Source organism: Lipophrys pholis (genome assembly GCF_963383615.2).
Source record: "Lipophrys pholis genome assembly, chromosome: 16".
Taxonomy (NCBI): Eukaryota; Metazoa; Chordata; class Actinopteri; order Blenniiformes; family Blenniidae; genus Lipophrys; species Lipophrys pholis.
Window position 1 is genome coordinate 12,818,515 of NC_137634.1, and position 243,793 is coordinate 13,062,307.

At 41.4% G+C, this 243,793-nt stretch overlaps 7 protein-coding genes across 17 annotated transcripts in view; 5 read left to right on the forward strand and 2 right to left on the reverse strand.

Annotated features, from left to right (window-relative positions):
• Positions 1-87,908, forward strand: part of cadm1a (cell adhesion molecule 1a) — a 427,187-nt gene extending 339,279 nt beyond the window's left edge. For 2 of the 10 annotated variants that reach the window (XM_080483120.1, XM_080483122.1), the window contains 9 exons: positions 3,996-4,148; positions 5,328-5,465; positions 15,323-15,481; positions 24,324-24,420; positions 32,062-32,234; positions 45,352-45,441; positions 56,871-56,903; positions 83,143-83,271; positions 87,512-87,908. In XM_080483120.1, the coding sequence (XP_080339246.1) occupies positions 3,996-4,148; positions 5,328-5,465; positions 15,323-15,481; positions 24,324-24,420; positions 32,062-32,234; positions 45,352-45,441; positions 56,871-56,903; positions 83,143-83,271; positions 87,512-87,630 (1,091 nt within the window). In that variant the 3' untranslated portion in view covers positions 87,631-87,908. The remainder of the gene's footprint in view (positions 1-3,995; positions 4,149-5,327; positions 5,466-15,322; positions 15,482-24,323; positions 24,421-32,061; positions 32,235-45,351; positions 45,442-56,870; positions 56,904-83,142; positions 83,272-87,511) is intronic. The other 8 variants (XM_080483123.1, XM_080483124.1, XM_080483125.1 and 5 more) reach the window with 5 other exon arrangements.
• Positions 87,909-124,696: 36,788 nt separating this feature from the next.
• On the forward strand, positions 124,697-129,405 carry LOC308121711 (lathosterol oxidase-like). The gene is made up of 5 exons (XM_080483128.1): positions 124,697-124,933; positions 125,589-125,806; positions 127,031-127,163; positions 127,255-127,355; positions 127,893-129,405. Exons 2-5 carry the CDS (start codon positions 125,597-125,599, stop codon positions 128,358-128,360), a joined length of 912 nt encoding a protein of 303 aa, XP_080339254.1. The 5' UTR covers positions 124,697-124,933; positions 125,589-125,596; the 3' UTR covers positions 128,361-129,405.
• Positions 129,406-130,312: 907 nt separating this feature from the next.
• On the reverse strand, positions 130,313-135,445 carry plekhb1 (pleckstrin homology domain containing B1). The gene is made up of 6 exons (XM_080483129.1): positions 135,032-135,445; positions 133,744-133,896; positions 132,835-132,937; positions 132,721-132,760; positions 132,545-132,635; positions 130,313-130,978 (listed from the first exon to the last, which is right to left on the reverse strand). Exons 1-6 carry the CDS (start codon positions 135,066-135,068, stop codon positions 130,845-130,847), a joined length of 558 nt encoding a protein of 185 aa, XP_080339255.1. The 5' UTR covers positions 135,069-135,445; the 3' UTR covers positions 130,313-130,844.
• A 4,554-nt stretch (positions 135,446-139,999) lies between these two features.
• tecta (tectorin alpha) lies at positions 140,000-178,620 on the forward strand. Its single transcript, XM_080483379.1, has 35 exons — positions 140,000-140,075; positions 141,199-141,265; positions 143,405-143,553; positions 143,891-144,030; positions 144,853-145,034; positions 146,018-146,274; positions 146,358-146,484; positions 146,939-147,061; positions 149,775-150,115; positions 151,966-151,978; positions 153,404-153,686; positions 159,587-159,687; positions 160,023-160,087; positions 160,186-160,325; positions 160,413-160,700; positions 161,770-161,907; positions 162,031-162,196; positions 162,623-163,035; positions 163,214-163,784; positions 163,880-164,490; positions 164,580-165,150; positions 166,648-167,276; positions 167,900-168,557; positions 169,654-169,853; positions 170,488-170,868; positions 171,713-171,999; positions 172,646-172,926; positions 173,754-173,864; positions 174,392-174,594; positions 175,059-175,222; positions 175,808-176,056; positions 176,143-176,305; positions 176,400-176,484; positions 177,450-177,569; positions 177,675-178,620. The coding sequence occupies exons 3-35, from the start codon at positions 143,415-143,417 to the stop codon at positions 177,767-177,769; spliced, it is 8,295 nt and encodes a 2,764-aa protein (XP_080339505.1). The 5' UTR covers positions 140,000-140,075; positions 141,199-141,265; positions 143,405-143,414; the 3' UTR covers positions 177,770-178,620.
• Positions 178,621-188,054: 9,434 nt separating this feature from the next.
• LOC308121714 (ubiquitin carboxyl-terminal hydrolase 2-like) lies at positions 188,055-198,784 on the forward strand. The gene is made up of 12 exons (XM_080483131.1): positions 188,055-188,413; positions 192,716-192,763; positions 192,910-193,033; positions 193,603-193,714; positions 193,809-193,919; positions 194,039-194,103; positions 194,212-194,315; positions 194,471-194,551; positions 194,661-194,739; positions 195,319-195,426; positions 195,516-195,636; positions 198,089-198,784. The coding sequence occupies exons 1-12, from the start codon at positions 188,261-188,263 to the stop codon at positions 198,195-198,197; spliced, it is 1,215 nt and encodes a 404-aa protein (XP_080339257.1). The 5' UTR covers positions 188,055-188,260; the 3' UTR covers positions 198,198-198,784.
• A 5,728-nt stretch (positions 198,785-204,512) lies between these two features.
• LOC308121465 (uncharacterized protein) lies at positions 204,513-208,195 on the reverse strand. 2 transcript variants are annotated; one of them, XM_080482710.1, is made up of 4 exons: positions 208,081-208,195; positions 207,566-207,678; positions 206,114-206,356; positions 204,513-205,368 (listed from the first exon to the last, which is right to left on the reverse strand). In XM_080482710.1, the coding sequence occupies exons 2-4, from the start codon at positions 207,609-207,611 to the stop codon at positions 205,325-205,327; spliced, it is 333 nt and encodes a 110-aa protein (XP_080338836.1). In that variant the 5' UTR covers positions 207,612-207,678; positions 208,081-208,195; the 3' UTR covers positions 204,513-205,324. The 2 variants fall into 2 exon arrangements, with proteins under 2 accessions (XP_080338836.1, XP_080338835.1); XM_080482709.1 differs by having other exon boundaries at positions 207,566-207,675; positions 208,081-208,187.
• A 7,592-nt stretch (positions 208,196-215,787) lies between these two features.
• On the forward strand, positions 215,788-241,309 carry LOC308121565 (TLC domain-containing protein 3A-like). The gene is given in 7 exon segments (XM_080482855.1): positions 215,788-216,095; positions 228,117-228,203; positions 230,623-230,842; positions 237,080-237,175; positions 239,055-239,241; positions 239,244-239,270; positions 239,273-241,309. Coding segments are annotated over 7 exon segments (873 nt in total). The 5' UTR covers positions 215,788-215,973; the 3' UTR covers positions 239,407-241,309.
• The last annotated feature ends 2,484 nt before the right edge of the window (positions 241,310-243,793 follow it).

Sequence of the window (243,793 nt, forward strand, 5' to 3'; positions counted from 1 at the left end):
GAAGCTTTTTTTTTTTTTTTTTCCCGTCATTCGATACGAGCGGAATCTCCAAACAGGGCTTTGCAGCCAAAGTGCATGCACGACATACAGTAAGCGGTATAGCGATATGAAATATCATCATGCACACACATGCTCTCCAAGTGTAACATCACAATTTCTTTCTTTGCTCCCGAGATGGATAAGTGTTTCCTGATATTTTGCCCCGGTTGGTGATTGAAGTCTTACCAAAACTGAGGTAATAAAAAGCTAATCTTCTCTCTTCTTGAATCTAATTCAACGGTGTCAGATCTCAGTCCCAGAGTCCTGCATTAAACGTATTAGATCTTACACTCCCTCAACGCATCTGATTGTAATATGCAGCTGGTTATCGGGCATTCTGCGTAGCCTGATAGTGACACGTTCATCAGATTCCGATGCCTTGCCGCAAGGACACAATCTTGTAAGTTCTTGTCTTGTATCTTATTTCACCTTATACCACTTGCAAGTAGCAGCGACTTTTAAGTATTGAGTTTACAGCTGGGGGGGGGGGGGGGGGGGACTGTCCTCAGACACAGATGTAATGGTATTCACTCAACAGGCAAAAGAGGCTCGGGAATCATGTTTCATACGAGCAAAGTTATTCTCCTTCGAAACAAGGCAAAGTAGATCTAAAGTTGTAACACCGTGTGTACTGCAGTGTGTCTTTGCTGACATCTCCGAGACAGAAAAGCATCTCAAGATCCAGAGCAGCTCCTCTTCAAAGTCGTGCACACTCTCGTGGCTTTTTTTTTTTTTTTTTTCCTCCGGAGTCATCGGTTCTTGAACTTACTCAACATTTTTGAGAGTGAAGCTCACTGAAATCCAACATGAAACTCAGGTTGTCTATAAGAAAGATAAAATGATGCAGAAGAAGAAGAAAAAAAAAGAAAAAAATCAATATTGGACCCCCGTGCTACTTACTTGTGCTGTTTATTTTTAAACTTGCGTCTGCAAAGTCCGGCTGTACGCTGATGATGACATCGTTTCTGACCGCGGTCTCTGCAGGTTATAATCGGCTTTCAGTCATTTTTAGAGATTTTTGCGTCGCTGCTCATTTCCTCAGTGTTGACAATAATTCATTTCATATGAGGGCAATTTGTTATAATACAATGAAAATTTGGTTGGATAGTGAATTCAGCTCAATTCTTCTCAAGGATTAGATTCTTACCAGAACAGCATGCCGTTTCTTTGAAAACTTGTACTGTGTCGCAGGAGTTGACCCTCAGCAACATCTCCGCCTCTGAAAACAGGTTGGAGGCTTTTTTCCTTCCTTCCTGTGCATCTGTGTACTGTGGCGTTGGCGTGTTTGAAGCCAGGAACATTTAATTCAATTAAATCGTTAAGATTAGAGGGTGACCTCTCATTTTAATGAGGGCTAACAAGGCTTTTGAATGAGCTGCACTAATTAGGGGCATATTATTCATCTGCCACAAGAAAGATTTCATTGTGCTCAGACAAAAGAAACTAATAGCGGTGCTAATGGAACCAAACATTTAAGTTATCTTTTTTTTTTTTTTTTTTTTTTTTCGGGCAAATGTGATTAGATTTCATTTGCCATTATTATTATTATTATTATTATTATTTTTGCCATAACTGTTATAGTGTTATACTGTTCCAGAGGACAGTGATAGAGAGCTGCAGCATCTTATCTGTTGGAATGAACCCCTCAACATTATGACCAGAAACGTTCTTCTTTTTTTTTGTTTGTTTGTTTGTTTGTTCGTTTTTTGTTTTTCCATCTGCCCAGAAAAGAGCTTTTGATTGCAGATGTCTCATTTCTTCCCTTAACGTGGCAGGAAGAGAAAAAAAAAAAAAAAAAAAAAAAACTCCCTCTCTTGTCAGCTTGATGATATCACTTAAAGTATGTCTCATATTCTTGATTAATGACGTACAAAATCAGTTGTGGTGATTAGCATTCTTGTTTATCGTTTATTTTCTTCCCCTTCAACTCTTATCTTGAACAGCTCCCATACAGCAGCATCATCTTCCTCCTCTGAAATCATAATGTGGCCCAGTCTGTCTATTTATATCTGTTTGGAGGTGTTCCGTGTCAGAAGTCTTCATGTTTAATGCTTTAAGCTTTTTATATAAAAAAAAAAAAAAAAGGAGAGCCAGAGGATGAATACACAGATCTGAGGGAGTGCAGAGTGCAAAGAGCCTGGAGTTGCTGTCAATCAGAGGAGAATTTATCAGCACATCGAAGGGGGCTGGAGATGGTTTGGCTTTCATCTTAACCACATGTTGTCATTCTACATTACAGCTGATAGAGTGTGCTTAGGTAGGTGGGCAAAAAAGGTTAGGCGAGATGAAAGCGACTGCAGATGAGGAAGAGACAGGATTTATGGATCTGTCCTCTATCCCCGAGCAGAGGAACCAAAGGACAGCCAAGGACAGGGCCCCTGTTCATAAAAACAATGTTGTTAGCATGTGTAGTATTTCTGCACGTGGCCGTAGTTTCTTCTTTTTTTTCCAACGTGGTGTGAGTAACGCCTCTCATTTTCTCCCCGTTGGTTTTGGGTTTTTTCCCCGTTTCTTTCCCCAAAGCTGCTATATAGTCTTACATAACTTTAATCAATGATTGATTGTTGCTTAATTAAACTGAGGTCTTTTTTTTTTTTTTTTTTTATCGCTCTTGTTCTTGAAAGCACGTCTGAAAGGTGTGAAAACAAAACTAACAAGGGGCAATAAATATGACAGAAAGTAATTAAATACCTCTTTTTTTTTTCTTTTTTTTTTTTTACACAACCAGTCCATAGCACTAATCTGTGGTTTTATTTTCCGAGAGAGTAATGATTGATTTTCTCTCTGCTTTTATCGCATCCCTTTTTCTCAAGACAACAACAGAATTGTTGTCCACTTCACGGTTGTATTTAAAAATGTAAGCACCGTAACGCTTGTTTCAGGGGCTTGACGATTTGATGAACCGCTGGACGGAAATGACCGTGGATGATGTTTGTCGAGCGTTTCCTTTTACGCCTCCTCCTTTTCTGCCTTTTTGTTTTGTTGTCTGTGATAACAAACTGATTACCATTGGTTTTTGGAGCTCTGATCAGACCAAAGTCAGATGATTGCGACCCCCTGCGCCGTGGCAAATTGTCACGAGAATCCTTCACAATTTCGTAATCTGAATGTTAATCACAAGATTACTCGGCGCGGGAATGAATAATTAAATTATTTTTTTAATTGCAGTCTTGCACCTCGGGACAGTTACCTTTGTATTATGGATGAAACCTTAATGGGAACGTAAAGGTTAATGCAATCAGTGTTTTATTCTTGTATCTCTCTCATATCAGTCTTGAAAACAATATGTCATTGTCCACAAACTTACAGTCGGTGTAAAATGTATGCAGAGTAGCGTCAGAATAACCCTGCACGTGTGAGCGGGGAAAGTTTATTTTTATAGCACCATCAGTCATAAGGCCCAAATCCTGATTAAAGTACGCCCGTCCCAAATACATTACTGTAGCATACATTCAAAATGTGATTCTCGAAGAATGAACCCATGAATGACACCAACATGAAGCATTTATTTGCATGAAGCCATGAGAATGAAGTCATTTCATGAAGATGAACAGAAAAACACAATATGAGAGATGATCACAAAGTATGAATACAGAAACTTATGTTATTATTTATAAAAACCTGTTGTGCACGGACAGCTATGGAAATGCCTCTCAAGACAAATACCGCAGCATCTCTGCTTAAAGTCTGAGCTGGTTTGCACCTCCTTTACAAACAACTGTAAAAGCTATAGAAGAGTCCCACAATAAGTTCCAGCCGTGTTTGAAGCCGGTTAAAACGCGGTTTTCATCTGACCTCAAATATTCTGGACGTCAGTTTTCCACAAGTGGCAAACAGAGAAACGAAAGGCCGCTTCAGCTTGTTTGTATATGTTGTGTTGTTTGTGAAGACGTTTGGTTATTTTTGTTTACGTGTCTCTCTCTCTCTCTCTCTCTCTCTCTCTCCCTCTCGCTCAGCTCTGAAAGACGCTCGCTTTCAGCTGGTGAACTTCTCAGACAACGAGCTGCGGGTGTCACTGTCTAATGTCTCGCTGTCAGACGAGGGTCGATATGTTTGCCAGCTCTACACGGACCCCCCGCAGGAGGCCTACGCTGACATCACTGTGCTAAGTACAACTACACAACACACTCGCCCGTGCATGCATGCTCATTCTGTTTGGTAGACCAAAGATGAAACCTTTGCTTATATATATATATATATATTTCTTTTTTTTTTTCTTTTTTTTCAACACTGTTTTTATATTTGGATGTTAAATTCGGATGATCTGTGACCTGACTGCAGCAAATAAACGCTAATCAGGTTACAGTGTTTGAACAAGAAGAGAGAAAAACCTCGACGTGACCTCGGAGTATCATCAAATGATAAAAAAATCTCTTTTTTTTTTTTTTTTCTCCCCTTAGTTGACTTTTAAAATGAGTAAGAGAATCAGCTGTCATCAGCTGTTTTGTGCCAACATGCTTGGTGAAAGGCACCATCGTCCCGTCTTAATGTTGCTTGATCGTGCCCTCGTCACGTCAGAGCGAGAGCTCCGGGCACGTTTCATTTTAATCAGTCGCTGCTCGTCAGGCTTATTTACTGATGTCGTCAAACATAGCTGGGAAGTATCGAACGGTGTGTTTTTGCTCCACACCGGAGGATAAATATAGAGATTATGAAGTGATATTACGTCGTGAAGGTTTCTGTGCTCTCCATTCAAATTCACACATACCAGTTATACACAAAGAATTCCTCCTATTTACTTAAGTAAATGTACTCGTAGGGGGAAAAAAAGTTCAAATATGGATTAACTTCTTTACTGAAGCAAAAGTTAAAGGAGTTCTGAAATGCACTCGAATATAATAGCGTTTAACTATTGGTGAACAATGCTATATAATTTTTTTTAATGCATCTTAAGTCTTTTAGTGTTGGGTTGAGACATGCATTTCCATATACGCCCATTTGAACATAGAAGATTTTAATTTGTGTTTAAGTTATTGGAGAAACTGTGTTCAGATTTAAGGAGTGAAAGTAAGAAAACTATTAAAAAAATATTGAAGTACACATTAAAACAGTATTTAATCCAACAGGGAGCCAGTGTATCGACTTTAGAATAATGCGTACTTTTTTTTCCTAAGTTGGACCGGACAGAATCATCTTGTGATTTGTGCGCTCTACTATTCTAATTGCCGTCTGACCGTCTTCTCCTCCGGCGTCGGCTGTGTTGTTCCCCTCCGTGCGCAGCGTTGAGGCGGTATAAGTGCTAAATTTCCTCAGTGTTTACCCAGTTTTGTTTGTGTGCGCCGTCGCAGTACCTCCGGGTGACCCCATCATCGAGGCCCGGGATGAGGTCCTGAGCGAGGGCAACGAGACAGAGATGACCTGCACCGCCATGAGCAGCAAGCCCGCCGCCGCCATCAGATGGATGAAGGGCGATAAAGAGCTTCCAGGTATGTGGTCCACACTCAGCTCCAAAAAAAAAACAAAAAAAACCCCACAGTCATCAATCGAGAAGCTTCTACCTGTAAACACGGTACAATAAATACTTAGGTGGCTCTAAGAGATTACGTTTTTATTTTTTTTATTTATTTAAGCAGATATTTCCCTTTGTGTAAGCTTAAGTGTCTGCTTTAAGTGGATAATGGAGAAAAATGTTTTCATTGACTAAGACATTACTGAGCACAAACAGTACGAAGGTAGCGCAGTATTATAGACTCAAGGGTGTCTGTTCAAAGTTCCCCAGTGGGAAATGACGAAACAAAGAACAGACAAAAGGAGATCTCACATTTCATCATCCGTCATCCGTCTTCAGTACTGCTTCATCCAACTGCGTATTAACTGAGTTGCCTGGAAGAAAACCAACCCTCGCACATTGAGAACATGCCAACTCGGTACAGAAATATCCCCCAAGCCCAAACTCGAATCGGGGATCTTCCCTTCTGTGAAATGCAAATAAAAGCCGCGACGCCACCGTGCAGGCATTTAAATCCAAGAAGCAAAGCACATCTAGTGACATTTGATGTTTCCGATTTGATATGTTGCATTATTTTATGTCCAACTACATTTCATCCATCCATCCATCCATCCATCCATCCATCCATCCATCCATCCATCCATCCATCCATCCATCCGACCATCCAGCCGCCACCAAAACCCACCAAGCCAGTCTTTGAGTTGTCCTAGAAAGTTACATTACCTGTCCAAAACCCGTGCAGGAACAGGGAGAACATGCAAACTTTACACGCACAATGCAGCAGAATTAAACCAGGATCCTCCCGGCTTTGAGGCCACAGTGCGAATCACTGAGCCACTGTGTCACCCGCACTACTCATTATTGATAACAAACAAGCCAATGGGAAAATAATTTCAGGGCTTAAAGGTTTTTGTTTATCTTAGGAGTATATGTCTGACGTTCCCCTGCATTTCTATTGAAGTGCTCCAAGCTTCAAATGCTTTCCCACTTTTCTTTCTTTTTTTTTTCGCTTGGCTCGTTTCGTGATTGTTTTTCAGGATTCCTTTCAGGACACGTTCTTTCTTCCTTTGCTTGCTCTGCACATTTGGTTCTTGCATGAATGCTGCTACTTTCTCTTTTTTTGGGGGGGAAACGGAGCTCTGCTGCGACTTTGACTACTTTCCATTAAAGCAACGTGGATGAGCAGTGGTGGCCAGAGCCTGTTGGCGCCGTTACAACCCGCATGCCTTCATCAAAGGTAGCTGAGCTTAAGAAGTCTGTGCTGAGCTCAGGGGTGAACAGGCCTCCTGCCAGGCAGCTCCACCTCGGAGCCCAGACAGTAAGCTTTGTAAAGACTTTGAAACAAAGGTCCTAATCAGAAGCTGTGCTGAAGGCCCAGAGCAGCTTCACCTCTACACTGCAGAGCATTAGGCTCTTAGTGGTCAGCTCAAACCTGAGAACCTTTCCAGTGTGTCAAGGTCGTAAAAAAAACCGACGCCTGATGTTTAGGAGAAGCTTTTGCTTTCCGCTGACCAGCAGATCCATGCAGAAAGTTCCTGCCTAGAACTCCACTGACTCTCCGTTCCTGTTCACAACCACCAAGGTTGAAGGCAGCTTCTAAGTCTGCACGTTGCCCCTGTGTATGGGGGGGGGTTACCCAACCCCCCCCCCCAACACGAAAAAACATGCACTCCAATGTAAGTGTGGGCTTTTCTGTCTCCCGCATACATTTGGAAGATTTGATTAGTCTTGATATACGTATAGTCGGCAACAGTTGGAGCTGCTGCAAGCTTACTTCATCATTTCAACTCCTCTCCATCACACACACCAAATTCAGTTATGAAACTAAATGTGTTTTAATAAATTAATTATTGAGTCACCGTCCATTCATTCCTTTTTATCATATTTATCTGCCAGTTTTGCAAAAGACTCCACTTGGCCTCCAGACTCCTCCTGCTTTGGCAGCTCTTTCGCTTCTATATGTGACATCCAATGCACAAATCATGTAGTTTCCACCACTTTTTCTCCACACAAACTACTTGAAAATGTGTTTACTTAGTGAGGTGCTGTTACTTAATATGAATAGTGTGACTAATCTGTGGTCCTGCTTTTGTAAATGGGCCAAGTGAAGCCATTATCTGCTGTGCCTGTTTGTCACTGTGAAATACTGATGCACTCTGCAGGGTTTTCAGTATTTCACCTAAATAGGTTCCACCCACAGTCACTTTTCTGCACAACCCCATTCAGCATTTTCCCATTTGCACACAATGTGCTGTGTCATTGTTGTCCCTTTATAATAGAACAAATCTGAGTACTCGCAGTCTCTTTAAGTGAGCTTTCAAACATTTGTTTTGTGAAATGACAGAGTTGTGATTTTGGATAATGCCAAATGCTCTTTAACCCCACACACACACACACACACACACACACACGTTCCCCCCCCCACACTTGTTGGGAATGGACGGGCATTCATCGTGCGGGGTCGTCACTCTTTCAAGTTCTACAACTGGTACACAGATTTTTTTTAATACAACACAGCACAAAACTGAGGGCTGCTTAGCACCTCACTTGACACACTCCTGCATGTTTAGTTTTTTTATTTTTATATATATATATCCATTTTCACTCCCAAGTTTAAAGGTGCCACCAGCAAAATCTCTCTAAAACAATGGTTGACTCTCCATTAAAGTCCACATTTCGTTGTTTCACGCGTCCTCTTTCAAGTGGAGTACAACTGATTTCATTGTCCTTGGAGGTCGGGCTTGTTGAACGCTTTCTCTTCAGAGAAGCAAACCGACTCCACGTGACTTCAGTTAACACCACTCACGCGGTCCTGGATCTCGCATCGCTCTGCTGACGCCGAATAGGTGAACGACAAAAGAGTGCGTGGAAATGAGAGATGGGAAGGGAAAGAAGGGACTGAGGGTGCCAGCGCTCTGACACCGGGGCAAAATTACTTACATTGCCTTTAGCTGCAGCTCCTTGCCTGGCAGACTTATTCCTAATTAAACGTCCCCAGAATTTAACTTAATTACCTTAAGGGATAATCAGGCTCTCTTAAATATCATTTAAAGGTTGCAATTGTCATGCTTGCCAATGTAAATCCAACCATCTCTCCTAATATGCACAGACCCATTATCTTCCTATTATCTCCCTCTCTTTTTCCTTCTGCTCTTATCCTGCTTGTTTAGTGATTTATTAACATATGCCCGACACAGATATCTCCAGCTCCCAGGCTTACATTACACAGAAAGTCATAAAAAAAAAAAAAAAAAAAATAGGAGTCTTAGCGGTGCAGCTCATTCCTTTTCTGTTCCTGTAAGACAAATGCGAGCAAGACGGATAGAACAAGCAGTCAGCAGGGCACTTCAATGAATGACAGGCACCGGAGGAGCCATTAGCTTCAAGTGCGAGACAACCACAGGGTGATTTCAATTACTCTGCAGGAAGACCGGACAAATGGATAAAAGAATATTTGGGGCAAAGTAAATGACAGGACTGGAGACACCACTGGATTGGATTGTTACCGGCCTGTTAACTGGCAGTTATCGGTGATCTTTGGGCGCTGGGCTGGCGAGCTCGGTCCTCTTCTACCTTCTCGCGAGGGTCAGTCGGCTGCTCTAAAGGATCTATATGTGCATTTGAAAGTGATAGCCCCCGGGCATGTGTTCTGATATTAAACATCGTATTACCAGTGTAGTTTGATAAAGACCGGCCATAAATTCTACTCAGTGAGGTATTAGAAGAATCACAGTATGGGGTTAAAGCAGACATTGGAAACTGGGAGCCCGCGGGGCAACGTGGAGGAGCCGTCACCAGCGCTCGATATGAACTGTATTTACATCCTAAATATCCCTCCATCCATCCATCTTCTATACTGCGTCATCCTGCCACGGGATCATGTCGTACTGGGGCTGATCCCGGCGACGAGCGCTCTTAAATATTTTCAAACTAAATTGCATTTTCAAGGTAAAAAATATGAAATGTATGGCTGTACAGACACACAGATAATTATTTTCATTAAATCAGTAGTGGAAGTGGAGGTGCTTTGAGGTTTGATCCATCCAGTAGACAATATAATTGTTTTTTAATATTAAAATGTTTCCCTTCGTCTGAAATATATGTATGTATGATGTATAATCAGTCCAACTACACTAATGCTTCACATTGAGAGCGCCCCAGTATTTTCTGTACAGGTGTCTGTATGAATGAGAAGTGCTAAATGCAGAGAAAATAATTTCCCCTCGAGGATCCTGAAGTATCTCAAAAAATAAAAGGCATTTAAATGAAGCATCACCGTGCAGTCAACAAAGGTCATTTAATTAACTTTGAAGGTGCTTTGGATGGCGCCAGCAGTCGATCTGGTCTGATCATTCCTCAAACTGCTGACCTGCGATTTTCACATACAACCACCTGAAGGGTTTCAGGGGAAAGAAGAAAAAAAAAGAGGTCTGGAAACAAGACAAAAATATCCAGTGAGCAGCAGTTTTCCCTGGGCTAAGATGCCTTGTTGATGCCAGAGGTGAGAGAATAATGGTCATACTGGTCCAACATCACCGAAAGGCAAAAGTAACTCAAATCAGCACTCTTTGCAAACCAAGGTATGCTGAGGACCGTTTCCGAATCTCTCAATCTGTTGATCTTTTGAAGCAGATGAGCTGCAGCAGCACCATTTTGCATGAGCTTAGCAAATTTGGACAATAGAAGATTGAGGGGGGGGGGGGGGGTAAAAAAAAAAAAAAAAAAATGTGATGACTCTCGATTTCCGCTGGTCCTATGAGAATTCGACATGATCGACACTAAAGCGTGGATCAGCCCCGTCTTCTTTTCACGGCTCAGGCTGCTGATGATGGCGCGATAGAGCGGGGAATATATATATTAAATTTTTTTTTTTCTCAAGACCAAACGGCACAACCTTCCCGAGCGTCAGTGCTGACCATGTCATCCCTTCATGACCACAGTCGGCTACATCAAGGATAACGCACCGTGTCGCGGCGTCAAAATCAGCTCAAACTTTCCATCTAAAGCGTGAGAACGACTCGACTGTACTCAAGACGTCCCTCTAAACTCTCCGTGTCTCTGTCAAAGCCCCGTCAGGACGCTATCGAACGGGAGATTGTTCACGGATGTACTGCTGACATGTTTACATCAACTGTGTGATGGAGTCATTCCGATGTAAAAATTCAAATCACAAAGACACTTTGATTCGCTTCCGAAGCATATCTGAAGGCAGGAAGTCGTCCAACGTGGAACATTGTGTGCAGCCGTCCATGCTTCGTGTGGATTATGTGACTTTAAATCACAGTTCGTAATAAGTTATATTATAAGTTGGTGGAAGTTTTCCCGTCACCTGAAGCACAATGAGAAGCACGTCAAACAAGGATTATTTAAAAAAGAAAGAAAAAAACATGAAATACACAAAGTTGTTTTTTTTCCCATTAAAACTCTATAAATGCCACTTGAAAGTTGAATTGACTTTATTTTAGTGACTTTTCTGTGCAGTGAGGCACGTTTGTTTGTATAGCACTGTTCGTACACGAAGTAATAGTAAGAAATACATAAAATGACATTAAAATCATGGAAATAAAACAAGATATTAAGAAAATAAGACTATTTGAAAGACAAAAGGCAATTAAAACAAGAGAATAAATAGTGAAGAATTAAAATGAAGGTTAAAAAAAAGGGGGGGGGGCATTTAGAATAGTGAAAAAATAGAATGATTAATAGGAAAAATGTATTAAAATCATGAAATTTTCAGCGCTGATTTAAATAGGCCGACAGTTTGAGCAGACCTGAAGTGTTCGGGAAGTTTATTCCATATCAGACGGTTTAGAGCTCATCCAAAGGAAATCTCATTACATTCTCAATACGTACTTAATATTTTAAGAGCTTTTTACACTCTTTTTTAAACATCTCATCATGTATTGTTTGCTTCCTCTTATTTAAAAACAAAAAACTGACAGTTGAAAAACAAGATCTCTTATAACCAATGAGCAATTTATTGACTCACTTTATTTATATCATGCGAGACTGTACTGGCAGATTATAGAGACAATTCCTTCTGTATATCTTTGAATAATGATCGCACCTTTCTACATGAGTTGTGTGAAGAGGTGGTTTTGAATCTATAACGGCCCCATCGATTTTCAGTAACAGTTTGTTTAAGGACCTGGAAATGTATCCACACACAAACACCAAACATATTCCAAACACATGAATTGTATTGAGCACAAACGTTGACATGCGCACCATTTATTCTCTTGCCCCGCCATGTCTGAAATGACAAATGCACAACAATAACCTTGCAAAAATCTGCTTCCACAAGGTGCTGGGATGCTAAATGCTAACTTTCAGTGGAGCAAAGTGTGATTAAATACTTTAAATGGCTCCCAATACTCACAATATATTTGTATATTTGATGGAGAAATCAGTCACATTGTATATATACATACAAATCAACATACAGACACACATTTCTCTATGTCCCCTCGTCAGTGGGCTTCACTATTCCATGTTCATCTATCTTGCTGGCCACAATTAGGATATTTTGGTGCAATGCTTTGATAAGAAAAAAAAAGGTCTTTTATTCCTTTATTCCCACATACTGTATATAGGAAGAAACCGAATGAGATCTACCAAGTTGAGGGAATCTCGCCGTACTGTACATGCAGGCACCGGGGGCAATTCACCCCAGCACATTGCCGTAGTGAGAGTGATTTGATGTAGCTTCATGCCTGCAGTGCACACCGGATGAAGCAGACACACAGAGAAAAAGTTGTCCCGGTGCGGTGTTACTACACCAGCTCTTGTTGTTTCCAGGAATGCGAGAGCGCGCGTCAAGACCAACATCCAATGTTCGGGGGCCCACACAGCCGACTGTGGGCACATGCGTTTTGACAAACCTTGTTTATTGCCCTCAAGAGCTACACATTGTCTCTGCCTGGGAAGATTAATATTTGATGCTCCACGTTTAGAGTGCTCAAACGTCCGTCTTGTGATGCTCCTCTGCCTTCCCAGAGAAAAACCGCTTCAGTCAGTCAGTTGTCCTGCAATGCAGTGCATGCAAATGCTTGTTTTTCTCTTTTTTGTTGGTTTGTTTTTGTTTTGTTTTCCTGCTTTATCTCCACCAAGCAGAAAAGGATGATGATTACCGGCTTACTGTTGCATTATATGGACCTATTTTTCTATCTTTGATTTGGCTGGTGCAGTGCTTAAACTGAAAGACAGTGGTAGGCTTCATATACAAGGTTTTTTTTTTTTTTTTTTTTTTTCCTTCTTCTTCTTTTTTTTCCTGTAATGACAGATGGTAGAAAAAGGGAGGATGAGCAGGAAATAAGATGAGAGCTCATTAATCATCTGCACAACTTTTCCATTTCTACTAATTATACCTTTTTCTTACCTTCGTACTTGCCATTGTACACGTTTCAAACCCGCAGACACTCGGCTTGTGTAGGTAATTTATTTTTATTTAATTTTTTTCTCCTCGTGGTACAATGAGAACCTGAGGTGTAAACGCAAACGATTCAGAAAACACAGGACTTGAATGGAGACATCTCCTCACGCCCGTTTTTCAAGCGTCTCAAAAGACGTTTTGATTTCGAGCGGACCCTTTCAGGTTCCCGTTTCCGGCGTTTGCGCGCGTCTCAAGCCTCTAGTGGTGCTTATTCATGACAACCTGTTCCTTTACACTCAGCCACATCACACAGATTTGCTTTGCCAGCATCCAGAAAGACAGCTGTCACCACAGTGACGCGATCACCCCCCTCGGGCTGAGCCGCAGCGCGGTGGTGGGTTGAATCGGCACTCGGCGTTCTCCACAGCCGAGACGCAGACTGATGGATGCAACTCTCCACGTTAGCGCGGGAGTTTTTTTCCCCCTCTCTTTCCAGCATTTTTTCCTGAAGTATTTCTTTTATCGATGAGACACAAACACACCTGTGCAAATGGATGCAAATAAAAAGAATCAATCTCACTTCGCTGCGCTGTGCTGTGCTGGGCGCCAGCGTCTGCATCCATCCTTCTTATTGCGTGTGGCTGTGATGAGCCCGTCCTCCTCATTGAATTCAGGAACATATTGTTTTTTGGTGGTGTTACACAGCGGATGGATTCCTGCAGCGAGGAGCTGAAGCACAATAGATTTACATTTTTAAAAGTCTAATGAGTGACTTGCAGTTGTTCAGTTTCCCCACTAGCCAATTCAACTTATCTGGCCGTTCTCAAGGACGCCCTCCGCACTTCAACGCTACATATTTTGGAAGGTCAGAATAAGAAAGACATCTCCCTTGAAGTCGAACAATGCCTGTCTTTGTCCGGTCTTAATATTTTAAACCTTTTTTTTTTTTCTGGCAGCCTTCAGGGCAAAGCTTTCAACCTTATTATTCTGTAGACTACAACTTAGTCGGCCGACCATTCAAGCAAGACAGTTAGTTTTGACAAGAAAGTTTTGACAATATTAAATAAAATTAAAAATCCTTAAGTAACACTTTGGTTTCAGCGTTGATTTAAATCAAGGATGTTGTCATTGTTCAGCACTGACACAACCGTCACAACATTGTTTTATCTTATTTCGCTGAGTCAGGTTTGGTTTTTATGAGGCGTTTTAAATTTTTGATCAGTGAAACGAAAGGACCAAATCACATAGATTGTGAGACGGTAGAGGGAGTGTTAAAAGGTTTTCAACCATTTTAGGATCAGGGCTTTTTTTTTTTTTTTATTGTTGTTGTTGGAGATCTCCCTTTATTCGAAGGCATAAATTGTGAAGAAACAATGAAAGAATACAGTATAAAGGGGACGGTACTATTTGTGTTGTTCCACTCTAACTCGGCGGGCTCCCTTCAAACCACAACGATCACCTGGAACCTGCATCGTTTTCCTCCCAGGAAAGTTTCACATTCAGATGACATAGTTTTAATGATGATCGGAGTTTGTAAGCCAGGCCACCTTCAAGGTTATTTTAGCTGTTTTCTACATTGTGTAGGCCCACTGTATCTGTATCTGTCGTATGGGAGAAAAATGTTTCCACTGATGCAGATCATGATGTGACAGATGTTAATGAATGTGCCCTTAATCGGAGAAGATTCATTCAAGTTAAACATTTGAAAAACTGTGGACGCTTTTTTAAGTTCCATTTTCAGAGACTGAGAATGCCGCCGTAGTGTAAAACGAACAGCCAGAACACAACAAACGTTTCTAGTTTTCCCTTGAAAATCATGAAAATTGAACATTATGTTTGACAGTCCGTGCGTGATTGTTGTTATTAGGAGTCTGTATTTCCTTTGAGGAGGCACGTGAGCCAGCGTTTGACGGCCTTTTCTGCTGTTAGCCAGTGTAAATATCTCTTTGTAATGTCTTCTGCAACCCCTTTTTAATCGGATGCAGGTTGATTGAAAACAGACTTCACCTCGCAACGTGCTCGAATTCAATTAGGATTTAGTGCTCTGCTCACTGACACTTTGGCGTAGAGATACGGCGAGAAGGCGAGATTGAACCCACAACTTTGCTATAAGATGACAACCTGCATGACAAACCGAGCCTCATCCATGTGTTGTGCTGACTCCTGCTGACTCAATATTGTTTGGAGGTGTGTGTGTGTGTGTGTGTGTGTGTGTGTGTGTGTGTGTGTGTGTGTGTGTGTGTGTGTGTGTGTGTGTGTGTGTGTGTGTGTGTGTGTGTGTGTGTGTGTGTGTGTGTGTGTGTGTGTGTGTGTGTGTGTGTGTGTGTGAGATTGTCTCTCTATATTAACCCCATGATGCATTAACAACCTGTCCAGGATCTCCCACCTCGCTTCCTTCCAGCCCCTGCCTGGTGACGCTTGAAAGATCTGGCTCATTTTATTTATTTTTTTCCCCCCCACAGGCAAGCCAAAAGTTGAGCTGACCTACGACAAGATGTACACGGTCTCAAGCCGGCTGACGTTCACCGTCAGCAAGGAAGACGACGGAGTGCCGGTGGTCTGCATCGTAGACCACCCTGCAGTCAAGGGCTTCCAAGCACAGAAATACCTGGAGGTGCAGTGTAAGTACTCCTGCTTGGTCCTTAATTATAGATCGGGACGGATATTTAAACAGCATTATGCATTTTTATTTCCTTTTTTTTTTTTTTTAATTCACGCGTCTCATCAGCTCAACTCAGAAAATTGGACGACAGTGGAGAACAGTCTTCCATCACCACTAATTACATGGCATCAATTTGCACCCCCCCCTCTCCCTAACTAAAACTTTGGTGTTTGACACATATGGCAGTGACTTTGAAAGGAAATCATCCCAGTGCACAGGTTATGATGAATAAAACGGGGAAATTGGACTGCAATAGAGTAGACCGTTCCATCTTCACTAATTAAACGACATAAATTTTCCACAATTTCCCCCCTCGCTGAAATCTGCAGTGCATGGCATTGTCTTCAGAGAAAAACGATCCCAGCGCCTGATGACTAAAAAAAAAGGGGGGGGGGAATTAGAATAGACGACATATGTTGTTGAACATTTTTCAAAGAAATATGCCCTTGTTAGTTTTTATGTTACCCCTGCACGACTGCCGCAAAGAGTTATTGTTTCTCATCTATGGATGTCTCTAATGGACTCGGTTGCTTTTGCAAATAGATTTTTTATTACAAGCTATCACTCTGTCTTTATTCAATTCTCCGAGTGTAAATCAGGGCAACAAATTTGTTTCTCACCCTTTGTGGTGTATTCATTGGAATTATTGCGTTTCACTCATTTACATCGTAAGACTTTTCCACTGTATTTTGCATATCATGAGTTATACAATATATTGGGAGTGTAAAACTCACCAAAAGCTCACCAAATATTCCACGATTTATAGCCTAAGGCTTTCTTTGGATCACTATTCTTGTCACTAGTTTGATGGGCACAGAGCAAATGATCAATGATCATTTTTTCACGTTAGAAACATGAATTACTAACAAACAACAGGGTTTTTATATTCGGTTTTTTTTTTTGTTGCATCACAGTATATGTTTAGCACCGTGTAATTTAGGATTTTCACTACTCGCTATCAAGCACAGTCCACTGTGATGTTTTCCCAACGTGCGAATGCGGTTGTGTGCCGGATGCGAAACCCTGTAAATACATGTGGAAGCTATTTCTGGAGCAGTATGCTGCTGACCTTCGACTCGCTTTGTTGCCTGTTTTGTGTAGTATTTTGGTGCAAAAGTGCAAAGGTGGGAGGAGACGTGATAGGGCCCATTTAAATGAGACAACACAAAACGGCTGCTTATTTACTAGTGGAGACTGTATCTCAGTATATTGAAAATAAATGGCTCAGAGCCACTCGGCGTGAGGTCAATCTGCGGCAAATCTGTCCAGAAAACCAACTACTTGCGGCAAATGCTCGGCCACAATGGCGATAGTGCTCGTAAATGAGCCATTTTAATTAATCTCTTCCCTGCCAGACAGTGCATTTCACACTGGCATCAAAAGTGAACGGCGGTTTAAAAAGAAAAAAAAAAACATCTGCATTGAACTATAAACTAATGTGAGTGATTAGTGTGTATACTCTGGCAGAGCGCAGTTTAACTATCCACGGGGGCTGGATTGTATGTGACAAGCTTTTTTTTTTTTTTGTTTGTGTTTTTTCCCTCTGAGTTCATTAAATCCCTGCCGCCAACTAAAGGCAGCAGGACACATATGCTGATAAAAGGTGCCACGCCAGAGCGCGGCGCCTTTATGTAAAGGCTGTCTGTTCTGCTTATCTCATGACATCAAGTGCAAACGACGCCGGACTCGACGTGCACCGGACAAGTCAGCTTACAACTCTGTGTTCGGGTTCTAATTTTTCTTAATATTTGCTTCTTCAAATGCATGACGACGCCAACGCTGCTGTGCCACAAAGCGCCGCGCACCCCAGAACCCACCACTTTGCAAGTGTCATTCGTCTTGCGGGGTTTAACAAAAAAAAAAAAGGAAGTCGGTTATATTTAGTGTGGAAACTCAAGTGAAAAAGACTGTAATTTTCCCTCATCAGAGCCTCCTCCCTGCGCGCTCAGCAGTGTGATTGCCGGGCTGACACACGAGGTGCACACATTCCTCAGAGTGCATTACACTCCAAAATAATGCACACAGAAAAAGGAAAAAAAAAAACCAACTGCTGCGTACACAATGCTCTTTTTTTCTTTTCTTATATTGTTTATTCATGTGACCCAATGAAGCGAAGCAAAATAAATTAACATTTCTCGCCAACAAAGAGGAATGAAGAAAGTCTGGACTTTAATGAAGGTTAAAGGACACGTTTTTATTGGAACAGGAGCATTTAATTGGAGTATACATTAGAAAAAGTGATTAGACGCACAGACAGGTACCTTAAGAATGGGTCAAATGAAGGAGATCACAGAAATTACCATAACACTGCAACAAAATGAAATTAACTATCCCGCCCGTATAACAAGCAATTAAAAAGCTTGGGCCTTTACAACGTGAAGTTTTAGATCTGTTAATTTATCATTTTTTTTCTTTGTAAACTCAATTTGTGTATCATATGCCTTTGCAACCTTATGTCTTTGTCCTCTGGCTTGTCCTAGCGTCCGGTTTAAGAATAAAATCTGCTCTGTAGCTATCTGACCTTTCTCTGTGAGCATGAGAGGAGAAGATCAGCTGATCTACAGAGGCAGCATGGCATTTTGCTGGCCTCTGATAACAGGGAGCTCACATGGCCCACCCGGCTCAGTGCCTCACTGCTGCTGCTGCTGCTGCTGCTGCTGCTGCTGTTCTGCTCTGTGCATACAGTAACGCACTACAAACAGAGCTGCACTCCGCCGTCCTTTTCAAAGCTCTGCTATAGAGTCCAACATCGCATACGCCGAAACCAGAAGTCTTACAATGCGACACACTACCCGAAACCCTTATCTAGTTGAACTTGTGAGCCAAAATTAGCTCGCCAGAGGATGACAAAGCAAATGTTTGACTGGAATTTTTCAACAACAAAAAGAAATATTTCAGCTACTTTTGGTGTTTTAGTAAGAGCAGTGGACATAACCCGAAGCTGAGTCCTGAACCGAGACGTATCGTCGGCATTAAAGCCACGCTGAAGGCTGCCAAATGCTGACAATAGAGGACTTTTTTGGGGGACATTTTCAGACGCTATAGGGTTGAAATTGTTTTGCATTTTATTTATGAAATTCAACACGATGAACAGATTAATCTAAACTTTGTTCACGACATACCTCTTTTCTGTAACGGCACTGAAATATAGGAAAACGTCTGTAGTTGACCAAAAACTCCTTGTAGGTTGTAATGCTGCCAGGGGACTTATGGGAGACACAACTTAGCAGCAGTGACACGTAGACTATTATTACTATTAAACTTGTAACTAGTTACTTTTGCCGTTGTCTCAATTGTTACAGTTTCACTATACTCCTGTTTACTCCCGGAGCACTGAAAGAATCCTGAACCAACTGCGTATGACCCCTATACTTTTATTGTCTGAGGATGTTTCCTAAAAATAAAAAAAAAAAGCCGTTGTGCTTTCCAGAGATTCTATATTTCCAGATCGAAGGCGTTTACCTGATTAGAAAGAAGTGGAAGTGTTGTAATTGACCACTTGAGGATATTAGAAGACATAAATTATGCTTGGGTTTGTAGCGTCAAGATAAACAAAAACAAAATAATCAGTGGAATACAAGCATTGCTCTTCCTGCTTGCACTCCGGGTAAATTGAATTATCTCCACTAAATCTTTTAAGTCTCTGTGGCAGTGAAATGAACAGGGGAGTGGATAACAGCGCGCAGCGTTAATTTAGGGCCGACAGAAGCAATCCGGCGGTCAACATCAAGCGACGTCATGAACCTGATCGTGTGATGTCAGAAATAGTTAAAGCAGGTTTGAATTTTTTTTTTTCTTTTTGCCTAATATGTTCCAATAACAGTTTTCATTTGCCGTTTCTTCAATACATAATTACAAAATGCATCGTATTTGTTATGGGTTGTGTTCCCCGAGAGATTAACTTTAAAAAAAACAAACAAACAACTTAACTCCTACTGCTTTGCTTAGCTACAACATAATGAAAGTCTCTTTTTCCAAAGCTACCACTCATTCAGTATTGATGGGAGACTTAATGAAAGTACATAGAGGTAAAACAAACATTGAAATAACCAAACATTCTCAGATTAAACGACATTAGATATTTATTGCCATTTGTAGAGGTCCAAAATACTTTGGATTGCACATAATTGTTGTACATTACTCTTTGTAAAATGTCTGTTGTAAAAAATCGAAACCGTGAAATATACTGTACAATAAAAACATATTGATATAACACCCAGTAAAATGAGATTGTCAAGGTATTGCACACAGTCCACGGAAATGAGTATAATCAATAGTCAATAAATCTTAACAATGGCGGGGACATTGACATTCGTACAGGATTCCTGTTACGGGTGACTCTCAACTATAAAACTACCAAGTGTCAGGAGATTATCGACTGAGTGTCATGCCACTCTGGAGGCCGCCATTGTTGTTATGGTCCATCTCCTTGCGCATGTGCAGAACAACTACTTCCTACGGGCGTGGCGCAGCTTCGTTTTCACCGTCCACAAGAAGTCTTCCTCTGTTTCCATGACATTGGAGCGTGTCACTTTATGAGCCGTTTTTTAAAAAGCTGCGTTTTCAATGGCTCTGACCACAGTTGTTGTATAGACGGTCACCCAAAATGCACCCCCCATTAAGCACAGTCATAATATCTCACCGTTACTACAACAAAACCAAATGGAGCCTCCCACCAACAAATCCATGCCGACTTTGCCTGTTCTGTCCTTGAGTAGCTCAGTGGCAAGACCTGTAAAATAAAGTTTGGTGGTTTTTTGGTTGTTTTTTTTTTGCTATTTCCATTGTAAAGTGCCCGCTCGTTCACTGATTAGATGCACAAGGTGATTTACATTTCACTCACTCACCGTGTGGGCAATTTGTGACTGGAATGGATTGCATTGTGTTGTAAGAATCAGCAAAAGAAGCCCATTGTCAGGGGGACAGCATAATTAAATAAGCCTGTAATGTTTATGTGTATAAGCAAAGCAGGCTGTTTGCTCCAATGCCGGCTTGTTTTTCCCTTAAGGTCAGCTGGCTGCTGAGAGATGGATTGTGCCGTCTTGAGTGCTTATGAGGTGAGGCGCACAATAAAGCAAATAATTCAGTTAGCATAATGATAACGGCCCTCCTGCATACGGTGGGCATTATTTCATCCCCACTGAAGTGGCAGTGCCTGGTTTTGGCAGCGCGGTGTGTATTTTTTCTTCTCCCCCCCCCCCCCCCCTCCCCATCAAGCAGAAGACAAGAAAGCTCCGCCATAACTACTAGAGGCTATCAAAACAACCTACGGATGTCTGGTGTCCTTCAAGTTTATGGCTCGGAGATGACAAGGTCGGATGACGTTTTGAGCGGAGGAAAAAAGTTGTAGGACGCCATGTAGTGCCTGGAGTGGAAATAAAACCAAAGGGTTGCTGTCTAAATCCATGCATGCCCACTGAGCAAAAGACTTGGCTTTTTGCCCATCTGCTGTCCATCACCGAATGTGAAAGCCAGCCTCTGACAGGGTGTGATTTAGACAGATGGATGGCCAGACACGTGTTGTTTATTGCCGGGAAGGTCGGACAGCAGTGTGAAACTTTACCGCCGGCTTTGAAACCGTAAGTCAAGGCGTCATCCCTCTGTCCGCGTGCGGATTAAAAATTCAAGCCCCAAATAGCACATTTAGGGCCATAAAACAGAAGCGAACAAGAACAATTCACGTCGCAACCGGAAAACTGTAATCACAGCGCTCTGCGATAAATCTCGGGGGAGATAGCGGAACCTATCTTTTCACGATGTATATTTTCACAGTACGCACATGCAACACGGCCGCACGAACAACAAACATTTTTTTTTTAAAGTTGTGCGACGTGTCTCCTTTTTGTGATTTTTTTGGTTTTTTGGTTCAAGCGTAACCAAACAAGAAGAAAACTTATTTCTTGGCCTCACTCATCCGTCATTTTCTTCCTATTGTGTGAAACCACCAACAAACTCGCTTGTTTTTCAAGCTTGAGCAAAAGGGTTAAATTGGAAGTTGGGGCAGTTTGGTTGAGTTTGTTTTGTCTCACTCCTACTTTCAGTCCACACACAAAAAAAAAAAAAAAACCTGAATCCAATCCCTAAGATTGAATAAAACATCAGATTTTTTTTGTCCAGAATAAAAGATTGTCTTCCACACCAAAAAGGAAAAAAAAGGCTTTGATAACACCAGCAACAGTCAATGGCAGGGGAACAATAGAAACTCAATGGTTGCGGAGAATAGCCTGGCAGTAACTGTCACAGCACCACACTGACTTGTCAAAACAGCGTTCGTATTCGTTTTCTTCGTGGCTACCTCGGCTCTCGAGTCTTCGATTTTGTGTTGCAACTTAATTAGGGAACATCTTTGAACATACCCAGTGCCACTTCTTGTCCTCCTTGCCTGTTGCTTTTATCCAAAGTTTGGCTCGTATTTTGGTATTAGAAGAAATTTGACGAAAAAAAAACAAACAGCCGCCTTGAAGATGAGTTTGTGGTTAAAGCAAATATTAAAAAAAAAAGGGGGCTGGGGGGGTGGATAAAATGCAATGCTCTATAGTGCTTGGAATTGTTGCTCTTTTTTTAGTGGCGTGTCGGGATATATTTTGAGTCAACTTTTATTTATGTATTTTCAATTGCCATTACTTCTTGAATCAAATCCACATACATGATTTCTTTAAGTGCTGTAAAGGTGAACATTGTTTTAAAAATACAAACACGTCCCACAGTTAAAAGGTTCCTACCGAGAAATATCTGGTGACTTACGTTGTGCTCTTGATCAGAAGATTATCCCGTGTTTCACTTTATCAGTTACTTCAATTGATAAGTCGCTCACTGAAATGTACCCAAAGGTTACAATCACAACCGTCTTCTTCAAAAAGCAGTGAATCTACTTTTCCACATAAAAATGTAACTCCTAAATGTGCTCAATAGGTTACAATTGCAAGTTACTTTTTTCAAATGTAAAGCAGTAAAGCTGATGTAAAAGTTCCAGAGATAAAAAGAAACTCCTAAATTCAGAATCGGCTGCTGTCCTGTTACTACATACAAGGCTGGCATTACTTTAACTATGCAAACTTTTTTTTTTTGCTTTACTCACAATAATATATCCTCGCTTGCCCTACAGGAGCAGAATCACGGCAGTGTTTTATATCTAATTATATTTATTTAAAGGAAAAAGGTCTTTATTAAGACACACCGCTTGAAAACAGATTGTCTTTGGTTTTCTGTTGACTGAAGTCCACCAGAGAAATTTGTCCAAGATCAGGATGTTCCTTTTATTTGCAGACCCGCTAAAGGTCATCCCTGCTTTTGTCTCCCTTGGATTCTGGTATGAGCAGGTGAAGGATCAAAAGACTACAGACCAATAGCAATGGCAATGGCAAGTGCAATTTACACACAATGCTGCGACCAGGGGTTAACATATTTCCAAGATAAGTAACCACACTGTATCAGGTATTTCTCTCTTTGACCGGTAGAGATTTTCTGGCTCATTTTAAGAAATATACCGTCAAGCTTTTGCTATATTTCTGATGTGATTGCTCCCCATAAGCCCATTCACAGCTTGAGATCATCCGGGAGTTCACATCAACTCGGTAACAATGTGAGAAGTCAGGTAAGCCAGTTGGCACGAATCAAAGTTCTCCCTGACACCACTTCTGATGAGACATGAGCCCGGGGCTTCACTGTTGAAAGCACGCCCATTCAGCAGTCCAGCGTCATTGTTCTGCTTCTCTGATTGTACGTCAAACCAAACACGCTGGGTCTGACAGCTCAGTTTGACCATTTATCGGATTCTGATATCGGAACATATTTCACACATTAAACTGAAAATATGAGTCCTAACATTCTCCAATAACGTCGTGGGAAAATGTGTGTTGCAGCGATACCTGTGCGACAGATGTTTAGAAACAAAAACGCTGCTTATGTAGGGCAGCGGTTCCAAACCTGAGGTCCTGGACACCCTTAGGTGGTGACCAAAGATCAGATTGAACGCCTGAGGCTTTACCTTCGCTAAAGTTGTCAAAGACACTTTCCAGGATATAGTACAGACCTGAAATCCCCCCCCCCCCCCCCACCGCCCATTTCTTTTATTTTGAAGGCTCCAGTTTGTGTAGTTTTCCCAGATTGGGTGTGTCCGTCAGTATTTGGCTTCACTCTAATGTTTACGCAGGTCAGAGGTCAAAGAGGGGATCCACGGTCTTTTTCTGGATACCTCCATGTATAAAGTTTGCAGAGTCAGAACGTTGTGACGATGTATGCAGCAAATTTTTTTCTAACTCTAATGCCTTCACACCGGCCATATTTAGGTCAACCTAGTTGAAGTTTGGAGTGCATTGCGGCCGTGTCAGTCAGAAACAAATACTCAACTCAGTGGACTGCAGACCAAATCAAGTTTGAGCTAAGAAGGCTTCCGTAGTCAAATGCATTGTGTGTTACCACCAGAACATTTCACATCTGATCAAATATGGCAAAGGAGAACAATGACAGAATTACTTTGGTCAGATGTCTTTAGAAATGCTCCACTGTTCACAACACATGACAAGAGTCATGATGTACACAGCTGTCAGTCAACAATATCCTTTGTTTCAGGTTTGTAATCATGTGACTGTGACGCTCCCTAATACGTCAGATCCGGTCGTCATGGAAACATGACGCCTCGCCCTGTTAGTGCGGCATTCAGTCTATTGTGACCGCAGCCACACAGAACCCCTGTGGTTCACCCACATTGTGGTGTGAACCAGAACGTGTTGCATAGGATCTTCTAACTCACCTCGTTATTCATCAGCATGTAATTCTCTCTTTCTCTCTGATCATTCCAGACAAACCAGAGGTGAAGATCGTGGTGGAGTTTCCTCAGGGTTTGACCAGGGAAGGAGAGAACCTGGAGCTGACGTGTCAAACCAAAGGCAAACCTCAGTACGGCGCGCACACCTACACACACGCACACAAACCATAACAAGGCGATAATGATAACGCTACCCCCCCCCCCCCCCCCCCCCCCCCCCCCCCACCCCCCATCCACGTGCCTTGACTTCCTTTATTCATCTTACTGTAGTGGAGCCAGTAAAGCCCTATTGTAGGATATCATTCCCCCAACTTGAATCCTGCTTCAATCATAAAAAAAAAAAGTTCTACAGAAAGGCGATTTATTGCACATGGGTTTCTATTATGAGACAAAGCATAGTCGAATATTAAACCTCATTCACAGAGCACTAAAAGGATCTGTTGGTTTTTAGTATCGTGAGTCGGAGGATTTATTAAAATGTATAACTAAAGACTTGAATGTTTACTGTCTAAGGGGACGCAGCTGTTTAATTTAAGTATACGTGCAAAGTTATTGTCAATTTGAATATCCTTGTCTTGATCTGTCTTAATAGCCACAGTCTTGAATCATTCTCAGTGTGAATGTGTGCAGTTTTTTTATCCTCCTTTGGTGGGAAACGGATCATAAGAGTCTGTGGCTTCTCATATAAAATAGAAAATATAAAAGTTGTTTAAGCAGGGGTATAAAATGGGCTATTTCAAAAGGATTGGACAGACGACAGTTCTCAGTGTGGCACCTGCTCCATTTTTTTCTCGGGAGTGGCAAAGGTAATCGCTTTCTCCACCTAAGCAGATGTACAGGTACATTTATTTACCTCAATTGTTTAAGTAAAAGTATGAAAGTATAGGTTTTGAAATGTACAAGTTTTACTCAAGTAGTAAAAATCAAAAGTGATTTTACGCGGAAAAGGAATCTTTTGCGGATCTGCAGTACCTATTATGTGTATAAACACATTCCCCAGTGTGAACTCTTGAGTTTTGAGCTATAAGAGAGGAGTATACTGTTAATAAGAAAATGTAAAGCTTATAAAGTACCCATTCAAGTATAGCTTTCTTGGAAAACGTATCGTTTAAACAGACATCATTATCAGTTCAGTTAGTTTATGTCACAGCTCGTGTTTCTGTCACGAGCTGTGCCAGAATCCTGAGATTCAGTGCCTTCTCTCAGGAGTTTTCTTCGTCTTTCTTCGCTGTTTGTGCAGCAAGAAACATATTTTAGTTCTTCACCTCAGGTCCTTCCTCACCTGTAAGGTCCCATTATGACTTTTCATCTCTTCATGAGTCAAAAAGTTGTGTTCAACTATCAAAAGATTAAGTGCATAATTTCTGGCGCTCCTCAGGGCTTCCTTCTGGGCCCTCGTAATTTTGGAGCTGACATTTGTTTGGACGGTCATTTAGAAAAAGGCTTAATTTTTAAATCCCATTTGTTATTTTAGAATTGATGAGTCACAGAAAGTTTTTTTTTCCATTCAAGGTTAAAATTAAATCCAAGTTCTGCCTCCTTCCTCCTCAGGCTGGGTTTAAGAGTGCTTCATAGGAGCCGATGGCGTTGGGCTACAAACCTTGCCCAGTCACATCTTGTTAAATGTGACGCATAATCGTTGCCTCGTGGGCTCAGTGCTGGCAAAGCGAAAGATGTGTTTGGACGTCGAGTATTGATGGCCAGTAGACATGGCCACAACAGAGTTAGCCGTTGTTGAATTTGCAAATCCAAACCTCAAATGTCACAACTCAAAGGAGGAATAAGATGAAGATTGGTCAAGCAGTGCAATGAAAAAAAAGAAAATATTCCCACTTTGAGAGAAAAATCGCCTCGAATTAAAGGTTTGACTTTAGCTGCACAAGGTGGTGTTTACCCTGGCGCAAGATCACACGAGTGGAGAAAAAGAAGGGAGAATAAGTTTGTGACAAGACCTGGGGCCAAAGAGTTCTTAATGTCCACTTTTAGACTCATAATCACTTAACTGGATAAGCACTATTTCCTTTTTCTGGACCGCCGAAAAGGGAAATTTGAAAAACCGGCCTATAATTATAAAACACCTCCAAATTAAGGTGTGATATTTTGAGCAGGTATTTAATTAGTGCTACTTTAAAGGAGAAGAGCAGAGCGGGTCATTAATAGAAGTGAAGGGAACGGGTCCTAATGTCTAGCAGGTACAGGTTCTCGCAGGAGGAGAACTAAACTGTGTGTGTTTTTCTAATGAGTGCCAATATTTTCAAGGTATCCACGGAGCAGGTATGAGACTGAGAGACTATGTTGATGGATTTGAGGCACTGGGTGTGCACTAATGAAGTCAATTTTACGATTAAAGTTGAATGATTGTTTGTGGTACACAAAGCCGATCGGTCACCATATTTTATTTTTATTTTTTTCCCCCCTCACCATCTCGAGAACACTTTTACATTTTTTTTATTTATTTATTATTATTTTTTTACGAAAGCTAATCAGTCCCTTTGAAATGTGCGACTCCATCATCCGAGGACTTTTGATTGTCGCTCATTGGCTTATTATTTCACATGTATCATCTGTACACCCGGGTGTCGGCTTGTTTAGACTACAGGTGTTTTGTGATATGAGACGTAATGGAGTGCAAATGAAGCCATTAGGAAGAGCAGGGTTGAGCAAAGGACCGAGAACCTCCTGCAGGAGACCCGCTGAACTATCCAAACAACAAATAAAGTCAGTGCTGTTGGTATCAATTACATTAGCTTGTTGACGAGGCAGTTCAAATTTGAACAGAGCTAAACAATCACGAGATGAGAGTGGCGTTATGAAAATTACAACCGGCTATGTGTCAAATCTGCAGGTGTTTTTTTTTTTTTTTTTTTTTTTTTATCTTGCTCGGGTTTATTCAAATGTGGCAATGTATGACAAGCTTAAAGGGGGAAAAAAAAAAAGCCAGCAACAAAAAAAAAGCATGTTTTCTTGGCAAGCAAATGCTGATCCGTCGGCTTGAAAGGTAGCCCTGAAAAGTTTGCAGTTTGGTTTTTTTTTTGGCAGCGGGAAACAGCTGATAAGGTAGGACAGTTTAATGATAGCACAGTTTAAATGAGAAAGAAAGTGTTGGAATAGTTATAGAAGCCTGGAAAAAAAAAAAAATCTCTGTCAAAATAGAACTACGTACACAGATTCCACAGAGTGCGGCTGCTGTTTACGTCCGTCACTCCCGAGTAAGATCAGCAAGTGTAATTGCAAAAACACTGAAAGGCAGATCATTATGTTGATACCTTAAACCGAATAGTTCTTTTGGTATTCGATTACACATGCAGCCACACGCAGAACTGATACTCATATTGGGGAGAAGATAGTGCTGCAGCGGTTTCAAAAGTTCTATTACTAATACTCTCTGTGATAGCATGAAACTGGGTCACATCTGTCTGCTGACACTGCTGCTGTTCTCTGCAGCTCACCCAGTACACAGGTTTGAAGGGGGACCCTTCTTTTGAAGGGGGATTCCATCCAGAGCGGGGATGTTAAGCATGCAGCCATGGGGGCCAAAACAAGATGGTTCAGTCCAGCCCAACCTGGCAAAGTGCCATAAACACAAAGAAATCATGCACAACTAAGATTGATTTCTTAAATGTATCCACGGTTCCTCGTTTGTCTAATAGAGGTTGTACTCTTTCAGGAAGAATGAAGGGCATAACACATTTGAATAACGTATGTCATCATCAGATTCATTCATTCATTCAGTATAATGACTCAATCCTTCATGTTAATGTAAGCATGACAATGCATCACAGGTACTGGGATTGATCTTACTCTTATAATCAGACATGTTCCATGTTCTGCAGGAGTTTGGCAAAATAATAACTGTTAAGACAGCAGCGGTGAGGACGACTGTTGGTTCACAACTGGTTTCCACAGAGGAAAGAGCAACAAGTCATTCTGATTGGTTTTTTTGTTTGTTTTTTATAATGATAAACTGTTCTGAGTTACTTCACTTCAGCAGTTCCTGCTCCACACTGGGTGGCGATTTGAATGAAAACAATTCATGTAATTCTCTAGATGTACGGTAGATTGCAGAGACATACCGTATATTTTCAGAATTTCTTTCCCGAGTCCCGTCGAGATGATAGCGCTTTACCTCTGCGGCCTGTTTTGACTGGGCTCCATTAAGCGTGGAGGTCAGGGTTGGTAATGAAGTTTTGCAGGTAGAACCATCGCAAGCCTTTGACTTGTCCTCAGACTCAACTCAAATTGAATCCTAATCCAAAATCTAATCTTGAGCATAAATCAAAGTTAGAGCCAATCCTGAACTGTCCGCACCACGCAAGAAATAAGGATCTAAAACTTGAGGTGATTCTCTGAAGGGTACAACTACGTGCAAACACACGCCAAAGACACGCACACACACACACACACACACACACACACACACACACACACACACACACACACACACACACACATGCGATCTAAATGTTATGCACCTCTATGTGCCCCTTCCCTCCCACAGTTTTCATACTTGGCATAGAGACAAGCTCACTACCCGTATTCATTTTATAAAGATGAAAACACAATCAATACAGTGAGCCGGGAATTGGAAGTCATTTTCATTAGAGCTGCTGAGAGTTGTGCAGTCATTACCAGCAGATAGCACAGGGGGCCCCGGCTGCAGGCTGCCATTTGTATTCTAGACGACTGCCCTTCCTCTCTCCTTGCAACCCCATCTTACCTCTTTCGTCTATCTCTGTCTATCTTCCTTCTCTGGGTTCACTTTTTTTCTTTCTCACAGCACCCAGTCCACCTATGGAAAACACTTTTTACTCTCACGCCGTATCAGTAAAAGATTTATATATTTCCTGTTTATTTACATTTCACTTCATCTGAGAACACTTGAAATAGAGACAGCGCTCTCTATTTCAAACTATTCACCACAGCCATTAAATGCACTCTTGGTTTGTTTGTTTGTTTTGCTATTGAGCTTCAACCGCTATTTCATATTTTCCTTTCCTGGATTTTTTTTTTCTTTTTTTCTTTTCACCCCCCCCCCCCCTTTTTTCCCATTTGCTTGCTCCCACCACACCAAATGTTTTCAAATGGAGGGAAACAAGTTAAAACACCACAACAAAATGCAACAAGAGAGACCATCAGCACACGCTCAGGGGAAATAACAGGCACTGGCAGTGGCCATTGGAAGTTGCAGCAGCAAAATAGAGGTGTTTTGTCTTCTTATTTATTTATTTTTTTCTCCCCTTTCTTTTCACCCTCTGTGACTCTGGGCACTTTGAGCTCATTGTCATAAAAATGGAATCTGTCACCCTGCTATAAACCTCAGTCAAGGTAGAAAGGAGAACAAAGACAGACGCTTGGTCGGCTCCCACCTACACAGCAACTCTCATAAGTATACAAGTGTGCCAAGCCTGCAATTTGAAGACAAAGCTGCGGCTCGGTTATTGTTGCTTCCGACTGTACACAAAGGGAGGACTGGCATTTACATAAGTCTTGATTTGTTATGTTCTACCTCTGCGAAATGGCACATCTTTTGGAGCGAAGAGTTCATTGATACTGAGGTAATTGTGTTTGGATAAATAGTCCGAGAAGAACCTTCAGTCCGTCAACAAATGCAGTAATGAAACCGCGGACGGCAAGGCACTAGTGCACTTTCACTTTTGTTGGTTTGCCATTTGTGACACGGCACACATGATCCCTCATTCAGTTTTAGCCCAGGTATTGATTTGACAACTAAGACATTGTGTTAGACTTTTAAAAAGTGTAACAGTTTCCTTGTTCACAATCTGATCAGAAAAAGATATGCTGAATATATATATATGTTTTTTTTTTTTTGCATGATTTTTCAGTGTTTTCTTCTGTTTTACTGAGTGGCACCGCCATTTGTTTTTTTTTTTTTGTTCAAGACATGTCTCCTGAAGTGTCATAGACACGCATTAGACCCACAAAGCTCCAGAAGCGAGAAGCCGCCCAATGTGATCCTGAACGTCCTCTGATCTCATCGTAATTTCCATCAATTTATTCCGATACTTGTGTTCGTATGGCACAGTTTCAATCGAATCTGCATTTCGTTGGGTAACTCATGCTCCATGTAATCAATGCTACTGTCTGACGTTTGATCGGTGCCATTAAAAGTTTGATAACCAGCGCACTGAAGATGAAAACACACTGACATCAAATCTATGTGTGTTTTTTTTTTTTTTTTTTTTTCTTGTGTGTTTTTCATTCAGAAATCCTCCAAGTTTCACTTTAGGCAAAAAAAAAAAAAAGCACTGCATTAGCATAAAAATAGAAACTTGACTTTTTGACAGTTTTATCACAGACAGAAAAATTAATATATTTTTTTCATGACCTCGCCTGAAATCCCAGATCTCACAGTGCTGGGCTTTTGGCTCAGCGCATCACAAACAAGATGTCATTTGCGAAACAAAAGGTATTGACATTAGACGGAATTGGGGGGAAAAACTGAAACAAAGGTCGGTACCTGGAACAGCGCAGCGGCTGTGAAACCGAGTGTTTTAAAAGTACGTGGAGGGGCCTGAAAAGATTTTCAAAGGCCAAGCAACGATCACCAAAGATTACGTATTGATGGCGGGAGGCGAGCCGTACCTCAGAGATATCACAGCACATCGTTGTTTAGCTCATGAAGTTTTCATGCAGCACTTCCTCACAGTGCCATTAAACTGGGGAAGGTTTTGGCCCTCTCCTTTCCTGAAACACTGAGGATGTCATGTCTGCTTATTTTTTATTTTTTTTAAATCTTACAGCAACATCCTATCGACACTTTGCTTGACTTGAGGTCTGAGGTCAATTTTGTTTGCAAAAAGTGCTCGATACTGTTGAGCTTAGCAAGGTTCTGGTTTGCATTACATGTGTGAACAATTCCAATACTTGGAGAAAAAAAACAAAGCAAAACTGGCCTTGTATTTTGAAATGTGGGTTCGGGTTTGCCCCAAAGTGCTTGCACATACAGTTCTTTTATACATTTCTCAACCCAAACAATGGATCCCAATGGGAAAACTTGGATCAATACCTCACATAGGTTGTGCTCCAGGCAGTTGTATCACTCTCAGTACATTCTCACTCCAAAACATGCATCACACCTTGTTTCCTTGTTCATAATATCGTTAATTGAAAATGCTGGTTTAGTTATTTGTCGCACATAGTCACATGTTGACTTTAAAGCGAATGATTACTTCTTCTCTCTTTTAGCCAGTCTGATTCCCTAATTTCTTTCTCTCTTTTTGTTGGTTGACTGCTTTTGTTTGGAGTCCGATCGGGAACTGTAAAGACCCCCAAAAAAGTTAAGACGGATACCTACCAATTTCAATCAGGTTCGCGCAAAGGCCAACAACAGGCAAGATCTTCCAGTTTCTATAATAAATACATTGACTTGGGCAATCTTCCCATCCATGGAACATGACCAAAAACCTCCAAGTTTGGCTTGCTCACTTCCGGGGTCCGCGGATGTCCCGCTACTACGTTGCTATGGTTACAGCATAAAGCACAAAGGAAGGTCATCCATAAAAACAACGCTGGGAACGTGACGGATAATTTCCTCTTATACCTCCTCTTTAAACTCTCAGATAGAAATTGTATCCGCAAGGAGCTTGATGAACTTTATACTGTATTTTTTTAAAGATAATGACCATGCGGATATAAATTAAAAGGTGAAGGAGTTCGAGGGTCATTACACGGAGATGAAGCCCTATAAAAAGCCGTGAAAACATTCTCCTCATTCACGAGATCTTGCATGCGCTCCTCCCCTCTGATTTCAGGCCGCAGCTGGTGAACTGGTTGAAGGTGGATGACGAGGTGCCTTCCCACGCCGTCATCACTGGCAGTGACCTCTACATCGAGAATCTAAACAAGTCCTACAACGGGACTTACCGTTGCGTGGCCGCCAACGCCGTAGGGGAGTCTTACGACGACTACATCCTCTATGTCTATGGTACGTTCGCCTCACACCGACGCACTCCTACTCCACTTTCTCAAAGTGCACTGTTGCCTCAGTGAATTCAAGTTTTTTTCGTTTTATATTTGAGCTATTCCAGCATTTAATGATCTCAAAGCAATTATTGAACCATGTTTTGGGAGGCAAAGGTTTGTTTAGTTAGTCCCATTAGTTTCAGCGGAAGTTTCATCGTTTACTATTGTGTTTTTGCCACCTTCAATCAAATACAGCAACAGAACTCTTTTCATGCATTTTTTCCAGCTCTGATGTTGACTGATTTATGAACCGAGTGATTACAACTGTTAGTATTAGTGTATAGCGTACATATACACCATAACTGTCATACTTTATTGATAATATACATATCCTGTTGCTTGTCTTAGTTTCTCGCATTTGTATCTTCTCTTGACGACAATCCACTGGATCTAAGTCTTTAAAAACATTAAATGGTTCAAGACTTAACTTTTCCTGCCAGAATTGTTGTTGATGTAGTCCGAGCAAAACAATGTCCTCAGAATTTTTGGTGAAGTTAAAATGAACAGAATAAAAAAAAAAAAAAAAACACACACACATTTGTTATCACATCTGTGTAAAAACACTTGAGTGGAAGCAGGCTGGACAGGCCAGTATCTCACTTTTTTTTTTAAAAATGAGTCAGCACTAAACAGTCTAAAATCTTCACCCCCTGCTTTGCCAGTTTCCAGAAGCTGACGATTGTCTGAAAGCAAAGGAGGAAATAAACGTCTTTCCTGTAAATCGAAGCCGTGACGTGGTCTGATGTGAAAGTAAACCCGACTCCCATCACCACATGCTGATGTGAAGGAAGTCGTTACGAGACCACAGATTCCCATTAAGCTCGCTCTCTAAACAGCTTTGACCTAATGATACCGGCTAAAAGAATATGTGCAATGTGCAAAGAATACGGCTCTAAATCAATACATGGACACAGTGTATGTGTGCTGATGACCAGTGTCGCTCCCTTTCACAAACCTGAGGTAATCCCTTAACCTGCTTCCACCGCCGCTTGACTTTCTTTTTGTTATCCCCGCAGCCTCGGTGTTGATCCAACATCCTCCACTCCTTCTCCATGTGATTCTCTCATCCTCATAAGCATTATCTCAACATGCTTTTATAGTGTTGATACCAATAACATTGTCTCCCTGAGCAGGGCATTACACTCTAATGTTCTCATTTTCCCGGGCCAAAATTACTCCACTATCACTTTTTGGTGTACCCGGAGCCTGCAGAGAAATTATTTGGCCGCTATTGTTGGAGGGAATTAGCGGAGTGAAAAGGCTCCTTTTTTTTTTTTTTTCTTCTTCTTCTTCCTTTTTTCTTTTCTTTAACTCCCCACGCGGAGGCGAGAGAAGTTCAATGCGATGGACACCGGCTGAAAGGATGTTATTTACAGGCAGAGCTCGTTGCTGCGCTAATGATGAGTGCAATAAAACAACAGAGGTAGTGTGGCAGATCAGGGAAGCGCCTGCCGCCACCTGCTACATTACGGCTGTTGGACTATGCTAATAGTGGTGGCGTCAATCTCGTCTTTGTGTGAAGACTTTCCTCCACCGCGAGCTGTTCACAGTAAAAAAAAATAAAAAATCGTCAGGAATTAACCCCCTCGCGAAATGTTTTCTCCTCAACCTAATCTGTAATCTACTTTTTGTAAAGTATTCTCCTTTATAACCGACTCTCAGAGGCGTAGTTTATTTCATCCGTCGTTTGCGAGTGTGTTTTTGATTGATATATGTCGGGTATGTAATGCTTAATCCCTCTGTGATTGTTGGTTAATTGCAAACGATTGTGCTCGCCGCGTGGCCAGTCATTCAAAAAAAGAAGATTGCATGCGGAGATATTTTGTTGGTTCACTGAGCCGCCTAAGTGGTGCAGCTGGTTGACAACTGCGATTGAACTACAGTAATTTGATCGTGCCGAGGTTGAAGGGAGGCTGTCCGGATCCCGAAGCCTTCCTGCCACAACAGGTCCACCCCGACCGCCCTCTCTCCCCCTAGAAATCATACCGGAAGGGGGAAAAAAAAAAAAAAAAAGGTGACATCTTGTCCTTGTGGAGCCTATTTTGCTCTCAGTGTGTCACCATTTTCTTTCTCCCAGACTAATTTTAGTGTAATCTCACAAGTCACTCAATACGTTGACATGCACAGCTGAGCGGAGCGACGCTTTCAGCTCCATTTGGTGGTTTAATCGGACTAATGTCTTTGTGTTGAGAATGTAATCAATTTCATTGTTGAGCTCTTGATGATTGGTGGCGATATTCAGTCTTTAAGCTTATCAGTATCCATTCTTTTTCGGGTTGACCCGCAACATCACAGACCAAATCAATAGTCATTAGCGAGCTACCAGGTTAGCGAGGCAGGGCGATGGGTAACGTTTACAGCTTGTTCCTGGATCAGGACACTTCTTGGCCCATTTCAGTCAGAGTCTCCTATATGCATGCACTTTTGATCACATCATCTCACTGCCTTAGTCCAACTTTGAAAACTATTGTAGTTGCGCTAATATCTTCCCAGTACTGTTTAATTTCAGTTTAATTGATGCAATGTATATATGTTTTTTTTTTTTTAATTGTCTCGTAAACTTCGTGACATTCACCTGGGTCATTTATGCTCGAGGTCATATTCGCATTTGGATGCCTCAGTTTGTGCTCTGCGTCCATTTCGTCTGTATTTCTCGCGGATACAGAGCAGCGGGGTAGTACCGCCGGTCGCCTTGAGGGGCAGTGCTGCTGTTAAAGATAGTGGCTGACACCTCAAGGTTTTTTTAACGGCTTCACAGACCACCACCGCCTGTAAAGCTGCATCCAATTGTACCGCTTCCTTAACACAATATAATACCACTTCTTAATTTCTCTCAGTCTATTGCCTGCATGATCATTTAAAGCAGTGATTTCTACTAGATTATTTGCCAAATGATCGTTCCAACACATTGGATGCAAGTGTAACGGCTGTGGCTGTTTGAAGCACAAGCGTACGAAGAGTATGAATTAGCCTAAAGTCGAGTTATTCTCCCAGAAATATTAATGATTACCAAACTCTCAGTGTATTTGCCCTGCTGTGGTGCATTGGTTAAAGTTTTGGCCTTGAGTGTGGGTGGTTTGAAACCTTGTTGTGGCAGGAAGAGTGTCTCGCATAAAAAAAAAAAAAAGTCCCCAGTGCAAGTTAAAATGGAAAAGGATTTCACTCATAATGGAGCATTTTCAGTTTCAAAGCGCTTTTTGATCGAACTAACAACCCTTGGACATTGAGCCGATCTCTCAACTGAGCGACTGTGGCTCCGAGGTTGCAATCAGTTGCTATGGCGACCCCTCTAAAATGATGCAGCCAAACAGACGGATATATGGTAACTTTGCTCTTTGTGTGTCACTTTTCTTTGTGCATGGTATTGTTGTTGGAACTTATGCGTCCGTGGGTTTGGTTGGATACAAATCACCCTCAAAATAAAAAAAAAAAAAAGAAAGAAAGAAAGTGATGCAACACAAAAGAGAGCATTCAGATGCAGTTTGTGTTGGAGGACAATGTTGAGGATCATCTTTTGTTTTCTTGATTGAACAATGGAACAATGAGCCCCCTCAGCCCACGGTTAGATTGGCTGCGCTGCGTATGTGCGTGGACGTAATGAGAACTGGACGCTTCGCTCCTAAATAGCTCCAAAAGTTGCTCATGCGGCACATAAATTATCTCTCTTACTTGTATTCATTACATTGTTTTTGTGGAGTAATGCAAACGGAAAGCGTGTTCTATTCTATCTGGGGTCATGTTCAATCTTTATGATTCACAATTCCCTCCAGACATGTACTGAAACATACAGAAATTGGAACAAAGCTCAATCTTTGGCATGTATTTCGACAAAAAAAACAAATCATTTAACCTTGCTATCAAAACATAGTTCAAGACTTTTTTTTAACTGTTGTAGCTCTTCATATTCATAAAACAAATTTAGCACTCATATCTCATTTGTATTCGTTAAAGTCAACAAACTATTGTATTTCCTAAAAATGTCTTTAATTGGAGAGATTAAAATCCCTGAAGATTAAGAAAATGTTGTGCATTTTATATTATATATTAATTTACACTTTTAAGTGTTGCTTCCAAAAATGTGGTCTTTTTGAGCATTTGTATGAAAATAGACTTACTTTAATATTCAATATGCTTAAAGCATATAATCGATCTCATTGTGAAGCATTAGTGTCGTGCGTTTTATAACGTCTCGAAATGCTGCACAGGTTATACCGATCACAGTGTGAGACTCTTTATTACAATTCCCTGATCAACGTGATCAAACGCAGTCAGTCGACTAAAAATTAGTTTTTTCAAGCTCACTGATAAACCCCACTTTCTCAGTTTGACCAGATTCAGACACATTTTTTTTTTTTTCACATTTAGAAATTGAAGACATTTCCCAGCATCCAGTTCATCCTCACCATCATGTTTGGCTTGATTTAAAATTTAAATACAACACATCCAGTTTATACAAACATGGAAAAAGTTACCTGATGCTTATAGCCAGCGGCAATTTTAAAGGGAAAAAAATTAGATTTTGAAGTGTTTGAAGTTAAGTAGCAGGTGGATCTCCGTTGTGTAACTACATCTCATTGTTAATACAGTTGAATCACATTTGGAAGGAATTAAAGCATAATAGGCCTGAGACGTGTAACAGAAATTCACCAATGTTATGCCGGTCTGCATCCCCTCATCAATATTCATGCGTTTAATTATATATGCAAATATACAGACCTACAGTATATTACACCAAAGGTGTCACATACATTACTGCAAAGTGTGTTTTCGGTGTACATGGATCAAAAGATCGACATTTCCACATTAAACTGAGCTGCATTTTCAAAGTCGTAATGTCTCACTTGGCGCTCCCCTTTAAATGGGGTTCTCAGTGGGTACTGGGAGTACTTTCCACTGCCAGCTGATGATTAGGAGGAAAAACAGTCTTCAAGTGTCAGACCGCACTTACATCACTCCGCAAGAGTGAAACTCAATTGTTCAACTGGGGGGGGGGAAAAAACTGGACTTAAAACATTTATGACAAAGTGGGGAGGTAAAATTCCATGTTTTGCCAATAAACTTGGCCTGTCATCAGTTTTGTGAACTTCTGTTGTACAACAGTTGACAAGGGGGAAGAAATGATTTTGGATTTTTTGCAGTTGGCCATCAGCAGCGAGGCTCCCTTTGTGGATCTACCCTGAATATATCTATAAAGAGAGGGAGGGAATCACAGAAAAGCAATCTTTTAAATGAGTTACAGTCGAAGTGAGGTATTTTTAGGAATATCTGGTTTAAGTGTTTAATTTCTTTTCTTTTTTTTTTTTTTGCATTCAGGTGTGTTTTTTAATTAAGTGTAGCAAAGCTTTGAGGAGTCCTTCCCACCGGGAGCTCAACACAGTCGCACAATCCGCACAGCACATCTTTGCATGAGGCCTCAATTGTGTGGTATTTGTGGCAGGCATTTTGTACATTTGTGTGGTTTGCCGGTCCTAAAACAACAAAACCCCATGGTGAGGGCTGCAAGTCGCCCCGCTCTCATCCACCCACACCTCCCCCTGGTGAGAGAAACACAAAGATAAACACGGTAATGCAACATGTGGGCAACTAAAAGCCTTGCACCAAAAAAAATACAAAAAACACAGTCGCCATTAAAACCACAGAAGGCCTCCATCCTTTTAGAGCTAGTCTTTTGATGACTTTGATGTGTCCGCGGGCCTCACACTACTAATGTCTACTGTAATTCAGCAGCGAATCGTGGCCAACATTCGCCTTGCTAATGGGAAGACAGGATGTTGCGGCTGAGCTGTCAGAAGCTGATTTTCACATTATGTTCCAGACCTCCCTCCACCACACACACACACACACACACACACACACACACACACACACACACACACACACACACACACACACACACACACACACACACACACACACACACACACACGTAACCCACCACCTGCTGCTCCCTACACCATCATCGCCATGAAAGCACCTCTCTGCAGTCAACCATTTATGTAAGTCAACGCTGTCGGGAGGGCATGTACGTACACAAAGGCAAAACCTCTGACTGGTCAACGGACGTAAACAAACATTAGCTCGGCTCCCAGGATTCTTTAACGATTATTGTGATTAGTAACGTGAGAATTAACTTGGTCAATTTTGCTTATTTACCTTCTGGTCAAGTGGATTTGAAATTAAAAAATATATATATATAAAAAGCAGCAGCTCCCGCATGGTTTAGGTTTACATCTTTTTTTTGTTTATTCATTTATTCAAATCCATACTAGTACCAGATGCTTCCACTAACTGCAAATGAAAAGCATCATCTGCATCCAGAGCGTATTGTTCAGTGAATTATTGCAGGTGTTCCTCCTTTAGATGATGTAGAATGCCATTTTCATATATGTTCCATTTGTTCTGGGTTTGCTTGTGTAATGATGTGAAAGAACTACACGTGTAATCGATCATTCACGATGTTAATGTGCTCTTTTTAATGCCACCGAGCATTAATATCACCCTGAAAAGAAAACATAAAAGCACCGAAGCTGTTTGGATTTTTCAGTCGTATTTCTTTGTAAAGTTCAGTTTGAACATAAAAAGTTCAGATTTACAACAAAAGTAGATTTAAGCTTTCTTTTGCACAGACAAATCAACCTGTATATATATGGTCTAAAAAAAGGCTCACACTTTGTAAAAATGATTAGATGGTCGCGAAATAAACAGATATCTAATTCATTTCAGGATTAGGCCTCATAAGGCTATTTAGGTTTTTGTTATGGGCAGCTGTGTGGTAGAACAGTCGTTTCTCAATCACAAGATTCCAAGTTCGATTCTCTATCCCCCCCTCCCCACCACCACCACATGTTGAAGTGTCTTTGAGCAAGACGCCAAATTGCTCCCAATGGATGGCAGCCACCTAATGGGTGAATGCGATTAGCAGTACTGTAAAGTGATTTGGGGAACGTTTAAGCGGTGGTAAAAGTGCCATATTAGTAAAAATCCATTTACAATGATAAAATACAAAATGTTTTCCCAGAGCAGATTTTATTATCATCAAGATAAAAATCACAAGTTGCTCTGTTGCAATAAAAACATTGAGAAATTCATCTGAAGATATGGAAAGATTCACTTAATAAGCTGTTTCTCCAGAAAATTGGCCAAATAGGTATAAAATAAAAGATTATGTTGACTGTATGTAATGTGATTATGATGATGTTGATGATTATTATAATTTTTTTAATTTCTATTATTTATTATCAATATCTTTTTTTCAAAACCACATACAGTACATAAAAAAACGAACTAAACCAGCATATTGTTCTTATTCATAGTTTGTATTGTTATTTTATTCTCCACACCAACATTTCCAGCGACTATATCAACACAAAGTATTAAACGGCTCCTTGCCTGGCAGCCGAAACAAATGCCCCCGCATCCAGCGTCTGCCTCTAATGTGTCTGATTCCCCGGTATTGTGACCCTAAGTGATGGAGAGTGCGGCGGGATCGGATGACACTAACGACGTTAACGGAGACAAGAGTGCAGTCCATACTCTCAGCACCTCTCTTACTCCATGGGGTGGAAAAACAAAACTACCGGGGTTTTCCGTTCACAGGCCCAACACAACACGGTGGCGGTTTAGAGTTGTTTTGGAAGGGGATTGGGGGGGGCACTTACCCAATAACGCAGACCTGTACCTCCCTGCCCCTCCAACACAGACGGGACTTTATTGCACACTAGAAGCATATTTTGTGACCCTTTTGCTCTTCCTCGTAGGCCCACTTATTTACACTCCCCCACCATTAAAGCATTTTTTTTTTTCTTCTTCTTCTTTTTCTGCAAATCACCGCCGTCTCTTAAAGTCTGATCCAACACGTCTGGCGGAGAGTCCCTAAACATCCCATTCAAGCTGCACGCGCTCTTAGTTTGCTCAAATTGCTTTTGAGTGGAGGAGAAATTGCGGGAGTAAAATGTTCGAGGGAAAAAGTTATTCATTGGCTTCAAAAACAACATTTGCATGGACGTTTTTGAATCCGGGCTGGCTGATATAACGGCATTAGGAGACACATGGAGAACTAGCTCAGACCTTCCTCCGCCACGTGAAACCTTTCCCTTCCACCATTGTGTCTCTGCGACCGAGCTTCACTTTTTTATTTGAGCGAGCCTCCGTCTGTGATTCCCATTAAAACGAGCCTCATTTTTGGTGAAAGTACTGGTGTTTCCACCCTGATTATGGATGAAAAAAAAAAACCCAGCCCTCTGTCCTCCGTCACATCAATGTAGGTCGCTTCAAAGCTAAAAGCCGACTCACCTTTGATCTCCAGTATTTGTAAAGAGAAAACTGGGCTTCAATTTATCCCTCAAAGGGCATTAAACGCAGTGAAATGTAAATGAAACCCAAGTTCCAATTTTCTTTGAAGAAAACAAATAGATCAAAGGTCTTAAAAATGCTAAAATACAGCCAATCGACAATACTATAGTTTTTCTATATTTGTATATTACTTAAAGCCTAAACACAAACATCAGGCGCGATATCTGCACTTTAATAAAACTGGAAAGTGTCCTTAACTGGTCGAGCAAATTTGAATCTGCACCTTTTTTTTTTTCTTTTTTTTCCTGTGCAACAGTTTGATTCGACCACCCACAAGTCATTTAATTCCCCCGGCAGCAGTTAAAGTCAAGGATAAAGCTGCATAAGAAACCTTTTCTTTTGGCCGTGTGCGGCAGCTGTGACACTGTGGCTCCAGATGGGTTTCGACGGAGAGGGGCAAGGACGTCTCCCGAAGGAAGAACAGCCGAGAGTGGTCACGTAACAAAACAAAACAAAACAAAAAAAAAAACACCTGAAATCTGCCGTGGAGTGAGCAAATGCATCATGTTAGAGGGGAGGAACGGAGAAGCATGGCAGCAGGAGGGAGCGATGGCAGCGTCGCACAAAGAAGCTTCTGTCAGAAGTTTCGGCGCGTACATTAGGAAGGAGGTGCTCGTGTCTACGACCAGGCACAGCGCTGTGCTGGTAATGGCCGCCCTCCGAGGTTTACCAGCGAGGAGCAGCGGCGGCAGCAGCAATCGGCTGAACCTTTTACGACTGGTCTCGTTTTGATTTTCATGGATGTAGATTTGTCCCCCAAAAGTTTTTCCAATATTACTTTCGCAGCAGCGAGAGCCTCATGTTGCATTTTAAAATGGTGCGGTCATGCCGGAGAAACGCTTGCCGCCACTACAAAGACGTATACATGAACGCAAAGCTTTGTTTCTCTGCTTTCTGCTAGTTTTGCCTGCATGAACGGTCCAGGAGTTATGGTTAGGAGACGCATTTGGGCCAAATCCAATCAGATAGGACAAGGTAGAACTAAAAAGGTGAACTGGAATCCTTTTTTTTTTTTTTTTCTTGACTCATGAGAATTAACATGAAAAATATATACAATTAATCTTCAACTAAACTACAAAATTATTAAACTATTAAATGAAATCCTTGCTATGAGTTGGAGATTGTAGTAATCCTGTCTGTTCCATATCGTGGCCCCTGATCATTTTCCCAGGGAGCTGTCGGAAGCGGTAGGTCGGCATTTCGCTCTGCGGCGGAGCCTGTCCCCGTGTGATTTTCTCATTGTTTTGGTGTGATTGTCAGCACTGTTCAGATGAGGTGTTTCTCTCACGCCGAGTTCTTTAACTCGCCAGGCTTTAGCGGGAATGATTCCTGTCAGGATGTGTCGGCGAGCTTCCCGCGGCCCCGCGCCGCTCGTTCGGACCAGAAACACTGATTCATAAAGCCTCATCAGTAAACAAGGCCCGGTGACTCAGCAGGAGGAAAAACACATTCTGCCTGTCACATTTGAAAGTCAATGAGCTCCGATGTTCTTTGATACATTGCACCAGCTCGCTACCAATAAGAGGAAATGTGGTGTGCAATCTCGTCAGTCTTCATCCAAATCTTCTTGTTTTGTTTTTTTGGTTGTTTATTTTTTGCAATGCTAAGTTTTTAATGAGTTGTTGACACTGATGATCCCAAACATCTGCTGGACCCTCACAGTTCATGATGGGATAAAACCAATTAGATGGCGCCACCCCCGAGCTGGAGTTTGTTGGCTCACGAGCATGTGTGAAACTCATCAGTTGGAGCTTTGTCTGCCAGCCGTCTTCCCAACGGATCATTTCTGCCCGCCTTTGTCTGCACATCGGTCTGTACGGCCTTTTGTACTGTCAAGGTTGCCTTTTAAAGAAGAGAATGGCGGCTCGATTAAACACATAGCGTTGCATCAGCAGAGCCTGCATACTGATCCGTATTACCTAAAGGCTTTTATTTGCATTTTTAAATTTGCTTCGGGGGAAGTTCTGAGGGCCTACATGGTCCTCTCCGCCTTGTGTTCGACGTACTTGATTCACTTTTCTTCAAGTGCTTAAAAAAAAAAAAGATCATTTTTTTCAAAACTAACAACAGCAAATTTGCGGAGTTACTATGAACAACTTCTGCCCTCAGGGAAGACTACCTTTATATGATATGCCACCTTAGGGAAGACACTACAAACAGGAGGGAAACTTTTTTTTTTTTTTTTTATGTAAATTTTGGGATGTGCACAGTTTCAGGCCCGCACTGATGATACACTGTGAATACTTGTGCTTCGCACAGGTGAGCATTTACGTTACTCATTATTACATTATTAATGTCTGCGATTTGAGTGTTTTCACCACACCCTTTATTAGACCCTCGTGGATAAATCAGTTTGAATCGGGGAAATACTGAAGGTTGTCGTGAAGCTTCTCAAGAAGCCAGACACTTCGGAATCCATTCTGAATTTACTGATAAAATCATTTAATCTCATCAAAAATATTGTGTCCTTATAGTCTGCTACCTTAAACATCGAGAAGTGCAAAATGAAATAAAATAAAAAATCTAAATAAAGAATTAGGAGCACAAAGTATATGTTCCCTTTTTAAATTGTCCACGCTTTTAAGCGGCACGCATTTGCGGGATGAGCAGCAGGCCGAAGCCACTTTACACAACATTTTCAAGTGAAATATAGCGACTGAAATTTTTAAATGGTATGAATGGTGCCGTCCCATAAGTGCACCTTATTTTTAAACATTGCGTCATTTAAAGGGGAAATGATTAAGCTTTGTAATGGTATAAGGCAAGAAGTAGAACTCAAGTGAGCTGGCATTGTCACTTCAGTTTTTGATTAATACAAAAAAAAAAAATTTGGGGGATTTATTTCTCCAAATGTGAAATGAAGAGCAGTCGCCGTAAACCTTCAACCTCATTTTGAAATACTTCATTAGAGACTCGATGAACCAACAAGCAAAACAAATGCTGTTCTGATATTTTCTCCCGATAGATGGCAGGAGGATGGTGTAAACCACTCATCAGATTTACTTTGATGAGGAAAAGAGTGACAACAGAGCTTCATAACGTATTGTATTTCAAGTTTTTTTTTTTTGTAAGATCTTCAGCGGGGAGAAATATAGACTTTGGCTCCACTGGAAATGTTTGTTAGTCAGAGTGAGTCAGGACTGCCGTGGTCTTCACAAGGGTTTTGTTGACAGCTTCATAGCCTTAGAATATCATCAGCCTCAAACATGAAAGCAAACCCTTATGTTCTGTCCTATTTCAAAGCGCGGTCGAGCTCTGATGCAACCTCTTCGCACGTTTCTGTCATCCCAAAGAAGGCGAGATGTTAGTTCATAAAACTAAAAATGAAAGAAGGCTGCAAATTGAATGTGGGCACGTGGCTTTTCTCTCTATAATTTCACATCTACGTGGAAGCCACCTCTATCAATATTTTCCCTCTCGGGTTCTCCTCCAGTCATTTCCACCTCGCAGTCGCCGTTGTTTCACTGTTGCCACGCGCTGCAGGGTGCGGTGCGCCATCTACAGGCACCCGTGTTTATGTCACCTACATGAAGAGGTGCCTGCTTTATCACCGCTATAATGTGTTTGCAGTGAGAATGCAATGCAATTCAACATCCTGTCATGCACGTTCATATGAAAGGCAAAAGTGACACCACACAGCCTCCCAAACTGCTAAAACCGACACATTTTCAGCAACCTCTGGACTCCCCCTCTCTACCCTTCCCTTCTTATAAGGCTCTTTTTCATCCATGTGTACACTACCTTTCCTCCTTATCAACAGCCATAAATTACTTCTTCTTATTTTTTTTTCCTTTTTTTTTTTTTCTCCCCAGCACCTTTTAATAACCCCAACAGGTTTTTCAGCCCATTCGCAGGCAATCAGAGCAGCATGGGAGGTCTCTAACCAAGCAGCACTGCCGGTGGCTTCATATCAGTGCAGCCCTGCCACTTCAACAAGGAAAATGTCACTTTGATATCTCCCCCTGGTCATTGTCAGGGTGGGGAGTCTAACTCAGCTAATGAAGTAAAAAGGGAAAAGCTGTGGGAGGAAAAATGGTCTCTGGTCAATCTCTGTGCACTCACCAACCCTGCTTGCTGCTCATTTCATTCTTCTCTTTTATTTTTTCATTATTATTATTTCACGTGTGTATATTAATACCCTCCTTCTGTTTTTTGTTTTTTTTGTTTTTTTGTGCTGTGTCATTACGTTTGAAGTCATACATCAAACTGGCGCTTTTGGTTTTTTTTTTGGAGCGAATATCCTCGACGACTTTGTACTCTTCTCCTCCGAGACATTAAAAATGCACGGGCACATTTGTTTGTCAGTCTAGCATGCTGCATAGCAATGACAGCATAAGTACAGCAGCGGCACGTGTTTCTCATTACACATTTAATCACTCCTAACAACCATGCGCTTGCTGGCGTTGTCATGGTGTAGAGCCTTGACATAAAGAGAAAAGAGTTTCCCGACGAGATCTTTGATCATCTCGGCCTGTGTGGGACGAGATGATGTGTCGCAGTGTCATTGTTGTGTTAATAGTATTTAATGCTCTGCCACCCGGATAATTCATCATAGCGTCTGCGAGCGGACCTTTAAGTCAAACGGGCGGTGACACACAATGAGCCGCCGCTCATATATCAGGCGGCGATAGCATCGCTTCACACTGGCTTTACTTTTATTTTCATGGTTTTTATACTCATTTGTTTTCCCCCTCCTGTGTTTGTCATGTATTTGTCCTCTCATCCAGATGCTCCCACCACTACCCCTATACCCACCACAGCCACCACCACCACCACTATCATCACCACCACCATCTCCTACCCTGAAGCCAATCAAGGTACAGTATCACCCTCACACAGCCTCTTTATCTGTTCTTTTATATCTATATACCTCTGCGCACACACACACACACACACACACACACACACATATATATGTATATGTATATATATGTATATATGTATAAAACACATAAATGTGTGCGTGTGCTTTCTATTCCCCCAGTGCACTGAGTTCTTCTTTATAGTTCCATCTTCATTCCACAGTGGCAGCTATACTCGCGTACATTTTTCTTAGCCTTGAGTTACGGCCCTCCAGATTCTGCCATTTACCAATTTTAAAACACTTAAAAAGCTAATTCCAGATCCTATCCATCATTTAACACGTATAAATTAATGGCCAGGACTCCCACTTCTCAAATAAAACCCGGCGTTTGGATTACGGCTGGGTTTCATGGATTACCTGAAGCGTGGCCCGAACAGAAGCTTGGTTACTCTTAGTTTCTGTTCAGTGACGGAGAAAGTGAGATGCAGAGGGCTCAGGAAAAGCAATAAGTGGATGTTGTATCGAGATTATTTCGTCACACATACTGATCCCGAGGTCAAGAATGAATGTTGGCGCTCATGAATAGTTCATTTTTTTTTTTTTTTGAAAAACAACGCGCTATATTTCAGAGAGTGAGACGAGGCGACTGATACGAACCTCATGAATCAGATTTTTTTTTATTTACTTAAAACTGAGTTGTGTTACTTTCTTTCCGAGGTTATATATAACTTGAATGTCGTGTGTCTCTCCCCCAGCTCTCTAGTCACACTCGCTCATTATCTTGGCGTGCTGGATGTCACATGCGGTCGTTGAAGAGTTCACAGTTCACAATTAAACATTGAATTAATCCAATTTTTTTCTTCACATCTCAGCATTTGAAACAAGACGCAACATTCTTAATTCCAAATGTTGGTAGTCAAATGAATCAGTAAAACCACTTACATATGTTTACACAACCAAATCATATTTATTCACTCAGTTTTCTTTAAAGTGCATGGCAAATGTATTGGGGGGGGGGGGGGTCACGCCATCCCCCCCCCCCCCCCCACCTTGTAATTAATCAAAATTAACATCTTGAACTCCCAGCCCAAATGTTGACATTACTTGCTTTGTTACTTCACTTGCCAGTTCAAAGTAAAAGGAACCATCAAGAGGCTCCAATTTTGTAATGAGCAGCTTTTAACTGGAGTCTTCGGTCAGGAAGCAACAATGTCGGTGCTTTTCTCAGTGGACGCAACACAAAATGCATTAGTCAGTTGATGCCTGGAGAAGGAGTAAATGAATTTGCCTGTAACTGTAGCTGAAAGTGTACATTTGCAGCTCCTTCGCTGCTTTTCAAGCACTCTGTAATCTGCACTAATCACTCATTACGCCGCATAATATCGCGATCGCGTTCCCTCTCAGAAGAGCACACAGCAGAGAACCAGGTTACATTAACAGCCACTCTTCTCCTTGCGTCCGTACAAAAGCCGTGGAGGCTTTAATCACTAGTTTTGTGGTTGGAAATGCTGACAAAAACCTGCTATTATGTGGTAAGTAAAGAAACAAGTAACACTCTGATTTACCAGTCACCACGGCCTGAATTAAGACAGTACATAATTAATGCATTTGTAATGATGTGTTCAAGTAGGAGATGACATTTTTAGTCGATACAGCCCTTAGTCTTTCAAACTAAAAAAAAAAAAAAACACATCAAGGTGGCATATTTTAATCTCAATCTTTCCACACAAACCAAAAGCATGTCAGCATCTGTCAAAAAAAAATTTGAATTATTCCAGCCAGAAAAAAAAAAAATACTAATTTTAATAACTGCCTTTTAAAACTCTGATTATAATGTGGCTTCTGTTGTCTGCCGTTTTTTTTTTTTTTTTTTTTCTGGTGTCACTTATAAAGTGCACCTGATTGGGGATTTGTGTGTGCCGCTTTTAATCTTTCCTTGGCTTTTAACACTTTAATTTAGCACAGCAATTGCAAGGGAGCAGTCCGTGGCATTAATATTGCATTTAATGATTCCTACGCACAAATAAAAAAATAAAAAATTTGCACCAGCTCCATAAGATGTTGGTTAACATGGAAACATGAGAGGTAAAAATAGACTTTAGTGGGGATTTTCGACTACCTCATCTGCCACAGTTGTGAATTATGAGTAATTACAGTGCTGCTGCGAGGCACGGAGGGATGGTGATGTGAACCCCCCCACGTGTTGTTGTTTTCTTTTTTTCTTTTACTTTTTTCTTCTACTTTTTAAATGCCTGCGTGCAAGTGTGTGGGTGAGCATGGGCGGTAAAATTAAGAGGAAAACTAGTAAGCCATGGTTTATTGCTCGTTTGTTTGGTTGTCAGTGCGACCTCTCAGAGCAACCAGGTGGTCGTCGTCGCTGTTCACTCGCCGCCTTTGTTCCCCGCAATCTTTTCATAGCAGGGTCTCGGAAGAAGGTCAGGAGAAATTACGATAGTTAAAAAAAAAAAAAAACAACGAAGCAAAAAGATTTAGTTCCACACGTCGCGCTGCAAGTCCATTAATAAAATCCATGAGTTTCTCGGTGTAAATAGGTGCGTGTCAACATTGAACACGATGTTGGCTCATTAAAGCAGTTACTTGTATTCACTCTGATGATTATTCGAGTTTGATAATAGTTGTATAGTTACTGCAGATACAAGAGTGTGTAAAACATGTCTCATTCATAAAGTCAATTATAGATCATACACTAGGTGGGCCGGGGGGAAGAGTGGAGCACTGGAGGGGGGGGACGACAATAACCGAACATGAGCACTTGAAAATTAGGCTCTTTTGAAATAAGCAAATTTTTATTTATTTTTTTTATCTCGCCCTTTTCAGCAACAGAATTCGGGGGCCTATTGTGAGCATAAATCTCCAAAGGGTGCAGATAGAAAACATCACTTTATGCCTCAACTCAGAAATCAGCCTGAGCTCCAAAAGCAATCAAAGCCTCTCTGACAGACCGCTCAATTGGAACAAATCTCACAAGGCTGGCAGAAATCACAGGCATTGTGCTTGATTATGCCATCTGATTGGATTAAAGAGAATACCTATCTGTGCCGGCTGATTGATAGCTCCTTTGCCTCAGATCAAGGAGCCTGGAGCCTGCACAGGGCCGCTCTGATTACAGCTATCCTGACTGATTCACACAGGGACCTCTGCTGATTTCCAAAATGATCACACTTAGGTTTAATGCTCCTGCTTAAAGTAAAACGCTTTCCTTATAGGTAAACTATAATCATTTAAAACATGCCAAGACCCCTTCAGATATTCGAAGCACTCAACAGATTTATCTTTTAATGTGAGAGTTGCACTCATGCAACAATAAAATGCTTCTGCTCACTTTATGCCAGTCTTGGGGTTTTTGGCCGCTCCAGTCGTAGTTTTTATTTGCTGTGTCATGCTTACAAATATCATCATTAACTCAATAGGAAGTGCGGTGAAATCAAAAGTTGGCTGTCAAAGCCTCACCAGCTCTCCAAAGTACATTAACTCTCAATTTGGAGCTTATTTCAGCCCTGGAAAGAGAAAACATCCCTTCACTCTTCGGACCGTTTGGAAGCGTTTAAAAAGAATCAATTCATACCCTAGACTTTTTAAAGTTGAAAAAGTGCCACATTAAAACGAGTATTTATCATGAATTCATAATAACCTTTGAAAATGACAGAAAATTGCACATATTTTGATATTTCGATTTTAGAGATGTGGCGCGCGTCTCTCAAAACGGTCATAAAATCTTGTCGACACACATCAATCAGAATTCTGTGTGATTGTGTTCCAATAGTGTTTTTTTATTAGCATTTTTTTTAAAAAACATGCTTCGAATGTGTCTTATATTTTTCTGAGGGCACTGTGATTACAAAGGGTGAAACTATTTTTCATGTCATCTTTCTCATATTACCGGGAAATTTGGAAAATAGTCTTTGGCGCCAGAACTCGGTGATGTAAAAGGCTGCATCATAATGAGTTTATCTGTAAGCTCTTCACAGTGAAGTTTTGGATCTCCTCTGTGGTTTTGCGACTTGATTCTTGACGACTCGTGTTCAGGCTCCGGCGCCTGATCACCGTTTGTTGCTTCTCAGGTTCCTGAAGATAAATTTGCTGCGACTGATTATTACTGCCATCGTTGCTGGTGATGAATTGATAGCAATCCGGAGGCATGAAGTCAAATCTGTACATTGGACTTGCTTTGGAAGTGAACTTTAAATGCCGAGTTCACAGCTGTAAGGGCTTTGATTTCTGCAGCGGTGTCCATAGTAGGGCCAACTGCAGTTTTCGGATTTCTCAGCAAAACCACTTTGCTGTCCAAATTCAATCTATTTCCCCAGTAGATTCCTCGAAATGCCTCCAGTCTGCGCCGTGATTAAAAAATCATGTTGACGATTCAGTCAGATTTGATCAGATTTCATAAGTGAGAAGTGAGAGGTTATATTCCCGGCGACATTACCGTCAAATCCATACAGTGAAATGGTGTGAACATTGTGCAACAGGCTTTTCCAAGCAATAGTCTGAAACTGTTGCGGACAAGATGTCAAATCACATTATGGAAATAAATTTCAGTTTGCACATTGGTGTTTTTTTTTCTTTTTTTTCTGAATATTACTGTTTTCATGTTGTATTTTTAACTTTTTACCTTATAAGAAGAGAATTGTTGTTGGTGTTCATAGATTATAATTTTGAACTTTAGATTGGCTCCCTGAACTCAAATGAGTTTGACACGATCTAATAAACCTGTTAAGAGTCTGAAAGGGAAGTGCCTTTGTCGCCAAGATCGCTCGGTGATCTTTGGGGCAACAGATTCAAGAAATCAAACTTCAATATGTCGATAATATCGCAGGAACTCTGAACCTCCCTCTTGTTTTCTGTAGAAATCATCAGTCGAACCAGGCTTGGATAGAAAACGCAGCAGTTGATCAGACATGTATTATTATTGCAATATCAACTTGTGCAATAAACAGAAGAGAGAAAGTTCCCATGCACTGTGCATTCAATTTTAAGAAGGGAAAAGAAAACTGTGATTGATTTCAACTTTACTATTAATGATTGAAAGCCATTAGGGTTTCAGACCTGGTGGCCAGAAGCACAAAAATCTTCTTGAAAAATGACCGAAAACAAGCAAAGTGCTGTCAGTAAGAAGGAGAAATATCCAAGCACAGACACAAAAACACCATCTTGACCTAAGTGATTGCATTTGTTGCGTTTGCATTTTGCATGTTGGCCTGATATCGTGCAGCCCAGCTGCGGTCGTTTAGACGCTGTGCAGTGGATGATGATTCCCAGTACAGTGCCTTGGTTAAGTTATTTCAGTCTCCTGTGAGCAGGAGCTTACGGTGCGATGCGTGGGCTTCACCTGCGAGAGCCAATATTTTCAGGGTGAAACAACCCACTTACAGTTTCTGCCAGATGTCCTCTCTTTGCTTTCAACTATCAGGGGCATTCCATTATTACTGTGTATATAGATTGAAGGCAGCAGACTCATATGGCCATAATGTGCTCTGCCAGTTGATTTCATTTACCCACAGTGCGCCGCGCCGATCAGAGACCCTCTGCCAAACGAATCTATCAGAGCGGGATTGGGCTTTTTTTTTTTTTTTTCCTTCTTCTTTCGAGCAATTTCCCATTAGAAGGAGAAAATATAGAAGTTTGAAATCTGTCGCAGCCCCAACACACGGCTCTTTAAGTACGTGGCAGGCTTTGGAAAGTGACATCGGGAAAGTGTTGATGTTTTCACTCCTAAATAAAAAAAATAATAAAAAAATTGTAAATTGAAATATTTTGCTGACCAAATACAATCATCTCCTATTTTTCATAAGAGGCAAATCGCCGTTCACTCACTGCTTTGGCAGTGACATCTTATTTTCTCATGCCTGATTTTCCATATTCTTATTTCTTCCACCTCTATGCCAGAGTTTTCCTTGAAAAGCAGCTTTTTTTTTTTTTTTGCCGCGCTCTCTCCTCCGGGGCGGCAGTCTATTATGTTCTTAGAGGTAGTCGGGGCCAAGGAGGTCTTTTGAGAAGCGTAAGCCGACCCCAAAAGTACAAACGCAGCGCTGCCTTTGCAGGGATTCCACATTCATCTTCCCACTCATTCAGTTTCTTTCCCCATCAACACAATGCGACTAATCAGCCCCCCTTATTTTTGGAATTTTTTTTTCCTGCACAGCAGTGTGCGGACAATCACACTTAATCCATGAGTATAGGAGGAAAAAAAAACAAACATAATAAATGTGAAGCTCGTGCAAATAAAACAATCACGCAGCAGACTTAGCCTTACTTTTAATTGATGAAAGACCATAAATGGTGCTGACAACCGTTTCATTTAACCCACGCTGAGAACGGGACACAGGCGAGGAAGGGGAAGAGAAAACAAATATTCATTACATTTGTCAGGGTCCTAAATTACGTAAACACCATCTGGTGAAGTAAGTTCGGATTTTTTTATGAATTCAGATGTGCCTCCACCTCACTTTCTCCCATCTAACACATCCTCACGGTGGGCCGGGTCCTAATGTGCAATATTGTTCCCCTGATTTGCTCGGTTTGAGTCCTCGTCCATTTCGAAATTGGAGCCAGCCAGCTCTAACTAATTTGATTAAGGTCAATGGCGACGCAGTGTCTGCCTTCACGCGACGTACGGCTCCAAGAGAGCATCGGGGGGGGGGGGGGGTGGATTGTGCGGCGCGTCATGGAAGACACAAGTCCAGCGCACCAACATATCTTCTTAATGTGAAGCCGTATTGTCCTCAGCTGGTGAGAGGAGATGAAAGTCGTAAAGCAGAGCGAGGAGAGCAATCAGCTGGAATGTCATATTTACAGAGCTCCACCGCTCGAAACAGACACTGTACCCGTACTGTACACTTAGGCTGGAGCAACACTGCAGCATGAAGTGTGTTAGAAGTGTGTGTTTTTGTGGTAATGCAGTCGAATATACGCATCTTTATGGGAAAAATCTCATCAAAAATGTCTAACGTTTGGAGGTTGTGACAATCAGGAAAGAAAAATGCTGCAACATGCTCAAATAGAACCACACTAATAACTTCTTGCTACTGTTAGTGCCGTTTCCTTGTTTTGAGCGCCTCATTTTATACTTGAATAATTTATTCATTTCCCAATGTAGTCATGTTTCCCTGAATCTGATATCAAAATATGGTCTGATTTACTTAAATCCTATACAAACATGCAAGTTACTGACCATATCAAAGCTTTACAGCAAATAAATCTAAATTTGGCAACAACAAAAGTAAAAGACAGACAGACAGAACAGATTAACACACCAGAGAAAGGGTTGTTCACCGAAAATCGGCAAATAAAAGTGTTGGGGAGCCAGCTCAGGTTTAAATTGAAATCTGAATGAAGCAGCAATGGGGGGAAAAAAAACAAAAAAAACTGAAAAATACAAAGCAAAACAAACACAAGAGCATCAGGAGAAAAAAAAAAGTGTGCTGTTCACAACAGAGGGATACCTGCTGGTGATTTATTCTAGCATAAACATTGTTGTCCCAGTTAGGAAACGTGTTTCGAAGGTGAGCATAAATTTTTGGCCGTTTTTATTATCCTGTTTACTTAAATGTTGAATTCTGAACCATGCAAGCACACCAGCATAGCCTCAAACTACGGTAAATTTAATCATGGTTAATAAAAATGTCCCACTTGCTGATGACATTGGATTTTTTTAGCGAGCAACGCTTGATTTGTTTTCTAGTTTGGAGACATGTCACTGCGAGGGAAATTTGCAGAAATTGTCCAAAAAACCCAGGCGATCATCAACTTAAAGCATAAATGATGTACGGAGGTGTTAAATCCTGCTGCCGGAGGGTCGCAGCCCTGCGTGGTTCTCGATATCGCCCCTTGCTTTAACTCACCCGATGGTAAATAGTGAGTCATTGGCAGGTTTCTGTTGCGCTATGGGAACCAGGATTCAACACATTTGCTCTGGAGCCTCAAGACTTTCCAAACAGCTGCGCCCAACATTCAGCTATTTCTTTTTTTTTCAGAGAGATTTCTATTGTAGACACCAAAAAGACACGCGTTTTTGTATCGGCACGTCTCCATTGGTGATGGCAATTTTTTCTGGTGAATGTGGGAAGCCACAAACTAAAGTCAGAGCAGAGAAAGCAGGTCATTGGAATCCCGCCCACCCCCCCACCCCAAAAAAAAAAAAAAGTAATCTTAACCGCCAGCGGGAACATCCAGCAGCCTGTTGGCATTTTCACCACCTCAGGGTTCCACCTAATGCATTTCTGCCAATATAATTATGATTGGCACGCGGTTATCTCTGCACGTTGGGCTGGATTTTGGGTGTCACGGTAAGTCACCGAGGGGGCTCGCGGCGAGCACGGCGACCCGTCATGGAGTCGCGTCCGCGAATGTCAGCGAGGACGCCGCCGATGTCTCGGCTGACCCCGAGTTAGAGACGATGAAAGAGAAGTAGGCTGCTCAGAAACGGACAGGCAATCACTCAGCGGCAGACATATTGAATGGTCCCACATGGCTGCCACCCGCAGTGTAATGAGGGTTAGCAGGCCGTGCTGTCTCTCTGTTGACGGAGGCTTGCGGGCACAGAAGACTTATTTTGGACGCCGACGACCTCACAAAAAGACTACTTGATGGCCAAGGTCATGATTATAGCTGCTGGTGTCTTCTGCTAAATGATGTTAAACCCTACTAAACCAAGATTGTTCTCTCGGAGTCTTTCTACTCAGAGTCAGTGTTAACCTCCAGAGCGCTGATGGAAAAAATAGTTCATGAAATGTTGCTGGGAATACTTGAACGTACATTAACATAACAATGTGCTGGATACACACCATCTCGTCAGGAAAAGATATACTGAAATTAGTTATGAATGATTAAAACAAACCATGTAACAGATCTTTATTACACATGAAAGCTACCAAAGTTTTATCTTGTCGTTTTCAAGTGTCTTCCTCAGTTTAAGTGTATATTGTTTAGAAAAGGTTATTTTAATGTAAAGATGGTATCCATCTTTGTATGTGGTGTTTGAACAACCAGATCAATTACTAAATCATAAGCATTGTTCCAAAAATCACTTCTTCTTTTTTTTGTTTTTTTTTTACATATTAAGTTAAACAAGACAACCTCCGACATGTGTCAAACATGTGGTATGTGGACCAAAACAAGCCCACTATTGGGTCCAATCTGGCCAGTGAGATTTCCATATTTTCCATAAGAGGACAGATAGTAACACTGAAACACTTCACGCTGCAGGAATATTGGAGTTGTTGACGTCTTTAGTTTGTTGTGCTTTCAAGTTGCTGCTCAGGCTCCATTTAGATCAACTTCTGATACGAGCGGACATCACTTTTAAACAGAAACCTAAAACTCATGATACTCAATTCCATTCAAAAATGTTACAAATGATAAATACAAAGAAATATTCATACATTTATTTGATACGCGAACTGAGTACGTATAGTTATGAACTGTAAAAATGATTCGGGTTTTTTTTGTCTTGTCTTGCTACAGATCCTCTCGTTCACTTGTAAAAACTAACCTGCTGGAGGAACATTGTGAGATCTTAAAAGAATCTGTCCTAACAAAAAGCGAACAAATTGGGCAAACAGGATAAATCAGGCGTACTTTTTAATACATCTCCGGCTCCTTGAGAACCATTGTCTTAAGTGATATCAAATCTGTAGCTCATGTGAAGGCAGTAAAAGAGGTGTATTTCAAGTAAATGTGACAGGGAATTGGCAGTGGAACGGCTGGCCTCTGGCATTTTTTATTTTATTTTTTTAAAGCACCGGCACATCTTGGCTGCTCCCGGACCTTGCGGAGAAAACGGGTCCTCGGGGGGCTTCTGCACTTCTGAGATGAACTCGATCAAGGCTCACCTTGTGATATCACTCCACTATATATCCTGGGCTTCTGGCAGCAGAGCCGAGGTGTGGCATGGGCCTACTGTTCTCTGCACGTTAGCACTCCGGCAAAGCTCTCACTCACGCCAACATCTGTCCGCGACCTGACAGCTTTCAGGCACTTTTCCCACGTCTCTGTGAGGAAAAAAGGGCGGGGGGGGGTCAAAGTAAGAAACTGTTCTCCTTCACCGAGGTCTACTTTTGGGTGTTCTTTTATTTTCCAGAAGAATCTCCCATTTAAAGACTCTGCAAGACGCCCCCCCCCGGAAGGGTTCTTGGTTAACCGCGGGTTTGTCAGGGATGAGAACAAGTAAATTCTGAGATTATTTCGATCATTGTCCCTTGTTTTCTGCCGTCTCTACCTTCCTCTTGACCAGCTGTTGAGCTGACAGAACTGGTGAAGCAGACGTGCTTCACAGCAGATGTTGTGCTGCTGCGGGCCAGATGCAGCGTCTCCGATGACACAAAAAAACTCCCCGATAGAGTGGAAATATCCTTTCAAGCCATGTGCTTGTCAGTTCATATCATCATACCTGAAAAACCATAGCCAAAAATTTGTCGACCATCAAAAAAAAAAAAAAAAGCACGATCTGACACTCGTGTGTGATTTTCACTCGATTGTTAGACACGACTTTTGAGGTGGTCTCTACTAGTGAGGCCACAATGTTCAGTCACTCCTTTAAGAAAATGCAGCGGCAGTCAAATTTACCCGAAACACTATTACTATATTTCTGTTATTTAAACTGTATTTTTAGTTTAATATGCAGATCGGTCTTACTCTGACATATGTCTCCTATGCACAATCTAAAGTAATGTACACTCTAACAAAGTACAATACACTTTTTCTTATATTTTCCATGGTATTTTCAGAACTTGATGAAGGAACAATTAAACATTTAACAACATGCCGCAGTCTGGAAACCTCCGGCTTACAGCAGCAGTTTTTAACAGTTTAGGAGACTCCTCAAGTCTTTGGGGTTCATCGGACCATGTTGACGAGTAATTCCAACGGTTGCTTTGTGTAAACTTTGCCTGACACGATGCCAGATAACATATTCCCTTTGTGAACAACTGCAGAAATGTTTTTCGAGTCATGGAGCGATACTTCAGAACAGCTGCACAGTTATTTCCTCTTGATGGTTTGTAATTTCTTCACAGCGAAGCTGGCGACAGCGCACAATAATAGTCTCTTCCATATCTTTTGGAGCAGTAGCCACACTCCCCCTCTGAGTGGAACGTCCAGTGGAAAGTGTATTTATTTGTGGGGTTGGAGGGGGGGGGGGGGGGGGGGGGGGGGTGTATGTGATGTGTGTAGCAGCTTGTGTTTATCTCTGCACTGCCTTTGGTTCCCTTTGATTTCCCTTAAGTCTTATGTCTTTTGTCATGTTCTGGTCTTCTGAATGCTTGCTTATGGGTGTCATTTGTTTTCTCCCCCTCCCCTGCCCCCCCCAACCCCCCGTCCCGCTCCCTCCCTGCCTTCCTCCCCCATTTCTTCTTGATTTGCATGCTGTTCCTCCTGTTCCACACCTCCCTCCACAACTGCCATGTCCTCTCCTTGTGTGCTCAGACACTGCGCCCAGCACTGAACCTGCAGCTCATGGTTGGTATCTCTACTTTCCTTCTTTATGTCTTTTTTTTTTTAATTTGAAAATTTTTTTGGGTTTTCACTCGTGTATTTTGTCTCTGCAGCACGCCCACTTTCACTGCTACACAACAGACATCACTGTGCCGGGCTGCCGAGCCCGGGGATGTCAGCTGTGTGCCGGGTGTCACATATTTACTGATGACACTGATCTGTCTGTTGAAGAAATAGATCCGAGCAACAATCGAGCCACTTTGTATTTTTCATTGCATTTGATATATCAGAAGTAGCTTCAGTTCTCGCATTGCCCTGGTAAAGAGCTAACTAATGCACCTTGGTTTATGCTTACTGTAGTTGTAGGTCCATTACCTATGGTTAATTCATTAGTATATATCTAAACAAGCCGAGGCTGAAACTCCACACAGAACAGGCCCCGCTTGGACTCGAACCTGTACATTCCAGCTGTACTGCCACAGCGACCCACCGCAGCATTGTGGCCAACACCGACACCCTTTTTGCAACAACCTGCTCGTGCAAGGATGATTTTGCCACCTAACCAATTATACCGTCTCCCCCTGAAGGTGCCACAGAGGAATATAAGCCACTCCGAGGCCAGGACCGATTATATCTGCAGCCCGAGATGATTCTGTGCCGCGGCAGAAATAGACCTCATTTAGTTGTTTTCATTCATTTGAATGAAGATGATACACATCATTTTCTAATTTTGCCTAATTTGCATCCCTTTTTCATTATTTCATGGCGGCGGTTTCGTAATTTGCGGGAACAAATTCATGAACGCGCGGTCACAAGCTTTCCGTTAAGCATCTGCTCGCTTTGCTCCAGCGGAAACTGACTTCACTCACCAGTCGTAATGACCAAATTGGTGGGCTGCAGAGTGAAAATCAACCAGTGGCCCCAAATAACCTTTTGTTTGTTCTAATTTAGTTGCATAATTTCATTCAGGTGTGTCCATCGCTTCAGGTTTTCGTGAGACAGACACGCTAACAAGGTTGCCAAATACCAAGGGGACACGCAAAGATATATCTGCACTTAGATAGCCTCATTTGCATGATTTCTTTGTGTAATTGCTTGTTGACTATTTACACGAGCGGTGAGGTTTGGTTAAAATCAAAGGATGAGTCAGAGGGACTCGAGACCCGTCGAGTGAAAGGTTGATTCTCTTCAGTTGTATTTACGTCATGCAGCATCTGTCAATCTTCTCCGAACTCAGACGTGGATTTTTTTTTTTTTACTTTTTAGGTCAAATCCAATCTAAAAGAAACGTTTAAATATATTTCCACACTTTTCACGGCGACGGGTTTGTCCACCACACCAGATTATTCTGTGTTGATTCAGTCACATGTTTTTCCACCAAACTTCCTCAAAGGCCCCATTTACACATAGATTTCAAGTGAAAACTTTTCTCTTTAGATCCCCGTTTACACAACAGCAGCACTTGGTGCCATTGAAAACGCAACTTTCTGAAAACAGCTCCCAAGATGGAACTTCCCGAAAATGCTCCGACTCCATCTCCATGGAAACGGGTGGAAACGCAACCTTCATGAATTAATGCTACTGCGCGTGCGCACCACGTCCGTAAAAAGGCTGTTCTTCTGCACATGTGTGAGTAGATCGACAATAACAATGGCGGCCACTAGAATCGCATGACGGCCAGTCAATATTCACTCGGAACTTCGTAGTTTTATAGTTGAGAGTCACCTGTAATAACGATCCAACGGAGCCTAAAATGACAGACAAGCTACATGAGTTTGTTTATTCCTATATCGTGTGTTGCATATGCCGGATCATATAAATGTCTGCGTCAGCCTTGCCGTGTTGCTTGTCTTGAAGGATCCAGATGCAAACCACCATCTCATTTGCTGCACCTCCACGTCTCAGTTTTCCGTTCAATCGGCAAAAGTCGACACAAAGTGATTGCATTTCTCGTGATCGAAAGATGCTTGAATATACATATTGAATGATAAAATGATATAGCTTGAACCATATGGCAGTGCAAGATTGCACATTTATCCCGCCGCCTCACGTCTATGAGTAATACTGCCTAATTTCCCCCACAAATGAACTCAATTATGTGATGAGTTGATATATGGCAGTGATCCTGGTGTGGTAAGAGGCTCTTGAAGTGGCTCCTGACACAGTGTTGATATAATGTTGATTCTCCCGCTCAGTAGTAGTGAGGTTTCCTTCCTGTAAATAATGTGAAGAGACCACAGATGCTTTGTTCTCCTTTTTGTAAGATGTGTTTTTAACATTGATGAGCTTCTGAACGGTTGCCCCAGATGTTCCATCCCAGCTCATAATTGTTTTTTAAATGTTAGTAATTAACGGCAGTGATGCATCATGAATATGTTATTTGTATTTACCGCTCGTTTTTTGGGGTACTTTAGACAAGACGCAGTAAACTGGGCAGCGGGGGGAAAAGGCCCCCGGAAAACACGGCAAGCGACTAACTGGTGAAGCAAGTGGAGGATTTAGAAACTAAAGAGGAAGATATTTCCCCCGAGAGCCCGAGAGAGATAAGGGGAGGAAATTTGATTTCGTTGTTGGGGAGGAAAACAAACAGAAAACTTCTCGGGAACAATTTTTCTTTTCTTTTTTTTTCTCAGGGGTGGGGTCTACCAATACATCACTATGAAGGCTTTGCCATTTCAGAGATTACCTCAAATCATACTAAAGCACCATTTTACAGGCTGTGAAACAAAAACTGGGTGAAATATCCCAGACCGTTATTGTCTATGAAATGTAGCATGTTTTTGGTTTTAAAAGGGAGAAAAAGCATTCTCTTCTATAATATATACATATATAATTATATGATCAACTGGCAATGGGGGTAAAAGATGTGTTAAGTGTGCGAAAGTAGCTATTTATTGGATATTTGGAAATTATATCCAATCACTGTTTCCTTAAATCCTGATTGTTTTGATTGTGATTATCTGCTTGCATCTCTACCCATATGTAAAGACAAAAGTGACAACTGAAAGAGAAAAATTATTTATCAAACCGCAACCATAAAACAAAAAGTAGCGATACATGTGTCTGAGAACTCCTTGGAAAGTGGCACCCTTTAAGTACCTACAGTCTGACACACTTCCACAGATCCATAGGCAGGAAAGTGGACCTAACCATTATAAGGTAAATAAGTGGGAGGATACAGTCTTTTTCATGTTAGAAGTGCATTATTGCTTGCACAAATCCTTACAGATTTATTTGTCAGATTGCCTAAAAATAAACTGTCTTCTTAAACGATGTGATGGGTTTGACAATTATCATTTTTATTTAAGAAAAGCGGGCCAGTCCCCACATTCCCCCCTGTAATTACCATCTATGGGCTAAGACTGAAGCCAGGGCATATTGAAAAAGAATAATATACCTACATTCAGCAATACAATTGCCCGATGAACCTTTGTGAGGTAGATTCTTACACTAGACACTTCCACTGATCGATAAATATTGACAGGCATCAGCAATCAATCAATCTGACTTCATTTATGAGGCAGGTCTGTACAATTAAAAGTATTTCACAGGAATATTGTTGTTGTAGGACTAAATCATTAAAGGCAAAAAGGGGTTTTAAATGTTCCAAAAGTGATATTTAAGAGAGAAAAAGAAGTTGATTGGCCAATCAAGTATCATTGTAACAAGTTTCTTATTGGATTAAGTGTTTTCAGTTTTTAATCGTTGAAAATGAGACAATTTGTTCAAAAGACATTCTGTGGAGTTTTTACAAGAAGTGGCAGTAAGATATCCACACCCCCCTTGTAGTTTCCATGGATGGGACCACGACTAAAAGAATATATATTATAGACACGATCATCAGAAATTATAGTGAAGGTGTAAATCAAAAAGTGTAGCGTATGTCCACGCTTCATCTACTTCCACTGATCCATAGGCACTAGAACAAACTATTGTGAACATTCTGTACGAGTGGGGAAGGAAACTTTTTGAACTTCTAAATGTAGCTTTCATTATTTCCTTTTTGCTTTAACCCCCCCCATAACACTTAAATTCCAGCTACACTAAGAGACTAAAACCAGAAAATTACACTTACATTCACTTAAACCATCCAGTAAATAATAATAATTGTCTTTTCTGAAGGTTTCAGCACACAACGGGGAGCAGACAAACGCACAATATAAGCATATATTTATGAAACATAATAACACGCCGGTGTTATCCTCACAGCTGGTTTTCATTATTGTTTTCATATCTCAGCTTTAGGTAAATTATTAAAGTGGAAAATATCAAGCAGGTTGCCGAAGGAGCGAGTATTAAACACACTGTGTTTTGAGTGACCTGCTACCGGTTTAAATGCCAAGTGACACTGGCAACTACACTCTCATGTTGTGTTTTGATTTGAGTTGAGAATAATAGAAGGCAGGAAAAAAAACAAAAAAAAAACATTTATAAAATATTTGAATAGGGCAGACACCCACATGAATGGATTTATACTGTCGATTGATGGAGATGGGTTTCCATCTATATGCATACATACTGAATGATGGCTAGCGATGGATTCAGGTGTCGTATCGAATATTTAGATATAATTAACTTATTCTATAATTCAGTCCATCGCTGTGCTGACGTGAGTAGCCGGGATGAGCCATTATTTCTGCAGCAGCTGCAGGACAGATTTTTCAGAGCCAGATAGCAGACAAATACAATTCAAACATCAAATTAATCTTGTTCATCTTTCCTTGAAGGCTGAAGCAGTTTCAACACTTGCTGCTTGCGTAAAACTGTTATTTCCAGCTCCTTTATGGAGGCTGCCCACAACGGCTCTTCCTGGAAGCTTGGAAAGTGGACTTTACGTAATGGACAGTAAGGGTGGGCAAGATCAGCATTACAGTGTCTGTCCGGTTCACATTAGACTTGTTTCGTTTTAATTGTCCAAGTCAACGGTCATGCGGAATTTTATGCATTTAAATCCTCCTCTCACTTTACCGTATAGACCGACGATCGGCTTTTAAGTTGTTGCAGGGGCTACATTAAATTGATGTTTCATAAATTGAACTTAAGTCTACTCACTACTATGATATCTGTTGATAAAAATCATTACTTTGTATGTTCGGTCCTCCGATAGCAAATCATATTATGATCTTTAAATTATGAGTAAATAAGGAAATTTAAAACACTCAGAATCTGCATAATTTCTCAAAAGGTAAAAAGAAAAATGAATAGATGGACGGATGGGTGGGTGGAGCTTTACGAATGCAGCTATTTGAAATATCACCTGAAATCATTTAACCCTTTGAAAAAGCTCCTTCATTATTATGTCCTGTTTTACCCATATTGGATTAAAGCCGTAATTATTTTTGCTTTGGGGCACATGCGAGACAAACGTTAGTTGAAAATGGCGTGCTCGGGCCCACACAGTCCAGATGAAACGTCTCATTAAGCCGTCATCCGTGTGGGTGTCCGGCATGAAGGAGGAGATCTACAAATAATGAATCACTTGGCGCAGACTGGGATTTCCAGTCTTGAATACCGACGCTGATGAGTCAGCCTTTGACATTAACAATACCTCGCCGCAAAAAATAGAGGACTACAGGAAGAATGTTCAATCATCAATCCAGCAACCTTAACTGGAAGCTGTCCTGGAAACGCAGCTGCCGCTGATAATGATGTTGACAGATAATAAGGTAACAAGCTGCATTTACAATGTGGAATATTAATCACAGTGTTGATGGATTGGGTTCTGTTACGCTCATCACAGTGCTGGAAGTTTGATTGAGCATCTGTGTGTGAATAGTCCGATTTAAGTACAATACAGCCAAAATAACACGGTAAGGTTTGAACCAGAAAAAAAAAGGACATTTATTGTCAACTTCCAACCAGGGCGGCTGTGGCTTGGTTGGTCAAGTGGTCGTCTCTCAATTGGAAGAGACTAATTCGGGGTTCAAATCCTCATCTCCCCCCCTTACATATTTCAAAGTTTCCTCGCGCAAGACTCTGAAAAAAAAACCCCAGACTGCTCCCAATGGATGAACTGAGTGTTTTTGAAATGGCAAAAAAATGTAATAGCTGAAGTGACTAAAACTGTTTAAATTGGCTTGAAACCACTCAGAAAGCTGCTATAAACAGACATGTAGCTAAAATGTCTAAGAAAGCAGATAAAATAACCAAAAACACAAACATTTCTAGAATAGGCAGGACAGATCCACAGATATGTATAAACCATATATATATACTGTTAAAAATGTTGTTAGTACCGGGTCGGACCAACTTTTATCATTAGGTCTTTAACTTAATGGTTTAGATTCAACAGGGTGTTGAAAACGTAAAAAAAAAATTGCAGATCTTTGATGTGAATCTCCTCTTCCACTAAATCCCCAGACTAAAATCTGGATTCTGTGGAGAGTACAGTGCACTCATGAATCAAAAAAGATGCGAGAGATATTGCGAACTTTCCGACATGGTGTGTAATACATATTTTCATTACATTTTCATTACTTTATATATACAGTAATTGTCTTATAAATTATCTCCTCCCCCCCCTTTAATATACAGGACAGTGGATTGAACTCCAGTTAAGGTTTAAAAACTCACCAAGTTTATGGGTCAATTTGCAAAAAAATTGTTGTAGCTACCAACCATAGGTCTAAATTCCCAACTTGAGAGCTATGGGGGCTCTTTTTTTTTGGTCTTGTGTGTATGTATGTACACAGTAGAAAAGTTTTTAGTGGAGCTGGCAAAGTTTACAAATTCAGTGCATGGTCGGAACGGTAGATTCGGCATGCCCTTTATACGGCGCACATAGACCTATGGCCTTGTACTTTACCCACTGCGGTCTGATTCTTCTACAGGTCAACACCTGCTCGGGAGGTTTCGTTGAAATACTGCCAAAAAAAAATATTTAGAGACTCGCTTTTTCTGACGAACTCTTTCAATATTTTAGATTTCCTTTTTTTTTTTTGCAAACAGGTTGTAGAAACTCGTTTTTGCGAACCTTTAAATACCCGAGACAACTTTCCTCTCGCTTCGCGTTCCCCATTAACACCCTGCGTGTCAGCGTTCCGCGGAGACTTCTAATCGATATATCTGCACGTAGGTCTATGTTCTTGTGTAGGTTTTGTTCAGATAAATAGTTTTCAGAAGTGATGAGTTCATTATCTATTCATCTAGTCCGTCTGTGCTTCGAACAGGTTTCTTCCGTTTCGACTCGGTTTCACCTGCACGGTGAACTTACCGACTGTGTGTCGCTGTCATCCTTTCTATCTGCATAGGAAAGACTTTTCCAAAAGTCTTGAAAGCAGCTGAGGAGTTGATTTGTGCGAATGCGGTGCATCGCCTGGTCAGCTACTTCGATATGCTACTTGCACCTAGAACAGAGGTGTACACTCCGCCTGTCAAGCAACTGCAGGGATGGAAAGGGAGAAATCCTGCAGAGGTTTTTGCCCAAAAAAGACAATGCAATCAATTATTAGAGGTGTGCAGTCTTGATAAATCATGTGGGGAGACTTTCGATCCATCATTTATTCCACTGGCCTGCACGGAGAGTACCCGAGCTGGTTGGACACTTCAATACTGAATTAAATCAATTCAAGTGCAGCACTAAATATAGTTTACATGGGTTGAGCTATAATCTGAGGAAGTTTGAAAAATTCATGCCCATGTTTCCGTGTGACTCCGTGTCAGATCCCCTCGTAAAACCGTCAGCATTGACCGCCCGGTTCCCTACAACCCCGCACTTCCCCAACGTTGTTGCCATGGCGATGTGTCGCTTTTTTTTTTTTTTTTTTTTTTTTTTTTTTCGTGAGTCAAAGAGAGAGAAACCGAGACACGACTGAGCTTGAAGGCTCTTCCCTAGATTGTCCATTTCCCTGTAAAATAGGCTAGGCACGGGGGTGGGGGTGTTGGGGGGTGGGGGGGGGGGGGCAGGAGGGAACAAATTAAACATGCAGCAGAGAAAAGAAGAGGCTCGCAGATGAGCTGCCAGTGGACTGGAGAAGTGGGTGTCGAAACGTTTTGTTCCTATAAATTAAGCTTTAGCTGTGATGCCGGAATGAGAGCGACGCAGAAACTGGAAAAACTCCGACATAATGACTGATTTTATTATGCATGTGGATAAACTCCAGTGCACTCCGGGCTCTTCGAGGCTGCTGCGGCACAAAGTCATTTTCACTTGTGAGACCAGCGGAGTCAGAGGCGCTCATGTGAAACCAAAACTATAGAAAGAGTTACATGAATGTTTAAACAATAGAGGAGCTGAGTCATTTTATAGGGAGACAGCAAACACACTGTTTTCCAAAAAGACTTTATCGAAGCAGAAATAATTCCCCCAACAACATATTCATGCATATATGCATACGTAAACAACTCAGGGGCCCGGGTTTCTTTTTTTTTGGGGGGGGGGGGGGGGCTCTCTTGAAGTCTGAGGTGTTTTAGTTGGATTTATGCTTTGCATATGTCAAAGTCAGTGTCATGAAACATCCGTTCGCCTCCTCTTTGGCGGCTGAATCGCGGCGTTAGCGTGTCTCAGATCAGCGGCGCACACCTGCACCAGGGCCGTGCCTCGAGAGCCACTTTCTTTTTAGGATGTAACCCACATGAGGTAAAACAACTCCCCAGGAAACTATTTTGTTTTGGAGATTACACAAATGCGGTCCGCGGTTCGGAGGCGGCGTTCTGATGTTGGGTGGGGGTGGGGGGGGGGGGGGGGGGGTCACGCGGCTTCTCCTCCTTCTCATCTCTCCTCCATCGCTTCACTCTTAATGAAAGGGCATGTTGGTGGAAGATGTCAGTTGCTTTAGCTGATGGCTAGGTGCACTGACTAATTTCCCATCCGGAGAGGTGAGCACGTCTGGAAAGGACACACCTGCCAACACGGCTGTCAGCAAGCGTGTGGAAGTAGTGGGATAATTGAGCCGCGCGCGGAGATCTAATAGTGGAGAGGAATACAGCAGGATAATGGCCACTTTGCTCACAGTGGGACGGCGGCGGGTGAAGCACAGAAGTTTCCTCTTTAATCCAAGGACTAAGCTGTCACATTTCGACGTCATTAAAGAGACGAGGCATTCATTAAATGACAAGGGCACAATGTGCCAGATTACTCAAGTACTGATGTGCAACAAATGTAGTGATTGTGTCTTTTGACTTTGATCGTCACTGCAGGGGGTGGGGGGGGGTTAATTTTTTATAAGATTTTATGTCCATGGCACCTTTAATCTGTGGCCCCCGTATGTGCAGCGTCAATGCTCAGCTATGTCTTCCCCGCCTTAGGTATGGAAATGATTGGGAGAGACAAGTGGATGAGAAGCAGGCAGATTTCCAAGTGAAATCCTTTTGACTCGAGTACCGAGTCCTCGCACGGCTCAGACAGCGGCTCACAGGTGATCGTGGGCCGACGAGCTATCAAAGGGACAGATGGCACTGCCAACATCAGTGACGGCACGACACGCCGCCAGGTGAAGGGGACGCGGCGGCGGCAGCTCTTTGACTGTGACACAGCGTCACCGGAGCCCCGCGCTCGCACGCATGTTGGAAGAATTTGCTGGCTGCGTAATGATGAGTTTGGTCCGGGAGTCACAGCTCAATCAAAACTGACATCAGTGGAACCTATTATCTGCTACATAACTAGTTAAAACCCAACTGGATATCAAACAGCTACGTCTCAAAATATTAGAAAACAATGATAAAGTAGTTGTTTTTTTTTTCTGTAGTTTGATTTAACAGCAAGACTTTTGTAAATTTTTTGGATTTATTAGAGATAAACTAAAATATTTGTGTTACAAACATCTTCGATTAGATTTTTTGCAATTTTAACATAAAAAAAAAAAAAATGAAATTAGCCTTAATGCTTTATTTTGTATCACTGTTTTAGTTGATATGTTATCGGTGGAGAAGTAACTAAATGATAAATAAAATGCTGAACTTTTTATTCATGCAAACTTACTTTGCGCACCTGTCATGTGGCAAACTTTATCAGGAATTTGTAAATATTAATCAGATTTCTTGCCCAAATAATTCAGAAAAAAAACTAGTTTCTGCTATTCATTGGTAACATAACAACATTTTCATTCGGCCTTTTGTGAATTACCAAAAGATCAGAATCCATGTAATGTTGTTTCCTTACATCGATGTATTTGAAGCAGAAGTGTCTGGCTTTGTCATTAGTTACACAAATTAGAATAATCCAAATGTTGTATTTTCATGTCTTTGGTGATGGTTGCGAATTCGTGGATAGTTTGGACTAAACAGGAAGTAATTAAGAAATTACCAAAGAAGGGTTAAAAGTGATTTGCAAAATCTTGAAACGCATCCAGAAACCAACCGTAAGTCGATGAGGGCAGACAAAATCAGATATCTGTGGCCTTTTAGAAGCAGTGACATTAAAACCAAATTGTGTTGTCTAAATCGCTCAGACTTTTTGAAAGTGATTGTCGTACGCAAAAAAACTGAAAAGACTGTAGTTTATCCGTCAGGCCACTAGTGGGTGCTGTGGTTTTTGTAATGCAACCACCCTTTTATGCACACAACGGTCAACCCCCTTTAAACTGTCTTTCTTCATCGTGTCTCCCTGTAAGCAGATGACGATGACGATGTAGTAAGTTCAAGCTTTAGCGGAGGAGTGATGTTGAATTTCACAAGCGTGAGCAGCACAGACACTCTGAAATCCTTTTATGTCTATTATCGATCTAAACCTGGCCATTATTAGTTAATGACCGTTATAGATCACATCACAAAGAAATATGCAGGATGATAAACAGAGTTCATGAATTATGTGCCCACTGCCCTGCAGCTATAGTACGTATCAACGCTTTCATATCACACGTGCACAGTAAACATGTCAGAAAAAGATTCTTGAAGAAAGAAGCGAAAGCTTATCGGAGCCTTCGCCTGTTCTTTATCTGTTAGTTACATAATTGTGAAAATTATACTAAAATGATTCAAAATGGAATTCATTCTGATACATGCCATTCTCTTCACACGTGTTCACAAACAGTCTGTATCAAATGCTGTTGTTGGCAAAAATGAGTGACATGTTTGTTAAAGCTTGATGAGACTCACCCACATCTTTCCTTATCCTGCTGTCTCATCCGAATCACCACATGATACTTGTGTAGTGCAAATCATAAATTCTCATTACCGACATGAGTCCAGATCCTTTCATCTGCTTTTCTTTTCACGTCCACAAAGAGTATTTAAAGACAACAAAAGCCTAGTGTTTTATATAAATGTGTGTGTTTGTGATCTAAAGTAATACTTATGGTGTTTAAAAATATAACATTATTGTGATCAAAAATAATGTCTTCACTTATTACCGTAATCTCATTACTTTGGGCTGTAATATCTGCACTGTGCCTTTAAACACAGCGGCCATTCCCATGATGCACCAGTGTGCCTCTCTGTGATATATGATTTATGTTTTCTTCAGTTTTACACTTTCAAACAGATTTTCATGACGTACAAGTTACATTTATGTCTGTTTTGTTGGCAGTAACATAATTTTTTTTTTTTTAAAACGGAGCTCTTGGAACCTCTTTTTCAAAGTGTCGACATTCTCCATTTCCAAATACTTGCTCCACAAAGGGTTAAAATGCACACGCAAACAAGAGACGGATGTGTTTGCATTGGATGCTGGCGCTCAGCGGCTTGAGCTCACCTTTGGGGCTCGCTTCAAAATGAGGCACATATGCTGCATTAATGAGTTTCCAGACTCACATCGGAGTGTGACAGGTTACAAACAGGGGTCCTCCTCAAAACTGCAAGAAAAGCCTCTTTTCTCCTCTTCCAGCTCACCTCCTGCTGGAAGTTAAGTGAACCTCTAAGGTTACGTCTGGCTTTTTACATGATGAAATAAACAGGGAAGCGCTGAAAGAGACGCTGAACTGTAATCAGCAGGTGGATTCTTTTCTTTTCTTTTTTTTTCTTAACCCCCTTCACCTGTGACACAGATGTGAAGGTTTTAATCAGGCACCAGCTGCATTGAGTTTGCAGGCATTTCATCCATTCTTTTTTTTTTTTTTATGCGTGTTCATTGTGACACTTTTGCAATTGAATCATCCAACAGCACAACTCGCAGTCGGCCCATCTCAGGAGTCAAAAAAAAATAAACAAAACGTATTTGTTCTGCCAAGAAACTCACAAATTACATCATACAAACACTCTAATCCGCGCATTGCTGCGTTAACAATATATGAATGTACTCACTCATTATGGAGGAAAAATTACCAATTTTTCCAAAAGACATTAGTCATTTAAGCTAAAAAGGGGTTTTTATCCCTCGATCTCTTGTTCTGTGCATCGGCTCGGCAGATGAATACAAATCACAGCAGTTTTCTTTCTTTGTAATTCACATTAATCCACCCTGTCAATCATCCCCATCTGTCACCCAGTTCTGCAACCTGCTGAAGTGCTCACACCTGCACCGTCAGTGCAGCTTCATGCCAACTGCTCTCCCATTATCTCCTGCAAGACCCTTTTAAACCTCTCGCGGAGCAGTTTAGCATATTAGCTCTTGTGAATATGTATGAAATAACAATAATTGTCAGTGTTATTGCTGACAGAGCATGGTATATTAAGATGGCGCAATATTCCCACGATTCCCCTTTGTCATCTGAACGTGCTGATATAAATCAATGTTTTTTTTTTTTAGTGAGTGTAAATACTCCTTATTCCATCAATTGGTAATAAACAAGGCAAGACAGACGAGCCGGTGACCAGGAGCAGGCGGACGATAAGCAGATTTCTTTTCCTCAATCAGTCCATCCATCTTCTCTATGAAAACGCCTCCACGCACAGGCAGAAGATGCAAACGCCACACAGAAAGTCTTGAGAGGGGGGCTATCTCATTAGAAAGCTTAAGTAGCAACCACTGCACCGTGGGTTAAAATAATGTGATAGTCCATTAACGTCCCGCCTCACCCTAACTGAAGGAAACTCGCATAAGTGTTTTGTGGCTAAATTAAGTTCTGTGCCTTTAAAACTTAGTCAAGTTCAATAAACCATGCTCACACACACACATTTCAATCACTGCGTATCACCTGCTTTTTGCTCTTTAAGCTCGTCGTAGAGCCGAGAGTGATAGAAATGTTAGGAGCTTTTCAAGGTTTTTGGATCTTGGATAGATCTTGAAGGAGCCAGAGGAGAGTTTAAGGCATCCCCGGAGCTCCCACATGGAGACCTTGAATGTTTCATCACAAGTTTCATCACTGATGTTAGCATCATGGTGGGGATGAAATGAAAGTAGCCAGTCGGTGTTTTGGACTCATTATTTATAGATGATAAATATATATGAGACTCCAAACATCCAGCTGTGTTCCATACTGCTTCAGTCGACCGAGGGGTTGAAGGCAGCATGCACCGTGTCTCACAAACACACACACACACACATTCACATCTACAGGTAGAAACCCTGATCACCTTTAAATGCATGTTTATGGTGGCATATTTCGTGAATTTTATCCTTCACATGATCCTCAAAGAAGCCCATGCACGCACATGTCGAGCATACAAACTCCACACAAAGACCCAAAGTTGGACTCGGACCAGAGATAGTCACATGATGAGCCTCACCACTGCTCCACTGCGCGGCCTGTCAAAACATTCCAGTCGGGTTTAATGTATTTATACTTTAGAATTCTGGATCATTTGGTTGCCTTTTCATGGTAATAATAGCGGAGGTGAGCCTACACGTGCCCTCTGCTGTCTTCATTTGTCACATGACAATCATCTTGTACTTCATAATGGCCCCCAGAGAGGGATACTCTCACGGGGCCCATGTCGATTGACAATTGTGTAATCTTTGCCTGCCTAATATGCAAAATAGAGATTTGATCTCATCACAATGCGGGCAGAATTGAAATAACAAGCAGGCTTATTAATCCCGGCGCTACATGTAAAAACCTGACATCAAATGTCATTGTCCTCATAACAAATTCCAGAGATGCGTTTTAATAAAAGGTGGCAGTAGAGTGGTGGGATCTTCTTCGGCTTTCATTTATTGCTGTGTTTTTGCATTTTAATGACAGTTTGTGCTTCTTTGCCCCCTTTACATGCCACTGGGATATGATGCGGCATGATACTGCATGCGAGTGTTGTTCATTACAGACAAAGGTTACATGACAAGCCTCCATTAACGCTCATAATGTGCACAATTTGATCCGAAGCTGCTTCCAGGCGTGATGTGGAGCAATGTGTAGTTCAAAACGGAGTCCCATGGCGTCTGACTCGTATGTTGCTTGTTTTTGAACGCTCCTATAACAATTTGCATGTTGGCCAATGGTTGCCATGACAGCAGCATAAGTCCCACAACTTTCCTCTCAGGCGGTTTCCGGTTAGTTTGGTTGGACCAGCACGGACATGACACCCAACAGGGCAGTAGAAGCAAAAAAAAAAGAAAGAAAAAGAAGTGAAATCTGGACTAGATTGTGTAGGGAAACACTGTAATTCACCTGTATGGAATATCGGTTACATCCTGAAATGAATATGTATTATTGAGTATTCGGAAAATAAAAGATGAGATCTGAGAGGAAATGGAGTTTGATGATTAATAACGGGTGACGACGACCTTTTTTTTTTTTTTCTCTCTCTCTCTTCTTTCGTTTTTTAATTTAGACTTGTACCTCTGGCCCCTGAGGACATTCTGAGGCTGTGGTCACTCTTGTGGCAGTTTTTCCTCCTTTTCGGTGGCTTTTTCTGGATATTAGTGAGCAGTGATAGAGAAATTGTACAAACCTAAAATCTACGATCACAATATTTCTTCTTTTTTTTTTTTTTTTGTGTGATACATGACAGATTTCTGTGAATAATATATCATTTATATGTTATTTTCATCCAGTATCACGAGTCACTTACAAAATGCAGCCGATTTTCTCACAGCTTTTTTTTTTTCTATTTTATTTATTTATTTATTTTTACTGGCACCGTCCATGCATGTAAGCTGGTCTGAATATCCTTTGAGGTGAGGCTGGGATTAGAGGACGACACCGCGCGCCCGGCTCCGCTGAAGGATTTCATTATCGCCGCGGGTTTTTTGTCAGCGTGGCTACACCTTGCAAAGATTGTGCCACAACATCGCTCCTCAAAGACGGGCGAAATGGCATGACGAAGCAGACGTTTAGAGAGCGCGATAACAAAGGGAATATTGCGCTTGGCAGCCATCTTTATTTAAACTCTCGTCTCGTAGCGTTTCCTCTTGGCCGCCACAGCTCCCGCATCGTGCTCAGTGACTTTTCAATACAATCCCTGAGGTAGTCAAGATCAGAAGGTGTACATTGTTTTACACCTATACAGCTCAGATCAGTATTTTTTATTCCCAATAATTTACTATACCAACACAGTAAGGCAGAGGTCCTCAACGTAAATGAGTGCAAGTTACACCACAGTGATAGCTGACTGTATTAAAACGTAGTGTAGATACTTCACCACACACTGGAAACAGGAAGTAACTAGTTACAAAGAACTTTGGGAAACTTCTGCATAAGTTTTACTCTTGGGATGTCTCGGTGCATTTGATCACTCTATAGGTAAGATGGAGAAGGAAGTACAATTATACAAAATTATCTAAATCTTTGACATATTGACATATATTTTGAATTATTCTTTACAAACCTGAACAAATTGAAGAAAACTCTTATGAAGTTTCGACAATATTGTGCTTTTGCAGGTAGCATTTAGCGGAAAACACAAGAAAATGTCCCAAATCCAAAAGTCCAAAAATGACCATGACCTTTGTGCTTTTTATGGCAAATCTAAGGACAGATGGGGACAGAGGTCTCTACTTCTCTCTCAATGCTGTGGTACTGCTTGAAAACAAGTTATTCCAACTGAAAAGAAAAAAAAAATCAGGTTGTCTTTGTAAGTTCACTCGTTCAGATGGATTGGACCGTCTGGCCCGCGGGCCTTATGTTTGACATTTCACCAAATTTAATCATGGCAGCCGGAGCTTAAGCGCAGCTTGTGAGAAGGATCGAGAGAGACAGCAGCTCTTAAACTGTTTCCGTATACGACAAAAGTAATTCATTGAAATTCCAGTAACTAATTTTCGATTTCCTCACATTTCTCTTAAAATGTCGTCTTGGTACAGCCACAAGTTGCTCCCAACCCTGCCTATTAGTGATATTTGCTTTACCATGTGTGTTTTGAGAGGTGCTAACAAGCTCTCTTACTGTTTTAGAATGAGGAAAACTGTCCAAAAATAAAAATAATAAAAAAAAAAAAAAAAAGCTGATTTATGTAAATATGGCAGAGTCGCTGAGGTGCGCTTTTGTACGCTTCGTGTAAACAACTCATCTCCGAGTGCGACCTTGACCAGAGAATGCACCGCAGTCTGTTTACTGCATGTATGTAAATGTAGCCATTGTCTTGGCTTCTTTTCCAGGATTAGCCCCTCATTTCCTTGGCACAGCTCCTCCACCCAGGGCTGTGTCTGCTGTGTACAGAGATCTACACAAAGCCCCCGATGTCATTTCACTGATACTATTCTGTCTCACAACTCTGGGATGCACACAGTCTCTTCTGTTGCTATTATCAATGTGCCCAGAGCAGAAGAGGCGCAGGCCCTCCACTTCCGTTTAGTTCAACATCTCCTGTTTGTGTGACTTTGACCTTGACAGGATTTTTTTTTAATTTATTTCTTTTAAGTGCTTTTGACACAATTTTATTCTGTTTGCATTGTGCATTTGGCTGTTAAGTAACGTCTTTGCGTTCAGTTACTTGTAAACCATATTACGGACGCAGAAGATCAGGTAAACATGAAGGATTGACACAGTTTGTGGATTAATTCACTTCCGTAGACGATGCTGATGTCTTCGTGCTTTAAGATGTCTTCCTCTGAATAACAGTGTTCTTTCTCTTGCTACTATTTTGCACCAGCAGTTTCTTGGCCTATTTTTCTCCAACCACATTTCAGAAGCATATAATCTGTTGACTTTGGTGTTTTTGGTGTTTTGGTCCCTTGATTTGAACTGATATTATCTGTACAACGTATATATATTGAACATGTTGATGTCGCAATAACTTTGAATTTGCAATATATTGTGCAGCCCTGATAAATAATCACAGGATTTCATAGAAAACCCCACATTTGTGCGCAGCCGTGCAAACCAGGCCCCTCCGTGACGTCTTCCCATCGCTCCTCTGGAGTTTTTCTGCAGCCGTTGTTTGCCATGACCGAGGCTGGATGCAGCTCGGTGACAGCGTGGTGGGAGGAGAGTGTCGGGGGAGGGGGCGGCAGCGGGGGGACTGGGGGGGGTGCTCGTAATCATGCATGAGGGAAGAAATGGCAGCCTGGCGAATAGAGCGAAGCTCCATTGGGGTCCTTTTTTTTTTTTTACTCAAACAGTGTCCCCATTAACAGGACTGATGTGCATCTCTGCAACAAGCTGCAAACTCATTTGGCCTTGGGAGCCATAGAGAGTCCTCAATGTGTTAGGATAAGTCACTCCTGAGACCACTAAAAGCCATTATTAGAAGGTGTTTATTGAGCTACCCATGGCCTAGATACAGCTTAATATCCTGAGAACAGTTATAGCCCATAATTATATTACATTTTGGATGAAGACTGGCCGTGATTAGATGAATGATGAATGGCTCCATCAGATATAAAAAGCTGTGAGGTTTCTAAGGAGATAATGCACCGTCGGTTTATTTTCGCGAAGAGGTGGAACATTTACTTTCCTTCTCATGATAAAGCTCTGTATAACAAGGAATGTCATTTAAAAAAAAAAAAAGAAATACCAGCTTCTTTTGTCTGATTCTCATCTGCGACACACTTTACAACCAGATGTGAATTAAGCATTATTAAGCTTCCTTTTCAATGTTACGTGGGTTTTTTTTTTTCTTTTTTTTCTTCTTGTCGTTATTCAGCTGGGGTTGAGCTATTCTATTTTAAAGGCAGGCCCAGAAGTTTGTAGCACAAAGAGAAGTGAAGCTGAATGATGTGGCGTGTTATTTTCAGTAAAAGTGTCTCAGTATAAGTGGTAATTACAACTGCTGTTTTGCTTAAAAAGGAATTTAAAGAGCCCAAAAGATATGAATTTAAAATGAAATGGCGCTTCACTGTCGCCTTGGCTTTGTCTTGTTTAATTATAGCAATTTTTTTTTTTTCTTCATTTCCTTTTTTTGTTTAAATTTTGACACTTAGCCGTTGCCCTTTGAGGGTAGGAGACACTTTAGTGCATATCACCATTTCAACTCTTGTCTTGTACTTTCTCTTTTTCTTGTTCAATAGTTTGTAACCTGCAGCTGTGGAGCCAGATGTGGTTCTTTAGCCCCTCTGTAGCGGCTCCACAGATTCATATGTAAATGTGCGTCGTCCTTTACTTCAGAAGATTCATGTGTCCAAAAGCACTTTGTGGCAACCAATAATGTATTAATGGCCAGTAACTTTGGCCAAGTCATCACATTACTGACATAGCATTAAAAAAAGGTACTAACTACTGGGCATATTATTATTATTATGATTATGATTATTATGAATATGCATAAGCACAATAAGAAAAAATAAAATGCAATAACTGCCATCAATATTAGAATAATACATACAGAAGACAGTTTCTTTTAAATAAAAGTGTTGCCGTCTTTGTGCCATTTGATGGTCAAAAATAAATATAGTGGATGTCAAAGCCATCATTTTTATTCATTAATTGAGGAAAATTATGATGCAGAACTGGGTATTATGGTTGTGGTAATGTTTTCTTTATTAGGTTACAGGCTTTGTGACATGATTGGCTACTTAGACTCCTTCACTATACAACTGTATGGGAGGTCTTTTCCTCGTTTTAAGTGGCAGCTCCATATATTCAACAAACATATCATTAAGGTAATGTCATTTTGCCCAACATTTTATAACTGCTTTAAACTTTTTGACATGATTTCACATGCATGCCTCTCATAAACATGTAGAAAAGAGCAATACCATTGAAGGATTCATCAGTGTATTTTACATTTATCTAACATGAGCTTCTTTGTACTTTGTAATGGTTTGTAATATGCAGGAGAACAATTATACAGCCATAAAGGTACAGTAACGTCCTGAATGAAAAAACCCTTGGCTTGTCCTGTAATGATGGCAGCTCGTGCTCCAGATCCTCAAAATGCATAAAAAATCCTTGAAATCTCCTAAATTATTAACTTCTCCTCATGTCAATCTAGACTGAAGCCGGTTTTGCACATAAAGCAGAGGTAATAATGACCCTGAAAGTTGGTGGTTGCATCAGAGGTGTGCTGAGGTTAATTATTTAATCTTTAACCTTACAAGACAGGATAGTTTCCTCCCTCCTCCATCGATTTGGAGCATTGTATTTTTAAGTCTTTCCACCGGGAAGCCGTCCGACTTGGAGGAGAGCTCTTTGATCGCCGCCGTATACCTGGTTTACCCCTCTTAGCGATTTTCCCCAGTTATGCTAGCATATTAAAAAAGTAATGATGTTTTTAAAATTGCAAACGCAGACATAAGTCCGACCGCCTCTTGAATCACCGAAGTTTTTTTGTGAATCCTTTCGGTTCCAACTATTTGACCTGTGAGCTACTTTTCTTTATTTGGTTCTGTCTTTACTGGTGTGGCCGTCTTCCTTTTTTTTTTCATGTTGTTTTGAAGATGACCCCGTGGCGCGCTGACCGAGTCGCTCTGTATGTAAGCGGCGCACCGACCGCTACCTGAGAGGCAAGAGATTTAACTGACAGTTTTAAATAGGTTCAGTGAATAGGTTCATCGGGAACTTTAATTACATTCGCTCTTTAAACGAGAGCGACGTTGGCAATGGAAGTGGATCTTGACAAGCCAGCGTGCTCTTATGACACCCCCACCCACATGGTATGGCTATATTCCTGATTGCCCGTCTATCTACAGGCTGTATGGGCGCCACACTGAAATCACTAAGGCTTAATTAGCAGATTAGCAGATCCAATTAGCAGATCTCCTCTTGTCTTAAACCGAGCCTCCGTCAACACGTCCTTATGAAAATGAGATACTCCACATTCCCACGTCAGGTGGATGTTTTTTACCCCCTTCCAAAATGACCACTCTTGATTGACTGCCGAGTGCTTTGTTTAGCCCCGTGGACACCCCCCGCTTGGAGCCCATTCTCCATGAATCATTTATATTTCAGGCGCATTTGAAAGTGGGAAGGAGCCTCGTGGAAAGATAAGCCCGAACAGCAGTGGTGTAATACGACAGCATACAATGTGGTGTTTTTCCTTTCCTTAGATCAGACAAATTATCGGTGCGAACAAAAAGAGAAAAACAAATACAGAGACGTTAGAGGAGGCAGATCCGTGTCTCTGATACTGAGATTTGTGAAAACCACGTGAAGATTAGTGTTCCCGCGCCGTCTTTTATGACTGTGTTTGTTAACGTCCACGTTTCCTATTGTTCCTTCGGAGCTGACAAATGTAACGTGATGACAGTCGCACAATACAAGACAAACTAGTTGAGCTCAACAATGTTTGACCTGACAAAGATCCGCCGAGGATTGAGACAAAAGCTGGATTTCGATCTTGGAAACTTTCCCTCAAGTACCAGGAAGTTTGTACAGTCCCTGGTACCAGGGTGAAGATTTTACTTCTGGGGTAAATGATTCTGAAACTTTGCGGATGAGAGATGATTTCTTGTTTATATTCCACCTGCCAGTGATACTCAACCTTCGGCCCACAGTCTATGTCCAGGCCCCAAGCACTTTCGGTCTAACTGTATCTGCGAGGGAAGCTTTTATACATTAATCTGATTAAGTTTATACAGTTAAAAAAGACATTAGTCCTCTGCTCCCCGACTCTTTTACATGTTAGTATAACTGAAACACTTCACGTCTGTGTTATGTACAAAATAGGTCACAACGGTTTGAAAGCAAATAATGGAGATTTAAGCTTGGTGTTGTCAAAACAGACAAAATTATACATAAGCTGTTTTTTTAACTTTAGCTGTTTTTGAACTTTTGACAGTTAAACTACTGGGAATGATCTGTTTGGCTTAATGTATCATAAACATTAAAAACCCTAAGATGGTCATTTATTGCACTTGCAGAAGTTGCCTATGTACTATGAAATTAAAGTAATAAAAAGATGAAGCTATCTGCCATTATTAACTTTAAAAATGTACACAACCTCTCCTATCTACTTGCCCTTTACTTTTAAATGTTCCCACGTTCAGCAGGCTGACCTCTCCTGTAGGTGTAATGTGAACGATTGAAGGTTCTGTATATCCTTGGTTTATCAAAACATTGTGAAGCTTTGTGTTTTAATGGTATTTATATTCAAAAGCATTGCTTTATCTGATTCCCGAGCCTCCTCCTCTGAGAAACCCTCCTTGAGTAAATGTGAGGTATATCTCAGAAGATCAGAAGGCTTTGAATGTGGACAACGGCCACATACAGATAGTTTACCCCTTCTAATTCGCCAATATGGGAAATGAGAGCGAGGTTTTCAGGTGTTCTGAGCTGCCTGCCACACTTTGATAAGCTGAGTCAGTTTGAGATTACGAGCGGAGAAGATGATGGACGGGTTGAGTGTGGCCACTTCAGCGATATTAGCACTTACTTCAACTTTGTTTTTCCTTTTGTTTGGGTAATTAATACCGCGAGCCGCAGTTAAAGGACACAAATTGTCGCCATTTCCAGTTTTGATGTGGATCTTCCCATGCTTTTTATTCATGACAGAGGCAACTTTTAAGAGAAGGCAATAACAGTAATTGTCTGGAGTGTGCACTTCTTTGATTGCTAAAACAATGACCCGTGCAATTTGACGTTTCACTCGGGCCTGTACGATAAGCTCGAAAATATACTGTATTTTACTTGGTGACAGTAATTGCTCATAAGTGATACTCAGCTGATGTGACGTGCAAATTGCTTTATATGTTATGACTGCCACTGAGTGCTTCGTGGGAATTGACGACACACCCAGACAGTACAAACAGAGCTCATTTCAAAGAGCCAGAAAAGAAACCCGCACCACCGTTTTTTATGTTTTGGGGTTTTATTGAGAAAGTTGAAACTACTTGTGAAGCGGCAATATAGTAAAGAACTAATAAAATAGAGTGCTATAGTGCTGTTGGGATTTAAGGAAGCTTCTGCATAAGAGCAAAATAATTAACTTTGTATTGGTTATTGTTAATAAAAGAAGAATTTTTTTTCGCTGTAGATTTTATTTAAAGATTGAGAGGGGGGAAAAAAGTGCTTAAAATGTGCATCACAAGACTAAAGTTAAAGTCAAGTTTATATTTTCGCCTATCTTATTTTGCGAAGCACTTTGAGTTGTACAATAACAACAAAAACTATTTCAAAAGTTTATTTAGCACGTAATAAACCTCATTTACCAGTGTTTTACAATAATGACTACATCGGTGTAAAAACCAATAGAATAAATGGTGGAAATTATAATAACTTAGTGATGTAAAATAAGAGACATAATACAACCAGTGCGAAAATAATCTTTAGATTTTAATTTTGAAACTGTTATCAATTTAAAAAAAAAAATCCTGTGTGGATTAAAACGATAGAAATAAAGAACTTTGTGAGATGTTTTAGTGTAGCGCCTTCAACGGGACAATTTCTTATTTTGTAAGTCACATCGCTTCCGGTCCATTAATCAATTAGCATCAATCCTCCCAGTTTTTTTGCACGAATAGGAACACACAACCCTACACTTTTGGGGAAACTCCCTGAATGAATAGCGTCTTATATCTTGCAATCTTCAGTGTGTTTCCCCCGTTAATGGGTGCATGTAATTTCACGTCCGCGCCTGTTTTTTGCTACCCGAAAAGAAAAACTTTATGAGGCCGGGCCCTCGGGCGCTTTAATGCAAGGCCGTGTGAGTTTGAGTCACTTTGAAAGCCTCTTCTCTCCTTTCCCCGCCGAAATTAATTAAAACCCAGGAAAGTTTGGTACAGACAATCAGGAATTCGCTATCACCCCGGCCACCTCCACCACCCACCCCGACCGGACCGCGCAACAACGCTCTATCGCCTCCACCCCCCAAAGCCAAAGTCCACATTAACATCGTAATAGGAAAGTGTGTTAAAGCACAGCTCTCGCGGCCTGACAAGAGCGAATTGGATGTCAGAAGGATTCCTGCTCGGTTTAATTGAATCTGCCCAGGACTAAAAAAGAAAATCTGAAGTCAAAATAACCTATTAGATCTATCAGGTAATGTTTTGTTGAGTTTGACAGGTAGCACTGCACTGCCCTCCCCCTACTCCCGACTCCATTCCTGCAGGTGTTATAAGGGGATGGGCGGTAGCTGCTGTTATCCGCGGTGTTTCTCTCCTCTCTGTTTCTGTTATTCGTTAATCAATTGTGGCCGGCTCGCTCAGCTTTCTGGAGCTCGCTCAGCAAATCCTCTGTGTAGAACTGGGCTGGACAAGTATGTGGAGGGCGTTTTAGTGAGTTACTACAGCTAATGGATGGCGGGGGCTGAAGGTCTGCTCCTGGCGTGAAGAGATTACTAAGAACAGGCTGCTTTTCTAGGTCCTGGCTTCACTGTTTCTCCATTTCAGCTGTATTTTTTTATTTATTTTTTTGTTACCAATGGGAAATGTCCATTAGTTTGGCACAGAGGGTAAAGTGTATGTGGGATTTGTGTCCAAATACTCTCGAAAAACTAAAATGTATTGAGGACCAGTGCATGTTAAAGTGATTAATACAGCATCTTCAGCACATCAGAGAAAATGCATGAAACAAATCTGAAGCTGTGTTCGATCAGCGTGATGTTTAGATTTAAGAGTAAATATGTTATTTTTGGGGCGTTTGATACCATTTCACATCAATCTCACTGCAATTGCTCACCGACATTCATGCCGATTATCAAATTTAGGACATCAATTAATCTAATATACAGTATATGTCTTTGGACTTGTATACTTCAACTTTTAGCACACCTTTTGTATTACTTAATACAATACTTAATTCTAATCAATCTACCAACACCTTTTATTTTCTCTGCGGTATCAGTATTGCAGATTTCGTATTGCTGTGTATTATGATCCCTCTGTTTTCCTCACAAATAGATGCAAAAGTGGGTCAGTGCAACCTCAGCTCTGTGAATCGACCTCTCTGTCCTGTAAAGGTCCAATCAGGTCCACAAACACATATTAACTCTGGGTTGTCATGGGTGTCTACACCTGATCAATAGCTTTCACACAGCATTAACAGTCAAGACCTTCAGGGGGCCTGTTGCTCACATACGAACCTTTCTCACAGCTTACAAAACATTATCCACTATTCCCACCCTTTAATACTTTGTGAAAATGTTTCTGATGTGCAAAACTTTTCCATTATGATCGTTTTGGGGGGGGTTATTTGTTTTTTTACTCCAGTGACGCACAAACACTGTCAAATAGCTTCTTGAGGAAAGGTAAACTACCGAGTGATTTCTCTCACTCTGGCAGGAACATGGTAATTCTTAATCAATTCTTGATTGCAATCTAAACAGTTATTGTTGCGGCAATTTTATAGCATAGTTATTAAAATGTCAGCAAGAGACTAAGGAGCCAAGCTGAAGTCCATGACGGAAAAAAAAAGTTATTATGACTTGTAGGAGGAAACAATCACAATAACACAAATTGAACAGTGCAATATATGACGTGTGTCGTTTTATATTAGAAGCGTTGGGATGAAATGACCAAAAAGCATGTTGCTTTGATTCAATATTATGATATAAATTGTGATGATATATCAGTCGTTGAAAAGTCAAACTTAAGGATGTACAAATTAAACAGTAATTTTCCAAAAGCTTGAGACAATAGATTGAAAACTAAATGGGTTTTTTTGTTGGTGATGTCAAAATATACAATCCTAATGGTAAGTCAAATATGACAGATTGACAAAATGCAACTTGACAGAAAGATAGCAGGGATATGTCTTCCTCAGGTCCATATATCCCCCATTGCTCACTCTTATCACCCTGGAAAACAATTATCTGGCTCGTAATAATGTCAGAAGTGTTGCTCGGGCAGGATTTCAAGAAATTAAGAGAATTATGAACATGCTTGAACATGGCTGTCATTACACATTGATTATATATTTCATATGACATTTGAATGTTTTGTCCCCTTTTTTATGGAAGGCATGTAAGCATTATTACATAAACAGATAGGAAACATATTTGGAATCAATCCGTATATGTTTACATGTAAAATACTAGTTTTTGCATATAACATTAGACAGCAGTTGCGGTGATCATGTGATATTACACAAAAATTCTGTCAAGAGTTGAAGAAATTAATATTTTAAAAAAGGTTTAAATTGTGAAATATGCAGAATTTTGGCATTTTTTCCCTTTTCAAAAGCTTTTATGATATTTAGATGGCATATATCTTGATACCTAATAAACGTAAAAAAGTAATATTTACAAACAATATAGGGTTGATTAACATTTCCTGCTATGTCTGTGTTCTAGTTGGCATCCCAGTTGTTTTTCTAGCTTTTTCTTTAAACATATATGGGGTGGGAGCCTGTGATGGTCACGTCTGTTACACTCATTTCATTAACGGCTGTGCGTGACACCCCGTTTTATCATCTCCGATTCTCATCAGGAGAATCAGTTGTATTTGAGTATTTTTTTGAAAAATGCCCGCTGTTGTTACCAATTCTAATAATGGGTGGCCTTGAAGTTAGTCAAGCGTGTTTGGAGCCGTAAGAACTCAAACTAGATTCCTGTGGAAAAAGTGAAGGCAGCAGCTTGTAGCTTCAATTGTTTCCAACAAAACAGACAGTAACCTTGTCGACGTACCTATCAATGAGGAAACAGTCCACAAAAATCCTCCAGTTGCAACCAAGAGAGACATGAAATAGAGATGTAGAGAACAAATCTCACTGTACCAGTGTATTGCCACCGCACACGTGACAAATAAAGATATTTCTTCTTCTACTTAATTCTCTTTTTGGTCTTTTTTTCCCTCCTGGGTGTTGCAAAATCGGCATAATGCCCTAATTATCATTGCTAAATGTGCACTGTGTTAACTTTAACTATTTTTCTTTCTTGTGGTTGTGTTACTCACAATTGTGTCAATGCAGGTCTTTTATTACTTCTTCTTTTTCTTATTCGGCTTGAATAATATAACGACACCTTGAGCATCTCTGGATTAAAACAGTGCAGTCTTGTTCCCAGTGTTGTTAAATGGGCACATTTCAGGCCGTCTACCTCCACATTAAATAAACCACACAAACATCGTCTTTGTTGTGTTTTACAGTCAGACGTCCCTGCGGGGAATCGGTGGCTGATTGTTATTTGCCTCAGCGTTACGAGGAGTTCTTCACTGCACCGTTCGCTGCATTTATTGAGTATTGCTCCTGTTTTCTTTCAGATTCGCGGGCTGGAGAAGGAGCGCCCAGAACGGTGGACCATGCAGTCATCGGAGGAGTGGTGGCCGTGGTCGTATTTGCCATGCTCTGTCTACTCATTGTCTTGGGGCGCTACTTTGCGAGACACAAAGGTAAGAGGCCTTGGAATTACAGTTTTGAAGCTTTTAGAAAAACATTTACCTTTGCACTGACTAATGCTGCATAAAAGGGGGAGCTATTATGTAAAGCATGTTTAATTAGACCACTTATGAGAACAATGGAGAGCTGTAGAGGAGCGAGTTAGATCACCTCTCGATGCTTTGCAGGTGATTCAGCCTGTTAGTCTCAATGAAAATATGGACAGGAGCTTGGAAGGAAACGTTAATGCCCATGAAGTGATGAAGCTAAACAACAAACTACACTTGACACTGTAAAATATCTCCTTTATTGTTTTGGAAATATACTAATTATAATCTAAACCAAGAGATTATTGCCTCAGTTTTAATTATTTATGTTAATACATGCATAATATACAGATTGCGAATATATATGGTGCCTTTAAGTATTGATTTCATGCATTGTTTTGCTGTAAATTGCATTTCCGCGTGATTTTCCACTCCAGGGCATTGTGTACCAGCGAACTGTACTGATGATCAACTTCAGCCTCTTCACTTTATTTGGGTAAAAACTTCTCATTGCATCATCGGATGGATGCAATCCAAATGATAGAGGGACCGTTATTAAGGCTACGGGTTACTGATGATGAGTAAAATTACATTTTTCATGCGGTCCTGCTGAACCGCATTACAAATCTCGCATGCCGCCCTCATAACACAGAAATAATTAGAATCTATAACAAATTTCACACTTTGATATTTCTCACGCGGGAGGAAATGGAAGTGGGTACATTAACGAAAGAGGAAGCGCTGTAAATGAGACAAATTAAAGGTGCAGAACAAAAGGTTTCCTTATTATGATTATTATTATTATTATTATGATTAATATTATTATGATTATTATTATTATTACACTGCACTCACAGTTTTCCCTTATGGTGTGAGCCCAGAAGCTGAAATTCACTGTAAGCATGTGAGTTATCCACCTGTGAATCTCAGTGGTGGAAAGAGTAAAAAAAAATAAAAAATCCACTATATTAAATTATAGTAGGTTTCCTGCACCTCAAGTAGTTGAGTGGTGCACAGTTGACCCGCACAGTTTATTCACCTCACCTTCTCAGCCAGTTAAAACCGACTGGATTTTTGTATCGCGGCTGTCTATCAACAGCTGCTCGGACCCGCTGATAAATTTCTGCTGCGCTCCCATCAAGCCCCGTGGCTTCGATCTTTTTCCCATCCGTGTCCTGCCTCGTCCAAATCAGCCAAGTAGTTTAGTAAACAAAAGCACCCCATGTCCAGCTGACTGACTCCTACATGATTTATTAACTCTGAGTGCCTGCCACATGGCCATGTGGTGCAGCCTCACTGCCGGGCTGCCAAGTTCCGCTAGACAGATTTTAAAGGGCAATTTTGGTTTATTACGACTTGGGTTTAGTTTTGTAGTTTTCAGCCATGGTTGGCAACAATAACACTGCAGGCGATGATGTGATAGTGAGATCTGACAGGGCTGCAACGCAGGAAACAAAGGCAGACCAGAAAAGAGGCACGGATACACACTTTGGTTAGGCTGAATGTTTGAAAGAAGATAGTAAATGGGAAAAAATGCTTCTTTTTTTTCTGCGTTATAATAGTAAAATGCTATATTGTACAGCGGATATGCATGTAAGACTTACGCTGATAATCGTGGGATTTAAAGTCACACCCTCCAGTCACATGTTCGCTGCGCTAACATATTCATACATCATATTCAGCGTGGGATTTTGTAGAATGGGTGGTGGCTATAGACTGACCCTTTGGTCTACAAGTCACATAAATAGAATTTTTCTTTTCCTCAGAATCAATAAAGTTGACCTTCCTTGCAAAGCCACGTCACCAGTAGACCGGACCAATAAGAGCAAACCCCTTGAGTTTAAGCCACAGGACAACGCCATCAACACTTTAAAAAGCGCTGTTTAATTCAACGGATCTGAACTCGATCGACTCGCAGCAATCTAGCGACACATGTGCAGTGCCATGTTTCCAAAAAAACCTTGCAGTCGTTTTGCAGGTGATCAACATGAGGGACATAAAGCTCCAACAGAAGTATTCAAATGAGGGTTTTGTGTGAATTAGAGCCTGTTTACATGGGCATGGTCTGTAAGAAAGGATATCCTGTCTGTATGGGAGGTAATTGGTCGAAAAAATATCTTTTTAAAAACAAAAGTCTGCAAACAAAAGTCGTGGGGGGCCAGCTGTGGAAACGCTTCCCACAATAACAGCTGAGCTGCTAAAGGCTGAGCTGCTTTAGACAATGCAAGCGTAAATCCTATTGCATGTTGTACATTTAGGAGATCCATATGCGATAAACAAGGTCTGCATTCCACGTATTTCTACTAAAACAGCTTTTCTATCATTTGAACACACTAGTTCGTGCTCTTTTTATTGCTCCTGTCAACAGCAGGATCGCACCCTGCGTATTATGATGTCCCACCAGCATATTTTCCCCATGCATGACAGCTTACCTAATGTATCGCCTCTTCTCGATTTAAATACAATCCAAACGGTCTAAAATGTGTTTTTCCTCTTTTTAACAACCTGTCAAATAATCCAGCTGTTCATCATTCCTCCCAAATCAGGCTTCACTCTAACCGGCTTTACCACGTATAAAAACTTATGAGCCGAACTATCAAACATACGCTGCAATAAACTCCAATCACCTTTCGGTGGCAGCCTGTTTTCCTCCGAGGCGGTTAGACAACACGTTTGCATTATGAAAAACAATAAGGTTTAAGTGAGCAATCAAAGCTGATGACTGATTGCGTATATGATTAGTGTCAAACTGTTTGCGAGTTAAAGTGCCTGCAGGTCACATATAAACAGTGACGACAGAATAAAGACCAATAATCACAAGTAGACTGGGACAGTTCCTTTCAAAAACACTAGACTTAATCATGTTTGCGGAATCTTTAATTGCCCCGTCTCTCAATAATGGCTCAACGTAGCTCAGAAAGTGAGTATAGGGGTTGTAATAATTCAGATTATTTCAATTAAGCATATTCATAACACAGACACAGAGCCCACCAACTAATTAGAGATGAATTAACCCAAAACTCTTAAGTTCTCCTTTGTTGTTCCTGATCAGTTCTCAAAGAAATGCCAACTGGAAGTGGAATAATATACAAATAAATAGATAAACCACCAACATACAAATGAATAGAGTTGATATAGGAGAAGGGTGGAGTGTCAATCTCTGAGGTCTTTTTCAGCCAATATCGTTAAAAGTTTCTACAAACTGTTGACATGTAAGTAGTGAAAATGTAGCAGCTGCATCACAAACAAAATAGTTTCATAGTTCTATTTTCAATATCAGAAACAAACTCTTACAAATGACCCTGTATTCTGGGTTTGTTATAGAGTCGGTGCTACTTCCTGCTCGTTGGCAACACTTCCACGCGTGATTAATGATGCTTATACGGATTTTTGCCTCCGTTTTTTGGGGGGGGGGGTTTTTGCCAAAAGAAAGAATGAAACGCCTTGAACTCTTTCAAGTTTTCTTACAATCTTACAGGTTTTACATGGTATTAGATGGTGTGGATTTCAATATGGTAGAACCATATTTAAATAGCTCACACACTTCTAAAGAATACAAATTTAATCACTGCAAGTTAAATGAGCATGTTAATTTGTACGGGTGAAAATCCTGCAGGTTGCGTATTAGTCGTAAGATGTTCTTTGTGCGTCTTCACCAGGTAAAAATGTCCCATCGAGGTTGTTTTCACTTCTATTGGTTTTCCTACACTGCATAGTAACACGCCAGGATACCAGAGTTTATTTAATTCTTATCTTCTCACATCAGTTCCGCTTTTACTTAGGCCCATCCCTTACTTACTCTATCAAGATTATTGTCAACATCCCCACACCTCCACTGGGATCGGATGTGAATAAATGTATTCAATTATGTTTGAAGGTGCTGGCTGGTTCCCCTTTTCTCTTTTTGCTTTTCGACGTGGTTGATTTGAAGGCGCAAGCCACGCTTGTCCCCACACTCCCAAGATCATTTCCTGATTTTGAGCATGGCTAAAAGAAAGGAAGACAAAAAGAAAAAGAGCGAAGAAAGTGTATAATCAGAATATTACAGCTCGCTGGTGTTTGTGTATGTAAATGGCCACACGGAGACGGATTTGCATAATTAGGTGGTGCGAGTTGGAGGAGGCACATTTTAATCTTTTGTATCATGCAAGCAGCGGGCTATTATCCAGTCCGTGACACTGTCCCCCCCCCGTCACCTCCCTCTCAGGTACCTACTTCACGCACGAGGCCAAAGGAGCGGACGACGCGGCCGATGCCGACACAGCTATCATCAACGCAGAGGGCGGCCACACCAACTCCGACGAGAAGAAGGAGTACTACATCTAATCAGATACGAACAGCCCTCCACTCTGGCGTCCTCTTTGGGACACCGGGCTGTTTTTGGTGGGGATAGGATGGGGCGGGGGCAGGTTGGTGGGTATTGGTGGAATAGATGGATGTGGGGGGGGAGGGGGGGGGGGGGGCGGTTGGAGGTGATTCACTTTTAGTGAGAGTAGAAGAGAGAAGGTGGTGGCGGTGGTGGTGGGTGGGGGTTAAAGGAAGGCCTGGTTTTCAGCCGTTGTTTAGTCTAGTCTGCAGATGTAGATGGAATGTTTTGTGTGTTTAAAGAAAAAAAAAAATCAAAAAACAAAAAAGGACAAAAATGGGGCGGGAGGGGTTTCGGTTAATGGAGAAAAACAACGGGGGTGGGGGTTCGGAGGGGGTGGAGGGGGTTCAGGGGACTGGGGAGGGGGTGGGTGGGAGCGCCAGACGTTGCCAGAAATCACTGTAGAGAGCTTCACCATTCAAACACCTCCCTAACTGCTGGTACGAATTTTATTTAGTTCAGCCATTTGCAGAAAATTCTGTGCCTTGTTCTGAATTGTTTTGGTTCGACCCATACTTTTTGTGTTGATCATCATTTGCATAGCCTCGTTGCTACTCCCACCCCCCACCCCCGCCGCCGATGTTCCACCCCCCCGCCCCCTCCCACCTCCACTCGTAATTATCGATGTGCTGTTGGCTTTTGTATGAGGGTAAAATTACACAGCCACTTTATTCATTTCCTCTAAATGTGTCTTCACACACGTATCCTCTCCTGCATATCGTAAAAAGAATTAACTCTCTCCAGTATACTGTGATTCGTCTCAAGCCATTATTCCCATCAGTTAATTATTCCTTGATTTTAAAGACAGCTCCAAAAATGCATGGGATGCTTTACATGTCATTGTACAAAGGACATCAATGGGAAACAGGTTTCTTCTAATGGTCTCCCCCTTCACTGTCATCATCGTCATCATCATCACAGGAGTAAGAAAAACTCGTAAGATTAGGCAGGAAAGGTTATATCGAGAGAATTTTCCCATTTTATCAATTTTATCTTAATTTATTTTTTTTTGCCAACTTTAGTTCCTCAGAACAGACTTGCCTTTTTTTAAGTAAGAGCCTCACCTTTTCTCACTGAGCTGCCATTTCAATTATATATTTTCCTCTGTTCAGTATTTTTATTTTCGTCAATTTAGCCAAATGGAATCCCACTTTTTTTTCCCCCCCTCATCGGCTTTTATTGAGTTGTAATGATGGTTTCCAGTTGAGTTCCATCTGCTCTCGTTTTTTTTTTGTTTTGTTGTTTTTTTTACCCCCTTCACAAATAAGAAAGTAAGAACATTCTAATTGTTTTAAAGCCGTTTTGACACATTCTCAGTCAAGACGTAATGAGAGGCGGCTGCAAAAAAAATAAAAAATTATCAGCCAGTAGGCGGCTCAAATTCCCCGGCAAAGTGTACATAAATTTACCGAGTGATGCAGCCTCCAGACTGAAACGATAAAATCTGAGGTGCATTTGAGGAAGACGTGCGCAGATCCTCGTGTCATCCCATCGGTGTGTTCGTGTTTTCCCATTCACACACAAACCCAATGTAAATCAAGCCAATGGAATCACAGCTGTATTGTACACTAATCCTTACTGAGAAATATTTTTTACAACTTAATAGAATTACAATGGAGTACCTTTGTGGCTTTTATCGTATCACACTCATTGTGAGTTTTGTCAAACAGTTTAAAAAAAAAAGAAAGAAAAAAAAAACGCTTGGGAAATGCTCTGATAGACAGACCCCCGGTCTTTCACAATCCCATCACGGTCATCGCGACGTGCAAGGTTTTGATTTGATGCAGCAGCTTTTCGATCGCTTCACCCGTAAACATTTCTTAGCGTGTTCGTATGTGCTTTGCCTCCCCGTGTTGCTTCATGTGTCACCTGCCAGAGCTGAATGAGAATGTGTTTTGCTGCGCCGGCCGGGGACCGCCGAGGACGCCGAAATTAATTAACCCTTTGTAATGGAACATAATACAAGTGTTGTGCTCCGTGGTGTTAAGCCATGGCTGGCGTTAATGGTGCTGGCTCCCTAACATGGCAATAAAGATCTACTGGCGGCATATTTGGCAGAGTTCAGACAGCAAGCGGAACACTCCATGACTCCTTTCTCGGACGAGGTCGCAGTGACCACCTTTAAAGTTAAGACCACTTCACTTGTGAATGCTTCATGATATCACGTCTTGATCCACCCAGCCCAATGACGGCAGCAAGCGAGCATTTCTCAGGTGTGACCGTGGAAGGCATTCATGCCTGAAATGTTTTAAGCGGAAGTCGAAAAGCAAAAATCAATTGGACAAGCCACTTAGACTTATCAAGATTGGATGGTAATCACAAAAATTGTATCATGCAGCGCACCTGCTTGCAAGGATTTACATTTGTAATGTTTCTCTATTCTTTTGTTGCTTATTTGTGTCCTCAAAAGATCTTTTTTTTTTTTTTTTTTTTTTTTTCATAAGCATCCACATTTAACGATTTTCCTGCACTGCATCATACTCTCTTCCACTGTAATATCTTAATGGATTTCCTAATCTTTAGCATAAATGTATAATGAGCGTCCATATCAGTCGCAGCAACCATCTGAAAGCTCGTTGAAATACACTTTCACAACAACTGTAGTGGAAAAACTTAATGGCTGTTGGGATTTATTGGTGTTGCTTGACGTGTGTCCACTCCCATACGTGATTTAATACTTTATTGCCATGTTAAAGCATTTGATTGGATTTCTGTCAATGTGTATCTCAGACTGCAACACATTACCAACGTGATAGCTTTAATATATCATGGTCATGCATGAAGACAACATTCAGTCTTTCCATATCATATCGAGGTAGTGGGGTGGGGGGGAGTTTAGGGTTGTCCAAAGGCATTAGACAAGGTGCTTGTGATGTGCATTGTGCAAAATTCACCTTTCTTGAGCATAACATGTTTGTGCATTCAGTGTTTCTTGCTTTTTTTCTTAAATTTTTTTTTTGCCCAACTTTAGAGCACAGCAAATGGGCTTAGGTGGTGCTGTGGATGTATTTTTAGACTTTTCATTGGATGTGGCAGTTGTAGGAGGGAGTTACAGGAGAGACGTCCCACCGTCTCCGTCTCGTCTCTTCTGTTAAACCTCGAGTTAACTTGAAAAGTCCTGTAGTCCCAGAGGAAAATACCACTAAGTTAACACTGTACGCTGATGACACTGTTTTGTGTTTGTTGGGTGGGCGTGGGGTCGGGTACCGATTAGGTTTCGATGTTTCACGGTCTCGTGTCCGATTAAACTATTAACTGACTTGTTATCGTTGCTTTATGAATCACAGACAGATGTCACTTCATCTGTAAGACTGAGATTGTGTGATTTGTATTTTACAGTGAGCACTATTTCGCTTCAGTGACATGTGGCAGCTTCCATTTGAATCAGACTTCAAAATACATACTTGCCAATAAAAGGATTCCAACTAAATATTGTCTTCTCCCTCAAGGTTGATACTTGGGTTTATTTGTGAAAATTTAATTGTTCGTGGGCTGAATTGCCAGGAGTGATTTTCCCAATTGTTTTTTTCCCCATATTAAAACTTTTTTTTTTCCACCCAAAGTTTTGAGCGTAAAAATAAAACTAACAAAAGAACGTGTGTCTGAATTAGAAGTACACTGTAGATTGATTTTTTTTTAAGGTGATTGTGTGTCGTGTTTTTCATCAGTTTATTTTCAATTTTAATGCCCAGTAATAAAGATTAGGCCACAATCTCGCAGTGTAACCAATGTAGTTTTCTCCGCATTAAATTCTTTTGATGATGTCCTGTCTCAGGTTCATGCGTTGCTGACCGATGTGACTGCACCTCAGGTAGAATACAAAGTTTAGGCCCCACCTATCAACGACATGAGAGCAAGTACAAAGCATCCATTAAATCAAGCGCGACACATTCAACTAGATCCAAGAGGCGAAATTGGTGAAATATTTTGCATATATATGTTGTACATGTTTTATGTATTTTAAATTTTTTTTTTTCTTAATATTTGGTGCACTGTATAGGATGTGTTTCGTATTGCTTTGTGTTGACATACAGTAGGTCATAAAGAGTACAATGTTTATTGGATTGAAGCAGGATCAGAAACTTGCCGTGGCTGTACTACTGTCACGTTCAACACTCCGCCGCCTTTTTTATTTTCCAAAAACTCGTTTGATTCCCACAAAGTTTTCATTGTTCCACCAGTCATTGTTTTCGGATTGATTCTTTTTTTTTTTTTTTTTTCTTTTTCCTTCTTTTTTTTTTTGTCTCTCTGCTGTACTTGGGAAATGTTAATGTGTATTAATGGAGAAAAAGGAGTTCCACATTCCCATACACATTTTGTATTGGTTCATAAATAGACATTTTTACAAAACAATGAAGAGTTCTTGTCTTAATAAAAGAAAAAAGATATTAATGTCCAAAATAATCAGTGTCGGTATCATTTCTTTTCTTCAGGTTTGCATATTTATTCACGCCATGCGAAACAAGTGATGATTGCGGACAAACAACGCATGTTCGAGGATGATTTGTGTTACTTCTGTCATTTATTTTGATGGTCACAAACGGTTGATCTACAGCAGAGGTTTCCCAGTAATTTCAGTTCAGGGGTCACATACAGTTCTAATTAAAACCAGTAGGGTCTGGATTGGAAAATGACATTGACATGTCCACTTTTCTCTTGCTGTTTGTCAGGTTTATCAATGCAGTATTCTTAGACTTTGCTCAGGATACTACAGTGATTTGTTGAGTGACATGTAATCCCTAAGAAGAGGATAAGATAATTTCATAACTGACAAACAGCGTTGCATATGACCTATCCACAAAACGCCAAAGTGAAGAACTTCCACATTTTACCAATTAAAGTATGGATATGTCTTGTTTGTAAATCGAGCAACTTTGTGAGGTCACCTGTTCGTTTACGCTGTAGCATTAAAAAGATGTAAAGCTTTAAATTTTCTACCACAGAAGAACATTTTTCACAAAATATCCCAATAATTATATATGTCCAGCACTGCGTGGAAAGGGAGGTATGGTTCTGGTTTTCTCTGGAGAAGAACTAATATTTTCATCATTTGTTCATGACTATATTAAAAGTTTGTACCATTGCTTGTCAGAGAGTGATGTTTACAATAAAAAAAGATGAGAAGAGATTATTTTATTATGTAACTTAATTGTTCCTCTCTATTTAAGATGAGCACTTTTTCAAAATTTCAATTATAAGTAATTTTTCAGTAAACTTAAGTATCTTGTGTCACATCTTTGGGAAATCAAAGTGCGATCATTTCGTCTCGTTCAGTACGGCCTGCATTTTGTAGTTTTGTACCTGTGACATGAGCAATGAATTAAAGTTCTATTATTTTGAACATTCTAAAACGGTTTTTGGAAATCACTGTTTTGGAAATCAATAACTTGAAATTCTGTTTTGAGAAGCAAATGCGATCAAATCTTTTTTTTTTTTCCGCAGGCTATTGTGAGAAATACAGGCTTTCTGCTGCCTATAGCATGTTTCCACAACCTTCCCATTATAGTGTGGGTTTCATGGTGGCGCGACTTCACCAGCATATTGGTAGCGAGCTCTCGCCGCGGCATCGTTAATGTGTTGCTTGGGTGTCGGTATTAGTTTTATGATGTTTATTCTCAATAAAAAGTGCAGAACAGTGGGTAGTTTAATCTAAAATATTGCAATCAGGGTCAGATTCTTATACACCCATACATCCACCCAGGCCTCCTCTTTGTCTTCCCGCTTGAACATTCAGTGTCGATCTCCATCATTTATTGGCTATTGTGTTGTTTTTTTAAACTTGAAAGTACTCTCAAGCAGAATAATAACAGAGTTTTGAAGGTTCGAGATACCTAAAATATCCCGCAATGTGTCGGTGTCTGAGCTTTTTGAGATTGCAAACACTTTTCTTTTTTTTTTTTTTCATACTTGTCTAACTTTTAGTCGTCTGTCACATGTAATGGATTCTTGTGTGGAAATCTTCAGAGCTGAAGATTTTCCATTCAAGCTTCGCCTTCATCGCTTCCCGCAAGGAAACCACCAAGCCCTGCACAGCATGGATGGAGCAGTGATGACAACAAGCTCTCCTGCCTTTGGGGAACACGAGCTCCGAAACACTGCTGTCGCCGGAGAGGAGCAACAGAATCGCAGATGAGTGTTTGGTGTGCGGGGGGAGGGGGGGAGGGGGGGATGCCATTATTTTGTTCTATAATGAATATTACCACAATGCAGGGGACCAGTAAAGAGATTTTGCACTTTCGTTTCATTTTTGACGTGTCTCATAAATTCACTATTAAAGACAGAGGTTCGGCTTTAGTGAGCTTGAGAAGGAGACAAAGAGAAGAGAAACGGGCTGGCTTTACACATCCACTTCCATTTATTCTTTGGTGGATGTTGAAAGGCCCTTTCGTTCGGGTCTGAAGTGAACCAACGTGAACGGGGAGTATAAAACAAGTGCTGCTAATTATCATACCCCCAAAAATAAAAGAGTAATACTTTGAGGAGCGCCATGAAAGCTCAAACATATTTGACAAGGTTTACACTCTTAAAATCAATCTCCTCCTCCTCGACTGATGAGTGCACCGAACCTTTTAATCCAACATCTTAAATAAATGGAGATGGAGTTATTGATCCCAACGCAGCAGCCTAGCGAGTTTACGTGAGGTGAGCGATCTGTCATCGGGAAGAAATGTAATTGTCTATTCATATTTTATGTCCACGAGTCAAGTTTTACTTTTTAGACCCGTGATACTCAGTATTCAGTAGATGACTCGAGTAGAAGACGATATTATCTTTTTAATTACATTTTTACCTCAGGCTCTCATTATACCTCAAGTGCCGTACATAATGAGCCAACATCTTAAATAAGTAAAGGTGATACTGCTATTGATTAGAAAGTGAAGACCCGAGGCGAGCTATCAGTCATAGAAAATGTACTTCTGAGTTCATATTTAATGTGTGTGCCAGTCGGTCTCTTATAGACTCATTACTCAGTATCTTCAGATAACTTAAATAGAAAGAAATTCTATTCATTAAACTCAGACTGACTCCGTACACGAAAGGCTCCACTTAATAAATCCGGGGCGTAATCACTTTGCGGCGTGCGTCCTTGGCGACGATGTTTCGTCCCGAGTAATGAAAAGGTCACCGGCGCCGTCTTGTCTCTTTGTGTTAACCTTGAAAGCTTAAAAGGTTAATACAGATATCCTGAAATGAATAGTACATTATTTATCCATTACATGCTTACATCAGCCATCGGTTGACTCTCTGCAGACCAGACTGTATTTTGATTGCGATCTAATGAACTTCCTTTAGAAAGCCTCATTGGTACCTGTCGATTGTTTAGACCACGAAGAGGCTTCGGCAAAGCAAAGCTTCCCAGTCTGGAAGCAACAGGAGCGATTATGAATGATTTATTGATTGTGGGGGCCTGGAAGGAGCGCGGCCATAAACTCTTGTGGTAATGGTTGACCCTTAAGGCTACTTAGGAAATTAGGCAGCCTGTATGGGCAACAATTAAACTCCTTGTCTTTGCTCTGCAATCAGAAAAGCTCTGCCATTAAGCAAAGAATACTTATAATATTATTTTTGCACCTAGTCATTAAACGTAAAGTAATTCTGCGAAAGACTCTGTGCATCTATATTTTACAGCGTCTCCTCGACATGCACTCAGAATGTAGGAACTTTTCCTCACCTTGTATTCGTGTGTTTCATCAGACGCCAGTGTGAAGGTTCAACTCCAGGCTGAGGGCTGTGTGGCGTTTGCTTGTTTTCTCTGCACATGCAACTCTTATTGTTGCCGTGGAGTCCCTGCTTTCATTTTAATGTTTAGTTTGCACGTGGCATCATTTTGTGGAGCGTCAACACGGGTCGACAAAATAACACCACGTGGATTTTGGTGTCTGGCCAACTCTCCGTTCTTGTTGTGACGCAAGTTTGCACACTATTATTCGGTCAGCACCTGAAATATTTGTCAGTTAGTATTTTATGTAGCAGGCAACTTAGCAGTCCTGCAGCTGTCTGGCAGTAGTCAGAGTTATAGCACCGTCAGATGGCAGCCGGGTTTTTTAGGGCTCTTGGTAAAAAAAGAATAAAAAAAAAAGAAGCATACTTCTGCTGCGTTTTCCCTTTTCATCTGTCTCCCCTCCGTTCTGTGTGGTGGGCGGAGTTATTATTATTTTTTGTTTCCCAGTGCTCATGTTTTGCCTTCGCTCATTTGCTAACCTCTTGGCCACCACCGCACCGAAACTCTCAGGGACGACGATTGAAATGTAAAGTTTTTCTGAGACTGAAAGAAAATGAAAATGTGAAGGAATGACATCATGTCAACATGTGTGGTGTCAACGCGTTTCAAACCCTCACAATCACAGTGATTGTTGCTGCGGCACTTCTCTTAATAAATGTCCTTTTGTGCATTCATTTGTATCTCTTTCAGCCACTGAGTGCGTGCAATTCTCAATGGTATTGTCAGTGATGCAGTTATGAATTTATAGATATATAATGTTATTGTAAAAACTCACTGTTTGTGCCATAGTCTACACATTCTGAAATGATACTGCACAATTACTGTGCAATTGTTTTAGTAAGAGCTTTTCTTCAAAAGAGAACATTATTTCCTTCACGGCTGATTAGTTCTTTATTAAGCCTGAGGCTGAGACAGAGAGAGGGAGAGAGAGAGAGAGAGAGAGAGAGAGAGAGAGAGAGAGAGAGAGAGAGAGAGAGAGAGAGAGAGAGAGAGAAGGGGAAAAAGGAACATCTTCCCTTTTCTGGTGTCTACACTTAGTTAAAAAAAAAAATGCTATATTTTTAATCGAAGCCGAAAGCTATACACACACTCATAGGTCATTTAACAAATACTCTTCAGCAGTCTTGTCATTTCCATCCTCTTCCTCCTCTTCTCAACCTTCTGGCTCCTTTCACAGCAATCTTCACTTTCCTCTCGCTCTTCTCCTCTGAAATTGTCACTTACTGCTCGCTCTCTATTAAATCTTCTGCGACTAAAACAAACCCCAGCGTGATACATATAAGATTGACGTTGGACTATTTTAGGATGACGCATCTTTGTACCCAATTAAATCCAAAATACTTTGCTCAAATTTAGCTTCGGGCGAACATGCAAAACAACTACAACAGCCGAGTGAGTCATGATGCACAATCGCGTCACTAAAGTCAATCTTAACTTCACGCAAGTGAAAGAAACAGGGTAGCGGATGAAGCTGCAGGAGCCGCAGGTCTAGTTCACTGCACAAAGTTAATGGTTGGGTTACACTGGGGCAGCCGCACATGTCGGGCATGTCATGTAGGTCGTGCAATGAAAGCCCAACTTCACTTTCTTTCACGCCTGAGCCAAAGGATCGCACGTGTTTACAGAAGTGAGGAGCAGTGTTGTACAAGCCCCTTACAATTAGTGCTTGATTTGCGGTGGAGTCACTTTACAATCCAAGCCTCCTCAATCACGAGTGTCATGGTTTGCAGATTCTGACTCTGGTTTCAGGCCCCTCGGCTTCCCCTCCTCGTTTGTGATTGCTGCTCCCCGCCTGATGTCTTTCACCTGTGCCTGAGTGTGTGATTGGCTTCACCTGGTGGCTGTGGTATATATTGGACTTTCCCTGTGTGCGTCTTGTTTGCTGGTTTGTCTTTGTTCCAGCGTTGGCTGTTGTTCCTGTGATTTCTGCCTTCAATCTGCTTCAGGCTTTTCTCTGCGTTTGGAGTTTTGTCTCAATCGCATGACTTTGGTGGCTCCTTGCTCCACCTCTCCCTTTCCCCACTAAAGCAAGCTCTTGTAACTTAAACGTCTGGCCTAGTCCAAGGCCTAAGTCCTTCTCCAATCAGAAATCCCTGACATTTGTCACTGCCAATGCATCACAGGCACTGTGGATGCATACCAGTGCTTATAGTGCTTTGTCGTCATACATCTTTGGTAGAGCTGTTGGGGGCGGGGAGGGTTAATTCAGTATTAAAGTTGCGCACCTCTTGTCAACAAGAGTTTTAGTGGAATAGTAACCATTTAGATAATGGTTTCACCAAAGCATCAAAAACTAACTTCATATACATCAAAAAACAAGCCACCCAAAACTTCAGTAATTGTACCTCTGCCACAAAATTTACAATAGTTATTGTTTACTTGCACATTAGTGCCAAAAGTCGTAAAATTCCATTTTAAGCTGTCGCTTGGCATATGACTCACTTTGTTTAAAAGTAGATATATCACTATGCTATTTAAGGAAAGTCAGCATGTACAAGCATCAAGACAATAGCTTCAGCTCATGCAGAATGGTTAGAGCATAAAAGTCTCCGACTCAAAAATGGACCCTCACTCAAAAAATAGAAATGACAGCAACGTATGAGTTTAGGGACAAATCATTCCCAAGGCTGCTGAGTATTATCATTGTAAACCACTGACTGACAGTTGTGATTGACGGAACCAAGTTGCAAACAATGGGACCTGTTACGTCTCAGGTCAGTGGAGCAAACATGCATCCCGACATTAGAAGGGAGTGTAAAACCCTGCAACTGATCCCATAAAAGGGAAGCGCATAATGGAAAACTTGAAGCATTGCCAGCCCGGCAACGAGCGATTTTAAGCATTCTGCTCCAGTCTGCTGCTTTGCACGACTCTTTTGCTCCTGTGCATGTTACAGTATGAATCTTCTAGTTGTGAAACACATTGGTCCATGTGGGGGAGCAGATAAAAGATGCCTGCTTGTAAAGTGGATGTTACAGTGTCAGTAAAACTGCATTTTCAGAAGAGCCGTGCCGGTCGCCATGCTTAGGCCGCAAAAAGCATGGAATGAGCGCGGTTGAATGTGTAGAGCTGATACTTTTTATTCCCTTATTTTTATGCAGTTAAAAAGCCACAGATTTTTTTTTTTTTTTTAAGGTCTTCCAACACAATGCACAATATCAGTAATGTGAAAGATTATCACGCTATTAAACTAAAATAAACGTACCAAAACTCACATTTTCTATCCTTTTTAAAGAGTCAGGATTTGAGACGTTTGCTCAAAAACTGTGATAATGTCATTGAAACATTATCTACGTACCCTCTTTGCCCTTGCAGTCGCTCTATTTTAAATCCTCTGATCGGAACACTTTCCACCTTAAATCCCTGTCATTGACGTTGTTTAATGCAGTAGCCTTCTGTGCATTTTTTATTTTTTTTTCATCATTATTAAAACATAATTCCCATTCAGCCTTCTGCCTGAGTTGTTGTCATCGTTGCATTTGTGAGCCGCAGCCACTTATCGGTTAAAACAACACCTTTGTTTGTTTGACTCCAGCAGAAAATTGCTCTGTGCCATTCAGCGTTTGTTGTGATTGTTTTGTTTTCAACTGCAATTTGTGCTCAGTGGGTCATTTTGATTTTTCAGTTGGTCATTTTTTTTTTCCTGCTTATATCATATTATAACTTTGCCACAAAAAATGAAAGAAAGAAAACCCCTCTTTGTTGGGGTGAATGTTTGTGCTGGTTTTCTTCGGGTTCGTAAAAGGTTGTTAAACCAGTGCGATTATGAATAAAGAGAAGCTTGATTTGACTCCTGCTGAATGGACTGTTTGTTTTACATACGGTACATATGTTTGTATTTGCTTTGTTTTTATGCTTTTCACGTACACATTAACTTGTTTCTTTTGTTTTATATCAAAACAGTTGAAAAGCTACAGAGATGCTGTCTCTCTCTGTTCTGCTCGATAAGCCAAATGTCAACTTTAGCTGTTAGTGTGTTACTATTTCACTTAACTCCTGTTTACAGGAGGAAGAGCACCTCATTGTAAACATTTGCTTCGTTTCATTGCTGCAATCAATGTCTTCATGGCTCGTCTTCGCTGTTCTTACCGTCATATGTTTCTTTCAAAAAGAGATAACGTGCAGATTTTAGAGATGTTGGGGCCACAGTGGTTAGTACCTTATAACATGAAGTTGGGGTGTTTGAGTTCGGGCCAGGCCTTTGATTGCAGCATTTGCGTGTTCTCCTTGTACTTCCGTTTCTTCCCACAGTTCAAAAATGGGCTTGTGAGTTTAATTAGAGCAGCTGTGGCTGAGCTGAGACTTCCAATCACAAGGTTCTGGGTTTCAATATTGACGTTGGTTTGAACACACGTTGCTCCCAGTGGTGAGGTTTTGTGTGTGCTCGAGCTGTTGCATTAACTAATGAACACGTAGAACTGGACTTTGAGATTGATAGCTCGGTTGGACTGTTTTTAGTACGTCAAGATGTGTCCTCCACCTGCAGCAGGCTCAGGAGGAACTACTGTCTTCAGCTCTGGCTTTTCCCAAAACTCGCTCCCCCCTCAAGCGGTCTCTTGGTTTTTCTTGGACAGTGAGAGCTGGAGAAGGACGTAAAGCACCGAGATTTAGCAAAAAGCTTTGAAATCACTTACAGGTTTGGAAGTAGACTTGCTGTGCTGTGTTGAAGCTGGTAAAGCAGAATATTGCCGCATTTCTACACCAGAAAAAGTATCATGAGCTGTAGGACAGTGAGCCACGTTCTGCAAAGATATTCTGCATACTGTCTATTTACAAAAATGACCATGGTAATGCTCATGTTCCTACTGAGGAAAGAAGTGTCCAAACAAGCAAACATAAGACACATTTCAGAGAGCAGTTGACTTAAAAACTCTCAAATCTTCATGATAAACCTTCTTTTTTTATTGTTCAATATATGTGCTTATTCCATGGTGAATAGTGGTTTAAAATTCATTAGAAAAGTTCAAACCTGCTGGCTTTTCATGTACAGTTCAAATGTTCTAAGGTAATTTTTTTTACGTCTTCTTAATAATCATTGTTACTCTGAAGTGTGTGCGCGTGCACGTGTGTGTGTTTTGGGTGTGCTGATCTTCTTTTAAACTAATGTGCAATTTGCCCTGTATTTTTACTACTTCATTTTTGCTGACGTTTTCTTAATTTACTGTCTTATTTGATGCTGAAATAAACTTGCCTGACTTTGTCTTTTATGAGGGGTGTCAATCATATGGTCTGTGGACCTTAGCTGGCCTGTGAGAAAGTCTAGTTTGATCATGTATGTTGAAGCCTGCAAAATGCCACCATTGGATGACATGGTATTTCTGATTTCTTTTTTTTTTTTTATTTTGCAACAGGTCAAACAATAATTTTATCTTGACATTGTGCGTGTTTTTCTTTGAAATGGTGAACATGTTGGGTTTTGTAAAATTGTTAAAAAAAAAAATTCAAATTCAAATGAGACCGGCCACAAGGGCACACGACTATTAAAGAGTCTATAATTTACCTCAATTGCAAGTATTTGGACTGTAGAAGAAAACCAGAGAACCCTGGATAAAGAAAAAAATACAGATAACCAAAGCCCGACACTCAAACTCTAGAAATTCTCGCTATGAGGCAAGAGTTTCTTCATTTCTCACAACAATGTGTTGAAGTGTTTGTTTACAAGCATTAGCGTGTGAAAACTTGTCAAATTTAAAGACGCCTCATAATCACAGCAATTACTTCCCACATCCTTTCTGTGCACTAAATATTAGCGCGATATTCCACTAAAGGCTCATATTACCATCGGGGATCGCAGCCCTGCAGCAAATATTCCTTTTGCGATACTAAATGTTGACACTGTGTACAAGCCGCTTCATTTCGCAGCCTGGAATTAGTGGCGATGTTGTGCAATGAATTATTTTGCAAAGGGCACACAGTGTCTCCTGCTCTCATGTGAGAAAACGTGTGGGTGCAGCGACAGAGACAAAACATAGGTAAAGCTCACAGTTTGAAAGCAATTACATGGCGTGTTGTGTTGGACCGAACATGTGCTCACCCACTGAAAGTCTGAATAAAGCTATAGGGATCTCGGTCACAGGCATTAAACCGTGGTTCAAATGTTGCCTTCTGAGTCTTTGACCTGTCTTCATGACATTCAAGGCCTCGGCGTGTTTATTCCGCAGCTTTCTGTTGCCTGTGGGTTTCATATATCTCTGTGCCTGGCGATAGGGCTGTAAACTGTAAGATCTCAGAAGGCTTTGAGCCTGCTTTTCAGCGTCCTCATGGGAGTTTTGTCTGTTTTTCTTCCACATAGAGGCTTTCATCGACAAGACCAACCTGACGAGCTAGCGTTAGGATGATTTCGCCGTGGGATATTAAGCCCGAGGCCGTGCTTATGATGTCAGGCTAAGAGGTTTTATCTCGACTTCATGTCAGACTTAATGTCAACCCAAAGAGTGCGCCTGGGAGTTCAGGGGGTCAGCGTACGAATGCTGATGGGTGTGTTGGTGCTAATCTGTCGCCCGCACACATTAGCATAGTTAGCCACATGTGTCAGATTCATCACACTCATAGGGGGCGATTGATTATTGCTTTTTATCGTTTTAATCAATTGTTTCTGCAACCCCAGCACTGAGCCAAGTTATAAAATAATTTCAGGTGACACATTTGCCACTAAACATCAACGTCATAATTTCCACCCTGACATAACAGACTATATTTAGGTCGTCTCATTTGAGCGCATGCCACCTTTAATGCTAATTAGTTTGCCAGGTACCTTCAGTGGCTATATCAATGCAAGGAAAACTTTGCCATCCCTATGGAAACCAGCATGTTTCCCTTAGGAAATTATCACAGTAGGGCATGACATGTAAGAGGCTGTGATACACTGTCACACACAAACTGCCGTTTGAAATTTAAAAACGAATTGTAAATGACGAGTGACCGCATAGCTGCTAATTAGCATCAGGCTAAGTGTCTCTAACTTAGTTCAGTACAGCTCAGGACACATGGACTTCAGCTCTGTCTGGACGAGGGTCAACTGCTCTTACAAACCAGACCATGTAGTTATGACTATTTTGATGTGTCTCTTTTTCTCATTTGAAGAGTTACATCACAAGTAATCAATTACGTTTGCTCACGTTACTGTAACAGTTTCTTTTGTGTGTGTGTCTGTGGGTGTAGTTGTACTTTTTTTAAAGTTGTTTTGATATTCAGTACTGTGCTACAATTTCAATCATACCCAATGCTGAGTACAAATATAATCAACAGATTGATGTATTTGGAGAATAGTATTCTTATCTTAACTTATCTAACAACATGGAGTTTTTTCACCTGTGAGCAAGGACTTCACATGCCTACAATTAATAATGGATACGTTTTATGTAGCGCTTTTCTTGGACACTTAAAGGCGCTTTACATTGCATTATTTACATATTATTCATTCCATACTCGATGGTGGTATACTACGTATGTAGCCACAGCTGCACTGGGGCAGACTGATGGGGTGGTTATTGACAGGGGCTTTTGTTTTGACATTCACAAAGAAGAACACCTTGGCAGGACCAGATTAAACACACAACACTCCCGGTTGCAACATAATAATTACTAAACTACAGTAAATTAAACCAACTAACTAAGTAGCCTAACTAAAACACAACAAAAAACAATCACTAACAATACTACAAGACTAGTATGACCCACAATAAAGGCATTTAAAGTCCCAATACCCCAAACTCCCATAGTGTATTGCAGCGCAACAGTTCAGTCCGCGCAATCAGCTCCGCTAACGCTACACTGTTATTTCACAGGTAGAGCACAGTTTCATATCAAAGAATAGCCTACCACATTTTTGTCTTAAAAACATGGTGATGGTACCTGACAGTAGAGGTTGGTCTCTTCTTTGGGTCTTTCACGGAAGACACAGAACTTATGTCAACTTCTGTCAACCATTTTGATTTATAGATTTACAGTTTCACTGGCATTGCCATTGAACTTGTAAAGTTGGTCCCTTCATCAAGAACAACGACTTCAAGATTTATATCTTACTGTCTTTCTTGCATTTCTTAGGAGAGACTATTCTCCCGCTCAAAAAAGTAACAAACTTTTACTCTGACTACATTTTAAACAAGCTACTTTTTACTTTTACTTCTGTACATTTTTAGACGGGTACCTTTACTTGTGCTTGAGTAAAATTCTATCAATGTAATTGTACTTTTACTTGAGTAGAATATTCAAGTACTCTTTCCACCTAATGCTAATGCTAACTTATTGAATGTCTGACGGAAGGACTTTTGTGTCTTGTTTGCTAACAGCTTTCATAGCACAGTAGCAGCGAACAAGTGAGCAGTACACAAATATAAGCGTAATGGTGGATTGAAACATTGTTTTAAACTTCATATGAACTAATGTGAAAATATTCAGTTTTGTCCGGCTTTCAACAAGTACGACAGCTTTAGCAACTTCAACTTTCCCCTGCGTGATTTGCACACTAGAATAACTTTGCCAGGAGATTACTATCATAAATGAAATGGAATTAAAATCAGGCTTTTTCTCCGAGGCTGACTATGTGAGGAAACATGTCAGTCTCAACAAACTTCACAAACATACCGTTTGCTATATAATAGCTAAAATCCCCAAATGTTATTAGTACTCCAGGCCTGTGGGTGGAGATATGGGTGTAATGCAAATTGTCCTGACTATTCTGTTACAGTCTGACACTTTTCTGAACGCCACACAAAATAGCACATGGATTTCTCAGACAGATCACAAAAATACTTGTTTTATTATGTTCTCAAAGAGCTAAGAGTCAAGAAAAATACCATTTTAAATCATACTGTAATGTGCATTAAAAGAACTAATACCAGCAACATTTTATTTGAATGCAAACTTGATTGGCTTATTGTGACAGGTTTTACAATATGTCTGTTATTTTTAATCTGCTGTTTTTCATCCAGATGTCAGTCCTTTTCTTGACTGCAACAGATAACACTGAATCAGGTTGTCCCCTGCAGTCTATCCTTCTACAGAACTTGTTCATTTTAATTCCACTACACTCGCATTAGCGTTTATTTAGAGAGCTGGGATTTATTTTGAGCAACAACCTCGGGATAAATGCACAAACCAGATATTGTGGTGTTGTTAAAGTACAAGGTTCCTTTGCAGGCTTTTTGGTCTTTGTTTATTGTGCTGTGCCCAACTGAGGCAGGCTGCAGATTTTGGAATATGTGTATAGATTTTTTCACCCCCTCCTCCTCAAGTCTAATTAAGAGAAATGCAAATTTTGCACAAACATTGCTTTGTATTGCATTAAAAATTAGCCTGTTAGACCTTTAAGTGTGTGAGGTAAGTGCCTCCTCCTCCTGACATGACTCAGGCGGCTCCGAAAACAGGCGCTGGAGTGCCTTTCTGTGGCCAGAGTAGGAAGTGCAGAGAAAGCGTTGCATTTAAAAGAAAATAGTGATAAAAACTTCTAGAAAGCTGCAATGGGAGATTAAAATGTACAGCTTCCTCTAAAAATGCACAGCGTCATACAAAAACTCAGAGGAAGAAATTGCATATGGATTATTATTGGATCAAACGCACCATATGTTTCTTTGGTATATTCATGACATGATTGATAGTTGCTATGAGCACCGCTCAAAAAGCAGACCCTCCATGAGATAATTACCCCCCGCTCTGCGAATGATTGTAATTTGAGTTGAATATTGCTAATTGGTGTCACTAAATGTAAAGATTTTCATTAGCCTGGGTGTAATTAACCATTTTGAGTGATAGCGCCATTTTTGGTGTGTTTTCATTTTTTAATTATTGACATACAGCAGAACACATAAGAAGTCTGAATATCAACCTAATGGATCTTATTAGCCACGTCCTCCAGACCAAGGTGAATTAATCAAAGCAGACTTGATTTATCCACCCCGCCCCTTCCTTTCTTCTTCCATCTCTCTCTCTCTCTCTCTCTCTCTCTCTCTCTCTCTCTCTCTCTGAGGCAGCTGGGGATTCATTTGTCTTGCTGATTAATGATGAGAACCATATCCTCCACAACACCAGTAAATTAAAAGAGATTGGGGACAGAGAGAAAGAACATCAAGGTCCATTCATCCCAATCAAATTTCACAGTAGGTCCAATTCATCCTAAGCTTTATTTGTATTGTCTTGCTACACACACACACGCTACACACACACACACACACACACACACACACACACACACACACACACACACACACACACACACACACACACACACACACACACACACACACAGCAACAGTCATTCACTTTCTCCTCCCAGACCGTCTGCAGCGGTCTGGGGATTTCATCTGGCAACTTTCCAGGTGCACGCTCATTTTTCCAGCCTTCAGGCTCCAGCCACGCTCATTGAACGCAACGTGTCTGTTTCGGATAGTCAGTGCCCATGAGCAGGCGGTCAGCATCTCCGTCTCTACATGTGCAGTGTGTTTGGTTGACTGTTGTCCACCTGTGGAACGAAGTTACACATGAAGCTCTGTGAAGAAGATGAAGACCTTGGATGGACCATAAACTACAGTAATGGAATGTATGCAAGGAAACCTGAAGTGAATGAATTCCTACATGTGAAAGGGCAAAAATAAAAAAAAGGGATTAAAACAATCTAATATCTGTTATTATTTATTGGAACACTGAATATCTGGCCATTCAGAAGAATTTAAGCTTCGCCAATTCAGCTTATAAAGCTGTATAGCTATATTTCCAAACCCGGCCCTTCAGAAAAAGTGCGGAATAACAAACTTACAAAGAAAATATAAAGTGTTTCATGTTCTTTCTGGTATTCACAGTCGCTTGCACTGTTGCTAGCAAAGTTGTTGGTATGAGCAGTAAATCGTTAAGGCTGCAGATGGGAGGACATTTCACTGTATTTTCCACAAGTGAGGAAATTCGCTTTACGTTGTTTATGTTCTATCGTGGTCCTGGAGGAATCCTGCATGCTTTAGAGGTCTCCCTGCTTCAACACTCCAGAATCTAATGAGTATGTTATGAACAAGCTCTTATTATAAAAAACTTAATAAGGAGACCTAAAACATTCAGTACAGGGGCTCTTGAGGACTGTGATTAGACATGACTGCACTCAAACAAAGGGAAAATCAGAAATCTGTAAGACCAACATATAATCAAATGTTTATATGATGCACATTTACTGATCCAGCCCACTAAATATCTAATGAAAATAGTTAGAAATAGTTGGCCTAACATCAAAATGAATCAAGTTCTTCGAACTTAATCTAATTCATTAACTTGATTTTACTTGCAGGGTTTAATGTCTGACAACTGTAAAACACCTTATAAATGACCAAAACAAGACCAATTTATTGGAGTCAGATTTTGTTGCTCTGGCCCCGCCCTCTTCCCCTATCAACCAATCACTGCAAAGCATGGCTGGCAGCGTTTAGCAGTGATTGGAAGACGGTTGATGGCGTTACCGTCATGTCTATATACAGGCAGGTTAGAATTACTATAATTTTGCCAATAAAAAATAATTTTATTTACCATATTTTCTGGAGTTTTTGTCAATGTTTGGCTCTCCATGCAACGCCAAGCAGAATTTATTGGAAAAAAGTGAAACAATACATGCGGTAGAAATAATGCTTTTTTTTTTTTTTTGACAGATGTAACTTACAGTCCGGAAAGTACGGCACATGTGAAGGCAGAAGAGAAGGGAGTGCGCCTGTTAATGGGTAGCAACCATGTTTCTTTTTTATCATTTTAATTTGTTTACCTTTTAAAAATTATATTCATACCTTAAACAATCTTTTAATTATTCATTTTTCAACATCAATTCTTCTCTAAATGACCTGAGCTGGAATACGTTGTTGGTCTGTGTGCATGTGTATGAGATTAGATAGGCACAGAATGTGTTTTTTTTTTATGTCTTTTGTGGATATTTCATTGACTTACACCCGCTTCCTACAGATTTACTTTCACCTGAGCCGTAACCCGTACTGACTGAACCCAAACTCCAAACTTAATTTGACCTTAAAACATGTTTTCTTCCCAAAAATGGAATGATTTTGATATGGGGACTTGATTTTGTACCTCACAACAGTAATCAATACCTGTACACACACACACACACACACAGATAACTGCCTTTGATTACAGAGTGTGTGTGAGAGGTTTTGGGTTTTATTGTCACTTTTGCAATCGTTTTCGTTGTTTTCTTTTTTGAAAGCTTTTTTTTTTCCAAATAAAGAAGGGAAAAACGAACCATTATAAGTTAATAACAGTTAAAGATCACATCAATTTTACGATGACAACACATGCTTTCCAAAAAAAGAAAGAAAAAACAAGCATCCCTCCCATATAGTGATTGAAACAACAAGATCGTGAAAACCTTTTTTAAGACATCCAGTGAGAATTTAAGTCTGTTTATATTCGCAACTATAAATTGTGCAGTTTTTTGCTCTAAACTCTGAAAGAGTCCCAAATAAATAGACAATGAAGAGTTAATAACAAATGTGTCTACTTGCAGATGGCAACAAAGAAAAAAAGTGGGATTTGTTATCTCCCATTCCTCTGGAGACCGAATATGTCTCCACAAAATTTCATTGCTGCTCATCCAAAAGTGGCGAAGTTAATCCAGTCCAAACCGAAGTGGTAGACTCGACTGTCCGCAGACTGCCAAGTCTGACTCAGTGAAAAAGGAAACAGCAAAATCAAAAAAAAAGAAGAGAAAAACGTTTGCTATCTTTTGCTATTCCCTCAAATTTAATCAGATAGCTTTACTGATAGTGGTTTGAAAATCCTATCCAGCACATGAGATTAAACTCAATTCTGTGATTCGGACCTTTGATCAACTTCTGTTTACATTAACTGCTCTTAAACCACAATAATAAAGCCATTTTCTCAAATGTTTCAAGCCGCAGCTTCATCTTTATAGAGCGACTCCACTTCACGTGGCAATATTTCTTTTAGTGCTTTGAAACAGCAGGTTTCTCTTCCCTCCTGTATCATATTACGGCAGTTGCTGCAACAAACATTTCCCGACATTAGGAATCAATAAGCTCTCATCTTATCGCCTTTTGTCGGATGTTCCGACTGCTCTGCTCACAGCAGGATCTCGCGGTGTGTGGACGGTAATTCTACATTGTTCGGAGGACTCAAACGGGCTCGGAAAATTTTTCAATTATCCCCACAGCGCTTGGCAGCTTCCCAAAAAAATCACCTCAAGTGACAAAAGGAAGCACCCGGGTCACATCTGTCTAATTAATACCGGTTCCTCCTGCGATTCTTTATAGGTTTTTCTTTTACTCTCTCTGTTTTCTTCTTTCTTTCTCTTTTTTTTTTCTCCACCTGCAACTTCTTTTGCGAAGCCACCAGAGCCTCATTTAAGTTCGAAAGACGAGGAGGTACAAAGAGCTGTTGATTTGCTCCTCCGCTGAGGAAGCAGCAGGAAGAAGCATCATGGTCGGCGAGGTTGGTAACCCACTGACATTTACTGATTCATTGATCTCTGTGAGAAATATGCAGTAATTAAGAAAGGCAGGGATGTGAAAAATATTAAATCCGCAGCAAACAACTTAAAGAGCCTTGTAGAAGCTTTTCATATTCATGCCCGCGTCTGCCTGACCAGACGTTGGCTTTGGCTTCAGCGAAGCAGCTAATGCTGATGGTGACTGACAGGTGCCGCCATGCAAAACTTTGGTGCAAGTAGAAAGTAGTGTTTTATACCAATACTGAAACCTCAGTAGCACACAGAAGACGGAGAGAAGTCCCTCCAAAAGCCACTGAATGCATCCCCCAAATTAAGCCATGCACAAGATAGAAAATGCTGCTTCAATTACTCCATTCAATTAGCAATTTTCAGTCTTTGTGCCCACTTGTCTCTTTTGTGAGGGACTTCCAAAGATCTCGCCTGTAAGGTATCAAAGAAAACAGTGTTTTTTGTTCAGCGGCCAAGAGCCTGCAACTCAATCCCAGATCAAACTCAACTGAGCTGCATAATAATTTTCTGTTATTAATAGTTGGCGTGAAGTTGCCAGGTTTGGTATCTTTGTGGCCACAGCTTCAAAATGGATCTGGCAACCCAATTATAGCCCAGAGATGCTGCACAGAGAGGAATCAGCCGGATGGACAAACTGTTTTGTTCCTCAGCTTTTGAATTGTTCTCTGGTTTGTATGCACAGTGCAAATATGAGAAAGTGGGTTAATTTGTTAGCTTTTCTGAAATCAGGTTTATTTTTGAAGCGAGGACACAGCTATATTGGAAAAAAATTTGAATTTTGACATGATTACCCAAATGATTACAGTTCATCCTGGAGGGGACGTCTGTACCAATTTTTTTTTTTTTTTGCAGGAATGCATTTCTCTAAAAGTCAGACGTGTCAACCTGCCGGTGGCACTCGTGACAAAATTAGTCAGTCAGCAGAGACGGAGTGATTCATCCACTGGGTGATGAACTGTTGGCAATCTATTCTGGAGCTGTTGACATATTTCAGTCTGCACCAACAGACTCACTGACTGACAGACAAACTGGCCTTTTCAGGGACGCAGCCAAGTTTCTTGCATTACTAATATGAGGCAGATGCTGTGTATTTTCCAAGCAGTCCCTATTTATCTCCATTGAAAAGACAAATAGTTTTTTTCTTTATCATAACACCCACAGCTCACAAAGTTCTTACCACCTCCAACCGTGCACAATATCAAAGGCTGTGCAATCCCTCCTGGACTGATATTGCTTATGGGTTATAATTATTACTGTCCTGTACTACTGGGAGTCATTTTTTAAAGTAAAGTTGGTCAAACAGGAACTAATGTTAAATTACAGCACTCCTTATCGACTTTTGAAAAATCCCTGGAAACATTGTTGTATGAAAGAAAATTACAGTAACTATCACAGCTGTGATTATAAAACTATTACCGTAAAGACTATAAAAGCTGCACCAATTCAAATAGAAGCTCCCATCCAGTTTACACCGTAAAGACTATAATAGCTGCGCCAGTTAAATATGAATTAACCTTGTGTTTGGGCTGGAGGTTGGTCCGGGTCCGGGTGGGAAAGTACATCATGTATACTCGTTCTTTGATTAATAATTTCTCATTGAGTCTTAGCAGGCTTATCAAGGACAACCAAGGACATTGTGACTCTTTTATCATTACCAACATTAAATTAATCCTACTTCATAAAGTCCCCATCGTAGTTATCATTGAGTTCCTTCTTCTCTCCTAAAAGGTATTCTTTGACCAGTAGTTATATATACATATATATTTAGAACAGTTTCCTCAGGTGGATTTATTACTAAATGCTCATTTCAAACCATTAGGATTAGTGGAAGTGCAATGTCTGAATCACATATCTGTTTTAATGTGTCCAAAGAGACGAAATGAGCCTTTGTTTATCGAGGACAAAATATCACTTACCGCTCAAAATATCCCAACCAATAAAAGGTCCATCCATCAATCCTCTTTCTCTTTGGCTTTATCTGGTTCAAGGTCACAGGGCGCTGAAGCCCAGCTGACTTTGGATGAAGGCAGCGAACACCCTGGGCGGGTCGCCAGTCCATCATAAGTCAAACATGGAGATACAGACAGCCACACAATGTCGGTCGTCATGTTCTTAGGCGACGGTGGGGAAAAAAATATATGCATGCACGGAGAGAACATGAAGACTCGACACAGAAAGGCCTAGGAAATATTAAAACCACTATTCGCCTCCACTACGCCACCCAATCAATAATCAATCGGTGGGCCTGATTTGCTATGACCCTGAATAGAATGTGCTAAATTGTGTGCTCATGCAAACAAAGCAGGTAATTTACTGAGAATAACACAAAAACAAACAGGGATATTTAAACCCCTGATCTCCGGGAAACTGCATCACTTCTGTGTTCATTTGTTTGCAATCACTAGTAATTAGATGGCGTGCTGAAACTCCACCAGCATGGACGTGTGGCGTTGGACGTGTTGGCGAAGAGATGACGTGAGAGCTGATTGGTCAAAATGGCACAATTTGAGGCGCAACGTGGAAAATAACTTTATAATAAAGTCTGCAAACAAAAGTCAAGGTGAGTCAGCTGAGGGAATGTCTCTCACCACTATAACAGCAGTTATTAGTTAGTTTGTAGATCAGCTTCCACACGTCGGCACAAAATCAACCTTCTAGTCGATCAGGCCCATAATGTTCCCGCTGAACTGTGTGTACCACTTTTCGAAAAAACATGGTAAACTCGACGAGTCAGTACAGATGGTTGGACAATTCTTCTCAATGTAAAGTAAGCCACACGAATAAACTCTATTGTTGACTTGTGAAGGCTACAGCCCCCATTGACCCTACTTAGATAAAGTTAGGATGGATGCACAGATGTATGGAAAAACATTTTTTTCAGTTTTTCTCTTTCACATACTTAGAGTTTTGTCAATTGTAAATTTTCCGTTGCTCTTTATTTTTGGAGGTTCAAACTTACAAAGCCGTAATTTTAAATAGCATGTAATTGTTCAACAAGCTGTTTTTTTTTTGTTTTTTTCCTCGTCCTTATCCCTTCAGTGAGTAAACAGCCCTTGAACCTGCTGCCATCTTTTCGATTACCGAGCCAGTTTGTACACTCTGCCGTTGAAGGATTTATCTGCACAAACACATATTGAAACGGCAGCACAAAGACACTTTTCAGTGTTCCTTCTTAAGTGTCGGCTACTTTATAAGACCTTTGCCACTTTAGCAACCTTGCACATCTCACCCTTTTAGTGCGGGGTTGTTGATTTGACCTCTTCTTGCCAGTATTTGGTTTTAATGAATGTACTGACCATTCATCATTCATTTTGTGGGCTGTGAATAAGAACACTGCCCATTCAGGTATGCCTGAACAAGTTCCTCCGGTGTGAAGGGCATCTCCCGCTGTACTCCCTGTTAACCCTGGGCCTTTGTCGAACGGGAACATGAAGTCAGGCCGTTCGACATTTTCTATATATACTCCTTCGATTGAATCGAGTCCTCCAAGTAAGAACGTCTTGCACTAAGTAACAGAGTTACCGTGAGAAACTAGTAAATGGCAGATATCGCACGTCTTCATCTGACTTGAAGTCATCATCATGTGCAAATGCTTGGGGAATATGAAGTGTTGGCAGTTTTGCATGCAGTGATTTAACATATTTATAGATGTTCACACTTTCTGACAGGGTGTCTTATGACATGACCGGTTGTTTAGGAAGCCTGGAGATGAGATGTGATGATGTGTTTCTATAATGTGCGGTTGGACGGGTGGTGACAACTAAAGTTGCCCGTTTGCAGATTGTAGCTTAAAATAACTTTCAATTATAGTTGGTTGTTAAGGCAATACCAACATCAGCAGTCTTTAAGTCTTTTTTTCATTAATTTATGTCTTTTTTGCACTCAAATTAATGAATGAATAATTAACATGTTTCTTACGTAATTTGAGTGGTACAAGTTAGTTCAGCTCTTCTTCAAAACTTATAATAGTATGCTAAACATAGAGACAAATGAAGCTTGGGTTGGTGGTTTTTTTTAAAGAATTTTTGAAAATTCAGACAACTTTTTCTTAAAACATATAATAGTACAAAAACTGCATTCTTGCCCCTTTGCTTTGGTTAAGTATTGCTTCGAAATACTTCGAAATGTTAAATACTCAATACTCCAATACTTCAAAGTACTTGATTGCATGTACATTTGGATAATTGTTGCTTATAACACATTGAAGTCCTGGTACTCTGTAGCTTTCTGCGCTATATTTTCTGAATTAGGTCTGCTGTTGGCCCGTTTTACACTTTGAAAGTATGTATGAATTGTATTAATTGAGATGTGAACAGGCCCATGAACTCTGATCCGGAGCGAGCACGCAATCTCCGGTCCCCTTCAAACAACGCTAATCAGAATGAGCAGAAGCTTGAACGAAAAAGTTGGAAAATATCCTCTCTGGTCGGTGTTTGTTTCTGGCGACAGCGCCCCCAAACCAGCAGCTTTTGTAATTGCGTGACATTTTTCAGGCGGTTTGATCACGTCTCAAAAGTGAATGTGAACACCACCTGAAGAAAATGAAGGTGTGAAAATTCTCGGTTTCCCTCCCTCCCAAGTGAACCGTGTCCCGGACTATCCGAATGTGAAAAGGCCAGTTCTTAGTTCACAGTGTTGCCTTATGTCTGTTAAATTTCACTAAAGCTCCACAATTCCTTGTGGATGAATCCGGCCAAGTAGAAGAAATGTAAGTGTTATCATGTGGGCCGGGTTGGACCCTCTGGAAAGCTCATTGTTCGACACCCCTGCACTAGATGCATCCATTATGAGGGCGCGCCTGTTTAGAATTTCATACCTCATAAATTTTCATGTGCGACACTTGTGATTTTTCACCTGCACAGTTCGTTGTCAGGTTGTGAAGTTTACCTGTCGCTGTGCTTTATTCACACGTTAAAACGTGTCGCTTCAGAGCATCAACATGCATAACATGTCCAAGTGTAAAGAAAGTCGCATTAATGGGTGACATCATTTCTAAAAAAGATCAACTTCTCCCCAGTTTGAAAGAGCGGGACAGGGTTCAGGGGAATGGGTTTTCCCAGCAGCCCCCCCCCCCCCCCCTTCTTTAATTTCCAAGAAGAAATTAGTCAGCAGGGGTTTTTTTTATTGCCTTCGGATCTCAACAGCTGTTAATATCATTTGATGTGATAAAGATAAGGAAGAGCTGGGTGGGCTGAAGCTCTGTGGGTGGGCTCAGCCGTTACCCTCCACTGATCCTCTGATCCCGTCGCCTTCAACGGCGGCATCGCGCTCATTTCACCTTCCATTCCGACATAGTCTCAACTGTGAGCGGCTCGTGTCCGGCTCGTGTTGCCACAGCGATTGCGCCGCCGAGCTGAGTCACTCGTTATGAGACGCGTTCTGGTTTGGTGTCTGCTTGGAGCTCCCGATCGCAGCCAGAAACACTAATACCACAGATGATGGTGCAGCACTCAAAGCTCAGCGGTACAACAACAGGGTGTCAGGGTTGCAAGCTCTGCAAACATTGGCTTCTTTTCTACCGGCAGAACACACACATGGAAAAAAACAACCCAACCCCACACACACACACACACACACACACACACACACACACACACACACACACACACACACACACACACACACACATACCACCATCGCCGCTGCTGCCTCCAGCATGTGCTATTTTGCCAACTGCAACCCTGGGCAAGATAATAAGATGGCTAGCAGACATTTTGTCAATATTTCTGTCTTGGCTCGGTGTCCGCCTGGCCCGCTGCTTACTGATAGATGTGTTGACTGAATCTTTTTTTTTTTTTTTCTTCTTCTTCTTCTTCTTTCCACAGGAGCTCAGCCCTGATTTGCCAGACTGCAAGAGAGCAAGTAGCGGCAAGTGCACAGGGAGGGGGAGAAGGGTTCACTAATGCAAAGCAGTTCATTAAAATCAGGCACAAAACATCTATCAGGGGGGAGGGATGCTGCTAATCAGTGCCTGTGGTTAGTCCAGTGATATGGGGGGGGGGGTGGGGGGGTGCACTACTCGGCTGTGATCCTGTCTGGGGAACGACACAGTCGCTTGATGCCGAGGAGCCGCACAGATGATTGATTTTTCCAGAAGGATGTTTTCAGACCCTCGGTCTGCCTCCAGATTATCATACACGGCATTATTCATGTCATGAATATACAAAGAGGCCAGGAACAAATAAATACTGACATGCATCCAGAAGCTGATAAATATTAAATGGAGCACACATGGCTTCAGATTTTAACATTTCATAATTTGAACATTCGTGCTGAGAGGCCCCGAGCCAAGGTCTAATCTTGGGTTTGAACAGGTTGAGCAGTCAAGTGGAGAGACCCAAAAAAAAAACTTCACAAACATCATATTTGTGCCTCAGTGAGGTGAATTCACTTTCTGGCCTCATCATTAGTCTGTTATGGGGTGCAGTGGATCCAGCTAAGTAGCCTCTTAATGCTCTTGTAAAAAAAAACCTCTACTTTCACAATGATGAAATATTCAATTTGGAACTTTGTTTTGACTTTTATTTACCAATTGGTTCATTAGTTACAACCATTTGCGATAACATAAGCATTTGATATATGATGAGTTTACAACTGGACCTCAAAGCGTGCTAACTGAGTAAATCCCAAATAAAGACAAGTTTCAGAAGGTAATTGATTTCTTTCAATGTCTTGACAGATTAATAATCCTTATTCACCTGTACTTTTGCTTTATGGGGTGAAAATACATAATAAAGGTGAAAGAGTTTAAATATCTATAAATGGAAATAGAAAAAGTCTGAAATTAGGGGCAAAACTGCAAAATTCATCAAAAATGGCAAAAATGTTTGAGATGGCCGAGTGTATGCATTGATGAGAATAATTAAATTGGCTATTATAGCTCATATAGCATTAAGATTAAAGGAGTTATCATTTTCTAAAACTGCTAATTGGCAAAAAAAAAACCAAACACCTGAAAAAGCTGAATCGGCAAAAATGGTTAACACACGTAGTATAGTCATATAAAGACAACAAATGTTACAACAAGAGGCAAACTGGTTATAAAAAGAAAAAAAATTAGTAAATTCAGAAAAGTGCTAAGAGTCCTTCCATCCATTTTCTACACAGCTTGTTCCTGTTCAGGGTCATGGGGCGCCGATCCCACCGAGGGAAGGATACACCCTGGACAGGTCGCCTATCACAGGGCACACACAGACAACCACACACACTCACATCCACGCCTATAGGTGCAATTTGGCATCACCAATGAACCTTATATGCATGTTGTTGGACTGTGGGAGATAACCAGAGTACCCGGGTCGTATTTGAACCCACGACCTCCTCGCTGTGAGTTGAGAAAGTCGTGGGTTCAAATACGACGGGTCATTCAGCCTAAAACTGCTGCCAATATTAAAATGGCAGCAACATGTGACAACACACAGTTGGCATAAAATGGAAAAAATGGCCGAAACTGCTTTAAAAAAAAAAAAAAAAAAAAAAAAAAAAGTATACTTGCTGAAAAGGCCCAAACAGATGAAATGGTGACAATGGCAAAAAAGTGAAGAGAAAAAAAAAGCTTAAACTGTGAAGACGGCTGGAAAACAGACCAAACCTACCCTCGAATAACTAGAATGCCAATATGGTTTAAGCAACTTTAACAGCGAAAACACAATAATACAGCAACAATCAGAAAATATCAGTAGTTCTAAGTTGTAGTTTCTTAATCGCAACATTACAAACGGTTTTGCTAAATTGAACTAACCTCATTCGTCATTCGTCATCGGATATTGACGTGAGGTTTCATGTAATGTTAAGAACCTAACCAAAAAAAATCAAAGTATGAATCTGCCGAAATAGCGGAATGAATAAATAGAGCTTCTCTTTGCAAGGTGTGCATTTTCATGTATGGCGATGAATTCTAATCACGGGAAAAACCGTGATAACTGTTTGCTCTGGCCGCGTGGACATCACATTATCTGTGCAAGCAAACACTCAAACGGCAGTGCCTCTGACACTGATCCAGATAAACCCAATCTCATTCATTATACAGGTTACGGCAAAGTCTCCTGCACATTTTTCTTCTCATAACGAGTCTTTCTGACGCTCTCCCACTCGAGGGCGGGGTGAGGAAAAAAGAAAAACAGTTGGAGTTAGAATAGTAAAATTAATCTGTGTTGATTGCTGTGCCGTTAAAGCGGCACAGATGAATAATACTGCAAACAAATGTGACTTTTAATGAGTTATTTTTAATATTAAGTGTTTGGGAAAGTGTCCTGTCATGAGGCCATCATTAATGCACTGAGTGTGCTTTTCACCAGGAAGCGGTCATAACAAACAAGCATGGACTAGTAAATAAAGGAAGATGCCATTACAGTTTATTGGTTGGTCAGGACCAAATACATTAGTTCCCCCCCCCCCCCCCCCCCCCCCCCCCTACTCAAAATGCTCCACATACTCTGATTCACTTCTGTATTTTTCTCACGCTGGATACTGTGCAGGCATTTCCCACTGTAAACAAAGTGAACATTAACTACACCATCTCCTGCGTACACGGAGAGATATTTCCTACATGGAACATATACTGTATGGCGTGGTCCTACACCGCCAAAGAGACAATTTAAAGGAGCTTGAACTACATTGACCTGTTCGCTGCATGTATTTGTGGCTGGTTTTATTACAAAAATGTTACCAGCTTGTGGCCTGACATTAAAACTACAGCTTTTCTGGTGTTTTGTGTGCATGGCGAATGAAAGCAAACAAATACGATGCCCCTTTTCAGTTGATCGTGTAAAAAGGGCTTTCGGGTCATTTAATGGCCTCCCGGTTTTTTTTGGAGTTGGTTTTGGGGGGGGGGGGGGGGGGGGGGCTGTGGGAGAAAACATGCATTAATCTGCACAGAAAGACCCTGCTGTGTTCTGGTTGAGGGTGCTAACCGCTACACTGCCATGCAGCCTTACACATCAAATGACAATACGATACAAAGGTCTTTGGTGGAGCTGTAATATCTGCAGACTGGAGAAAACACAGACCACATGGGGGGAGAAAGTGTCCTGAAGTTTACTGGAAAGTAGAGCAAAGTCCGCAGTCAGCATTTAGATGGGACTGAATCAAAGTGCATTTGAAAACTGGGGGAAAAAAAAAAGTTCTGAGACATCAGGAAAGTTGCGTCTCGGAAAAGAATCCAAACTCCAGAAAGAGACTGAAAGTAAAAGTATTTCCTGCTCTTGCCTAGGTATCTTGTGTATGCATCACAGAGGTTATTAGCCCCAAGTCTGGGGTTGTTGCCTTTGAATCATTAAGTAAAGGGTGAGTGTTTGAAGCTCCTTGATATAATGATCCTTGGCAACTCCGAGAGTTCAAAGTAAATTGGCAAGGGTAAAAAAAAAGGCTTTCTGCCACTCAACAAAATAGAGAAATCAGCCAGCTATGTTTAATAGAATTTTCATCAGTGCTCAACCAGTCTCTCAAATGGGTTATCTAAGATAATGGCTGCACGGGTTCATTACCTCCTTGTCAAATTAAATTTCTTTTTCTCCTCCAGGCAGATTGGATAGTGATTACAGATCTAACCAAAAGAAGGCTTTAACTTTCATGCTGTAAAATTGGGAAAGGGGCCGCAATGACAGCAAAATTAGTTCATTTCATCTCGGGACCTTTGTTGTAGGCTGTTGCTGGAGAAAGCCGGCGTCTGATGCTGCAGAGCTGTCGGCGTCTTTGTTTTGCCGCTTTCTCTGTCTTTGTGCGACTCCTGAACTACTGAAGTGAGAAGTAACAGAGGTGCAACAATCGGCACTCACCTAAATCAAATAAATTCACGACAATCATCTCGTTGGTATTGTTTGTATTTCATTATTATTCCATTATTAGTTGCTACAGCAGTCCCTGTGAAAACGAAATGATTGTCTTGTGTCAGGGGTTTGACTCCCCCCCCCCCCCCCCCCCCCCCCCCCCCCAATATCTTTTGATCTGGTAATGGTACTATCTGCACTGCAGGAGTCCATTGTGTACTCTAACTACACCCTTTGTAGCTGGGATTGGCTCCAGCTCTCCTGTTGCATTTTGTTTCGACAAAGTGGCATGTGGATGGATGGATCCTGCCCTTTTTCTCTTCTGGGGTCAAATATCTGATGCCACCCTGCCCAGAAAAGCCTCTCAGCCTCTTATTTTTGCATCCAATAGAAAGGGTTTGTTGAATCTTTAAGCCCCGCCTCTTTCATGATTGTATACAAAACTTTTCAGACTGACCTTTCCGCACCAAAAGTAGCTTTAACTTTGGATTCTGACTCTAAAACTAGTGAAGTTTGTAATAAGATGTGGAATGTAAGGAGAATTACTTTGGCGTCTAAGTAGATTTTAACTTTTGTGTCTATACTTGAACATTACTTTTACTTTCTGAAAACTGTATTTTTAACCTGAAATTATTGTTCTTTATTAATTGCTTACAATTGTCCCAATCTGTTAAACTTTTTCATCACAATCCATTTTATACATTTTAACTGTTGAATATGATACATTTCCTTTGCCGTCCCATGGCACCAAAAACGTATTCACTGTATATCAATCATCATTAAAAATATTCAAAACTGTTTTTGTATTTATAAAATCTTATAAACGGTGTCTCCAAACTATGAAGTAGAGTTATGATGTGTGTAAACGGGGCAACATCGACACACGCGCATGTCTACAGTACCAGATATCGTCCAGGAAGCCATTTTTAAAAAGCCACATTGATCATTTTAAAAGGTAATGACGTTTTTGTTTTTTTTAATTGTGTAATCTCTAATAACGTATCTCTTCTGTCCCGATTTCCCATCAAAATAAAACGAAAACGCTGCAGTGGCTCTCTGGCATCCTCCTTTTCAATATTCGACTGTAGTCAGTGGACTGTAGTCCAAAGCTTCTTCACGGTTAAAAAGAAAGCAAACACTTTTCATTTCCTTGTTAGCTCAAATTGGAGTGAAAATAAAAGGCAACATGTTTTGGCCACAAACAGGCCTTCAACATTAGAGGAGTACAAAGTCAAAATAAACTAAGCTGCTGAAAAGCTTGAGAGAGGGCTCCCTTCAAAAAACATTTTCCTTTGCCCCTCTGCGAGGAAGAATTACATCAGACTGTAGCTCTCAGGATGTGCAGGATCTACAAATAGATAGCTTCAAAGAGACGCCAGCGCCAACCTGTGTGATGACTGAACTTTAATCATCAAAGTGGAATGGGTGGAGCATGTTGTGTCCAGAAGGCAATTTGCATTTAAATGTGGTTTTTTTTTTTAAGTTGTTTAATCTGACGGTTGTGCGGATGTTTTTGAGCCGCCAAAGCTCATCGCTTGAAATACTTGATCTTTGAGGAGTTCACTGGCCGATAATGGTCCCGTCCCAAATCGCTTTGTCAGCGCGAACGACCCGATGGTCAGGAGTGTCCGTGACGTCACATCGCAAGTGTGCAATGTGGGAGAGCGCGCACAAAAAAACCCAAAAAAAGCTTATTTTTTGCCATTAAAAGACAAGAAAACATTCACCTTTTTTTTTATTTATTTTTTTTTTAAGAGGCAGCGACGATTTTGATCATCGGTCACCTAGCAACAGTGATCTCACGACTTAAACCGATTGAATGACGAGCATATTGTGTTCTTGACCTCTCGTGTTCAAAACACAACACCTCGAGTTTCCTTTCACAGCCGCATTAGTCATCCGCTGCCCATGTTTCAGAGCAATATCAACAAAACAAAAAAATCTTCAGAGCATACGAGATTACCAAACACGTTGAACACCTTTTTTTCCCCCGCCAATTCTGCTAATGGCTAAAGACATTTCGTCTTATGTGGCAACCAGGTGTTGCACTATAATTCTGTTGTCATGAAGCACGACAATAAGATTTGTTGATAGGAGTTAAAGGTTTTTGGTTGGGGTTTCATTTTATAAATTTTTTTGAATATTCATAGACATTTAAAGCATTTAGAAAACCCCAACATCTGTTTACCTTGAAATAGTGGACTGATTAGTGACCATGGTATAGAAATACTACAATATCCCAATTTAATTAAAAGTTTGATGATGGCTTTTCTCAGTATGGTTTTTGCAAATATATCTTTTTTTCATGTATGAATTGCAATAAGAAAAAGATCAAATTTGTTATTATTCACTCTTACCCCCTTTTTGAATGGAATATTTGTGTATAAATGAGTGGAATCAATACTAAAATGCAAATCTATTTGAGCTACAGAAATGTCACCTTGACTAACAGGAGGCCAAATATTGACTAACGCTTCTACCACAAGGATATATAACCTTCATGCCTCCTTTATTTTGTAGATTTTCATTTAATTTTAAATTGGACACTGTAATTACATGTACACATTTTTGCATTAGTAATTCCAAATGAATGATGGAGACCACATGTGGCCCACGTCTGCTGTAAACGAAGAACTAATCAGTAGTAACTATCAGGATTGTGATATTGAACAGGGGAAAGAAATGTCATAGGTGTAACATTTAATTTCCGTAATCTCAGCACAGTTTTCTGTCAATATGATTCCATACAGTCAAGTGCAAAACTATCCATTGATCCGTCCGTCTTCATTCCCACTTCCTCCTGGGAGGAGTGGTGGCGAAATGGAGAGCAGAAATGTGCAGACGTCTCTGTCCACTGCAAGTTGTTCAAGCTCATCCAGTGGGACCCGAAACCATTCAGAGGCAAAAGCGAGAGATGCCATCTCTCCAAGTGAGTCCTGCGCCGACCTCGGGGCCCGGTCCCAGATGTCCGTGCCGAGTGTACCTCCAAGCAAAGCAACCAAGAGGCATCCTGATCAGACGCCCAAACCACTTCAGCTGCCTCTCCTCAATATGGAGGAGCGGAAGCCTCTACTCTACTGATGCTATCCTCAATGAAAATAAAGCTGTTTTCTAAGTGCAAAAACCAGCTTGTTGTTGTTCTTGCAGTCTGCTGCCGTCTTTTTAGAGGAATGTTGTGCTGCCGTAGATGACAGATGAGCTGATAATGGCACTTTCACTGAATGTCTGGCGGATTGAGTGGTTAAAATGTATTTGTGAACATTGAAATGCCAACAATATTCCAAGTCTACATGTGTGACTGGACAGCTAATGGCCTTAAGAACAAGTGAAGTGAGTCACTATATATGTAGTCTCTTTCTTCTGGGTTTGTTGTGACACTCTAGCTGTCAACAGATTTAAAGCAAATATGTCAAATCTTTGTCTTTTATCTCACCAAAGCCCCCAAAAAATGGGACTTTTTTTTTTTTTTGCCTTTGTCACATAAAACCCCTTCACGGTGAAGTATAATCATGTTCGCAGCATTCATACGGCATAATCTGCATTTTCAGAGTTAATTCTCGGAGTTAATTTTCATGAAATTTTATGAGACGGTGTTATTTATGAGCAGATGCAGCCACAGCTCCAAACTGACTAAACAGCAGCAGCTGTGGCTTTGCAGTAACCAAATCCAAAGAGGAGGTGAAGTGCTTCTCGTCGCCGTTTGGCTGGTTGATATGCGGCATGGACTCATCCAACCAATCTTTTGACAAGGATATCCAAGATCCTGCTTGATTTGGTCAATGAACTGAGGATTATGCATCACCTCATTTACATGTGTTTCGGTGGCAGGTTCTAGTAGTTTTCGATTTGTCGGCCATCTGTGACTGGTGTGGTGTGTTTTTCTTAAGCTGAAGCCTTTTGAGGTGAATTAAGATTACCGATTGTGGTCTCCAGCAGAAAATGTTTGATTCCGAAAGGTCAGATATTACCTGCCGGCAATATAATCACCTCTACGATGGCTTGGAAAAGTTGAACTGTGACTCTGTTGTGATAAGTTTCTCTGGGTTTTTTTTGATTACATTCCCCAAAGTGACTCATCCACTGTTGTTGCCTACTGAGGAGATGATGAGCAGCAGGTTATCTGGGACTCAGCATGAGGGTTTGCCTCACTGCAGATCTCCTGATTGGTTCATGTTTGTCTGCACACAGAGGGTGAGCCCACAGCCTGTTAGACAACTCTCGGTATATTCAAAACACCAACTTTCCTCCGAAGTTAAGATCGCTCCTGTCAAATAATCAGGATTTCTTCACACATGAACTCTGGATATTTACTGGCTGATGCAGCTGCACCGAACATGCCTCATTTCTTTTAACATTGATTGCAATTTGTTTGTCCGGGTATTGGACGATGATTTTGTTTGCAGATGCGTCTCCGGAGCGTTTTGATGAAAAATCACTGCAGACGCTGACGCTGAGATTTCCAGTCCTTGGGGGCTGCTTAAACATTAAACAGAGAAGAGGTAGGATTGGACTCTGAGTAATGCATGAAATGAGAGGGCGGAAGAAAAATCCCCAAAAAGGTAGGACAAGTAAGTAATTGTATTACTGATATGTAAATGTTAAAAAAAAAAAAAGAGAGGCTACACGAACAATCTCAATCATTAGAAAACGTGGTATGAAACTTATAACCACTCTTGTAATAAAACTGAACTTAGTTTACAAATAAAATAAGCCCAAAAAGTCCAGAAGAGCCACACATTTGTCTGTGCTGTATCCCATATTATTTCTGAAGCTAGAAAGTAATATTGTGCCTGATATTAAATATATATGTGTTTCAATACACGAGTCTCCAGCGGGGTGTCTGTAATATCCCTGCGTAATCCTGCAGTGACTCTGGTCATGAGAAACGTATCAATCGTGACAGTTCGTATGTGTCTGTTGGTGCAGTGGTGACATCTTGTGGCTGGTTGAGTGTCACTTTGGAAACATTGAGTCATTGTTTTTCCCGGCATACTAAAATGGATAGATCATGTATTTTAAAAAGTTGAAGATTCAACTTCAAATGCAGGGATTATTCAAGTACAATACATAGGGGGGCAGGCAGGCTTCTTAAGTTAAATCACTGTTAAATTAAATGCACTTACTTATTAAGGAAAATGTTGGTCCACCTTAAAAAAAAAAACAACTCACCTAATATTTTGAAATTTCAGCCACTACCACTGGAAGCCGGTTTTGTATTCTTAAACTTTTTATTTATTATAGTTTATACCACCTGACTGGTATGAGGACATAAGTTAAGTATAAAAATACAGAAGTGTTTCTTTATTTCAATTGGTCACCATACGTGGTGTTAGGGATGCCATAGAGACAGTCAGACCTGTGACTATTAAAGAAAATAAATTACAAGTAATTCTTAACAATTATTATCCATGTGTTGATTCTCCCGCACTGACATAGATATTATATTGAGGCCATGATTGACAAGAGAGAAGGCTTGAAATGTTTTAATTTATATGTAGGAAATCTGAAATCTGTGGCTGGACTATAATTGTGAGATGTACCAGGATAACACTTGTTTTCAATTTACAAAGTATAGAAAAGGCACAGTGATACAACTGCATTTAGGTTGTGTCTGGCACAATTTATCAAGGAAAAACTACAGCCAAATATTGCTTATGTGGACTTGTTTATATAACGAATCCCAAAATTGTGGCACAGGTCATGAAGTTTTGTGTTAACTGGAAGTCTGTTTTCTTTAAAGCGTATGACATTAAATTATGTTATGCACTTTAGCACCCTCAAATGTTCTCAATTGTTACATTTGCTCGGGGCCACACAGCCAGGCCTTTCTGTGCAGTGTTTGCATGTTCTCCCCGTCTCTCTCTCTCTCTCTCTCTCTCTCTCTCTCTCTCTCTCTCTCTCTCTCTCTCTCTCTCTCTCTCTCTCTCTCTCTCTCTCTCTCTCTCTCTCTCTCTCTATATATATATATATGCTTTTTTCAAATAAACACATTCAATCTAATGTGCCACAAACAGGTTTAAGGTGTGTGCAAAATGCTGAAATTGATCAAAGTCCAACCAGCAAACCTGCTTTTAAAGTGTCAGCAGCCCCATCCTGACGCTCCAGCTGCTGTAACACTGGAATCTGTAAGGCCATGAGCAGATTCTTCCACTGGCCAATAGGAAATCAGAGCGAACCTCCCGTGATGTCGAACTCGTCTCTCCTTGGTTGGTTTCCATGTGACGTTGACGGGAACTGTGCCCTGATTGGTCGCTCCTCTGCCTTTAGTTTAGCACTTTGCACAGTTGTTCCGGGATACGAGCGACCCAGAAAAGGTAAGTGCAACTTAAAACTGACAAACTACAGCTGCTTTTATTCATTTATCAAGTGTATGACAGCAAAAAAGAGTGTTTAGACTATATAACTGAGTGCAGCAGTCGTTCCAGTGTCCAGAAATGCAAGAAAGCGCTCCCTTTTAGAGCACGTAACGGGTCATTCAGGTAGTTCCAGTTACATAAAAGACATTTGGACTATTTTTTAGATATTCAATGTGCAAAAGTCAAGTCTAAAATAAAGTCCAAATCAACTACAACATGCATTTTCACATTACCAATTTGACTATAAATATTTGCAAACGACCTACTTTTTGAGGAGGGAAATATCGTATTACAATAGTAATATTTACATGTTACAACCTAAAAAGAGAGACTTTATCAGTACTGTAATGTATCACTTGTATATGATGTGTGGAATTTTAAAACGGGTTGTTTTTTGTAAAAGTTTGCTCCATTATGTCAATATTTCTAATGCATCCTCTTGCATTTCTATAAATTATTTTCAACAAATATCACTGTTTAATCGAATTTCAAACTAATAGAAAAAAAAAAACCCTAATAAAGGAAGTCTGAACCCATATCCAGTGTATTGATGTATGTGTTGCTTCATTTGTATTAGAAGTCCCGACGGTGTCTCTCTCTCTCTCCTTCCCAGACTGAGCCATGGATCTTGTGCTGGACGTTGCTGACCACTATGTCCTCACTCCCTATGTGTACCCGGCGTCCTGGCCCGAGGACGGAGCCCTGCGGCAGATCATCAGCCTGCTGGTTCTCACCAACCTCGGGGCTGCAGTCCTCTACCTGGGCCTGGGAGCCATCAGCTACTTCTTTATCTTCGACCACAGTCTGATGAAACACCCACAATTCTTAGAGGTATAAATCACTTTATGATTGGCGTGGTAAATAAACCGGCAGCACTAAAATCCCCGCAGGCAGTTGAACTTTGCATCTACAAGGGGTGGACAGATTTATAGATCAGAGCGTAGAAATGCCCGCATCCTTTATATTTGAACTCCACTGTATTTCATTTTTTATTTTTTTATTTTTTTTATGTAACTGTTTGCCACCCCAGCACTTATCACTCCTAAGGCTATTCGCTGTTGATGATGACAAACACCTCAGGAGCGAAAGGATGAAGCGCTGATATGTGTAAAAGCTGCTGTTGAAGTGTGTCGTGGCATCACACTGAGATTAAGAAAACAAAAGCTCTGAGGCTTTCTGGAGAACGCTTGCGGATGCGTTTGAACCTGCCGAGGCATTTAAACATGGAAATAGTTCCCCCAAATTTCACCAGCGAAAACAAGAAACGTCACTAATAAACATAAAATGGCGATGACTTGAGAATTTCATCGAAATGCCGCCGTTTTTCGATCTTCAGTCGTTTCATGTGGCGCGTGCAATGTTCATACGTCCAGCTGTCTGCTTGAGAGGCCGGTCGCACCATGAACACGTCAGCAGAACACTGCAGAGCAAACACGGCGACACTTCGGGGTGTTTGTAATGGAAATGATTTTTTAAAAGTGACGCGTGTCAGTGAATGAACTTCCACTGAAAGTTTGTTGGACCCTGTCCATTTAGAGTTTCATATATTTTTCTTTTGCTTGCTGCTTTATTTTAACATGTTGCTGGTCAACTGGTTTTAATAGGGCATTTCTTTCTTATATATGTTTTATCGGTTTAGTGCTTCATCGGGTTTCTTATTACATCATGTAATATTTATAATGCATAAGATTGTCCAGAAGATTTTATTACACTGCTCGTTCTTATAGACAAAACGTCGTGCTTTAGTCTATATATTTAATTTGATATATGTTCAGATCATACAGCATTTTTTCATTTGCAAATAATTGTGAAAAAATTGTATAGTTTTATTCGGAAAAAAAAAACAGGACTTATTACAATTCTAAGCAGCACTGTGGTTCTGTAATTCAAATCTATAGTTGAATCGTGTGAAACTCTGCAGGTCAGTTCTGTTCTGCGCCTCCACACACCGCCAGTCTTTCTTCAAACCTGTGTGTGTGTGTGTGTGCAATCAAGGAGCCAAACCATAACGTGAAAACTGTTGTTTGAACAGTAGAATTGTTTTCTTCTTCTTAGAATCAGGTACGGAGGGAAATCAAATATGCCATGACTTCCCTCCCCTGGATCAGCCTCCCCACGGTGGCCCTGTTCTTCGCTGAAGTTCGGGGATACAGCAAACTGTACGACAACGTCGATGACCTGCCGCTCGGTGAGTCTTCAGGAGCTTTGGGAATTTCCAGACTTTGAGGTCTCCAGGAAGTTTAAAATAATCCATCTTAAATACTCGTGTTGTTGTTCAGGTTGGGCGGGACTTGTCCTGAGCATGATCTCCTTCCTGCTTTTCACCGACATGTGCATCTACTGGATTCACCGCTTTCTACACCACAAGCTTATTTATAAGGTAAGAGCTCAGTTTGTCCTCCGCAGGAAGCGTGTTGCATAGCTTTTTGGAAGTGACGTATCCGTTCATGATGATTATTCTGTCATGTGTGTTATTCAAAATAAATTGCATTGATAAAGATAATAAAGGGGAAAAATAGAAACATTTCCATATGTTTATATACATCTTTGAGCAAAACACTGAATAATAATCAGAAGAAGGTAAATAATAAGATTAATAAATTACATATAATAAAGGTTATAATTTGTCTCTCCTGCTGTTGCATCAAGTTAAGGTTTGACTTTGAGCGACATGTTAAAAATGAAGCGGCCAAATTAATGGTCATCAGGGTACAATCAGTCATACTTACACAATAATGTAACTATAAGGGAAGAAAAATAAAGTTTTTGAATAAAAAACTAAATGTCAAATCTTCAAGAATCACCTCGTCATCGCCTCTGTGCCTCTATCTAACTGGAGTTCTTTCTTCAGCAGTCTGATATAACTATCTCAATATATTTCGGTTATCGGAGTCAGTTGAACTCTTCTATCTTCCAGCTGTTCCACAAGCCGCACCACATCTGGAAGATCCCCTCTCCCTTCGCCAGCCACGCCTTCCACCCGGTGGACGGCTTCATGCAGGGCCTCCCGTACCACATCTACCCCTTCCTCTTCCCCCTCCACAAGGTGCTCTACTTGCTCCTCTACGTTTTCGTCAACATCTGGACCATCTCCATCCACGACGGCGACTACCGCGTCCCCCCTGCGCTCATTGACGTCGTCAACGGCTCGGCCCACCACACCGACCACCACCTGTTCTTCGACTACAACTACGGCCAGTACTTCACCCTGTGGGACCGCCTGGGGGGCTCCTACAGGCACCCGTCGGCCCTGATGGGGAAGGGCCCCCACGATCTGATCAGGAAACTGCAGGCGGAGGGAAAGTTGGGGAAAAAAGAGGGATTGAAGGCGAATGGGCGCGTGAACGGACACGCTGAGAGAGGAGTCACATGTAAGGAGGAGTAAGGCGCGAGTCTGAGTTTCAAATTCTCAAAGTGAGCCCCCTTTTTTTTTTTATAAAGACTATGCTGCACCCAGCTGAGAAGCGTACTGGGGAAGAGTTTGTGTACTTGCCAATGAGCGATCGTGCAATTTGAAATTCGGCGCATGTTGGACGGCTGGGCCCCGGACCGATATCGTCAGAGCCAAGCTTCGGGTTCGCAACATGCTCTCACGCAGCAGTCATGCCAGTTGATACGGCGCAGACTGATCTCTCCAGCTGGAGTTATTGTTTGCATCGCATTGGAGGAGTTCACTGCTTTCAGACCGCCACTGAACAACGTGGCCAAGAGAGTCGAGGAGCAGCAACAACTACATGTTTAAAATTTGTGCTCCCTCCGCTTATTGTCAGTCCAACACTATCTTTCTCTTTACATTCCTTCCAAATTATATAATGATAAGTTAAAACAAGTCATACAATATGTGATGAGCCCTCATAGGCACTCATTGAAACACCTGGAAAGTGTAAACTTCCTGTTTTAGAATATTTTAAGACTTTTTTTTACTTTCAGTAGCTCATTAAAGACAAACAAAAACAATGACATGTCATGTGCGCTTGATAAAACTTTGATATCTCATGTCATATTCCTCCAAAGTACAAACACGTCAACACAAAGGCCTCCAATTGTAGACTTAACATTTTTAAGCCACAGATTAAGAGATAAGCTTGACTTTTACGTCTTTACACACGATTATTTTTATATAAATAACATTGTTTTATTTTTTTTAGATAAATATCCTTCAATTAAAAACCTAGTAATTCCAATAAGTGCCTCACAAAGGGCGAAGCAAGATTGTATTTTCTCAATTTTGGGCTTTACTGGTTCTCGCTAAGCTTGTATATACTTACGAGAAAAAAAACATGAATAAACCTGGTGTATAAAAGTAATTTTTGTCATCTTCACTTTTGTCGCCTCAAGCACTTTTGTGCCGATTGGTTAGTTGTTCATTCGTGCCTTGTTTTCTCTCAAATCGATGACCCACGTCCTATAAATACATGTTAACTCATCCTACTTTCGCGTGACATTTAGATTGTTCTTGAACTCTGGTGTCCCTCAAAATCTCAGCTGTATCTGCACCGTCACTGTCCATGAGTACAAACTTCTTTTCAAGGGTTTCTACCAGGAAAACTGAATAATCGCCATCAAATTGTAGTCTGTTTCAAGAGCGACTTCGCTTACCTCTCCTCTCTCCAAGCTCAACATTTCATAGGCACTGGCTCACATTTTTCCTGTTAGATTAACAAATTTTAAATATAAAAATGGGTGCTGGACTCATTCAAAGGTTATAGGTTGGAAATAAATAGTAAAACAGATGCAACTTATCTGTTGGCCGGTCGAGCGTCTGACGTGTGTATCAAACTGAACCATCACATACCACCGGTGACCACTAGATGTCACTGTATAATAACAATGCTACAACAGTACCACAGAAATACCTCTATTATGTCCGATTTTTGGAAGTACAAGCCAAATGTTGCCAAAAGAAAAAGCTCCCAAGTAGAAGTTTGACCACAAATTATGAAATGGGCATCGTGAAATTGAAAACAAACCAGAAGAAAGAGTTTGTTGTGATAAACCTGATGTGACTTTTACACTAAGATACAGTAATCGTGGCCACTAGGTTATATTAGACTTGAGTAAAGGTAAAACTGTTGATTCAAGCTGTTATTTAGATTTTGTTTTGGTGCGTTGCTCGTGTGAATACTTGAATGCACTGATTGAACCTGAGGGTGGTGTAGAGGTCAGTACATATAACTCTGGTTGGAGTCCGAGCTTGGTCGCCTTGTAGAAACCAATAATGTCGAAAAATGTAATTGTTACGAAGCCAGAAATCTACCCATAATGCAATACTATATTAGAGACAATTTTTCTCTGTGGTGGTTGAAATAAATCGGACATTTCAAAAGAAGTCACAATGAGATGGAAAGATCTAAGAAACTGCATTTTATTAGGGTTTGACTTAATTGCATTGGTTGGGATTATTGACTTCACTGTGAAATTTTAGTGATTTAATGTACTTTTTAATACTTGAAAGTTGATGCCAACTGCAATTTTTCATCTTTAAAAGGGACACAAACAAGATAGCTTTGAAATCACGCTCTGCTGATCACCACCGGGAAATCTGATACATAAAACAAAAGCAAAGTTCAACTCTTTGACTTAATCCTGCTTCCATACATCAGCTTTTTGTCTAAAACACATCTATTCCAAACGGTGTATTTCTTCTTGCAATGCGCACGGTTCAGCAAGTCAAATAACATGTTCTTATAGAATACACATGCTAATCGTCATGGGTGGATTCAGTCCACTGTATGTATATACCAGCATTAATTCAAGTTATTTTTTTTATGCATGATTAAAATTGACCAGAAGACAATCAGAAAGCATCTCTGCACATCCGGTGTCCGGCTCTCTTCCGATGGGTTTTTCTGCGGTAATGCGACTCGCCTCAGCAGAAAAACACGGGCATCCAGAAGACGGATCGCATGGCCGCTCCGGCCGCCACGCCCGCCAGTAATCCCACCGCCAGGTTCTCTGCCAGGCTGTCGTAGGGGTCCCTCTGAACCAGCACCTGGTGGGTTCCTTCCAGCGGGGAGAAGTCGGCGTTAATGTGAGGTGAGGTGTGAGGGCGGAGGAGCTTTTTCGAGGCATTTGAATTAAACATGCTCACACTGCATGACCGGGTGTCTGAAACCTCCATGATCAATTTCCGCCAAAAACATGTTTAACCATCGAAAATGGAAATAATAAAGATAAAAGTTTTTTTTACAAAGTTTTGCTATATGCGCGGAAACTATAATTTCTTTAATTTCTGAAGTTTTTTTTTAGAATAGAAGATATTTTATGACTTGATTTCGATGTTTTTAGCTATTTTAGGTTGACACTTTTAACAACGCTTCAATCAGTTTTTTTGGTTCGGTTAAAAAACGTTTTTCACTTCAGAGACTATACTACTGAACTTAGTATGATTGTTTTTTTGTTTTAAAGTTCTTCTTGATAAAAAGCTTCAGAATTATACGTCATGCAGATGATGTTGATGTTTCTTCCGCCGTCGTCTGATAAAATAAATATCGTATCTGATGATGTCCATGTCAGATCTGTTTGTCACATTTACCAAAGCAGAAGTGTGACGAGGCAACACGACATTGATTATTTGACCCTTTTAAAGCAGGGCCACCGGGCCACTTTTGAGTTTTGAGATTCACTGGTCCACAGCTTAATTTGAAAATGTTCGAAAATGAGCACCTTAATGCTGTTTGTGTATCGAGCCGCCGATAGTTTTGTTGAAGTTAACCGGCTCCACCGTTTTTGGAAACTTCCATTAAACCATTTGTCTCATTTCTCTCACTTCCGAGAACTGCCATCGTCGTGCTCCTCCCTCAAATCTGCCGCGATAGCGCCGCTTCTTAAGACACGCAGCTCATTTTCAATGACCTCTGTCCCGTCTTGCCACTTCTTGAAATACTCGTGGCGTCTCGAACTGACTGTCACCCTTCCAACGCTAACCTCTACGAGTCGTTTCAGTCTGGTTTCATCACGGCACGCAAACCGCCCCTCGTCAAAGTCACTGATTACAGCTGACTCCAGACTTCCATTCATCCTCCCCCTCCTTCATCTGAGTGCCGCTTTTGACACCGTCTCCCACTCCATCCTTCCCCACAGATTAGCATCCACCGGAATATCCAACACGCCGCTGGACTGGGTCAAATCAGACCTCTCTGGTCGAGCTCAGTTCATTCAGTTGAATCCTTCAGGTTCCAGCCGCCTCCCCTCCCCTCCCCTCCGGGGGCTCTATTCTAGGCCTCATCCTCTTCATCGCCTATCTCCCATCCGTTGGTCATATTTCCCATAAATATAACGTACAAATCCACTGCTTTGCGGGCGACACTTGGCTCTACTTTTTACTTACTCTGTGAGTCTGGTCTCCCTCTCGGATCCATCCTTAAACTGCACTGGCTCTCAGTTCAACTGTGAGCGTGATTCAATGTGTGTGTGAGTGGTTTCGTGACGGATGGAAACAAACTACTTTAGTTAAAATAAAGCATTAATTGTCTTAAAATATCCAGGAAAAAGGCTTTAAGTTATATCCTGAATCACCAAATTCCTTTAAAAGAACAAAAAGCCAATGGATAACGTGCATCTATATACCTGGTCCGACTCCAGGAGTGATGTAGACGGTCTGATAGTTGCTGAGGGGGATGGCCTGGTAGGAGTCGTCGTACGGGTCGTACGTGAACGCCTGCAGCGCCAGAGGGAAACTGGATTTAGAGCCGAGCCTCTCAAACACTGACTGAGATCTGTGAAGGAGGGCGGGGAGGACTCACCGGGTTCCTCCTGGTCTCCATCAGAGTCAGCTTCCACGCTCTGAAAAACAAAGGAAGAGGCCCGCTGAAGAACCGATGGGCGCGGGAGAGAGGCGAGAAGAAACGTGTGCTTACATAGAGTCATCCTCACTGTTGGCGCAGAGGTTGAGAGGGTAGCCGCTTCGGACGTGAACCGTGATGAGATTCTCCCTGGGATTACTTTCTGGAGGAGTTACGCCTGCAGCAGAGATGGGATTCAAACACACACATATTGGAATATTTCTATTAATCTTAAAACATTAAGGAGAATCAAAAAGCGAGGGAAACTTTCGTCTTATAATAACGCAGCACTCTCTCTCAGGTTGATGCACATTTAGTCATTTAGTCTGCTTGAGTTTGTTTTTTTTAACCTGTACAAGGTGAGATGTCGCACTAAAAAACAGCTCTATCCTCTCTGCCTCCATCTGGACTTATACGCACTTAGATTAATTGCAGAACAAACTAAAAAAAAAACTCCTTCATATTGAATTCCATCATTGTTGGTTGTTTTCTCTTATGTTATATAAACTGCTACTGCTCAAGGTTTTCCCCCCTCATGGGATAATAATGTCCTCTTGAATTTCATATTTCTCCAGAGCCATTGGGTCTGGCTATAGATATAGATTTCTGCTCACCAAAATTACCTAGATAACTCCAGGATGCATCAAACCACTACCTTTAATCTGACATCATGAGAAGCAAAACCCACTGGTAAATTGGAGATATATATATTAAAAATATATATATATTCCCAAGTTGTTGCATTATAAGTCCACAATCCATTAATTTCATGCCTTTCACATTGTTTTTTAGGGCAGTAATAATAATAATAATAATAATAATAATAATAATAATAATAATAGATTTTATTTGCAATGCACTTTAATATTTAAGCAATCTCTAATTGGTCTGGGATTTTTTAATTTAAAATTTTTATTTAAACTGTAGCATTAAACACTCTGGTTTCAAATGCAGGTTGAGTTGTTTCTCATTCCATTGCTGTACCTCCACATTCCAGCCCAGATCGTACGTCTATACACGCCGTTTTCAGGCTGACCCGGTGCTCAAACTCTCTCCGGCTGTCCGTCTTGTAGAAGCAGAGACTCCCGTCTATCCAGAGGTCACACCAGTTCAGCTTCCAGCGCTTTAGGACGGAAGCTACAAAAGAGACACCTGTCACATCAGTCCATGAAGCAAAAACTCACACAAAGTATTTATCGAGTTGCCGTGAAAAGGTTTTTTGAAAAATGATTCTTCTGATCGATTTCCCCTCCTGTTGATTCAGGCTATTAAGGAAACAAGAAGCCGAGCTCCAAACAAGCTCAGGGACTCTGAACGTACGTAGAATCCGTGCATGGCCTCATTAGATCTCATTGTTTTGTGTATTTGGTTTGGAGTTGGGCTTTAAGATGCTGTGTTTTTTTCCCCCCCGCACATACATCCCTATTGACTGTCCTTAGTAAGCCACTTAAAGACATGGCCAGGGACAATTAATGAGATTATAAGTGACAAAGGCCGCGGTTTCGTAACAGGGCCAGTTTCCTGTTTCTGGAAAATGCTTTCAGTGTATTTATAGTTTAGAATCTAGTCACAGGGATTAAACAGCTGAACTTACAGCTGATAAATGTGTTTTTGTGTCTTTATATGTTGTGCAAAGTTATTAAATTGAACCATCGAATCAAAGGTTTATTAGTTTCTTTTTTTCAAAACAGATGCTTCTTGTCCAGCTCTGCACACATTCTCCTACGTTTCATCAAATATTCACGCATCTTGGTCAATATTATTTTGGTATATAAGGTCAGGTATAAATCAGTATTAATGGATTTATTTAACGATTCAAAGTTTAAGAAATGTAAAACATGTTTTTAAAAATCGAAAGTACAGCAGATCAATAGACGGCATGTTAGAAGCGTGGTCATCTAAAATGCAGTGGTAAAAAGGCATCTACTTTCTGTTTCAGGTCAAATTTCTTATGTGTAGGTCTTGTAGCCCTGTTAAGATCTTTAGTAACTGTAAATCTAGAGGTTCTATCATATATTCTTCATAGCTGCAGCCTTAATTCAGTATAAATCTACTCTTAAATAATTCAGAAAATAAGAACTAAAGGCATTTTCAAGTTCACAGAACCCTCAAAAATATGGTCACGATTTTTTTTTTTTTAAACTGAAAATATGATATAAAATGAGCACAAAATACAGAAAAATCTTTGGCTTTTTAATATATTTATTAAAATCTGTATTTAATCAACAAGAACTTTAAAGTTTGTCCTGTATGATGCCAGGATTCTACTCACTCTGTCTCCACAGCCAGCCTGACTTCAGGAGTGCCATGTTTTCTCAGCTACTGTCTGTGGTTGTTCTTTTCAGACAGTAATGATGAGCAAGAGAGAGAGAGAGAGAAAGAGAGAGAGAGAGAGAGCGAATAAAAAGAAAAAATAATGTTTATAAACCAGTGTAATCCAGCATCTGTTTTTGGACTCCTCCACCTCGGTTTTGCATTCCCTCTGCGCCTCAGATAGTGAGGTCGATTAATCCCACCAGAACTGAGACTGACTCACAGGATCACCGTGGATTAGGAGACCACGCCCTCTCCTCCCGTGTCTCTTCCCCCACTCCTTCCCTCCCACTCATCCCCCTCGGTGGCACTCTCTGCGTCATGATGACTGTGTGAAAAACACCCGCGTTGCACGCTCATGAGCCGCACGCTCTTGATTTTGGTGTGTTGGGAGCATGCTTGTGCCACTTAATCCCTGCGCTGGAATAACATGAGGATTAGTCCACAGGTCAGTTAATCAGGTGCGCTCCAGGTGATGCACGGTGACATCGCTTCCTTTTGTACCTCTGTGGTGTAGTGGCACGGTTTACATGTTCTCCCTGCGCATGCATGTTGTTTTTTTTTTGTTTGTTTTTTAATCAGACTGCGTTTTTCTAAGACACAATTGAGCATCAATTTCACTTCCTTAAAACTTGTGAAGAACGCCTGAAAATAAGTTAAGCGTCAAACTATTAATTATTCGATTAAAATCCATTTTTTCGAACCGAATTTATTCTACGTGCAATGGAGACAAGTTAAAACAAACTTCCAAGTAGAACCACAGCTATGGGATTTGGAGACGAGATATAAAGGCTTAGATGCTTCAAAAGCATCAAACGAGGAGGAAAAGGAGAAAAGTTATGCTTCCATTACTTATGGATATCAACAGCTGTTAACAAATATGTGAAATAAGTCTCCATTTCTTCCCGTCTCTTCCAAATAATATGTTCAAAACCATCCCTGATGACTTTATAGCTGCGTTACACTTTGAGATAACATGAGACTTTGATGGATATTTATTTTATAATAGATTTAAGAAGCCTGAAACTTCTCATAATTACACAAGCATGGTTGTAATTCTGATTGAATGCTTTGACTCAAATATACCTTACTTCTTTTAAGATAGGCTAATGTTCAAAACTAAACTGAAAATAACAATATTAACATCAAATTATATCCTAATTAAGGTTTTTCTTTTCAAATGATATAATAAATTCTTGGACCTCAGTAGGACACAAGTATACATTTTCCAGAATGAAAGTGGTGCATGCTTCTTTTTATGTACAGAACAATTAAATCGTATAATATATAGGTTTTACACTTGATGAATTTACTGTGAATGTATTTCTTCCTGTAAAAATGTTTAAATATTTCCCTCTGAGTGATGCGTTTTCATTATTTGCCTTGATGGTTTGTTATTGTCTCTTCTTCTCTTCCGCCGTAGTTCGATTTTCCACTGTTTTAAAACACCTGTGGTCAAGTTAAGGTGAGTAAAATTGAAATTAATTCCTTCTAACTATACGGAGAAAATTAAGCAAATGAGGAAGTTCCTAACTAGATACCCCCTGGCAAACGCAACCAAAACACTACTGAAGAGAGAAACACGACTATTCAGAGGTGAAATGTTAAAACAGGAAGGCCATTAAAGTGGGTTTGCTCTGAAAAGCAGAGCCGGACGTTAAAGGGTTAAAGAGGTTCTTTTCCGTGGACTTGCTGTTTGATCATCACTTCCCCTGCAAACATCACTATCAGAGAGGAACCTGGGAAATCTTAGTCTGTCCTCGTAACTCCCAGCTGAGGTCTTTATTTGCAAGTTCATCTGATTGTGGCCAGAAGAGAGATTTATGTGGCACCGCTCAGTTTGATGAGCTAATGTTGACATCTTTGCCTCCTATAAAGTCCGTCCGGGGATGCCTATTTTTATGCCGAAGGCAGAAAGGCTGTGTTTTCTCTGGCTGTCCATCCATGCTATTCTCACTGAAGCAATACCTCGAGAATACCTTAAGGGAACTTCTTTGAACTCACTGTGCAGGTTTAATCTCACTTGAACACAAAGCGGTTACATTTTGGCTTTTAAAACTAAAAGATAAAGATCATTTTCAACCATATGTGATCAAATTTTGCACACATGTCCAATCTCAACCCCCCCCCCCCGCCCCCCCCAAAAAAAAAAAAACAATTTATATATCTTACATGAATCAAGGCCTTTGGGGTAGCTTTGTTAATCCATTTCCAGTGTGGCAGGGCTGCATTATTTGAGCCGCTGCTTTGGGACTTTGTGGAGACTCATGCACAACAAACACGGAGAGACTGGAGAGAAGAGCGAGCAAGGTTTAAATCAGCACAAACTTTGATCTATCAGAAAGTTTCTGAGAAATAGAGTCTGTCTTCTGTTTTGCTTTGGGACGTCGGTGCGGTGTGATGGAAGTAATACAGACAACAAGGCAGAGGAAAGGTTGATCTCTGAGGCTTTCGGCTAAAACCTCAGGTTAGCTGATGCTAATCCATCAACGATTGTATCGATGCTCGGCAGCGCCATTTCAGTGGTTAAGTCATGTAATAATAATAATAATTATAATAATATTGCAATACTATACATATTTCATAACAGCCATCATGATTACTTTCAATAATGGGAATCATCCATGTCTATTCTACTATTAGTAATGTGATAATCTGGATTAAAGGAGAGTGACCCTGACTCCACCGCAGTACACAGCCCAAACACAGACGTACGGGAAATTTAGATTTGGCAATCAAACTCAAACGCATGTTTGTCCTGGATATGAACTGGTAATATTTTTCCTGTGAGGGGACAGTGCTCACCGCTACACACCACATTCAAATCCAGTATCGCAGCAATACTGCAGTCAAAGCAGAAGTTTTCCAATGAATGTATACATGAACTTGTTATCCTACAAGCACATGATGTGAGGATTGTACTGGTATGGATCTTTTCAAACCGCTGGACTGAATCTAAGCTCTGCTTCCTGCACAGCTGGTGGTGGAGATGTCTGGTCCTGATCCTGATGTGTAATTTGATCCTGTTGGCTGCACACAACTGATCAATTTAAGCCTGGACTCTAAACCCTGCACTAAATTGATTTCAAGCCATAAGAGGTACAGCACTGCCACCTGGTGGCCTGATACCGTACGAACAGATTCTGTCTTTGTTTTAAAACAAGGAAAACCTTCTAGCTTTAGGTTTTAATCGTTTACAACGCTTGTGTCCTTCCATCCTTCCTTCCTTCCTTCCTTCTTTTTTTTTTTTTTTTTAAATAATATTCCTGTTTCATCCAGATTAAGGGGATTAGAATAATGAAATCATTTGTCCCTGCTATAAAAGCAAATTCAGTACAGTATTCACATGTTGCCATCTTATCTGATCTGATTTCATCTGATCTGATTTCATCTGGGTGGTAACATGAGGAGACAGATAACAGACAGAAATCTTCAAAATGTACCGTTTAGTTCCAAAGGGTTTTGATAACTGATGGTCTTTTTTGTTTGTTTGTTGTTTTTTTTTTTTGTATCCAAGACAGTTTAATTCACTTTTGTGAAAATTAAAAAGATAATCTACTATCCACTTTTGTCACATGCTCTCATATAGCAGCTCCATGGACGTTAGATTGAGATCCAGAAACAGACAGAATGTCGAGCTTTTATTTCTGGCAACATTGAATTTGATTTTACAAAACAAAAACAATGACAGTTGTCAGATCGTAAAATGTTTACCAAAAGTCTCCACTAAAATGGGGGGGGGGGGGTTAATAAAATGTAAAATCTAATTAAAACATCCATGAAAAAATCAGTATCTGGTCATTTAATATCCTGATAAAGCAGTAGAGACTATGAATGGATTTATCAAGATTCACCCATGTCGTGTCATCAGTCTTCTAAACTGCTTAATCCAATTCAGGGATTCAGGGTTGAGAGACAATGGATCTAAAAGCAAAGCAAGGCAGGGTAAATTTATTGATAGAGCAACGATCAGACACAAGGCAATTCACAGTGCTTTTCAAAAAAATACACAAGACACACAGGGATCAGAGCTAGTCCATCACAGGGCAAGACAGAGACAAAGTGACCGATAGTCCAACTCCGTCAGTCAATTTGGAAGTCACACTTTAGCCTCAAATGCATGTTTTTAATACTGTGAGATAGACCACTGTAAGAAAACACACAGTGAGAAAATGCAAACTCTATCAAAAGGCCTGGCTTTGAACCCACAACATTCTCCCTATGAGGCTATATTAATAAAGATTTGAAAATGTTGATTTCCTGAGAAAATGCGAGAGTGCAGGATGGAGCTGAAAACAGCTAAACTGTAATGCTGAAGAAGCTCTAGAAGAGAAATTCATGAAAAAGTTAAAGGACTGCTAATTTAGAAAAAAAGTTAGAAGAAAGGAAGTTGAAGGAGAAGTAAACGGACTGGTAGTACAAGACAAAGTTAAAGGCGTGGTATGTTAAGAAAACCTTATTGCAATAACTTTTTCTCTGACACTAGTAGCAGTCTAGAAGCAGAAGCAGTCTTATATAAATTAATATTAAAATTGTAAATAAAATCTAAACTTAAATGATAAATATTGATATTTTATTGTATTAGTAGAACTTTTCACCAATAAATTAGACATAGAAATGAATATACACATTCAAATTGATTATCTGTTTATTTGTTATTATATTTAGACTTGCCTTTTTTTAATTGACTGGTTTGCTTGACTCTTTGCACGGTAATGTATTTGGCACGTTCCAGCACGCATACTGGGACGTTAGTTGTACATGTAAATCTCAAAATGAAGCAACAATTACATAAAAACAAAAAACTCAACGTTTTATTATCCATTCGAGTCGTTCTTCTGTCTTAAAAGTAAAATTACTAATTACCAAAAAAAAAAAAAAAGGGACGCGTTTTTAAAACTGGCATTTAAAACACGTCACTTCCGCCATAGGGGGCGTGTCCTAATCTGTCAGCCTGCCCGTAGAATAACAAAAACAAACTGCGCTGAGGGGCTCCGGGGACGGTGAGTGCACAAGTCTCAAAATACACCACATCCGTGACAAAAAACCCCATCAACACTCGGACGTGGAGCTCCAAACCGTGTCTCGGCTTGGACAGCCGCCGATGTCTTTTTTCTTTTTAACAGTGCGAGGGTAAAACTCAGCTTTTACTGCTGGCTTTACACACACGCTTTTTGAAGGTTGACAGTCACAACAATGGCTCGTATTCAACACAGATGTTCTAAATACGCCATCTGGCACTGATAAAATGTCGAATTTAGTTAATGCTTTTCTCAGTTTTGTGCGATCGACGCGTCGCGTGCAGGCCTCAATCATAAGCAGCCCCCCGAACAGCGTTTGTTTATCGGCGTCTCGGGCACCGTACTCTGTTCATAAAACACACTCGTTTAACGCTGTTTTACTGATTGTTAATCATCTGTTCTTGATATAGTTTAAAGTTGGAGGTTTTTTATCTATTACATGCTTCCGATTAATTCGGAATTACTTATCATGTGGTGCTATGTGTTATTTAAGAAAAATGTGCTCTTTTTGTCAGTTTGTTATTGCTGCAGTTCACCAAGTACACCGCTGAGGGCGTGAGCGAGCAGTTTTAAAGTTGAATCGATCACTCGAAAGAAAAAATAAAGTCCTTTCAAAGCACTAAAAGCGACTTTATAAAAGTAGTTTTCCTAAAACGTACAGCTGATTCATCTAGATAAGTTACATCAGGGTTTTACTTCCTGTTTTGAGTGGTGTATTTTGCCTCCATCAAGCAATGAATAGTTATTCTGGCACATGTTCACACCTTTTCGAAAGAAAGGTGCTTGTCCACTGGGCTTTGCTGATCCCCACCGGCCACTAAATATTGTTTCCCTGGCAGGAGCACAGCTGTCTTTTCTTTCTGCCAGCCATACAGTGCAAGTTTCACTGCTTGTGATGTCTTTGTCTGGGGTGTTTGTCCTTTGTACAAGGAGGACTTATTATATCAAGGGTATTCTAGGATAGTTTCTCTTTGCATGCCTGAAAAAACAAACAAAAAAGCAAACATTTTTCTGGTCTTTCTTTTCTTCTCTGTTTAAAATGATGCTCTTTTGTTTTCTCCATCAAAGTTCTCATCAGCATTTTTTTTTCTTTCTGCCCCAGCAGGGATGGAGGTGTGTGATCTGATTTGTCATTGAGGACAATCTTCCCTTTGGTCTCTGCAACATCAGAGGTAAGAATCAGCAGCATATGTGAAATGAGAAACTATCTATGACAGAAACATCAGACGGAGTCCGGACGAAATGCTCAGTCAATTGGCAATCGCACCTCTTCAGGTGGGCCAAATTTAAGATGATCAGATCCTGTTTGTCTGAAAGTGATAGGGCTGATCAGGGCGGAGGAGGGAGGGAGGGGACATCTGGATGGAGACAATGTCCAGGTTATATGTTCTCGTATGAATTGAGATAATTGTCATACTGTATCTCTAAAAAAATCTTCACATTATCTATAGTAATTCATAAATCTGGATTAAAGTAGGGGAATGACATGGTGTGAGCGACTTGGAATTGTATTAATCGGGATATAACTTCAAGTTTAACTTCTGGTTTAAATACCAGAAGAAAAATCTAAATTCCACACCATTCTTGGTGCCATTTCTTCCCCCCTACAATCCACCCACTATTGTTAAAATTGTCCCCCCCCAAAATTACAATAAGCACAGTTAATAATGAACCAATAGACTTCTGCTCCTACCTATTGATTATTGTCCAAAGGTCTAAATATATGGACATTTTGAGGTGAAATGATAAGTTATTATAATAAAATTAGTTAGAGAAGCTTGTTTTCTAGTTTGAATACCACCGCTGTGAGCCTCTTGATCCCCAAATGCTCCAAAATGTGCCAAATGGAACATGTGAGACATGGGCGAAGCTGCACTTTTGTGTTTGCTGACAGAATCAACCACCTTCCATAACAGTGGTGGTGGTGGTAATAAAAGAAAATGAATGTAAGTGAGAACAGATGGAGGCCTGACTCGCAGCCGTGCACCTGTTCCTTCCCTCGGCGCTGCTCTGCGTCTCACGTTTCTGTCTTGTGGGTTATTCTGTGATCTTCACAGAGATATTTTTAGACTTTTTTTCGTCAAGACGTGTCAGAAACACAGACGAAATTTGTCTGTTAAGAGAAGAATTGGGACAAAATATGAAGCAGTGTGAGTCAGATTTACCAGGAAAGTGGAACGTGAGACGTTTTGTCGTATTCAATAGCCGGTGGGCTTTATCAATCAACCTTTATTGATATTGCATCTTCCAGAGAGTGAAACAAAACTTTGTGCTTTGCAGTATCTACATTTTCATCACATATGCTCGGCGCCACAACAAAGAAAAACATTTACGTTTGAATTTAAACATTATCAAGGCACTATTATTCTAGCCCAGTCCACTCAAGCTGAATTTGAGCTGTTTGTAGCTCCTGAATTCAAATGTGCTTGACCCCCATGCTTTATAGGAATATACATTTCCAATCCAGTCTTATTTGTAGAGCACGTTTAACACAACAGGCAAGGTCGACCAAAGTGCTTCACAGTTAAAAGATTATAAGAAAACAATCAGTGAGTGAAAACAATAACCTGAGGGGGGGGGGGGTCAAGGTAAAAACGATAAAACATGGTGTAAATTAGCTTCATAAAATAAACTTCAATTCAGTGACACTGTTCCCACAGCTTATTTAGATTGTATATTGTGTTTAAAAGCCATGATAAAAACAACTCGGGACTGAGATCATGAGGTGAAATTACACAGTTGTTAGTGATGAAGATTATTCTATGTTGAAAGTAAAGTTGTTTTTCCCTTCTTACTGCAGCACGTATTTAAGCCATAGGGCTCCTGCTGTTTGAACTGGTTCCAACACCAAGGACAAAATATAACACGGATTTAAATGCTTTCGGAAGTCCACAGTTTTTATTTTCCTTGAAGCAGATGAGCTCATCGGCATATGTCTGTTATCTGTTCACTTCAGCAGGAACGCTTTGATCTGAGAGGAGCTGCTGTTTACTCTGAGCAGCAGGATGTTTCTGATGTGAACTTTAAACCTTGTAAAAAAAAAAAAAAAAAAGAACAACTGACACCAGCAGAGTGAATGTCAGAGTGTGAAAGTGATGTGGAAGAATGTAACAGAGTGTCATAGGAATATGGAGTTTGATGTTTAAGGAAATTCAAAGAGAGTGGACACAAGAAAAGGAGTGATTCCGTTTGTTGGAAGTGGAAGCATAACAACTTTTGAAAATACCGGTGAACTGAACTCATTGTGACGATGATTCAGCAGATTGTACATCTAAACTGAAGCTATCTGTTTCTCTCTCGTTCTTGTTCAGGGATTAAATCATGGAGCTGTCCTCTGACGAAGAGGAGGTCCGCACCTTCGTCCAAGTCATCAGCGAGAAGTACAACCCGGAGAATTTCCCCTACGGCCAAGGCATCGGGGTGGTGCTTCTCCCCAGTCCTTCCGGATCCCCGGTCAATGGTGAGGACAGTTGGATGAAGGTGTTTTAGCAATGTCACCAGGATGATGACGCCAAGTTCAGGACAGGTTTTCTGTCAATGACAGTACAAACACAAAGAGGCAGGCGAACACAAACACAAACACACACACACAAACACACACACTCATTTTCACATCTACGGACAATTTAAATTCAAGAGGAACGTTTAATAACTATTTGCCTTTTTTTTCACGTTTTGACCAAAATGTTCCTATTTTCAGGCTGAAAGACTCAGTGTATCTGCCTTGTTTCTGTCTGTCCTGGGTTACGGCGACGCGTTTAGCATTGCGGCACTGACGTTGCCTCCTGTCTTTGCAGATCGCCTCTTCCTGCCCAGCGCTCTGGTCCTGGATGGTTGTGGGATCAGTAAAGCCGGCGACCGGTCAAACATCGCAACCTTCTGTGCGCATGTGGTGGAGCTGGACCTGTCCTTCAATCAGCTGAATGACTGGGGCGAGGTGGGCGTCCATGACGTTATTAAGACAAGTTCTCTGTATTTTTTGGAAGTTGTGACGTCGAGGAAAAAGGCAGTACAGAATGATGACGTGGGGGATTTTTCAGAACATATGTTTCGACATGTTATATGAAGATAAGAGAGAAAAGCACAAGTGTCGCTGATAAGCAGTGGAAACCGCGAGTACACGCATGCATGTACTTCGCTTACACATAAGTACAGATATTTGTGTAGAAAATAGATAAGAGTAGATGGGATTTTCTCCGTGAGGACGTTTTTACGGCCAATAGTTTAACATCAAGCCGTGGACGGACACAGTTTGAAGCCTTTCGGACAACTTTCAGACACGGTGCCGCTTGAGCTTCTGTCAAAAAACTACCTCGTTCATGAGGCGCCGTTAATGGCGTCTGTTACGTCTCATTACGCCTTTTGAGAGGCTCTCATCTTTTATGTGTCGAAGGCATCGAGGGGTTCACAAAGTAATCATCTTTTCTATCAGTTGTTGACCCATTTATTCAGTGTATTGTCACTCTGGATGGATGGGTGGTGTGCAGTGGTGCAAGTAAAATCGCTAACTCCACATGATTGCAAGCTGAAACCGAACGAACAAAACGATTTAGAGCACAAAAGTTCGAGATTTATTTAGTGTTTTTAAAAAGTTGGGAGAAAAGTAAAAAATGAGGAGTGGCACAGATACCTTGAAAAGTCTAGTTAAGCACAGTAAGCTACCTGATCTTTAGTCACTTCCCATCTCAGATCAGTTCAAATGTCCCTCAAATCCCTTCACAATATTGGTTTTAGTGTGCTGTTATTAATTCCTCTCCAGATCTGCACCATCGTGTCCAACGTCCCCCAGCTGGACTTCCTCAACCTGAGCATGAACCCGCTGAGCAGCATGCGGCTGGAGCCCAGCATGGCCGACGTTTTCTCCAGAGTGCGACACCTCGTCCTCAACAACACCAACGTCAGCTGGGACACCGTGCACACGCTCACGAAGCACACGCCAAAGTGAGCCAGCCCACGCTTGTGTTTGACTCCACAAGGCGGAGAAACAAATGATGCCTTTCAATTCATCAACGTGAACCAAACAATGAAAGCCTTAGTGTCACATTAAATGTTTTCATGTATCAAATTTTCTTTTTTGCAGACATAATGCAAAGATTCCATTTAAAAATGAATTTTTTTTTAAACATAGTTAAAAAAAAAAACGTTCTCATGATGAATGTAATTTATCGTCAATGCAACATGTGTTGCAATATTTCATCTAATAAGATCTGATTTAATATTAAACTGTGTTCTAAGTGTCCAGGCAAGGAAAAAACAAAAATTAGTGACAAACAAAATGTTGAAAAGTGAAAATGATGTATTCCTACTTGTATAGTCCTACAACATTTCAATAAAACAAGGGCTTTAAAAACTCTATACAATATTGTTTAACATTTGCAATAAGAAAAATATCTATAAACAATATTACTCCTTTGCCATTTTCTCTTTGTTGTTGGTTCTGTTTGCTGTTTTTAAAAAGTAAAAAAAAAAAAAAAGGTAGAAAGTCGTTTGATCAGTTTGAGGTTTGGGTTTTTTTTCTCCTTTTTTTCTTTTTCTGTTAAACAGCTGAGCAGGAAGTTAAAATAAAAGAAAAAAACAAACAACCAAAGCTTCGTATAAAATTTGATTTTACTAATTTCACCCCGTCCATCAAGTTGTTTTCCATTTCAGTTTTTATATTTTTTTGCAAATTTAAGTAAGTGATTTACTTGGTCTGGCCACTCCTGTGATAAATGTATCACATATACATTTAAGTTAAGGCCACTTTTTTTAAACTGTTTATTCAGCTTTTTCAGTGATTTCTTATTGGCTGCTGAATGTTTCCTATTTGATCTTGTATAAAATTATTATAATTTAGTTGTTTGCCAAAGTTTCGCTAAAACTAGAATCTAGAAAGGGTGTACCATCGCTCGAGCCTGATCGAGTCTCTGCCCCCCGCGTGCCAGGCTGGAGGAGCTCTTCCTCTGCCTGAACGGCTACAACACCGTGTCCGAGTCCCAGGCGCCGTGTCCGTCGCTGCGTCTGCTGCAGATCACCGACAACCGGTTGCAGGACTGGACGGAAGTGAGGAAGTTCGGGCCGCTCTACCCGCAGCTGAGCGTGCTGGTGCTGGCCAACAACGGCGTGGACTCTGTGGGAGACACCAAGGAGGCGCTGGAGCGTTTCTTCCCCAACCTGCGAAGCATCAACCTCAACAACTCGGGTGAGCCAGTGAGGGCGCGCACTTTCATACTTCACAGAAGAAATAATAACTGTTTATAATTCTTTCTTTCTTTTTAAATTCAGGACTTCATCAATGGGAAGACATTGAAAAGCTGAATTTCTTTCCGAAGCTGGAGGAAGTCAAAGCACAAGGGATCCCCCTGCTGCAGTCTTACAGCTCTCATGAGAAGCGGAATCTCCTTTTAGCGCAGTAAGTCTGAAGCTTTACATACATTAACACTTGGGGTGTCAGGCTTATTTTAGTTCAGTGCCTTAAGAATCTGATCCCAACTGGGCCAAACAAGCAAAAAACTATTAGTATGTGGTAAGTCTTATCATAGTTTGAGTGCCAGAAATATTCACATTTCCTGCATTTTTTTTTTTTTTACATAATATATTAGGAAGAACCTGAATTTCTGGAGCAATCTGAAAATTCTCTTCAGACTATTGTGAGAGAATGCAGGATTTCTGAATCCTGTATGGGGACACATGTTTGACACCCCTGCCGCGGTACAATAACATCTATGAATCAACCATCTAACCCATACAAGTGCTTAACGCATTTTACTGCACGTTATACCGGGTGTAATTATGCTTTTGACAAATAAAGGTCTGGACCGTTGACATACTTTATTGAGGTACTTTATCACTGTGCCTGCCTGCAGGCTGCCATCTGTAACCGTGTTGAACGGGAGCGCAGTGTCTGAGGGGGAGAGGGAGGATGCCGAAAGGTTCTTCATCAGGTACTACCAGGACCAGAACTGTCCTGAACCGGAGCTTCCTGAGAGGTACAGCACACAGTCACTGTGCACACATACGCACACTCTTTGTATCTTAACCTGATAGCAATGGAGGATGTCTTTTGGATCTTGCCGGTAATAACTTCAATAATCACTTGAACAGAAAATTTGCTCCGTACTTGACCGTGGTAAGTTACGTATGTAGCCACAGCTGCCCCGGGGAATACTGACGGTAGAGTCGGATCCATTTAAGGCTCAAATGTGCTTGATGTTAAATAGGCTGATATCGACAAACCCTTCGGTCCGTCTTCTGCATCCATCACGTCTGTAACTTAGAATGTATCCATGGAGCAGACAGATGTGTAGCAAACAGAGTAATACCACTGATGTCCTGTGGGGGAAGTGTTGTGCATTACGGCTCGTGCGACCAGCGAAAGGAACCAAGAAGCGAGATGGATGAGATGGATATGGATAAAAACGTATCTGCGACACTTTGTCACTTGGACATTGGGCCAAAGAAGGTTCAGATCACTTGTGTGAGCAGTTTCTAAATGATTAACAACCACACGAACGTGAAAGTCGCACAGCAACATTTCAAACACACGTACCAATTTACACGCTCAACGGCATCATATTTGGACCTGAAAACATCCTATCAGATGCAGCGATCCTCTCTTCGTCCCCGCTCCACTTACTGCAGGTGATATGAATTTTTACCTCCTCGGAGATCACAGCAGTCGAATAATTGCTGTCGCTCTTCGCTGACGGCATTCCACTTAACCTGGACCGAATGTTTGGGAGGGCTCTCTGAAGGAAGGTGTAGTCGCTGACTGGGGGGAAACTAACCTTTGGGAGACAATGCCGCCAGTCTCTCGCTGCTCAATGAGTCCTTTGTGCTTGGAATTCTCTGATTGGAAAACTGATACACCAGGTAGCAGGTTGAATTTTTTTTATTTAATTTTTTTTTATGTATACGCCTTCTCTATCAACCTCAAACCTTGTGACTCATGAGACTGATGGAGCCGTCACAGCATTCCTGGCTGGGAATTATCCATTTTGTAATTTGGTATTTTTAAGCTGTGTCTAGTGTTCCTTATTGGTTAAATCTTCAAAAAGTCTTTTTTTTTTTTTTTTTTTTTTTGACGAAACACCCTCTTTTTTCCCCCCAGTTTGATTTCCTTCAGTCTTCCCTGTATTTGTTGCGTGCTCACTCTTGGATGGGTGCCATTTCCTCAGTGCGTGACTGCGTGTGGGTGTTATAGGGGTGTCGGACACGCTCGGGAAGCGGCGAACACACCGCTATCCCCTTTCCTTTCGGATGGGGCTGTGGCCCTGCTTACCCCGAGAGATCAGAGCGCTGCAGGGTGGGTCACAGCCTCTCAGGTGAACACATCTGACACAGCCTGGCTTTGAGTAACCATAAACGCGGGTCTCAAAACCATAAATCGGACCGGTTGCGACTGACACGACTCAGCAAATTGTGAGCGGAGATGGTGGATTGTGGATAATCCAGAAAGGGAGCCGGTGGACTTGGAAAGAGAAATCCAAAGAACGAAATGCGGGAGGATTATTGCGGGGAAGACGACAGGGTTAAAGCAGAAATCTGACTCTGTCTGACCAGCAAAATAAGTAGAAAGGGTCTTCAAGGGGGCTAGACCTGGATATTGAGAACCAGTGTTGGAGTAAAGTGAGGGGATATCTGCATTTTACTTTTTTTAAGCTGGTCATTTTTCAACAGGAGGGCGGAATCAGATCCGAGCTGGGCTCAGATAGCTTGGACTGTTAGTTGTGCTCCTACTTTGCTGCCCATTACCAAAGAATGCCAATAAGACAATCAAAATGCTGACTTGTTATCGCCCGGAGCGTTGTTTGTCCCTTTATACTGTGCTTACCACCTTAAATGAAGCCTTTTTGCTAAGTGGCCTCCATTAGAAAGGCACTTTGTGCGCCGTGGCCTTAGAGGAGGAATTCCCAGGGTGGACGGAGAGTTCTTGGCCGGAGAAACCCAGGCCAGGGGACCGGCTTTGTCGGGGGAGTTGAGAGGAGGAGAGTGGAATTGCTTTGATTGGCCCAGCTGTTCCAGTCGCTTTGAAAGCACAGGCCTTTTTTCCTGGATTTTATTTAATCGTTCCTGGGTCCTTATCGCGAGCGCGCGTTCCCCCGAGACGGCCCCGAGCTTTCTCACGGCAAGGACCGTGTGTTTCTCTGACTCCCCAACACACCGCGAGGTGGGTTTCCACCCACCTCTTTATAGCTCCATGTTTAGTTGGACGATCAAGTTGAAACGAACGGAAACCTTGGAAGACGATGACTGAATCCCTCAAATAAGTTTTTGGTTCAAGGTTAGCATTTAGCGTCGCGGCACCATGTAGTCACTCTCGCGATATTCCAATTAACCGCTTGAACGATTTACCTTAAAGTAACTTAAGTCGAAGCAGACCCTCCACTTTAGTTATCGTGATGATTTGTGTTCATCGTTACAGACCGGGTGGGAAAAAAAACAAACATGAATGAAATTAAACTAGCCTGAGAGAGGCGAGCGAGCCCCACTAGCGACTGGAATTCAGAACGAATTGTCCGATTATCAATTATAATAGCTTTAATCGGCTGATTAATCGGTCAGTCCCTAATAAAAATGTTTCTCAAAGCACTCTTGCAACTTCAGTGCCGTATTTAAATAGAAGCATCCTGATATCAATTTAGTAAAAAAAAAAAAAAAAAAAAAAAAAAGATCCAAAAACTTGAGTCTGATTTCTTCTAGGTACCACATCCTCATAGCCAAGTACGGCCATCTGGAGCCGCTGGCAGAGGTGGACCTGAGCCCCCGCTGTGCCACAGTCAGGGTTCGCTTCGGCGAGAGGGAGGAGGCCCTCAGCCTTCGTCTGGAGCAGACGGTGGGCGACCTGAAGAAACAGATCAAAACGCTGCTGCAGCTGCCCACCAACGGGGTCCGACTCTTCTACATCGACCGGGAAATGTGCTCAGTGGTGGGCCCCGAGGAGCTGAAGTGCGGCTCCCGGGCGCTGCACTCCTTCAGCATGCGTGACGGAGACGAGATCCTGGTGGTGCAGAGAGTGAAGGGCCGCTGCAGCTCCTCGGACAGTTGAGGAGTTTGATTTTTGATTTTTTTTTTTTTTTTGCAGCATTATTTCAGGTTTTGGAATTTAAAGGAAATAGAAAGCGAACGTACTGGATAATAAGTGTTGACTTGACCGAAAATGATTTTACAGTTTTGAATGTAGGGGGGGGGGGGGGGGGGGGGGACAAAGTGCTGTCCATCTTAGTGATCAAAATTTATGCATTTGTGTTTTTGCACATAAGTGATCCACAGCTGATGGGTCGCTGCTGTGGGTCCCCGAGCAAGACCCTTGACCCCCATCAGCTCCCTGGAGTGCCCCAATTTGACTGGGTAAAAGCAGATCAATAAAAAAGGTAATTTCACCAAGAGGATTAATAAAGTAAAATTTGTTTATTTTATGTTTTGGAAAAGCTGGAAATAGTTTCCAATAACCCCTTTTTTAATCTGATTGCACAGAGAAATGGCAAAAGTACTTTATTGTAATTGACAAATTTGCCTGCTCAAAAACAACCTTTTGCTTGTTGGTGATGCTGCTGCTGCGTCAAACCTGGGATTAAACAGCATTTAGGAAGCTACGAAAAAAGGCTGAAATTGAATGCGGAAACAAGGCCCTGACTGAGGGGGCGCCAGAGAGCTTCCGTAGGGACTCAGCATCAGGAACTATAGGGGATGTTGGGGGGGGGGGGGGGGGGGCTTTTCCCAGTGTCATTTCTTTTTTTCCACCATTAATTTGTGAAAACAAAATCGTGACAAGAAGAAAAAAATTTAAAGTTTGTTAAAAACACATCTTTATCAGTATGATTCATGATAATTAAAATAACTCAGTGCAAAAACGAGCAGAATCACAGACAACAAATGAACATTCATCTGTCATTTTAAAACCTTATAAAGTGGAAAAACCTCAGTGAACTGTGAACACTGGGAGAGGAGGACTCATTCTGCCACACTCTGAGGACCCCTGGCTTTACCTTAAAGGGACTGGTGTTGCCAATAGTTTATAAATAACATTTTGTGCGCATTTCCACATAACCTAGATGTAGAAAAATAAACAAGATCACTTTTTTCCCCACATTTTAATAACCATGACCGACTCAAAGAGGCTCTATTTTTATACCCTTTATTAAAGCAGAGGAGATTTTACAGGTTACATAGTTCTGCCTCTAGTGAAGTGTCTCGGAGTGAAATAACCTGAATTACCCCCCCCCCCCCCCCCCGAGCTGCCGTAGAGCACACCACTACCGCTCGGTCACGACGCCCCGGGCGGAAAGACGAGACAAGTGCGGGGTGAGTTTGGGTCTGAGATGGAGAAAAAGAAGTGTTGATGCTCAGGTTACGGCAAGTCTTCTGGCTGTCCAGCCCATGAATGGAGCGTCTCTCCCTCTCTCTCTCACTCCCTCTCTCTCTCACTCCCTCTCTCCGTATGGTAACCACACACCAGCTGCTGTGTCACGGAAACTTCCGCTGCATTTAGGTTAGCGCGGCTTCGCCCGACATGTTCTCGCCCCTCAACCCATCCACCTCCGTCTCCCCCCTTCATGCTCGTCTCATCCAGTGTTTGGCTTCTGGACTGGTTTTTTTTGGCTCACACTTTTTGAAATTGACATTATTTCCAGCATGTGTGAGAACACTTAACCCCCCCCCCCCCCCCCCCCCCCCGTTAAATAAGGGTTGTGTAATCCAAAACATGTGAACATGTGTTTCCTCATTGTGCCATCTGGATCCTTTGGGTAGCAGATAACTGGACATCACTCTTGTGTTCTTGACTTGGCTTGTGTTGGACTTTTTTATTTTATTTTGATGAGTGCTAGCGCGATGGGATGATTATTTTATGGTGAGGTGGGTCGCTGCATGATCTGGTGTTTCTCTCTGTTAGATTCGATATTTCGGTGAGTGCGTGTGGGAGAAACGTGTTGTTTCGGGGAAACTACGTTTCAAGGGGCATTTGTGATTTTTGAGTTTGTGGGACGTTAACCGCGCTTCAGTCCGCCTTTCCTTCAAGTGATACCAAAATGCAGAATTTATCGACAGATGTTTACGAAGAAAAGTGTTTTATCTGAAAGTGCAGTTTGCCTTGTGCTGTTTAGAAAATGGTGTTTAATTTATGTCACGTTTACGCTCCCATTTCCTCATGTGTATCCTGACTCTTTTTCTCTCCTCTCTTGAGATCACAATGCTTCACTTGTACTGTATAATGTTGCTTTCACTTCTCTTTAAGAAATAAATTATATGTATTTCAGATCATTGCAGCATCATCCATGCTCTGTTATAATTGGATCTATGCGTCGGATCGTGTCTGAGAAGAGCAACAAACACAAGTTGCTGAAAATTCATCTGCCTTTTTGAGAGTTTTTGAGCGGTTAAATTTAGCAAATATAATGTATCTGTCTCTCTGTATCTGACTCCCATTTTAGCAGTGTATTAACAACACCTTTCATCTATTTGAACATATATACAAAATTAATATTAACGTCCCTTTCCCACAATCATTACCTTCCCCAATGAAAGTTGGCTGCGAAGGTTATGCCTTTGTCCACCTGTATTTATTTATTTATTTATTGGTTTTTATGTATGTATTTATGCATGTTCCTAACTTTTCGCAAAGACTATTGAACCGAATTGCATGAAATTTTCAGGGATGATTTGTCTTTATCCAGGGATGGTTTCATTAAATCTTGAGAGCAATTGGGTCAAACGTCAAGGTCTAGGTCTAAATTCTACAGGTAGTTTGGGTGGTTAAGGAATTTACTGCTATAGTTTGACAGCAAAAAGACCCCGAACCTCGTGTTTTTACTTGTGATTGTTGGTCCTTTCTTTTTGTCAACCCCGTGAGAACTCACCTTATGCTTAAATCAGCAGCAACCCCTCTAAACTTTTGACAGTCGTGGTTCCCATGCTGGTGTGCAGGACCCCCTTGGGGAATAACAGAGCTAATTAAAAGAGGACTTGACGTTTTGCCTCCTGATTTCAATATTAAATGTCAAAGAAAACCATTTTCACCTTTAAAAAAAAAAAACAAAAAAAAACAACAAAAGCTAATATTTGATCTGAAAATCATATTTAAGTCTCTATTACATGATGGAATTTGTGGAACCAGTTTGTATAAACATTGCTGCGGTTTAAAAAATATGCCACCATGTTTTTAAAATACTGTGATTGATTCAAAGGCTGCATCCAAGTATTTAGCAGGTTGAATGAACTCTCCAACTCATTGTCCCGACAAAAAACAAACAATTACGGAGACTAACTGGATCATTTCAACGTCCTGGAAAGAAAACCATATGAGGTGGGCGCATGTCTTCTGTCACAAGCAGGCAAAGCGTACTCGTGGTGATCCTGCACGCCTCCGTTGCTCTGGCCGAGTTCCAGGCCGTTGGAGGAGAAGGAATTCTGCAGATCTTCTCTCTTTCTGGCAGCAGCAATTCGGCCCGAGCTTGCAAAGAGTCCATTCCATACGTGTCAGGCGGTGTTGTGTTTCTGGGGCATTCCCTCTATTTCCCTCCTGCCTTCTATTCCGGCCGCATGGCTCTAATCCTGTACGGGATATCTATGCCACCCTTCCTTCAGCGCACCGTCACCAAGAGGAACCTCTTCTCAGTGAATGGCAGCGAAAGAGGAGTTGGGACATTGTTCTTCTTTGTCAAGAACCTCAGCAGAAATACTGATACAAATACTTCAAATGCCATCATCGCTATGCCACCAAATTAGGTTTCAAATATTTGTAAAGCTTCTACTCCTTTTGGTGTCAGTGTTTTTCATTATCTCTGATCAAAAGTCGACCTTTATGCTGATCATCACGGGCAATCCCTCCAACCACAGAGTGTCACCACTGAGTTTGATAGACATCGTCTCTCTTGAAAACCTCTTTCTTTCTTGTGATAAAATGATGACTTTTTCTCTTGAAAATGGTAAAGTCATATCTTTGCTCATTGCAAGATGTTTTTTTTTTCTTTATGACAAACACAGCATAGGTCAACTATTCTTTTGCTAAAAGTTGCTGTGTGTCTCCCAATCAACATATATGAAACTTAGCTTATGAAACGAGCCGACAGTACTCGGCTTACGTCACGTCGCTTGATGAGATCTGCTGATGCAAAGGTCAGGCCAAACTTGAGAAGATGGCTGTGATTCCATTGTTTCTCTCGCACCTCGTAGCGTAGACGGGACCTGGCTGTGCGGTTGGTTAGTCCAACTTACTCCTGATCTGCGCCACTGCATTATGAAGTGGGACCGAGGGCAAGGGGGGTTGAAGGAGGACTATTGTGCACTGAGGTGAAGGAGTCACTGGGGTAAGAAGGTTTGAGTTACTGGAAGGAGGTCCACCATTGTGAATGGAAAGGAAGGAGAGGAGGGCAGGGAAGAGCCAACTTCTGGGCATAAGGGGTTGAATTAGAGTGGCCCGCTCCACGGATTAGGTGACCGCCAAACAGAGCTCAGTGAGTATCCAGTCCAGGACCTTTTTTTGTGAAGGTCAGGCTTGATGGATTTTCTTGAACTTGTGATGCTGGATACTCTGACCCTTTTCCCACACAATACCCTCCTGCTGCTTCCAGACCTTTGATGCGATTTGCGTCAAGTGTAGATCATTCTTCGGGTGACGAGCATTTTGAAAAATGGCTTAACAAAGAATTGCATTGCTTACAGTATGACCGATGTCGATTGGTATGTTAGATTAACAGATCTGTGATGCAATTCAAATGTGGATTTTCACAGTTTGTCTTTGGAAACCAACAACCATTTTGATGATTTTACCATTGGAACTTCTGGAGGAATAAAAGATCAAGCTCTATTTAATGAAGAGTTCTTGAATATTATTTGCATTTCTATTGTATTTATCTGTACTTGAGCCAATAATCCTTTCCACAAGCTGTGTTAGGGTTACTCTTTATACTCCTTACTTACAGATTTACAAGTCATGTACCAGGCAGACATGAAGTTATTTGGCCACATCAGAAATCAAATTAGTGAGAATAACCAGACTTTAAATCTCAGTAAGATGTCTATTGTAGCTATTTTGTGACTTTGATGTCCCAGTTATAGAATTAAGATAATCTTAACAAACATACAGAAAGAGATCTAATAGTGTAATAGTGAACCAATACATTATCCAACTTGGAAAAAAGGCCTCTTTGGATTGCCTCAGTGTCATTTTTGATGTCTTCAGTCCAGTAAAATTGGATCAATTCTGAAACTTCATTTTATGTTGTTCAAATGTGCTATGAGCCAAATAAATGTATAGGAAGCTTCTTTTTGAGATTTCTGCTACTTCTCATAATACCAAACGACACTGTGCTTTGCCCCATGGACACCATATGTGATGATATGCCTGATCAAACTTGTGCAAGTTAGAGTAATTGCATTTTTAAACCTTTTCATTGTCATAATTAGTAAAAATAATAATAATTGTGAATGCTACATGATATTGCAGGAAACCAGGACTCAATAATTCATAAAATGTTAAAAAAAAAAAAAAAGTATATAGAACATTTTCGATCACTTCCATTTAGAGACGGCTACACACAACCAAATGGCATATAATCCAGTCTTTTTTTGTTTTGAGACTTTACAAGTCAGGTAAAAAAAAAAAAAAGAAAGTCCAAAAATTTAAACAATAACTTGTTATTTGTTGATTTCCTGGCATTTGAATTTGTGGAAAACAAACAGTTAAGAGGGCCACCCAAGCATTCAGTAAAAAAAGAGGTTTTATCAGTTGATCATGTTTTCTGGTCTGAATGAATAGTCGCTGAAGAAACGGGGTCCATCAGCCTCTCTTTTCCGCCTCTCTCACCTCAACATTTCCTAAAACACAAACCTTTGATCGGGAAAGTCCCCTTTCGCCCATTAAGTCACCTGTAACTGTTGACTTTTCATTTCTTTTCTTTTCTTTCTTTTTTTTTTGTACCTTTTCTCATTGTACAACATTCTCTTTCACAGGTTAGTTAAGAGTATGTGAGCATTTACACAACAAGACGTGGGAGGTATAAAAGAAGCCCCCGTAGAGAGTCTCGGTGTGGCTTAATGGGAGCCCCGGCCCTGCCCTGAGTCCTGGAGCCTTTCACACGTCTTGCTCCCTGCCTCTCCAATTACTTCCACTGTCCACCAGCAACAAAGACCCAACTGACTGCCCTTTCCTTCCCAGACCCGATCAGCGGGGATCCACCTGAGATTTCCCTTCACTATCTCTCCAGCATCTATGGAAATGAAGTGTCTTGTGTAACCTTGTAAATGAGGCTGTTCCTAATTAAAAAAAAAAAAAAAAGAGGCACACAAGAGTATCCAAAGTGACTCATGTTAATCCTGTAACTTTACCTCCCACGCCGATTGAAAAGCAAGGTTTCGGACCCCGTGTGTACTTTTGCTTTTTGTTCATAAATACCCCAGAGTGAGACTGTACTACTTCTGTGAGTTTGTGTTTGAGCTTCAACTGTACTGAGTGAACTCTGCCCAGAAGGGAATATCGCAACTGAGGCCTGCTTCAGACGTAGCGGCTTTGGCACCAACCGAATTTTACCCTTGTTTGGAAAGACTGAATCTCTGTTCGGTTTATCAACAGAAAATTGCGTTAGCTGTTTAAAACTGTGAGATTTGAAGGTGATACATCAGGACAGAAAGCTAAAGTGTCCATCAAAGACACTTTTAAATCATCATCCAGCTCTTTACACCTGTCAATGTCAGAGTCTTCCTGAAAGCCTCGCATTCATCCATTATCCTCTCTTTGGACAAAAACATTCCTTTTCATTCGGCATTTTAAACATTTCTCCAGTCTTGTTTGTCCATCTTCCCTCTGTTATTTCCCGATCTCTGACCTCCATTCTCCCCTTCTTGCTTGTTGCTCCTCTCGTTCTCTCTCTCTCTCTCTCTCTCTCTCTCTCTCTCTCTCTCAGATTCCTACGCTGTCCCTCCTCTCAACTCCCCCACCTCTCCCCCCCACCTACCCCCTTCCCCAAACACTGATCTCAGATTAAGTCGAACACTATCCCAGCTAATGTTTGCACCTGCTTCTTCAGGCAAAGCTCACTTCTGCAGCTTTTCCACAGTGAAATTCCCCCACGTCATTCCTGGAAGGGACTTCATCCGTTTGAGCAAAACACAAACACTCGGATTGATTGAGCTTCCGCTGGAGCTCCCGTGGAGTTGGAAGTAGTGTCCTTCTCCTTACCAGGACATCCAGCTGCTCCAAATACCCTTCATAACCTCCTCTGCCTCCCTTTGCATCACCGCCATCACTCTGTGGATGGTCCTCTGCTGGATGGGACACTGCTGTGTGGAGATCGCCAGGTTAGACTAGTGAGGTGCTCAATGTCCATCTTCTGAAAGCAGGTGAGTGCATGAGTCGCTCTTCTACTCCTTCTGATTGATCGCAAGTTTATTTATCAATGTTGTGCAATAAGTAACCGTCTTCTTCTATGATTTTAATGTTGTTTAGTTTTCAGCAACTTTATGAAAACAATAGAAATAGCCCTTAAATTTAGATTCAGAATAATGAGAACAAATCATTCAATCTTTCAACTTGTCAGCAGGAACATTTACGCTCATTTATGACTTTTATCAATCTGTCATGACATCTGTCTATCCTGATATGTTTCATTGACTGAATTAACATCTCAGGTAACAGAGGGTGGTCTCTTTTTACTACGACCCCTGAGATAAGCATTTTTCACAGTCTTGTTCAGGCTTTATCTTAATTGGCGTCTTAAACACCAGAGAAAGGGAGATAATGCCTGTCAGATGAGATGTGAGCCGCAAGAGTCAAAAGAGCAATTGCTGTAATCTTGGTGTTGACAAAGTATGATGAGAGGCTGATGACGGTCCAGCAGACGTCTGTCAGCAGTGTCCACTAGGTTTGGCACACCTGAACACAATATAACATCAGACTGAAGTCACACATTAGAGAGATGACAGAGATTTGGGAGGGCAATGTAACTGAGATCAGATATTCCGTGCCAGATGCTACAAACCCAAAGTGTTTCCATGCTCTCCGAACAGAGAGAAGATTTAGGGTAAACAAGTATGTTCAAATAAAATTATTCAAAAGTTCATTTTCTCAGTCAGACTTAAATGATGTGATTTCCAGATTTAACATTTTGACAATAAGGACGACATGAGCGCCAATATTACTTTTGAACTCAAAGGAAAACACTGTTCTTCATGTGAAGGCTCCAGATGTGGACCCCAATATACATGGAGCGGAAAACATTTCTGATTACACAACCTGCATCAAGAAATGTGTTTTTCTTAAAAAAAAAAAAAAACAACAACAAACAAACAAACAAACAAAACAACAACAACACACACACACACACACACACACACACACACACACACACACACACACACACACACACACACACACACACACACACAGAAAATACTGAAAGCTGTAGTATTTCTACCAGGCCTGTAGTGACATTGTAACACTGCCCAAAATAAAATCACAAAAAGGAGATCAAGCATTCGCAAGAAACTCCAAAAAACAGGATCTGGAGGTTTGTGGTATATGTTAATCTCCATTTCCAAAACACAATTGTAAATAAACCCAACCTTATAATCCACCAATATGTTGTGGGTTAGCACATGCAGGTGAAGGAAAAAGTTGAGCGATAACCATGGCATTTTCTTTTAGCAAGTTTCCGATTTTATCCAATAATGGAGCCAATTCTACAACTTTGCAATTCGAAAACACTGACCTCATGTGGACAGAATGCCTATCCAATTATGCGGATACACCAAAACTTGTTTCCGTGTGAAAAGGGTCTTAAACTTATAGCTAGAAAGCCACCTGGCGTGTGATGTTGCAGCAAATGCAGGTGAAATTCCTAAAATTTACCTGTTGGCAAAGCTGGAAGCATTCAAAAGGAACCACCCAACAGATATACATAAAAAACAACATTGCTATTGTTCATATCGGCAAACTCTCTGGTTAAAGTTGCTGACAAACTTCTTTGGCTGGACAACTCAGGTCTGCTTTCATTTGAACTACAAAAACCTAAATTTATGACAGGAGACTATCGATACACTTTATTTGCCACAAACTGGATTCATGCTGGCTAGCCAGGTAGCTGGTAACGTTTTAGTTAATTTTCGGCTAAGATTTATTTTATTAACTCACAGACAGATTTTAAACCTGAGCTGTAATTTTCCAATCCAAAATGTTAAAAAAAAAATTGGGGAAAATTTGCAATGATATCCAGATAAAACCAATGTATGTCGCAGAAACGGGGAACGATGATGTTTAAAATAAGGCGGGGTTTCTTCAGTTCACAGTCTCCACACACTACCTTTTGATGTTTCACTCCAGTTCATTAAACAATCCAGTTTGAATGTCGTATAGCGAGTGTAGAATCTGTCAATTTGTCTTTACATTCAACTTCTCCCGTGGGAAGCTCGCCAATCCCGTCTTTGAACAACCCCTGAGGGCCACGACGATGACCTTGGCAATTCAAACCCACTCACTTAAAGCCATTAGTGCCCCAGTGTTTACGGTCCTTCCCCTTTAGCCAACAAGGCATGGATGGGTCCCAAGCAGGAGTGGTAATGAGGTCCTGAGCAGCCTCACAGCCTCAGACACAGAGACCCCGGAGCAGAGCAGACCCGTCCTGTCAGCTGCAGGGAACTGAGGCATACAGAGTCCTGTAGTCCACTGTTGCCAGCTCACATGGGACTATAAGGCAAATGTGATCCTGACACATTGTTCTGGCATGCATAATAGGGCCTTTTCAGGGCCCCTCTGGGGAGACCTGGGAGCCTGATCTTAAAGAAGTAACGTGACGTTAGCCTGATGGTTCTCTCTCCTCTCAGCTTTTGTCCAACAACCTTGTTTTTTGAGAAGCTGTCCTATGACTCATGTCTTCCTGCAGTTCCATAACCTTTAACGGAATACAGCACAAATGAAGACGTGTGTGATCTGACCTCTCTCCCGCTTCTCTCCGTTAGAATGGTCAGGCCAGGCTGTCCAATCATTCTGCTCCATCTCTTCAGCATCTTTGCAGAGAGAAGAGGTATGAAACTTAACAACGCCGTATAGTTGCGCGTGCAATTCATGCTGTATAATCCAAATCAGTCATTTTGTCAAGCTGACACAGTATCCCATCTTCAGCTAATTCTCAGGACATCCTGTATCCATATGGACCTGGCCATAGGGATCTAGAGACCCCCAAGATGGATGATGGGAGTTCTGCAGAAATAACTTTGCTTATCCCTTTTGTTTTCTTCAATGTACCCTACCGTTCAATCTACGTGAGTCAGTATTACAGCTTGACACAGCCATAATGGGAATACTTTTCCGGAATGCTTAAACTCCATCCCGTCTTTTCTGATTCACAGGTAAACAACAACGGCGTAATCTCCTTCAATGTGCAGGTTAGCCAGTTCACACCCGAGGGTTTTCCCCTGAGTGACAGCAGATCATTCATTGCTCCACTCTGGGCAGATGTGCACAACGGCATTCGCGGTGACGTTTACTACCGAGAATCCACAGAGCCAGAAACACTGGAGCGGGCAACACAAGATGTCCGAAAGTACTTCAAAGACATGCCCAACTTCACTGCCACCTGGGTCTTTATTGCAACCTGGCATCAGGTTACTTTCTATGGAGGAAGCCAGACAACTCCGGTAAAGTCCAGAATCATTGTAACTCAGTCATTAGTTTTGCAAAGTGAAGCAACAAAGATCACAAAATCTTTCTGACATAGATCTCAACATTTACTCTCTTTGTTAACCCTTGGGAATTATTGTAGACATTTTGGTCAATTTGGGAAAAAAATGATCCATTTTATCCTCTGGTTACAAATCAAATATGCAAACAGAGGAGAGCTTGACAGTGAAAAAATAGCAAACAAAAGTGAGCTGTGCAGTTTGGTGGCCACAGAAAGGAAGGATCTCCTGTGGTACTCTGCAGTGTATCTTGGTGGGATGAGTCTGTTGATGAATGTGGTCCAACTTTTGAGCAGGATATTATGGGTGGATGGACCTCACTTTTGAGGGTAGTGAACTAAAATAATGCCTGAGAGTTATTACTTTTGAAAGTATTAAAGTTCCCAGCTATATCTTGAAATAGTCTCATATAGTCCCATATGTTTAACAACTAGTATTACCTTTTTTTTTTTTCTTTAAATAACTGTTAGGAGCCGTGATATTTACAGCCTCAATATATTGGTATTTCATACAAAAAAAAGTCATTAACATTGGTTATTAATAGATGATTTAATCAATAAATACACCTATATATGTTTACACATCGTGTTTATTATATTGTGTTTTCTAAACATCAAAGAATTATGTTTTCATCAAATAAAACTGAAGTGCAATACTGAATTTAGCTCAGGCATCTGTGGTACGTTTTTAGCCTTGAGTTGACTCTCAAGAACTGAATTGCTTTAGTGGTGCAGAAATTCTTTGTTGCATATTTTGCACGCTTCCATCCAACACTATTTAAACTAAAAGTTTCCGTCACGCATCATATGTATTAGCCTGTGGTTAACCACTTTTGACACAGTATGATCGGTATGCCAAAAACTGAAAATAAACTTTGAAAATAAAATATTTATTTTTGTTTTTTCAACCCACCATTTTTCATTATCCAGGTTAACATGTTAAAGCCGAGTCTTTAAATTATCAGTTTGAACTGAGACATTGTATTTGTCTTTTTTTAAACTCTTGTTTCTTCCTGTTTGATCAAAAGGTGAACACATTCCAGACTGTGCTGATCGCAGACGGGATGGCATTCTTCAGTATGTTTAACTACGGAGAAATCACATGGAGCACAGGAACTGCCAGTGGTGGAGATCCTTTAACGGGACTGGGTGGGACAACAGCTCAGGTATTTTCACAGCATCCCATCCCCAAAACTAATTCACACTCATCATAATCATTTCAAGTTCTGCAAGCCGCAAGAAAAGCATTCGATCGTGTATGTATTCCTCACACCTTTCCCCCTTTTCAGTCAGGTTTTAACGGTGGTGATATTGGTCACTTCTTCAACCTTCCGGGATCCCGATCGAATGACGTGGTGAACATTGAACAGACAACCAATGTGAATGTTCCTGGACGCTGGTTCTTCCGTGTGGACACTGAACTGATAAATCCTTCTAATGGCTGCAGCTTCAATGGTGAGTCAGAACAATGAAACCAGACAATCATGTTGACGCAAGGTAAGATATGACCAGAGGAACAGCTCCTGTTGGAAAGTTTATTGAGAAAGAGGTGACTCAGTCATTTTTGTGAAGAGATGATCGCTAAAGATGCTGAGGATGGACCTGCCAGGCAAAGAGAAGAAGAATGGTTGGTGATGACATGCACATATGCAGTGAGGGAGGAGATGCAAGGCATTGGTGTTAAGAAGGGGGATACAGGAGACAAAGGGTGTTGGAAGAAGATGAATAAGAAAGTCCAATAATGAGCCTCTTAGAGACCTTAAAAATGGAGGAAATGGTTGGTCCACAACAAGGCTTGGAGACCGCTGAACAATTCTCTTGTTTTGCTTGCAGTGCTCGACAGTATATATGCCTCTGAATGTTAATTCTATATTCTTGCAGGTCGTTTCTACAGACGAGGGGAAATCTTCTGGCTCTCTGATCAGTGTTCCCAGCGATGTCGCTGTCTGGACATCGATAACGAGGTGCAGTGTCAACAGGCTCCATGTGGGCAGCTCGAGACCTGTGAGCAGCTGGAAGGGGCCTTTTACTGCCAACCCACACGCAGCAGCACTTGTGTGGTCTTTGGGGACCCCCATTACCACACCTTCGATGGCTTCCTCTATCACTTCCAGGGCACCTGCTCCTATCTGCTGGCTCGGCCATGCTGGGAAGTTGCAGGGCTGCCCTTCTTCAGCGTGGAGGCCAAAAATGAGAACCGTGGCGTCGCCTCCGTGTCTTGGCTCAGAGATGTGACGGTGGATGTGTATGGTCACAGGGTGTTGTTACCAAAAGGCAGCTTTGGGACTGTTCAGGTGAGAATTTGCAAGAGTAATTTGTGCAAAATATGGAAAGCGCCATCTTATGATTTTGATAATTGTCTTATTTTTTGGAATAGAATACTTTATTGTCACCATTATCATTATCAGCCCATACCAGTGAAAGTTTGTCAGCAAAACAACAGGTGAATATTCTCAAATTGTGTCTTTCTAGGTGGATGGCTTGATGAAGACTTTACCAGTCCAACTGCAACTTGGTGCTATCAGGGTGTACCAATCTGGGGTGGCTGTTGCTTTAGAGACAGATTTTGGACTTCTGGTAACCTATGATGGCCAACACTATGCATCCATCTCCCTACCCAGCTCCTATTTCAACAACACTTGTGGTCTTTGTGGCAACTATAACGATGACCCTGCGGATGATCCTGTTCTGCCTGATGGCTCTTTGGCGGAAAGCGTGGTGGAGCTGGGAGGTAGCTGGCGAGCTGAGGACACGGACTGGAGGTGTACAGATGGATGTGCACTGAACTGCAGTGTGTGCGACCCGGTTACAGAAGCCTTCTACTTTCGTTCGGATTATTGTGGGCTCATCAACAAAACCGATGGACCTTTCAGGGACTGTAGAGCTGTGGTGGACCCGACAGCCTTTGTGTTTAGCTGTGTATATGACATGTGCAGCAACAGGGATAACATCACCACTCTGTGCCAGGCCATCCAGGCGTATGCACTGGCCTGTCAGGCCCTTGGTGTGACAATACGACCCTGGAGATCTCGCACCTTCTGTGGTGAGTTTCAGCATATATTCCTCAATATCTGAATTCATTAAGACTCACCGAGTGTAATCCAACATATTTCTCTATCTTTTCTGATTGGTTGTCAGCTTTGTCGTGTCCAGAGTTCAGCCATTACCAAGTGTGCACTAGTGCCTGTCCAGCTTCCTGTTCAGACCTCACTGCTCCTCTGTACTGCGCTCATCCTTGCACTGAGGGCTGCCAGTGTGACGCAGGCTATGTTCTCAGTGGCAGCCGCTGCGTGCAGCGTGAAGACTGTGGTTGTGAGCATAATGGCCTCTATTACCCTCTTAATGACACGTTCTGGGCTGGCCCCAGCGGCGAAGAAGGCGAATGTACCCTCCGCTGCACCTGCGGACTAGCTGGGGAGGTCTCCTGTTTCAATGAGTCTTGTAAGGAGGGTGAGGTGTGTGTGGCAGAGGTGGGCTTGCTGGGTTGCTACCCTCGGAGGGAAGGAGTATGCTCAATCACCCAGAATGCTGTGACATCCTCCTTCGATGGCACCTACCTGCAATTCCCAGACGACAGCTCCTACTACTTGCTGAAGCTGTGTGGCCTGGTGCCAGTGAACTGCTCCATGGTGGAGGTGAAGATAGGAAGGCGACTGGTGAACAAAGGACCAGCTTGGAAGAGACCTGTGATAGTAACAGTGGCTAACATGGAGGCACAGATGGGAGGGTTGGATTTTGACACAGTAAAGGTATGTATTTTGTGTACAAAACTGTCAAAACATTTTGGTGACATGTTTTCACCCGCTGAAAACCAATGAACTGAACTCTTTTGTTCCAGGTTAATGGTGAACTAGTGGGACTCCCATACGTCCATCCAATGGAAACAATGATGATCTACAGAGCACCAGGCAATGCCACAGTGGTCGAATCGCGTGGTTTGATTCGAGTCCACTACACCCGCCAGGGATTCCTCAACATCTCCCTTTCCACTCTCTACTACAACGTCACTTGTGGTCTGTGTGGCGTCTTCAACAGCAACTCCACTGATGACCTTCGGCTGCCCAATGGACGCATCGCAGAGTCTACTGACCTGTTCACAGAAGGGTGGCGATCGATCGCTGATGATCTCACATGCAACGGGGACTGTGATGACCTGTATCGCATGTGCACAGACTTACGTCTTTACCAGAGTCCCTGGATGTGTGGCAACATCAATGACCCCGGGAATAGTTCATTTCTGGCTTGTCACGCAGTGGTCAACCCCTCGCCATTCTTCCGGAACTGCTTGTATAACATGTGCGTCAGAGAAGGAAACCGTTCGGCCCTTTGTTCCTCACTGCAGGCTTATGCAACGGCCTGCCAGGATGCTCAAATCGCCCTCACTTACTGGAGGAGTGCGACCAACTGCCGTGAGTAGACATGCTTTCACTCCTAAAGAAACAGTTATGTCTACCTCTTAAACTATATTCCATGCTTCTATCAATACGGAGACTGTCCTATGAAATGTGTTTAAACAGGAAAAACAGGACTTGTCTTAAGATGAACCATAACCACATATGTTACATGTCACTGCATGCCACTGTGATAATGGGTGACAATGGATACATACATACATACATACATACATACATACATACATAGAAAGGAGCGGGCTTTTTCCCTATTGATAACAAAATAAAAGCAAACAAACTAGCTTCACCTGCAAATATATGTTATCATCTGTTTTGTATTATCTTTATTCAAAAATTGTCAACTGGAAGTTAATTCCAAAGACTTGAACATATGATTTCAACTTTCCAATTCAATATGTTTTCAACTGATTAAAATTTGAATCAAGAAATGCAGACTAAATTTAAATCTATCCAGGGTGGAGGTATTTAACCACACCGTCTCTGTGGAAAATGCCAAAAATCTACCAATAGGTATCTTGAATATCTTTCATATGTGAACGAGTTTTTCGAGTTCATGTCAAAACTTTCCTTTTTTTTTTTCCTGAAGTTGGTGCATATCTATTAGGTGAAGGTCTGGGTTAGAACCGTATTCTTATATTAGTACATATTGACAAATGGCGTCACATATAAAGAACAACCACTGTTACGACCGGGCTGGCTAGGGATCTGGGTGTGAGGGAAACACTCACAATCACAGCTCGGGGCAATTTAGAGTCAATAATTCACCTCATATGCATGTTATTGGACTGTGGGAACAAATTTACGTGCACACAGGGAGGACGTGCAAACTCCACAAAGAAAGGCCCGGACAGTATTTGAAACCAGACATTGTTGCTGTGAGGCAAAAGTGCTAACCACTGCCCCGCCATCTCATTTTACGTCTCAAGTATAATGGGGTAGTAAAGTCATGCTTTATTATAAAAAGGCTGTTATCTCTCATTCCTGCCCACTGAGTGCCTGTTAGCTTTAGCATTATCAAGAGCTGCAGCTCAGTCACTATTTTACTAAAGTCTTGTTTTTTGGAAGAAGACCGGCTAATTAATCTTACATACTCAGTCTTTCTGGAAGTAGTATTACCATTAGGCCTTTGAATTATCGAACCTAACTGCGCAAAACTAATACAAGTAATGCCCAATTTGAACTTTGGAAGTAACTTGTGAAGTAATTCGCCACATTTCTAAACAAATATTCAAATTGCGTAATTAGTAATTTTCATACACTTGCATCTTAATGCTTTTTTTTTCTGTTATCAGCAACAGTACTGTTGGCCTCCAATGTGCACAGCTAACCATAAGACCAGTAAAGACATGTTTAATATGCTAAACCCATGGATGGATGGTGAAATTGACTCTTTCAGATGCCAAAACTTGTTCAGCTCAAGCTTTTTTATAAATACTTCCTTGTGTGGTTGTCTGCTGTTCGCCCACAGTGTCTCTTCCTCCTCTCTTGTCTCAGCTCTTCCTTGTCCAGATAACAGTCATTTTGATGAATGTACCACCTCCTGCCCTCTGACCTGTGCCAACTTGGATGAGCCTGAAGAGCCGTGCCCGCTGCCGTGTCAGGAGGGGTGTCAGTGTGAGGACGGCTTCGCAGTTCGGGACGGCCTGTGTGTGGCTCGTAGCGACTGTGGCTGCATGAGCCACGGCCGCCAGCTGGCTACCAATCAGACTTTCTGGACCGACTGGGAGTGCCAGGAGCGCTGCTACTGCAACGGCTCCGACAACAGCGTATACTGTCAGCTCGCACCCTGTCACCCTGAGGAGTACTGCCAGGAGAATGATGGCCTGTATTTCTGCCAGCCACGCACTGAGGCCCTGTGTGTGGCAGCCGGCTATGGACATTTTCTACCATTTGGTGGTTTACCATTTGAGCTGCAGAGTTCTTGTACCCTCAGAATGGCGACCAGCAACTGTGGCAGAGAAACTAATGACCACACAGCCATCAGCGGAGCTTTTCCCCAGTTTAAATTGGCAGCACGTAATGAGGAAAGAGACACTGGCCAGGCAATTTGGGTGAGGGGCTTTGTGCTGGAGGTGTACGAGTATGAAATAGAGGTGTCACGAAGCTACAAGAACACTGTCACTGTAAGTATTTGTGTTCATTAAGAGAAAACCTGCTATGGTAAATGAGATAACTAAGCATGAGCTCTGACCAACTTTTCTTTTTCTTTTTTTTCTATTGCATGACCTGTGAAGGTCGTGGTTGTTGCATTTGTGAGGGCATGTTATTTCTAATCAAGCCGATAGAATAACCGGGCAGAGGATGAATTCCTCTTTGATTGGCTTAAGACGGATCTAATTTCAATGGGCATCTTTTATCAGGCTGGATTTGGCTCAGACGAAACCCCAACCCTGAGCGACATTTGGACCGGGTTCACAAACCGAGTAAAAGATCTGAGGAGAAACAGAAATGACACACACTCACACTCATAAGCAGCACCCCGTGTGCACACTCGCACACTTTATCTGTAATTTCCCCCACATCACTCCCTCTTACACATCCAGTTAGAATGAGAGGAATCCATAAACCCTCTTTCAGTTAGTTTTAATAGTGTCCATTAATGCTTTCATCACCTGGGTCCGCCCTCAAGCAAGTCAGCTTGGATTAGAAATTAGAACTTGATGCGAGAAATTGCTTCTTCAGGAATGTGTGTGCCTAGGATAAGCTCAAAGAATAAACGCCAAACCTTGAATTTCCCCTCACTCAGGTGAATAAGGAGCGTTTGTACCTTCCTCTGAAGCTGGGACCAGGAAAGGTTAACATCATCACCTCAGGCATGCAGCTCATTCTGGAGACAGACTTTGGCCTGAAGGTGGCCTTCGACTGGAACACCCTGCTCCTGTTGACTTTGCCCCGCGACCTCTACAACGCCTCCTGCGGCCTCTGCCAGGGCATGCCCTTATCACCCCCCACCCTCACCACCTCCGACTGGGGCATGACCTGGGCAGAGCGGGACACGTTCTGCCAGGTGGGCTGCGGAGACTCCTGCCCGCGCTGTGGGCTGGGAGAGAAAAACGGGCTCAGCGACGGCCCCCTCATGGTGGCCGATGCCAACGGGATCATAGTCCCCGACGACGAAACGAACGAAGTCAGCACGGGCATGCGCTTCCACATCGGAGACGGCCTGTATGTGTTTGTGGAGCCCGAGGCGGTGAGGCTGTGCGGGCTGATCGTAGATCGGGGCGGCGCGTTTGCACGCTGTCACAGCAAGGTGGCGCCTGCTTTCTTCTATCAAAGCTGCCTGCAGGACACTTGTATGGATCAGGGGGCTCAGGATACAATCTGCAACTGGCTGCAGATCTATGCCAGCACGTGTCAGACTCAAGGGGTACCGGTCACAGGGTGGAGGAGTGACACACCGTGTGGTGAGTAGATGTGACTACCAATAGTGATTTTTGGCTGTGGGTACAGGGATGCCGAGTTCTCAGAAGTCGGTGATCCCAAGTTGCTCATCGGGCATTTGTTGTATCACGATATTGATAGAACACTCACACAATACTCACCAAGACAAATATTCACCATTTTTATCCTTTAGCCATTGTGGCAACATTAATCACATGAGGAAAAAGACGTAGTTCGACCGACCAACAGGAAATAGGTCCGTAACTTCAATGAAAGATCACACCATTACCTAAAAACTTATAACTCAATTAGGATCAAAACTTTAACATGCAAGTGATCTGAAAACACACATGCATGGTTTCATAGTTATTGATATTTTGTTCTCGATCGGCACATCACGAATGCTCACATAAATCCAGATCTATCTGAGCAGGTGTGAGATTGTTTTTCTCCTGGATTCCTGCACACATTTACAAAACTTCCCTTTGTGATTCCCACTGAAAAAAACACATTAACAGTATTCATGGTTGTTCACAGGCCTTATTGTCCACAACAATGGCAGCTGTTGTGTCTTCTCCAGAAACAAGCACCATTTCCAACTGACTGTGATGTGTGTAGATTATCCCCAGAGTCTGGGATGTTGTCTCTGTTGACAGTATCACAAGTTCCGCGCATGAATTGCTGCGAGCCAAACAAAATTCCTTTCAGCTGCATTGATTTTGTTTTCAAGCCAAAAACACCTCAGGCTCCCATATTTGGTCTGTGTGTGCTCGGCTGGATGCTTTTAGAAGCTCGAGAGTCACATCACAACTTCCTTCAAACTACAAATGGTTGTTTATATGTTTTCTTTGTTTGTATGCAATAATGCTGACGCTCATTAGTAAGCTTTGAATGTGTTGCAGCAAATCGATGCAATTACCTGCAAGGGTTTGAGCCCTGCTCCAGGCGGTTAGGACACAAGCATTGACCTGATGCTTGTAAAAAAAAAAAAAAAAAAAGAGCAAATTGGCACAGTCAACTATTCAAGGCTTGCTTACTTACTTACTTGCTTAGTTTTAACTCAGGAAGTTTCCCTCGCGAACCACTGCTGACGTCTTTACCAACCTGCCTGCCTCCCAGTCCAGAGCTGTCCACCTAACAGCCATTACTCCAGTTGCATGTCGGTGTGCTCGCCTCAGTGCGCCCCCGCCCGCGGCCAGAGGGACTGCAGCCAGGACTGCGTGGAGGGCTGCCAGTGCGACCAGGGCTACGTGCTCAACGGCAAGAACTGCATCCTGCCTCAGAACTGTGGCTGCTACACTGATGGCAAGTACTATGAGGTCAGTCTTACGTTCGGTTTTACACGTGAATAAGTCATTTAACTCTCGTTCAAAAACCAGTCACTCAAACTTTTCCCTACCGTGTCTGGGTAAGTTAGATATGGTTTGGTTTCATGGTACCGTTTTAGGGATGCAGTGGCTTTTGTTTCCTATTCAAAATGCTTTATGGAAAATGGGTCAGGGCCTGGATCTGAACCCAGCTGTACACCGTGGACTGGTCACCAGTAGGGCCGACACATAAACGGTCACACAAGATTCCAAAATATTGCATCTTGTGCATAACAAAGAGCTTGACAATCCCCTATGAGGTCAAGAACGCAACCTGCACAGACATTATGTTAGAAAGCAAACCATTACAGCAAAACTATGAACCTTTACACCAAAAATGTCATAAAAATGTCATAAAAATCCTTTAGAAATAGAGAAACAAACCACTGAAATGAATTCATGTCAATGGAAGAGTGTTTGCAAACGTTGATAAAGCTTGAGTTTAAATTTATTTGCTGTTTTGACTGAAATTATAAAAACAGTTGATGTTTTTTGCCGGAAAATAATTGGAATTATTGAGAAAAAAAACAAAACATCTATGAGCCAGCAGTGTCAGCTGATGATGCAAATCTTTATCCACTTTCAGCCCAAGCAGCTGTTCTGGAACAGTGACTGCACAAAACGATGCCAGTGCATCGGGCGGAACCTCGTCCAGTGCGACCCGAGGCGCTGCAAGGCGGAGGAGGAGTGCACGCTGCGGCACGGCGTGCGCGGCTGCTTCGCACGGCGCTCCCAGCACTGCGTGGCCTCGGGCGGCGGCGTCTTCAGGACGTTCGACGGGGCCTCGCTGCGGCTGCCGGCCTCCTGCTCCTTCGTCTTATCCACGAACTGCCACAAGCTGCCCGACCTCTCCTTCCAGCTCATCGCGAACTTCGACAAGTGGAGCACGCCCAACCTCACCACCATCTCTCACGTCTACCTGTACATAAATGAGGAGAATATACTCATATCTGGCAGCACTGTCAAGGTGGGAGAATCTTACTGAATGACTCCGGCCTATTTTCTGCAAATGAATAGTGCTATGTGAACAAAAAGTGGAAAAACACCAGACTGCATATTTAGAGGCTTGATGTGCAAAGAGAAATTAAATCTACAAATCAAATGAATTTGAGCCTGAATGTGCGTTCAGTCTCTGTTTTTTCTTGCCGAAGGACCAAATGTTTGCTGGTTCTCTCTGTGACCAATCATCCGTGGTCAGAGAAGCCTTTATCAAACCAAACAAACCAATTTCCTTCAAATCTTTCTTTCCCAAGCACCCGAGCAGGTCAGTTTACCAGTTGCATTGCCACTAATAGCCTCTTAGGGCTTCTCCAGGTTTTTGGCATTTGGTCACGTCATTCCAATGAAAGTGGGCTTGTTTTCCTTAATCTTAAACCCTCCCATTAGTCTTCCTGAGGACATTTCTAAAAACACTATTCATTCATAGAAAGCAATTTGGGAGTTGAATGTGGAATGTGGAAATCTGCAGATGTGCAGGAAGAACATGCAACCGTGACCCCGCCGTGACCCCGGCAAAGTAAAACAGTGGATCAAACGGTACCAGTCGTCAAAACTAGGGAGAAATATTTATTGGTTATTGGTGTCATGAATTGCACAATGGTCTGTCAGTTGGAATTTTTAATGTTATTGTGGATTTAGAAAAAAAAAGGCATCAAGATTAATTTATTTTAAAGAATGTATTTAAATCTATTTTAAAACCGCTGTTACACGTAGATCCCTTTTCAAAGCACGTAATCAGTGTTTTATTTGGAAGTGGTTTACTGGATTTTAGTTTGAAAATAGTTTTCCTTCCCCCCCCCGTGTCTCCTCAGGTTAACGCCACGCCCGTCTCAGTGCCCTTCGTAACCGGACTGATGACACGCCTGTCCACATCGGAAGGATTCATCGTCATCGACACGCCGCAGGACATCCAGGTCCGCTACAACCGCTTCAACACCCTCAGCATCACAATGGGCCAGCGGCTGCAGAACAAGGTGTGTGGCCTTTGTGGGAATTTCAACGGGGACCCCAGCGACGACTACATCACCTCCAGGGGCAAGCCGGCCGTCAGCGCGCTGGAGCTGGCCCAGAGCTGGAAGACCAACGGTATGCAGAACAGGTAAGTGAGGATGACAGACGTGCACGTGGAGAATGGGAAAGCAAATCATCTGCCAATAAGCGTTTTGTTTTTTCTCTGCGGGTATGGCCACCTGCAAACTCCACTCTTATTAAGCGGGGGAAATGTAATAGTCAGATTTCTTTTCCTTTTGAAATTGATCACGGTAATCTATCCGAATAGAAGGTGACCCCTTGGCTGATATTTTGCACGTTACCATTCAGCCCTAACCCATCAAGGCATCAACTTCACTGGACCCCCCTGGGAGCGATCAGTGACACCAAGATGTCAGCATGGAGTCCTTTAGGTCCTGGAAGTTGTGACTTGGTTTATCACGAGGTCATTTGCAAGCCATCTTTGACCCTGTCGCCAGTTTCCTTCTTGGACCACCTTCATAGATCTTAGTTACCAGGATCATTATACACAGAATTTTCCTACAATGTTACTTTGATTGAATCGGTAGCTGCTCACTAAATGAAACAGTTCTCAGTGTTCGCGGTAGTTTCCTGATTTTTATCCATCAAATGTCTCAAACTGTCCCCACCAATTATCTGAATTCGAGTTTTTCTGCGACCCCTGCAGCATGTTGACAACTGTAGACACATGCATTTAAAATATGGGGTTTGGATGTTTGGTCTTTCTCCTCCAGTTGCGACGAGACGCAGTACGTGGCTTTGGCCCAGTCCTGCGACAACACGGCCATCCTGGCCCTGCAGGGTGAGGACGCCTGCCAGAAGCTGACCCAGCTGAAGGGCTTCTTCCAGCCCTGCCACGGCCTGCTGGACCCGCGGCCTTTCTACCAGTCCTGCTACCTGGACGGCTGCTACAACCACCGCAAGGCGCAGGTCTGCGGCTCGCTGGCGGCCTACGCCGAGGCCTGCCGCTCGCTGGGCACGCTCACCACCAAGTGGATCACACAGGAGAACTGCTGTAAGGGCGCCGTGAGACTCCAGACCCTCAACCGACACTGCGAACCAGATTGACTTTAAAGCCTTTATAACAGCGCTCATTGAGATGTCCTTCCATTGGTCAAAATGCAAGGATCACTACAAAATGTATGAGATTGTAAAATATTTTGGAAAGAGTAAAAGTGTCAACAATCTGCCAATCTTCCACTATTTTATTTTGTAAAATTTCTACCTGGATTTCTTATGAAATCCAGTTAAAACACTAGTAAATACGACTATCACACATTATAATTATGAGTAAATAAATAATTACATTATATCTTGTACATATATTTAAAATTGGGCATACTGTTAATTGTACTAGTTTTACTTGCACACATATTTATATATATGAACAATTCATATATAAATTTGCCCACATCCCAAAAACTCTTTCTTATTTCTAACTTCTATTAGTAAAGAAACTGTAAAAACCAAATTAGTATTAATGTCTATATCTCATATTACCGTTTGTTGTTCAGGCAAATTCAACATCTGGCTCCCGGGCCAATCACGGCCCACGGCCCAAATGTTTTGAGGCCCTGACCCTTTGTTTTAAAATGTATATTTTCTGGCACTAAAAGAATAAAAACGATGTTGTGTATGCAGTGCAGATGGCATAGTAGATATAAAGAGGATCTTGGAGGACTTGGATCTTTTTTTCTTTTTTTTTAAATCAAATGTGTCTCTCATTGAAAAAAAGAAAAGCTTATCCAGACAAATGATGTGGAACTCCTTGACGCTCTCACTTCAGTGGCGAAGCCTCTGCGTGTGCGCGACAGCTAACATTGTGCGCGGACCTGTTTTTAGCAGAATGGATCTACGACCCCTGTGCAGGAGAGATCTGCACAAACTTCACCTGCGAGCTGGAGAACGGAGGCGACCTGTGCGGCTGCCCCGAGCTACCCACCAACACCGGAGGTGAGCGGCTCGTCTGGCTCTAACTCCCCATGTTCGTGTAACGCCTCACGTCCTCCACAGCCGTGGTCCTCTACTGTGGAGTGTGCAGTGGAAACTTGAGAGGTGTTGAGTGAAATAGTACAGCCCGCCAACGCCACAGAAAAAACAAGACGAAACCCAGTAGATATGGACGTAGTGAGGGAATATTCCCAGAATTCCTCACTTCAGGCACACTTCAACCTGCTTTCACGGGCTGAGCCGTGTTCTCATGCTAAAATATTAGATAAAATTGATCTCCACTGAGCTGTAGGTCTAAATTCTTCATGTTTTCACTGCGCATAACACGCGGAATATTTTGTCCTCCTTTGCACTCGATCTCGATTACATTCATGTCTCGTCTTTTTCGCACCTGTGTCTTCTTAGCCATTGAGCAGAGTCTCTGGGTCTTCGTCTCACGCCGCGAATTTGTGGTTGTCACTTTCATTGGAGACGATGCTCGATGGATCGGTTCAAGTACAATTTTCCTCTCGTGTCGTGTTCCCGCGAAGGTGAAGACGACATCATCCAGGCGGAGGTGACCTGCAAGCACGCTCAGATGGAGGTCTCCATCTCCAAGTGCAAGCTGTTCCAGCTGGGCTTCGAGCGAGAGGACGTCAGGATCAACGACGAGCGCTGCTCCGGCGTCGAGGGCGAGGACTTCATCTCCTTCCACATCAACAACACCAAAGGACACTGCGGCTCCATTGTACTGGTCAGTGTTGAAATTTTATGGTGTTTTCTTGTTTAATCACGAGCACAGACTCTATTGTCGTGTTGCTGTGACACTTTTATTCATCTTTTAGTGGGAGGAAGATGCTTTAAAATCAGGATGTCACCAGTTTTTAGAGGCAAGGAGATGAAGTAGCCACAGTATGTATATATATGTATGCCGCCTCTTGACCAAGTCATCTTCGTAAATGAGTTTTCTATTAACTTGCCTGGTAAAATAAAGGTAAAATAAAAAAATAAACACGATACATGATTGGGAATTATTGCCCTCGCATATGAATTATTAAAACCATATTGATTCACAGATGATGTCGACATACTAATAGTAATAACACTTTAATACTAATATAATAGACAGAGAGAGACAGCAGCTCTGCAGCGTTTTGAGCGCTTTAAACGTTGAGTGACGAACTGACTGACTCTGTTTGAACCGTCGATCCCTCACAGTCTAACGGCACACACATCATGTATAAGAACACAGTGTGGATAGAGAGCGTCAACAACACCGGGAACGTCATCACCAGAGACAAAACCATCAACGTGGAGTTTTCCTGCGCCTACGAGCTGGACCTGAAGATCTCGCTGGAGACCGTCCTCAAGCCCATGCTCAGGTCAGACACACAGGAGTGACATGAGACTGCTTTTTTTTTTTTTTTAAATCAAGACTTGAATCTCAGAGTTCTGATTCATTATGCTCACGTTTCAATGTGCACATAATGATTTTGTCCTTCCATTTTTCAATTCCATACAGACACATGTCTTCTTTCAATTCATATTAGGCCTTGAGAAGTTTTCCACACGTGTTAAAAAGTCATTACTTTTGAGTTTGTCCTGCAAACTTCTTGAATTTTAGTCAGTACCGTTTGACACAATTAGACGTCTCGGGCGCCCTCTGGTGGAAGCCACCGGGAACGTTGTGTTTTCCTCCTTTTAAGTTCAGATCTACTTTAGTTTTCAAAATATGTCAACAAAAACAAACACCCATAAATAGCATTCATTTGGAATTTAATCTTTTGGCGAGTGATTTAGTATATCGCAATTTATAGTCAAATGAAATTATCACTGGATGTCTTTAAAAAAAAATTTCTTTTAAAAAGATATGTGTACCATAAATATGGTTTTCCTTGTTGAATGCGTTTTAGTTATTTTTAAAGTGCTATCCACTTCCACGGACTTTTGGCTTCTTTTTCTTTTAGCGTGATCAACCTCACCTTACCGACGCAGGAGGGGAACTTCATCACCAAGATGGCCCTGTACAAGAACTCCTCGTACCGCCACCCGTACAGGGAGGGCGAGGTGGTGCTCAGCACCCGAGACATCCTCTACGTGGGCGTGTTTGTGGAGGGGGCCGACGTGAACCAGCTCATCCTCATCGTGAACATGTGCTGGGCCACGCCGTCCCGCCACAGCAGTGACCGGCTGCGCTACATCATCATCGAGAGAGGGTGAGCAGCTTCAGCCCACAACCAGCCCATCAGTCACCCGGTTTATTCCTTTATACCAACATTCTGCCCCCCGCCGCCCCCTTCAGGTGCCCAAACATCAAGGACAACACGATCGGCATGGCGGAGAACGGCGTGTCGCTGACCTGCCGCTTCCACGTGACCGTCTTCAAGTTCATCGGGGACTACGACGAGGTTCACCTGCACTGCGACGTCTCGCTGTGCGACTCGGAAACCAACGCCTGCAAAGTGGTGAGGAGAGGCTGCGGGGCGCGCCGAAGAGGACACTCTGACTTTTTGTTGTTTCTTGTTATGCACGTGTCCGTGTGTGTCGCTGTCCACACAGAACTGTCCACACAAGAGGAGGATGTACTCGGAGGACGGGGACCATAAAGAGCACATCCTGTCGGTGGGACCCATCAGGAAGAGAGGCGAGTCCCTGAAACTATTTGTCTCTTCAGAAATGATCGTGATTCAGAATATATACATAAAAAAAATTCTAAATGCCTTTCTAGAGTCTCAAAATTAAACGCTATATTGTTATTAGTAGTAGTAATAGTAATAGTTGTTGTAGTAGTAGTTTGCTCTCCTGCAAACCCCCCCCCCCCACCCCGTGGAATCCTATGTGCTCTGTCTTGTGACATGTACTATGTTTTAATATGCTGGATGCTAAATGTGCTGAGGTGTTTTTTTCTTATATTCCAGACTTTACTCTAAGGAGTACTGTCTGCAATGGGACTTCTTTTTTCTCCTCCCTCTCCCAATGTTGTCTTCTTCTCTCCATCTGTGCTTGAAGTAATTTCGTTGTACTGAAAAGTAGAATGACAATAAAATGAATCTTGAATCTTGAATCTAATAGTAGTAGTAGCTGTAGTAGTATAAGCAGAAGCAGTATCAGTTGAGGCAGTAGTAGCAACAGTAGCAGTGCTAGTAATTAGTAGTAAAGTAGTAGTAGTAGTAGAAGTAGTTGTAGTAATAGTAGAAGTAGTAGTACTTAACATAATACCTACACACATTTATCCCTGTTACTTTGATTTTTCTTTTAGTATCTCAAGTTTTGATATGTTTTTTAATTGTCTTTTTTTTTCTCCAAACTACTTTTATCTCTGTATTTTATTCAACATCTTTTCTTCTTTTTTTTTTACCTACATATAAAATTCACTCTCACCTGGATCTGTTTCACTTTATTTTTCAAACATTTACCTTGTTTGGTTGTTTTCTTTGATTGTAATTTCCCTCATCACTTTACCTTTGAAAAGGCATTTTCTGTTTTGTCCCGCTGTATTAATCATCCATCGAACCGTATCAACCTGCGCGAGAAGTTGTTTTGATTTGCAGCACTTTCCCCCGCAGATCTTTGTAAAGTTTGTTTATTTCACGCGTGGTCGGTCCTCAGAGTCCGACTGGTGCGAGGAGGACAACGGAGGCTGTGATCAGATCTGCAGCAGTAAGGGAAGCGGACCGGTCTGCAGCTGTGTGACGGGGATGCTGCAGCGAGACGGGAAAACCTGCAGGAGTAAGAAACGCCTTTATTTTCTAAACATGTCCAGTTCATCCCGATAAGTCGCGGTGATGGTGGCCCGACGCCCGACTTCAGCTTGGTTTCCCTCCTCCTTTCCAGACGTGAGCTCGAGCTGTGTCCTCAAACCTGCTCCTCTTCTTCTTCTTCTCCTCCTCCTCCTCCTGCTGGGCACTGTGGCCTCCATCCTCTCCTAACACGGTGGACACGGTCAAACACAAAAGACTTGAAGGCGCACAAAGCAAATTCAGTAGCCAGTAGATCAGCTGCGTTCCAGTCAGAAAATCCACTTCACAGAAGGTTTGAGAGCAGAAATCACTGAAGGTAAGTCAGGTTGAAAAAAAACCCAAAAACATGCAAACACTCATCCGGTCGCCACTGCTCTTCCTCCGTGATGCACCTCCACCTTCATGTGTTATCTTTTTATGTAAACCATCTCTGCTTTATCGCGTCTTCTATCACGTTATCCGTCTGAAATGAATGTAAAAATCCACCAGATGGCGCCAAAGATAAGAGAATGTTACAATCCAGCTCAGTGGATAGGTCCGGGCGGGGGATTATCCATTGTACGTCTTTACACATTAAGTCAACATAAACTGCCCACGAAATGTTAGAAAATATGCGCTCGGTGGATTATTTCTTGGTTGTCACAATGCTTCCTGGCAGGAGACTTCATATCAGTGGAACTGCAGCTTTAATTTCATTGGTAGCCTGTTTGGTATTGGCATATTTGATTTATACTCGGGTTCTGCGCCTCATCCCACAAATGCATCATGCTCACAAATGTACAAATGAAAAGGGAAATAAACGGGCTTTCTAATGGTGTAAGATTTATTCCTATGAGGCATAGTTTCGACAAAGAAATGATCCAACAAACTCAAGCTTCCTGACTTTTTGTGCCGTTTTACTCTAAATTAAACTAAACGTGAGTGACTGTGAGTCTCCCACACATCCACATGTAAGAAAAAACTTTAAGGAAGACGAGTTTTTCCATGTTAGCTATTTAAAAAAATGAATAAAAGAAATGAGTTTACAATATGTGATCAGCGGAATTGTTTTGTGTATTTTCATTCCAAATTATTTTCACCAAATCAAATACGAAACCAATTGATTTTGACGTCGGGAGAACAAACTCTATATTTGGTTAATCGTATGTTAATTGTCAGCTGATTATTATACTGCACAAGTACTGCTCTGCGGGTTTGTGGCTGAAATATGAGTCTTGAATTAAATGTCCACCAGAGGGCGTCAGAGAGCAACAGCAGCAGGCAGAATGTGGGAATCGTGGGAAGCCTTTTCCCCCTGCATGCTTTTTCCCTTTTGATTTTTAGATCAGATAAGATCATTTGTTGCACATTGGGAGGATTTGCATTGTCACAGCAAAAAGTGGACAGTAAATAAAACAGTAGCGAGAGAAACGGAACTCAAACAATAGATAATGAGTATATGAAAAGCAATAACAACAGTAACTATGATGCGACACGTAAGCCAGCAGAGCCAACAGGATGCTGCTATAGGGCCAAACTTACAATAAAGACGATATAATGCGCAGCAGAAAGAGCTGGCGCGTGTGACAAACTTGTGAGGAACTGGATAAAAAAACTGAAAATAAATTATTCCCGTAATGAAGAAAACAGCAAAAAAGCACCAAGGTAAGGATGAAAATAGAATATTCTGGAACAATAGCTGTTCATCGAGGTGTGATCAAGAGAGTAGTGAGCTGGAGTTTTTTCTTCTTTCCCCCCCCCATCTTCATGATGCATTTTTAACAGATCCAAGCACTGCAAAAAGTTTTAAGAGGTAAATACAGCCACAGACTGAATACTACAGCCTCCCACTGCACCAAGGTGTATTATTCTAACTTTCATTATTGTCTCTGTGAGCAGAACCGAGTTTATGACACGATAAACTTTCCAAAGGTTCCCTTTCGTTTACAAAAGGTGTGCTTCTTTCTCCGGCCACGTAACAGACTGAGAGCCAGTTTTCAGGAGAACACCTGAGATGTGATCCTGTTGCACAGCCCCATCTAGAGAGTGAAGTGAGTATTTATATGTGAAGAGAGCAGCTCGTGAAATGGTTCAAAGGGTCTCACATCAGCGTGCGACATGTGTGGTTGCGACTGTCAGAAGCCAATAGCCAATAACAATAGCTGTGTCAGTGGATTTTCACTCATTCTCATCGAAATCCGAGTGTTTTCCCCCTCACCGCTGCTCTTCAACTGTTGCACGAGGATAGAAGGATGCCGGCTGTTTTCGGTTATTTCATCCTGGTTTTGGCACCTTAAAATGTCAATAAATGCCCCCAACTTTCACAGATGCGAGCCGAAATCTGTTTAGTTTTCCAGTAAATAGATTTTTTTTTTTAAATATATATATAATTTGTTTTATAGGTAGATCTGGTTTTTTTTCCTACTTTCTGTGTACAAATGTACAGTCATTGTCAGTTTGGTGGTTAATGTAATGACTTTTTTTTTTTTTAAATAATAATAATAATGATAATCAGTATCTTAATTGTGATGTATAAAACGTGACCAAAACATGTTTTTATTCTTTGAGAGCAAGAACACCCTTCCATCAATAAACATGAAGAACTTCTCCAGTTTATTCATCCGAGTCTACGAAGCCGCACCCAACATCCGAAGCAAGAGTTGCAAGGAGAACCTCTTTTTAACGAGTTTAAAAATGTACTTTTAGTGGGATCACATTTTTAAAAGTATCACGTTTACTATGCTGCAGTACCTAGATATCCTTGAGGGGGCGCCAGAGATCACTCTAGTCCATCTTCACTCATAGCCTCTCCTTTGTGCCAGCTGCATGACTTCAACCTTGTGCTTGAACTTAATTACTTGAAAGTTGCGACAATTAATTAGAGTGAATCTCTTTCATATTTTGGTTCCAGGGTGTGTTTGCCGTCATCACACTTTTTTAGGACGTTTGACCGGAGCTGCACTTTATTCGCGGAAGGCAAATTAGCAGAGCGGGACGTCGTGTTCCAAAATAATTTAGGAAATCATCATTAACTAGCCACGCACACACTTAGAATATAACACACAATAGCCCTGCTGTGAGATTTTACTGAACAGCACCAGAAAAAAGATGGATTGATGATGAATGTGGGAGTCTTCAACCTCCAGCTTTTATTTTGTTAAAAGTGAGTCAACTTATATGTTTAGAATTTTGTTGCACAGCAGGCTTTTTTTGTTTTTGTTTTTGTTTTTCAAACTCACTTGAAATTCTGTCCGACAAATGTCACACTTGGGCTCAAATAAGAATTAGATGAACTGTTTTTCAACTCCTTCATTTAACAGCAGGTGGTAAAAAAATAAAAAACAGCAAAAAAAAGGTAACATAACTGGTTAAAATGGCTTCTTTAACAAAAGATAAAACAGTTAAAACAGCCATAGTGACTTTTTCTTCTTCTTTTTTTAAATAAAACTGCAAAAATAGCTAAATTGACTAAAAGAGCTTCAGTGGTTAAAACTGCTCAGATTGCTACCAAACGGTATTTTTTTTATGCTACACAGATGATTCACCGCACACTTTTAGAATAGCTGCAACTTACACCTGTTTATTTAATCCTCAGCTAAATCGTTTTCTTATTCACATCTGGCTTCTTCTATCGAAAAATCAATCAGACACACTAATAGTGTTTTCAGACGTGGCATGTGTCGATAGAAAAGTAGAAAATTAAATACCCTGTATTAAATATTCAGATTTTAGCCATGATGTTGCACATTTGATTTTGCAGAATATGTCAAATATGTAGATTTGGTGGCCCTTGTTTTGCCGCATAAGTAACACTGACTTTAGGTTGTGTGATCTCTTTAGTTGAGTGAACATTTGGGTTTTTGACTCGACAAGTCTCAACAGAGACTCCCGAATCAGCTGAACTTTACAACTTCAGTCAATGATTCACGAAGCTTAAAGGCCACTGGATTAAAGGTAAAACCCGAATAGATAGTGTCGGATTGCTTTAGTTGTAAAAGTGTCTTCTTAAAGGTGAAATTCCTAGAAAAAAAAAAAACGGAACTTAAAAACCTTCCAACAAGAGATCCTCGACGAAACATTTATTGAATATTCACGCTGAACTGAAATGATGATTTAATCAAATCAGAAGTACATTTTCTTTTGTTTTTGGTAAAGATGTGGACGTAATAGCACAGATGTTGTGAAAAACTCAGGCGCCGGTAACAAAACTTGATGGGCTGCCAAAGGTTTTCACGCTCTGCTGTTGCCACTGTGACATAAGAGCCTGAGTGAAGCGAAAAGGCACCGTCAAGGTGGGAATGTGTCGCAAGGAAACGATTCAGCTGCAAAAAAAAAAAAAAAAAAAAAGCAGCAATCCTCCACAAACTTGGACTCACGTCGGATCAGAAGAGAAAACAACAGTTTACAGCTGATTAAAAATGTCCTCCGTCTCCCCGCAGAGGGCATTTTGACCCGTAAACACTCGGAGCGGACCTTCACTTGATGAAGGTTAAAAGCTTCCAAATCGGTGTGAAATTGTGTGCAGCAGCGGAGGGTTGTTGTTTTTTCTTTTTTTTTTTTTTGTTGTTGTTGCAGAGGACGTGCTCGAAAACCAAAATGAGGCCGTTTCACCGCTGCAGCTTTGCAGCAAAGTTCGTTTGAATGTCATTTGGAAACGGACCTGTTGGTAGTGGAAACACATGCAGGAAGAAGCACTGCTGTCTTTATCCTGCTGTGGTTATATAAGCTGCTAGGTGTGTGTGTGTGTGTGTGTGTGTGTTTGTGTTTGTGTGTGGACAGGCAGTTATGAGTGTTGCGGGGGGGAGCTAAATCAGTTCAGAGGATGGGTCACATCCATTTCTCAGTCACGACATGTTTAGACTTTCTACTGTAAGCGTAGGAAAGACATACTTTTGGTTGCGGTACAGAGGAAGTCTGCAGAGAATGAAACTAAAGAGATGCAATGTCCCCAACACATCCTCATGGGGTCAAACAGGTCAAACAGGATTCCTAATTATAAAGAATAGGACATGTGGGTCAAGACTGATGTCGGTGTGTGTGTGTGTGTTTTTCATATTAGTAACTGTTGTTCTTATTTTGACCGCTAGGGGCGTAAAGGTCAGAGGCCTTTTCTCAATACTATACAGCCTTTTCTTTTTCCTGCATTATGAATAAATAATTCCAACATGTTCTTTTATTTTATGGCAGTAAATTAAAGTCAAATCTTGTATTTATAGTTTATTGTGATATATTCACATACTTGATACTTTTGTGCCAGCAGAACACAATAAGACAAGTATGGCTTCATTATTTTTTAAAACACTAAAAGAACATCCCGGCCAAACGTTCGGATGCTGATGTCCGCCAGAAATAATGCTGAATATGCAGAGGGGCATGTTTCTGCGCAGCTGTTGCTTCTTGTGTCGTGTTGCTGGTATTTAAACGCTGATGACTCAGTGACTGACTCAGTGTAAACTTTAGTTAAGCATTATGTGCAGAGAAAAGGCTTTGGTGGCTCGAGCGTGAGTAGGCCTCCAAGTATTTCCTCTGAGTGACACCGATGTTCTCGTCCCGCCCGGGAGAGGACGCGCAGACTGGATTGTGTGGGTTTGAATGGGAGGGTGTGTGTTTTAAAGCACTCGTAATTATAGTTGCACGCAAAGATTTTGTGTGAAGGAGAAAGAAAGAAAGAAAAAAGCTGAATACAGCTGGGAAGGGTTTTTTTTGTAGTCCTATCAGGCCAAAAACAGGTTTAAAGAAAAAAAAAAATCACTTTGTATATAAAATAACAGCTTCAAATGTGAGTATTTTTTCTTTTTAATCTTTTTTTTTTGACTGCTCTTTTCAAGGGTTGCCTTTGCCAATCATCTGCCTCCTCTAATGTCACACCAGATATTTCCATGTCCTCCTTTCGTCACTCTTGCTCTTCTCCTACATGCCATTCCCAAACACTCCCCCCCACGAAAAAACCCGATTGTGATTCATTTTAATTAATACGTCCATTCAAAAAATACTTTAATTATGCTGATTAGCCTGTTTCTGTCCTTTTCATTTGTGTTGCCGTGGCAACGCGCTCTAACACTGCAGCAACTGCATGCCTGTGAGATCCTTTTTAATGACCTGTACGGACTCTGATTTGTTACACAACAGAGGTGATAATTAACGTGAGTGTGCACGGAGGCAGGACAGAGGGTGGAGAGCTTTGAATTCCTTCGTCTCCGCCTCTCAGCTGACCTCAACATCTGGCAACAGGTGAAACAGGTGGAGGAGGATCGGCTTCTTCGGTCATATTTAACAGAGAGACTAGAAGTCATGATTGCAATTAAAATATTGACAAGAAGAACTGACATAATGTGGTGTTAAGAAAATAAAATTGAAAAAGAATATATGCCTTTGGCATAAAATGCTCATGTTGATAAAGACGAGGTCAAATTGATCATAAAAATCAGATAAAGCTAAAGCAATGATATAAAAAGATCGAGACTAATGCGTTCGGAGGAAAAGACAATAAAATAAGTAGAACATCAGATAAGATAAAGAATGTTTGAAAGAATAAATGATTAAACGTCAAGGTGAAAAGCCGTGCCAGTATTAATGTCATCTTGACTAAAGACTTTAACCTAATATACTCAAAAGAAATACATATATTAAAAACATGTGAAATATCAATATAAAGGGAACCATGAAGAAACAATGCTGAGAAGTTATGTAAGCATTTATTATTTTTTTCCCATTTGCACATTTTATTCTTCATAGTTCATTGCATCGATCACACCGTCTTCTCGTCCTTTAATCCAGATATACCGACTCCTCCCAAACCAAACGAGTCCATCCTGACCTCAGTTTCATCCCTCGGGATTTTTTACATTTTTTTTCACATTTTTTAAGGAGTGGGACTTCACTACCAGCTGTTTGTGTGTATTTTCTTTTCCTCATTTTGTACGTAAATAGTTTCTGATTGGACAGTCCACGAAACATTATACTGTGTAGTAAAAACTTAGCAGCACCCGTGTGATCAGTCCCCCAAACTTCAGAGGATAGTGTTATGTATTATACTCTAATGGTATTTGTATGTATGTCACTTTTAACACTTCACCAGCAGGGTTTTTCTTGTGTGTGAAAATGGAAAACATAACAACAATGGCGGCCTCCAGAGTGGCCTGATCCCCAGTTCATATTCTCCTGGAGCTTTCCTAGTTTTAGAGGTGAGAGTCACCCGTAATAACAATCCAACCTTGTCGTCCGTCAATACGAATGTCTGTGTACTCGCCATTGTTAGTGTTTAAAGTGTATTGTCTGTGTGCGTTGTGTGTGGGTGTGGTTTCATCACAGGAACTACCAACAGAATTTCTGCCATTTGCACGTAAACGTACGTTCGCCTTCAAAACGTTGCCGTGTGAGTGCGGAACTTTTCTGAAACGAAAATGCAAACGTTATTTAAAATGTCGTATAAACAAGGCCTAATTCACTTTATGTCAGCCGCCGAGATGAGACTTAACAAGAGGAGCAAAAAGGATTTCAAACAATAGAACAATTGAAAATTGTTCACTTAAAGAAATTGCTGATCTAAAACTTGACTGCAGGAGGAAAAACAACACAACACAGCGAGTTTCTTTATTCCTCCCATTATAGCACAAAGCTCCATACTGCGATGGTGAAAATCGCTTTAAGGAGACAAATATGAACTTTTACTGGTTCACCTACACTGTATGACATCCGTAGAGGTAGGAGGGCGTGTGCCCTCCCCCCCACCCCGGGGTGACACCGACGAAGCACCGCGCCCGTTTCAACCACGACTGGAATGTGATCAGATGAACAGGTTCTGCTCTTTGTTTCTACCGGTTAATTCCAGGGATTGCAGAGTCAGGATTCCCTGACTCAGTGTCCATGTTGGGCTTGTCTGCATATCATTGAAGGTGTTTCCTCGACTGACGCAGTTTATGCACACTAATGTTTTCCAAAATCTGATGTGAAAAAAAATAAATAAAATGCATGGATTACAATCCACTTGACTGCCTTGATTAGATTAAAGCATTGTATTAATGATGAAAATATAGAAACATCAGAATGTGCTCCATGAATCTAAATCAAACTCCTATTAAAAGATTTCTTACTGATGAAATTCAAAACAGCTAAACCGTTGTAGTTCATTTTGACTTGATTAACGTTCACCTCCTCCTTATGCAATGCTTCTCCAGCAATGTCCAATTTGATTAATCAGCTGATCACAGTGTTATATGGCTCCAAAACCAGACTTTGCTCTGTAGTTTTAATTTTCTCCTGGATATAGCCACAAGATGAAACCATATGTAGGTTAAGGAACTTGTAAAAGTTTACAAGGCGGCTATGAAGCCTCTTATCAGCCTCAGAGCTGATTCTGTGTCAAAATAAAAGCACATCTCAAAGACTCAAGGTCAGCAAGACTCTTCACTTGGAGTATAAGGTGGGCAAAAAAACTGAAAAGAGCTTTTTTTTTTTTTTGAGTTTCTGCCCACAAATGATAAAAAAAAAATTATGTCCAGAAAAGCCCTGCAGAGCAAGCATAAGTGTTTGTTTTTCATACTAAACAGCCAACCTGGGCTTTTGTTGAGCATCTTGGTAAAGATCAGTGAATTGAATACTGAGGGGAATGAAACAGTAAGCGAAAAAAAAAAAATGTTTATCTCCGTCTTCGTACTTAATGCTGTTTCTACATATCAGCATTCGTAGTTACATGGTCCCTCAGCCAAAGTGCTTTCTGTTCTTTTTCTGGTTTATCAGCTCTGGTCTGCTGAGTAAGTGAAGTCCAACCTTTGACTTGTGTGGACACTTCACTGTGGAGCGCTCTGAATAGTTTTATTTTTTTTCTTCTTTTTTTTTGTGGGTGTATGACTGGAAAGTTGCCATATAGTGTAAAAATATTCCCTAACAGATCACTCAGGGCCACTCCAGCATTCCTTCACTGCAGATACCTCAATAAATATTCAAACCTGTGACTAAAAGTATTACTTTCTCAGATAGAATAGCGATACCGAGATATGGGATGGCTCAGTCATGCACTCAAATCTGCCCAAAGGGACTTTAGACACATATTTTAAATGCCAAAAGCTAAATTAGTCAAATGGGCTCATTTCAGAATATTACTTCATCAGGCTGTGAGAACATGAATCAACTCCAGCGTGGATGGATAGATCATATTTATCCTAATTTATAGCCTCAAATGTGTGATGTCATAACATAAACTTTATTTTGAAGTCTGAGGTGGTAAAATTGAGATTTTATTTTACGTTAACTTAATTTCATGATGTTTGCTGTGGATAAAATGAGAAAACCCGATATTTGTACTTTATTTGAACTTGACAGAGGGTTTCAAGGAATGTGGTTATCATTGAAGTGAAAGTCAATGTAACTTTATTCAGTCAAACAAAAAAAGTAATAATGCACCAAGATCTTTTTTCTCCATTAATATTCAAATGAATCAGTTGGTTACACTAAATATGATCAAAGTCAAATTTCAAATTCAAATTATTCTATTGTGTATTTTCCCCCCAAAACAGAAGTTTTTAGTGTAGTTACAATGTCAAAATCCAAATCTTGTAGGTAACAGTGAGTGCAAATTATCATCATATGATAATAAAGTGTTGAATTACATGTAGACTGGTACAGACACCCTGTGAGACATTCACTCAATTTAGAGACTTTCTAAACTAAAGAGAGTGACAGATGTGATTCTAGTGAGTAAAATGTTTCACAATATACAATATCTCATTGTGTGCAAACAGGGTGTCAAACCTAAACCTCTGTGCCGCAGTGACCAAATCGGGCCCAGCAGTAGATCCAATCTGGCCTGCTGGATGAACTCAGAAGACAAAAATACCAGTTAGGAGACATTGACTGGAATTTTTCCATAAATGTAATTTCTACTTTATTTACTGGGGATTGTTGTGTTTCAAAAGTGGATATGATACCACACTGAGACCTGAGCCAACAGATTAGTAATGCAAAGGTCAAAGATATCCACACTTTTGATAAAGTAGCATGAGTATCAAAGCCATATTAGATCATAGTTAATTAGTTTTATCAGCAATAAGAATGGCGTCATATTGAAACTGCATTCATGTCTTGGTTAAAGCTTTCTTAAACAGCATATGATTATTTGAGATTGTGAGTTAAAAAAAATATATGTTTAAGTTTATTTTGGGACTATTTTACTTTGTATATCCTTTAAAGTATTGAAATATCCTAAGATATTCCAGTGAATACTTTGTGACAGGTAAAGTTGATTTAAGATGTTTATATATGTATATATGTTTAGTTTTAGTTTATCATATTACTTGTAATAATTGGGTAAATTTTGATATACTTGGTTTCACTGCACCAAGAGAGTGGAGTTTGATGTTTCTTACTGCACGTAAACGCACCACCTCCGGTCTCTGTGGTGGGAGGACGCGTTCAATGCACGCAGTGGGGAAAAAAAACTCTACGCGTCCTGCTTCGTGGAGTTGTGATGTTTCCCACTTCACCTAAACGCACCATCACTGGTGGGAGGAGGCGTTCACTGCGCCCAATTAAAAAAAACTCCCACACGCGCCTTCACTGTGTTTACTCCTTGGCACGCGCGCGACACGTCAGACGGCGACAGACGAGACGCCTCACCTCGCGCGCAACCACTCGCTCCGTTTCCCACTTGACTCCAGTTTGCGTTTAAGAGGAATTTTACCCCGGACGAGAACCAGTGCCGACATGCCTTCTCTGCGACACTCCTACACGGTGACGGTGCCCGAGGAGCCGGCCGCTCTCGCGCTGGACAAACCGGAGCACCGGCGCAAGAGCCCGGCACTGTCCCGGTCCATGCTGGTGTCCACGTTCATGGGGCTGATCATCAACCAGGCCAAGGTGAGCATCTCTGCACTTTTATTCACTCATGTTTAACTAGGAAGGCTTTTTTTGTAAATGCATTTACACTGTGGAAAATACCACTTTAAAAATAAATGTCATAATTGTAAAAAAATTAAAAAAAATAAAAATTGAACAAATCCAGAATTTATGTAATTTAAAACTGGTTATGGATGCATCCTTCCTTTTTAAATAAATGAAAATCTGCAGCATCCATCCATTCATCACGTCGAGGAAACCTTTGCTTTAAGAGTTAAGCAGAAGCAACTGCCCCATGAATAAATAAAAATCTGCAGGATCTAAATTCCGCACTGAAATAGATTTAAAGTTTTTTTTGGAGCGTGCAATCAAAGTACAACTTAGTTGCTGTGGTAGGTTGAGGGAATGTGAGCTTGAACTAAAGTATGCAATAGTTAGTTGTCAATGAAGCTGTATAATACAGGTCCGTCTAAAAACAAAAACGTGATTTAACTGTGTTGTCAGTGTTTCTACACTTGTTGTATAAAAGACTTGAAATTGTGGTAATTATGGCACACGTGAAAAAAAAAAAAATGTAGGAAAGTCGTCCAATCTTGTGAAATATTCCTATAATTTGAGATGCTCTTGATATTTTCATGAATTATTAGTTGAAATTATAAAGAGTAAAACCAAAAAAAAATTGGTTCAGTTTAGGTGTAATCAGTGGAAAAAGTGAATCTTTCCCTTTCTGACTTGTGACAAAACATGTGGGAACAGCTTGTTTATCATTAACTCTCATCTAGTGACTCAAAACCCAAATTCTCTGGTGAAAATTCTTCACTAAGTTACATAACCGTCTTGTGTACTATGGAGAAGAACTGTAACCGGGAAAAAAATAAAAAATATGAAGGCTGTCATTGAAGTTCACTCGGCGCTCCCCATACCATTTATTTGGTTCTGCAGCCCACTGTAAAACTTTTTGGCGTATTTCTGAACAGATGTCCCCGGCAGACCCAAAGCCAATGAGCCGCCTCTCGTTCAGGAACGTCAGCTGAATTTCTGAATGAGTCAGACGAGCGAACGTTGCAGTGAAATGTCATCATGTTCAGCCTTTTCAGAAAGAGGAAACTGTAAGATCTCAGCAAGCACTAAATCACCCCCACCTCCCCCCACCTAATAAAACCTTCCATCCAGATGGGAGGCCAAAGAAGAGGCCTGAACCTCGTCTTTCTTTAGGGTTTTTTTTTTTTTTTTAAATCAGCATTTCAGTGGAGATAGAGTAGGATGTAAACACACGCGGGAACACAATGTCAGGAGGTTAAGAGCAGCAGCTGCAGTGATCGGAGGGGGGGAGAATTCCAGTGTGATGCCGGGTTGTGTAACACCGAGAGCTGCTGATAAGGACTGATGGCTGACTGTCACCTTATCGTCGCTTCGGGACATTTTGTTTTCACGCCGAGCCGCCACACTACCCGCACATGTTTGTGTGCACCTGAGGCGTCAGCACTGTTCACTCCCAAGTCCTCCTCGATGGAAGTGACATAACTGCCCTCATGACTTACCGAAAAAAAAAAGAAAAAAAAAAAAGAACATAAACACAAGCAAGCTGCTGCTTTTCTCTACTGTGGAACCGATTACTTGATACCTCGTTACTTACCTCCTGGATTTGCATTAGAAAAGTTAATTTGTGACTCAGTGATTGTGGAGGAATTAACACGAGGCTATAATGTTACACCAAGGACCATTCCTTTAAACATTTAAGCTTCTGTCTCTTTAAATCGGACTCATTTCTCACTCAGTGGTGTTTTAATGCCATTTCGTTAAACTGCGAGACGTGTTTGAGCTTCTATATTATGCTGACTTCTATCTTCATTAGTGAAATGATGGTTTCCCAGAAGCCCGAGCTGATGTGCAAACATGACTTGGAATCAAACAAAAAGAGGTCTTGAAACATTTCTTGGCGGTCAGGCTGCATACATAGAACTCGTGGAACTTTTGCGTAATACCCACAAGTGACGTGGTCGTGAATATCTCATGCAGTCGACCTTGGCTGTGGACTATCACGTCTTTCCTGTCTTGAAACATCTGGAGTCGACGAGGAGTATCCCTCCGCCAGCTCTGCCGTCTTCCACCAAGATTTCTAATTACGCCATTTTCCAAGAGATAAGAGAAGAGCGTCACTCGCACAGACGCGTGTTGGCCGTCCTCGGACCGAACGTGCAGAGCGTCTCGAGGACAGCGCGTTCTCCCCGCCCACGACGGCTCTCTGGAGCGGTGCCAACCGGCAGAGGGCCTGCTCGCGGATCACCTGAGCGCTTCCCGCGTTGTTTTTGGACGGAGCCCCCCCCCCCCCTCCTTTTCAGATCGGAGGCGGCCCGCCGAGCGTGAAGGCTCCCGCCGGTCAGTGCTCGCCGGAGCGGGGCTCGCACCATATGGCCAACTTCTAATACTGCAGAGCCGGAGAGGAACACAGAGAGGGAGAGGAGCCAAGACTGCTGCTCGGAGCTCGTAATGTCAGCGCAGTGCTATTTTAAGGCAATGGAAACCATTGTCACAAGGCAACACGCGCACCTTCTCTGTTTATATCGTGTTCATACTACGCAGCCCGGCTCGTTTAGGCTCGTCTGCTGGAATGCGTGAATCAAGAATTCTAAAGCCAAAGGAGGGTAAAAATCTTTGAACCACGGCGTGGAAAAGCTGGTGGACGATCACAACCTCCTCCAGTCTCACTTGTGTTTCTTCATGACAATCCCCACCCAGTTAGGTTAGAGTTTAACGCTCTCTTCAGGGGCAGAGCTGGTGCTGACGCCGTCCTCAGACAAAGAGAAGATGATAAAGTCTTACAGCCTCGCCACAATCCTGACACTACATTACCCCCCCACCCCCCACCCCGAACCCCCCCACCTCTTCAAGGACAAAGCTTCCCAGTTGTGAAGCTAAACAACCAATCTTAGATTGGGTGAAACTACATTTGCTTGTTTCTCGGGCCTCTTGCAGCTCACTTTAGTCTGTGCTTCTTCTCTTTGCCACTATCCGTTTGCTGGTTAAACAAATAATCTGTTTTCCTTCAGAATAGTGGAGAAATCCGGCCAATAGCAACACTGTTTGACAAAATAGCCTTTGGGTGTATTCCCTACTGAGTTGAAATAAGAAACTGACATGAGCACATTGAGTTCGGATGACGAGCGGACGGCTCACACAATCAGTTGAGGACGTCCTGCGTGGAATTCGGACACTTGTTGCCGATTGAAGTCAACGAGCCTGTTTAGGTTTCCTTATGCGAGCGGCAGGATCCCAACCTGGACTCCAGGACTCTCTCTTTTTTTTTTTTTTTGTGCACAGCGCCCGTATTTCTGCTTCCCTCAGGCCGTTTCTGCCTCGACGCTGCTCTTTCCACACGGAGCGTCAGCAGAGAGGCGCCGGCGTGTGACGTCAGCCTCGCCGCTCGTCGTGTTACACTGTTACTATGTTCCCTCTTTCAGAAGCCGCAGGTCACACGCCTGGCAGTGTCAACACGTCATCTCCACCGCGAGCACAAACACACACACACACACTGGATGTTTGACCTCATTAGCAGCGGGATGAGGTTTATTGAAAATCAATAAGAGGAGGGCAACAGAAGTGCGGGCAAATGTTGTTGAGCGTTTTTGTTCCTCCGGTTCATCAATAAGTAGTTTCTGCAAGCCTGAATCGAGCTGACGCGTGCGCTTCAAGAAGTGCTGTATTTTAGAGTTTATGTTTAACAAATACTGAGTTACTAAACCCTGGTTCAGTCGCCAAGTAAAAAAATTGACTATCAGTGAGTTTTGTTTTTTTTTACTTTTATTCTCTCCATCGGTGTCGGTGACGCACGGAGCGGCTGATGTTCACCACGCAACGCCTTCCGACAATGCGACCGTCACACGCTCTGCGGGGAAACCAACGCCGCGCGTTCCTTTTGAGATTCGTTCAGTCATGTTGACGCGCACGGCGGAGGAAGAAAGAGTCTCTCTTTAGCTCCGTGTGGGTTTAGTTCAGGAAACTTGTGGTCGGCGTGTGTTTTTTAAAGGCGTTTCTTCTATGTCACGGTTCAACATGTGGCGCTCTTTCTACTTGGTAGTCTGATTTGTTAGTGCTATTTATGTACTTAAGGAACAGTGTGATTTCTCTTGCCCCCCCCCCCCCCCCCTTAGTAATCCCCCAGTTGTTTGTGTGGTTTGTCACACTTTGACCTCACACCAAATACATTCACACGTAGAGCCTGAATGCACGAATAAGTTCATTTTGAGGAAGTAGCCTCCGTCATGTCGGCCTGTAACTCTTCCTCGTGCCGTGTTTAACTCGCATGTCTCTCTCTTTGAGCAGAACAAGAGTCCTCAGGGCCTGGTGGGTTTGAAGAACCTGGGAAACACAGTGAGTCTCCATTTGATAAACATTCATTCACCCCCCCCCCCCCCCCCCCCCCCCCCCCCCCCCCCCCCCCCCCCCCCCCCCCCCCCCCCCCCCCGAGTCTGGAGTTTTCTTTAATTCTCTTTTTGTTTCGCTTTGCTCTTTGCCAGTGTTTCATGAACTCCATCTTGCAATGCCTGAGCAACACGTCCGAGCTGAGGGACTACTGCCTGAGAAACGTCCACCAAACCGACCTCAGCAACAACTGCAGGACCAGCGCCGCTCTCACCGAAGGTAGGACACACCTTTGACCTCCTCCAGCTCCTTCGCCAGGGATGAGTCACTTTATGAGCCACAACTGGGTCAAGCTGTCACTTTATAGTACCTAATCACGCTTTGGCCAAATTTGCAATTTCCAGGAGAATCCATGGCTTTTATGTTGGCTTGAGCATTTCATTGTGTTACAGAAAAAACCAACTTGCCATTTGGAAGAATAAACATTAAAGTAAACAGATAAAAAGAAAATAAAGTGCCGCTACAGAGGCGGGGCTCCTACAGCTTTTTAATCCTGATGTGATTTGGATTTATTTCGATTTCATGTCTGTAGATTTGTCCAAAAATGTACATTGAGGGAGTGTTTCTACCCCTTTTCCCTAAAAAAAAAAAAAAAAGTTTTGCTTTCAATATCACGCAGTTATTCTGTATTTACATATTGAATTTCTAAATCCATAATTATCTAAACTTTAGGGAACCGTGAAGGTTTATGATCCGAGATGCGTTCAGCGGTGACGGGAGGGCAGTGAACGACTTCAAACCACTCCTAATCCCATTTCTCTTCTCTGGTTTCGTCGTCTTTCCTCCAGAGTTTGCGAAGCTGACTCAAAGCCTGTGGACGTCTCTGAACGCCGAGGCCATCTGTCCTTCTGACCTCAGAGCCCAGATCCAGAAATACGCTCCCAAATTCGCCGGCTGCAAGTAAGTCTCCCCCCCCCCCCGCTCTGTGGGACACTCGGGTCAGTTCGGTCGTCTGTACCGGCCTTGTTTGAATGACGGACCCGTCCCTCTGCAGTCAGCAGGACGCCCAGGAGTTTCTCCGCTTCTTACTGGACGGCCTCCACAATGAGGTGAACAGAGTGACGGTCTGCTCCAAGGTGCCGGCCGAGGACTTTGACCACCTCTCGTAAGACAACCCCCCGCCGCCGCCAATCGGTTACTCATAACCTGCTGCCTTGCTGATACTTTGGCGACTCGTTACGCTGATATAATTGAATTAATTCCCCCGCTTGGTTTCCTCCGCAGAGACGAAGAGAAAGGCAAGCGGATGTGGAGCCAGTACCTGCAGAGAGAGGACAGCAAAGTAGTGGGTGAGTTGCTTTTCCCCCGCAGATGTTTCCTGATCCTTTTGAAATGCACGGCATGCATGTTTAATGTGTCCTCTTCTTTTTTGTTTGCCTCGTCCATTTTGCCCGCAGATCTATTTGTGGGACAGCTGAAAAGCTCTCTAACCTGCTCCGTCTGCGGCTTTCGCTCGACTGTGTTTGATCCATTCTGGGACCTCTCCATACCCATTGCACAGGTTGGAAGACGCACACAATACTGCAGTATAGATAGTTTAGATTCAACACGGGTACAAGCGTGCACTAGCTTCTGATTGTGAACGTGTGTGTGTGTGTGTGCGCGCGCGTGTACAAATTGGAAGCGTTTTCGAGTCGTGTTTTGTGCCTCTCGCAGAAGAACTCGGGTGAGGTGTCTCTCAAAGACTGCCTGAGACTCTTTGCCAAAGAAGACGTGCTGGACGGAGAAGAGAGACCAGTAAGTAACCTCATATTATATAATAAAAATAAATAAAATCCACTCAAATCCAAGCAGTTTGCCAGCGTTGCGGTCTGTTGACACTGTGTGACGCTTTTCTTTTTTCCAGACGTGCACCAAATGCAAAGCCAGAAGAAAATGCACCAAGAGATTCAGCATCCAGAAGTTCCCACAGATTCTCGTACTTCGTATCCTTTTTCTCACGTCTTCGCACCTTAACTTTGTTGGGTTACAAGTTTGAGAAAAGACTTAGGATTGTTTGGTTCGAAATAACACATTTCCTGCAAACCTAACATATATTGGTGACAGTCACGAAATACTAAACATCGAGATATGCATTTCACTGGAAACGGTAAAAAATAAATAAAAAAGGCCCTGAATTAAAGTATTAATTGATAATTAACCAATCATATTCTGGTGTAGTAAGATTCTATAGCCTTTCATAGAAATCCAGGCAGACATTTTTTCCTAATTAGAGACTTGAAATGATGCGATTGAGATGATTTCTATGTTATGTGGAGTATCATCTTTATGTATCCGCTGTAAAAAAAAAAAAAAAAAAGTCAAGACAACATTGAATACTGAACATTTGTCATTCTGGCTCTCTTATATATTTTTTCGGTCCATTTAGGACTCTCCCATTATCACATGCTATATTGAATACACGAAACGATCAAGAAAAGCTAATTATACAGTACATGATTATGACTTATGTAAAACGAGAACAAACGCAAACACATTCTCCTTGACGTCACGCCCTCCTTCAGACCTGAAGCGGTTCTCAGACTCCAACGTCCGAGCCAACAAACTCTCCACTTACGTCAACTTCCCCCTGAAAGACCTGGACCTGCGGGAGTTCACTTCCGAGAGCGGCGGTGAGTGTTTCGGCGGTCGGCGTTAAGAGGTGGTCTGATCGTGATGGGCGAGGGTGACGCCGTGTGTTGTGTCGTCTGTTGCGTTGCAGAGCGTCCCGTGTACAACCTGTACGCCGTATCGAACCACACTGGAAACACCCTGGGAGGCCATTACACGGCGTACTGCAGGAACCCGGCGCTCGGGGAGTGGTACAGCTTCAATGACTCCAGGTATCAGCTTGCACATCATCACATTACCTCACATATCACCTTATCAAGCTTGTCCTGCCCTCGATATCCTGCGCGTACCTGCACTTAACCCCTTATCGGGCAAGTTAATGGTCTGGCAGCCGAATGGTTTTCGCAACACTAATATCAAACTAAAGCTTTTCACTCAAATACACGATGGAATCGTCCAGCTACACATTTAGGATACTTCTGGTGAAATTCCCTGTGAAGGGTTGAATGAGAATGACTTCATTTCAACTCTGTAAAATTGATGTCATTCAAGGTGCGTGTGTCAGTTTTTTTTTTTTTTATGGGGTCTTAAATCAAACGTTAAGATTGTGATGGACTGTCGACCCGTACAGGGTGGACTCTGCCCTCGCACGGAGTCGGCTGAGGTCAGCTGCAACTTCCTGCGACGGAGAGAGAACTGAAACTAGAGAGAGGATCAACGTGGTTGAGATGGACTGTGTCTCATGTTTAAACACTCCGACCAAAATATCCGCTTCCAAAAAAAACGGCCTTGAAAATAGTTTGAACTAATATATTTTTTTCAGATTCTTGGGTTGAATCATTTTATTATCAGTTCTAATGAAAACGATCAAATATTGAATAAAAGGATCTGAACACTTATGAAGCCAGTTTCAGTTCAATGTAACGCTTCTTGTTTTTTTTATTACTATTTATTGATGCACACTACTCACAAAAAGGTAGGGATTTGGGGTAAAATTTATGGAAAATGTCAAAGTTATGTTTTAATTATGTTATACCGTGAAATAAGGTCTTTTAGGCAGAGGCAACAACAGTAGAGGGTAAACCACAAAAAAAAAAAACCCGTATCTCAATCACTTGTCTTGTGCTCGAGCATCAATTCCATCCTGAAAACGACGTCTCCTGCTGTTCACGAGTCAACGCATTCCATTCTTCTTGAAGCGCGGCCCTCGGGTCGTTGAGGTTCGAGGTACAGAGTTACGAGCCTTGACACGCCGCCTCAGAAGATTCCAGAGGTTTTCTAAAGGATTCAGGCCAGGAGAACGTGCTGGCTGCTCCATTGACGGTCCCTGTCTCCAGCAGACGCTCTCAAATGATTCCACCTCGATGAGCTGGAGCTCTGTCGTCCATGAAGATGAAAATGACTGGATTAATGATGTCATTCGGGTTGTATGGGGATTGTCACCGTACCCATTCACTGTGTGGGACAGTTCCGTACCTGCCCACAAGACGACAGTGGCTGAATCGTAACGCTCTCCTTGGCGTCTCCAACATGGTTGGCGGCCATCATTTTTCTGCTCGGTGTGGGTGTGACTTTCATCAGAGGACAGCACTGAACCTCGCTTGGTCCGTCATCCAGCGTCGACGCTCCCTGGCCTATCGAGACGATGAGCCTGTGCCCAGTGGTGTGGTCCGGTACGCTTGCGAGGTCGGCCACCACACAAACCACCAATGGCGTTCATCCTCCGGCTCCTCTGGGCTCAGTTCACCCATGAAGCAGGCATCGGTGTGGGATGCGGACAAAGGACGTCCACTTCTGTGTCTTTCTGTGAAGAAATGTATGAGTCGACTCATGAATCAAAACGCCTGCCTTCAAATGTTTAGAGGAGGTCACAGTGAGGTCATGTAAAGGTTATAGTGCAGGTTACATTCATCCTGAAGTTTCAGCCAAAAGACGAATAGTTTACCTAAATTATAACTTTTTGTGAGTAGTGTATATGAGCGTCATGAAATCAAACTGGCATTTAAAGGGTTAAAATCATGATAATTATTCAACAGTTTTAGCAGAACCGAAGTTTATCAAAAGACTTGAGAGGATATTCATTTTCTTCAGTGTTTTTTTTTTTGGTTTTTTTTCTATTCAAAAGGAATTGATTTTGGATTTCAAAAAAAGTGAGGAACTGCACCAATACAGTCAAATGGAGGCCAGATGAAAAGGGGAAACAATTCACCCAAATTGACAAAATAAATAAATGCAATTATGCTTTTTTTTTTACCTTGTATATTTATAATATACGCATGTGAACTGAGACGGCCAATAAAAATGAGTGATAGAATAAAATAACTAATGATTAAAGGTACAATAAGGCTCATTTAAATGAAGTAATACAAAGCTACAAGCTAAATATTTAAGTAAATGAAAATATAAAAAAAATATGATGGGGGGGGGATTATAAAAGCTTTGTTGTATTGTTGACGAATTTAGATCTACTATTTGATGAAATTGATATTCAGATAAAAAAAAAAACAGTCATTTGATCGTGTGTGTGTGTGTGTGTGTGTGTGTGTGTGTGTGTGTGTGTGTGTGTGTGTGTGTGTGTGTGTGTGTGTGTGTGTGTGTGTGTGTGTGTGTGTGTGTGTGTGTGTGTGTGTGTGTGTGTGTGTGTGTGTGTGTGTGTGTGTGTGTGTGTGTGTGTGTGTGTGTGTGTGTGTGTGTGTGTGTGTGTGTGTGTGTGTGTGCGTGCAGGGTGAGCCCCATGTCCTCCAGCCAGGTCCGCAGCAGCAACGCCTACGTCCTCTTCTACGAGCTGGCCTCCTCCTCCTCACACAGCAAATATCAGACGTGTCGACTCTAAACTCCGCAGAGGAGCAGCGAGAAGCTGCGACACCCGACTCAATGAGGAGAACAGCTGGAGGCCGGACTCTGCCCGCAAGGAGGGAGCGCCACCTGCTGGAGGCAGATCTGCCAGCACTAACTGTGAAAGCGGAAGGACAACCATGCATCACTCCACTCATCCAAAGAGCAAATTGACACTTCAGGATGTCGACTACAAGTGGAATGTTGGGGAAAATGTGACTTCAGTTGTTGGAAAACGTGTTTAAAAAAAAAAAAAAAAAAAAAAATCATCTGTGTGTCAAATTCTGCTTGTAACGTGCAGCAGTTTTGTCTTTTTATTTTGGAGAAAATTCCTAATTCTGTATTATTAATCTGAAGGATGTTAACCAACTGCAAGCTGTAATTTATTCTATTTAATACAAAGTCAGAGTGCGTACTGTAAACCTGGAAAGGTTAAGCTTCTTTTCCTCTTTTTGTAGTTTTTCTGCCACATTGTATTTTTGTACAGTATTTATGGACGGCGCCGCCGGTGTCGCGCGGAAAAGTGGAACTGTGAGAGAATGCGACTTAACAAAATGATTAAAAGTCTTTCAGTAACCGACGCTGCGAAGTGTGCTCGACTTTTATTAACCAAACACGTTTGTGAGGGAAACGACGTGACGGTAACCGTTAATAACGCTGAAGCAGCGGATGTTGAATTTACAAAAATAAAATACTAAACTTTTTTTAATGTAGAAAGCCGGATACAACAGGTTGAATCACAATATGTCATTACGATTGATTAAGCTGATGTGTCCACACTCACATGCTTAATATTACTATAACAAACTTTACAATTAGAATTATTAATGGAATAATGAATGTGTGTGTGTGTGTGTTTCCATATTTGAGTTCACTTTAAAAGTGCTTCTTTACACAATTATGCGTATTTCTACTTGGGTAAAAGAATCTGTTCCAACTGAGACAAATTCAAATTTCTCCAAAACTGCCTACAAAGTGAGTAACGATCAGGAACTGCATGAAAGGAATATACCACAAAAAGATTATGTAATGATTTTGAATGTAATAAAGCTAATAATAAATGGCAATAGTGTAATAAGATGGTGAAAGATTTTTTTTACAACTACACTATCCCATTCAATATACTTGTATTATATAAGCACACTGCACAAAACCTGCAACGAAAGCATATAAACATACTATGGAGATCGTTCACATGAACAAGAAATTAATCTTGATAAAACTGATGAGATGTAAGTCATTAAAGTCAACATATGGATGAAACTATGCTGGTAAAGTCAATAAATCCGACACTAACAGAAACAAATAATTTTGCCCAGGGAGGTGCAACTTTAATCCTTGTGAGACCTGGAAATAAAATCCTCATCACCAAATAGTGACTGAATACATCCACTAATGAGGCCTTTGAGAATTAAGTCATTAATTTAATGGAAATGACTAATTTGATGTCATTTTAAACTGCGTTTATGCATGTTTCTTTGAAATAAACGGATTATTATAATAATTTGAAGGCATTCTATCGCGTTATCTCATTTAAATGTGATTTTATTTTATTTTATTTTGTTTTGTTTTGTTTTACAACTGGACTGAGAAACTGCGGTAAATGAATTTACTATTGAGTTCATTTTCCAGCATACTGACATATGTTTCTTTGACCCGCCAAAAGACCCCTGTGTGTTACCTCCCTATACAAATCATCAGACTCAAAGAAAAGAAATCACAGGGTGTCTGAGAAACTGTTTTTTTTTTAGTTAAAGTTGAGTTTATTTGTTAGTTCTATAAATATCACTGCTGAGTGCTGAGCTGCGGGGCTTAAAAAGGCTTAAAGAGATGCATTATTATGGAGATTTTACCAGATAATACACTGGGTATTGAAAAAAAACCAAACAAACAGGAGTTTGCTGCTTTGTTGTTTTGTTTTTTTTCTTCTAGTTAAAAGCCTAATCCTTTTATGAAACTCATTTTATCCTGAAACCTTTACAATGACATGCAGGTGTTGTATTAGTGAGTTTAAAATGTTTTTTTTTTTTTTTATTTCGCTTTCGTAAAGCTGATTCCTTTGAGGCGAACACCAATCAGAGGGGGGGCGAGTTTACACCGCCTGCCGTGAACGGTTTGAGGTTGGAGGAGCAGATTAAGGCCTGATTGGATTTATGGCAGCAACAACCCTGACCCACATTACAGAGAGTCACCTGACGCAGGTGCTCCTCCACTAGATGGCGCTGTACACAGTAATCCCAACCTGGTAGTTCTTCACACAGTTTGAATAAAGGTGTCTTTTTTTTTAGTTGCGTACCTTTAAAACTTCGGCATGGGCTCAGGTTTTCTATTTAATTCAACCGTTCTGGGATTATTAGAAGGATTAAATATAATGCAGGAGACTATTTCCATAGAGGACGTCTTGGGAAAGTCAAAGATATTAACTATGATGAACTAATTTCATCGGCAGGTTTTTGGGGTTTTTGTTTTGTTTGTTTTTTTAGGAGGAGCAAACTCCTTTTCTTAGATAAACAAGTGACGTCACATATACAGGCAGACACTGAAAGAGTTTAAATCTAGAAAATGACTTAACGTTTGATAGTTTCGTTCAGGACTGAAGTTGTTGTTTAGTGGCTTGTGCAGACAAAACGGAGAAAAGAAAGTCAAGTGACTCTGTAGTTTCTATCGCTTCGTTTTACATCAGCTCCAGTTCTAATTCACTGTTATTTAGTTTGTTAGAATTTTGTAACCTTGAATCTATTAGTAAAAAAATGAATTCAGTTGCACGCAAAATGATGGACAGATCCAGAGGAAAATGTCCCCAAGAAAGACCAAAAAAAATGAAACTATATAATGAGACCTCAGGGTTAATCATTTCTTGAGCAACTTCCTGTGCTCGCCTCCCGCCATCGGCCCCTCTGTTGTCACTCTGAGTAAACTCTCATCCTTGAGCCACTCCGCTTGTTCACACCTGACGGAGGAGTGTGTGCTGTGAGCGCATGTGTGTGTGTGTGTGTGTGTGTGTGTGTGTGTGTGTGTGTGTGTGTGTGTGTGTGTGTGTGTGTGTGTGTGTGTGTGTGTGTGTGTGTGTGTGTGTGTAAGTGTGTAAGTGTGTGATTAGGTTTCCAGGGCCTGGACAGATGATCTTTTTTGTGACGAGGAGAAAAGATACAGTTATCAGAGTGGGGCCAAGTGTTGCAGCTGTAACACAAACTGTTCAGATCCGCGCTGGCAGCGGGATCGATGCCTCGGCGGCCTGACGGACAGGAGATGTGGTTTCATAGGGGGAGCTGGTATTACTGTCAAATTGTAAAATTGGATGTGGGTCATTGTGGTTAGCGACTCACTGATTTGTTGTTATTCCTTGTGTGTAAATGGCGCTCACACTTGGTAATACTCTGGCTCTTTAGGTTTATCTTCTTTAATCTTGTTGCAGGACACGTGCCAAAGGGGATGATTAAGGAATTAATGAATGGGGAGTTTTTCATATGCAACTTTGCAAAAGATTGCGCTTATCTTACAAATTATTTGACAAATACGCACACACAAAAAAAACATAGAGCTCATTAAATATTTTCTCATTCCTTATATGTCCTCCTCCTGAGCCCCCCCCCCCCCCCCATTAGAAAGGATTTATTTATTTATATATTCATCAAAAACACTGCGTGAGGATGATTCTTTCCTTCTGTGACATCCAATAAGATTAAATGTTAATTCTAAAAGGATATCCTGCAGGAAGTCATATATATATATATATTTTTATTAATTTTTTTTTAAAGAAAGCAGCCAAGATGACTAAACTCTTCTTAGAAAACCTTAATTTAATATAAATGCTGGGTTGACTTTCATACATGCAGATTGACGCTGAGAGGCTATTCCCTTCCCCCAACACACACACCCACACACACACACACACACACACACACACACACACACACACACACACACACACACACACACACACACACACACACACACACACACACACACACACACACACACACACACACACACACACACACGCACACAGGCAGTTATCACAGTTCACCATATGGACCGGTCCCACAGTTCAGTCACTTGCCAGCAAAGGGAGTCAGATGGGCCAAATAGTGCCCCGAGCACCTCTTCAGGGCGAATTTGAAGAAAAGAAACTCATTGTATGCCTTTTATGTTAATCCACATGCATTTGATATTGGTGGATTAAACTCAGTAGTACAGTAATTTGGATTCTCGATTGATTTCTGTTTCAAATGTGCTTCTGTGACCTGTGAAACCAGTAATACATAAACTTTTATTTCAAGATTGTAGCGGGTCTGTGGTTGAAATTTAAAAACAGTTGTTCTTTCGTCAACATCAGTCTGAAGGAAAAAATACTGTTGCGGACAGGGTTTCCAATAAAAACATAAGGTTGGATCCATTTGTTGTTTCTTTGATGATTCCTGGCCATTCTACTGTGTTTTACACCGGGAGGTAAAATTACAAAACAACAAAAACAACGTATTGTTGAATTTACACACAATTTGCGGCGGTCCTACACTGTGTCTATGTTGCCCGTGTAGCATATCCAGCGCTGCCAACTCTCACATCGTTGACTCTAAATTCACTTTCAGACTTTCCCGCACACCAGGCGGCAGTATCTGACTCTGTTCTGAGCGTCTTCTGTTTCACATTAAAGGCCCCGTCTGCAACCTTTCAAGTGAAGACCCGTCACTATTGCATTATATAATGCATTATAAACATTGACAACTGTAGTACAAGGACACTCGTACGGATAGACGACGGAGTTGTACTGCTATGACAGTGACTCTCAACTATAAAACTACCGATTCCCCAAGACAACATGGACTGGGAGCCGGAGGCCGCCATGGTTGTTATTGTGCATCTTATCACACACGTGCAGAAGAACTTTTTTTTTGTCTAAGGGCGTGGTGCGCATGCATATCAGCAAAGTGGCATTTTCCTCAGATTCCACGGAGTCGAAGTATTTTCAGTGGCTCCAAGCAACTTTGTCATGTAATCGGACAACCAAAATGCAACATTTCTCATTTTCACCTGAAAACATTGTCGCGGAGATGGAGCCCAGGAGTTTAACAACAGTATTATTTTCTTGAAAAGTCGTTTTTGGATTATTCATTATATTTGTTCAAATATAACGAGAGAATTTTAGTTTGTTCCTCTAATCAATTCATTCTTTCTTTTGTCTGATAACCTCTTTCTTCTTGAGCGAACCTCAAGGGAATGTTTCCCGAACAATCAATTTTCTTGGTTCTTTGTCTTTAATGATAAACTAGCGGGTTTTTTTTTTTCACTCACTCAAGTGTATTTTGGAGAAAATACATCGTGTGTGCATTTGACTTTAAAGTCAGTCTCAGCTCAATGCTTAATGTGTTTATCGATTTATTGATGATTGCAATATGTCGATAAAAATATGTGAGGCAAAAGTAAGTCTCAATCAGTATCTACTACCCCTCCAACTTTAAAATAAGATTTTACTTAAAGGCTTATTTTGAAGCTTTTGAAGTTATCCTTTATTTACTGATTTTAATACTGCAGACATTAACTTCAAAAATTGTATTTTTGACACCACTTACTAAGAATTGACTTATAGATTACAAAGAGGAAGACAGGCTGGGGGAAAAAAAACAAACATCTTCCTCCCATCAACTGATTTAAGTTCGGCTAAAACGACTTAAGTAGCAGCACTTTTAAAAATGTCTAACTATAATTGCATCATTCATTTATTTTAGCAATTTATACAGCACTGCTCATTACTGACATTAATCTAAAGTACCTGAGCGTATTGTCTCAACGTCACGTGACCAAGGCCAATAAAAGAACAATTTTGACAATTTGAAATGTCATAAAGATAATCACTTAATAACTTGCCGATCGCAGTAACATTTTGCCAGTAATTCCATTAATGGCTGAGAATTACAATACTGAGTACTTTTTAACTTTTAACTGCAGCTGATAACATAATTATTTATTGGAAATAAATAATTTTTACAGTTTTTGTGCAGTTTGCTTCTCAAAAATAGATATAGTGGCTGGTATTTATGTCATATTCATGCAATGAGGAAACATACAATACGGCACTACAAAAATTCTGGTTGTAAATAATTTTTTTCTTACGGAAATTCTGTTTCTTCTCACAGTACTTTGCACTGAAATTAAAAAATAACTGGCTTGTCTCAAAGACTACACATTGAAAGTCAAATTGCTCATCAAATCAGTTGAAATTTGCTATTAAACCCATGAAATGAACATTTCAATTTAAAGTTTCTCATGACAGGAGATGGTAAAATTGCGTTTCACAAAATAACGTCTAGAAGGAAAAAGCAAAACTTTTTTATTCAAGACATTGGATGATTTTTACAGCTTTTGTATCCAGAGTGAGCAGAATAGAGTGAAATCGTTGTTGGAAAAAACAAGTTCCAAGGGAAATTGTTCATCTTAATAAGTCTGTGTGCTATACAAAGACAAAAGTGCACTGTTTAAAAGAAAAATAAATTCCTTTGACAAGGCGTGGTGATCTTGAAAGGTACAATTTTCATATATCGTAAATATACCCTTAAAATAAACAATTAAACAAAGAATAGCCAAGATGTAGCTAACGCTATTGATGTTTTTTATATTGAAAATGCACTTTAACTTCGCAAGTTGTTTCAAATGGCATTTCATCTGGTGTTTTGGTTCATCGTTTGTTACTCTAAAGCGAGCATTTGCATTAGCAGTAACATCTAACAAAAAAACAACAACCCATGACTCATTACTGCCACCTATTGGAAAGAAAATACATTACTTAATTTTTACAAGCTGCACCTTTTAACTGAATCCATGCTAAAAACAACGCACAATAAATTTAACCCTTCAGATGAAAACTATCTCACACAACAGAACATGAAAACCTTTAAAAAAATACATCTTATCCCACAATATGAAATGTTTTTTTTGTATTTTTTTTTTTAACAATGATTGATTATGTTCCCAGAAATGGAATGAAATCAATTACAATGTCTTCCTTGTGGCCAGTTACATGTTTCAGCTCATTTACATATCCCCGTGTTGTTCTTGTTTCTTGTCTTCTTCTTCCAGGCCTTTCAGGTAATATAATACAATGATTTACAGTGGAGTCTGTAGCTCCTGTTAGATCTTTCCGGTGTATTTCAGTACCCCAAAGATACCCCCACCTGAAACAAAAAGGGAATATTAGTGATTTTGCTTATTCATGTGAAAATGTATATTGGATTTTCCAACATACATATACAATATACTTATCCATTTTTGGCCTAAAAGAAAACTAATCGCTAACTATTGTCCGTCACTCCCTCTGCTATTATGCTCCTAAATGCAGACCACGCCCATTTCAAATTATTATATCAAGAAGACATTGTCTATTCATAGTTTTACAGTTTTTATATAGTCATCTTTTATCTTATCGGGTTTTATTGTAACCTGTTGCTTGTAAATGTGGGCTACGTGCAATATGCTGACACTTCCCTTTGTCCCATGATTAATATGTTTCCCTGACAGATTGATTGATTATTTATTTATGTCGTTGACTGACTGTACGCATGAATGTACACTGGCGACCAAATGAATTCCCCCTTGCGAGATAAATAAAGTTGTTTGAACTGAACTGAGCTAATGAAAATAAATGCTCAGCCAGGATTGATTAATACGGACATTTTTCTCAAGAATCGATCATTACAGTGTAAGTAATTTATCAATGATAGGATGATTAGTTTTTGTATATTTCAACCAGGACTACACAATTGCTTTCTACAGAAATACTTAAAATACTGAAAGCCATGAGTACAATTTAATAAAATATTGTAGCAAAGTTACTCGTTTGTTTTTTTTTGTCACTGCTGCATCCTTGTTTACCAGGCTGAGAGGACGCGCTGCAGCAAAAAGGTCGCGTTTGGCTCTTACCAATAAGAGCCACTCCTGCGATGGTGCCAATGACGATGCCCGCTATTTCGCCGTCCGAGAGCTCGTCAGACACGTTGACCCCACCGCCCAACGCGGTGGTCTGTGGCATCCCGGTCGTGTTGTCCGCCGGGGTTGATGCGTTGAATCCGGTCGAGCTTTCCGACTGTGTTGTGCTGGGCCCGACGGAGGCCGAGGAGGGAGCCAGGGTGGACGAGTTCTGTGCCGCCGTGTCCCTTAGAAACACTGTAGGAAAGCAGCGTCATAAAACACGCCACATGATGAAATCGTTACATTTATAATTAAACTTTAACATGTCGCGTTTGCGGTCCGTTTCCCGGCGCCGTGTATTGACATTCTCCACTCTCTCCGAGTGTGCATATAAAACTCCCCGTAATGGGGTCAGAGCCAGAAAAGGTAAGCTTGTTCTTTGTCTCTAATATCTCTCCTTATAGTTCAATAAAGGTTTAACACAGATGCCTATCTGACAGGACAAGTTGTTTCTGCGTTTATGGTTTCGGTCTGTGACCTCTGTTAACCTCCGATCAAACTGCTCCCGCCACCACGCCCCCTTTTCTCTCTTTTTGTTCCAGGTTGGAAAATATTAACAGGAGAAACTTAATAGGTTTGTTAGAATTTAGTCAAATTCACTGTCAAAACAATGGTTCTTCCTGTTATTGACATAGACGGCACGTAACAAAGTGTCAGTACATCTCTAGATTTTTCACATTTTTCATGTACTTTGCTCATGGTTTATTATTACAATTTCAATTTTTCAAAATTCGAGTGTAAATGGAATTCAAATTGTATTTTCAATTTTACAGATAGTTCAGTTTGACTCAAACTTTTGAATTGATGTGATGATTGAACTGCTTCATCCACCAAACTGAATTACACAGTTTTTCCTCGGTTACATTTCAAATTCTGTACCTTCACTTTTATTTGTGCAAAGTTTGATTTTTGAATCTTTTATATCCACAAAATGCTATTTTTACACAATCGTCTGTGTTTCTATTCATGTGAGTACTTTTGCAACTGTTCTTCAAGAACAAATGATATATTAACATCTTAAATTATAGTCAAATAAATAATTTATCAGAGTGAAATTAATTAAGGCAGCTTTTGCTTCCAGTCAGGTATTATAAAGATTTCAAAGGGTTTTCAGGTTAAAATGTAATGTTTCCTGATATAGCCTGCTAATTTAGACTAATCTGGGCTTTCTGTGTACAAACATGTGTTTTCCCAATTTTGCCATCACCTTAGTCAAAACTTAGATGAAATAAACTGAAATGTTAAACAGGCCCTGGTCGATAACGACGGCATGTTCAACTCGTAGTTTTCTATTTCTGAATTCGTAGAAACTTAAATTGACCTCATGTTCTCATGAGATGCAATTTAATTGGGGCGTAACTCTGTCAATACTTCTAAGTTGTATGTAAAGGTAGTAAAACGTACCTGTGCCAATAAAGCAGAGTGTCAATACAATAAGCTTGGCTCCCATTGTTTCAGTTATTTATGGGTGCGACCGATGAATCTGCACTGAAAGTGGCTGGCTCTTTGGATGTCTGCTGGAAACACAAAAACACAAATACACACAAAGTCTGGTTATTTAAGTACAACTGTAATAAATTAACGAAATCCCAGCCTCGAAATTTAAGTCCTTAGTTTGGCTATCGCCTTATTCGTATTCACTTGTGTGGATAAAATCACTTTAATCGTGTTAAAGGTAAAACTTGAATACATTTGATCTCGATAGGTCGACATTTATAATCAAACCTTTGATATGAAACAAGAATTATTGATCATGACAAATATACTGAATGTTCATTTTAAAGTTCAAATAATTTTTTGATAACTTCAAGGAGTTAGTCAACACAGAAACGTTCTGTCAATATCTAAAACATGTAATATTGCGAGTAGGTTCCTGGATTTCGGGAAGTATTTTGTGAAGGAGAAGCCTGGTCACTCACCTGAAGAGGCAGCTGCAGTGATGTCTTTCTTCTCCTTCCCTCTCAGTCGGCTGCTTTTATGACCTTGTTATCGCACCAGAATTTTATTCGCTGCCCTCCCATCCCATGTCTGTCTGTTTTCGGTGCTGCGATACCGCATCACAGCCCGGCACCAGAGGGTGTGATTGATTAAATTGTTTTATTAATGCTTACTCAGAGGCTATATTTGGTTTTTTTATGGTTTTGGCCTGTGCTGCCCCTTCAGTGGGAACAAACAGGTGAGGAAATACACACCGTCTTTCTGTGACGTCCAACAAGCCGGAGGAGCTGAGATGGGAAGTCTCAGGATACTCCACTTTTTAAACGTTTAACGTTTGAATGCAAATCAACAATGTGAACAAAGAAACGTAAATACGTGCTCAAATCCCGAGCATGTCAGGTGTAGTATACTCTAATAAAAGTGATGTAATCATGTCATTTTATGGCTGTCGTGTTTAATTAGCTTGTATTTAATAGATGGTTAACTGATAATTATATGTAATGAGCAAATTTATGTTCCATGCAAAAGTAAATTTGGGGCCGGTACATGATTATATCTTCTCATTTCCCCGCTTTAGTTGTTTTGTGGCAATTCCTCATTGGAGAACTTGTTTATTAAATTTTCCAAATGAGTTGATTTTAAAAAAGATTCATACTTACCTGAGAAACCTTTTTTTTCTTTCTTTATTCACCCTCTTCCCTCTTGGGTTTCTCCTTGAGAGAGCACGAGGGAACTCCGGGAGCCGTATCTGATGCAGACTGAAGCAGGAGTGAAAGCACGATGGCTGTGCGTGTTTGTTCAGCTCCATGAGCTGTCCAGCGGACTGTGGCCGGAAACACAGGGTCGCCATAGCACAGCCGCGCTTCACAACGTGCGGACGAGACCGAGCTGCCAAGTTGTCCAAGAGACCAACCTGCAACAGAAACAGCAAGAGTCCCCCGCAGCTGAGACGCTTCTTTTTGTGATGCCAGTTTCAAGTACTTTTTATTCGGCCGGATTCAAACGCCCGTGGCCAAGTGTGACACAAAATAACTCATCTAAACAGACAGACGACCGCGCATTAACGTTTCAACAGAAAGTTTTGAAAATTCTTCTGTTCTGATCCTTTCTCATGACTTGAGTGAGTTTGATGTAACGTCTGTGTGTCAGCGGGCTGTGTTATTGTAGCCTTAAGACAAGAAGGTGGTTTCATCCAATTACTGTCACATGACTGTAATTTGAATTACGTATAGTGTCTTAAAATGTGCACTGGTCAGCACTCTCGACTCACAGTGAGAAGGTCATCGGTTCAAATGAAATCCATACTAAAGTCAAAGCACACAGGACTAACATTGTTTATTCAATTTTACAGATTAAAATATGACTTTTGTACTTCTACGTTGGCTGCTGCCCGGATAACATCAACTAAACTCGCCCACCACATAGCTGCATTAATGCTTCCGTGTTTAATCGCTTCCGTTATTTTATTGTGATCGTTGAATGAAATGGAAATTCGTTTCTACCGTAATCAGACCAATAACATCTCTGTGAATGTAACAATCGTACATGGGGTAGAATATCCGGATTATGCCGACACTTTATAATTTCAAGTCCAAATAATCAAATTATGGATATGGTGGAATTAGGAACGGCAGGAAATATATTTAAGGCCAAAAACAGATCTTTACTTGCAAATATTCACAGGTTTCTTTGGTATAAACACAAGAGAATTACATGGATGAAACAGGTTTTACGATCATCTGGTGTTTGTGGGCATAATGGGATTAGGTTGCAGAAATAGATTTATTATTCTTATTTTATATTCTACATTTTTTTTTAACTCTGATGTGAAAATGTCTCACATAAATGGCACATGCACCTATCTATACATGTACATTGTATTGAAAAGTGTTTTTTTCTTCTGCATTACATGGAAGCAAAAATAAATCCAACAACTGTTGGGGAAGGGGTGTGATTTAATAAGTTTCTACCTCCTCCCACTCCGCTTTGAATACAATTGTTTCATGAATTTGTGCGTTCAAATTCAACATTAACTATTTATTAATTCTTTACTATTGAGCTTTGTATACAATGTGTTCATAAATATATATCCCCGAATGTTTTTTATTTTAGAGGTTATATAAGTAAGTTTGCAGGTTCGAAACCCACTGTCCTGAACGAGGCCTTTTAACCTTTCACTGCTCAGGCTGCATCATAAAGAGCATCCGGTATAAAACTTGTGCCAAATCAAACATGCTGGTCACACGATCAGCTGGGACAACACATTCTCCCTCATTCTGTCATGCACATGAGAGACATTACTATCTATCAATAAAAACCTCTTTTCTCATTGGTTCCAGTCAGCTATTTGTCCTAATGAGCGCTGATATTATCCAATAGTTGGACTACAGCAGTGCTGCATGGAATTCCTTCTTTGCTCTATCGCAGGTGTCAAGTCGACTATTATCTCACTGTTAAATGCAACACGTTATAATTAAAGAGTGCGTCAATAGTTCAACGGTAAAATATGTGCGACATACCATTATATCTCTCCTAACGTTGACTTTAAATCATTAATGTTGAGTTTCCGTTAAGTAACCAAATAGGGGGAAAACTTGTTTGCGTTACAATGCAGATTTACCCCTACGTTCGATACGCCAAAGAAACAATAAGAACTTGTATAGAAAGCTCTAAAATAGCAGCACAGCTAGAAAATGGAACAATATCTAAGATATATGAAAAAAAAGAAAAGAAAAGGTACGTCTTAAAGTCTGCAATAAAATCCTAACAGTTCTTCATCATCGTTCCTAAATGTCTGAAGCTACAGTTTTGGTAAATATAGTAAAACTATACGAGCAGCGGTCGCTCCGTTATCACGGTTAAACACGTCTTGTGACTCGGGGTGAATTTTATTTGACGGAAAATGAGACAAATGGCTCTTTTAGCCATAAACTTTGCTGACCCCTGGTTGACGGGTATCCTATTGTAATGATTAATGGATGTTCACACATGAAGAAATGTAGACAAGAAACCAAACTCCTGTTCACAGAGGTCAAGAAAAAAAGGCATGAACTTGTTTAGTTTTGGTCTTTTTCTCACTTTTATTTAAACCATCCCCCCCCCCCCCCCCCCCCCTGTTTTTTGTTCTTGACTGTTGGTAATTCATCCGATTGCGCTTCTTCTTCCAGTTACGATAAAGTTGCGACTGAAAGTTCACTGCAAGACCAAAAAAAACCCACGAATTCTAACTGTTGTCCGATACGACGTCATCATTGTGATCCCAATGAACTTGAAGTCTTATTCTCAGCTCCACTCTGTCAGAGTAAAGGCAACCAAACGAGCTGCTCCTAAGCACGACGATAATAAGGAAACTCAGCGGTGGATATTTGCTCTCGTGGGTTTAATTGCGTCTTATCTGAAGGAACAGATCCACTGATACTATTCTGATGTCTGAGGGTCATGGAAAATTCCAAAGCGCCGCTGTGAGAATGTCGACTTTATCGGTGACTCACGATGACGTACAAAATTCCATCAATAAACTTGAAGTGCATGATTTCATTTGTTGGTCAAAATGAACAAATAGAAGAATTTTAAATGGAGTTTTGAGGCTATTTTTTTTTTAAGTACTAAGTCTATCAATGAGAAGATTCTTAACGTGGGATTTTTATATAACATTTACAAATAACCATCAGCACACCAGAAATGGGATCAATTCCATCATGAAAAAAAAGCTATTCTATTTCTTTTAAGTTTCTATTTATCACTTTTCTCCTCCGAATTCCTCTTCGTGCAACCAAACGGGCAGAAACTGTGGCTTTGGAGGCCTGAGGCGCGGCGGCAGCTGAAGACAAACAGTAGCATTTGTTTCCGTGGCTCTCGGCGAAATATAATTAAGTTGCTCTGTAATATAATGTTCGAAGTGTATTGATGCGTTAAATTGAAATTTGACTCACCAGCAGTGGTTTGCTTTCAATCAGGCAACGAGCTGAGATGAAGAACAGAAGGCATTTGTTGTTTGCATTCATGATTATGACATGAAGGGCAACCAAAGAGTTGTATTCCAAGACTCTTTCTGTAGTTTCAGCCTCTAGTTTTAATATTCTGGCCGACGCATTTGAAAAAAAAAAACAGGCTTAGTATATATACAGTATATATCATCTTCTTTACTGTTGTATTCAACTCAATGTCACATTTAGAGTCACCAATCAGCTCAAACAGTTGAAGATCAACCAATAATTTAACAATTTAGGCCATTTTAAATGTAAAAAACACAATCAGTAACGTTTTGCCAATAGTTATTATATTAATGAAGAAAATATTTTTTCAAGGTAATGACTGTCATCAGTAATGTATAAATATATCAATAAGGCTGTATTTGTTGAAAATATATATATATTTTTTGCAGGTTGCTTATCAAATGTAATTACAGAGCAGGGGATTTGATTTTTTTCTTTTTTTTAACTCATATTACTAACTATTGGAAAGTTATTATGTTATTGACTTTAATATATTTAAAATGGCCAAAATCATCATGTGATCAACAGCTATTACTTAAATGATTATGCTATTGGTTGCTATTACATAATTTGGTTGCTGCACATGCTTATTGGGCTGTGAGAGAAAACTGGAGTACCCGGGGAAAGCTCACACAATGTTGACATTTATTCAAACGATCTCGTCTTGAATGTGTGATTGTAAGACACAAAAGCACTGCGAAAAAAATGCTATCCAATGCAATCAATATGGAGGTAAATGTGTAAACGTTGCACAATAAAAAAGCCAATTTTTAACTATCTGGGTGCGTATTTCTCAGTTAATATGGGAATATGGGAATAAATTCCACAAGTCTTGTCACAGACAAACACTTTTTAGATTCTCTTATGAAAACAAAATTGTGACAAAATGATGAGTTTAAGACTTTTTTCTCTCTGGAAAAGGTGTGCCAGTTTCTTTAGATTTGGATGAAATGATATCTCGAAGCCAGTCTGGTTGCTTCCGGACATGATCCAACAAAGCCAGCAAAGGCAGGTCAACCAACTTTAAAGGGGAGTGTTTGAGCGACAGCTGATAGCAGCGTTTGAGCCCGACAGCCTCCGTTTGGATGGACGTCGGATACATGTCTGAGGTGTTGATTCGACTGTGAAAGACCTGTTCTCTCAGTGCTGCTGAGCCTCATTTAATTGATCGCTTTGGTTTTTATGGCCTATCATGTGTATCGCATGGGCCTTGTTTAAAGTGGCAGAAGGCAGCTGTCATTGGACTAAAAAACCTGTGTGCACAACCTCAGGTTATTGATCTGCTGGTTCACATAGAGTGACGGTGCATGACTCCTAAGTTACTGATTATGCACCTCTCTGTTTACTGGCAACTGCTCCCTAAAGCATCATAACCAACCTGGTGATGATCTGACAGCCACACTGCCCCCAAGAGGTGGAAGGATGAACTCGAGGAGCTTTGAGTAGTTTTGAATGCATGATCTTTCAGCACACTTCAAATAAATGTGTTCTTTTTCAAATGTTTTGTCATAACTCTAATAATAACTATCAGAATGTTTTGTTTTTTTAATTGAGAAAAGAGAAAGGGCATGTAAAAAGGTAAGATGGATGTTTGCACCGTTCCTAAACAAGCATTGTCATTCAAAACCAGTGAAACGCTGCATTTTAAATTTATGAAATCCATGATTTATTCCCAGAATTCTTCTGCCACCATTGAGATAACATAGGACAAAGTTTCATCCATATTCTTTAATAATCTGTGGTTGTTTTCACATGTGTCACTGGCAATGTGCTCATTTTATTTCATGCACTATACCTATGTGATGTGACTCGATAGTCACCTATTAAGAAACAAGGTGACCACTTACTACAAATTAAATGGCTACTACTATTACTAATAGTACTCATGCATGATACAATACTCACAGATGATGTGATATAGCTACTCCCAGCATTGAAGCTAAAAATAGTAATAAGCTATATATAGAAATGTACAAGTTTAACACCTTTAATACCATTCACACTGTCAAAATGTGCAACAAATAAAAATTTATTATTATTTGAAGAACAGCTATGATCAAGACACAAGTGACCGGCAAAAGGAAAGGTTTCCATAAAAGAGATGCAAAATACATCAAAATGAAGGAATAATAGGTGAACATAAACAGATGTGATAATGTCAATTCAACATTAAGAGATGAGATCGCATGAAGGTGATTTGTTGAAAACAGCAAGCATGCAAATATCGTTTCATCCATCAATCTTCTGTATTGCACATAAATGGGATTTGTCCGATTTAGATTTCTTTCTTTCATGTATTCAGTAAAGTGCAAGTCCACAGATTTGGTATTTCAGACAAGTGCTTGCCATCAAAGAAAAGCTTACAATGCAGAGATATGTTTCATAGCATTGATGCAAATTAAATAGTGCTGGACTATCCATGCCACAGGTAACATTTGAGTAAAAATGTCATATCTTGGAGGCGAATGTGAATATTGTAGGAGATATACATTTGAAATGTTGCCGCTATTGTTGCTAAGATGATATGCATTAATATCATCTTAGTCAGGTGGCTGTTACTGATTTATGTTATTTTAGAGTCCATAAACTTATCGCAATTGAGCAAAGATAGCTTAATGGGGTCATGGTGACTTGGAGTCCAGAGTCTTCAGTGGAACACTCTCCGACACAACATCTGAAATATTCAAACCCTGGACACTTTCAAAGGATACTCATGCTAAACAATACTGGTCTACTTCAAATCCCTGAATGCTTTAGAATGTTGTTAATATGTTTTTTTTTTTTCTTGTTTTTTAACTGTATTAATACATTTCTCTTGTGTATGACCTTGATCTAATCGATTGGCCCTTGGGTGATGACAAATCACCCCTGGAGATTTTAATGTATTTTGGGTGAGTAGTTTATGCAACAACTTGGTAAAATCCATACAAACCAAATAAATAAATACACGCAGCCAAAAACCTAACCTTGTCGACCAACTTTCATTGGCAAAGGTGAAAATTCATCTCGCTTCTATGGTATAGACTTATATCACCCAAAATAAAACAATAGAGAATAATAACAGAATACGTCACTCAAAATAGAACACAAATATGATAAGTAGAGAGTGTAAGCAAGAAAAAAATAGCGCAGCAAGAATTCAAATATGGAAGTAAAAAATGTTTTTAATGTGCAATATGCAATACCATGTAGCTTCAGAATAAACAACTAGTAATAAGTAATTATTCATGGTTATATAAAATGTGCGTAAGACCTCACTGAGGTCACTGACAGATCATTCTAATGTTCCGTTATTTTAAGTATATTTATATGTGTCAGTCTAAACAAGTCTTATTGTTGATAATATTTTGGACCCTAACATCAGGATTATTTATTAATTTGAAGCCTGTTTGATGGTCCACCCCACACTTTGAGACGCTCAGTATTGAAGCATTAACAATGCAGACGATAACCTAAGAGAACTCGTCACTGTCACACTAACGGAGGATTTTCTACGTCAAAACACGTCAACGTTAACAAGCAGCGGAAACAGAACCCGGTCAGTATAAAAGCACGCAGGCAGGGAGCGACGTTCTCAGCCACGCCTGGCTTGCAGTGGTTCATACATTTATTCTGAAACTCCGCACCGGAAGTGTGTTCCGTTAGCTGTTAGCTCCACAGTGGTGCTGCTGCTGCTGCTGCTGCTGAGCTACCAGCGCAGAGTGAGTGTGTGAGTGTCCGCTGATGGTGGACTGCTCCCGGTGAAAAAACACCGACCACCCCGGCCGCACGACAATGCCCCACCGCCGCGTGTAACCGGCCGAAGTGCGTCAGGTCTCCAAGCAGGGTCTTTTTTTTTTTTTTTTTTTTTTCTGAATAGAAAATTAAAAGGCGAGCAGGATGTTGCAAGTTTTAGCTTGTGGCGCCGTAGTTTTCCCCGGTCTCTTCTTCGCCTTCAGGAGGATCCTGCCGTGTGTGTTCAAGCACTGGAGCGATGCCGACGTGGTGCTGGTCAGCGAGAGGTAAGAACCCGACAAATTCATCACTTTATCTCCGTCATAACCGGGAGTAAATGATGCCTGGAGTCAGCTCTACCACTGCTTCGTAGCTAGCAACATCGCCACTCATTCAGTTAGCTTGCATTTTATTTCAAAATGCTCCCACGAACCATTGCCTTTAACGAGTCGCGAGGGTGGGAATTATTCTGAACGATTAACGGTTCAGCATCCTGGTGATTTTGGACTACTCGTTTATTTGTGGGGGGACTGGGACGGTAATCTATTATGAGACCTTAAAAGAGGGGATTTGCAAATGCCACAACAAATCAAAACTATGGGTCCCCGTAGGAAAAAAAAAAAAAAGCAAATGAGCATATTGAGCCTGGATCATCATGTAAAGTCTGAATATTATGATATAGAAAATGCAGAACAAAATATCAACGATATATCAATCTATTAATATGAAAACCTTAAGAGTGGCCTTTACATCCCATGATATGAGAGTGCTCTTCTAGTCATCGGATCTGGATATAGATCTGGATATCTTTGTGTAATTGCTCAACTTCCATCAACTTTACATCTCCTGAGTGAGTCATGATTAATATACTGGGTGGGTGGGTGTGTTGGTCAGTGTGACTTGCTCACATGTGCCCAGCTCAGTTCAATGCTCATTTGTAGGCTGTCACTCCTGCTAATCCTCTCCTGATCTCTGGTCCGAGCCCGACTGCTGAGTTGGCTATGCACTGGAAAACACTGAATCCTGCTCCTCCACGACGCTCCTGCTAATTTACTAATGCTCAGCTAACGGAAAATGTTGTTCTCACAAGCATCAGTGCCTCAGGGGATGTCACACTGTTTCGCCACTAAAAAAAATAAACAGCCTTTGAAATACCCTGCTGTGTCTTTCCCAACATACAGATCTTCAACTTGGATTGTGCTGATTTCTTTGGATGTCTTTGTGGAATACCTTGAGCAGCTTCTTCCTGTACTTTTTTAAAGTCCCTGCTTTACTTTTGCACTTCAGGTGGTACTACTTGATGTATCACAATATATTTTTAGACACGCGGCACTGTCGTCACATATCGAATAGTACCACACGTTGAGAAACTTGAGCAAACAAATCCAGTTGCCTTTATCTTAGAAGAATTTGGATGTGTTTACATTTGACAGATTTGGACCGATTAAATGAAACCCACGTGCGATTGCGACATTAGCGCTGTCAATTTGTTGAATTGTGAACGCTGTCAGTCAAAACCCTGTTGTCCATAAAACGAGCGGACAAGCTCAGGTCACCATACTAACCATGATGTTCAATTGAAGTTTGATGAAGTTTGAATGCAGTACAGACCAACCCAGAGCTAAGTCGTGTACTCTTGTAAATCATAACCGTAATGCACAGTGGAGGAATACTTTACACTTCGTTTGACACTGCTGACATGCATTCTTCTCAGAACCATAACCCCCAAGACCATTTATGATCTCTACAAATTTCCAATTTACCAGAAAGCCCATAACACCTCTGTAGCTCCACCACGGTGTCATACATTTGTAATATGAGCTTCTTGTTGCTGTCAAGAACACATAGGCCCCGTTTACACCACAACGAATACAAGTATATCCGCAAAACCTTCCTTACTTTTCAGGGGGCTGTTAATACGACACCGGTTTGCGGATCCACTTTATCAGTTAAGTTTTTATACCGGCTTCCAGGGTGGTAAGATTCTTTCACGGTCACGATTCCCTCCAGCAGAGACTGCCGGAGGCTATGGAGCACTGTTAGTGCGCATGCGCCTACCTCCCCCTCCCTCCCTGTTGAAAATAGTTCCTTCTGCTCATCCGCCTGTAAACAACTATGGCGGACTCCTAGTGGTATGACCCACGGTCCGTATTCTACCAAGTCCTAGGAGAATATGGACCGGGAGTCATGACACTCTTGATGCCGCCATTGTTGTTATTGTCCATCCACTCTTGCGTGCAGATGAACTGTTCACTACGGTCGTAGTGCACACACGCAGTGGCGGAGTTTCAGAGGAGTTGCATTTTCCTCCCATCTACATGGAGTCGGGGAGTTTTCAAAAAGTTGCGTCTTCCGCGAATTTACACGGAGACGCCATTAGATAGACAACTGACAGTATTCTGTCTTCTTATCAGTGTGTCAATATTAGGCTGTTTCCAGTTGAAGTATGACGTCTTATACCGTTAGTCCATAGCAAGCTAGCATATTAGCATCCCATAGGCATGGCAAAAAACCGTGTTTACAGTTAGCGGACAGACAACTTTTTCTGTTTGAGTTTCTGTTTACCTTCTTACATGCAGTTTGACTTCATCATTGTAATTCTGTTAAGAGTTCTAGTGCGTGTACAGAACACCTCGTCCCGTTCTAGCTTGACTGGAGTTATGTCAAGCTAACATATTTACGTGTATTCACAGTTCATGTTATCTTTGTAAAAGTGACGGAAGCACTCACTCTTGGCACATTTTCCAGCAGTTCTGTACCCATAAACTCAAAAACCAGCACTATGATTCCAAAGTATATTGCATTTAGACCTGTACACGACACTGTAGTGAAAGGTATAAGACAGAATATATGTCACAACGGCTGTCCAGCATGTGTTTTATTTACAGCCCCTGTTCCGATGTAGAAAATGCCAGCGTAAGCACAAAGCAAACGCGACCCGTGAGTGAACCGTTCTTTTTTTTTTTTCCACACAGTGGACTGGACAAGGAAAATGCTAGTGTGAAGTTTGCTTCAAAGCACTCTTTCCACCTGCAGCCATTAGGTGGCAATATGTTAATCTCCTCTAATAACTTCTTTCCTCGAAGGAGCCAGTAAATCAGCTGCGTCACACGATAGGAATTTACTTCATTTAAAAAGTTACTGTGCAAATGTCGGTGGAACTCCTACAACAATGGGGTTTGTTTCACTTCAATTTCCTTTCACTTTATGTATTTGATTCCATCTTTTCACCCCTCAGGAGGTGTAATCAGTGCTTAGTCCAGAACCAGGAGACCAAATGTAGCAAATTTGGAAACAATGAAAACGTGTTTGTGCTCAGACTGTTATTATGTTACCAGTAGTATATTATATTCAAAAACTTTTAACTTGCACTCAAGTCAGAACTCCCCAGAATAGAAGTCTGACTGAAACGACAAATAACCTTGAACCAGTGACGACTGTTGTTAAAACATTTCTGAAGGTTCTGAACTGCACCTCTACCAACTGTGATCCATATCTGCTGAGGATTTGTTTGTGTTCATCTCGGCCTCGAAGACGAGTCTCTGATTTCAAAGCTTAGCAGGAACTCCGGTTCTTCCTGTTGTTTACCTCCCGTCTCCCCTGATTTCCTTCTCCAAGTGTTTATGAAGCATATTCATAAAGCCGTCGGGATCAGGGTGAAGATTTTGCTCAAGTTGAAAGATTTTTTTTAATTAAATTTTTTCGTAGGGAAAGAATCGAGTCCTGATGTCTATTTTATCCAAACTCCACTGGATTTCATGTTTTCACGTTACAATTTGTGTTATTGATTAATGTTAATCAAATGAATAAGAAGAGGAAACTATCCACAGTGAGGACACAAGTTTTCATATGTAACCCACCTTCATTCTATACATTTCGCAGTCAAGAAAGCATATTCTCATTTGTAACTAATGTTCAGGAGGTTCTTTTGAGACTACCACACTCAAATTTGTCAAAAGGATACAGAAACAACAGGCACTCTTGTTATTTTTAACTTGCAGTTAAAAAAAAGCAAAAGAGTGAGGTTGGCACCAGGAAAAAAAAAACAAAACCCTCTTTGGTTTCTGGGTTAGTCATCTGAAGAGAGCTCATTTATTTGCAGACGATATTGGTTATCACTGCCACTCAAGGACAACTCCCTTATTTGTCCAGAGTGTTTGGGAGAGCGAGGAATCACGCATGTCAGCAATCTTGACTGAACAGGCGAAAAAGTGTAAAGTGCAGACTTATTGGAATGACACGTGATCATTTGTGCTGATACGACTGTATCTAACAGAAAAGATACACTTGGCTTCTTTGCTGTTCAACCAGCACAATCCGTTAGTGTCTCAACCACAATTATAAGTCAACTTTTGGGCCCTTAAATGCCTTTCTGTTAGTCCTGCCTCCACAGCACAGTTCAGTCATATAGTGACTCCTCAATACCCGTCAGTAACCCCGTTGTAATGTCATAGTAAACCAACTATTAACTACTAAATGAAAGTTTTGTTGTGTTTGACCTTCACATGCATAAAAAAGATCAAATCAACAGTAGGAACCACCGCCATCTTAAGGCTTAAAGGATCAATCTGGATTATGTCACCCTGGTGTATTTCCCAATAATGCTACCTTTGTGGCTCGATGTGTAACACCACCTTTGTACTCCTTCTATCGGTTGTACAGACTCTATGAAATAAGGGGAATTATTTCCCCAGTGAAGGACGCAGTGGCAATGCTAGTTTCGGTTTCTACAATACATTGGTTTTAAGGGAGCAGGTTGCCCACCGCCCAACCCCCAAACTGGAGGTCCAGGGGATCACTCTTCATCTGCTCTCTTACCCTTCGACCTGTACGGCAGGGGTTGCCCGGCGATACTGCCGACATAGCCCTTGGGTTCCTAGAGACACACAAACTGTCCCACCACAGTACGGTAGTGATCCCATCGGGATAGAACTTCCTGTATACACAATGTTTATTGTCTCTCTGTGTAGTTGTTGATTCCTTGAATTGAGTCGCAGCGCTGTGGGTAAAAAGTACTCTGGTTTGAAATGAACCAGCTATTTACCGCTTTAAATTTCAAAGGAGAAAGTAGTGAGACATATCATATGATGTTTACAGGAATACATTCAAAACCTTTTTAAGTTGAATTTGTCGTCAGTGGTTTATTTACTGGAAGGCGATTTGTTATCAAGGAAGTTTCTGGCGACTAATTTGACTGTTGAGGAAACAAATATTTGTATGACATGTTGACTGGTCTTAAAAAGGAATACTCAGTCTAAATTTAGCATGTTGTTTTCAGGATCATATAAACTCATGACCCACCTTGAGCTACCTTCATTTTTGGTCGCATCGATTCGTCAAGATGCTAGAAATGTGAAATATTGACATGAAGGCATTTGCTGAACACATATGCATTTAAACAACGCTGTAATTGACACTAAAAAAACAAAGTGCCCAAGAAAATGTTTTTCCAAGTCTTCTATTGTCCAATGTTGGTGAGCCTCGGTGAACTGTAGCTTCAGTTTACTGCTGGTAGCTGACAGAAGACGGTTTTCTGCTTACTTTGGTTATAATGTGGTTATTTCAGTTACGGTTCTGTCATCTATAACCAGTCTGTCCATTCTCCTCTAACCTTTGGCATCAACAAGACATTTTCACTCTCAGAATTGTCGCTCGCTGGATCTTTTCTCTTTTTTCGCACCATTCTCTGTAAACCCCACAGATGGTTGTGTGTGAAAATCCCAGTCGATCAGCAGTTTGTATACACAGACCAGCCTGTCTGGCACCAGCAACCACGGCACGCTCATAGTCACTTAAATCACATTTCCTCTTTATTCTCAGATAATCAGCAGATCATCTTGACCATGTCTTCATGCCAAGATATATTGAGTTGCTCTTATGCGATTGGCTGATTAGATAGATTTATTTTGTCATCCTATGTTCATATAATGACATCACATCAGCTGTTTACTTGTAGTTTAACTGGAATACATGACAAAGTGTCTGGTGAGTTTATGTATTTTATGGTCTCTTTTTTTTAGGCCTGTGCAGTAATTTGGGAGTTTTCTGTGCTCTGGGGCTGTAGGGCACAGGGCAAAGATAGAGGGACAGGCAACCACACCCATTCCGCCATGTCATCAATAAATTTCACATGCATGATGTTGGACTGTGGTAGGAAACCGGAGTACCCAATGAAAACAGACACGTTACAGTCCCTTGTGAGCACAGCGTTTCCAGATAAATGATGTCAGATTGGCCCGTAGTACCGCTAGTAACTGAAGATGCTGCTCCATGCAGATTCGATATCCAAATGCTAATGGTCGTTGTGGTTATGTATCACTCCAACAGAGATCGGTTCACTTTTGATACTCACACAGATTGCATGCCATCTTGTTTTCATTCTACCCATGAAAATACTGACAAACAGTGTTGATAATGCGAGAAGACATTCCATTCTATTGTTCTACAAGTACAGTTCACTCAGGGAGGAGAACTGCTGGCTCTTGGCTCTGGAGCCCAAACTTGTAGCCATTTGAGCAGATGTGAACGTGGCAAAAATTGTTTTAACCAAATAATCTTCCTGCTGACTAGTGAGAGGGCATTTAGTTATTTAGCTGACGAATTGCGTGCATGCAATATATTTTTTTTTCATATCGACATATGCCGATTTAACACAAATTAAATACGGTCACAACAGTAAGTCTGTTAACAAGGGTATTGAGGTGATTTCCTGCAGACTGATGTTACTGCATTCATTTCTGCGATTGTAGTGTTGTGATAGGGAGAAAGAGAGAGGGCGAGAGAGAGTTCCATCTTGCCATGAAATGCACTTTGCCCTGTTTGCTTTTTAGCCTCTGCTGTCACTTTCTTTCACTCTGCTGCAGTGCCCATGGACCCACAGATTAGGTAGCCCATTTACTCGAAGGAGCAAAAAAAAAAAAAAGGAAAGCCTACTACTCCTGACTGTCAGACGCTGCGTGTGTGACAGAACATGAAAGAGCAAATAGGCCGTGGATAACAAAACAGTCAGTAATAAGACTTGGTCCTAGTGTCCTCGTGAAAGGGAAGCCGCAGTTCTTCACTGGCCTGACACAGCAGGAAAGAAAAGACAACATTTCCGAACAAGGCAACTCGGCATTCTTCCCTTTTTCCCCCTCCGCACGCTCCTCACCCCGTCAACCTCAACCTTTCATCAGCACAGAGTGAGGGTGGGAGGGGTTATTGGCGGACACACAATGAATTTGCTGTGTAAAATCTGGGTCTTGTGACCGAGTATGTAACTGTACTGCCCTCAAAGACAGCAGGCCGTGGGGCTACAAATGTGTACGTGTCGGGTAAATTGAGTGTATTGGAGAATGGGGGGGCGGGGGTTAGGAGGCCAGTCATGCTTTCCCAGCTCAGGCCTGTGGGACTCTACTTGCCGGTCACATGGCTTTCGTTGCCTTGCTGATGCCAGTGTCATGGCCGTACTCCCCATTGAGACTTGTGCGAGGTGACAGCAGGTTCAGGCTGGAAACCACATAAATACCCTCTTTGTTCCACAGTCTTGCAATTTGTGGTGCACCATTTGAGAAGAGAAAGAAGGCAGTCTTTTGACCTTGTAGAGCTCGTCTTGGTTCCTGGTAACTGCCATCTTATCCAGAACCTGCGTCAGTCTGGAATCCAACTGATATGTATGAAATATTGGTAGCCTGGGTGTGTTAGTCTTGGTGTGCGGCTTTGGAACTTCAAGCGGATACATAAGAACTTATTATTAGCTCCCATCTTTTGCATCATCACAGGGACGATAAAGTATTTCCTGAGAAATGAAAACTGTGCTGTTTTGGAGTTTATATTTATTGGACTCTTATGATTGGCTCCACAGTTGTCCGTGGTTTTCTTAATCTCATAAGACCCAAGTATTGTTCATTTTCGCTAGTTCCTGCTCTGAGTTGGTTTGAAACAAAGAACCATATTGTAACTAAAAGTGAGTGTTTATGTGCTGTGATGCATGGAGAAACCTTTGAGAAAACCCAGGTAGCATGAGTGGAGGAACAAATAAGGAAACTCTGAGCAATAGGGAGCTTTCCTGAAGGGGTGCAAAGGCTAATTATTGACCAAATATGGACTAGTGATTACTGACAAGAGAAGGGTTGAGAAATAAAGTAATATACATTCTCGCCAGCGCATGTCAGCATAACAAATGCACGTGCCCCATCACAGCGTACTTCCAGACAAAAGTGACTGACTGATTGAGATTTGTCTTTTTAACTTCTGCATTTCAACTCCACGACAAGGCTGAGCGTGGCGTCTGTTCACGTCCTGCCGGCTGCTGCGCACACACACGTTCCGGCTCGCATGTATATATCAGTTAATTTTTAATCATGTTTAGCTTGTAGCCTCGCTCGTTAGCACGTAGCACACATTGGAGTTACGTGATGTCCCTGAACGCATTGCTCATTACTGTCAGCTCCTGCCGTTAAAACCTGCATTAAAACTGTTAAAACTGGACCAAACATCACGCCTCCGACACAAGGTTTCTCTTTCATTACTGAAATAGTTCAGCAAAATGTATTTCTGAAAACATTTGTCTGCAAACCGAACTTTCTTGTTCTTTTGGGAGTCCTCCGGGGCCTTTAGCCTGAGCCTTTATTTGCTTTGGTATACTGTTTTTCATGATCCATGAAGCCCATTCACACCAATGAACAGCATTATATAAGTTTTCTTTTATTATGGACGTTGGACCTAATGTGAAGTATATAGCCTAACATGCACTAATGCAGTTACATTGAGTCTGATCTTATTATATGTTCAACTACCATAGTCGCAAAATAATGGGCAATGAATTTTAATGGCAAGTAATTTTGTGACTTTACTCAACTTACTTGAATGTTTAGATTTATCAATTCAGTGTTTTACCATTACTTTAAGCCCCTGGCCAAACTTTCAGTGATCCCAGCCTTACGCTGTCAGAAAATCCTGCTGAGAACCCTGATCTAGGTTCCACTAAGTGGTGGAATAAGATAGATTATGTGACACATTTCTGAAAATGAAGTGAAACCACCTAATTTGCCCCCTGGTGGCTGCTTTTGACTTGTAGTATAGGTCATAAATCCAGCTCCCTCAAGAAGAAGCCAAAGTACGCCTCAAATACATCCTTTGCGCTGATAGTTTATGTCATTTAGCAAGTAGTCATTCCTCTCCTGCCTGTCTGGATTTGTTTTCCTTGCAGCTTTTGCTTGATTTATTTGATGAGCTGACCCAATAAAACATTAGGACTCACAGCTGCTGTATGCTCTGTGATGACTGAAAAGAGGTCCAAACCACAAAAAAATATTTGTAATGTGCCCAGAACAAATAGCTTGTAATCCAAATTTTGATAGTGTCATTTTGAGGATGTCCAATCCCAAAACAAGCCACTTTATCTCACTGATGTCTTGAGGCCGTGCGATTTTGGTCATCACAGACAGGCAATCGTGGCGATATCTATGGTTCTAGCTTAAATCTGTGGTTACATTGGGAAGGGATTCACTGATGGCTGTTATCACACAACTGCTTCCTCGTATTATTGTGTCACCATGTGACTACTGCTACGAGCTGCAGCTACCAAAACGATGATTAAAGTGCCACCGGCGTTGCACCATAACATAATTTTGCAAATTCCCAAGAGGTAATCGCTGGACTGCATCCAATTTCTCCGTCTAATTCCATATCTAGGCATTCTTCTGCACATGAATGCTACAACGGCTCGGTTATTGGTTGGCTTTGTTCACTTCCTGGAGGCATACCTATGTAGATGACGTAAGGTGGTAACCTTGTTATTCTTGTGCATTGAATTACGTTGTAATAGATTTCACCTTGGATTCAGTAGCAGGTGATACTGTGCAGTCAAACTTCCTGTCATAACCCACTTTACGAAATTCTTGTCCTATTGCTGTAGCTAAAGATATTCAACATACTAGAAACACTTCTTAATATAATGATCGAGCTCAATAACGACAACCCTTGTCAATCATTTAGGGGTCTTTCTTGTAATGTGAATCACGCAAGTTTGTTGTCATATTTCTGTTAGTATACCTATATGTGTAGCAAAAATCCACACTATTCCTTCTACAGTCCTGTCTTTGTTCAATAAATTGTATGTAGAGCACTAAAGAAGAAAATACAGCTTATATACAAACTTTTTTTTCTGATTGTAATGGATTACTGCTGTCCGAGTGCTCTATTGATCCGAAGAAAATCTCCAAATCTTAAGAAATGAGTGGCCCACACTCACCTCTCCTTCATTATGAACACGAGCTGAGTAATTGTCCCATTTGCGGCTCCACAAGGAAACCTGTGTTTGTCTCTGTTCATTAGTGTAGGTGGTGATGAGTCGGTGGTGACGAGTAGGTGGTGATGTAAAGCAGACCCATAGGGAAATGATTCCTAAACAAAGTGTTGTGTTAAAGAGGCCACTGTCTGTTATGGCCGCAGTGAGTGCTGAGGAATAAATTACATGTTTTCTGATTTCAAAGCAGCTTACTGTCGGTGCTGCCAAGTTGGAGAACAGCCAAAGAGAGAGAGAGAGAAAGAGAGAGAGAGAGAGAGAGAGAGAGAGAGCTTTTCTGAGCAAAAGCATTCATTCATAGTTTGAACAAATTGGTGATATAATCCGGCGTCCTCTTTAAAGCGGACCAAAAATAATTCCCTTTGGGCCATTAAAAGAGAATCAACATCTGCTTGATTGTAAACTAAATGTTTTTTTTTTTTTTATAACAGTCTCAGAACGTCACAGAATGGCGTTTTCATGACTCCCGAGAATGTTTGTGTCAGTATTCAAGTCAATAAGAACGATCACAGAAGTTGCGACACGATAGGTGTGAGGCCTGCGAATGCTCTGTATGCCTTACGCCACCACACAGCGACACTTCAAATAGAGATGTCCCAAGTTCTCCTATGTCACAGGTCTGTTTATAGACAAGGAAAGTTGAGGCCCAGCACTGCTAATCCCACGATGGCACACTGAACTCGCAGGTCTGGCTGCTTGCGGGGCTTACCTGAAGCGACACTTGTGTCAAACTTGACCTACATTCAAAAGGTTTTGCCTTGCCCATTCAGTTACTGAGTAGACGCACAGACCAATAGGCCAACTTTAATTTATTGGGGTAGGGCAGGTGTGTTTTGAGAAAAATATCAAATCAAGTCAACAAGAAAGCCCTTTTTTTTTGGGGTGTGTGTGTGTGTGTGTGTGTGTGTATATGATTGATCTTTTCCAAGAAAGAATCCAGACGTTGAGCTGGACTACCAACATATTCTGAGAGAATACAGTTTGGACTGAGTAGTTTCTGGAACAATATCATGGAAATGAATAAGGAACCAAAGCTTTCTGTTTGTTGAAATCATTCATGACTGCAGCAGGAAGACCAAACAATTGAAGCGACATTTGCAAGCGAAGTCTGCTCACAAGACTTTGGGAGTGTGATGAATAATTGTAACAATAACACAAAGTGCAAACCAGCAAATATTGCACATCTAAGCAATTCCCATCCACCACAATCTGGACCTTTACCAAACCACAACTAAAACTTGTGAATAGATTTCTGTGAGCTCATTGCTTCCACATTTGGTACAAAGCGTTCTTTGATGGCGACGCTGTTCAATCAACACACCATACAAACCACGGCAGGTTGATGAGTTTATTCCGGAAGCATTTCACATTCACATCCCTCCCCGCTATTCTGATTTCTAACATGTCTTCGCCAAGAATTTATTTGATAATTTCTCTTTTTCTTTATTCCTTTTTCTTTAGTGTGCAATGAGGTTGCCATTCAAAGCAAGTAGAGAAGAACAACCCAACACATACATAGGGAAAAGTTCCAAAGCACAAAGCTGCTCAGTCTCAAATCCACAGTTGGTGGTTTGATTCCTCACCTTTGCGAGTACAATGCGTGGCAGTTCTTGCCATTGTGTGTATGAATGGGCGAGTGTGACTGATAATCTAAAGCACATTGAGTTTGCTTAACCACTAAAATGATAACATTGGGAATACAAAGGGGGCCTTCTCGGTCAACGCTACCAACCATGCTGAGTTTATCTTAACTTGTTCAAACTGCTGCTGAGTCAACATTAATCCCACAGCCAAACCAGCAGGTTTGTGGGGATGCGTCGGTGTTCTCATGTGCTAACATATGCCCCTAAATACAACCGGGATGTTGATCAAAATCAGTAATGATGGCAGCAGATTAAAATGTATGGCTTCTACAAGCGTTCATCCGTTAACCATGAATGCATTTTATTTGTACATTTATCTGATTTAGTGATTGAATGTTTGAATGAAGTTTGTCTGTTTGTTTGTTTTTTTCTTGCAGGCTGGTGTCCTCCATCCATGCTGCCATGGCAACAACGGCAGGCGTCGTGGTGGTGTCATCCTGCCAGGGCAACGTCATTACCGACAGGTCAGCCTTGTTAATACTCTTTATCAAACTGGTTAACAGAGGTAAAAGATCTATAGATATATATCATAGTGCCACCAAATGCTGCAAGGACTCCGTCCCTGATTGGACGTACAGACTGGACTGTAGTCTTAAAATGTTTGAAACTCACTGGGGATGTGATTTTTAAGACGCAACTGTCTGCAAAAAGGGGAAATAGCGGTTATATTTGTTTAATCTGGAATGATATGAGGAAGTTCAAAGTACCCTAAATATCCAGGAAGGTTAAAAAACAACAACATGTTGTGCTAAATGTTTTGAAAACATCAACGTTATAAAAGCAAACTTTCCTGCGATCTCTATGTTTTACCTCACAAATACCTGCTTTACCGACCATTAGCATAGCCTGAAGCTCCCTCTGCAGTTCAGGAAAGTGTGACACCGGGCTAATGCTAACCCATTAATCCGACTGAGTCAGCGGCCGGACCGGGGCAGTCCCAGTTTCAGGCTGCTAATCTCCGCCACCCCTCCCCTCCACCCGCACAGCTTAATTCCTCCACAACGCTGCTCAGTTGTGCCGTCCTGTGACGTGCACACGGCCCGCAGCTTATCGCACACATGCTCCCCATGAATACTCTAATACTCCTTCGCAATCTGTCATTTGATTTAGCCCCCGTTGCCTCCTTAATGTCATTTTCACACACAAAAAAAAGCCTTGCGGTACCAGGCCTCCCCCGAAACATTCAAAAACAGGAACGTAAACAAACTGTTGCGTTTTGTTTCCCCAAGAATTGTGACTGAGATATGAACAGGCGAGGCTTATTTGACCGTACTTCATCTGGTAATCTGCTTTCAGCGGTCGCCTTTTTTAAAGAATTTTCACAGATCTGCGTCTCCTGATGGCACATGACTATGCGGAGGACCGGGGATTGAATTCCAGGGAACGGCGTCCATTAAAACCGAGCCAACTATGAATTGGGAGCCGCTACAGAGACACTTCTTTAGATGTGTTTCTGCGATAATAGTACTAATTATATGAAGTATACCTGTATTTATTTATTATTAACTCAGCCTCACAAGTCCTGATAAGATAAATAACACTTGACTTGGATCATTTCTGTGTATTTCATATGCTGGTGAGTGTCACTGCTTACATAAACATCTCACTGCATTCACCACAGAATCTGCTCCGTTCCTCCTTGAGCTGTTTGTTGTGCCTTACTGCTCTTAATCTCCATCCACTGACCTTAAGAGCTGAGGAACTCAGCGAGAGGTTAGGGGTCAGTAGCTCAGCTCTGGCCTGCAGCTTCGCTCCATTCTGTCCACATAATTAACCATCACGGTAATCGGCGCTCATTAGAGTGCTGCAGCCATCCAAGCTGTTTATTACACTGTACTTACATAAGTCTGCCTCAAAGCCTCTCCATGCTCTGCATGTGACAGCCAAGGCATGTGGGTTAAAAGAGTGTCTGTGTGTGTTCTTCTGAAACTAAAGGTTATTTAGTTTCCCTTCTTCTGTCGCATCTGGTGGCACTCAGTACTGCCGTGGCGCCACTTGCTCAAAATGAACTTACTCAGTGTAAAAAAAAAAAAATTTTTTCTCCGAGAGAAAAGTGTGTTAATGAATTACAGTTAAGAGACACTTTGTCTGCATTGGTTACATTTAGGTGTAGTCTTGATAAGGAATTAAAATGTCTGTTTCTACCATGGGCTTTCTAAGAAAAATAAAAATGTCCTCCTCGCAAATGAAAAATATACAAAAATAAAACTAGCGCTAATAAATCATTCACATGCCCCCAGATGTAGCCGGTGCCAAAAAAGTGCCGAGTCGCAGTCCAGTTACACAGCGAGATTGCGTTTGTAATGTTTAAGCTGTTAGGGGTTTTTCCACCTCTGAACACAGCTGGCCGGTGCCTGTTTCAGCCCAGTGTGAGCCTCAAACCCAGTTGATAGCGGGTAACCACCAACGGCTCTTGATCAAGATTTGTAAGGGACTGTACAGAAGTGTCCTCCTCCCCCTTCCTCCGCGACCCAGTGTTCCTGTCGAGATGCTTCGGATTAGGACCGGATTGCAAATGTACCCGCATTCGAAACTTCCTCATATTGAAGGTTGAAATTGCATTAGTCGTAGTTTTACTACAGGCTTTCCACAGCTCGGATTCATTTCAGCCGTACAGAAAAACGTCTTTCTTCCTCTGACTATTATCACACTGATGCTCTGTTTCCTTTCCTCCACCTTTTATTAAAACACACCGTGTTTGGTGCGATAAAACAAATCCTTGTGTAAACAAGTTAGGGAGTTACTGCTACTTTAAAATGGGACGAAAGCAAAGCGAGTATTTCTAATGTGATCCATCTTGTACACAAATAGATGCAGCGGGAACATATATTTGATAGTTTTCTTTTCTTTCTCTTTTTTTCTTCTTTCTTTCTTCTTCCTCAGGCACTGGCTAGCTACCCACTTTGTCATCTGGTACGGCGTCCCGTACATGACGTACGACATCTTCGCCATGTACCTCAGCCATTACCACCGGTTCCGCGTCAAGGGACACGAGGACTACAAGCAGCATTCGCTGAGGACCGTAAACTCCTTCGTCCGCAGAGAGTTCCTGCTGGTGCTGCATCACATCGCGCTGCTCACCATCCTGCTGCCTGTCACACTGGTGAGCCAGGGAGAGGGAGGGAGGGAGACGGGTATCGGCGAGGTCACGTTGTCAGTAGGCCAGACCAATGATTAAGAAACGCGTGCAGCAGGGTTGGTGGTCGCTCACTCGCTGCAGTGGTTCCTGAAAGGAGTCGGGAACATTCGCATCACAGATCATGAGCTCCATCGGAACTGTGGGATTACCTGCAGTAGGGTCCCGATCCCAGCATCGCTATAGTAACTGATACATCAAGCTCTCAGCAGAGCAGGTACTCGAGTGAAGGGAAAGCAATATATATATTTTTTATACAATAAACGGCAATAAAAATAAAGCTCAAGTTGAGTCATACACCAAGCTTGTGTTGATTGGCAATATAATTGTAAATTAGCCATTAAAGAAATAAACAATTGATATTCAACTTTAAAGAAAAGGAAGCTAAGTACATATTAGGTGATACAATAGAAATGGACACTTATATGCTATTTTTCTCACATTATGTTTAATAATTCAGTCGTTATTATATGGAAAGTTTCCTGAAACGTGATTCAAAAGTGCTTCACAAGCCTTAGACAGTGATATTAAAATCCGCTCTCGTTTTGATTCTTAAATCCATTTTTTTCCCCCCCAGCCCGACTGTTTAAATGGAATAATTCTTAATGTGCTTTCCCCGCTTTTCTCGCAGCCATTGGCTCGCTGTAGCACACTATAGATATCAACTTAAAGTGAGCCGATGCTCACTTGTGATAAGTAATAAGTCATGTGTCCTCTTAGTACACTCCACTGCCAGTAATGCATTGTTAGCGTGTGCTCTAATGTTGTGCGCTGGTTTCAAATCAATCCTTGTTTTAAGCTGCATTATCTCCTAATGATTACTTAAGTGGCAGCAAAAAATAGACATCACCGCTCACTGTCATGGATTACCCATCAAGTAAGTTTCAGTCACTCCGCCCGATTTCAGCCCAGTGTCGAAATAAATAGACTGAGATGCTGCCCTGTGTTGAGTGGAAACACATTTATTTGAATTAATAAACATCTGTCAGCCCACTGTGCTGTTAAGTAACAGTAAACTACAGTTCAGGACCGCCTCACACAATCAAGTCATGTCGACAATACAAGTGACACACACAGTTTGATGCAGCTTGTATCTTAGCAACTGGAGGTGCTGCACACACAAAAAAAAAGAAAATGTCTTGAATGCAACCTCTTCAGACTGAACTTGTAACCATTATTCTCCTCTGTGGTGAATGAAAGCAGCATGATCAGCTCGGCTGTCGTACGCTGTACATTCTGTCTTGTTCTGAAGCTTATTAAAAGACACAGACGGTCATAATCTGATTGCGCCGTTACAAACTGGTAGTCTAACGTAATAAACAGTCCGTACAGAGGCTACAGTGCCCAACTAATGAACTTTTTATTTCAAGTGCTGTCGGCTTTGAACGATGCAACGTGAGCTTCTCAGTTTTGTATTTCTTGATACTTTTTTTTGCAATTAGCTGCAAAACTACTGGAAGTAATAAAGACATCTCTGACCCTCAAGCTTGAACCAGCAACAGGGCAGTTTATACAATCCAAAAAAGTGACTTGAAGTTATGTCCTGATGTGTGCTCATTGTGAGTGGATCAAAAATGAACTAATCGTCTGGAGGACTGAGTTTTGTTCTCGGATTAGACAGAAATTTCCAACCAACGCGCTCTTTGTTTGCTTCCTGGCTGGTCAAAAGGTCAGCTGACCCTGCATCGCCTTTAAAGTTGTGATTAAAATTTCGACCGAACGGACTGGGAGTTACTTGTACCTCTCTCCCGGGCCGGCTGGAGAAGTCCGACTGTGTCAAAAGTTTAGCGCAGCTTTTGCGGATTAGTTTGGAGCGCAGCAGTCATGGGTTATAAAGTCCGCCAGTCACACAAACTCATAGTGTTTGGATATTTATAATGTAATTTAATTAACTGATCGAATGCCGAGGTTTCTTCAAAAAGCAGGAAACGATGGAAATATGAGCCGAGTTTTAGGATAGGGGAGGGCAGGAACACGGGTCATTTCCTCTGAACTTTATCATGGGGTTTCAGTCACTCTCTGGGACAGCAGACATTTTCCCCGCCGCGCCATCTCCTTTTGTGGCATGCTGTTGAATTCTTACCATCCTTGGTTAAATCGAGGCATTATCCTCCTCGCTCCCTCTCGCTGAGTTCAGGTCTATGCAGGAGAGAAGGACTGCCGCGCTGGAGGAAACGCAGTCCCGGTCGGCCGTTTTAGAGGAAACCGCAAGTAGTCCAGGCCTCTAAACAAGTAAATGACAGGAAAAGAAAGGGAGGACTGAGCTCGCACTTATTGATCGCTTTCTCTGAACAGCTGCAAACAAATGGCTCTTCATTGTTTTTCTTTACGTCCTTGAATTGTAAATGTCGCAAAAGGGGGGAAACGGGTGCATTAAGAATGAACCGGAAGAGAGAGTGGTTGTTTTCTGTTAAAATAGAAATCAGTGAAAGGTTGAAAATAAGATTTAACTGAACGAATACACAGTAAATTTGCAAGCATGGGAATACGAGAACAGTGAAGAAGTTCCTGTTAAACTTGCGGCCGGTGTTCCGCAGTTTGAGCAGCGAACTGTGCCGTGAAGATTAGAGAACATGGAACAGATCCACGCTCCTCTCCGAGCGGTATCCCAGGTTAGCAGGCCAGGTGCGGTGGAAAACCAAGCCTTTTGTTTGCAGTGGCAGTCAGTGGCTATAAGAGATCACGTTACCCTACATTATTCAGCTCCAGCTGCAGTCATCCTCTCCTTCCTCCAAAAACTCGCCTCCCTTCTCCTTTGTTCCTCCTTTTGTTCCCTCGCTTGTCAGCTCAATGCCGCTTTGGCTTACCTGGGTAATGCAGGAGCCGGTAGAGTTACCCAGCGATCTGTGAAAGAACGGCGATGTACAGGAGGAGGGGAAGACTGCAGTAGTTTTCCCCCACCAGATACCTGGTCTGGCCATAGAAGAAAACGCACAGTTGCAAGATAGATGTGTGTGCCAGTGTAAAGCTCCAGGTGTGTTTTTGCCCAGTGGCCTGGATAGCTGCGATACCGAAATGTAACGGCGCCATCGTTAGCAGCGCCACCTGTGCTGCTCCTGTTATGACAAGTCCACATTTCGTTTGTTAAAAGGCCTTTTTGTATCAGCAAAAAAAAAAAGGCACGCTGAGCCTGAAGATGTAGGTTTTGACTCCTGTAGCAACGTACCAGCTCACACGTTGGTGGTCACAACTGCTCTGACCGTATCACCCAGATCACTACTCGCATAACATCTATAATTTCTGCTTTCACTTCTGTCCGTTCAAGGCTTACTGTGCTACCTGCTGCTGGGGCGTCACTCTTTACCGGGAGACATCAGAAGGAAAACGTTAAATTGATGCACTTTATTGAGAAGCAGTGTCTCCCACAGGGATTTTATAATCACTTTTAGATAAAGATCTCGGGTTAGAGGCGGTGTATTTGACCTGGGCACCTCAGGCTGACCGCTGACGGTTGCATCAGGAACTTTTGCTAAGTCAAATATTCTCAACTCGGTCGTCTGTGGAGACTCCTGGAGGAGACGGCAGAAAGATGGTCGTCATCATCTTATTCTGGGGGAACGACACCTGTGGGTTTTATTTCATTCGGGAGAATATCTGGCCTGATGCGTTTTGCAGTCAAAGGCATCGCATGTGGACAGCGTCATAACCAGGGTTGGTTCGTGGTGATGCCTGAAAGGTGATTCTCTTGCTTTAAATACACCTACTTTGCACACAGACTATTTTGTGTCGTAGAATATTCAAATTCATCCCTGCACTGATAGTAATCATCAGAGTGCTGCTAACCACAAATCACACTCGGCGTTGTCAGTGGCAGCAGGCAAATTAGAGGCTCTGAGCAGAGTAGCAGAGCAGTGTGTTGTGGTTTACAATTTCAGTTTCAACCACAGCGTGCTGAGATCTTTAATATCGGGTACATGTAACAGTAGGAATACATCTTATTTGGGTATACTGACTTTTCTTATTCACAGAAATATGAAGAAAATGCCGTTATATTGTCATTATCTGTCATGGCCTCCCTTAAAACAACCACGATTTTGGATAACGGTTAATTTATTAATAATTTCTCATTATCGGACTCATCGTAGACCAGACCACCTGCCGTGTGTCCGGCGTCGGATGTGCTTAAGCATAGACGTTGTGAGCGGCAGCAACGGTGTAACAATGGCGGGAAATGGTCGCCAGGTAGCTGAAGTAGGCATGGTGTAAATTTCCTCACTGTGGTCTCGGCCATTCTCTCGTGGGCAGATGGCAAAGCCGTGTCTGGAGCCTCTCATGCTTTATTAATGGCCGGCACACAGCACGCAAGGCCACCAGACAGCGCTCCTCTTTTGTCCGGGGTGCCTTCATCCATCTCCACTGACTCACCTATTCCAGGGTGGCAGCTCTAACCACACGGCACTGTGCCGCTGGTCAATATTTGAAAGCTTCATTCATTATATACAAGACATGGCTCCCTGTGCTGCCCCCCCACCCGGCCCGCCGCGACTTTATGGCCTTTTGTTTGTTTTTTGTGTGAGAGATCTCCCGTTGTGGCTTATTCTACAAAATAGCCACTAGATTATCTTCGCGGTATCAATCAGCCTCCGGGTGTCAAGTCTTACTACTCGCCCAGGAAATATCAAGCAGAATAGCAAATGCTCCATGGGAATTATTAACTGGAACATAAAGTATAATCTTGAGCAGATTTTCCAACGTGGCAGCAGCTGGTCAATGTTGGTGTTGGATTAGGATTACTGTCATGGAACCTGCTTCTTCATACTCAGCGTTTATGGAGTTTAGAACAAAGTCCAGCTGGTATAACAGGCGAGCCCGGCCGTTTTTTTTTGGGGGGGGGGGGGGGGATATTACATGGTGATATCAGACGCTCAGGGTATTTGTTTTTAGTGTTTACTCATGGTAGGTCAATATTTTCAATGGAATAAGTCACAGCTTATTTAAACTATTAGTCCAGCATAAACACTGCTGTTTGTCCTCGTCAGCAGCAGCATTTGAATAGTGAAATAAATGAATACAGGACTCTGCAGGGCCACGTGTCGGTGTCGTGGTTGTCTTGGATATGCAAAGTACTGTACTCCAGTTCTCTCCCACCGTCCAGAAACATGCAGGTTAAATGAAGATTCTTAAGTAGGTAGTACTGCGAGTGTGTACTTGTCCAGGTACTTGGTGCCTTGCTTTGGTCCCAGGTCACCGACGTCGATCCGTCTCCCCACGACTCTTTAAGTTGGATAAGTTGGTCTAGAATATGTCGGTGGTGTTGGTAGACTTTTAACTTGACGTGGTTTTGGCGTTTCCTGCGTCCCGGCTCGTGTTTGAAGTCACTCGATTGAAACTCGTCTCCCGTCTCTGTGGAGAGCAAATGGATTCATTCACCACTTTCTTGGCTGAGTATTTCCTAGTTATCCCTGAGGTATTGCAGGGAAACATTAGGGCTCGTAAAGTTCCTCCGGCTCACTGCGAGTATTTACTACTGACTGTTTTAGAGAACTTGTAAATTATATATTAGTAATTTGATGATAACTGCCTGATTGCTCTTTTAGGTTTTATCTCTGTTGAGGCTTCAGTGTTTCGTTTGGCATGTTGAAGTTGTCGCGACCCCGGAGCTGTCGCCGAGATTAAGAGGTTGTCATAACAGCCAGCCAGATAATTGTATAGCACAGAATAACACATTTTAAAAGAGGTTAAAGGGATGATAAGTACGAAGAAGGGAAGGATCTGTTCAAATATTGTTTGGGTTAAGTAGGAGTTTGGCGGGTACACGACGCAACCGCAGGGAATGTAAACAGTGTCATATTAGTGCCGTCTTAAGTTTCAGGTGCCCTCAAGGCCTTAAACTACTGTTGTTTGACTGATCAGTGGAACCAGACTGTCCAGGGCCTGTCATAACAGATTCAAACCAACACCCTCTTGTCCTGGTGAAGGGAAGGCCTCATTCAGATTATGTGACGGCTGAAGAACGGATGCGGGACGAATCACCAGTCAAACGTTGGTTTTCAAATATGATCCCATCCTGGAAGTTGATCTGAAGAGAGGATGAGGTGGAGATTTAATGTGGCTGTTTCGATATATCGAATGAACGCAGCCTCATAAAATCTACCCTCCTTTTTTTCTTCAGAAGAGACTTTCAGTTTGTTTCCAAAGAAATCTTCCCGCTTTGTTTGCTCAGCCTTTGTGTGTGTGTGTTTTGTATGTTTGTCTGCTCCTCAGTTCTTCAGAAAGGACCAGGGGGACTTCTTCATCGGCTGCTTGTTTCTAACGGAGCTGAGCACACCCTTCGTCTCCCTGGGGAAGATCCTCATTCAGGTGAGGCAGCATGCAACACGTGTGCATTCACCTGAGTCTAACTGGTGGGGGTGGGTGGGTGGGTGGGGGAGTCCTGCACCCCTCCCCTCTTTTTCCTCCCTCGCAAAGCTTCAGCGGTAAAGACCGAAGGCTGCGGTTTTCTCCCGTCAGACCGGTCAGCTGCCACGCAGCCAGGCCGGACAATCATTTGCTCAAACCTTAATTTTGTCCAATCACAGCTTGGCAACTGTAACCAAGCACTACGGGGCCCGTCCAGCTTTGTGTTTCTCTACTTGCTGTGCGCACCGGGCTCCGCTCAGAGCACTATGAGGCATTGAAAGTTTGGAGGGTGTTTCTCTGCTTCTGTTTTCCCAACAACTACAAAAAGACAAATGCAGACCTGGAAGGAACGAGCTGACCTGAGTGGTTCCATCCACAAGCATTAGCATGACTGTACTCTCAACACCCTCAACCAATTCGAAACTTTCCTTCCCTGCAATCCAAAGATATTTCATCGAATGAAAGTGTCATCATTTCAATGAGTCACACGGTTTAAAGGTATTAAAGGAAGTTACATGAAATCGGACTGTCCGAAGGTTAACTTGCATCCCGTTTCGTAGATACGGATGGAAAATACCGCTGAGTTTCCACAACAGATCATTTGGCCTGTTTACTTGGTGAACGTAAACTCCCTGTGAGCGATGAGGTCCAGACACGCCTGGTAAAACTCGTTTTTCTCTGGATCCTCCGGGATCCTAGTTGATTCCCAGGTGGATGTATAAAAATACAGTAGGGACATTTGGAACATGTTTTGGTCAAAATTGCATCAAAGCTGATGTGTGACAAGCTTCACTTTCAAGTGCGAACAGCAGAAAGCCCAAGCCGTGTTTATTTACTGAAACATGTTCAGGAGCGGCGTATCGTTTCCTCCTCGTTTCCTCTAGCTCGGGCCCAGAAAACCTCCATTCATCCTTTTTCTGATGCAACTCCCACTCAGGTGCTTTGCTTCGCCCCGCGTCGTCAAAAACCCGAGTGTCTCCATTTCATTTGGGATGTTGCTTGTCACTGTTCTATCAATAATTAAGGTGCATAGCTCACCAAAAAGAAAACATCAGTCAGCAGCATTCAGCGGGAGAAGCCATGGCACAGTTCACTCCCCCCCACCCACCACCCCCACCCCCCACACACCCCGTCCAGCGCAGCTGATGTTTCACTGGTTGCAGCCATGCAGAGGTCACGACAGCACACACTGTATGTACAGTTTAGTGAAACGCTGCATGCCTTACAATGCATTAATCCAAGAATAGAAGAGCCTTGTAGTGCACCTCCAGTCAAACCAGTGGCGCGTGGCCTCTCGGGTCTCTGCTGACATCTGGTGCCAGGAGGGGAAAAAGAGCAAAGCAAAGCTGCTCTGCTGCCCCCTTCTGGATTCAAATCGGCATTAAAACACAAGCTTCAAATTTAAGATGATCGAGTGATCTGATTTTAATTGTTGGGTTTGACTGTAACAAAGAAAAGTGAGAACAAAAAATCCAAATCCTTCAATTCAACCCAAATGTTATTCTTCGCATTAGGATTTGTAAGATTATGGCAATGATCAAATTCTGCACTTTGCCTCTTTCGCGTGAAATAATTACTTTGATCTTAATAACAGAGGGTTCTTTTTCCCATCCTGTTTAACAGTGCACCCCTACAGAAATGACACTATATATATTCAGACATCAAGTCACTGTACAACACTAGAAAAGACCGTTTTGACTTGTTTAGAGGAATTAACTGAACGTTTCCTTTGTGCTTGGACTCCTCGGTAACGGTTGTGTAGAAAGCAGTTGTTTGCAAGCGTGTTGTGTGGTGCTGTCATAAACCCTCTGGTCTCCTTCCACATGGCGTCCTCCACCAGCTCAGCCTCCAGGACTGCTGGCTGCACAAGGCCAATGGCGGCATGGTACTGTTCACCTTTTTTATGTGCCGCATCGCCCTCTTCCCCTTCATGTACTGGATGTACGGCCGCCACTACGGCGTCCCGCTGTACAGCGTGCCCTTCCACCTGCCGCTGTCCACCAACCTGGGCAACTTGTGCATCCTGGCGCGCAGGTCTACTGGTTCGTCCTGCTCTGCGGAAGGGCTACCGCCTGTACCGGCGCAGCCGCAGGCCGGAGGCGGCCCCGCGCCAGCCCGCCCAGCCGACGGCGCCAAGGACGATTGATGTCCAGCTCGCCACCGCTCGCTCAAGCCGCACACTCCGCTACTAACGCAAGTCAACCCACCATTTGTACTGTAGGACACCAGACTGCCTGCTCCTCTCTCACAAACCCCCCCACCTCCCCCCCCCAACCCCGCCCTCCCCTCGCACACGCCTACGTGGACCTCCTCACCACCGATCTGATTCTACTACTGACATTTTGGAGATTGGGGTGTCTTTGGATTGTTTTTGTTGTTTTTTTTTGTTTCCTGGATTTGACTCTAGCCTGGATATTGCTGAAGTGCTACACTGTCTGAAGGAAGGTCAGGCTCGCCTCACTGCGAGTGAAAACAAACCAGAAACTAAAGGGGAGCTTCCGTGGAGAGACTTTTATCTGATCTCTTTCCTCCTACTGTGTTTACAGCTGCTGCTGAGTGGGACCGTCTGTTACAGCCTGCGTGAGTGAACCTTACTGAAGGTCGTATTTAATTTTCTGGGGTTTGGTTTATTTTATTTTTTCAAAATCCCCCCCCCCCCCCCCCCCCCCCCCCCCTTCTGTAAGAGTGATGTATCACTGCGCTGCTTCCCCTCTCCTGTCCATGCATTTCTCACAGAAGGATCAAGGCCCGCGGTGGGCGGGTGGGATGCATATTCCGGCAGTATTAGCAGGGAAATGATGGGTGGGTCTCGCAGGTCACCTCATCCACTGAAAAAAAAAACAAAAAAAAAAAAGGAAAGCGCTACCTTGTTCGCACCCTGTTAATGTGACGGCCTCTGTTCATTTATCTCACAGCATGGCATCAGTTTCGAAAGATGTGCTATTAATCCTACTTTTTTTCTGTTGTGTGTTTTAGCTTTCAGACCATTTCAGGATTTCATTTTGGCCGCGTCATCGACGTCTTCTTCCTACAGTTCATTGCTTCTTTTTTGCAGAATTAGAATCACCTTCAGTAGAATACAAACCGAAAGTCCCTTAAAGTTTGAATAATAATAATAATAATGACATGAAGCCATAATTTACTTCAAACAAATCACCCTCTTGAGAGAAATACAATGTATTTCTTAAACTTAAACCTGAAGGAGTCACAAGGTTGATTTATTTAATTTTAATTTTTTTTGAACGTCTTGGAGTGTATATATCTGTACATAATGAGGGTTTGTTAAATACACTATCTGTTTTGATCATATTAGAGCGTTGCAGCTGACAGGGCTCATCGAAGGGGCAGCTCGTGGATGACACTGAGGGTCTGAAGTAGTGTGTGTGTGGGGGGGGGGGGGGGGTCATTAAGACAATATCGTCCTATGAGGGTTAAAGGTCGGGCAGTTTCCACCTCTATCTTGAGGTTAACCTGCGACTGCGAGCGAAACTTCTGAGCAATCAGCCACATTTAGATAAAACTGGTGAGGAGATTAATGAAAACTGATCCGAATGTCGATTTACACATTATTTTTGGAGATTTATATGCAATCATGTATCAGGTGGTGCAGTTGGCACTTAACACACAGGGCTGTATATAACGAGCGTTTTTAGAGAAGGGCGTAGTGTTTTAAGTTTCATTAGAAAAACGACTTTTAAATGCTGAACCTGCAGTGTGTGCTCATGTTCTGATTTGGGGTCGAATACACATTTTTATCCCTAATATGAAAGAAAGTCAACACCTCATTCATTATTGTTCCTCCAATTTTGTCCCCAGTTTAGATGTTGAAGTTAATCTAACTTCTCTAATAATATAATCTATATTTTTCATCTTAATAGTATCATTTTGACAATTTAGATTTTTACTAGACAGAAGTTGTAGAAATAGATGGGGGGGGGGGGGATTGAGCCGGGGGTCAAACTGTGGACTCACTGCGCATTTAATCTGTCCCTCACGTATCAGATCTACCCCTATGGTAAGTTTTTAAACATTTAGGCTTCAAAGTACTTACTTAAATAATCCAATAATGGCCTTTTTGTGTCCTTTAAATTTAAACTATGCAAGAAAAGAAAGAAAATAAAATAAAATAAAAAACTGCGGTGCATGTTTACCGAGTCCTAATCAAATGATCCACACGTTCTTATCGCTACAGTTTCCGACTCCCAATCATTGTTGACTTGTTTGCTTCTGATCTTTAAAGAGAATGGCTGAAACCATGGACATGTTTACACTCAATGGTGCTGTCATTGTCGAAGAACAACTAGAGTGCGATGCACTGCGACGTCCAACTAATCCTCTTATCACAATTTATTTAATGGTGACAACACTAAAAGGCATTTTTAAAAGGTTCAAAATCATCAGATGTTTAGTTTTAAAATCCAAAATGTTGAATTTCTGAGAAACTCTTTGTGTCGCGATGGCTTGTTGATTCCAGAAAGACTTTTTTTTTTTTTTTTTTTTTTACACTTTCATTGAAATGTAAATTATTTAAAGTGGTAAAACAGCAAAGTCAAGCACAATATTTACCTCCAGTTTAAATCAGGTTTCAAAGCCGAGTGCAATCCAATTAAAGTCTGTTTTATTTGATTCTCTCAGCACTTTTAAAAAGAAAAACACTGAACAGTCCCAGCAAGTATTAAAAAAAAAAACCACAAACTGCTGCTGTTCCTATTTTGTCCACTGGGGGGGGGGTTCTACTCTTATTTCACAGTAGTGACATAATAAAAGCCTTTATAGAAAGCACATTAACCCTCTGTAACATCTAACGTCCTCTGTAAGAAAAATAGACTAATAAAATCCCATGAGTTTGATTTTATTATTGACATAATGCGAAACCTCTATAAATATATTTTTACACGCAATGTAAGATTTTCTACATATAAATGTAATTTTCCCCTCATGCAAACTTATTTCATGTTTACCTGTATAATATTCTAGTATTTTTCAAAATGTGCAATGTTTAAAAAGGAGAAAAAAAAATGACTAGAATAATAGTTTAATCTCAAAAAGAATTTGTCAGAGGACGATGAAAATAAAAAGTGTCCTTTTTTAAAAAAAAACAAACAAACAAATGTGTTGCAAACAAACGTTTTCCAACGAGCCCGGAGGTTAAAGGGTTGAATATGAACACTTTCGCCATGTATTTAGGATTTTAGATTCACACTCCTCATTTCAAATCATACGAAGCTGTGCGTGACCCCCCCCCCCCCCCCCCCCCCCCCCCCCACCCCCTGAACACAAGAAACTGTGGCCCCTCTGATTTCAAAAGGTTCAAAAGTCCAAACTGGAAGTTGCTGAGTGTGGTCGCTCGCTCAGTCGGCCTGTTTGCTGACCAGCAGCGTGGAGGTGGGGGGTGGGGGGTGGGGGGGGGGTTCCCACTGCCAGGCGGCTGAATGATGGGCCTGTTTGTCTGTTCTTGGCTGCAGCCCAGCCAATGCAGGCCTCTTTTTGTCCACCGTTACTGGAAACATCCCACACTCTTTGTCCTGCGTTTCTGCATTTTTCTCTCAGCTGAATGACCCCCCCCCCCCCCCCCCCTCCTCCAATAACCCCCCACCGTCAACATTTAGATTTCAACAGATACGTCCTTTATCAACCGCTCTCTCTGCAGCATCCTTCAACTGAACTCATCCAAGATTGAAACATTTTATTTTGAAATACTACTACAAATGTACGCCATTATAGTCGCAAAATGACTGCACAACGTATCGCACACTTATCATTATTGTAATATCGACAATATACATATCACAAAACACTAAACTGCAATACATCACATATCGATGCACTTTCAAAATTACGACAAAAGTGCCGTTGATTTTGATTAATTCATAGATATTTTGCAATTTAAAAAAAAAAATATATATATATATGTATATATATATGGCTTGACAGAATTCTGTATTTTAAACACACAGACGCACTTGAGGAGCGTTAAATATACGAAACACGGCAGAAATCAACAGACGATCCCACTCGAGTGTCGGTATTCATCACACCTCCATATGGCAGTACTCGACGACATTATCGAATATCACATATTCACCCGGTGCCGCGCGGCTTCGATGTGTGTGTGTTGATATTAGTTTGTGTGTAACGGGATTTGTTAGTGCGCAGATTTCTACCCTTGCAATGTGCGTCACTATTCCTGTAGGCATGCATGCATCCCCCCCCCCCCCACACACACACATAACATATCACACACAGAAAGTGCACACCAGATAAATCTGATTCATGATGATCATCAAGCCTTCATAATAAATCAGTTCACGCTTGCATGCACAAGTCATTTTACTTCTATAATAGTGCCATCGAAGTAAGAACGCCATCACTTTTCTGTGATTACCATGAAAACTACATTGTCAGTTTGGTTTTTTTAGCCATAAAAACAAACAAAAATAATAATTTTATGTTTTCTAAGTGCAAGGACCCGGGTTCGAATCCGTGTAGTTGTGGGAAAAGCAGCTTTACTGAGCCTCACTGGCTCGGCGACTTCCTCTCTGGAAGAGATGGCTGAAGGGCGACGACAACACTGCCACC

What these genes read in the sequence shown, in the direction of transcription:
- LOC308121714 (XM_080483131.1), top strand. Translation starts at nt 188,261, where the DNA reads ATGCCTTCTCTGCGACACTCCTACACGGTGACGGTGCCCGAGGAGCCG. An exon ending in GAGGACTTTGACCACCTCTC is followed by an intron (nt 193,920 to 194,038) that starts GTAAGACAACCC and finishes TTTCCTCCGCAG; the next exon opens with AGACGAAGAGAAAGGCAAGC. An exon ending in GTTCACTTCCGAGAGCGGCG is followed by an intron (nt 195,427 to 195,515) that starts GTGAGTGTTTCG and finishes GTTGCGTTGCAG; the next exon opens with AGCGTCCCGTGTACAACCTG.
- tecta (XM_080483379.1), top strand. Translation starts at nt 143,415, where the DNA reads ATGGAGCTGTCCTCTGACGAAGAGGAGGTCCGCACCTTCGTCCAAGTC. An exon ending in CATCAACCTCAACAACTCGG is followed by an intron (nt 146,275 to 146,357) that starts GTGAGCCAGTGA and finishes TTTTAAATTCAG; the next exon opens with GACTTCATCAATGGGAAGAC. An exon ending in TATCTGGCAGCACTGTCAAG is followed by an intron (nt 170,869 to 171,712) that starts GTGGGAGAATCT and finishes GTGTCTCCTCAG; the next exon opens with GTTAACGCCACGCCCGTCTC.
- plekhb1 (XM_080483129.1), bottom strand. Translation starts at nt 135,068, where the DNA reads ATGGCACTCCTGAAGTCAGGCTGGCTGTGGAGACAGA. An exon ending in ATCTGGGCTGGAATGTGGAG is followed by an intron (nt 132,938 to 133,743) that starts GTACAGCAATGG and finishes TCTCTGCTGCAG; the next exon opens with GCGTAACTCCTCCAGAAAGT. An exon ending in CACTCCTGGAGTCGGACCAG is followed by an intron (nt 130,979 to 132,544) that starts GTATATAGATGC and finishes CCCCGCTGGAAG; the next exon opens with GAACCCACCAGGTGCTGGTT.
- LOC308121711 (XM_080483128.1), top strand. Translation starts at nt 125,597, where the DNA reads ATGGATCTTGTGCTGGACGTTGCTGACCACTATGTCCTCACTCCCTAT. An exon ending in CGTCGATGACCTGCCGCTCG is followed by an intron (nt 127,164 to 127,254) that starts GTGAGTCTTCAG and finishes GTTGTTGTTCAG; the next exon opens with GTTGGGCGGGACTTGTCCTG. An exon ending in ACCACAAGCTTATTTATAAG is followed by an intron (nt 127,356 to 127,892) that starts GTAAGAGCTCAG and finishes TCTATCTTCCAG; the next exon opens with CTGTTCCACAAGCCGCACCA.
- LOC308121465 (XM_080482710.1), bottom strand. Translation starts at nt 207,611, where the DNA reads ATGGGAGCCAAGCTTATTGTATTGACACTCTGCTTTATTGGCACAG. An exon ending in ACTCTGCTTTATTGGCACAG is followed by an intron (nt 206,357 to 207,565) that starts GTACGTTTTACT and finishes GCTTTCCTACAG; the next exon opens with TGTTTCTAAGGGACACGGCG. An exon ending in CGCAGGAGTGGCTCTTATTG is followed by an intron (nt 205,369 to 206,113) that starts GTAAGAGCCAAA and finishes TTTTTGTTTCAG; the next exon opens with GTGGGGGTATCTTTGGGGTA.